A 288,358-nucleotide genomic window follows, 5' to 3' on the forward strand; every position below is an offset into this window, starting at 1 on the left:
TGGTGAATGATTAAGTAAGTGCACTGTTGAAACGAATGTGAGCCACTGAGCTGGAAAATAAGAGCATAATTAGGGATATGAAGACAGAGGGGATACCGAGCTTGCCTAGATCTGCTTTCAAAATGGGCCACTCACAAGAATCAAATGCTTTTCCAACATCCAACAAGGCCACAACTGCAGGTGTGGAGGGTGATACCATATTCAGTACTACGAAAATAGTGCATAAGTTGAGAGAAGTTGACCGATGAGGAATAAAACCGGATTGAATGGAGAAATAATCGGCTACATCACTAGTGGAAATCTGTTTGCAAGGATTTTAGCCAATATTATCTTGTCTGGATTCAAGAGGTAAAGGGGTCTGTAGGAATCACATAAGCAAGGGTCTTTGCTGCCCGGTTTTAACAACCATGTAAGACAGCCTCACGAAGACAAGGCTGTAAAATGCCAGCTGTCAGGGATTCATTATACAGTGCCAAGAGATGAGGGGCCAACTGCTGCTTGAAAGCTTTATAAAAGGCCCCAGTCAGACCATCCAGTCCCAGTGCTTTAGAACCGTGAGGGTGTCAATAGCCTGGGTTACATCATTAGTAATTGGTTCATTAAGGAAGTTTTGTTGACCATCGAAAGCCCCACCAATCCAACTTTCTCAAGATAAAAAGATATCTCTGAAGGGATGTCTGGTCCTCTGGAGGAGTGGAGGCACTGATAATGCTGTTGAAGCTCAACCAGGACTCCCTCGCTGTCTACAATTTGCCTTGCAGAGTCTGTCTGTAACTCAGGGACATAGTTATGTAGTCTGTTTGGATGTAGCAGTCATGCAAGGGTATGACATGGGCATTCCCCTTCCCTGTAGCAATGGGCTCTAGAGTGCTTACCCAGGTATGCAACCTCCCTTTCAGTGAGGCCGGGAACTCTGCCGACAATACTGAATGGTGTTGCAATTGAGGATCTTGACCAGCTGTACCAGTACAATCCAAATCACGGAGTTCTGCCTCAATGAGTTGTAATTAAGCACAACTGTCGCAAAGGATGCCCGTGTGTTTGGAGATGCACACCTCACAAATAAATGCTTTAAAATCATCCCAAAGGGTGGCCTGTGTTGCGACTATTCCTGTGTTCATAGTCAAATATTCAGTTACTGACTGAAGAACTTCACCACGAGGCACTGGGTCTTAAAAGACTCCACTATGAAACCGCCGAGTGTGTTCCAGGCCTGGACCATATGGGACCTGCAACTTAAGGAGGATGGGAGAGTTGTCGGGTCTGAGTTTGTGGGAGGACAGCGACCTCAAGGACCCATAGATATACATTAGCCGAGAGAAACCAATAGTCCAGTCTAGTCCAAACTGAGTGTGCAGCAGAGTAGAAGGTGTGCCAAGCATTCTGTAGCAATTAAGTATCAATTATATGTCTGAATATATCCTAAGCGTGGGGTTCAGCAGTTGCTTGTGAGCTTATGGAGCCAGTATGTACACATTTTGGCATGTTAAAATCCACCTATTAACACATGCTCAGTGTTTATCGATCCCATATGAGCACCGTAAGGGTGAAATCTGGATAGAGCAAGATTCTAGCGCCCTGGTAGTGGAGTGAACCCCTCTCATGGGCAATGCATAGGGCAATATCCCTGTCCTTGAAATTGAGCGGACAGGCTATACAATAGCAGGGCGGAGTACACTCGATGGCAAAGGCGCAAGTGAAAGTGAAAATATCAAAAACATGGATAAGAAGCTGTTCCACAAATACATCAGGTCGCCTCATGAAGTGCCCAGGCTGTTTGGGCGCAGCAGGGCTATGACTATGCTAGCGGGGAGAAACAGAATCCGAAGCGAAAGGGGTCTTCCTCAGAAAGGCAAAAAGTGTCCAGCCAGCGCAGTGGGAGAGGGGAAGTCCCCTAAGCCCAAGGCCGAGATATTAAACTTTGAGGCAAAGAAAATATATGCAAGAGATGCCCCATAATTAATATTAGGAGGACGAAGCCTGCAAGCCAATTGTATGTACCTGAAAGCCAATTAATCTCCAAATCAAGCTTCAGTGTGACATTGTGCCACATACAGGGACAGCCATGAACCAGGGGACCAGGGGGTGACTCCCATGCAGCAGGAGGCCCCAATCAGCTATGTGGAGGGGGGCACATTAATTATATGTCCAGGGAAATTCCGGTATACAGTTGTTCTGCAGGTAAAGATGAAGTAGTAGAAAACAAGGCCTCTCTGGGGATACTTCTTCCGGCTGAATCTGCAGCAGGCCCCAGAGCTACTTCACCCATGCGGCCAGGCCAACGACTGCAGCAATAGCATAGTACCATCATGGCAACTGTTCCCCCCTCCCCTTATCATGCATCCCGCAAATAATTACACACCACACAAGTTTTAGACTTGGGAAAAGCTGCTGCAGGTTTATTACATACAACGTTATGTAATCTGGTGGGTTAGCTTATGGACGATCCAAGGGCAGGCAAGGCCAGGCAGCCTTCTCGCCACCTGCCCGCCTGAGGAGCCAAGCAGCACTGTGGCGAACCACCTTTGTACTGCACCTTCTGGTGATCCCCTCCCTGGATCACCTGACCATTGGTCCCTTATACTCACACCCCTTTCAGGGCAGAGCGTAGCTAGGCAAGCCCCCGGTTGCTCAGGCCCACAACCGCCTGAAGGACTAACGGGGCGCCAACACAGCTTCCCGAAACCTCGCATGAGGCTCCTGGGGTTAGGCTCCGGCACCCCTATGTGCCGCGCAGAGGTACCCTTCTGTACACATTTGCTTCCAGATCCCCCTGTAACTCTGCCACAGCTCTGGAGGCGGCCACTGTCACCACCAGAGCCCCCCACCAAAACAGCTATAGTCATACAGGCACCTCTCCTGTCTAGAGCCTCCTGCAATTCTAGATGACAGTGAACAATCCCTACTGGTTATTGAAGACCCATTCTATATGGCAATAGCCCTTGATGTTTAGCCTGGTTCAGCTAGTGTCTGTTGCAACAAAAGGCCCTTAGGCCTGTAAATTTGTGCCGAGAACTAATCACCCTCTTCGGAAAAGTCACATGCGTCAGATGACTCAGCCCAGCGCCCCGCTGACCTGGATGGTTTCAGACTCCCTGGCTCGCACTGCCTCATCTATTTGCTGCTCTTACCCAGCTGCTGTCCTTCTAGCACTGAGTGTGCCTGAACACCTGTGTCGAACACCCATGGTACTGCAGCCCACCGCTGGGTGACCACTCCCATATCCCGCCTGCCTACCATGGTTATTAGGGCGGGACGGTTGTCCTTAACATTTGAACAGTCCTGGACTTATGAAATCATGACACACAGGATGTTCAAAACTAGCAGTATGTGCAATAAGCAAGGCTGCCCTCCAGCACTTACCCTGCAACCCTTGTTCCTTCTGGAATTTTGCCTGCTCTGCTCCCCCTGCGGTGAAACGCCTTAGGAATCACCGCTTGGAGGATCTGTCTGATTTGAATAGCGCACGCTTTCTGGAATAGTAGCACATACTGCTTGACATCCTATTACCCCATTTGCTGGGACGGCAGCACACTATGTTGGCAACTCCTGCAGTGCACTCGCTTGACAGCCGTTGGATCACAGATGCCAATACACGCTAACCAACTCTGACCCTGGACGATAAAACTCATAAAAGTGCGGAATCCCGGATTCCCAGTCTCCTATCAGCTACTGGACACTTCAGGGGATCAGCTAGGAGATACCACAGACCGTATTGGTCATGAGAACATTAAGAAGCACCCAGTTTTCACCTGGGCATCTTCTAAATCATACTGGCATCACACAGCTGTAAGGCCTGAGACAAATAATAAACCAGTTTAGTGGTTTTGCCACTTGGCACCCTGCTGGTCGCAGCTTTATGATTGAGAAGCGCGTGGGCCCCCGGGGTACGATGTCACTGAACAGTCGGTGATACCCCTTGTAATCTCAGGTTATAGAACTTTTCTGTGCCACAATACACTTGTTAGATGACAACTGCCTCCACCCGCCTGCTGCCCTGGCTAAAGCGCGGGTGACTATGTCTTAACTGAAGCGACCTGATACCTGCCCTTGGCCGCAGCGGAATGCCCACCTATTGAACATGGTACCTCATTTTATACGGTGCCCGCAGGAGTTCCCCATGAAGGCTTTTGTAGCCTATTGCACAATGCAGTCTCAGGATTTAGCAGAGCCTCTCTTTGCGTTGAAATTTCCCAGGTAAGTGTAAAATTTTACTTTCGCCCATTGGGCCCGTAACCGGTGGCAGAGGCAGACTTATTTTGTGGCTTCTGACGTTGCCGCTGGATGTGTACTACAAAACCACGATACACGCCAGTACCATGGCTTTACAATGCAAGATAGTTGCATAAGATGACTGAAGCCACAATTCTGGCTTCGCTGCGTAGCATATTGAAAATGCCTCCATTTTGGACTGCTAGGATTGTCTACAAAACGTGCTGAACCACGCATAAAGTGTCGCCCTTCTCTGAGTGGCAAGCTCAACTGTAATTGGGACCATTACACAAATCAACTTCTGCAAAAGGCAGACAGGTCACATGCACGCAGCCAGGTGCCGAAACCAGAAAGAGAGAGTCCTTTGGAAACAGAATCACTGCGCACAACCCCTGCGTTGGAGACAAAATTGACCTTGTTGTACTGCGAAAGAGGCACATGCGGAGACAAAATAACTATTATTTGCAAAACAGGGCCTGTCTGTGACTTTTGTCTATATTGGGACAAAAGATTAACCATGCTATCATCACTGATCGAGTCTGTGATGTCATATTTGCTACCTCTGGCATATTTTTTCTATTTGCCATATATGACTGACACCACACTCTCATTCTGTGCTTTGTGTGATCTTGGCCCCCTTTAGTGGAGCAGAGCCCCGTGAAGTATACCAGGCTTCGTGGCTGATAATGCACCAGTAAAGGTGAGGAAGTAAAAACCATACTTGCAGAGTCCCGGCCAGAACTGACAACTCTTTTTGCCAATTGCCATCAATAGTGCATTCATCCCTAGACATTCAGAAGGGCCACATGCATAACACCTGGTGACCAAAGGCCTTGTTGGCCAAGCAGTGAAATCTTCGCTCGATGCCATAATATGAAACATACTTCTCACAGTGCACGCCACCCAGGCGCCAAAACAGGACATCAAGGTTTACACTGAACATCCCAACACCAAAGGAAAGGCACCCCAGGCCGAGCACCTATGCCTGGTGTGGGGAAGGTGTTCTTATGCTGTGGATGGTGTAGGTGTGGAATTCTCACTACCGGGTAAGCAATGTAATTGTGACTGATAATAACTTACAGAGGCAACACGCTGAAAACTGTTTGCGCTGTTATGCTAGGGGAGATGGCGCATTAACGGGCCCTTGCTGCGCATATCTTAAGTGACGACCCAAAGTCCCAGGGCTAAATGGCACCACCTGGACCAGGAAAGAGTGGTCAAATTTGGAGCTTCCGTACACCAAAGTACGCAGTCGCTAAATCAAAACAGCCTCGCAACATTCACTTCCATATAAAGGACAATGCCCGTCTTGACTTGCCAAGAAAACCCTGGATAACTTGGTATGATTCTTGCACTCGTATTAAGCAGATGGAAGGATTATAACATTGAACCCACTTGACCTTGTCATAATACCATGTAGTGGCTGGTGCCTACAGCGGTGTAAACATTTCCTTCCCGCCCAAAACAGCAGTCCGCGGTCCAAAACACGCGCACAAAAAACGCTGGCTACAACACCAAATAGGCTTAATAAATTCTTGACTATAAAACTCTGTTAATTAGCTTCCATTTGCGACACCCAATGCAAGTGGTAGTAAACTCAGCCCCTTGCTGGCCTACTTGTTTATTCCAAACAAAACTTATCAGGCCTGCGTATAACAGACATTCTCAAGCATACACTTCAAAATTCGGCTATCCTCACGCTCAGCCCCTTCTAACTGATCTAACCTCCGAAGTCCAAAGTGTTAACTGATTTGTGAGATAAATTCTGTCGTAGACACCTAAAACCCATCATCGTTGAGACACCCTTTGTGGGTAGGCGTCAAGGTAAATGGGTCTGTGTCCAGTGGCGGCTGGTGACATTTGAAAGTAGTGGGGCGTAAAAGTTTGAGGTGAGTGCTTGGTGGCGAGTGAGCCTAGTGAGTGAGTCTGACTGCCATAAGGTGGGTTTGCGGGACATTTTGTGGTTTTGTAGCCAAAACATATGGATGGTTTATGCGGCTTAGGAACAATGTACATACCACTGCACTAAACGTTTCTTACTTAACACACAAGTTCTCCGTCCTGGGACACTACAGCGCCACAGCCCAGCACTGCAGAACACTCTCTACCCTGGGGGCACCACACAGCCCAGCACAACGCTCTCTATCCTGGTAACACCACAGCGCCACAGCCCAGTACAAATCTCTCCATCCTGGGACACAACACCACCACAGCCCGGTGGCGCAATGCTCTCTGTCTGACCTGGTAACACCACAGCATCACAGCCCGGTAAAATTCTCTCCATCCTGGGAAATAACGTCACAGCCCAGCACAATTCTCTCCATCCTGGGGACACCCCAGCTCCACACCCAGCAGAATGTTCTGCATCCTGGGGACACCACATCGTCCCAGCCTAGCATAATGCTCTCCATGCTGGGAACACCACGGAGCCACAGCCCTGCACAATATTCTACATCCCGGAGACCCCGCAACCCAGCACAATGCTCTGCATCCTGGGGACATCATTAAGCAAGCCAGTTCATGAGAAGTGTTTACTTCGGCATTCTTCGGCAAACAGCCTGTTTTTCAATCCCTGAAGGAAAGTGAAGTAGTTCTAAAGAGGCAATCGTGGCTCCATGACCGGACACTGAGAACAGGATTAAGCATGTTCCAAGCTCATTCAGCGCCCACAGAGAATAAAACTCTATAAATAAATATAAAAAACTTACCTTGGCAATGGCTTCCCGAGTTCCCGCTCTGACTCTTGAGTCCCGAGACTGCTCCCGCCATCCTGAAATTCGAATGCCTCCGCTCTCGTCACGGAAGGCTGCAGGCAGCCTCCCTCCCCTCCATGGCAGCCGGCGCTGATTGGTTCGGCCGGCTGCCCTAAAAACGTCATTCCACTTAGTCTGCATCCTGCAGAACAGAAAGTGGGAGGAGGCTTGGGGGAGCGGCTTGCCCTCTGTTGCTAATACTGTCTGTTTGGACTGCCTCTCAGGCTGTCCAAACAGTCCGTATTAACAACATTGGGCAAGCCACTCCCCCAAGCCACTCCCCCCTTCCCTGAGACTCGAGTCGAGTTAGTAACCAGGAAGGAAGTTCTGACTGTTCTGCTGACTGTAGTGTTTTCTCGCCGTGCGAGAAGGGCAGGCAGAAACAAATGGTAGTTATAAATAAATAACTACCATTTGTTTCTGCCTTCTCGCACGGCGAGAAAACAGGGGGGGCGGCGCCCAAACGCCCCAATGGGGAAACCGCCACTGATCCCAGCCCTCTCCAGTCCAGCAAACACCAACAACGTATGTACCACCCTTGCACGTAGAGGCCTCTACGTGGTTTTCATAGAATGGCACTTTCAGCGCCTCTACCACATTGTGTGTTTTAGCCCACACTCTAACCATCTTCATGCCCTTGTGCACAACGTGCAAATCTACAAATGTAAAGTATGCTCGGAAGCCAGCATTGGGTTTTTGAGAGGTGTTGCCAGGGTGTTACGAGCTCAGCGGTGAAGTGTGTGCTTATAAAGGACAGTCATAAAGTGTAATAATAATTTCCACAACATTGTGTCTGGGTGTTAATAAAATCTTATTGTTTAGAAGCTCTTTTTTATCTCAAAGATTTTTCACAACTTTTAGCAACCTATCTTATGCTGTGGGTAATGCAAGTTTAAAATAATGACTTACATGCCCACTGTGCTTTCTCTCAGACTGGGTGCCGCATAGCACTAAACATACAGAAGTCACCATTTTCCAGGGCACCAGCCCGGGTTCAACTCTGTGTCTCTCTAGTTACAAACACAGACCTCTGCAGTGCGGTAAATTATAGACGTTTCATAATGTAAGGTGGTGCATTTCCCACTGATTAACTCAACTTGCCTTTCTTTTTCCAATTGAGCTGTGTTATTTTATATGTAGTTACAGAAAATGTTTTTTTAATCATGCCTAGACCCAACCCCATGCTCACTCACTCCACCTCCATTATGCGCAGAATCACAGTTCTCATACTTCTTTCTGCACTTTGACCGCTGGTTGCATGCCTTGTTGCACTTTAAAATAACAGATCTCCCCAATGGTGTTATAGAGAATGAGTGTGAACTTTCAAGGTCCCATAAATGGTTGCTGGCAGCTAAAATTTCCTACAATGCTGAGTGGGATTATGTTACTGAATACCACATGCCATGTTTTGCGGAGAGTCCCGGTTGTCACATCTGGCCTCCTAACATTACGCCAGGCTTTTAAAATTAATAAGCAAACGAGAGGAGACCTCATATGAAATTTGTTATATACACAATATGCACATAAGGACTTCTGCGCCTATCTGAGTTGCCTTGCGGCAACTCGATTATTAATTCATCTGTGCACTAGAGTTTCAACCATACGTATTTACCATATACAAGTTGCATTTTGTATTTCAGGTGATTTTACAGATCACACCGAGTCTGACGGCCTGCCAGGGCCTCAAATAGGGCGTCAACCGGCGCGTGCCAGCACGCGCTCGTAGCTCACTTGATTATTGTGCAAGATTAACCCCTTGCGTGCTTGTGACGGAACCGTTCCGTCACAAGCCTCGGGTGAGCTGTGCTTGTGACGGAACGGTTCCGTCGCGGCCCGCTCGCCGCGCCTGCGCGGCGCGAATTCCGCGCCTGCGCTGACAAATTTATGGGCGGGCGGGTTTGTGACGGAACCGTTCCGTCACAAGCACAGCTCACCCGCGAGCCGTGACGGAGCGGTTCCGTCACAAGCACGTGACCGCCGCGCGGCCGCCCTACCCCCTTAGCGCTTCGGCGGAATAGCCGCCGCAGCGAAGGGGTTAAGCATCTAGGTTTTGCATGCCCCGCTAAGTGCCTTTGACCTTCCATGTGCGGGGAAACGACGGCCGCTCAGCAGACTGGAGTGTTTGAGATCCATTGCTTCCAGCGTGATCCCGAGATCACATTGGAGTATCGACTGACATCAGCATGGAACCAAAGTGCTGAAAAGAGGCACTTAAAGGGGGTGAGAAAGTACGCAAGAAGGTTTCTGTACACACGATTGACTAATGAGCAGTTTAGCAAACTGCTGCGAGGTGAACATGTAACTGACAAGCAGGGCGACTCAACTAATGCGATTCTGCGCCAACGACTAATGCGATTCTGCGCCAACGGAGATTTCCGTATTATTATGGATTTGCTACGTTTTTAATGAGATGGAACTTTTGTCAAAACAGTGTTAACGTGTAAGAAAGTACAACATAATGTGGTAATACTGTTGCACACTGTACCAAATTATGGTACATCATTTGTCTTTTCTTGCCACATACTTTAATTAACCCTGCTATGTAATTTGATCCTCCCCTGCTACACGTTTCAAGGGGCCTTGCTGATAAGATATTCCTCGACAGGTCCGTCTCCGGACAGGTCCGCTACTCGGTCCTAACCACAACCCTGCAGACGACTCCAGGGTGGGAACGTCCGTGATAGTGTGCCCTGGGGGGGCCCGGTCCGCTCCGAGCCAACCGGGAGAGAACAGCAGTGCTCCCTAGCCATAGAGCGCACTCAGGATGATACGATACCCCCACATGGTAGTGGCGGTAGCTAGAAGGGGTATGTGCGGGGTGGGGGGGCCTGCACCACGGAACCAGGTACCAGGAACGGAGTGGTGAGCTACGCCCAGCTAGCCTGAAAGACAGGAGCATCACCACTCCCCCCCGGGAAACCCCTTCTAAGTAATAAGGGAGACATAAGTTGGGGGAGCTGCATGAAGCCCGCCGGGCCTCTAGCCCCCCGCTCGCCGAAATCACGGGGAAGAGTCTCAACTCGGGTACCGAAGACCAGAAAAGTGCACGGAACTGATGTGTCCCTAGGAGGGTGTGGTGGTGGCCGCTACGCTGCCGCACTTGTCCTGAGCCTATTAAACAGCATTCTGAGGCACCTGGGCCATCAACGGGATGTGAGGCCCCTCAGCCCCCGCGCGCATGGCCACCCAGACCCCCAGGCAAATTACACTGCAGCTCTGCCAAAAACTCCCAAAGGCTGCGGTGTCCCCGACAGCCGTTTCCTAAGCTGCTCCGTTCAGAGCAAACCAAGCCAGCTTCCCCGCTCAACCCGTCTTGATAAGGAGAGGGGGGGTACTGGTGCAAAGGGGTGATGCTATGCCGCTCGGGGCAGTACCCTGCTAACAAGCCTCTGCCTCCATCTTTGCCGGACATCCCCTCCCGCCCTGCCCCCAGCTCAGCCCCTGGTACCAGGCACCCCCAGTCGACTAGTGACTGCGCGAAGTTTGACCCGGGTCTCGCGGAGCCACAGGGACCACTAGAGGGGAGGGGAGTGGGCAGGGCAGCGAGCCAAAGACCAACCTCGATTCCATTAATCAATCAGCACGTCCAATGGCTTCGGGGTATGCGGCTGCCCGAGGCCACCCGGTGGCCACTCAGGAGGGCAGCCCTCTAGTAACAGAAGGCTTCCCCTTTACCCCCCATTCTAGCTCACCCACTCCTCCCTCTGGCAGGAGGAGTCCCGAAGCGAGCTTGGGAGGGGCAGGCTGGCAGGCTGTGATGTCACGTCCAGTGCAGTGGGCAGGGCGAGGGGTATTTAAGTCCCCCTCGCCATTTTCTCTGCCTCCTTGCTGCACCGGATCCGTCGTGGTGGCCTCGGAAGTTGAGAACACACATTTATTTTCTCAGGCCACATCTTGAACCTCGCGGTGAGTGAGGATTCGACGTGCCGCCCCCCCCCCTTCTCCGCCTACTCCCTCCACCTACTGCCTCCACTCGGGAGGTTGAGACGGGCCAGGCGGCCTGCTTAGCTGCGGGCTGCTGAGGAGGCAACAGCTGAGATTCGGCAGGCTCCACCGGAGCAGACGCTGTCGGTGCGGCAGGGAGGTTCATGGGTGCTAATGGTTGTCAGAGGGGCTTTCCTCCCCACCCATATCTCCAGGACTAGGATCGGCCATCCCCCCTGGAGCGGCTATTAACGAAGCACAGCGAGTGCAAACCCCCGCTCCCCTCCCCCAGCAGGCACTACAAAGTTCTTTAGGCCTTGCAGCCGCCATAGACGACCGTCTGCCAGGGGGGGAGGCGTGGGCTAGCAAAGCTGCAGTAGAGGTGCGGCTGTGGGCCTAAACTGTTCGGTGGTCGAACAGGTCGGTGCCCTCGATGGAGTCCAAATGACTTCCATTGGCATCCTAAAGCAAACTGCATTCCTGTGCTCTACTTTCCAGCACATCCAACAGCTGGGGGCGGAACGGATACATAGCTCCGTGAACACTGATTCTGCTACAAGGCCGTCAACCTTGCTGCGGCAAAGAGAAGGGTACCATAGCTTACCGCTGACTACCTCGAGCTCTCCCAGGACAGATTTGCAGTTTTTGCTCCCATGGGTAGGTTTAGCGTAACACTGGAAATTCAGGAACACGTCTGAGGGAGCGGCAAGTGGGGTGAGTCATCCGCCCCCCCCAGGCACCTTCGGGTAGGCCCTGCCCGGACTCTGATGGACTTATAATACATGAGGGGGGGGCAGATTTAGAGGCCTTCCCCGTACCTGGTCTGGCCCCCCAGTTGGGCGATGTGGAGAGGTATGGTTTACGGGAGTTTGCGAGCGGTCGATAAATTCAGCTTCCGTATGGGGTGCGTACATTTATCACTGAGGGGACAGTTTTGAGCCCCTGTCCTGCGGGTGCAGAAAAGCGCCATGGCATTGGGGCGGCAGCGGGGTGTAAGAGCGCTCACCCGCTTAGGCAACGGGAGGCAGATTACCTTGAGGAATGAGCGCGAGCCTCCCGCCCTCCGCTGGCGCTCCGAGAACAAGGCCATAAAGTTGTGGTCCACTGAAGACTTTTCACCAGCATCGACCCATGTGTCAGGTATACTCTGAGCAGGCCCGGTTCTAGAGGGTGGGCCGGGTGGGCCAGGCCCACCCAAACATGGCATGGCATTCGGCTGGTACCTGAGGCCCAGGGCCCGAGGCTTGATGTGAGCTGTTTTTTCCTCCCACCAGTGTTTGGGCTGGCTCTCCTCATCCGATTACAAGAGGCTGCTGAAGCCTCTGCGCAGCCCAGCACAGAATATCGCGGCCCATTGTCACATTCAGAATGACAATGGGCCAAACCCAGCAGTCGCAGTATGCGGTGGGAGCTCCTGCCCTGGCCTCAGGGTGGAGGTCTTCAAACTGTGGGTCTGTGGCGGCAGTCCCAGGAGAGCGCAAATGCCTCTTTAAGTACTTAAGAATGAAGATGGTCTGGAAGAGCAACTTTGTCTTTTTTTCCCGTTTCCAGGCTGTCTTCATTTACATGACAGTTGAAGTGTGGAGAAAAGTAAGGCAGCTGGGATCCTGAACCTTGGGGTCGCTAAGTCAACAGCTTTGCTAAAAACAACACAATATTTGATAACTATTTTGTTGTATTTACACATTTAACAACTGCACTTAAAATAATGCTCACGACTACAAGTGAGTAATGAGGTGTTAAATAAATGCACATTAAACTAATTGATGGGACACACACATCTTCATATTATGAAACTTGGGTTAATATTATCCCCGAAGATGTCTGTTTGAGAACAGAGTCACAAAATGGAATTCAGGATGTTGCAGTGTATAATAGTGACATGTGTATTTATATAGTTTTACAGACCCAGCATGTAACAGAAAGTAATGTGACTATGTAGGGCATTATTCTAAAATTGTAATAAACACTCTATAACATAGGTTGCCACACAATGATTGAGTATGTGATCCGGGCCAATGGAATGATGTGGCAGGGGAGCACCAAAGAAAAATTATGCAGTATAATGCGGCACATTTTTACTAGTATAAGTTAATTCTTTTCACTTTTTTTTACTTGTTAGTACTGTCTGGGCAAAGTGAAATGCAGCTAAACTGTATTTTATGTGGATAGCTCAGTGGGTTGCTGTCTTTGTCACAGTGATTCTTGTTTTACTTGCAGTTCAGATGTTACAATCCTAACATAGGACAGTGGCCTATGAACTGTCATTAAAGAGCTGCATACAAATCTGAATGGTTTAGTTAGAACTTCACATTTTTTTTGTGTTGCGATATAGTTAGAACTTCCTCAGTCTTTCATTATTCTAATGTTGCTAAAAAGATTTAGCTTGAGCAGATATACATTTTTATTAGTAAAGCCAACCCACCAACCATTGGTGTATGCTTTAAATCCTGAGTGTGTGCTTCTCCAGACCCTGCCCTCTTAAAATATACTGCCCACCAGTATGGATGACATGAGTCCTACACCTTCTAATCCTCATTGGCTTATGTGGCATTCCCTATAGACTGATTTACCTACTTGCATGATTCATTATCTCTGTATAATGTGTGTGTGATGTGAAGTACTGTGACACCCTACACTGAGAGTAGTAGCGCTATACAACTAATGAAATGCATATGAGAGAGGGGCTACAGAGGGATGAAGGGCACTGTTGGAGGGTGGAAGAAATGGTATCTACGGAGAAAGAGGTCATTGGTGGGCGCCAAACAAGACTTTCGCACTAGTGCTAAAGCCGGCCCTGTCATGCCCTTTTTTTTTTGTTTATTTAATTAGTAGTCAGGTCATGAGTGCACAAAGACTGTTTGGTAGGCCCTCTGGGACTGGCCAAACTTGTCATGCCCACTCTGTCCTTCTCCATACAGCTGCCTGCATGGAGAACATGGCCTCCACATAGGCCCCTGGCTGGGCGGCGCCCGACCAATCACAACACTGCTTGCAGCCTTGTGATTGGCTTTGGGGAGGGAGCCTGGCTGCCTGCATCCTGTTCCTGCTAGATGCAGGAGCCAAGAAGACGTGGGACCCTGCCGGCGGAAAGGTAAGCTACATTTTTTAATAATAATAATTATTAAATTAAACCCCGCATGACCCCACCCCGCGCGAACCCCTGCCTCCTCTCCCTCCTCCCTGCGAGTCATCCCAGCCGCAACTGCCGCAGTGGCCCACCCGAATGCACCATTGGCCCACCCAAATAAAAATTCCTGGAGCCGGGCCTGACTCTGAGCCCCCCCTATCTCAATAAGGGTTGCATGTGGGGGTGGGGTGAAGGTGCTATCGAAAATAGCGAGGCGATGTAACCACCAGTCGGGACTAGAGGCAACAGAGTCACCGATTGTAGGGGAAATTGGCACAGCCCGCCAGCGAACCATCACAGGAGAAGGGTCCGCTCGGACCAGTTAACACCCGGCGTGGCTCTACTTGCACAGATCGCAGATAATGCTTTTCTATCCCTTCGGTCGCGCCGGCGGTGACATCGCATACCTAGAAATAACTTGCGCTCATCCCGCCAGCACTGCCTGAGGAGGGGCTTGGGCAGTCCGGCGGCACATGCAGGGGGATACTTCATGCATTTTGATGGTCTTGTCTGTACCCGATCGCGAGGTGACTGTGGCAGCCATAAGGGGGGCTTGGGGGGGGGGCAGCTGACCGCAGGGAGGTCCCCACCCCCGGGCTGATTGGGAGGGGTTAGTGGGGGGGGGTGCCCTTAGAGCGCCAGCCTTGGGCTGGTTTTGGGCTTGTTTTGGGCTCCCTTGGTTCCTACTGAGGGAGCCCAGTTATATATTTCTCTGGCTCCTCCTCCCGGCCACCATTTTAGGCTGAATGACCTGGTGGCCGGGAGCTCATTAGCTTAATTTGAAAAATTTTGTGTGGTGCTTTATACTTCGACATGTCTGGGGAAGATTATCGTGTTTTGGAGGCGATCCGCCTCTTGAGCGAAGCGGGACGCCTGGACCTAGTTTTAGGAGATGTGGCTGGGCCATCGCGTTCTCGGCGGCAGGCCTCAGCTCGCGCTGCGGCGGTGGTCGCGGCTTGCGCGTCGCCGAAGAAATCTCGCCGGGAAGGGGTAAGTGACAGGGGCCGCCCGCGCGCTAGAAAAGCGGCCCCTGGAAGTGTGGCGCATTTTGAAGTAGGAGCGGTTTTACAGCAGGAGGCGGGATTAGGGGAGGGAGAGGCTTCTGCTCCTCTGGTTAATGTGGTGCCGCTGCAACGTTCGCTTTCGGTCCCCGCTGCCAGAGGCAAGCGGGCCGTCAAGCGGGGAGGCAGAAAGCGTTCTGCTTCTATCTCCGCCTGTCAGGCTGAGGACTTGGCGGCTGCGGTGCCGGCAGTTGACGCGCATGCGCATTTTGACTTCATTGCGCCGCGCGCTCAGTTGGATCGTAGTTTGCCGGGGTCAGTGCCGGCTGGCATATCTTGTGAAACCTCGGTTTCGGGGGCAATTGGTTTACGTCAGGAGGCGGATTTGTCGGCTGCTCATGAGGGGCTTGCAAGTGACCGAGTGTCTACGCCAGCTCGCGCTTCTGGGCCACATTTGTTTGGGAATGTTGAGCTTCAGCCTACGGTGCAGCCTGGACAGTTAGGGGCGGGGGAGGTTTTTGTACCTTTTAGCCCCCTGTTGTTTTCCCCCCCTGTTTCTAATCGTGGGGAGGTTTTCTCAGTGCGCAGTGGTTCTGTGGGGGAGGGGGAGTGGGCGCATGTGGAGAGGAGGGAGAAGGCAGTGTTACAGGGACAGGAGGCTGGTCGTGGTGTGTTTTGTTCGCCTGCAGTTGTCTCTGAGTCAGTGGGGGGTTTGTTGAGCCTTCTGGGGGAGCTGGGGTTTTTTCTTCTTTGCATGGCAGTGGCGGTAGACAGGTGGGTGCCAGGTCTTGGGAGGGTTTGGATGTTTTTCCTTCCTGGGCAGAGGGGGTTCGTGATGCGGGCAGGGCTATGCCCCTCCAGGGGACTGATATGCTGAGTGGTTTTGGGGGCACTTTGAGTTTTCCGGGTTTGCCTGTTGGGGGCAGATCTCTTGGGAGGATGGAGCAGCCCCGCTCTGATACCCAGCAGAGAGGGCAGGGTGGGCTGGCGTCGGGTCCCGCGTCTAAGATTGTTCAGGAGCTGTTGGACTGGAGTAGTGGTGGTGAGGAAGTGGAGCCTTCCCCTCCTCAGCGGGGGTTGTCGGTTCGGTCTAAGGGGTCTGTTTCTCGGGAGGTTGGTCAGGTGCAGTTTCAGGATTCTAGTTTTTGTATGGCTAGTGGTATTGATAGTTTTGGCCGTTCTGGTAGTAAGGGTCCCGGCACATCAGTTCAGCCTTTTTCTTCACAGGTCAGACAGCGTCGTGGAGAGGCAGACTTGGTAGGGTGGAGTGCGGCCCAGTTGCACCGAGGAGAAGGGAGGGTGGAGCCTGGCGCGGCATACCCCGTACCGGCGAGGGATCCCGGCGCGGTCAACATAAGCAGGTCAGGCGTGACCTCGTTGGCCCCAACATCTTCATTTCAGGATCTCGGCGCGGTCAGAAGAAGCAGGTCAGGCGCGTCCTCGCTGGCCCCACCTCATCTCTCCACAGGTATCGGTGGGGTTGGCAGAAGCAGGCCCGGCGCGTCCTCGCTGGCCCCATTTTCTGGTTCTCAGGATCTTGGCGGGGTTGGCAGAAGCAGGTCCGGCGCGTCCTCGCTGGCCCCAAATTTTTCTTCTCACCAAAAAAGGGATTTATCAGTGGACAAGGTGTACAAAACTGGTCATCGTTCGGGGGAGTACAGACGGGTCCAGTCGGCTCCCCCGCCTCGTGTTTCAGTCAGGGCTGGTAAGGCCCAGGTTGGTTTCCAAAGTCCGTCAGTGTGTGCCCCTCCTAGACTGGAGGAATCCCTGGTTTTGGATTATGATGAGGAAAGCCCTGAGGAGGGCGAGTTACGGGCTGAGGGTGCAAGGGGGGGGCTTTTTCACGCTTCTGATGATGTTTTACAGGCACCGGTGGTGGTGCATCCGAAAGCTACAGTTTCCAGACCTACTCGTGAGAGCGGCCCCGCGGTGAGGGTTCCTCAGACAGGCGACGATGTTGAACATATGGCATGGAGAGCGAGGCCGGCCCAACTTCCTCTATTGAATCCAGGTGAGCTTGCTGGGCTGCGGGACAAGCCATTGATGGTATCTGTTGGGACGGGGGGTGATCCTCCTTCAGAGGGTGTGGATCTTAAGCTCCACAAAGGTCGTTATGTTAAGGATCAAGGAGTGGGTACGAGTGATGGGGGTGTGGGTTCCAAGGTGGATTCTGGGACTGTTACGGAGCCCATGGAGGTAGGTAAGGATCCCCCACACAGCAAGGAGCTTAAAATAAAGAAATTGCCTTACATGGGCGTCACAAAACCGTTGGGCGCTCATTTAATGCTGTCTACTAAGGAAAGGATTTGGAAAGGGGAGTACGTGGAATTATTGAAGCTCTTACATAGGGAAGTTAGGTCGAAGGAGGGGTCTAAGGAGGAAGAGTACTAGTTGGCCAAGCGCCCAAAGGTTCCTTTGACCATCGAAAACTGGACAGCGGCATTTCTTATATATGCTAGCGTGTACTGTGAGAAATTCCCTGAGCGCTGTGTAGCCATTTTTAAGTATATGGATGTGATCAGAAAGGCGCAGATTACTGGCAGTTGTTATGCCTGGTCACAGTACGATGAGGAATTCCGGGCTCAGATGGCTTGGGAACCTGAAGCGAAATGGGGGGAGTTGGATAATGACTTGTGGCAACACACTATGGGGGCATCAGCTGGTGGTAAGACGATTTTTACAGCTAGCGGGTATCCATTACCTTCTCGGCCCTTTCAGGGTAAGCCCACTCGGGGAGGGGTGGGTACAGCTGCGTCAGTCCAATCTGCCAATGGGACCTGTTGGGATTTTAACAGAGGATATTGCCCCAGAGAGTATTGCAAATTCAGGCACGAATGCTCCCAGTGTGGTAGAACGCACCCACTGGCCAGATGTTGGGGGCCTCGTGTTACAGGGGGCAGACAGTGGTCACAGCAGCCGGCCAATGCCCCTGGTCCTGCACAGCAGCCTCAGCCTAACAGGGGGGGGGGAAACACTTCTGGAACTGGGCCCAAAGGCTCATACGCCAGTTAATTCTTTTCACTTGGCTGTGGCTCTGAGGGGTTATGGGAATGTCGAGGCTGGTAAGTTATTGTTGGATGGTTTTCAGGAAGGTTTTCGACTTGGTTACACAGGGCCGCGGTTGCGGCGGTGGTCAAAGAATCTTTTGTCAGCCAATGAACATCCCGAGGTGGTGCAAGACAAATTGGAAAAAGAGGTGCGTGAGGGAAGGATGGCGGGTCCTTTTGATGATTGGCCCTTGGAAAATCTTATTGTTTTCCCAATTGGTGTGGTCCCTAAAAAAGAGCCTGGGCAATTTCGTTTGATTCAACATTTGTCATGGCCGGAGGGCTCGTCGGTTAATGATTTCATTGATGGTGAGGCTGCTTCAGTGTCTTATTCTTCAGTGGATATGGCCATGGCCCTGGTTGTGTCTGCCAGTACTGGTGCGGCAATGGCAAAATGTGATATCAAATCTGCATTCCGTTTGTTGCCAGGACATCCTGGGGATTGGGATCTTTTGGGGATTCAATTTCAAGGGAAGTGGTATGTTGATAAGGCTCTACCAATGGGTTGTTCCATCTCCTGTGCGTTATTTGAGACTTTCAGCACATTTCTCCAATGGTTTTTCACCAACACGTCAGGGCACCAGCTTGTGACTCACTACCTGGATGATTTCTTTTTTGTAGGCGCCCCCAATTCCTCAGCATGCCAGAATGCTTTGCGAACCTTCAAAACTCTGATGGATTTCTTAGGTGTGCCGTTGGCACCGGAAAAGACAATGGGCCCCTGCGCGACCATGTCTTTTTTAGGGATCGAAATTGACTCTAATGTTATGGAGGCACGCTTACCAGTGGATAAAAAAGCAAAAATGTTGGACCTCTTACATGCTATGTTAAACAAGGCAAAAGTGACAGTGAAGGAAGTTCAGGTGCTACTAGGCCATCTTAATTTTGCTTGCAGGGTGGTCAGGGCAGGTAGAACGTTTTGCAGGCGTCTGGGTAGAGCTCTGTCTGGTCAGTTTTTACCTCACCATCACGTCCGCTTGTCAGCAGGTGTTAAGGAGGATCTGCGGATGTGGGTAGTCTTTTTACACTCTTTAAATGGCATTCCTCTGTACAGAGAAGAGAATTGGATTTGGGACGTCCAAATTTTTTCAGATGCTGCGGGCAGTGATGGTTTCGGTCTTTACTGGCAGGGCAGATGGTGTGCCGAACAGTGGCCTGCTGCGTGGAAGAACGGAGGCAGGAGTATTGTATTCCTTGAGCTATTCCCTGTGGTGGTGGCGTTGACTTTGTGGGTCAGGAGCTTGCTCACAAAAAAGTGCTGTTTCGAATTGATAATAAGGCTGTGGTGGACATTATCAATCGGCAGTCGGCCAGGGATGCTCACATTTTGAAGCTCTTGAGGGTCTTTGTGTTGGGGTGCTTGACGTATGACATCAGTTTTAAGGCCTTACACATTCCTGGGGTGGACAATGACATTGCGGATGCTTTGTCTCGTTCACAGTGGGAGAGATTCCATGGGCTAGCCTCGGAGGCGTACAGGACGCCGACCCACATGCCAGAACATCTGTGGACTGTAGGCGAGACAGGGTTTTGCAGTTGGTGGTAGGTTCGCTGGCAGTTTCCACTAGGGCAGCGTATGAATTGGCCTGGAAAGAGTTTTTGGAATCTGGGGCCGGCTGGCGCGCTCCGGGCTGGAGACGTTCTGAAGATGTGGTACAGTTCATTCTTCACTTGATGGACAGGGGTTTGACACGTGTGACAATTGCTGGAAAATTGGCTGGTATTGCGTTAATGGGCAAATTACTGTGGGGCTATTCTCCTTCAGCAGGGGAGGTGGGTAAGCGCATGCTGGAAGGTTGGTCTAGGGAGAGGGGTAGGGAACACATGGTTCGCCAACCTTTGTCTTGGCAGACATTAGCCCGAGTTTTGCAGGTTTTGCCCTCAGTTTGTTTGAATGAGTTTGAGGTTTGTCTGTTTTCTACTCTTATGGTTTGGATGTTTTTTGGTGCTTTCAGAGTTTCTGAGTTATTAGGATCGAAAGTTACTTTTGGGGTGGGGTGGGGGAATGTTCGACTTTTAAAGAAAGGGTTGCACGTCTGGTTGGCTCGCGCAAAAACTGATCAACAAAGCAGAGGGAGGGGCATTTGGCTGGAAGCTTCTTCTCCTTCTGAGACGTGCCTTTTGAGGTGGGCTAGGCTTTTGAGGGAATGTTCGGGGGCCGCCATTGAGGGCCCTGTTTTTCAACACATGGATGGTTCCAGGGTGACTGAGTACCAACTGCGCATGGTGTTGCGTAAAGCGCTGCGTTTCATTGGCCTGGATGAAAGACAGTATGGTACACATTCTTTCAGGATTGGGGCAGCAACGGAAGCTCATAATAGGGGTTGGTCGCAGCAGGACATTATGTCCTTAGGGCGTTGGTCCTCCAACTGTTTTAGGCGCTATGTGCGTAATGATCCTGTTTTGGCGCCTGCGGCTGCTAATTTTTCTTGAGTTTGATGCTGCTTTTCTTTTTCAGGTTCGGTGGCCGGCCCCCGTTCATCTGTCATGACGATCTGGATAGTGGGACATTCCTTCCTTAGGCGCGCGGAAGCTCAAGCTATAAGAAGCTATTTTGGTCCCACGCTTGGTTTTAATTCTGTTTAATGTTGTGTGGAAGGGGAAAGGGGGTATGATATGGAGGGAGCTTATTCCGGCCTTGAATTCCTGGTTGGTGGGGGGTATTTGTCCTGATGTGTTGCTTTTGCACCTCGGCGAAAATGACCTTTGTGGGGTGAAAGGGGTGGTTCTCTTGAGAGCTATGAAGAAGGATCTTTCCCTCATTTGTCAACAGTGGTCGGGCTGCCATGTTTTATGGACGGAGTTGGTCCCTAGAAGAACCTGGAGAGGTGCGATCAAGCCTAGGGCAGTTGATAAGGCGCGCAGGAAGTTGAATTTGGAGGTTTCCCGTTTTTGTAGAGATCTGGGTTTTGGGCGGGTGTCCCATAAGGACATTCGTTATGACACTCTGGAGTTTTTTCGCAGCGATGGTGTTCATTTGTCTCGGATCGGGATGGATTTATATTTACTGGAGTTGCGAGAGGTGCTCTCCAGGTGCTTGAAGATTCAGAATTGGTTCCTACTGAGGGAGCCCAGTTATATATTTCTCTGGCTCCTCCTCCCGGCCACCATTTTAGGCTGAATGACCTGGTGGCCGGGAGCTCATTAGCTTAATTTGAAAAATGTTCCCGCCTTCCCTCCCTAATTTTCTTCTAGCTCTGTCTTCTTTGCCCCCGGGGTTTTTATTTATTTATTTATTTATTTATTTAATTTATTTATTTATTTGGTATCTTTTATATTTTTCGGGTCGTTTGTCGGAACAGGTGGATATGGGGTTTAATTTTTGTTCATTGTCGCTTGGAACAGGTGCCGTGCGGAAATTGGGGGTTCTTGGTCAGCAGGGACATGAAGGTTGTTGGGATTTTGCTAAAGTTGGGCTATGGCTGGAAAAGTTTAAATAGTTGTTTCGTGGGGTGGTTACAAGGTTTTGGGTAATGTAAGTTGTTGGTGGGTAATTTTTGGAATGTGATGTTATGCTGTGGGTTGGGATGATATTTAAATGATTATCAGGTTTTGGGATTGTGTGAATTGTGATTATGTTGTGCTGGGTGGGGGCGGGGTTTGTGACGTATTAGGGGCGGGCCTGACGTTTGGGGTTGTAAGGTAATAGCTTATTTAGTGAGGACTAGTTTTGTGAGGCGTTTGCCAGGTTTGTATTGTTGTAAATATGCACCTGTTTCAATAAAGCGGCCTTTTGCACACTCTCATTTTGGTCTGGTGTCTGCTCACCCCCTCTCACCCCTCCCTCCCAAATGCGAGATGGCGGAGAGCAGCTCGATTATCGGACCGGACACCAAACGGGGCAGCCATTTTGTGTGTCACCCTTCCCGATCCTCTCCCAGTTACCAGAAAGGTTGTGGGAGCGGCTGCGCCAGTCCACCACATACCTCGCTTCGCCCCATCAGGGGAAAGTTGTTAAGGTGACCCTGGCATGACGGAGCAAGCTCTTAAGGTGACCCTGTTATTGGGTTCTCTCCGGCTAGATGCACGAGAATTTCGTAATTCGAAGACCGGGTTTTTATCACAACTGTAATTGTCTCGCAGCACGGGAGGTGCTCATCCCTTCCCCCGTCGGGGATTCTCCATCTCGTGCCTTTTCGGTAGCACAGAACTATACGGCCATCCATTCCGTCGGGTTAGGCCTACTGTACACTTCCCACCAAAGGTACGGATGGGTCAAGGACGGTGCGCAAGTAATTATCGCCCATACAATAGGAAATGACAGATGTGTCTTGCCACAGATATTCGGAGATGGGAGTTCTTTCCTGCTATCCTCCCAGATGGCCCCATTACTTCACCTATGCCATGTGCGTCCGACTGGTCAGGGCAAAACAGTAGGTCATATGCAACTTAGGCCGCTGCTTAGCTGAGCTAAAAAGGCGTTTTTAGTAGGTATGCCACCTTAGTGCCGGAGCACAATTGGATATGGGAGTGCTATTAGCAGTAAAACCCTTTGGGTCTTGACCTGGTCGTGGTATGTGCCATGACGTGCTTAGTGCGACCGTGCGCTTGCGGTCGCGCCTGCGGTTCCCTAGTTCGTGTGTTCCCTACCCCATAGAAATTCCGGGGGAAGGGAGTGCAGGGTCACGGTTTGATGAATCATTGGAGGCACGCTCTGTGGCAGACTGCACCCCTTCCTTGTCGCTTGGAGTAGAGGGTATTATAGTCTCCGGCATCGGGAAAACGTCGATTTTCTGATGTATGGTCCCATGGGAGGGCAGGACCGCTGGCGGGTAGAGCGTTTTTCTGTTTGGCCCGTCGGCGCCAGGCTTGCGCGTGCAGGTCACCCTGGGCCCATTCCTGTGAGGTTGGGGTTGTGGCAATTAGGATCAGTGGAGCGTGTATTTCACCAGAGCCTTCTTCGGCGGGATTTCCTGGCCTGGGATGTTGGTGGATATATATGTATGTGTTTATAGAGGTGCATATATATGAGGTATGTGTGTATATATACACATGTGTGTTGGTGTATGTATATGTATATATATCTGATTCGAGGAATGTAACTTCTGCTCTGCTACAGCTCGTTGGTTGGCTTACCTGCTAGGACGGCAGACTTTACTTTTGGCAAGCTAGAGAACCAGACGGAGTTTGTCTTCAACTTTTTGTATATATCCCAGTACTTATAACTGCTAGCTTCCGACTGTATTGGAACAGGTGGTCATGTAAAGTGCTGTAAGGAAACGTAAAAGCGCTTAAGGTAACTTTCCATGCCCCGGCACAAGCCAGTGTGTCTCTACTTGTGATGTTACTCTGCGGGCGTAAGCAGGGAGTCCGAGGTCTCCTCTGTCTTTCGGTCGTGTCTGTTTAATGCAGGTGTTTGTTGATTTAGGGACAGCTGTGGGGGCCTTGCCTCGTAGGATTGGGTTTAGCTTGACATGAAACCTCGAGGTGGCCCTGGTTGGTGTTTTGCAGGTCGGGCGAAGGTATTTATTAAGGGCTTTAGTTTCAGGGGCTCTGGCCAGCTTGGTCATCCCTAGTGTTTCATGGCGGTGAATTGGGCGCATGTGGATAGTGCCAAAGGATAGCACAGCCATTTGCCACCGGCATGCATTTATCACCAAATGCAGCAGGCGTAGGGAAGTCCTTCCTCCAGACAAGGGCGCCAGCGTCACAGGGGGACACCGTGCCTTCAGCGGCATCTTTAAACCTTGTGGTGGGTGCCCCACTAGAGGATGAGGCACGCCATGTTTCAGGGAACATATAAGTAGAACATCCTACCGTCCTCGTGCGCCAGTGCCAAAGGGGCCGCCTGAAAGCTTTTATATTTCGCTAGCAGAATGCTTGAAGTACAGCTCCTTTGATTTTAACGTTGCAAATGTGTGAGAAGAGATTAGTCGATTTACAGAGATATGTTGTAGGTTTTCGGCAGCACCCTAAAGTACCTAGTAGACCACTTCAGGGCTTCCAAATATGAAGTGGTGGGTGTCACAGGATTTGCAATAATATCAGGAGCTGCTGCCGGGTTCCAAGGCGGAAAACACATGTCACTACTTGCGAGGGTTTTCCACAACCGCACAGCACTGTCTCCTGGAAAGGCTTACAGGAGCTTGCCGTCAAGACAATTTCCTAGGGGCACGGTTGGAACACAGATAGCTTGTGCCCTGCCACAATGAAAGGCAGGTGAAGGATTCTGGTGATGCTAACTGTATCCTCCGCCTACATGCTGTAGACATGATTGCAGTTGCAAAATTCATGTTGGGAGTAAGCCATAGTATCAGGAGTATAGTTCACTCGACATGTTCAGGCGTTTCGGTGTTTTGCCAATAGGGGATTGCCAGGAAATATTCTGGTGCGTGGTTTTCATTTAGGCTAGCAGATGTTTAGGGCGGGGCAGAAACATGTCATGGGACCATTGTTGGTGAGGGGAAGCTTTTCAAGATTAAATGCACGCCTCAGCGCTGCTTACCTATACTTAGTCTCCCTCTGCGCAACTAGTTAGGCATGGGACATCTACAGTTGTAGGCAATTAGTGGGCACATAAAACATGCCGAGTTCAACCCACTGATGTATCCCATGCCACGCTGTCTCCATTTTCAGCCAAGGAACATCACCTCTGGCGCACGGCAGTAAGCCTTATAGTGTTAAGCACTGAACTATCAAGCAGGAGACGTGATTGGAAGGTAAAGCACACGGGGCGTATGGAGACAAGGGGTCTATGGATTTGAGGGAATAGGGGCAATATTCACTGTGGAATAGGTATGTTGGGGCTGGGTTGTTTGCCTCTCCAATCCCAACTGCACTCTGGGACTAACGTGCCCCCCCCACTGAGGAAGGTGCATGCCCTATCAGGTGTAACATACTTTAAACATAGGAAGGTACTATTTCCTGGCTCAGGATGAGGCGTCAGAAGTATGGAATATGGATAGTCTTATTCGACAGCCTCAGTCTTTGCTTAATTACCTGATGCAAATAATGTATTGACGGCTTTAACAGCAGTCCTGGTTGGCCTCAGCCCTGGGGTGACAGGATGGGTAACAACAGAGTGAGCGGGGAGAGCGAGCCCTCAGCGACATCCCGAGATTTCGCACAGCACAACGGCAATTTACAGGCAATAATTACTGTTAATTTGTGCCGGGGCCTGTGCTTCATCTCACAGCCATGTGTCTCATCTCACAGCTAGGTTGCAGAGCTCGACAGGTACAGGCAGCTATTCCCCTCCTGTGGTCGACAAGGAATACCTAGAAGCTGGGCTTCGATACACACATGTAAGCTGGTTTTGGCCGAAAGTGTTCCACAACTGCTTCGGGTGCAAGGGTCCTTACTGGCCGGGCATGTACTAGCAAACGTTCCAATCCAAGGCAATGGAGCCCCATGGGGCGGGCCCAAAGCATGAGGATGAGGGGGTGACTGTATAAAGACTTCAGTGGTGTTTGCATTGGCACATCTTATAATGGAGCAGTACACCTGTGTTTGATGTGGGATAAGGGGAACCGATGACCAAGTCCAGTCTTTCTTTGCGGTCATTCTGCCAGCCAAGGGTAGTGGGGGGAAATCATGCTACCCTTCCCTGGTGTTTTGTCCAGGGCCTATCAGGGGAGGGTTTCCTATTCCTTTTAGATGAATGGTAAATTGTTGGCAGGGTACCCAGGCTGGGATGTATCACACTACTCCTGTATCATTGATGTGAAGGCAACCATCCTTAGGCCTCCTCACAAATTTGTACTCTGTCAAAAAGGGACATAGCTACACCTGAGATGCCAGGCGTAACGCCACTGGGGGCCTTCGTGGTCTTGGGCTAGTAAGCAGAAGTGACATAACCAGTAGTACTAGCTTAACGGTATTCGTATTTGGTGGATTCAGCTGGACAATGGCCACCGGCGTAATTGTGCAGCATCCCCCTCAAGAGAGCAGGCATCCTTTCAAGCTCACATCCATCGAACCATCACAGGCATATGTTTTGTTTATGTCGCTGCTTGTTCTGAGGCAGTAGCACAGATTGGGGGCAGAGTAGTCTGACAGAGGTGGGGCTGAACACCAAGTCACAGGAGGGCTCAATAGACGTGCAGTCTCACAATCCAGAGGGTAGTCATTCATTTGTTGACACTATTCAAATACAGATCTGCCTGGACAAAGGTTTAGGTCAATGCAGCGGAGCAGGTGCACCCTGTTCCTAAGGACAGGCTTCCTGTCGCTCAGGTAAGAAATAAACACCTGCCCAACAGACAGCGAGCTGCGGGGTATGCCCAGGTGATAATTGGGGCTTAGGTTTCTCTTGACTGATACGGTTTGGGGTAGCACACCAAGCTGATTGTTCTAGGTCTTCCTGGGAAATTGGGGAACTAGTAATCGAGCATTGGGCACGTCCAGGGTATTCGGGAAAACTACTAGAGGCGGGAAATCAAGGTCAAGCAGGAAAGACTAGGTAAGAGAGCTGGGGGCTTGTCAAGTGTGCTACAAGAATTTAATTTCAGCAGTTGCATGTGGCACTCCTTCCCCGGGGCTCTTCAGTGTGTAGAGGTGGAGCCCCGCCCCTACTTATTCGGGTATCGGCTAGGAAGGGGTTAAGCGGGACGTAGCCAGTCCTTGGAGATAGGCACCATATGGCCGGCAGTGGGCACAGCATAATTCAGACCCTGTGGGTCGGTAGGCCCAGGGGGAGCAACTACAGACGGAGCCAATCGCGACCCCTTGCTCTTTGTCACACACTTTGTTATGGTCAACCGGTGCGGCATGATTCAGAAAGTAGAATTACTGGGCACTGTGAAGGGTTAGACCTTTTCCACCTAGACCTGCAGGACGCACTGCAGTTAAGGGGTTGTAGGTAAGGCAGGAAGCTAGGTAGTGGGGGGCCCGAGCGGCGACGGTTGCCGCCGCCCGGGCTGTGGCGGAGTTACAGGGCGATCCGGAAGCAGAGAGGTGCAGCACGATACCTCATCGGGCACATAGGGATGCCAGAGCCTAAGACCAGGGGCCTCAGGGGAAGTTCCTGGAACCTGTGTCGGCGCCCCTGGAGTCCTTTGGGCGGTTGTGGGCCTGAGCAACCGGGGGCTTGCCTAGCTACGCTCCGCCCCGCAAGGGGTGCGAGTATAATCAGTACCATAAGGGGCAGCACATAGGTGGTTCGCCACGGTGCTGCCTGGCTCATCAGGCGGACAGGTGGTGAGAATGCGGCCTGCCCTTGGATCGCCCGTAAGCTAACCCACTATGATTACATAACGTGTATGTATGTAAATAAACCTGCAGCAGCTTTTCCCAAACTAATAACACTGGTGTCTAGTGTGTTATTTGCGGGATGCATGCTTGTGTTGTGGGGTGGGGGGCCTGTTGCCATGATGTTACTATGCGGCTGTCCAGGCCACCCGGTGGCCACTCAGGAGGGCAGCCCTCTAGTAACAGAGGGCATCCCCCCCAACCCTCCATTCTAGCTCACCCACTCCTCCCGCGGGCAGGAGGAGTCCCGAAGGGAGCTTGGGAGGGGGCAGGCTGGCAGGCTGTGATGTCACGTCCAGTGCAGCAGGCAGGGCGAGGGGTATTTAAGTCCCCCTCGCCATTTTCTCTGCCTCTTTGCTGCACCGGACGCGTCGTGGTGGACTCGCACGTTGAGGACACAAATGTTCCTTCCTGACCGCTCACCCCATGTGTCTGGTTTGGGTGGGGACAGTTGAATTTTGTAATGTGTTAATTTTCATTGCAGGCGGAGTTACAGGGCGATCCGGAAGAAGAGAGGTGCAGCACAATACCTCAGCGGGCACATAGGGGTGCCAGAGCCTAAGACCAGGGGCCTCAGGGGAGGTTCCTGGAACCTGTGTCAGCGCCCCAGTAGTCCTTCGGGCGGTTGAGGGCCTGTGCAACCGGGGGCTTGCCTAGCTACGCTCCGCCCAGCAAGGGGCACAAGTATAATCATTACCATAAGGGGCAGCACATAGGTGGTTCGCCACGGTGTTGCCTGGCTCATCAGGCGGGCAGGTGGGGAGAATGCGGCCTGCCCTTGGAGCGCCCATAAGCTAACCCACTTTGATTACATAACGTGTATGTATGTAAATAAACCTGCAGCAGCTTTTCCCAAACTAATAACACTGGTGTCTAGTGTGTTATTTGCGGGATGCATGCTTGTGTTGTGGGGTGGGGGGCCTGTTGCCATGATGTTACTATGCGGCTGTCCAGGCCACCCGGTGGCCACTCAGGAGGGCAGCCCTCTAGTAACAGAGGGCATCCCCCCCAACCCTCCATTCTAGCTCACCCACTCCTCCCGCGGGCAGGAGGAGTCCCGAAGGGAGCTTGGGAGGGGGCAGGCTGGCAGGCTGTGATGTCACGTCCAGTGCAGCAGGCAGGGCGAGGGGTATTTAAGTCCCCCTCGCCATTTTCTCTGCCTCTTTGCTGCACCGGACGCGTCGTGGTGGACTCGCACGTTGAGGACACAAATTTTCCTTCCTGACCGCTCACCCCATGTGTCTGGTTTGGGTGGGGACAGTTGAATTTTGTAATGTGTTAATTTTCATTGCAGGCGGAGTTACAGGGCGATCCGGAAGAAGAGAGGTGCAGCACAATACCTCAGCGGGCACATAGGGGTGCCAGAGCCTAAGACCAGGGGCCTCAGGGGAGGTTCCTGGAACCTGTGTCAGCGCCCCAGTAGTCCTTCGGGCGGTTGTGGGCCTGTGCAACCGGGGGCTTGCCTAGCTACGCTCCGCCCAGCAAGGGGCACAAGTATAATCATTACCATAAGGGGCAGCACATAGGTGGTTCGCCACGGTGTTGCCTGGCTCATCAGGCGGGCAGGTGGGGAGAATGCGGCCTGCCCTTGGAGCGCCCATAAGCTAACCCACTTTGATTACATAACGTGTATGTATGTAAATAAACCTGCAGCAGCTTTTCCCAAACTAATAACACTGGTGTCTAGTGTGTTATTTGCAGGATGCATGCGGGGAGGGGGGGGCCGGTTGCCATGATGTTACTATTGAGCAAGACAGCTTGTCCAGCTCCTGAGGCATCCGCGGCTTGTCGGGTGCAGCAAAGAGGCTGAAGACATTGCGAGGGGCACATATGTACCCCTCACCCTGCCTGGCGCCCCGGACATGACGTGGACGCCCACGACCTTGGAGGGGACTCCTCCCCAGATCCTGCCCCCTTTGGAGAGAGGGGGGTGAGGGAGGGGGAGAAGCCCGATGACACTACAGGGCCGCCCTCCCGAGTGGCCCCCTGCGGTAGCCTCGGGCAGCCGCAGATGGCCAAGTTCAGGGTTCCACCCCGACAACCACCACAGCAGGAGATGATACCAGCCCTGGTTGATCACTGCGGTGGGGGCCCTGCAGTTGACACAGCCCCGGCCGCGCAGTTAAATGGCCCCAGCAGTGCTTTAAGTGGGAGGCGGTCCATTAGGGCCAGCGCTGCCCAGAGTTGCAGGGGGCCCCACACACGCAGCAGCCAGCCGAGCACCTGCCTCAGCTGCACCTAGGGCAGGGCACCCCATGCAACACAATCGGGATCGGGTGATCCTGGCCTCAGCCTCACCCACAGCCCTGTCACCAAGGGGCCGAGAGGCTGGGCTGCGCAGGATCCACGCAACAGGAACAGCGGCCGGTGAGCAATGACCTCGCCCAGCATCAGTCCCGGCAATAGTCCAGTTCTTCAGAGACAATATTGGGGGATTTTCTCAGTAGAGGAGGTGATGATGGCAGTGATTTGGTAAGATTGAATGCCACTACCTCCCCCGCCTCACAAAATTGCGGCCATCTTGATGGTTGTCATGGCCACGCCCCACAAATATGTGATTTTAAATCATATTAGATGCATTCAGAAATTGATACTTGAACCCTGAATTACTAAGGATTAGGTCTGGTCCAAAGCAACTAAAAGCACCTCAAAGTCTCACCTGTTATCGAGCGCAAAATGTGCTGCATAGGTGCCCTATTAGCCCAATAAAAGCTTTGCAGCTCTTTGCTTCGCGTGAAAGTGTTTTTTCTGGGAGAATGACTGCAAACATCCATAGGTACTGATGCAAAGCTTAATCTAATAAAATAGTCAGATCCGGCTGTGCATCAAAAAAACTAATGCGTAGTGTTATTGTGTTTTTATCTGGGAACCTAAATCGATATTTCTATTTTATGCCCTTGTACAGTTATAATCAATAATATCCCTATAATGACATAGGAATCATATCCATATTTAGTTGTAGCCCAGGCAGTCACATTAAGCAAGGCTACTTCCCCGGACTCCTAGAAAGCACAACGAGTTCTCTAAACAAACCAAACCTCCAGCAACATGGGAAATCCCCATTTGCTTTTGTTTTGATTTCGTCCTAGAACTCCTGCGAAGCACTGTAAGAACGGCCAGTTCTTAGTGACATCTTTGTTGACGTCTTATGTCCAACCTTACGTCAAACCCAGCACCTTTCAGGTATAAATATACCAACGTTGCCTCAAGCAAACACACAATGGTGGTTTTGGAGCCGAGCAGCTATCTACTTGCCCGAGAGCCCAGCTGATGTGAGAGCCCATGGACGCTGCCCCTCTCTTTTGACGCACTGAGAGAGACGCTGTCTTTTCTCCTGCCAAGAAATCCAGCTCCGGTGTTCTCAGCCGCCTTCGCGGGCTGCTGGGATATCTAGTCCTGAAAGAGAGATACCAGACACCTCCTACATTCTATTACCCAGGTACGGAGCTGACTAAACCCTTAAAGAGAATTCTTGAGTCAGATTCTTGGCAAAACCAACTTAACTTAAACTGCTACTTACTTACTCCTTCCCACGTATTAGGCTTAGGTCAGGTACACCAGGGTAGGGGTATTTTAGAAGCACCAGTTGAGTACGTTAGTCAATGTATATATGTATGTATATATTTTATCCATTTTAAAGTATCTTGGCCTAGATGTAGGTAATAGCAATTTACCGAATGGTAAATACCGAATTTTACAGATTCGGTGTTCACTATTCGGTAATTGCTATGTAGGTAAAATATTCCGTAAAAATACTGAATCTGTAAGATTCGGTAATCACCGATTCTGTAATTACAGAATCGGTATTTGCCATTGATTCCTATGGGCCTTGAAGCCCATAGGAATCAATGGCAAATACCGATTCTGTAATTACAGAATCGGTAAAATTACCGATTTTGCAAGGGTGACAGGGTGTCACTTTGACACCCTGTTGCACCCCTGTTTCTGGCTTGTGTGCCATGTGACACACAGACGTGCCCTTAGGGCATGTCTGTGTGCCACATGGCACAGGTGTACATGCACAGATGTGCATGTACACTAGAATTCGTTATTTACCATGGAATAGTATTCCATGGTAAATAACGATTCGGTAAGGGCCTGTGGCACTGATTACAGTGCCACCTACAGCTTCAGTTACAGAATCGGTAAATTTACTGATTTGGTATTTTACCGATTCTGTATATTTACCGAATCGGTAAATATACCGATTCTGTAAATAGAATGCCCCCTACATCTCAAAAGCCAAATACCGGTCGGAAAAGGCCGAAATCGGCCGTTTCCGACCGGTATTAAGGCTCCTACATCTGGCCCCAAATGGCTAAGAAACCATATCAATGCTTTTACAGTATTATTTCATAATACTCCTTTTACTGTACGCACTTTACATTAAGTATTGCAATTATGGCAATTCGTTTCTCTTGCATGAGAAAGAAGATTGCTCAATAAATTACATCTTTTATTGAAAATGCCCGTCTCTCTTTTCTCTGCACTCTGGTGAAACTAAGTATGTACGATTGACTGAGTGAAATAGCTGTCTATTGTTTTCACCCAACTCTAGAGATACACTCTTATTCTGAGGGAGCAAAGTTGTCATGTTATATGGTTGTCAGAAGCGAATCCCTTCTTGTCTATCCAGGGAGGTTAAACTCCTCCTCGTTTATTCGAGAAAGTTTCTAGTGACCTCTGAGCTAGCTGGCAAACCTTAAGTCTAATATAGTCAGTAGAGACCTAGTCGACCTCAGTCCTACGTCTACACTGCTGAATATATTATTCCAATGCGCAGAGCCTATTGGGAATATAGGAACTACACTACAGTGTAATCAGGCATAACAAAGGAAACTGTTTGTTTCAGCTAAAAACAACATCCTGGTTGTGTGCTGCCCTTCACAGCACGCACCCAATGCAAGTGATGCGCCTGAGGTTCCTCAGGCATAGTAATTTATACAGGAAGGGTATGATTTCAGTTCAAATCTTATCCTAAACAAAGCACACTGGGGCATATTACCAAGCAATAGCGATAATTATCGCTATTGCTTGGTTAGAGACAAAAATGTATCGCCGACATGCGGCGATTTCTATAGCAGATAAACCTTGGTATTACCAAGGTTTATCGCAAATGCAATAAAAATCGGCCGCAATGCATGAATATCGCTGAAAGTCCGCGATATTCAGGCATTACAGAGCTAATGCTCTTAGCCATGTTATCCACCTCCCATTGGATAACATGGATAAGAACTGCTCAGGGCAGGTGTTCGCTTTTGGAGATATTCGCGCTTAGCGAGAATATCTCCAAAAATTGGTAATAGGAGATAGCGATGTTAGCGACTGTTTCCAGTCGCTAACATCTTGGCACGCCCACTTTGCATGTCATTAGTGATACATTTCTCTGACATGCAAAGTGGGGCCCAAGATGGTCGCTATCTGCTACCAGCTGTCGCTAACTGGTGTTAGCGACAGCTAGGTAATAGGGAGATCATTTTATCTCCGCTTTCTCGGCTTTGAAAGCCAAAAAAGCAGAGATAAACCCCCTTGATAATATGCCCCACTAACCCCTGAACCAAAGTGCGACACAGTAGCATCAGGCCAAACTTACTAAATATGGCTGTGCGTTGTGTTTTCCATTTCACAATGCAGCAAATTTAGTTGCTGTAGTGTGTAAAATATTAGTCCATCTGTGCCCAAAAAAATTCAAAGCTGTATTGCTAAACTCTTTGGAACATGGAGACATTTTAGGAGGCGCTTGGGATCTCGCTATTCATATCGCTATTCATATCTTTGCCAAATGATCTTATACACTGACATGTGGGAATGCATTTCTGCAAAGACAAGTCCTAGCAGGATAGATGGCACAAAATCAAATTCGACAATTTCTGTCAATACAGCATTGCTGCTTTGCTGTAAGATGAGTAAATGGCTGAAAACCGCACAAAATGATGTTTTTTTACAGAGAGTTCAAGTTATAAGAAAAGCTTTCGTGGAAATATAACATTGGAGGAGGATATTTAATTTCCCCAGTTGTAAAGGAACTGTAGCTTCAAGGGAAAAACGTCTTGCTCGCCATTCCATGTAGTTGTCTCCATGGGACTTTCTGATCTACAGTAACATTTTGCTAATGCACTGCTGAGCACCAGAAAACAGGTGGATGGTTACTCATTTACAGCAGTATCTGCTGTTCAATTTTCCCGAGGTCCTTTTTTGTTCTTTCGAATTGATATTAGAGTTAGAAGTAAAGCTTAGTATTTAATTAGCAGAGATTGTTACTAGATAATGCTGGCCTAATTGTTATATTTTTTGCGATTCTACATGTGGTTATTATAAATAATACAGTATGAAAAGCACTGCATCAGGATGCATTTTACTTAAACATGATAATTAATCTGTGAAACATGCGTTAGTAAATTTCAGTTAACAGATTTTAAAAAGATTTTTATTTAAGATATTGTAAATAAAATAAACACAGAAGCAAGCTGGGTCAAAAATGTAAACTTGTACTTATGTGTAAGTTTACAATTGTTTGCTGGTCACAAAGGTATTTTACTACTGCGTCGTCCCCGCGCATACTAGAGAAGATTGTTCTATGTTTTAATGTGGGAAGATTGTCCTATGTATTAATGTGAGGAAACCCCAAATTTGTGAACAGTTGCGGCCGCTCCGCTAAGGCGGAGGAGCATCACCCCACTACTCAAAAGGAAAGCTAAAATCATAATAACATATCATTATTATCATTTTAATTTTCAGTGACTCTCAAGGGGTAGAGCTGGATGGAGCAGGAAGAGGAGTGGTTTGCACTCCTTAAGTGCGCAGGACTGCTTGGCCAGCCCTCTTGGGCTGGCCAAGCAGTCCTACACACTTTGCATCTCCCCCCCCAGGCTGCATTGCACAGTCTGGTGAGGAACATGCACAGGCTTCCTGTCCCTGTCTGAGTGCCGATCCATGGCGTTCAGACCATACAATGCTGCAGTGCAAAGATGTGATTGGCGCACAGAAGCCTGGGAGTCCGGGTGCTTCCTTTTGCTTCCTGCTGCCAGATCAGAGACAGGAAGAATAGCACTGAGGAAAGGTGGTGGGCGTCCCTCACAGGTACATGTTTTAAAGAAAACGTTTATTGGCTCCCACCACCACCACCCGGGCCGCTACTGTTTGTGGCTAGGAAATGATTGTAAGCCTACATAAAAAAGTGAACATTTACCTTTGTGAATCAGGCCTCAAATATTTACATTCAGAAGTTTACTATTTTACTGAAAAAATGCAAAATTAAAAATCGATGAATGCTCTGCAACTAGCTTAACATATTTTAGATTTCACCCAGTGGATTTCATAACTGAACCCTTGGGCACATCGGTTCCAGATGGCAGTCTACATTGGGCCTGATTGCAAGTGCCCTGGAGGGATAAGTGGTATTTAATGAATTCAAGAAAATCTAAAACGCCAAGATTTCATCAGGTCAAACAACTAGCACCTCTTCTGCATCTTATAATATATATATGACACTGATTACCACATTAAAATCTGCATGTCTATGTGGAAAGAAGTATCTTCCCTCCAGTAAGTTTCAGCAGGTTTGACCTTCTAAAATTTAACTGCTGGTGTAAAACATGAGCAATAAACTTTACACCATATAATTGCAATCCCTAAAGTGTTTATGCAAGGATCTAATTTTACATAAGTCCTTTAACTTGGGATCATGATATTTACTTAAGTCAAACGTTGTACATCTTCTTGGATCCACATGTAAAATGAAGTTCTGAATTAACATATCTGTAGGATAAGTTGTATTTACTAAGTAGTTGTATTAATCTTAACATCCACTGCTTTCATTGCAGAACTCGCAGATTGTTTAATGGTGATTAGAATTAGGGCATTTGAATCCATCTGGAAAGAGGGATTGAACTCTTTTCTAATATTACTTAACCCCTAAACTTCTGGGCCTTCCCCCCTTGTGCTGAGCTCTTTTTTGGCTATTTGGGGTAGCTCGCGCTTAGGCCACTGTAACTTTTTGACCACATAAGGTATCTGTGCAAAATTTGCATCCTTTTCTTCCAACATAATAGGGATTCTGAGGGTACTCAGGGTTTGTGGATTCCCATGGAGGGGACCCAGAAATTAGCAAAAATACAACGAAATTTTGTTTTTTGTTTTGAAAAATGGGAAAAAGTGCTGCAAATAAAAGCGTCTTTTTTTGCACCAAATAGTTTCAACAAAGGGTTTGTGGGGCTGAAATCACCATTTTCCCAGCTTTTAGGGACTGACAGACTTTTGTCAGAAAACCAACATTTTTTACACAGTTTGGGCATTTTACTGGTATATAGCCTATTTTTGCTATTTTTTTGTGCTTCAACCTTCTTTCAGTTAATGGAATGTGAAACTTTAGCTGATATTCCTAATTGAGTTAATAAATGAGGAGGTAAGTGAATCTTTTGTGATTCTATATTTCCCCTTATTTCTTTTGTTTAGGTAAATTATCACAGTTTCTCTCTCTGTAAATATAGTATGCCAGTTCCCGTTTTACAGTCCACTTTGTCTCTTTTCCCTTTGCCAGGTCCTTCAGTTCGCTTCTAGAATGTTCCGGTTCTCCTCCGATGGTCCCTCAGGAGAAAACAGGACCCAGGTAAGTCTTTGCTTTTAACTTTTAAATAATTTGCCTTATTTATTTTAGGTAGTGCGGTAGGGGAGGTGTGAGGATTCTTTTACTCTATGTATCACCGAACCGTCACCAGTGGAACCTTTTATTAAGGGTCTCTTTCGTGACTTCCTCCCCCCTTAACATCAAGCCTTCTGCCCAACCCACACTCTAAGTCTGTTTGTTCCCGCCAACAGTCCTCAGCCAATCTTGAGCCGGCTACACACCTGAGAGAGCCACGCTCCTCCGGGAACGTGGGGGCATGGTGTCTCCTTCTCTCCAGTGCTGGTCTCTCTCTGTCTCTGGCTTGTGCATCCCGCAGAACAACACCGCCTTCTCTTCTCGTCTCCTGTCTTCTGCTTTCCTCGCATCTTCTTTTTGACTCGTGGGTTGAGTCCCGCTTCCTTCTTCTACCGGGGCCCTTCTTAAACGGGCAGCAACGCTTCTAGGTTCTTCCTGCAGCAGCGGAGTCCCTGTCACATGAGCAGCTGGCTCCATTTCAGCTGCTGCGATCCTGCTGATGTTAGGTTCAGCTGTGAGTGTAGGCTGTGAAAAAGGGGAGAAGAAGGGGGGCAAAGTGTCCGCTTCCTCCTCTCCTTCCCTTTCCGTTTCACTATGCGGGGGCACATTTTGACATGGTAGAAATGGGTATGAAAGTAATAATGGATCCTGGAAAGCTATACATTATAGTAAAGTAGACAGAATTCTGAATACAGCAAGGGGTCATTTGTGTTGATCCTTCAAGGTTTCTTCATTGAAACTAACAGTAGAATATAGGAAAAATTTAAAATTAGTTGTAAAAAACAGCCATTTGTGCCAACGTTTTTACTTGTAACTTCTCCTAATTGTGACAGCTGTTTGAAAGCAATATAACATTACATCCGCTTGACATTTCTGGCTGTGGGGATATATAGGACTTGTAGGCTCACCAAGAACCCAACAAACCCAGAGCCAAAAACTGAGCAGCGTCTTGCAATGGTTTTTCATTATGTACCTGGCATGCAGCAAATAATTTGGGAAAATATATACATGGAAAAATAGCTATGAAACAAAATTTAGAGTTTTGAAACAGTAGATATTTGAACATTTCTGAAATTGTGAGTACCCATACTAGCATTGGAATGATAGGTCATTTTTCAAAATGACTTCTTTTTTACACATTGTCTTTCATTTGAAGACAGAAATGCATCGAAAGTCAATAGGTAATAACAGTTGCTCTGCAATTTTGTATTACTCTAAGTCTCCCAATAAAATTGGTATCAGATATGTGTGGGTAGGCCTAGTGCCCGTGACAGGAAACAGCTCAAAATGCAATGTTAATACCCTTTATTTTTACAGTGAAAACTGAACCTTTTTTTGCACATTGCCTAGCTGTCGATTTTGAACCCTAGCTCTGTCGGCACCAAGGGAAACCTAGCAAACCTATACATTTTTGAAAACTAGACACCAAGGGGAATCCAGGATGGAGTGAATTGACTGGCTCTCATCAGGTTCTGTTACCCAGTACTCCTTGCATACCTACAAATGTGTTAAAAAAAACAAAAAATGTCCTCTTTCTGTGGTGGAAAGTTCTGGAATCTGTGTGGATCCAGACAATTCCACACACCCCGCATCCCCCATGTCTTCTGAGAAAAACGGTACCTCAATTGTGTTAGTAGGTCTAGTGCCTCTGACAGGAAACAACCCAAAATGCAACATGGACACACCATATTTTCTCTGTAAAAACAGACCATTTTTTTTGCAAAGTTCCTTGCTGTAGATTTTGAACCCTAGCTCTGGCGGCCCTTAGGGAAACCTACCAAACCTATACATTTTTTAAACTAGACACCCAGGGTAATTTATGATGGGGTGACTTGCCTGTCTCTCACCAGGTTCTGTTACCCAGTATCCCTTGCAAACCTAGAAAATTAGTAAAATAAAAAGTACTTTTTCCTCACATTTCTGTGGTGGAAAGTTCTGGAATCTGTATGGATCCTCAAAATTCCACCCACCCCGCGTTACCCAAAGTCATCTGAGAAAAATGGTACCTCAATAGTGTGGGTAGGTCTAGTGCCCGTGACAGGAAACGGCTCAAAACGCAAAGTGGACACACCACATTTTCAAAGTGAAAACTGACCCTTTTTTTGCAAAGGTCCTAGCTGTAGATTTTGAACCCTAGCTCTGCCTGCACGTGGGTAACCTAGCAAACCTATACATTTTAAAAAACTATACACCCAGGGGAATCCAGGATAGGGTGACTTGTTGTCTTTCACCAGGTTCTGTTACACAGAATCCCCTGCAAACCTCGAACAGTGTCAAAAAACCCATTTTCCTCACATTTCTGTGGTGGAAAGATCTAGAATCTGCGTGGATTCACAAAATTCCAGCCACTCGCATTCCTCTAAGTTTCAATAGATGGTACCTCACTTGTATGGGTAGGCCTAATGCCCATGACAGGAAATGCCCAGAAACGCAACATGGACACATCACATTTTCACAGTGAAAACTGATCCTTTTTATGCAAAGTACCTAGCTGTAGATTTTGAACCCTAGCTTTGCCGATACGTAGGAAAACCTAGCAAACCTATATAATTTTTAAAAATAGACACCAGGGAATCCAGTATTGGGTGAGTTGTCTGGCTCTCACCAGGTTCTCTTAGTCAGAATCCCTTGCAAAATCTCAAACTTTGTCAAAAAACCCACATTTTCCTCAGATTTCTGTGGTGGAAAGTTCTGGAATCTGCGTGGATCCACACAATTTCAACAATACTGCATTCCCCAAAATCTTCTGAGAAAAATGGTACCTCACTTGTGTGGTCAAGTACCCGCAACAGGCAAGGACCCAAAACGTATTGAGGAGACATCAAAATTACCTATCACAAAACTACATGGTTTTGCTACATGAAGGGGCTCGGCGGCCATCTAAAAGAAACTTACCAAACCCGCACATTTCTAAAAACTAGACACCCGGGGAATTCCAGGGAGGTTTGGCTTGCCTGGATCCCCAATGATTTCTTACCCAGAATCCCATGCACACCTCAAATTTAGTTGAAAAATCAATTTTACCACACATTTTTGTGTGGGAAAGTTGTGGTTTCACCGGCTGACACAAATTTATTACCACCCAGCGTTTCCCCAGGTCTCCCAATAAAAATTATGCCTCACTCATGTGGGAGGCCCAAGTACCCGCGACAGGCAAGGGCCCAAAACGTATTGAGGAGACATCTAAATTGTCTATCACAAAACTTGTTTTTGCAAGTGGGGGGTTTTGGCCTGGTGCTCGGCAGTCAGTTAGGGAAATCTACCAAACCCACACATTTATGAAAACTAGATACCCAGGGGATTCAAGGGAGGTATGGCTTGTGGACCCTCCAACATTTTCTTACCCAGAATCCCCTGCAAACCTCAAATTTAGCTGGAAAAAAACACTTTTTCCCCACATTTTTGTGTGGGAAAGAGATCACCTAGGTGACACAAATTTTCTACCACCCAGCATTCCCGCAGGTCTCCCGATAAAAATGGCACCTCACTCATGTGGCAGGCCCAAATACCCGTGACAGGCAATGAGACAAAACGTATTGAGGAGAAAACAAAATTGCCTATCACAAAACAACCTGTTTTTGCAAGGGGGGTCACCTGGGTTTTTGGCCCGGTTCTCGTCAGCATAGCTAAGGAAACCTACCAAACCCACACATCTCCAAAAACTAGACTCCCGGCGGATTGCAGGGAGGTATGGATTGTGTTTATCCCTCAAAGTTCTCTTACCCAGAATACCCTGCAAACCTCAAATTTAGCTGAGAAAAATCACTTTTTCCACATATTTTTGTGTGGGAAAGTTGTGGGATCACCGGGCTGACACAAATTTCCTACCACCCGGTGTTCCCCAGGTCTCTGGATAAAAAGGGTGCCTCGGTCATGTGGGATGAACACGTACCCACGACAGGCAAGGGCCCAAAACGTAATGAGGAAACTTCAGAATTGCCTATCACAAAACAACCTGGTTTTGCAAGGGGGTCACCTGGGTTATTGGCCCTGTGCTCGGTGGCCAGCTGGGGAAATGTTAGACCTGGCACCTTGGCGTGAGTCTCCCTTCCACTTTTTGCTGATGTGCCTCCGATGTTTTGCTGGTTTTCCGATACTCAGGGCACTGCGCCACGGCTGACCCGTGCCGCAGTGCAAGTGCTCCCTACTGTAAATTGTACATGCGATTGGTATCCATGATTGGTTCATTGGATTTACTGTTAGTCCCTAGTAAAGTGCACTAGAGAGTGCCGGGGCTTGTAGATGCCAATACTGCTGGTGGGCCTGCAGCGCTGGTTGCGCCACCCACCGAAGCAGCCGTAAAGATGTGTCTGGGAACTGCGACCGCAGAACCCGCGCGCGGTCTCGTACCGTCACGCTAGCTGGGCAAGTGCACCCACTTGCCAGCCCCCGAACCTTCCCTTGACTACATATTAGTCACCCCTATGGTAGGCCTGCGGGCAGGGTGCGTTGTAGGTGTAAGGTAGGACAAGCCCTGATGTGTGTGGCATGTCCTAGTAGTGACTTACAACCAAAACCGTATTTCACTATTGAAGGCTACCTGCTCCATTAGGCCAGACTGAGCTGCTGGAATTATTACACCCTATAATCCCAGCAGGCTCATGGAGCATGGTAGCGAGCCGTGTTTAGTATGCCTGAACTCAGGATGATAAAATATTTCTTTTAGTAAAGGTTATTTTAGTATCCTGGGTTTGCAAATGCTACTTTTAGAAAGTTAGCATTTGCTTGCCTAACCATTTCAACCGGCCTCTGCTGGTATGTGTATCTGACTGTCTGGGATGTGTGAGTGACAGGGCTGGGGGATGACAGGTGGTGAATGCGCAGATTACACCTTAGTGGGAGGTAGGAGTGGCTCTTGACTCGAACTGTAGCTGTGCTCTGCCACCACAATGCTGGCTCCACCCTCCTGGGGAGCGACTGATGACTCAGCCGGCCCCTGGCCCAGGAAGGGCGAAGCCCCCATCAACAAGGTATTCTGGCAGCCCCTGTCCGCACAATGCTGGCTCCACCTCCTGTGGGGCGTCTGATGCGCCTGCCCCTCACACTGAAAGCAGAAGCCGGAGTACACCCACCAGAGTACTCAAGGACTGAAAGTGGCTATGCAAAGGCCCCCCTGGCCTGCGAGAACAAAAGAAATTTCCTATAAAAGAAGGAGCCCTGCTCCGTGAAAATTAGATCCTGTTTGGGCTACAGAAGGAACTCTGCCCGACGAGAAGGACCGTGAGGGACAAGGAAGGGTGCTGACTCTTGCCTGTGTCTGGTGCCTTGCTGCCGAAGGAGAGGAAGAAGGAAAGACTGCGAGAAGACTTTTGCTTTACTTTGTGCCAAACTCTGCTAAAAGATCTCCAAGGGCTTGCAACTGAACTTGCCCCCTGACCAGCGCCCCAGGACCAGTGGGCGCTACACCCTGAAGAAAGCGACTACGTGTGCTGCTTATCGCTGCAGTACCGACGGAGGAATCTCCTCCAAGGCAACGACATCCACCTGACCACCGTGACCGGGGCCCAACGCAACAGCGAGAGCAAAGTGAGGACCAGCCGCCGCTGGCCCGAACACCGTGACCGCAACTGCACCGGGAGCCCGAGAGCAAAGCGAAGGAGGACCCGTCCGGTCCGAGCTCTCGAGTTGACTGCGCAACGAGCAGCCAATCCACTTGCAAAGACGGACAGTTGCCCTGTGAGAATCCACTAGGTCGGTATCTTGCCCGACAGCTCAGCTGTGAGCACACACACTTGGCTGGGTACGTCCTGCACTTGGGGACCGTACTGCCACCTGCCGCCATCACACAGCCGCCACCTCCAGGGTCGGAGCGGACGACGAGGAGAGGACCCTGCCGCCACAGAACACCGCTGCCCCGGATGACCCGTGAACTGCTCGGCTGAGAGCCGCAACAAACAGCGACCCCGGGAAGGCAACACGACGTGGGACAGATCCCCTGGAAGCCGCCTGCTCCACAAGAACTTTGTTGACACCGGCCTGAGGGCCCCAAGAGAACGCTTATTGCTAGAAAGAACTGTGGCAACTTGAACTAAGTAACTTGAAACCGATACCTTAAAGTGCGTTGACTGTATTCACAAGCCTGCTTAAAAACCTATATAAAGATATATATTTTTACAGAATACAGTCTGGTCTCGTTGTGTGGTGGGTTGGTTGTGAAGGTGTAATATTGCAAGTGTTTAACCCTATGTGCCCCAAAGATTAGCCTACGACTGCTTAAGCCACACTACCTAGAGGGTAAGCAGAGGTTGTCTGGAAGGTAACCCTCAGCCCTGACGAGGAAGAGAGAGTCCCTGCTTGTCGCTAGTGTTGCACTGCGCCAACTAGAGACTCCCCCTTCCTACAGGAAACCTACCAAACCCAAACATTTCTGAAAACTAGACACCCAGGGAATTCTAGGGAGGTATGGCTTGCATGGATCCCTCAATTTTTCTTTCCCAGAATCCCCTGCAAACGGCAAATTTAGCAGAAAAAATCACTTTTTCCACATATTTTTGTGTGGGAAAGTTGTGGGATCACCGGGCTGAAACAAATGTCCTACCACTCAGTGTTCCCCCAGGTGTTTTGATAAAAATGGTGTCTCACTCGTGGGGGAGTCCCAAAAATCCGCGACAGGCAAGGGCCCAAAACATATTGAGTAGACATCTAAATTGCCTATCAGAAAAAGACCTGATTTTGCAAGATGGGTCACCTGGGTTTTTGGCCCGGTGCCAGGCGGCCAGCTAGTGAAACCTACCAAACCCACACATTTATGAAAACTACACACAAACAGGATTCCAGAGAGGTTTGGCTTGCATGGATCCCCCAATGTTTTCTTACCCAGAATCCACTGCAAACCTCAAATATAGCTGAAACAAATAAACTTTTACACACATTTTTGTGTGGGAAAGTGGTAGGATCACCGGGCTAACATGAATTTCCTACCGCCCAGCGTTCCCCCAGGTCTCCTGATAAATATGGTGCCTTAATCTTGTGGAAGGCCTAGTACCTGCAACAGGCAAGGGCACAAAACGTATTGAGGAGACATAAAAATTGCCTATCCCAAAACAACCAGGATTTGAAAGAGGGTCACCTGGGTTTTTGGTCCAGTGCTCGGCGGCCATCTAGGAAAACCTACTAAACCCACACATTTCTGAAAACAAGACACTTGGGGGATTCCAGTGAGGTATGGCTTGCATGTATCCCCCATCGTTTCTTTCCCAGAATCCCCTGCATACCTCAAATGTAGCTGAAAAAAATCACGTTTTCCACACATTTTTGTAGGAGAAAGTTGTGGGATCACCCGGCTGACAAAAATTTCCTATCACCAAGCCTTCCCCCAGGTCTCCCAATAAAACTGGTGCCTCACTTGTGTGGGGGACCCAAGTACCCACGACAGCCAAGGGCCCAAAACATATTGAGGAGACATCTGAATTGCCTATCACAAAATGACCTGGTTTAGCAAGGGGGGGCCACCTGGGTTTTTTGTCCTGTACTTGGCGGTCAGTTAGAATAACCTACTAAACCCACACATTTCTAAAACCTAGACAACCGGGGGATTCCAGGGAGGTATGGCTTGCGCGGATCCTCTAACGTTTTCTTACCCAGAATCCCCTGAAAACCTCAGATTTCTCTGAAAAATTACTTTTTCCACACATTTTTGTGTGGGAAAGTTGTTGGATCACCGGGCTGACACAAATTTCCTATCAAACAGCATTCCCACAGGGCTACCTATAAAAATGGGGCCCCACTTGTGTGCGAAACCCAAGTACCCGTGACAGGCAAGTGCCCAAAATGTATTGAGGAGACATCTAAATTGCCTATCACAAAACGACCTGGTTTTGCAAGAGGTGTCACCTGCGTTTTTGGCCCCATGCTCTCTTTACATATATATATATTCACTAAAAAAAACATAGGTTTTCACTCATACATCATAGGACATTTCACTCATACAAAACCATTGAAATTCCCCCGTTATAGTTAGTTCAGCTAACTATAACTCACGCGCTCGCAATGCACTGCTGATGACATTACATCTTACATCACTCATGACATGGTCAGTGACATCACTCATGACATCACTGATAGTGAGCATTCTCTGCGTGATCGGGACGGTGCACTTATAACCCGCGCATCCACCGAGGGCATACATATATATGTACTTTTAATTGTAATTTTCTTAGGAACTACTGAACAGATTTCTAGAACTGTTTCTAGAACCAATGGATCTTGGGTCAGGGATTCCCAAACATGAAGGAAAAGTTTTAGTCTGCCGCCGACTTTTGGAGGGGAAGAAGAAAGGGGTGCACTTACTTGAGGTGGTGTTGTTGGGAGCACCACGAGCGGGAAAGCCTCTTCCGCGTGAGCCTCTTCCTCTTTGTGGGAAGTACTGTCTGGAGTTGGAGGGGTAGAAGCCTCTACCTCTACCGGATGAACCTTTTCCTCTTCCATAGGTGAAGGGCCGGAATTTACCACGGCCGGAAGAGCGGCCTCTTCCACCGGCCTGGCCAAAAACACGCTTCATGTTGTTTTGGGCTTTGTCTAAGGCTGTAAAGGTCGCCACGTATTTGCCAAGGGTTTTGATCATATCTTGTCCAAAGAGGAGGCCATTAGGTTTAGTTGTTGGCTCTTTCTCTGCAAGGTCCCTGAGTTTGGGGTTGATTCTGATGAGGACAGATTTTCTCCTTTCAATATTGAGGGAGGAGTTGGTGTTACCCAGTAGTACAATGGCTCTCTGGCTCCAACCTTTAATCAGGTTAATGTCTAGGGGTGTGTTGGAGATATGTGATTCCTCAGCGAGGTCTAGGATTCTGGTAAGGGGACCCAGAAGGTCAAGAAGGTAGTCTTGACATGTTTTAAGGGCTCTTTCTAGACCTTTTCTTGGGTCCTTGCCTAGTTTGAATAGGAACTTGATTAAGTCGGGGTCTAGATTGGGAGTCTGGCAGACTTTCCCTTCAATGAATGGACGGGGGCACTCAGATCTCATGGTGTTGCGAGATTCTCTCTGAAGAGAGTTGCTGTTGGGGTGGGAGATGTTTTCTGGGGAGAACATTTCGGTACCGAGAGGGGGAGGAGTTCGCCTCTGAGGGAGGGTTAAAATCCCATGCATCGGTATTTTGCTCGTCAAGGTCTAGGACGAATTCGTCCTCAGGATCCAGGAAGAATTCGTCTTCCTCTGAACTAGAGTTGGCGCTTGTTAAGTTCATGCCGCTATGGGCAACATTACCTTTTGGGGCGCTTAGGCCTCCCATGCTTTTTGAGGTGCTTGGACCTCCCATGCCTTTTGAGGTGCTTGGACCTCCCATGCCTTTTGAGGTGCTTGGACCTCCCATCTCGGATGAGGTAGCGCGACCTCCATCAGTATTAATACAGTGTTTAATTTTTTTGGTAGATTTGGAGTGATCAGCTTCCGGGTCTGAAGTGTCGTCATCAGGTAAGAGGGACCTTTTATTGGACATAAGTTCACGGAATGTATTTAACATACAGGTCCTCATCTCCTTTTGAAGGAAGGATTTGAAATTATCAGAGTTATGGTTGGGGGAGCTTGCCATGGCGTCATCTGATTCTAGATCGGACATGACAGGTAAGTAGGATTACAGGGTTTGAAATTAGCTCCCTTAATATTTTCTTTTATTTTTTTTTTATGCTTATATATCAAGGGGAGGAAGCTTAAGCTAAATTAAATAGATATATTGTTTTTTTTTTTTTTTTTTTTTAAAGAGCCAGTAGAATGAGCCGTTAACTATTAATGTCGATTAAAAGATAGGGAATTTACCACTCGATGGGTTTAAAAGTTATATTTTTATATTAGGTAAATAGTGCCCATTTGCCAGTCGATGTGATTAAGGGTTAAATTTTTATATTATAGGTCGGTTTAGCGTAGCAGGTCGCAGCTGGTCGAGAGAGCAACAGCTGATCTTGGCGTTGGTGGAAACCGACGCGCTCGAGCTGTGAGAGGCTCGGAGGAAAGAGGAATGGCCCTTAGGAGGCGGGGCGCGTAGCGCTGCCGCTGCCCAGGGTCATTCCTCAGCGTGGGGGAACTCTTGCGCTCGTCGCTTTGGAGTGCATTGGAGTGGGTGCCTGAGCGCGAGCGGGACAAGGAGGTGACCGTTTTAAAGAAAGGGGGGCCATAAATCAGGAAAAAATTCCGTTTTTTATTGTGAACGGGTCACGCATTTGCGAGGAAGCTCCACAGGACAACGGGAGAGTGCCTAGAGACAGGGTCGTTTCCTGAAGGAGAGGTGAGGGGAGACAACCATAAATTGGAAGTCTCAAGGGAGGGGTTACGTCGAGGGTAACCGAGGGGTATGAAGTAAACCAAGATGGGTTAAAAAGCGTTTAGACAATCAATAAGGTAGTTAAACATAAACCAGCTTAACATCTATATATATATATGTCACCTTAACATTAAGTATCAAGATATTAATATACATACTTATATCTATATCTATAAAATAGCATATCAATAAGTCCAAACAACAGTATGTTAGAAAACAAGTCAAATGAGTGATAGTAAGAGAACTTATCTGTTTGAGAGCCGCATTTAAAAGAGGCTGATTTGTCTTGGCACACGCCTTTTATGGACACTGTTATGTCATTTGGTTCTATTCTTAACCTTTGTGATGTAAGCGACTGTGAGCTGCATTAAAAAGATTAATGCATAATGTTAGCCTCCGTGTCTTTAATGAAATCCAGATTCTCTGGTCATGTTAATAGGAGAATCGCAATTTACACCATATAAGCAAAAGGCACGAGTCTGAACCAAGGACTACAACTTTGCCAAATTTGGTGGAACTCCTTTCAGCCGTTCGGGCTGTTGCCGCGATGAACGATACCTATGGACAATTGCATGGGGAAACACATTTTGGGACCACCCTTTTTTCTAGGCCCCTGCTTCAAATGTAGTATTTTAGACCCCAGGATTTCTCCTTCCCAGGCAGCTAATTTTTAAACAAGCATAGGAGCCCGTGCTTCGTTTTTATTTTTTTTACGGCGGATCCATGCACCCACCACACATTTCTCAGTTTAAAAAAAAACAAAAAACTTTTTGGGGTCCTAGGGGTTCTTGTGGGACCCCCTAAGCAGATCTAGTTTGTCAAAAATTTTCTTACCTGCCCCCTTTATACGTTTTAATCAATCAATCAATCAATCAATCAAAGACATTTATAGAGCGCGCTACATACCCGTGGGGTGTCAAGGCGCTGGGGGGGGGGGGGGTGCCGCTACTGCTCGAACAGCCAGGTCTTCAGCTTCTTCCTGAAGGAGAGGTGGTCTTGGGTCAGGCGCAGGTCGGTCGGGAGGGAGTTCCAGGTCTTGGCGGCCAGGTAGGAGAAGGACCTTCCTCCTGTAGTCGCTCTTCGGATGCGGGGGACGTCGGCGAGGGCGTGGTTGGCTGATCGGAGGTGGCGTTTGGGAGCGTAGAAGTTGACTCGGCTGTTGAGGTAGCTCGGGCCTTGGTCGTGTAGGGCTTTGTGTGCGTGGGTGAGGAGGCGGAAGGTGATTCTTTTGTTGACGGGGAGCCAGTGAAGGTCTCTCAGATGTCCGGAGATGTGGCTGGTTCGTGGGATGTCGAGGATGAGTCTGGCTGAGGCGTTCTGGATCCGCTGGAGTCTCTTCTGGAGCTTGGCGGTGGTACCGGCGTAGAGGGCGTTGCCGTAGTCCAGTCGGCTGGTGACGAGGGCCTGGGTGACGGTCTTCCTGGTCTCGGTGGGGATCCACCAGAAGATCTTCCGTAGCATGCGGAGGATGTTGAAGCATGCCGATGAGACGTTGTTGACTTGCCTGGTCATGGAGAGGGAGGAGTCCAGGATGAAGCCCAGGTTGCGTGCATGGTCTGTCGGTTTGGGTGCGGTGCCCAGGGCGGGAGGCCACCAGGAGTCGTCCCAGGCGGAGGGTGAGGAGCCCAGGATGAGGACCTCCGTCTTGTCCGAGTTCAGTTTCAGGCGGCTGGTCGTCATCCACTCGGCTACCTCTTTCATCCCTTCGTGCAGGTTGGCTCTGGCGGCGGCGGGGTCGTTGGTCAGGGAGAGGATCAGCTGGGTGTCGTCGGCGTAGGAGATTATGTTGAGGTTGTGCTGGCGTGCGATGGCCGCGAGGGTGCTCATGTAGACGTTGAAGAGGGTGGGGCTCAGAGAGGATCCTTGCGGGACGCCGCAGATGACTTCGGTGACCTCTGACTTGTACGGTGATAGACGGACTCTCTGTGTTCTTCCGTCGAGGAAGGAGATGATCCATTCCAGCGCCTTGTCCTGGATTCCGACATTGCTGAGGCGCTGTACTAGGGTGCGGTGGCAGACAGTGTCGAAAGCCGGGAAGAGGTCTAGGAGGATGAGGGCCGCTGTTTCTCTGCTGTCCATCAGGGCTCGGATGTCATCGGTGGCGGCGATGAGGGCGGTCTCGGTGCTGTGATTGGCTCGGAAGCCGGACTGTGAGGGGTCGAGGGATCCATTCGTCTCGAGGAAGGCGGCCATCTGCTTGTTGACGGTCTTCTCGATGACTTTGGCTGGAAACGGGAGGAGCGAGATGGGGCGGTAGTTCTTGAGTTCGGTGGGGTCCGCTGTGGGTTTCTTGAGAAGAACGCTGAGTTCGGCGTGCTTCCAGCTCTCAGGGAAGGTGGCGGTGTCGAAGGATGTGTTGATGATGTCTCGTAGGTAAGGTGCGATGACAGCGTCAGCCTTGTTGAAGATGTGGTGAGGGCAGGGGTCAGTCGGTGATCCAGAGTGGATGGAGTTCATCGTGCTGATGGTGTCTTCAGTGCTGATCGGGGTCCAGGCGTGGAGGGTGGTGGTGAGGGGTGGTTGTTCGGTCTTGGTGTTCGTTGGTTGGTTGTTGAAGCTGTTGTGTATGTCCGCGATCTTGTTGTGGAAGTATGAAGCGAGGGAGTTGCAGAGGTCTTGCGATGGGGTGATGTCGTTGTTTCCTGCGCTGGGGTTGGATAGCTCTTTCACGATGTTGAAGAGTTCCTTGCAGTTGTGTGCGTTGTTGTCCAGCCGGTCCTTGAAAGCAGTTTTCTTGGCGGCGCGGATCAGCTGGTGGTGCTTCCGGGTGGCCAGCTTGAAGGTGGTCCTGTTGTCTGGTGTAGGATCCCTTCTCCAGACTTTCTCGAGGGCTCGGCAGTTCTTCTTGGAGCTCTTGAGTTCGTCGGTGAACCACGGGGCTTTCTTGCTGCCGGATCTGCTGGGCGGGGTTCTCAGCGGGGCGAGTTCGTCCGCGCAGTTGCTGATCCACCTCGTGAGGTTGTCGGCGGCCTGGCTGGGGTTCGCTGAGCTGGCGGGAGGGTGCTGGCTCAGGGAAGCGGCGAGCTGGTCTGCTGTGATCTTGTTCCAGCTTCTGCGGGCGGCCTGATGCTGGTGGTGGTGGGTCGTCGTTCTCTTGAAGGTGAAGTGGACGCAGCTGTGGTCCGTCCATTGAAGCTCTGTGGCGTGGCTGAAGTCGATGTCTGTGCTGGAGGAGAAGACTGCGTCGAGTGTGGGTCCGGCGAGGTGGGTGGGGGTGGACACCAGCTGCTTGAGTCCAAGATTGGCGAGGTTGTCGAGCAGGGTGCTGGTGTTGCGGTCGTTGTTGTTCTCCAGGTGGAAGTTGAGGTCCCCCAGGAGGATGTAGTCAGCGGAGGGGAGGGCGTGCGGGCTGACGAAGTCGGCGATGTCCTCGCTGAATTGGGTGCGTGGTCCCGGAGGTCGGTAGATCAGGGTGCCTCTGAGGGTGGTGTTCGGGTCGGTGTGAATCTGGAAATGCAGATGTTCGGCGGTGGTCAGGGTGTTGTCGGTGCTGGTCGTGAGACGGATGGTGTTCCTGTGGATGATGGAGATGCCTCCTCCCATCTGGTTGGCGTTGCGGTCCCTCCGGACAATCTTGTATCCCTCTGGGATAGCGATGGCGATGTCGGGAGCTGAAGAGGCGTTCATCCAGGTCTCCGTGAGGAAGGCAACGTCAGGGGCTGTGGCGTCTAGGAGGTTCCAGAGTTCGATGGCGTGTCTGTGGACGGAGTGGGTGTTGAGCAGGATGCACTTGAGGTGGGTGCTGCTGGTGTTCGACTTGGCGGGTGCTGGTGTGAGGCAGGTCCGGATGCAGGTGAATTTGCAGGCGTGGCAGCTGAAAGGTCCGTGGGTGCGTCGTGGTGTGGCTTGGTGGCATTCTGGGAGTCGGCCGGAGTTGAGAGCGATGAGGGTGGCGGCGGAGTACGTCAGGCGGGTCGGTCGGGGTCTTCGGGGGCCAGGGGTCCTGGCACTGGGCGCGGTCCAGGCGAGGACGGGCTTACCTTTGGCGCGCCTTCGGCGCACAATCGGCGCGCCCGCTGCGCGTGACCACTGCGCGTTCGCACGGTCGCCATTTAAGGCGAAGTGCGCGGGTGGGCGGGGCAGCTGGGAGGCGGGAGCAGAAGGGAAAAGGGGCGTGGTCAGCGGTGGTGGCGGGAAGCGGGGAGCGGGGAGGGAAGGCAGAGGGCGGCGAGGTAGGCGGGCAGACAGGAAGGAGAACAAGAAAACGGGCAAAAGTGACCAAAACAACAGGCACAAATGCTAAAACACGACGCTAACACGGGGAGTAAATACAGTGAAAAACAAGCACAAATGTTATACAAAAACAAAACAAAACAGACGGCAGCGGCGTCAGCCGGCAACGAGGCAGAAAAACAAGCACAATTGTTTTACAAAAACAAAACAAAACAGACGGCAGCGGCGTCAGCCGGCAACGAGGCAGGCAGCGAGGCAGAGGGCAAAGCGGAGTGGCACACGCAGCAGCTGGTGGCCGTGCGGCGCGGGGGTGTTCGACTAATTTCTAGATCCTCGCTTCTACCGAGGCACGAAATGGCTGCCAACACTTCCTGGTTTCGACAGCCAATCAGCATTCTGCGCGTGATCGGGATGGTGCGCTTATAATACGCGCATCCACCGAGGCCATAGATATATATGTACATATCAGTAAACGCTCCGTGACATTTTTAGACGTACAGGTCTTAATTGTAAATTATGTTTTAACAACTACCCTTTTTAGAAAACCGACTGCCGACTATACATTACTACACGTAACAAGTGCGCACCCTCCCCATTTAATAAAGAGCATACCATATGGGGAAATGCTTCGCATTAGATGCATATGTAGTGACCCTGCGGATTCTAAGCAGACGCAGTTGGAGGGCTGTGCACAATTCCTAGATAGAGGGTATAGCCAGAAGATAGTGGATACTGCAATGAAAAAGTCCCGGCTAAAACCTAGGGATGAACTCCTTACCTACAAAACTAAAAAATTAAAGGAAGTTGGCAAGAAAAAGGAGGAGCAAGTCCGACTGATTTTAACATATTCCTAACAACAGAAAGAATTGAGGAGCATAATAAGAAGGAATTGGTATTTTGTCCAGGATGACCCTGTAATAGGAGACCATATGCCCTCAAACCCAGCGATAGATTTTCAAAAATCTATCAGCATGGGAAAAATGTTATCAAAAAACAGTCAGGAAAGCTTCAAAAAAGACATCGGGCTACCATCTAGGAAAGGCTTTTACAAATGCCTGACATGCAGAGCATGCCAGTTTGGTATCAATACAAAAACCTATAAAACAGCCTTCTGAGGTACAAACAAAGAAATCAAACAACACCTTACATGTAAAACAGAGTACTGTGTGTATGTCCTGGAATACAAGTGCAAACTAAAGTATATAGGCAGTACCAAACTGGCAGCGCACAAAAGGGTTTTACAGCACCTGAGGGCCATCACTAACAAAGATCAAAATTATCCTGTGGCAGGACATTTTAAAGCCGTACACAACAGCAACCCTAAATATTTAAAATATTTTGCCATTGAGTCAATACCAACGACTAAAAGAGGGGGGATAGAGAAGCGAAGCTTAGACGAACAGAAACCAGTTACATATTGGAGTTCGATTCTAAGTGGACTGTAGGTTTGAATACCACAGAAGATCTTCACACATTTTTATAATGACAATGTACACTAGAATGTTTTAAATAAATGGCGAACGGTGCTGTGTATTAACTTTAATTGTGTATGTCAACTGGCTACTAGGGCAAAGGATAGCGAATATAATTCAATCCCATTTTAGCTGAAATCGATTTTATGAATACATTTTTTTAATGATTGGTTTTAAGATATTTGGGTAGTTTTATTCAGGTGTCTTTTACCAAATTGTTTTAAATAGTATCATGGAGTACAGCTTAGTCAATATTATAAAGGGATTCTGTTTTATATTAACCCTGGGCGTAGTGGGCGTAGTGGGGCTTCGCGGAGCTACGTGAAGTGGGCGAGAAACTACGCCCACCTCGGCACTCCGCGTAGCCCCACTACGCACCGCAGGCCTCCCTCCCACCCTCCCTAAATACTTTAAATTAAATGTGTAAAAGAATTAAAAGGCACTTACCTTGCCCGCCGCTGCCCGCCGCTTCTCCGGGGCACCCTCTCTTCATCGCCACCGTCTTGGGTACTAATGCACATGCGCGGGCGCCCGCCCATGCGCATTAGTACCCAAGACGGCAGCGATGAAGAGAGCGAGCCCCGGGGACGCGGCGGGCAGCGGCGGGCAAGGTAAGTGCCTTTTAATTCTTTTACAAATTTAAATTAAAGTATTTAGGGAGGGCGGGAGGGAGGCAGGTGGCGGCCAGCTACGCACCGTCTGCGGAGCGTGCGTAGTGCCAAATTCTACGCCTGCTACGCAAAATGCGTAGAAGCCGGCACTACGCACACTCCGTGCACGGAGCGTAGCTGCCCGCCCACCCTTATTTTATATACTTGTCTTGAATACACACTGATGAAGTAGTCGAATGCACATTTGTACATAATATATGCACATTGTTCACTTTATGGTACTGAATCTTCATTATGCCTACATTCTCTACACTCTCAAGCACCTGTCACTTTACAGCTCAGAAATTTAGGCACATGATGACACTTTCATCATAGAGCAGATGCACCACAGCACTTTCTGGTTCAATAAAATAGTATTTGAATCTTGCTGAAAATCTAGTACTGTAGCACGATGGCACTTTATAAATTCAATGAATGAATTGAATGATATGGTTCTAGTACTGTAGCACGAAGGCACTTTAAAACTTCAATGAAATAATTGAATGGAATGGTTCCGTTTCGGATCAGCCATATATAGTAAACTAGAAAACTATAGTTTATAGGTGCTAACACGTGTTGTGTGTATGATATGATAATTGCCTAAAAATATTGCTGTCCAGTGATGTTTTCTGATTTTAATATTTTTGTTTAATAGTGTATGGTTTTGTTAGTACTAGGGTGAGCACATAACTAATTACAAATATATAGTGCATCACAAGAAAAAGGACATTCAAAGGTTAATTTGATAACAAGCATTTAAGCAGAGAATGTTGTTGTCTTAGTCGTATTCCAAGGAAGGAAAAGTGAATAATTTTGGCACTAAAGGGTAAATTGTAATAATTCTGTGTGCATTTAAGCAGATATTATGTAGATATATAAATATACCCCAAAGTGAGACATGCAGATTGTTGACAGCAATTTGATATGGTTTTTAAAAGAATTATTTAACAAGTTAAAGATTTCTTCTATGTCCATGAAATGTTTGATGCACTAGCACTTTAAATTTGGAGAAATGTCTGTGCATGATCAGGTGATCAAGGCCGCTTGGACGGAGGAAACGCGTCTGACACTGTGGGATTAAAATAATAAATAATGCTGGAGCAAAACTGGTCTACGCCTGTGATTTTCGTGATTGAAACGAAGTGTTTTTACGAGTTGTTGCATATATGTACATATATGTACACCATATAAGCAAAAGGTACAAGTCTGAACCAAGGACTACAACTTTGCCAAATTTGGTGTGATTCTGTTCAGCCGTTCGGGCTGTAGCCGCTATGAACGGTACCTATGGAAAATTGCATTGGGAAAACATGTTTTGGGACCCCCCTTTTTCTCAGTCCCCGCTTCACATATCACCCCACAACTTTCAGGTTAGGAGGGGACCTGGGCGCCCCACCAGTTTTAAAATTTTTCAAAGATTCGTCATCCGGCGCAAATGTTATTCCAAATAGAAAGCTGCCGCCAGCTCGATATTAAGTCACAAATGTGAAGCAGGCAGTGGCATTTGAAACTTAATATCGAGCTGGCGGCAGCTCAACTCACTGAAGTAAAAATGTGTGGACTCCAAGTACCAGCAAGCCGCGGGGTGCAAGCCCCGCCCTTTCGTGATTTATTAATTGAGGAGTCCCCGCCTAAATGATTCTGCCTCCAGACTCGAGTCAAAAGCCCCAGAGGAAGCGAATGCGAAACGCGTCGGGCATGACTCTACTTTGAAATGGACAGAGTTGCTGACATGCTGTTGCCTTCCTGAATAAACCAACTTTGGCAATACTAACCGGTGATGTGGGTTCTTCCTTAACAGGCAACCTCTTTTGTTGGATGTATGCGGCCGGCCTGGGTCGCGGAGGAACCCCTGATGCAGTTCCTGCATCCCTGCTGAGCCGTCATCCGGCGGTTTGGCTCAAGGACACTGGTGCCGTTTTTTCATGTGAAGCAGGCAGTGGCAATTGAAAGCAACTGATGCCATAGTCCACTTGGATTTTAATTTGTGACTTAATATCGAGCTGGCGGCAGCTCAACTCACTGAAGTAAAAATGTGTTGACTCCAAGTACCAGCAAGCCGCGGGGTGCAAGCCCCGCCCTTTTGTGATTTATTAATTGAGGAGTCCCCGCCTAAATGATTCTGCCTCCAGACTCGAGTCAAAAGCCCCCGAGGAAGCGAATGCGAAACGCGTCGGGCATGACTCTACTTTGAAATGGACAGAGTTGCTGACATGCTGTTGCCTTCCTGAATAAACCAACTTTGGCAATACTAACCGGTGATGTGGGTTCTTCCTTAACAGGCAACCTCTTTTGTTGGATGTATGCGGCCGGCCTGGGTCGCGGAGGAACCCCTGGTGCAGTTCCTGCACCCCTGCTGAGCCGTCATCCGGCGGTTTGGCTCAAGGACACTGGTGCCGTTTTTTCATGTGAAGCAGGCAGTGGCATTTGAAAGCAACTGATGCCATAGTCCACTTGGATTTTAATTTGTGACTTAATATCGAGCTGGCGGCAGCTCAACTCACTGAAGTAAAAATGTGTGGACTCCAAGTACCAGCAAGCCGCGGGGTGCAAGCCCCGCCCTTTTGTGATTTATTAACTGAGGAGTCCCCGCCTAAATGATTCTGCCTCCAGACTCGAGTCAAAAGCCCCCGAGGAAGCGAATGCGAAACGCGTCGGGCATGACTCTACTTTGAAATGGACAGAGTTGCTGACATGCTGTTGCCTTCCTGAATAAACCAACTTTGGCAATACTAACCGGTGATGTGGGTTCTTCCTTAACAGGCAACCTCTTTTGTTGGATGTATGCGGCCGGCCTGGGTTGCGGAGGAACCCCTGATGCAGTTCCTGCACCCCTGCTGAGCCGTCATCCGGCGGTTTGGCTCAAGGACACTGGTGCCGTTTTTTCATGTGAAGCAGGCAGTGGCATTTGAAAGCAACTGATGCCATAGTCCACTTGGATTTTAATTTGTGACTTAATATCGAGCTGGCGGCAGCTCAACTCACTGAAGTAAAAATGTCTGGACTCCAAGTACCAGCAAGCCGCGGGGTGCAAGCCCCGCCCTTTTGTGCTTTATTAATTGAGGAGTCCCCGCCTAAATGATTCTGCCTCCAGACTCGAGTCAAAAGCCCCCGAGGAAGCGAATGCGAAACGCGTCGGGCATGACTCTACTTTGAAATGGACAGAGTTGCTGACATGCTGTTGCCTTCCTGAATAAACCAACTTTGGCAATACTAACCGGTGATGTGGGTTCTTCCTTAACAGGCAACCTCTTTTGTTGGATGTATGCGGCCGGACTGGGTCGCGGAGGAACCCCTGATGCAGTTCCTGCACCCCTGCTGAGCCGTCATCCGGCGGTTTGGCTCAAGGACACTGGTGCCGTTTTTTCATGTGAAGCAGGCAGTGGCATTTGAAAGCAACTGATGCCATAGTCCACTTGGATTTTAATTTGTGATTTAATATAAAGCTGGCGGCAGCTCAACTCACTGAAGTAAAAATGTGTGGACTCCAAGTACCAGCAAGCCGCGGGGTGCAAGCCCCGCCCTTTTGTGATTTATTAATTGAGGAGTCCCCGCCTAAATGATTCTGCCTCCAGACTCGAGTCAAAAGCCCCAGAGGAAGCGAATGCGAAACGCGTTGGGCATGACTCCACTTTGAAATGGACAGAGTTGCTGACATGCTGTTGCCTTCCTGAATAAACCAACTTTGGCAATACTAACCGGTGATGTGGGTTCTTCCTTAACAGGCAACCTCTTTTGTTGGATGTATGCGGCCGGCCTGGGTCGCGGAGGAACCCCTGATGCAGTTCCTGCACCCCTGCTGAGCCGTCATCCGGCGGTTTGGCTCAAGGACACTGGTGCCGTTTTTTCATGTGAAGCAGGCAGTGGCATTTGAAAACCAACTGATGCCATAGTCCACTTGGATTTTAATTTGTGACTTAATATCGAGCTGGCGGCAGCTCAACTCACTGAAGTAAAAATGTGTGGACTCCAAGTACCAGCAAGCCGCGGGGTGCAAGCCCCGCCCTTTTGTGATTTATTAATTGAGGAGTCCCCGCCTAAATGATTCTGCCTCCAGACTCGAGTCAAAAGCCCCCGAGGAAGCGAATGCGAAACGCGTCGGGCATGACTCTACTTTGAAATGGACAGAGTTGCTGACATGCTGTTGCCTTCCTGAATAAACCAACTTTGGCAATACTAACCGGTGATGTGGGTTCTTCCTTAACAGGCAACCTCTTTTGTTGGATGTATGCGGCCGGCCTGGGTCGCGGAGGAACCCCTGATGCAGTTCCTGCACTCCTGCTGAGCCGTCATCCGGCGGTTTGGCTCAAGGACACTGGTGCCATTTTTTCATGTGAAGCAGGCAGTGGCATTTGAAAGCAACTGATGCCATAGTCCACTTGGATTTTAATTTGTGACTTAATATCGAGCTGGCGGCAGCTCAACTCACTGAAGTAAAAATGTGTGGACTCCAAGTACCAACAAGCCGCGGGGTGCAAGCCCCGCTCTTTTGTGATTTATTAATTGAGGAGTCCCCGCCTAAATGATTCTGCCTCCAGACTCGAGTCAAAAGCCCCCGAGGAAGCGAATGCGAAACGCGTCGGGCATGACTCTACTTTGAAATGGACAGAGTTGCTGACATGCTGTTGCCTTCCTGAATAAACCAACTTTGGCAATACTAACCGGTGATGTGGGTTCTTCCTTAACAGGCAACCTCTTTTGTTGGATATATGCGGCCGGCCTGGGTCGCGGAGTAACCCCTGATGCAGTTCCTGCACCCCTGCTGAGCCGTCATCCGGCGGTTTGGCTCAAGGACACTGGTGCCGTTTTTTCATGTGAAGCAGGCAGTGGCATTTGAAAGCAACTGATGCCATAGTCCACTTGGATTTTAATTTGTGACTTAATATCGAGCTGGCGGCAGCTCAACTCACTGAAGTAAAAATGTGTGGACTCCAAGTACCAGCAAGCCGCGGGGTGCAAGCCCCGCCCTTTTGTGATTTATTAATTGAGGAGTCCCCGCCTAAATGATTTTGCCTCCAGACTCGAGTCAAAAGCACCCGAGGAAGCGAATGCGAAACGCGTCGGGCATGACTCTACTTTGAAATGGACAGAGTTGCTGACATGCTGTTGCCTTCCTGAATAAACCAACTTTGGCAATACTAACCGGTGATGTGGGTTCTTCCTTAACAGGCAACCTCTTTTGTTGGATGTATGCGGCCGGCCTGGGTCGCGGAGGAACCCCTGATGCAGTTCCTGCACCCCTGCTGAGCCGTCATCCGGCGGTTTGGCTCAAGGACACTGGTGCCGTTTTTTCATGTGAAGCAGGCAGTGGCATTTGAAAGCAACTGATGCCATAGTCCACTTGGATTTTAATTTGTGACTTAATATCGAGCTGGCGGCAGCTCAACTCACTGAAGTAGAAATGTGTGGACTCCAAGTACCAGCAAGCCGCGGGGTGCAAGCCCCGCCCTTTTGTGATTTATTAATTGAGGAGTCCCCGCCTAAATGATTCTGCCTCCAGACTCGAGTCAAAAGCCCCCGAGGAAGCGAATGCGAAATGCGTCGGGCATGACTCTACTTTGAAATGGACAGAGTTGCTGACATGCTGTTGCCTTCCTGAATAAACCAACTTTGGCAATACTAACCGGTGATGTGGGTTCTTCCTTAACAGGCAACCTCTTTTGTTGGATATATGCGGCCGGCCTGGGTCGCGGAGTAACCCCTGATGCAGTTCCTGCACCCCTGCTGAGCCGTCATCCGGCGGTTTGGCTCAAGGACACTGGTGCCGTTTTTTCATGTGAAGCAGGCAGTGGCATTTGAAAGCAACTGATGCCATAGTCCACTTGGATTTTAATTTGTGACTTAATATCGAGCTGGCGGCAGCTCAACTCACTGAAGTAAAAATGTGTGGACTCCAAGTACCAGCAAGCCGCGGGGTGCAAGCCCCGCCCTTTTGTGATTTATTAATTGAGGAGTCCCCGCCTAAATGATTTTGCCTCCAGACTCGAGTCAAAAGCACCCGAGGAAGCGAATGCGAAACGCGTCGGGCATGACTCTACTTTGAAATGGACAGAGTTGCTGACATGCTGTTGCCTTCCTGAATAAACCAACTTTGGCAATACTAACCGGTGATGTGGGTTCTTCCTTAACAGGCAACCTCTTTTGTTGGATGTATGCGGCCGGCCTGGGTCGCGGAGGAACCCCTGATGCAGTTCCTGCACCCCTGCTGAGCCGTCATCCGGCGGTTTGGCTCAAGGACACTGGTGCCGTTTTTTCATGTGAAGCAGGCAGTGGCATTTGAAAGCAACTGATGCCATAGTCCACTTGGATTTTAATTTGTGACTTAATATCGAGCTGGCGGCAGCTCAACTCACTGAAGTAGAAATGTGTGGACTCCAAGTACCAGCAAGCCGCGGGGTGCAAGCCCCGCCCTTTTGTGATTTATTAATTGAGGAGTCCCCGCCTAAATGATTCTGCCTCCAGACTCGAGTCAAAAGCCCCCGAGGAAGCGAATGCGAAACGCGTCGGGCATGACTCTACTTTGAAATGGACAGAGTTGCTGACATGCTGTTGCCTTCCTGAATAAACCAACTTTGGCAATACTAACCGGTGATGTGGGTTCTTCCTTAACAGGCAACCTCTTTTGTTGGATGTATACAGCCGGCCTGGGTCGCGGAGGAACCCCTGATGCAGTTCCTGCACCCCTGCTGAGCCGTCATCCGGCGGTTTGGCTCAAGGACACTGGTGCCGTTTTTTCATGTGAAGCAGGCAGTGGCATTTGAAAGCAACTGATGCCATAGTCCACTTGGATTTTAATTTGTGACTTAATATCGAGCTGGCGGCAGCTCAACTCACTGAAGTAAAAATGTGTGGACTCCAAGTACCAGCAAGCCGCGGGGTGCAAGCCCCGCCCTTTTGTGATTTATTAATTGAGGAGTCCCCGCCTAAATGATTCTGCCTCCAGACTCGAGTCAAAAGCCCCCGAGGAAGCGAATGCGAAACGCGTCGGGCATGACTCTACTTTGAAATGGACAGAGTTGCTGACATGCTGTTGCCTTCCTGGATAAACCAACTTTGGCAATACTAACCGGTGATGTGGGTTCTTCCTTAACAGGCAACCTCTTTTGTTGGATATATATATATATATATATATATATACATATATATATTACCTACTGGCGGTCGCCAGTAGGTATATATAGTTAGGATTTTTTCTCTATGGGATTTTTGAAAATTCTATGTCTAATAACTTTGGCGTTTGTGGACGGAATTGTCTGAAATTTACAGGAAAATGGAACATTTTGTTTCTGAGCAGCCCCTGACAATTTGGAGGGGTTTCATCAAGGGGGGGCCGAGAAAAAAGGGGGGTCCCAAAACGCGTTTTTCCCATGTTAATTTCCATAGGGCGGTTGGCCTCACTTTTAGCTCGAACGGCTGAATGGATTTGCACGAAACTTGGCAAAATTGTAGGGACTGTTAGCCCGATGTGCCTTTGCTAGGTCTCAATATATGTGCTCCAGTGGATTTTGAGTAATTTAGGTTCAAAAAAAGATATATATCTGGGCGGAGCCTAACCACACATCTGATCTGATTGGCTGTCAGCACTTCATCCAAGAAGTGTTGGCAGCCATCTTGGGACCAATATACATGATAGCACCTCATTAAAAAGCATTGTATTTAATAGAGGGTTTTAGGACTTTAGTTACATTATAAATCATTTGTTGATGGTACCATACTCGTTTTAGGAATTGTGGTGGGTTCTACGGTGATTTTACCATGTGAAAAAACCTTCTGCTGTGATATCATGAATATTGTTTGAAAGAAAACTAATATCTCATGATTTTCCCACAGTGGTTTGGAAGGGGATCTATAAGCTAAACTGAAAGCATATTTTCTGTAAATTCACATTATCTTTCTCAGTCATGTGAAAATGAAGTCTGACATTCTCAGTAAAACATGTACATCCAACAAGGACAGAGACTGTCAGTTGATTCCTTTGTGTTCTACTGCAGCCTCCTAGAGTGTTCTAAAGAACAACTAGAGCGCTAACAGTCCTACTTATTACAAAGGTATGGCACACCTGAAGCCATCTTGATTGGAATAAAGTGGTAACTCTTAAAACAATTAATTTAAAAAGAAACAACATGAGGGGGTATATTTTGTCATAGAAAGTATGATTAGTGCTGCAGAATGAAAAATTAGGGCACATTTTGAGTGACTTTTCAAATCCTCTTCTATTTCATTAAAAAATTCAGACATGCAGTCTCCCAAAATGGCCACCAGAGACAAAAGAGCCCAAATGTAGCCCAAATATCACCCAGATGTAGCCCAAGTATAGCCCAATGACAGAATGTCCCAGAGTGTTCTAAAGAACAACTAGAGCACTAACAGTCCTACTTATTACAAAGGTATAGCACACCTGGAGCCATCGTGATGGGAATAAAGTGGTAACTCTTAAAACATTTAATTTAAAAAGGAACAAAATGAGGGGGTATATTATGCAATAGAAGGTATTATTAGTGCTGCAGAAAGAAAAATTAGGGCACATTTTGAGTGACTTTTCAAATCCTCTTCTATTTCATTAAAAAATTCTGACATGCAGTCTCCCAAAATGGCCACCAGAGACAAAAGAGTCCAAATGTAGCCCAAATATCACCCAGATGTAGCCCAAGTATAGCCCAATGACAGAATGTACCAGAGTGTTCTAAAGAACAACTAGAGCGCTAACAGTCCTACTTATTACAAAGGTATGGCACACCTGAAGCCATCTTGATTGGAATAAAGTGGTAACTCTTAAAACATTTAATTTAAAAAGAAACAACATGAGGGGGTATATTTTGCCAAAGAAATTATGATTAGTGCTGCAGAATGAAAAATTAGGGCACATTTTGAGTGACTTCTCAAATCCTTTTCTATTTCATTACAACATTCTGACATGCAGTCTCCCAAAATGGCCACCAGAGACAAAAGAGCCCAAATGTAGCCCAAATATCACCCAGATGTAGCCCAAGTATAGCCCAATGACAGAATGTCCCAGAGTGTTCTAAAGAACAACTAGAGCGCTAACAGTCCTACTTATTACAAAGGTATAGCACACCTGGAGCCATCGTGGTGGGAATAAAGTGGTAACTCTTAAAACATTTAATTTAAAAAGGAACAAAATGAGGGGGTATATTATGCAATAGAAGGTATTATTAGTGCTGCAGAAAGAAAAATTAGGGCACATTTTGAGTGACTTTTCAAATCCTCTTCTATTTCATTAAAAAATTCTGACATGCAGTCTCCCAAAATGGCCACCAGAGACAAAAGAGCCCAAATGTAGCCCAAATATCACCCAGATGTAGCCCAAGTATAGCCCAATGACAGAATGTACCAGAGTGTTCCAAAGAACAACTAGAGCGCTAACAGTCCTACTTATTACAAAGGTATGGCACACCTGAAGCCATCTTGATTGGAATAAAGTGGTAACTCTTAAAACATTTAATTTAAAAAGGAACAAAATGAGGGGGTATATTTTGCCATATGAATTATGATTAGTGCTGCAGAAAGAAAAATTAGGGCACATTTTGAGTGACTTCTCAAACCCTCTTCAATTTAATTAAAAAATTCTGACATACAGTCTCCCAAGATGGCCACCAGAGACAAAAGAGCCTAAATGTAGCCCAAATATCACCCAGATGTACCCCAAGTATAGCCCAATGACAGAATGTCCCAGAGTGTTCTAAAGAACAACTAGAGCGCTAACAGTCTTACTTATGACAAAAGTATGGCACACCAGAAGCCATCTTGATTGGAATGAAGTGGTAAGCCTGAAAACACTCAATTTAAAAAGGAACAACATGAGGGGGTTAATTTTGCCATAGAAAGTATGATTAGTGCTTCAGAAAGAAAAATTAGGGATCATTTTGAGTGACTTCTCAAATCCTCTTCTATTTCATGAAAAAAATTCTGACATGCAGACTGAAACATGCACTTTGAATACCAGCAGCAGACGTCCCTGGTGAGCAGTAGCTTTACTACAGTGATCTAATGTGCAACTAGAGTGCTAACATTCAGAATTTATGGCAAATGTGTGACACATCTGAATGCCTTCTTGATGGAACCAAAGTAAACAAGCATTGAAAATGCAATAGATCTCGCCCTCGTTTAAGTTAAAGCCATTCTGTTTGTAATGAGGTGGCTTTTTAGCTTTGCTTTTATTAGTGTTTTTTCAACTTTCATGTAAATAACATGCATCTGTATGCATATAAGTATATGTATGCATGCATTTATGTTTGTATTTATATAGATATACAGATGATATATGTTTATATATGTATGTATATATATATATTCACTGAAAAAACCATAGGCTATAGACCATATATAGTTAGGAATTAGCATTTACAAAACCTTGAAAATTCACTGAAAAAACCATAGGTTATAGACCATATATAGTTAGGAATTAGCATTTACAAAACCTTGAAAATTCACTGAAAAAACCATAGGTTATAGACCATATATAGTTAGGAATTCGCATTTACAAAACCTTATTTTACTCACACAAAACCATTGAAATTCCATATATAGTTAGTTGCACTAACTATATACCGTGCACCCGCAATCCACTGATGATGATGTCACATATTACATCATTCATGACATGGTCAGTGACATCACTGATGACATCACTGATGACATCTCAAATGACATCACTGATGACATCACTGATGACAACATCCAGTGACTGTATGTTTCTGTAAAGTTAAAATATGTTTTAAATATTGAAGAATAAGTGGATGTATAAGTGTCTGGATGAAGGACTTAGTAGGTGCATGACTGACTGTATGAGTGAGTGATTAAATGTGTCTCACTGAGTGCATGGGTTAGTGACTAAACTGTCTTAATTTGTGCATCATTATGTCTATTGTTCTGTAAACTGTTGCATGTGTTGATAAGTAGCTATATGAGTAACTATATGGGTTATTGATTGGTTGCCCAAGTATTTGTATGGGAGACTGAGTGTGTGTGTGGGTGGCTGGGAGGTGTATGACTCTGTGCATAGATGTGTGAGCAGTTGATTCACTAGATGTATGGTTTCAAAAGTGCATGTGGAAACAGCTGTATGGGTGGTTGACTGTGTGCATGAGTGTATTGGTGAGTGAATGGATATCTCAGTGGTACATGTCAAAGTAAGTACATATGTAAAACACAGTACATGTGAGAGTTGACATGTATAAATAACTGTGCATAAGAGCCAGTGAATGTGTGAGTGTCTGTATGGATCATTGTGAACTTGTATCAGGGATTGTATAAGAGAGTAAATATGTGTTAGTATATGTTTGAATAAGTAAAGTTTGTATAACTGTATAGTTGAGGAAATGGAGGTGTGATTGATTCTTTGCATGACTGACTAGGTGTGTGAGTAACTCCATGGATGAGTGACAGTCTGTGAGTGTCTGTTTACACTGATTGTATCTAAGGTTATATTAGAGTCTGAAGAGGTTCATCGTATTATCACATGAATGATATCATCAGTGATGTGATCAGTAATGTCAAATGAGATGTCATCAGTGATGTCATCAGTGATGTCATTTGAGATGTCATCAGTGATGTCATTTGAGATGTCATCAGTGATGTCATCAGTGATGTCACTGACCATGTCATGAATGATGTAATATGTGACATCATCAGCAGTGGATTGCGGGTGCGCGATATATAGTTAGTGCAACTAACTATATATGGAATTTCAATGGTTTTGTGTGAGTAAAATAAGGTTTTGTAAATGCGAATTCCTAACTATATATGGTCTATAACCTATGGTTTTTTCAGTGAATATATATATATATATATATATATGTTCACAGAAAAAACCATAGGTTATAGTGGATATATAGTTAGGAATTTGCATTTACAAAACCTTGAAAATTCAATGAAAAAACCATTGGTTTTAGGCCATATATAGTTAGGGATTTGCATTTACAAAACCTTATTTTACTCGCATAAAACCATTGAAATTCCATATATAGTTATAAGCGCTAACTATATATCGCGCACCCGCAATCCACTGTTGATGATGTCACATATTACATCATTCATGACATGGTTAGTGACATCACTGATGACATCACTGATGACATCTCAAATGACATCACTGATGACATCACTGACATCTCATTTGACATTACTGATTACACCACTGATGATATCATTTATGTGATAATACATCTTCAGACTCTAATATAACCTTAGATACACTCAGTGTAAACAGGCACTCACAGACTGTCACACATCCATGGAGTTACTCACACACCTAGTCAGTCATGCAAAGAATCAATCACAACTCCATTTCCTCAACTATATAGTTATACACACTTTACTTATTCAAACATATAGTAACACATATTTACTCTCTTATACAATCCCTGATACAAGCTCACAGTGATTCATACAGCCACTCACACATTCACTGGCTCTTATCCACAGTTATTTATATATGTCAACTCTCACATGTATTGTGTTTTACATACATACTTACTTGCACATGTAGCACTGAGATATCCATTCACTCACCAACACACCCATGCACAGTCAACCGCCCATATAGCTGTTTCCACATGCACTCTTGAACTCATACACCTAGTGAATCAACTGCTTACACATCTATGCACAGAGTCACACACCTCCCAGCCACCCACACACACACTCAGCCTCCCATTCAAATACTTGGGCAACCAATCAATAACCCATATAGCCACTCTTATAGCTACTGATCAACACATGCAGCAGCTTACACAACAACAGACATACTGATGCACAAATTAAGACAGTTTAGTCACTAACCCATGCACTCAGTGAGACACATTTAATCACTCACTCATACAGTCAGTCATGCACCTACTAAATCCTTCATCCAGACACTTATACATCCACTCATTCTTCAATATGTAAGACATATTTTAACTTTACAGAAACATACAGTCACTGGATGTTGTCATCAGTGATGTCATTTGAGATGTCATCAGTGATGTCATTTGAGATGTCATCAGTGATGTCATCAGTGATGTCACTAACCATGTCATGAATGATGTAATATGTGACATCATCAGCAGTGGATTGCGGGTGCGCGATATATAGTTAGCGCTTATAACTATATATGGAATTTCAATGGTTTTATGCGAGTAAAATAAGGTTTTGTAAATGCAAATCCCTAACTATATATGGCCTAAAACCAATGGTTTTTTCATTGAATTTTCAAGGTTTTGTAAATGCAAATTCCTAACTATATATCCACTATAACCTATGGTTTTTTCTGTGAATTTCATTGGTTTTTTAATAGCAAATATGAAAAGCTTTAAAATGTCAAGTACGTGATAGATAAAAACATTTTCGTATTTATGCACGCTGATGTGCTTTGAACGCTGCACCCCCCCCACTCCCCTCTTTTGTCTTAGTAGTACTCTCTCTTTGCAGATAGTGAACGGTAGTTAACGCAAGCCTTTGCCCCCGTTGTAATCCGTCGTGCCTGCTTGTCTCTCCATTTGATTGATTGTTGTCCAAGCATTTACTGTTTTAGAATTGGTTCTCTTTGGATCATTCTCTATTTACAAACAAGCACAAAGTCGCAATACTCTGTTTAGTCTTTGCAGATAGTGAAAAATCGTGTAAAAAAATAAAAGTAATCGAGCAAAATCAGTAGGCCACTAATTGGATCTCTTTTTGACCTCGCTAAAATAGAAATATTAGGAACAACCCTTCATGAGAAATACGAAAATAGTGAGATGAACTGAGCTCCACACCATGAGGGCTGCAAGACAGCTCGGCTCCATCACCCATCCCGCACAAAATAACGACAAACCCTATGCAAATGTTAAAAATATAGACAACACGCCAGCAAAGAAACAGGCTAAAACATTTTATTAAAAAACTATTTACATAACGTTGGTTTATAAGATGATGTCAGTAGTGGACCGATGTGTGAATAGGTCGAAAGCAGCACAAGGCTCCAAGATCCGGATGGCAAGCTCCTGGATGTTGGGTGCCATAGTTCAGAGTTCTGAGTTTGAGCCTTTTTCAATGCCTGTGCTTTGTTGAATCAAAATGGCGGCTTGACACAAAGCTGACTCAAGCGTTGCTACTGATGCTATGAAGACCAAAACTGGTTTTCAGTTTGTACATTTTTCTAGATTTTTCAATCCAAGTTTGGTTGACTTTGTAGAACGATGGCTTCAAATTTTCAACATACGGTGTGGTGGCCGTGACTGGGAGGGGGCGCTTCGCTCCTGCCCCCTCCCCAAGTAAGATTTTCATACGTGAAAGTACGTTAATGGTTTTGGTCCCTGAGTTGCTTCGATGTCACTGCCATTCTCAAGTGGCATAAGTTCTGGATGTTGGGTGCCATAGTTAGGAGTTCTGAGCAGTGCTTGTAACACTGTCTGAAGCTTATTTCCACCTACTGCAGCTTCACTATTCTCAAAGTAAGTGAGTGTCGTTTGTGGACCTGACTGCATTAGAAAACAATGTGATATGTTACCTTCCTAAACAGCTTGACGGAGGCCCCTGAGGGGCGGTGTGATGGCCATGGACTCGGAGAAGACGCTTGGCTCCGACACCCTCCCCAAGTCTTATAGCACTGGTGTAGCCTGAGATCGCCCCCGACATAGGCGGCCGGCTCCCGGGGTCCGGCGGAACTTTTTGCCTTTTGATGACTCTTCAATTCTGAACCTTGTCCCACAATCCGTTTGACCTGAAGACACGCTGTAGTGGGGCGCCCCTTTACCGTTTCAGTTGCCATTCCGCCCGCTTTTGCTACACTGTGCCTCTTCCGCCATTCAGCTGTTTACCGCCCGCTCTTGCGACTACAGCGTCTTGCTCATCATGTAGTTGAGTTGCTCCCGCTCTTGCGGTGCAGCGATAGGCGGCTGCCACAGGACTCTCAAAATGGCGGCCGGCTCATCGGTTTTGGGCCTGGTCCACTAAAATGGCCCTGGGACACCTTTGAACTCGGACGCTTCCCTGATAGGGCTTGGGTCCCATTCTCGAAAAGCGTCCCCTCAGCCGTGAAGATTCTACAAAAGTCTTGGGGGCCTCCGACTCCCGCAGGCTTCTGGTGGGGAGCGGCTGCCATGATTGCTCGTGGAATGGCCACGACGGAGCTACGAGATGGTAGTGGTCTCATGCTGACGCCAGCTTTAGTCTGAAACATCCAGAAACACTGTAGACTACCAATTCGATCAGTTCCGGTAGCGCCCCAACATGACCCGGAAGAGAAGAACTTGCCCTCCCCTCTTTGACTGATGGTTCTTGTTGCCTGTCCCCTCTATTGTCATTTAACAGAACTTTTTGGACTGCTGAAAGGGGACATTTTGACTATATTCTTGACCTACGTTGTCGCGTAATGCGTTATATGACACGCCGGGTTAGCGCACCCGGAAGTGATCCGAGGCGCGGCGCGCAGCGCGTAACGTAAGCATAACAGGTCATGTGACTTGTTAATAAAACTTTTCATTGGTTCATTTTACTTTTGTTAATTTAATGATGAAAAGCTTGGTCATATGACCTAAAAAATACGCTTTTTATTGTTTTCGAACAATATTTTTTTTTCAAACATATGTTATAATATTCCAGGCTAATGTACTTTCCCGGAAAATTTACAACTGTCTTGCAAGTAAAATATATTCCTTTTTCGAGAAAAAGGGCGTTTCTTCCTTCCATGACGGAGCCGTTGAGTAAAAGAGATTCCGCCTGCTGTCTTAGTCGCCGATACGCCTGATTATCAGATTCTTATCGATCACTTTATGTTGCAGACATGAAAAACACAACTGCCCTTGACCATTTATCTTTACTGCGTTCCTACATATTATACCTTTTATCCGTCATGTAATTGGACTGCTTTATTTCACTTGCCTTTTACTGATTCGAAAACAGTGACTAAAAGTAAAAACTTTACCAATATAAATACTACTACCGTGTTTTGTTTTAAAAACCTTTATTGTGAAAATGTCAGTATACAAATACGGGCCTATAACCACGTGGGCCGGCCACGGAGCAAACTGAAATCGTATGTGATGAGGAGACATTTACACTGTAGAAGAACGTAACGAGCGGGCCATTAGGTTGCAAGAACAAAGGTGTCTAACAGTTGCGGAATCGGTGGACGTACATTTTGTAATTAAAATAAGACAGGGCCACTTACAATAACATTTTCTAGATATACATTTGCGGGCAAAGAGTTACGAGTCCCATTTATACCGGCGCCATTTTGGGCGAGGCCGGGCAGGTCCAATATATAGTCAAAATGTCTCCACCAACCATCAGCCAGACCAGAACCCCTTTCGGCCCTTTATGCTACAAGATGGTGTCTTCCATTCAGAAAATATTGTTGGCAGCATTTTGAAAGGAAACAGAAACAGCCGTTCTCCTAGTGAGTTTCACATTGTTACATTTAGGAAGAATGTTGAAGAGTAGTATGTGGAAAATCTGAAGCCATTTTTCTACAAACTTTCAATCAGACTTGGATGGAAAAAAAAAACCTGAAGAATGTACAAACTGAAAACCAATTTTTGTCTGTATAGCATCAACAGTAACGCTTGAGTCAGCTTTGTGTCAAGCCGCCATTTTCATTCAATCAATAGCGTCCCCCTGCACACATTCAGGGACCTGGTCGTGTCTTCAGATGAAACGGATTGTAGGAAAAGAAGCAGAAAGGAAAAGGAAAAAAGTTCCGCCGGACCTCGGGAGCCGACCGCCTATGTCATGTGCGACCTTTGGCCACACCAGGGCAATAGTGAAGCTGCAGCAGGTGCAAATAAGCTTCAGACAGTCTTACAAGCACTGCTCAGAACTCTCAACTGAGGCACTCAACATCCAGGACTTGCCATTCGGATCTTGGCGCCTTGTGCTGGTTCCGACCTATTCACACATCGGTCCACTACTGACATCACCTCATAAGCCAATGGGGCACCCCACGCCGACTTTCGGCGCAGCATTGTAGGATGGCCACACCAGTGCGGCAACTTGCTGGACACAACATCGGGGCCATCCAGATCTCGGCGCGTTCGACTCACTGTACCGCAAGAGTGACCGCAATTCAGCTGGACATGCCGTCTTTCGGCGCAGCATTGTAGGATGGCCACACCAGTGCGGCAATTTGCTGGACACCACCTCGGTGCCATCCGGATCTCGGCGCGTTCGAGTCACTGTACCGCAACAGTGACCGCAACTCAGCTGGACACGCCGTCTTTCGGCGCAGCATTGTAGGATGGCCACACCAGTGCGGCAATTTGCTGGACACCACCTCGGTGCCATCCGGATCTCGGCGCGTTCGAGTCACTGTACCGCAACAGTGACCGCAACTCAGCTGGACACGCCGTCTTTCGGCGCAGCATTGTAGGATGGCCCCACCAGTGCGGCAATTTGCTGGACACCACCTCGGTGCCATCCGGATCTCGGCGCGTTGTGCTGCCTTCGGCCTATTCGCACATCGGTCCGCTACTGACGCCGCCTCACGTGCCACCGGATTTTCTACGCTTTTTGTAGCCCTATGCCGCATAACAGGTCATGTGACTTGTTTATAAAACTTTTCATTGGTTCATTTTACTTTTGGTTTCCTAAAGATGGAAGGCTTGGTCATATGACCTAAAAATAACACTTTTCATTGGTTTAGAACATTTTTTTTTCCCAAACGATGAAAGCCCCACCTTGTTTCTGGATCATTCAGACTGAAGCTGGCGTCAGCATGAGAGCACCACCATCTCGTGGCTCCGTCGTGGTCATTCCGCGAGCAATCATGGCAGCCTCTCCCCACCGGAAGCCTGCGGGAGTCGGGGGCCCCCAAGACTTTTGTAGAATCTTCACGGCTGAGGGGACGCTTTTCGAGAATGGAGCCCAAGCCCTAGCAGGCAAGCGTCCGAGTTCCAAGGTGTCCCAGGGCCATTTCAGTGGACCAGGCCCAAAACCGAGGAGCCGTCCGCCATTTTAAGAGTCATGTGGCAGCCGCCTATCGCTGCACTGCAAGAGTGGGAGCAACTCAACAACATGGTGAGCGAGACGCTGTAGCCGCAAGAGCGGGCGCAACTCAGCTGGATGGCCGCCACCTGGGGAGGCCCGTTCACACCGCCTCCCCCACGCCCCCCCTCCCCCCGGGCCGCCGCACGCCAATTTTCGGAGCAGCATTGTAGGATACCAAAACCAGTGCGGCAGTTTACTGGACATCACCTGGGTGCCTGTCGTACATGTTGTGTCAGCCATGGGACACTGGACACAGTGCCATCAACATCTCAACGCGTTCTGCTGCCTTGGGACTATTCGCACAACAGACCGCTACTGACGAGGCCTCCCCCCGCACCACCCGGGACGCCCCACGCTGATTTTCTGTGCTGCATTGTAGGATCCCAAAACCAGTGCGGCACCCAGGCGACATCACCTGGGTGCCGTCCAGAACTCTGCACGTTGTGCTGCCTTGAGACTATTCGCACAAAAGACAGCTTCTAACCATTGTTGCTTTTTGGGTTGAAAAATGTTTAAATGTTTTTAGTTTTTGTTCCGTTCATTATAGTTAAAAGTTAATAAAGTTTTATAATCTTACTTTGTTGGAGTGTTATCTATTTTTTTTAAAACGGGTGAATGGGGCCTTGAATCGGGTTATTGTCATGTGTGGGCTTTGGAAGTGTGCTGCTGCAGGATCGGAGATTTCAAACTCAAATGCACGTTCTTTTTCTTACCTTTCCGAAGCATGGAGCGCAATAGCAGGCAGAGAAAGGGTGATGCACGTGTTGAACACTACCTGACCTGGCAAGTTGCTGGCAGTGCCCCCCCGCCCGCTCCTGAAAGAGAGCACACACACACCGCCGCCCCGAGTACTTCACAAATCTTTAAAAGACCATGCGCTTGTTCATGAGGCTTAAATGGTTTATCACCTCTTCTAGAACCCCTGCATCGACCCTCTGACGTTTCCTGGAAAAATTACCATGTAACACAATACCAAGCCCTGTCAGCTGAAACCCCCAAGGAATCGCGGGGCATATTATCAAGGGGGTTTATCTCCGCTTTTTTGGCTTTAAAAGCCATGAAAGCGGAGATAAAATTATCTCCCTATTACCAAGCTGTCGCTAACACCAGTTAGTGACAGCTAAAAGGAGATAGCGACCATCTTGGGCCCCGCTTTGCATGTCAGTGATACTTATCACTAATGACATGCAAAGTGGCGTGCCAAGATGTTAGCGACTGGAAACAGTCCCTAACATCGCTATCTCCTATTACCAACTTTTGGAGATATTCGCGCTAAGCGCGAATATCTCCAAAATCTAACACCTGCCCTGAGCAGTTCTTAGCCATGTTATCCAATGGAAGGTGGATAACATGGCTAAGAGCATTTTCTCGATAATACATGAATATCGCTGACTTTTCTGCGATAATAGCAAGGTTTATCTGCGATAAAAATCGCCGATGTGCGGCGATAATTTTTGTCTCTAAACAAGTTAGAGACAAAAATTATCGCTAGTTGTTCGTAATATGCCCCCGGGTTTTTGCTTGCAGAAATCGGGAGGCGGGAGACTAGCACTGAAATCAGTAGTCTCACGCCTGAATCGGGAGGGTTGGCATGTCTGAATTCTCTACAGCTGGGGCCATAAACTACATCCGCAGGGGTAGGTGATAGCCTGGGACCAGCCTGGCATCTAAAATGGCTGCCGTGCACGACAAAATTGTGACATTGGAAAAAAGGCAAGATGGCGCAGCCGCTGGAAGAGATGTATCAACATATATCAGCCTTCTCAGCCACCCTCAGGAAACATAGGGGATTAGGATACGTCTCCCGCACCCCCTTATACCTAGTAATTTAATTAACGAAGCACAAAATGGCGAATTCCCGTTTCGCTACCAGTTTGCGGCCCAGTTCGCGGCCCGTGAAGCGCTTCTACCGTGAAAAATCATTTTTTTTTTCTTTTCCCCACGGGACCCTTTAATAACACCAACAACATTCCTAGGGGGTCAAGAAGGGGATACCTTGCCCCCTTTCATTAAATTCCCCCTTCGTTTTTCACCTCTTCTTCTCTCTCGATCCTACCGAGAGACAAGATGGCAGCCGCTCCGGACTGTCACGCAGCAAAAAAAAATAAGCTCACGCACAGCCGCTGGAAGAGATGTATCAACATATATCAGCCTCCTCAGCCACCCTCAGGAAACATAGGGGATTAGGATACGTCTCCCGCACCCCCTTATACCTAGTAATTTAATTAACGAAGCACAAAATGGCGAATTCCCGTTTCGCTACCAGTTTGCGGCCCAGTTCGCGGCCCGTGAAGCGCTTCTACCGTGAAGAATCATTTTTTTTTTCTTTTCCCCACGGGACCCTTTAATAACCCCAACAACATTCCTAGGGGGTCAAGAGGGGGATACCTTGCCCCCTTTCATTAAATTCCCCCTTCGTTTTTCACCTCTTCTTCTCTCTCGATCCTACCGAGAGACAAGATGGCGGCCGCTCCGGACTGTTTAGAATGTTGACAGACACCGGAGAGCCAATCAGCTTTCTGCGCGCAAAGTTCCGAAACGCGAAAAGTAAGCGGACCGGATCGCTGCCCGGAGCGCTGTTACAGATATATATCTTGATTTAAACGTTAATTTCTCAAAATCCACTGAAGCACATATATTGAGACCTAGCAAAGGCACATCGGGCTAACAGTCCCTACAATTTTGCCAAGTTTCGTGCAAATCCATTCAGCCGTTCGAGCTAAAAGTGAGTCCAACCGCCCTATGGAAAACTCAATGTTAAAAACGCGTTTTGGGACCCCCCTTTTTTCTCAGCCCCCCTTGACGAAACCCCACCAAATTTTCAGGGGCTGCTCAGAAACTAAATGTGCCATTTTCCTGAAAATTTCAGCCGATTCCGTCCACAAACGCCAAAGTTATTAGACATAGAATTTTCAAAAATCCCATAGGGAAAAAATCCTGACTATATATACCTACTGGCGATAGCCAGTAGGTAATATATATATATATATATGCCACGAAAACTCCTTCAAGAAAGAGAGCAGAGGCCACGTTAGGGGAAACACCATGGAGGCATCTTTATTCAGACCAGTTTGATCGGCGAATGCATTTCAGCTTCGTAAAGCCTTCCTCAGCGCCCACAGTCATTAGCAGCTCATTTGACACCAGCGTGGTTTAAATATCCTGCCCCTTGCTGTTACGCTGTGTTCTGCTCCACCCCTAAGACTGAGTCCTTGCTCACCTGTTGCAGATTGCGTGGTGTGATCAAACTGCAACTCCCAGAGTTCACCATTTCCTCCAGGTAAGTGATGCAGGGGGTGGAAAGAATATACAGAGTTCAGGGTGCCACGTTAAAATCCAGTCCAAATCTGCTGTGTGCTGTCTGAATTCTTGTGCCCCCTTGGGTCCCCAAACCGCACAACCACAGAGTCACAGGAAATAATCTGGCAGGGGTAAACATGAAGTCACGAGCACCCAACGCAGAGTCAATGACCCCTTCACTGCCTTTTCTCCTTCTGCGTTCTGTGGCGGACCCTGGCTCATCCAATACCTTGTAGAAAACACGAAGAAACAGTCCGTTTCTACAACTGCCAGTGATAGCCGGGCCTCTTGAAGTGCGGGGACCTCTGTTGCGTGCCTCTGGCAGACACGCTGTAAATGCCACGAAAACTCCTTCAAGAAAGAGAGCAGAGGCCACGTTAGGGGAAACACCATGGAGGCATCTTTATTCAGACCAGTTTGATCGGCGAATGCATTTCAGCTTCGTAAAGCCTTCCTCAGCGCCCACAGTCATTAGCAGCTCATTTGACACCAGCGTGGTTTAAATATCCTGCCCCTTGCTGTTATGCTGTGTTCTGCTCCACCCCTAAGACTGAGTCCTTGCTCACCTGTTGCAGATTGCGTGGTGTGATCAAACTGCAACTCCCAGAGTTTACCATTTCCTCCAGGTAAGTGATGCAGGGGGTGGAAAGAATATACAGAGTTCAGGGCGCCACGTTAAAATCCAGTCCAAATCTGCTGTGTGCTGTCTGAATTCTTGTGCCCCCTTGGGTCCCCAAACCTCACAACCACAGAGTCACAGGAAATAATCTGGCAGGGGTAAACATGAAGTCACGAGCACCCAACGCAGAGTCAATGACCCCTTCACTGCCTTTTTTCCTTCTGTGTTCTGTGGCGGACCCTGGCTCATCCAATACCTTGTAGAAAACACGAAGAAACAGTCCGTTTCTACAACTGCCAGTGATAGCCGGGCCTCTTGAAGTGCGGGGACCTCTGTTGCGTGCCTCTGGCAGACACGCTGTAAATGCCACGAAAACTCCTTCAAGAAAGAGAGCAGAGGCCACGTTAGGGGAAACACCATGGAGGCATCTTTATTCAGACCAGTTTGATCGGCGAATGCATTTCAGCTTCGTAAAGCCTTCCTCAGCGCCCACAGTCATTAGCAGCTCATTTGACACCAGCGTGGTTTAAATATCCTGCCCCTTGCTGTTACGCTGTGTTCTGCTCCACCCCTAAGACTGAGTCCTTGCTCACCTGTTGCAGATTGCGTAGTGTGATCAAACTGCAACTCCCAGAGTTCACCATTTCCTCCAGGTAAGTGATGCAGGGGGTGGAAAGAATATACAGAGTTCAGGGTGCCACGTTAAAATCCAGTCCAAATCTGCTGTGTGCTGTCTGAATTCTTGTGCCCCCTTGGGTCCCCAAACCGCACAACCACAGAGTCACAGGAAATAATCTGGCAGGGGTAAACATGAAGTCACGAGCACCCAACGCAGAGTCAATGACCCCTTCACTGCCTTTTCTCCTTCTGCGTTCTGTGGCGGACCCTGGCTCATCCAATACCTTGTAGAAAACACGAAGAAACAGTCCGTTTCTACAACTGCCAGTGATAGCCGGGCCTCTTGAAGTGCGGGGACCTCTGTTGCGTGCCTCTGGCAGACACGCTGTAAATGCCACGAAAACTCCTTCAAGAAAGAGAGCAGAGGCCACGTTAGGGGAAACACCATGGAGGCATCTTTATTCAGACCAGTTTGATCGGCGAATGCATTTCAGCTTCGTAAAGCCTTCCTCAGCACCCACAGTCATTAGCAGCTCATTTGACACCAGCGTGGTTTAAATATCCTGCCCCTTGCTGTTACGCTGTGTTCTGCTCCACCCCTAAGACTGAGTCCTTGCTCACCTGTTGCAGATTGCGTGGTGTGATCAAACTGCAACTCCCAGAGTTCACCATTTCCTCCAGGTAAGTGATGCAGGGGGTGGAAAGAATATACAGAGTTCAGGGCGCCACGTTAAAATCCAGTCCAAATCTGCTGTGTGCTGTCTGAATTCTTGTGCCCCCTTGGGTCCCCAAACCGCACAACCACAGAGTCACAGGAAATAATCTGGCAGGGGTAAACATGAAGTCACGAGCACCCAACGCAGAGTCAATGACCCCTTCACTGCCTTTTCTCCTTCTGCGTTCTGTGGCGGACCCTGGCTCATCCAATACCTTGGAGAAAACACGAAGAAACAGTCCGTTTCTACAACTGCCAGTGATAGCCGGGCCTCTTGAAGTGCGGGGACCTCTGTTGCGTGCCTCTGGCAGACACGCTTAAAGCGGCTGCGCGTGAGCGGATTTTTATTTTTTTGCTGCGTGACGTCTGTTAACGTTCAATTCGAAGGAAATCAGGAAGTGTTGACCGCCATTTTGTCACTGCGAGTAAATATATTGTTAAAAATAATTGTTATAAATTAATCCGTATTGATAAACATTGTCTGCGCCATCTTGCCTTTTTTCCAATGCCACACTTTTGTCGTGCACGGCAGCCATTTTAGATGCCTTGACCGGACCCACTCTCTGCACGCCGCCAATCCTCAGCATGGCTCCCCACCCTCGCAAGCATCTCCCCCACGCACTGGTCACCCCCGCTCTGTCTCTCATGCATGGGCCATAAACCTCCTCCCATCTGTGCTGCTCTTCCCTGAGAATCACACCCTGTGCCCACCCGACACCTCCCTTTCACCCTATTCACTACCGTACCCTCTGACACTCCTCTTCCTCTGTGTCTGATTGTCCAGGCCGGTCCCAGGCTATCACTTAGCCCTGTGGATGTAGTTTATGGCCCCAACTGTAAAGAATCACCCCTCTTCAAAGGAGTTACAGTAGATCAAGGCCCCCACCCCATGAGATCCGTCACACCACACACGTTCCTACTATCTGATAACGATCCTGTATTGTGATTGGGGAGGGGATTCTCACTGTGAAGGTGTGTGGGACCGAGCCTGAAGCGGAAGATTCCAGGGATGCCTTTTTGTACATCAAAGTCTTCACAATTATGTGTCACATTAAAAATATATAGCACTCCAACAAAGTAGTAGGATTATAACACTTTAATAACTTATAAATATATACAACGCTCCAACAAAGTAAACACGTTAAAAAAACATTTTAAACAAAGCAACAATGGGCTGCTGTGAGGTGGCGTCAGAAGCGGTCCTTTGTGCGAATAGGCCGAAGGTAGCACAACGCGCTGAGATCCGGACGGCACCCAGGTGATGTCCAGTAAGTTGCCGCACTGGTCTTGGTATCCTACAATGCTGCGCCGAAAAATGGCGTGGGGCTCCCCGGGGGGGGGGGGGGGGGGGGGAGGGGAGGGGGCACGAACGGGCCTCCCCAGGTGGAGGCTCCTCTGCTGCAGTGGGGCGCCCCTTTACCGTTTCAGTCGCCATTCAGCTGTTTACCTCCCCTGCTTTTGCTGCACTGTGCCTCATCCGCCATTCAGCTGAGTTGCGCCCGCTCTTGCGGCTACAGCGTCTCGCCCACCATCCAGTTGAATTGCGCCCATTCTTGCGGCTACAGCGTCTCGCCCACCATCCAGTTGAATTGCGCCCACTCTTGCGGTGTAGCGATAGGCGGCTGCCACAGGACTCTTAAAATGGCGGCTGGCTCTTCGGATTTGGGCCTGGTCCACTAAAATGGCCCTGGGACACATTTGAAATCGGACATTTGTCTGCTAGGGCTTGGGCCCCATTCTCGAAAGCGTCCCCTCAGCCTTGAAGATTCTACAAAAGTCATCGGGGCCCCTACTCCCGCAGGCTTCCGGTGGGGAGCGGCTGCCATGATTGCTTGCGGAATGGCCACGACGGAGCTACGAGATGGTGGTGCTCTCATGCTGATGCCAGCTTCAGTCTGAAACATCCAGAAACACTGTAGACTATCAATTCAATGACTTCCGGTGGAGCCCCAGCGTGACCCGGTACGGAAAAATTTGCCCTCCCCTCTTTTGACTGATGGTTCTTGTTGCCTGTCTCCTCTCTTGTCATCTAACGGAACCTTTTTGGATTGCTGAGTGAGAAAAAAAAAGGTGGGGCTTTCCTCCTTTGGGGAAAAAAAAATGTTTCAATCCAATGAAAAGTGTTATTTTTAGGTCATATGATCAAGCATTTCATCATTAGGAAACCAAAAGTAAAATGAAACAATGAAAAGTTTTATAAACAAGTCACATGACCTGTTATGCGGCTTTGGGCTATGAAAAGCCTATAAAATCCGTTGGCCTGTGAGGCGGCATCAGTAGCGGACCTATGTGCGAATAGGCCGAAGGCAGCACAACGCGCCGAGATCCGGATGGCACCGAGGTGGTCTCCAGCAAGTTGCCGCACTGGTGTGGCCATCCTACAATGCTGCGCCGAAAGACGGCGTGGGGTGCCCGGGGGGGGGAAGGCGGTGCGAACTGGCCTCTCCCGCCTCCCCAGGTGGAGGCACCTCATCTGCAGTGCGGCGCCTCTTACCGTTTCACTCGCCGTCCAGTTGAGTTGCGCCCGCACTTGCTGCTACAGTAGGCCGAAGGTAGCACAACGCGCCGAGATCCGGATGGCACCAAGGTGGTGTCCAGCTAGTTTCACTAGTGTGGCCATCCTACAATGCTGCACCGAAAGACGGCGTGGGGTGCCCGGGGGTGGGGGGGGCGGCACAAACGGGCCTCTCCCACCTCCCCAGGTGGAGGCACCTCATCTGCAGTGGGACGCCTCTTAGCGTTTCACTCGCCGTCCAGCTGAGTTGCGGTCACTCTTGCTGCTACAGTACGCCGAAGGTAGCACATCGCGCCGAGATCCGGATGGCACCGAGGTGGTGTCCAGCAAGTTTCACTGGTGTGGCCATCCTACAATGCTGCGCCGAAAGACGGCGTGGGGTGCCCGGGGGGGGGGGAGGCGGCGCAAACGGGCCTCTCCCTCCTCCCCAGGTGGAGGCACATCATCTGCAGTGGGGCACCTCTTAGCGTTTCACTCGCCTTCCAGCTGAGTTCCGCCCGCTCTTGCGGCACAGTGCCTCACCCCCCATCCAGCTGAGTTCCGCCCGCTCTTGCGGTACAGTGCCTCACCCGCCATCCAGCTGAATTGCACCTGCTCTTGCGGCTACAGCGATAGGCGGCTGCAACAGGACTCTCAAAATGGCGGCCGGCTCTTTGGATTTGGGCCTGGTCCGCTAAAATGGCCCTGGGACACCTTGGAACTCGGCATGGGCCCCATTCACGAAAGCGTCCCCTCTTTTGACTGATGGTTCTTGTTGCCTATCTCTTCTGTTGTCATTTAACGGAACCTTTTTGGACTGCCGAAAGGGGTTCTGGTCCGACCGCTGGTTGGTGGAGACATTTTGACTATATCCTGGACCTGCCCGGCCTTGCCCAAAATGGCGCCGGTATAAATGGGACTTGTAACTCCTTGTTGTGTACTGGTTGAACAACCTTGATATCACGAGATACGTATGCAGTTTTGAAGCACATGGCGGGCGGGGACGAGTACTGATTGAACATTTGGACATCCCTATTGATATTAAGTTCTGATGTGTTATTGATTACTGTACTATTGAAAGTTCGAATTAACGTCACCTATGGTACTTGCCCGCAAATGTATATCTAGATAATTTTATTGTAACTGGCCCTGTCGTACTTTAATTATAAAATGTACATCCACCGATTCCGCAACTGTTAGACACCTTAGTTCTTGCAACCTAATGGCCCGCCCGTTACGTTCTTCTACAGTGTAAATGTCCCCTCATCATATACGATTCCAGTTTGCTCCGTGGCCGGCCCACGTGGTTATAGGCCCGTATTTGTATACTGACATTTTCACAATAAAGGTTTTTAAAACAAAACATGGTAGTAGTACCTAGATTGGTAAAGTTTTGAATAATAGCCACTGTTTTCGAATCAGTAAAAGGCAAGTGAAATAAAGCAGCCCGATTACATGACGGTTAAAAGGTATAATACGCAGGAACGCAGTAAAGATAAATGGTCAAGGGCTGTTGTGTTTTCTACTCCTGCAACATAAAGTGATCGATAAGAATCCGATATTCATGCCTATCAGCGACTAAGACAGCAGGCCGAGCCTCTTTTGTTCAACGGCTCCCTCATGGGACGAAGAAACGCCCTTTTTCTCGAAATAGGAATATTTTACTTGCAGGACAGTTGTAAATTTCCCGGGAAAATACATTAGCCTGGAACATTGTTAGTGGTAAACTGTAAATGCATCTGGGTCCTTTGCTTTACAAGTCAGAGTGAGAAAAAAAAAGGTGGGGCTTTCATCATTTGGGAAAAAAAATTGTTCGAAAGCAATGAAAAGTGTTATTTTTAGGTCATATGACCAAGCCTTCCATCATTAGAATAACAAAAGTAAAATGAACCAATGAAAAGTTTTATTAACAAGTCACATGACCTGTTATGCTTACATTACGCGCTGCGCGCCGCGCTCTGGATCGCTTCCGGGAAGCTGCGCCTCGCGCACCGGAGCACTTCCGGGTGCGCTAACGCGGCGCGTCATATGACGCATTACGCGACAACGCAGGTCCAGAATATAGTCGAAATGTCTCCACCAACCAGCGGTCGGAACACAACCCCTTTCAGCAGTCCAAAAAGTTCTGTTAAATGACAACAGAAGGGACAGGCTATAAGAACCATCAGTCAAAGAGGGGAGGGCAAGTTCTTCTCTACTGGGTCACGTTGGGGCTCCACCGGAACTGATCGAATTGGTCGTCTACAGTGTTTCTGTATGTTTCAGACTGAAGCTGGCGTCAGCATGAGAGCACCACCATCTCGTCGCTCCGTCGTGGCCATTCCGTGAGCAATCATGGCAGCCGCTCCCCACCGGAAGCCTGCGGGAGTCGGGGGTCCCGGTGACTGTTGTAGAATATTCAAGGCTGAGGAGACTCTTTTGGGAATGGGGCCCATGCCCTAGCAGTCAAGCGTCCGAGTTCCACTGTTGCCCAGAACCATCTTTGCAGGCCAGGCCCAAGTCTGTGGAGCCGACCGCCATTTCGTGAGCTCCGTAGCAGCCGCCTGTCGCTGTACCGCAAGATTGGGTGCAATTCCGTTGGATGGCGAGTGAGACGTTGTAATAGCAAGAGCAGGCGCAATTCAGCTGGCCGAGCGAGGGACTGTGTCGCAAGAGCGGGCGCAAGTCAGCTGGTCGAGTGAAGCGCTGGGGTGTAGCTGAGAAACCTCCACCTGGGGAGGTGGGGGAGGCTCGTTCGCGCCGCCTCTCCCTTCTAGTGCACCCCACGCCGTTTCCTGGCGCAGGTATATGTGATGGTCGGACCAGGGCACCGCAGGACGTGTCTTCAGGTCAAACGGATTGAGGGACAAGGTGTGGAGCAGGCGCAATTATCTCGGGGGCCTCCATCAAGCGGTTCAGGGAGGCACCGCATCACATTGTTTTCCGATGCAGTCAGGTCCACAAACAGCCTTCATTTACTTTGAGAATAGTGAAGCTGCAGCAGGTGAAAATAAGCTTCAGACAGTGTTACAAGCGCTGCTCGGAACCCTCAACTATGGCACCCAACATCCAGGACTTATGCCATTTGTGCAAGGCAGTGACATCGAAGCATCTCAGGGACCAAGCAACATACCATATCCAGAGTCCTTCTCACAGCCTCTGCCTTCCTTCTTACCTAGTTATTGTTCTTTCACTCCCACTCCAGGCTTTTAGTCTGTGGATGGAAAATCATGAACCTACACTCACCTATGAAAATCTTACTATTGATGGTTGATTTTGAGCCCCAAATACAAAGGCTTGTTTGGATCGATGTTGCAGCAGGCTGCCATGTAAATAGTTATTTAATTAAACGTTTTACCCTGTTACTTGTTGATTTTGAGCCCCAAATACAAAGGCTTGTTTGGATCGATGTTGCAGCAGGCTGCCATGTAAATAGTTATTTAATAAAACGTTTTACCCTGTTAATTTGCTGGTGTGTTGTATATATTTATAATATTTGCATAGGGTTTGTCGTTATTTTGGGTGGGGTGGGCGGCGGAGCCGAGCTGTCTTGCAGCCATCATGGTGTCGAGCTCAGTTCCTCTCACTAGTTTCGTATTTCTCAAAAGGGGTTGTTCATAATGTTTCTATTTTAGCGAGGTCAAAAAGAGATCCCATTAGTGGCCTACTGATTTTGCTTGATTCCTTTTGTTTTTTTAACGATTTTTCACTATCTGCAAAGACTAAACAGAGTATTGCGACTCTGTGCTTGTTTGTAAATAGAGAATGAACCAAAGAGAACCAATTCCAAAACAATAAATGCTAGGATAACAATCAATCAAATGGAGAGGGAAGCAGGCACAACGGGTTACAACGGGGGCAAAGGCCTGTATTACCTACCCTTCACTATCTGCAAAGAGAGAATACTCCTAAAAGAAAAGAGGAGGGGGGGGCAGCGTTCAAAGCACATCAGAGTGCATAAACACGAAAATGTTTTTACCTACCACGTACTTGACATTTTAAAGCTTTTGATATTTGCTATTAAAAAAACATTGAAATTCACAGAAAAAACCACAGGTTATAGACCATATATAGTTAGGAATTAGCATTTACAAAACCTTGAAAATTCACTGAAAAAACCATAGGTTATAGACCATATATAGTTAGGGATTAGCATTTACAAAACCTTATTTTACTCGCACAAAACCATTGAAATTCGCATATATAGTTAGTTGCACTAACTATATATTGCGCACCCGCAATCCACTGCTGATGATGTCACATATTACATCATTCATGACATAGTCAGTGACATCACTGATGACATCACTGATGACATCTCAAATGACATCACTGATGACATCACTGAAGACATCTCAAATGACATCACTGATGACATCTCATTTGACATTACTTATCACATCACTGATGACATCATTCATGTGATAATATGATGAACCTCTTCAGACTCTAATATAACCTTAGATACAATCAGTGTAAACAGACACTCACAGACTGTCACTCATCCATGGAGTTACTCACACATCTAGTCAGTCATGCAAAGAATCAATCACACCTCCATTTCCTCAACTATACAGTTATACACACCTTACTTATTCAAACATATACTAACACATATTTACTCTCATATACAATCCTTGATACAAGTTCACAATGATCCATACAGCCACTCACACATTCACTGGCTCTTATGCACAGTTATTTATATATGTCAACTCTCACATGGACTGTGTTTTACATATGTACTTACTTTGACATGTAGCACTGAGATATCCTTTCACGCACCAATACACTCATGCACACAGTCAACCGCCCATACAGCTGTTTCCACATGCACTTTTGAACCCATAAATCTAGTGAATCAACTGCTCACACATCTATGCAAAGAGTTACACACCTCCCAGTCACCCACACACACACACTCACTCTCCCATACAAATACTTGGCCAACCAATCAATAACCCATATAGTTACTCATATAGCTACTGATCAACACATGCAGCAGTTTACAGAACAACAGACATAATGATGCACAAATTAAGACAGTTTAGTCACTAACCCATGCACTCAGTGAGACACATTTAATCACTCACTCATACAGTCAGTCACGCACCTACTAAATCCTTCATCCAGACACTTCTACATCTACTCATTCTTCAATATGTAAAACATGTTTAAACTTTACAGAAGCACACAGTCACTGGATGATGTCATCAGTGATGTCATCAGTGATGTAATTTGAGATGTCATCAGTGATGTCACTGACCATGTCATGAATGATGTAATATGTGACATCATCAGCAGTGGATTGCGGGTGCGCGATATATAGTTAGTGCAACTAACTATATATGCGAATTTCAATGGTTTTGTGCGAGTAAAATAAGGTTTTGTAAATGCTAATCCCTAACTATATATGGTCTATAACCTATGGTTTTTTCAGGGAATTTTCAAGGTTTTGTAAATGCTAATTCCTAACTATATATGGTCTATAACCTATGGTTTTTTCACTGAATATATATATATATATATAGATATAAGTTGTTCAAAAAGAACAAACGCAACACTAACCTGATAGTTAACCAGCAACAGGTACTTAAGTCTCTTGCTGAGGACAGAGACATTGTCATTCGCTCTGCAGACAAAGGGGGAAATGTTGTTGTCCTTGACAGGTAACAATACATCACAGAAGCCCTTCAGCAATTGAGTGATACAAACTTTTACATACCTATTACAATGGACACGCACAGCACCAGCATTACAACCATATCAGACAAACTGACCACATGGAAAGATTAGGGGATTCTTGAATGGGAGAAGTTCTTCTATCTCAGGAAAGACCATCCCATTTTGTCATCCAGAGGAAGTGTAGCAGAACATATATCCAAGTATGTTGATCACTTTCTCAGCGATTATGTCATTAAACTCCTGAGTTACATCAGGGACACTAAACACTTCCTAGGTAAAATAGAGAACACCATTTGGGAGAGTGACTTGCATCTTATTACACTTGACGTACACTCCCTGTACACTGTCATAGTCCAACAACAAGGGTTAGAGGCATGCTCATATTTCCTCAGAAACAGACATGTCAAGTACTGGGAGCACAGCCGTATGGTCCTAGAGATGACAGAGTCTTACCAACAACATCTTCATGTTTGATGGTACCCTCTATAAAAAAACACTGGGTCAGCAATCGGATCCGCCTTTGCTCCCAGTTTTGCCAACCTGTTCATGGGCTTCTTTGAGGAAGGGATCTTTGGTAGTTCGGACCCATAACCCAAACTAGGCAGGGTTGAGATGTGGCTCAGGTACATTGATGTCCTGCTTATCATCTGTAGGGTTTCTGAGCAGGAAACCAACTTGTTTATAGAGAAACTGAATCAGAATGATCGCAACATCATACTCACTGGCAGTATTAGCAAGACCAGTGCAGAATACCTGGATGTGCGCTTAGAGATCGGAGACAACAGAATTCATACCACCTTATTCTGCAAGAGCACTGTGGGCAAAAGTATTCTTCATGTCCTCAGCACTCACTGAGCGTCACTGAAGTGGAGTATTCCATATGGTGAACTGTTGAGGGCAAAGAGAAATTGTAGCAGTGAGGAAGCATACAGGCTGGAGGGCAATACCATGATTGAGAGATTCTAGGTCAGGGGCTATCCAATGTGCATACTAAAAAAAGCTGTAAACTGAGTTGAGGGCGTGAGTAGATCTCAGACACTCTCTGCTAAAGAAAATCCTGTAGATGAGTCCAACAGCAGTATTAACAGGGTCATCTTGACTTACAATTCAGACTCAGAATTTATCAGACGTGTCTTAGACAGAAACTGGAATATCCTCAAATGTGACAATATAATTGGCAACACCATCTTAGAGAGACCTAACATCACTTACAGACGGGGCAGGAACATAAGAGATATGCTGGTGCTTAGTGACATCTCCATACAAGAGGATACACGTAAAAATGCCCTTAGGTCATTCTTTTCCTGTGGGCACTGTCCGGCCTGCAAGAACAGCATTTTTCGTAAGAAGTTCATACACAGAACCTGCAAAATGGAAATCACTCAATTCCTCATGTGCAGCACTACCGTTGTGGTGTATGCCATCAAATGCCCCTGTCAGCTGTACTATATAGGGAGAACCACTTTGATGGCATGCAATTTATTTTCGCATTAATGCAGGCTTCAGTACTATTATGTTTAACACTTTGACCCTCTGCAATGTCTATTAATCAACACCTCTGTATGTAGTACATTATGTGATATCCATTACTAGATGGCCACCATTATAGGCATATATTTTTGTCCTTTCTCTGTTTCGTTCACTATCAACTGAACTTTATAAAACACTTATGAGATGTGCACTCTTTTCAAGTGAACAAGGCTGCGGACGCAGTCGAAATGCGTTGTGGATTAAACTGTTTTGCATCTCAACATATGGTTGTGTGTCAGTTATCCTGAGAGCACACCTATTGGAAGCTTGACTCAAGGATATATATATATATATATATATATATATATATATATATATATATATATATATATATATATATATATATATATATATATATATATATATATACTTGTATATAAGTATAAAGATACATATATCTCTTTATCTCTCTAGACAACTTATGTATATATATATGTATCTATATACACATATATGTATATAGATAAATATTTCTACATATATATGTACAGAGAGAAAGAGACTCTCTCTCTCTCAATCTCAGACCGGAGGACATGATTGGCTGGGTCGGCGGACCCGTTAAAGAGGGGAATCAGGTGGTGAGTCAAATTGGCATAAGGCGTAGGTGGGGAGATACAGTGCAGAGACAACCAGACCACAAGTTCAGTGATTGCTGACTCGAAACCTATCCATAGTAAACGTCTCACGATGTCTGCGGAAACAGTCCGAGAAAGAGAGGCAGCCGCAGATGAGGTCTTTGGAAATCTTCCAACTACATCTATAAATCAATTACATCCACAGAGTACTGGGGTTAACAAAGAAACGGACGCAAAATCGCTGTTGGAAGTGTTTGGAGATATTTCGGGCATTATATTCTGTGGGACACTATTTAGCAATAGACCACTAACACTACCCAGATTACAGGTACCACAAGTATTCTTGGGACTGTATCATGTTGGGCTCTTCCGGTGCAGCACAGAGCTGATAGTGTCTTGTATTTGCCTGCCTGGAGTTAAGTCAATTAACGTAATCCAATATTTCTCAGAGTTAGTAACCATGCTGATTCTTTCCGATATGTGGTATCCAGTGACTGCAGAATGTGAAGGGGTTGCCTTTATAGCATAGAGATCTACTGGAAAGGGGCGACCACTCGGTCCCCCCGAACGTATGGTGGAGTACCCCGATCCCCCCGGGAAGCCATTTTGGGCGGGAGGCGAGTCTCGGCTGGTATGCCCGAAGCGGCGTAGCCGGGGCGCGCCTTTTCCCGCCCAAGAGGGGGTTGTCCTAGACACCAACACCGCTAGCCACGCCCTGGAGGCGGATTGGAGGTGGGTCCACGCCCGCCCGAAGAAGGATAAAAGGAGCGACAAGCCAAGGAAGCATCCTCTTGTTCCTGTGCTCTGAAGCTGCACCTCCCCGTTGCACGTGAGCTCGAGACGGAACGAAGAGCCATTTTTGAGAATTAATCATGTGTTTTTTCTCCTTTCAGTGAGTTGGGGGCTTTCTGCTTAGGACCTTTGAGGAATATACGTGGACGATGCCTAGCAAGACGGTCGGAAAGAGGATCGGGACCGATCAGATGCTCCGCATGCTGATGAAGGACATGGCGGATATGAAAAAGCAGATGGCGGTAATGAATGGTGTGGGGGGGCCTAAGAGAGTCATCGGACCGGCATTGCCGGGAGTAGTCCCTAGCGGGAGAGGCAGAAGGGCCAAGAAGGGAGCGTCGGGGGGGGGGAAGCGCCGGTGCCCGAAGTACCCCCTGCGCTCCTGGTCACCCCGATCGAGGCCCCGACTCCGGTCCCAGACGTGGGCCAGCCGATCCACGTGGTTGTCACTCCTGTGAACGGGGAGGATATGCCTCCTGAGCTGGCTGCCCAGTTGGCGGCATGGTTAGGCAAAGAAAACGAGGGGGCCACGGCTGAGGAAGCCAGGGCAATAATGAAGCAGTTGCGGCAATCGTAAGATGCCGCGAAGGCACCGTCTCCTTTTGTTTCCCCGCAGGCTCCAGTGGAACAACCATTGACGGGCGTTGGTTCGGCAGGAACTACGGTCACAGTGGCCGGTTCAGGTAAGCAGCCATTGCCGATTGCGGGGGAGGGATCGGTACCTTCAAGGAGGGAAAAAGTGGTTCAGCATATCCCGATTGATGTAAAAGAAAGGATATGGGCTGACAAATATGTGAACATGTTTTCCTTGTTGACCGATCACTATGAAATTGAGCATGTAAAAAATCAAAAAGAGTTTCTGCACCCTAGTGTATGGCGCGCCAAGATGGCCGCTTTCAGAGTGGATGAGTCGATTGACAATTGGGGCAGAGCGTTTGGAATGTTCATTGCAATTATGGGCGAACGTAGGCCCGAATTATTGGTGGGATTAGCCGTGTATCAGACACGTATCATGGAATTTTTTGGTACATATGGTGGCAATCAATGGTTGTATTACGATAGCATATTTCGTAAGTCCAAGGAGCACGACTCATCCCTGACGTGGGATTGTTTTGACTCCATTTCCTGGCTGAAAATGGAGAAGTCAGGCACGGCGAAGTCGCCATCTTTAGGGGGGGGTACGGTCGAGTTTTCCCGCCATTCGTCCGGGTCGCCCTTTCGGGCAGGATCGAACAATGATCAGCACACAAGGAATAATGGCAACTCAGGTAAAAAAGGGGTCTGCTGGAGCTTTAACAGAGGTAAATGTACTAGGCCGCAGGGATCTTGCAGGTTTAGGCATGAATGTACTGGGTGCGGTCAGTCCTCTCACCCCGAGACCATGTGCAGAGCCAAGAATGGTGATCCGGGAAGTAGGGGGGGCGCCAAACAGGTCTGAAATAGTCCGAGGGGCGCCTCTCCCTACCCCGATGGATATCATGGCAATGATTCCTTGGTTGTACGAATATCCGGATCATATCTCCGCTGGGGTGTTGCGAGATGGTTTTTCATATGGTTTCCGCATCCCGGCGGGGGATTTTCAGGGTAAAACGCAATGCAGGAACCAACTGTCGGTTCTGCAGAATACGGCGGTGGTACAAGCTAAGATTGGGAAGGAGGTGACCCGAGGTCGGGTTGCCGGCCCATTTGACATGCCGCCTGTTGCTAATTTTGTTTGTTCGCCTCTGGGAGTGGTCCCCAAAAAGGACCCAGGGGAATTCAGGTTGATACATAATTTGTCAGCCCCAAGGGGTCTTTCGGTGAACGACGCGATTGACCCAGGAGTATGTTCGGTGCGGTACGCATCTTTTGATGAGGCTGTCGCCATGTTGAATCGCCTGGGGCCCGGAGCGCTGATGGCCAAGTCGGACATTGAGTCGGCGTTCCGGTTGCTCCCGGTACACCCTGATGATCAGCGTCTCCTTGGTTTCATGTTTCAGGGACGCTATTACGTGGATAAATGTATGCCAATGGGTTGCTCCATTTCTTGTGCGTATTTTGAAAAATTCAGTAGTTTTTTACAATGGGCGTTCACAAGAACAACAGGGTTTACACATGTTATGCATTATCTTGATGATTTTCTATTTCTGGGGGCAGCCGGGGACATGGAATGTGCACAGGCTTTGAATGAATTTTGTAATCTCATGACCCGCTTTGGCGTGCCATTGGCACCAGGTAAGACAGTGGGCCCGGCTACTTCGCTCGAGTTTCTGGGAATAGAGCTCGACTCCGAAGAGGGGTGCTTCTGTTTGCCTAAGGAAAAGGTAACGAAGTTTAAGACATCGCTTGAAACATGTATTGGTGAGACAAAGGTTAATTTGCATCAGTTGCAGCAAGCTGGGGGTCAGCTGAACTTTGCCCTTAGAGTAATTCCGATGGCTCGCCCCTTTTCCCGCTCTATTGCTCAAGCCATGGTCGGCCTTAAAGAAGGACACCACCGCACAAGGCTCTCGGCAGAGGTTCGGCAGGACATGCGCATATGGTTGGCATTCCTGGCGGATTTCAACGGTCGTGTCGTGTGGACCAATCCAGCGGTCTCCTCCGTGGAGCTGGGGTTGTGGACGGACTCGGCAGGGAGCGTGGGTTTTGGCGCCATCCTGGGTAATCATTGGTCGGCACGAACCTGGCCGACATGGTGGCACGAGAATGGGGTGACGGGTAACATTGGGTTTCTCGAACTGTTCCCTATCCTGGTGGCCTTGACAACATGGCCTGAGGATTTTCGTGATCGCTCTGTGGTTTTCTGGTCTGATAATATGACCGTGGTTGAGTGTATCAATAGTCAGGCAGCACGCTGCAAATGGATCTTGAGACTGTTGAAGGAAATTGTTCTGCTGTGTATGAGACTAAACGTCCACTTTAGGGCGAAACATGTGCCAGGGGTGTTAAATCAGGCAGCTGATGCACTTTCTCGTTCCCGGATGCAGGCCTTCTGGGGTTTTCTGCCCTCAGCGGACCCGGTGGCGGCACCATTTCCCGAAGCTCTCTGGTCTCTCGGTGCCCCGGACTACAAGACCTCGTGGGAGAGAGTTTAGCACCCAGGACAAGGAAGGCTTATGAAGGGGCGTTCCGTTCTTATTTGTCCTTTTTGGGTTCAGCTAGGGGAGAGCTGTGGGGCCAAGAAGAGTATGTCCTGAACTTTTTGTTATCATTACATCGGGCAGGCAAATCAGTGGCTACGGCCAATAGGCACCGGGCCGCCATTTCTTTCATGGCACGGGCCCATGGCATACAGGATCCCACGGCGTCTTTCTTGGTTCAAAAGGCGCTGCGTGGGTGGCAACGCCGTGAGGGTTGCAGAGTGGATAAAAGACATCCGATAGGTCTTGAAAGGTTGGCCCTGTTACTGGCCGTACTCCCTGCGACATGTTCGTCTCAATCAGAGACAGTGCTATTCTGGGCCGCTTTTGCATTAGCATTCCATGGGGCTATGCGGGTAAGCGAGCTGGTAGCGAGGAACAAGCAGGATACGGGGGGAGGTCTGTGCCGTGAGCACATCCAAATTAAGGGGGAGACAATGGTAGTCTCATTTGTCAGGTCCAAGACCGATCAGAAAGCGATCGGGGACAGTGTAGTGCTTCAGCGGATTCCGGGATCTCCCATGTGCCCGGTAGCATGCGTTGAGGAGTATTTGGCGCAGAGGGCGGCATCATGGGAGGGAAGCTTGCTGAGGCACGCCGACGCCACCCCGCTGACTAGGTTTCAGTTTCAGCGGGTGCTAACGATGGCGATCGCAGCGGCGGGCTTGAACCCGTGCGAGTTTGGGACCCATTCCTTCAGGATAGGGGCTGCTACAGAGGCTACAGCCAGGGGTCTGAGTGTGGAAAAAGTGAAACAGTTGGGGCGTTGGTCCTCGAATTGTTATAAAAGGTATGTGCGGTTGCACATGGTGTGAAGCCTATGTCTTGTACTCACGCTTCTTGTTTCTGTTTGGTTTACAGTGTCGCGAGCTTACGAAGCGGGGCGGACTGTGCAGTCGACCCGACACCTGGGAACCAGCGGTCAAAGATCACCGGCTGAGGAAAGAGTGGTGTGGGTCGTGGGCCACTCATACGTGAGGCGTGCCGCAGACGTATTCAAAGCAGGTGACATGATTCACATGGCTGGGGAATACGGGTACAGGGTGACCTTCTAAGGAAGGGGCGGGCTCTGTATTGACCAGTTTCAAAGTTTTATCGAGGGTTTGTTAGGGCGGACAAGGTCACCGCCATCTGTAATCATAGTGCATCTTGGGGGCAATGATTTGGTGACCACTGGTAGACGACTACTTCTCGAGTTGATACTATCCACAGTGAGTTGGTTGGCGAGAAGGGTTCCAGGGTGCACGATTGCATGGTCCCATATGATTCCACGAAAAGTGTGGCGGGGGGCTATTTCTGTGGCTGCTGTAAATCATTCAGTGAAGAAGGTGAATAACAAGCTTGGTAGATTGTTCCGTACTAGTACATTGCATTTTATTCCGCATGGGTGTATCAGGGGGGACCATATGTATCTAGAGGATGGGGTTCATTTGTCCCCGGTGGGGAATTCTTTACTCATAGGAGACTTCGTAGCTTGGTTAAAGAGTTTGCAGCCATGACCTTTAAGTAGGAGTTTTTGTGGGGGGTCCGGATAGCCGGTCAACTATCCGGCCTGTGGCGGTAAGGTCATGATCGGTGAGCAGGAATTAGAAGATACCTAGAGGTCGGGCGTCACCCATTATGGAAGGGATCGCCCGGGGGGAGGCGGCCATTGGCCCCTCAAATGGGGAGGCGGTCCCCTCTAAGGATGGGGACACCGAAAGGGAAGGCGGCCATAGGCCCCTCCCTGGGGAGGAGGGGCTATGGCCCCTCCTGGGAATTTCACGGGGCCAGGACATCTGCGACGGCAGATGTGGTAAGTTGTGTGGGGTGGGAGGGGGGTCTACGCTACCTTCTAGACACCTCACACGAGTCCTCGGACGACCACTAAAAATGGCGTCGAGTTATCAAGGGGCCCCCGCTAAGACAAGGGAAATTGGAAGTTGGCACAGAAGTACAGTCCTCTGTGCGACCGCCCCTCACAAGTGAGGGGGGAGTTCTGGTAGTGGGGATCTGACACCGGTTACGACCTTGCCGTTGGCCCGTAAATGTTAGGATGTACAATTTCAAAGTTTGAGTTTGAGTAATGCATTTGCAGGATGTTTAGTATCGGCTAGGAGAACCTTTGTATTAGAGATGTGTTAAGGTCAGCCAAGAACATCGTAATGTGTAAATGAAATTGTACATGATATGAAACTGTTATTTTGACGTTTTAATTTTGTTTCATATTTTAATAAATACAGCCGGGAGGGTAACTCCCTCCCGCCTTCCACAAGTTCAGAACCGTTTCCGTCTTCCCATCCTTTGGGATTGTGTTGAGAGGGGGTGCCGGGTATCTCAGCCATATGCCTTGGGATGGGAAAGGACCCCTCGCAGTGACTGGGGTCCTATGAAGGATCAGTAGACTCTAAAGGGTTTGAAGCCCCCCCTGTGCAGCAGGAGGTGCAGGGGCCTACTTTACAGATATGGTCAGTCTGGTGCTAACTTCCCCTCTCTAAGATGACCAGTGCTCTTTCTGAGTGGGGTCCCTCTCACACTCGAAATGGGCCTTTTTCAGACTCTGCCCGAAAGAGAAGCAAGTTAACTATTTTGCTTCCCTTTAGTGCTTGGGCTGCACAGTGTCAGCTTACAGCATGCTGCACACTGCTGCTGCAATAGCGAGACACATATTTACGGGACAGACAAGAGGAGGGAGCCCACTTCATGCACTAAAGACTGTCGTAACGCTGCACTGCAGGGCCTGCAGTGCCTTCAGGAGTGTTTTTTATGACCCTGGTGTTATCCAGTAAGGTCCATTAAAGATTTCAGTCATTTAAACCTGATCTCAACCCCTGGTAACTGTGGCACACAACAAATATCACACTTCTATGCCTTGGGATTCTTTGGTGTCACAGGAACTGGGCGATGGAGTTGAATAGGCCAATGGAGAACATAGTAGGCCCACCTGTGATGCACCCTTGGTGGATTGGCTGGCCAGTTGGAACAAAAAAGTATAGGGAAGAAGAGATGGGTTTCTGGGGGGCAAGGATGTTGGGCGGATCGCCACCGCCTGCATGGCGGTGGCAATCCGCCTGACATCCTATTGGGCCCCAAGGTGTCTATAGCTGTGCATCACGTAGGCAGTGGTTCTCCACAGTCTCCAATTTATTGTTATTTCCCAGAGTTTTTGGGCTACATCTCTTACACGTGAGAGCACGCACAATTCTGTTTAAAAATTCATTAAAAAACGATTAGGGTTGGATTCATTAGAGTACATATGGTATGCAGGACCACTCGTTGAATTGTTGGTATACACCCACACCACACCCATCCAGCACATGCGTCACTACACATGTGACCTGGCCCTTTGTTGTTTTAATAAATGTTATTTTTAAAAAAGTATATACGTCTTCTTTTTCTGACAACATTTCACTAGAAATATAATACTGAGGCTAACTCTTTACCAGCTCGTTAGAGGAGTCTAGAGCTACGACTAACTGTTCCTATGGAAAACCTTTACAACTCCAGCACAGTAACTGTTTTGATTAGCAACATTCTGTGGTGAACTTCTAACCTCTGTGCTCACATGAACTGTTACTATGGTAACAGGCAGTACACAGTTTGGGGGTAGGTTTGAAAGGTACTGGCTGTACAGAAACCGTTATACTTACCCAGGATCCTCGACATGACGGAAAGGAAATCAAAGTAAGACAGAACACTGTGTAGCAGATTTACAAGCCCCTTGAGCCACTTCTGCGTCACTTTTCCCATCTTAAAAGTGATGCAATGTAACGCAATGAACTTGTAAATATGACCCTATGCACATTACAAGCAAAAGAAGTACACAACTCTTTGAATTCTTTATCGATCACAATTAGACAGTGTTGCTTCACGATTCACACAGCACTTCAATAAATATTTTGTGCCTATTTAAATGGGAGACGGGATTGTTGACATTACAAAACTTAGGGGCATATTTACAAAGACAGCGTTAAAATTGTCTCTGCTTTATCGGCAGCAAACTACAACAAAAATGGTGAAAATTGACTTCAAAATCCTTTGTTATCTCACCGGAAGATTTTTTCAACATTGCTGTTTGCTTTGCAAGAGTGAGAGCCGGGGCTATAAAATGAATCGTTGGGGGGGGGGCTCCAAGGCTCCCCTGCAAAAATAGAGGTGGGGAGTGCCTATTCGGGATGTAGATGTGGTCGCTGATTCGCTTTAGCTTTCAAGCACTGTCTAACTGCACAGTCCTAATAAAGTTGTATTTGGTTTAACCAGAAGCTAAGGTCCGACAGACGTAGGGGAGTCTGTCCCTTTAAATAAACAACGTAGCACAGGCAGCACTCTGCGCACTCTCACATGAACGTGAACAACGTCTTTGGAAACACAGGGAGTCGAACGCAGTTCGAGTTGCTGGTGAGTGCTCAGATTTCGGTAAATATTTTTGGTTGCTCAAGCAGTTCGGTAAGCTCAGCGAGGCATTAATCAGGGACTTCCTTGATGTTTTTACAAAGTTTCCTTTTGAACGCATGTGGATAATTTTTGAAAACAGTGTCTTCTTTAAAGCTACACGCTCCGAATCGTTAAGATGTTACAAGCAGTTCAGTTTCACACAAAACGCCATTGTTTCTCTCACAGTATAGCAGACTAACGTTTTTTTGCCCATGCTCTATTTCAGTGTTTTCACATTTCGAGGGTTTGTTCACATTCGTGATTCATTCGGAAAGCCTGAGTGCATGGCTTATACCACGATTTTGTCGGGGACGGTTGCTCACGCTAACTAACTGTGTTGTCATACGAGATACCATCACATAGAATTTAGACTTCTTTACTTTGGTTGCTTGTATGTAATTGACATGGGAGTACCCACAACTGGAGTGGATCCCTTCAGTAGTTCACGTGTGATATTTTGTATGCATCTCTTTATTGTTTTTCAATTTACTTGGAGTTTTTAACAGCATAGAGTGGTTATCTTTGAGCCTCCCGTCTTCCACAGGACTGGTAATTTGTTCACGACATTTTTTACGCTGTCACTTTTTTGGAGTGCAAATCCTAAATAGTTTTTGACATATGTATTCATGCAATCTTTGTTACCTGCTGTAATTTTTAATGACAAGCTCTTCTTATATTGTGTTGTAGGTCCGTGAAGAGGACTTCAAGATTTGGATACATGTTCTTCATTTACATATTTCCCCTGAAGAAAGGTTCAGAAGAACTCGAAATGCATTGGGATGGATGTTTTAAACACAGTTAAATCATTGAGTTTTGTTGTTGCACGTTACATGAGAGTTGGAGTCATTATTGAGATGGCTTGCAAAGATGAGAATGCAATTAATTCTGTACGTTGTCAAGCATAGTGATTTGTTGTTTTTTGAAAAATGTAAAAAGATTCAAATGGATTAATTATTGATGAAAAATACATAAATATATAATATATAATTTGCAATTAGTAAAGAGTGTTGTAATTTTCTAGAGACACTAGAGGGCATATTATCAAGGGGGTTTATCTCCGCTTTCTTGGCTTTAAAAGCCAAGAAAGCAGAGATAAAATTATCTCCCTATTACCTAGCTGTCGCTAACACCAGTTAGCGACAGCTAGTAGGAGATAGCGACCATCTTTGGCCCCACTTTGCATGTCAGTGATATTTATCACTAATGACATGCAAAGTGGGCGTGCCAAGATGTTAGCGACTGAAAACAGTCGCTAACATCGCTATTTCCTATTACCAACTTTTGGAGATATTCGCGCTAAGCGCGAATATCTCCAAAAGCTAACACCTGCCCTGAGCAGTTCTTAGCCATGTTATCCAATGGGAGGTGGATAACATGGCTAAGAGCATTAGCTCGGCAATGCATGAATATCGCTGACTTTTCAGCGATATTCATGCTTTGCGGCGATTTTTATCGCATTTGCGTTAAACCTTGGTAATACCAAGGTTTATTTGCGGTAAAAATCGCCGCAGCTCAGCGGTAAATTTTTGTCTCTAACCAAGCAATAGTGATAATTATCGCTATTGTTTGGTAATATGCCCCTAGGTGTCTACAGCTGTTCATCACCTAGGCAGTGGTTCTCCACAGTCTCCAATTTATAGTGGGTGTACACTAGGCATGAGGGAGTGTGTGTGTGTGCCATTCCGACCACTAGATCTGGAACAAAGAAATTACTACAATGGAAATATGGGCAATGTGGCGTTTTTGTTTTTTCCTGTAAGCCTAATGTGGAGTGGGCAGGCCTGACGTATGCCAGTGCTGCGCGAGGCTCTGAACCTTGATTCTGGAGCTATGGGCGTGGTTCCGTTGTGAGTTATATGAGAAATTGAGTGATTCAAGTGTCCGTCTTGTAGTGCTGATGTCACCCGGGTCTTAAACGCAAATGTGTCATTATATCTGTAAAGTCATACAACATGGACAACATGGAAGGTACGGGGTATCACTGACTCTATTTTCATTCATAGTTGCATACATAAAAGATGGTGGGCACAACCATTTCTCCATATATGAATGTTTGTTGTACATTCAGTGGAGTGTTGTAGCTGTAGTAATACAGGGCTATAAAAGCTTTAGGTTGCGGTTTTTGGCACATGAAAGGCAGCTGATATATATACGTATGTGGTCATTTTGGGTATACTGTCGAACTTGGTGCTGGAAATCAGTGTTCGAGGCTCAGAGTCGTGTCCACATCCTGTTATTGAAGAGAAATGACGTAATCTACGCGTGCCTGAAAATGTTCTGTAAATACGGTGGTCATGTAGAGAGTTGATATAGTTTTGGTTGACTTTGTGCTATATAAATATACAGAAAAAAAAAGAAAGAAATAGAACACATTTATAAAGTGACTATACAGTTCCTTTGCAGTATTGTAATGATCCATTTTGTATGTTTGTATTTGTAGAATGATCGAGAGAAAATTATATAATCAAAGTTAAGATGGTTGCATATGCTATTTACAGCAGAATATGATGTGGTAGGGCACAGGAGCGGCATTTTACAAACATAATAGGTACACTGACACAGATAGATAGTTGAAGTGGGTACAGGCATGTGTGCTCGGCTCCATTTTAATACGTTTCTGTTGGTAAGAAGTAGAATAGTAATCATGATATCATACACAGATATTCAATCATAAACGGTTTATAAATTCTGCTGTACAAAGGTAGGATCATTATATGTGAAATAATATACAGAAGATTCTATCGTAAAGGGTTTATGAGCTGTGGTACTCTGAGGTAGGAGTAGTTTTTTTTAGAGCCTGCGATGATGCGTGGTTCAAGAAGAACGCACTGGTAAAAATGTCTTTTGGCAACTGAATTTTGTTTTAATAAGGCCATGTGGCGATTATTTATGGGGCACAGAGTTAGTGGTATGTGTAGTGCTCAGCGTGTGTTCATCCTGCGATGATGCGTGGTTCTAGTGGTCTGTACTCAAAATATTGAGTGTTGCATACTGGTCTGCATGAACTTTAGGGTTAAAAAAAACTACCATCAATGGGTATCAATTGCTCTGCAAACTAGATCTACTGATTGCTCCCCATAACAAATTAAACTATTGCATTTCACACAGTGCATTTGAACTTTCTCAAAATGTGGACATATATCTGGTGGCATTGTTGAAGGTGATACCCCAGAGGTACTTGGTATTGCCGGTGGTGTAGGTACATTTTGGCACTGTGTTCTACATTTTTTGTAAACATAGTTCACAGGCTGTAGGGATTAAAGGGGCTTGCACATACTAGCAGTGCCACAGGAGTATTTTTTGTCTGTGCCTTAAATAAATCAAGGCTAAATTCTCTACTGTCTGTAGTATAGATCCAAAGCTGAATTCAAGTTGTAAACCCTGCTGTCTACAGAGTAGATCTTAGGGCAGACTGCATTATCTGCAATCATGATTGAAATTAAAGATAGAACATGTATGTAGCATAAATTTTATTATTTAACTAAATCTATAAGTGATATATACTATGTTTTTGAAGTAAGCATAATAAAGGGATTTTGAGTAGGTTTGATAAGTGTTATACTTAGTTTGGTTTGCACTGAGTTAGTGGTATCTGAAACAACAAGGTTCTGTGGAGCCTGCGATGATGCGTGGTTTGGGCAGGCCGTACTGATATTAATGATTTTGTATTGTGAATGCTGCCTTAGTAGGGCCACGTGATAATGATTTTTGGTGCAATGAGTTACTTTTAATTTTGGTGCTTAGCATGTACGTATTCTGCAATGATGCGTGGTCTGGGGGGAGGGGGACACAGTAATTGGAGTAATGTCTTATATCGATTGGATTCTGCATGAATTCCACCTAAAAGTGATAGTATGCCTCATTGTTGACATAGAACTGTTCACTCTTCTTTCCGAATATTTACAATGCACTGAGTTAGTAGTATCTTTGGCGCTGAGCTTGTACGTACCCTGTGATAATGCGTGATGCAGGCAGCTGTACTGGGAATGAATTCTTCTTCAATCCAGAGGTACCCTGGGGCCAACTAGTCCAACAGGTACCTCCAGTAAGCACCACGGAGCTGCGTTGCAGAGTGTTGTAAAAAGGGAAAACGCGTCACAGGGCGTGTTTGCACACATGTCACCTCAGGCCCCGCCCCCTTCCTTCACTATTGAGTTAAATATTCCTCTAAAATCAGCGGAACTACGCATTCCGATTTATTCACCTGTTATCACGAGAGATCTAACCATACTTACAGTAACTTGAATTTCCTTCCATAGGTTAACATTGACTGGTTTCCCTTGGAAATTTTTCTAAGTGTGGAGTTTTGGAACTTTAAAAAATTCCTCAGAAATCAGCCGAAATAAGAAATCCGATTTACTCACCTGTTATCAGGAGAGACCTCAGTGCTGCATCTTTCAGCCCTCTACTGATCCTGAAAAGTAATTCTAACCCTACTTACAGTAACTTGAATTTCCTTCCATAGGCTAATATTTACTGGTTTCCCTTGGAAATTTTTTCAAGTGTGGAGTTTTGGAACTTTAAAAAATTCCTCAGATATCAGCCGAAATAAGAAATCCGATTTACTCACCTGTTATCAGGAGAGACGTCAGGGCTGCATCTTTCAGCTCACTACCGTTCCTGAAAAGCAAATTTAACTGTACCTACCAGTAACTTGAATTTCCTTCCATAGGATATCATTGCCTGCTATATAAAAGATATATAAATTAAAAAAATATTAAAAAAAAAAATATTACAATTTCAATATTTTTAAAAACATGTTTTTTTCAATTTATAATAAAAATTCGTAATGTAATTAAAAAAAAAAATATCTAAAAAAAAATCCTTTAAAACAATGTAGTAAATTAGTATAAAAAAATAACAATTAATACATTTAAAAACGATCATTTACAAAACCTTTGAAATTCACTGGAAAAACCATGGGTTTCAGCCACGTTATAGTTAGGAATTAGCTTTTAAAAAACCTTAGAAAATCACTGAAAAATACATAGGTTTCAGCCACTTTAAATTAGGAATTAGCATTTAAAAAACCTTAGAAATTCTCTGAAAAAACCATAGGTTTCACACATGTTATAGTTAGCTGGACATTTCACTCATACAAAACCATTGAAATTCCCCTTTTATAGTTAGTTCAGCTAACTATAACTCGTGTGCCTACAATGCACTGCTGATGACGTCACATATTACATCACTCATGACATGGTCAGTGACAACACTCATGACATCTCTGATGACATCTCAAATGACATCACTGATGACATAACTGATGACATCATCCTTGTGAAAGAGTGGCAGACCTCCTCCCAGCGTTATATAACCCTTTATAAACACATTCAAAATAGAAACTAAAATTTTCAAAAAATAGAAAATACCAATACCAGTTACAACAACCTATTCATTAATTCCACCATCTACATACACATCCACTCATTCACCAACAGTTCTATATAGTCACTCATACATGTACTCACTCATCATATGTACTCATACACCTATACATCCTGTTACACACCGACACTCATTCATAGAGTTACTCACACACATACTCACACATGCAAATAAGCTATCAAACATCCATTTATTTGCAAATACAGCTATACACACACCGCTACACTTACTTTTACAGAAACGTACACATACTTACTCTCTAAAACAATCACTTATAGAAACAGATACTTATTTATGCAGGAAATCCTCCAATCTCTCACTCTCACATATAATCACTTATATACAACAATACTCACATATACTAGATTAAAACATATGTAGTTACTCATAAAGATACTATTGAGACAGTCATTCACTCACTAACACACCCATACACACATTCATCCATCCATACAGTCCTGAACACATGCTGTCTTTAAAACACATACAAACAGTCACTCATTCATGCATCTATACGCTAAGTAATATCCCCCACCAAACCATGCAGACACTCATACTGATACTCAAAAACAAACTAATAACCCATACAGACACTCACGTAGCTACTCACCAACCCATGCAGCCACTTATAGACAAAGCGAGACACTGATACAGATATTTACATATTTAAACATTACTCGCAAATACATGTATTCACTAAGATACACTTAAGTCAGTTATGCAATCATTTTTACAAAAAAAACATCCATTCAGACACTTCTTTACCCATTTATTCTTCCATCGACCTTTAGATATACATATATAAAAAATATTTATTTTTCAGAAAGACACACATTCCCTGGATGATGTCATCAGTGATGTCATCAGTGACGTCATTTGAGATGCCATCAGTGATGTCATGAGTGATGTCACTGACCATGTCATGAGTTGTGTAATATGTGACGTCATCAGCAGTGCATTGCGGGTGCGCAAGTTATAGTTAGCTGAACTAACTGTAACCGGGGAATTTCAATGGTTTTGTATGAGGTCAATGTCCAGCTAACTATAACATGTGTGAAACCTATGTTTTTTTCAGTGAATTTCTAAGGTTTTTTAAATGCTAATTCCTAACTATAACGTGGCTGAAACCTATGGTTTTTTCAGTGAATATATATATATATATATATATATATATATATATATATATATATATATATATATATATATATATATATATGTATACATGTATATATCCAACAAAAGGTTCCCCACTGTAGAAGAACACCACACAGGGAAGTTATCCTTTCCGTTTATTACGTGCAAGTGTCAGCAAAGATAAATAAAAGCTGTCCATCAATTCCTGAGCCTGACGCGTTTCACGCTCCATCGAGCATTTCATCAGAGGCTTTAAAGTTCAAACATCGTAAAGAGCATACGCACTACTTATCATCACAACCACCTGCCTCTGTGGGCGTTGGCTCTCCCTGAGCCTGATGGTCCTTGTAGTGCCAGTAATTTTCTCTGGTGAGCTGCTCTTTCACAATGCACGAATACACATAGTGCAACCACAGTGGGCTTGGAAAGTCTTTCATTCTGTCTCTGCTGCAAATGTTTCTTGCACAAACTGGCTTCCATGTCCTGTATGCTACTTACAATATCAGCAGCTCGGTCCACAATTCTTATGGCAGGGTTCTTCCCCGGCCGGAGCGGCCGTAAACATCCAACAAAAGGTTCCCCACTGTAGAAGAACACCACACAGGGAAGTTATCCTTTCCGTTTATTACGTGCAAGTGTCAGCAAAGATAAATAAAAGCTGTCCATCAATTCCTGAGCCTGACGCGTTTCACGCTCCTTCGAGCATTTCATCAGAGGCTTTAAAGTTCAAACATCGTAAAGAGCATACGCACTACTTATCATCACAACCACCTGCCTCTGTGGGCGGTCGCCAGTAGGTAGTTATAGTTAAGACCTAGCTACCATAAGAAATCCGCAACATTCTATTGGTAATAACTTTGGCGGCGGTGGAGGAATTTTCGTGTAATTTTCCAAAATTTAGGCCAGCTCCGCTTCGCTCCTCTCCTGAAAGTTTCGGGGGGATTCGTGAAGTGGGGGCCGAAAAAAAAGGGGAGTCCCAAAACGTGTTTTCCCCATGTTAATTTCCATAGGACGATTTGACAAGGCTACAGACCGAACCCCTGAACAGAATTACGCCAAACTTTGCAAAATTGTAGGGACTGGTATGCAGATGTGCCTTTGCTGTATTTGGTGAAAATTGCTCCATTGGTTTCATTAACTTCAAAAACACATATATATCTATAGGCGCATTTTCATTGATGATATTCTACTTATCCTGTCCTCCTTTAAATCCTCCTTTGCCCATTGTATTCTATTATAAGCTTTTAAAGAATGTGGCAGGGTTCAGGATGATTCTAGCGAAGTCTAAGATCCACAATTAAAAGCAATTACAGGCATTCTTGAAAGATTTACTACGGGTCATCCCCCAACAGCAGCAACCTTAACAAAGCAAGCCAAAATCTCCTCCCAGAGCTTCACAATCACCTCAGATATAGTCTCATTGTTTTATTTTGTGGATGAGTAGGCTCCATGCCTATACTACCTTGAATTCTATTTGTATTGAAAGCTGTTCTCTTGTTAGTAAGGAGGTGACTTTTAAATTAACTAAATTAAACTATATTCGCTTCTACCTGTGGGGGTGTTGTCCTCAGGCAACACACTCAATTTTTTGTTGAACAACTGTCTGGGGAGGACTACGTCTCCTACCTTCACTTTTCACATTGTAGAGCATTCCATCAGTCAATCTAAGTAGACATTTACCTTAGAGCAACAGACAGATCATGGCATTAAATGGAACAATTCCTAGATGGAGGCTCACTCTTGGATATGGTAGATAAGCCAAGGAGTTAGAGGTCCATCAATGTTTGCCTGGGCACTCTAATGAACACAACACTCACAATCTAGGAAAATGTCTGCAGATAAAAAGAGATAAATGTGTGTTTTATACCAGCACCCCCATCCACTAGAATCCTTTCTTTACACCAGTTTTAACTTCTGCGTGCATGGATAAATGGGTTGAGAGGTACCAGACAACTCCTGATTGGTTTGTTGGGGGCACCATTAAACCTTTTAAAAGACATAAAAAGGGCTTCAATCTATATGAGGCATACGGTTTTTGCTATGTCCAGATCAGACATTTGGCAAAACACCTAAACTTGAAAGTGGACAGGAAGGTGAGATCAACTAGTAGTAGTTGCCTTTTACAAAAAATGTTTTACAACTGCAGCTGGTTTGAGAATACATCTCTAATACCAATGAAATTCCAAGGAGGCATCCCTGAGCCCGTGCTGGTCATATTTTGGAAGATGGAACAGAATATACATTTCTATACACTGCACATTTCTTTAATGGGGTATGAAAAAGGAGTCTTCTAGAATATAGCTAATGGAGTGCCACTATATAGTAATGTCTGGTATCTGCACAGAAAAATTACACAGGTTCTTTCAGATTTCCACCTGGCTCTTTTGACAGGGCGCATTGGGTAGATCTCAAAATGTTTGATAGGATTGTTCAATTATTAAATATCTTCAGGTGGAAATCTTAGCAACTTTAAGAAACTATTAATGACATCCCAAAAGATATATCCTACATTATCTTAGGTTTACAGAACACTCTCTTACGCATTGATCTAACGCTGACGAGATAATGATGGGGAACTCTATGGGGGTGGAAAAACTAAATATGGCATTTCAGCAGAAAAAGAAAACTTTTAAACAATAACACATACCCACTCACATGTTTAGTACTTATTAGCCATCAAACAATTATACCTAGCCCTACAATCAATGTAGTGAACTTTAAATTCGATGAGGCCTGTTACACTCTTTCCTATCTACTGACATCCCCATTGTCTCATGCCCACCATGGCGGAAAGCCTTAAATGTGTTTGCCTGTTACTATCTGTGAGATGCAGGAATACTAATGCTTTATTTTGAATAGACTGTATGTACTCAAGCAATTAGTAGCATAATTGATTATGACCTCATTGTGCACTCTGCTCACAGAACCCCCAGAAAGTTTTTTATTATTCCGTTTTCAGATTGAATTAGTTGTCTACTTAAAAATGTTAGAGATGTCTCATTGGTATTGAAACCCAGGAAATACTGCACAGGTTGTTTCCAAAGTCCAACTGGCAACTTTTAGATTTCAAAAGCTTTATTTGTTTTTCAGACGCAAAATAAATAAAAGAAATTGAACAGAGGGGTAGTAGTACAGGATTCCATCAATGCTCCTTGGATAAAGATATATGAGTAGTTATACAAGTATTACAGTGCTGTTGGTTAAATAAATTGGCTAACCGATCTGACGGAGATACAAATATTGCATGGTGAGCTAAGCATATAGTTAATGTCACTTTGGGACCACCAGTTACAGAGTACATTGCCTTGAATGGGAACTCTTAATGGCTTAACAGTTGCATACTAGTGTACAGTAGGTCACATATGTTTACGTAATAAGCGATGATTCGTGGACCAATTGTATCCAAGCAGACCGTGTTAAAGAAGAAAGAAAGACACGTATTCAACTATGCGGATGATACGCAAATCATTGTACAAATAAATAACACCGCCCAAGCTCACTCTCGGGTAAAAGACATTCTGCGATTTGTGGTTAGCTGGATGACAGCCAACTCACTCAAGATTAACCCGAACAAAACGGAGGTGCTGGCTGTCACTAATGACAGCAACCCCTTGAACCCCCATATCTGGCCAGGTGAGCTGGGTGATACCCCAGCACCAGCTTTGGTAGTGAAAAGTTTGGGAATCAAGATAGATTCAGACGCTCTATTTCCTGTGTCTGGGGTATTTTATATAGAACTTACCCGCACGATAATAGTTTGGCACCCACATTTGCAGGGACAGAGGGATAGCTTGGGGGCTCATTAGGAACCTGCCACTTTTGGCCGCCATATTGGGTTGGGCTTTCAGGAGGTCTACACTATCTGTAGGCGCCATCTTGTGTGAGGGGCCAGTGGCTTGCCCTCACAGGACTCCCGCGAATCTCCGGTATTTAAGATGGCCACCTCCCAAGCGCGCAGCGTCGGCGCGCAGAGGGCGCAGCGTAGGCACGACTGAGGCGTGCCAGAGGTAAGCCCGTTTGCGCCTGTTCGTGCAACGGGCGAGCCTAGGGCCGGCGACTCTGCCCTTTCAACCACTTCACGCATAGTCTATTCTAGGACAGAACTTTTGAAGTTTAGACCGACCCAGACACCTTGTACTCAGCAGGATATTCCTACTGATAAGCCAGAGCCGCTTTTATGTGGCTTACTTAACTTCCGGTCACTTTGTAAGCACCATACGGAGATTGTTCTTCTTATTGAGTCCAGTGGACTGGATGTGCTTTTCCTTACGGAAACTTGGACACGGGCGGACAGTGAGGTAGAACTGGGCTTGGCCTGCCCCTCGGGTTATAAAATTAGGCATACTCCTCGCTTAAAGAACAGAGGTGGCGGAATAGGATTCATCTTTAGGGAAACCTTAGCCCTCTCGTAGCTAGAGATCAAGGAGGTACTGGGCTTTGAGCTCATGGGCTTCTCCTTTAAAGGGCATGAGAGAACGCTACAATCAGGGATTCTCTGTTATAGACCGCCGGGTAATGTACCATCAACTCTGCCGGAATTTATTGATCTCATCTACGACCTATCTAACTCCCATACTAGATTGTTAGTTTTGGGAGATATCAATCTGTGGCCGAACGGGCCTTTGGATACTGCCTACAATGATCTCTGCCAGGCTTGTGGCAATATTCAGCTGCAACAGCTGGTCCTTTCCGCCACCCATCTGAAGGGTCACATCCTGGATATGGTTTTTGCTGACGCTCAGCAGGTAGCGGTGAAGGACATCATGCCCCAGTGCTGGAAGGATCATGCACTCGTTTCTTTCTATCTCCACCTAACGGCTATTTCGTTGAATGATACAGGGCTGAGACATGCCAAAATGGGCCGACCTTGGTCTAGACTCTTAAAATCTCCTGCTCTGCCTACTCTACTTCCCGAGGGATTTATACTGGAAGGTAGCGTTGTCAAAAGTTACGCCAGCCTGTGTCGGCAAATATCCAACTCTTTGGATAAAGTGGCCCCATTGCGCAGTTCAAGGGACAAACAAAACTTAGCTATGCCTTGGTATACTAACGATCTTTTGCAATTGAAGCTGAGATGCAAGCTGGCAGAGACAGCCTGGAGGAAGCACTATTTAGATGCAGCAAAAGTTAACTTTAGGTTGGCACTACAGGAATATAAAGCACAGATCAAGTGTGAAAAAGCGGTCTACTTGGAAGATACGCTGAATCAGGCGACCAACAAATCACAGACCTTGTTTAAGATTGTGAATGATCTTTCCCACCCGACTGGTGCCATGAATAACATCCCAGTCTCACAGGCTTTATGCAACTCTCTGCCCGCTGCCTTTGAGGATAAGATCGCCACTATTCTGAGCGGACTTGCTGGATCGACTCCACCCATGTCAGCATCACTGGATAATCCAGTTAGTCGGGGTGCTTCAGAGGATTTTCTATGTTGTTCCCAGATGGGAGCTCCGGATGAATCCTCCAGTTGACCCCAGCGGAGCAGTCTTCCTCTCAGTCTGGGTGCTCCGGAAGCATCTTCCAGTCGACCCCAGCTGAGTTGTCCCACTCCCAGTCTGGGAGCTCCAGAAGTACCTTCCAGCCGACCCCAGCGGAGTTGCTCCCCTCTCAGTCTGGGTGCTCCGGATGAATCTCCCAGTCAACCCCAGCTGAGTTATCTCCCTCTCAGTCTGGGAACTCTGGAAGAACCCTCCAGTTGACCCGGGCTGAGCTGTCCCCCTCTCAGTTTGGGTGCTCCGTATGAATCTCCCAGTCGACCCCAGCTGAGTTGTTCCCCTCTCAGTCTGGGAGCTCCGGTTGAATCTTCCAGTCAACCCCAGCTGAGTTGTTCCCCTCTCCCTCCTTTTGATGAGTTCTGCAAACTGGCGCAGACTATGTCATCAGGCTCCCCGCTGGATCCACTCCCGCACAAATTCTGGAAATTGCTCCAGAAAGAACTTTTTCATCCACTGTATTCCATCTGTCATCAGTCGTTTTCCACCGCAACTGTCCCGGAGAGCCGGAAGTTGGCAGTGGTTTCACCCCTCCTGAAGAAACCCACACTCGACCCCACCTGCTTGTCAAATTACAGACCCATTTCCTTGCTCCCTTTCCCGGTTAAGATCATGGAGAAGCTGGTTACCCGATCTCTATCTAGATTCCTAGAGGATAACACCTGGTTGGATGTGGCCCAGTTTGGTTTCCGGCCAGCTCACGGGACGGAGTCCGCGCTGGTGGCCGTGCTGGACAATCTTCGTTCGCGGGTCGACACGGGTCGGGCAGCCTTTTTAGTGCTGCTCGACATGTCAGCCGCGTTCAACACGGTCAGCCACTCCACCCTTATCGGGAGGCTGGAGGAGATCGGAGTCACGGGGTTGGCAAGGGACTGGTTAGTCTCGAATCTTAACAACAGGCAGCAGGTGGTGGCATTGCCACCTTTTAGGTCAGATGTGCGGAGAGTTGGGCAGGGGGTGCCCCAGGGCTCGGCCATTAGTCCTATATTATTCAATCTGTACCTCCGCCCCCTGATCCAATTGATAAGTTCCTTTGGTATTTCGGTGTTTAACTATGCCTACGATACCCAATTGGTCTTTTCTCTGGAGGGTAAAGACGCCGTCTCCCTAGAGACTTTTCACCGCTGTATGTCAGCTACAGCGGATTGGCTACGTTCCAACTCCCTCCAGTTTAATGGGTCAAAAACAGAGGTGCTGCATTGTTCTAATGATCGGGTTCCGCGTCCATTGCCAGATGATTTCTGGCATCCCTCCTTTCCTGGGGCAGTGACTGCAGCGGAATCTGCTCGCAATCTGGGGGTCATGTTTGGCCCCAACTTACAATTGGACATCTTCGTTAATAAAACTGTAGCCACTTGCATGATGCTGCTTCGGATGTTATGCACAATTCTACCATTGCTCCCAGCGCAGGCTAGGCCGGAGGTAGTGCGGGGTATCATTCTAAGCAGGTTGGATTACTGCAACGCACTGCTTCTGGAGGCGCCTAGCACGCTGTTGGGCAAGCTACATCGGGTACAAAACATGGCAGCCAAGTTGGCACTGTCTCGCTCGCGCACTGCCTCTTCTTCAATGGCACTTATGGATTTACATTGGCTGCCAGTCCAACAACGGATCCTTTTTAAAGTTTCCTGGCTGGTTTTTAGAGCTCTGCATGGACAGGGTCCAGTTCTGCTGCAGAATTTATTCTCATGGTACTCCACCCCTCGGAGAATATATTCTTCCTCTGCGTATCTGGTGACGGTTCCCAGAGTTCAGAGGGTAAGGATGGGTGGTCGGTCGTTTAGTTTTGCGGCTGCTAGACTATGGACGTCTCTCCCGATATTGTTGAGGAGTCAGGGTGAATTTCTATCTTTTAAGAGAGGTCTGAAGACCCACCTGTTTCCAAGAGCAGTATGATTTTGCATTGGTGGTTTCGGCTTGCTAAATCAAAGCGCCAGGATACCCTCTGGGTGACAGTACAGCGCTATACAAATATGCCAATACATACATACATACATGCCAAACTTTCTCTTGCCAATCAAATCACCACTGTGTTTGGAATTTGTGTGAGCTCACTTAGGCAGCTGAGGTGACTCTACCCGATCCTCTCCTTCTTAACCATGAGGTGAGTGGTGACTGCCCTGATCCTGGCCCGGCTTGACTACGGGAATTCGCTTTATATCGGACTACCGGATTCATTGCTGAGCAAACTCCAGGTGGTGATGAATGATGCGGCCAAGTTGATATTTAAGCTAACCAGGCGCACTCGGGCATCACCCTTACTGCAACAACTACACTGGCTACCCATCAAACAGAGGGCCAAATTCAAAGGCCTCTGCATTATACATAAAGCCCTGTTTGGAAAGGCACCCAGCTACATCAAGGAACGTTTGGAAAAATATGTCCCATGTTGCTCACTAAGGGATAGATGTATCAACACCCTGATTTTCGAATCTAAAATAGCAATTTTTTTAGAAATCGCTATTTGAGATTTGCAAATAGGGATGTATGTAGAAAATCAATTTTTTTTGCGATTTCTTAAAATTCCTTAATTGCGATTAGCAAATTGCGAATCGCAATTAAGGAATAATTTCCCATTCATTTCTATGGGCCAGGAGGCCCTCAGGAATGAATGGGAAGTTATTCTCAATTTGCGATTCGCAATTTGAGAATAGCAAATTTAGAATAATTTCAAGGGTTCAAGGGGGTCATAAGGACACCCTGCTGCACCTCTGAATTTCACATGTGTGCGCATGTGGCGCACGGGCATGTATGTGCACCACATTGCACCTTCACAAATGCAAAAAAGTGAATTTTTGAAAGAAATTGCAAATTACCACCAACTTAAAGTTGGTGGTAATTTGCTATTTCTTAATGAGAAATCGCACAACTTGGGTGCTTCATACATAGCATTTAAGTAATCGCAATGTGCGATTCCTTAAATACTTACGCAATATTTAATAAATTTGCAATTCCTTAATATTGCGATGCGAATTCACACATACATCCGTTTTGTGAATTTTGAGTCGCAAACGTTGCTTTTTTGGAATTCGCAGCATTTGCGAATCAAAATTCGTTTGGTACATATGCCCCTAAGGTCCTCTAGGGAGGGCCTTCTAAAATGCCCACGATTCAACCACACCTCTAAAGGCGGGCGAGCCTTCTCAGCTTTCATGAGGCAACTTAGGAAAAAGCTGCTAGGTCAGCTCCGCTCTGAAAGCTGCCTCCTGCCGTTTAGGAAAAGACTCAAAAACGTATTATCCACAGAAGCCTGGGCATAACACTCCCCTTACAATACAACTCTTCCTGGCACTTCCGTAGATGTGCTCAAAGTGCTTAGAGACCTGCAGGTATGAAGCACTGTACAAATCTAAATTAATATAACATAACATGTGTTCCCTAACGTAGATAGTTCTGGTAAATATCCCTATCCTCTTATCAGCATGGGGAAAGACAAGAGAGAGAAGAAACAACAATACTAATACTATAACTACTACCTGAAAATATAAGGATTGTAAAGGGGAAAGTAGGAGAGAGAAAGAATTGGAGAAAAGTAAGACTACACTCGGAGTCAAAGGGCCTGCTTATGAGTTAGCATACTTAAGGACTGGTGATGGGAGGTTTATCAAATTTACCTTATTCTGGTAAGGAGCCATCACACAATCCTTGTTGTTCGAGTGTATGTGGTGAGGGGACCACAGATAAGTGAGACTATATCTATTTCTGAGGTTGGTAAATAATGGGGGTTTAAAGACCTTCGTTGCAGAGTCAAGTGCTTCCCATATCTTCCTGTGCCTAGGTTTCTAAGGAGAAGTATTTAAGCGATATTATCCGCACCTCTTAAAAAAGTTAGCCATTCTTCCCATTTCTTGAATAAGATTTTCTCAAACCTCTTTCAGTTACACATCACTATCTTACATGCCAGTGTTATCATTAAGTTCAGCATAAAGCGGTTATCCCCCCCGACAGGTCTGGGTCAAGAAAACCAGCTAGTGTGTATGATAATTCTTTAACCGGTGAAATATTGAGTGTCTGAGTAATGTAACTGAAAACTTTATTTCAGAAATGTTCTAACACAGTAGGAGCATATGTGGTAAGTTCCCTGTTTGAGAGTTGCAGTTCCAGCATTTTAGGGACTGGATTAGTTTAAGTGCAAACAGTTTTGTAGGAGTCCAATAGTTACTATTTATGATCATGAATTTTATTTGAGAAAGAGTGGGAGAGATTTTGTGTTTGAAAGGCATCATAGGTATTCGTGGCCAATCAAGAGTAAGTGTTTTGCCATTTGGTTCTGCTTCCATTTTGTTATGTTACTCAAGTAAAGCTTACTTGGAGGGGGTAGTAGCAATTTATAGATACTTGAGACCATGTGACCAGCATTAGACAAATGTTGTAGTTTGGAGGGAAGCAAGGGAGAAAGAAATGTAAGAATACGTATGGAAATCTGAAATTTCAGTTTCAGGAAGTCGTAAAAGTGTAACTCTGTTAAACCTTTCTCATTTTTAATTGTGGATAAGAGTATAGGAAAGGTGTTATTGTAGAGGTCATTATTGAAATTGGTACCTTTACAGGACCCCTCTTCCCAGAATATTGTTTTTTTGTTTATTTTTTATCACTGGGTTATACCAGATCCCCTGTGCAATTGAAGCACCCATTTTAATTTTGTATAACGTATCCAAACTTGACAAGGCTTTTTTAGTATTTAAATATATGCATTTAGAGTGCTCCAATGAACTGCATGGTCATAAATGCTGGAAGTGAAATTCCTTTAATGAGATGAAATTCTACATCTGACCATTCGGATCTGTAGTCAAGATTCTCCATAAACCATGCTGCCCCTGGTTTGCACAGGTATGCTATTTGGTAGATCCTGAAATTTTGCAAAGCTGAACCGCCACTATTATTCGAGAGTCTAAGTTTACTTAGAGAAATCCTCACTTTTCTCCCCTGTCAAAGGAACTTGCTAATAGCAGTATCGACCTTCTTTAAAAAATTGTCAGAGAGCATCATAGAGAGCATACTAATGAGAAAGTTTATAAGACGTGATATCATCATTTTAATGTCTCGTTTCTCGCCCACCACGATAAAAATATGGTTGACCATCCTTCTAAAAGGTCAGATATTTAAAAAAATATATATTAGTTCGTTTTCCTCTAGTGTGGAGATAAGGTCGCTAGAGAATTCTAGACCTAGGTACTTAATTGTACTTGACTGCCATGTAAAACCAGACTCACCCAGTTTTAGGTGTATCAAGGCACTCTTACCTGTATGTTTTCGAACCTTACCTGTAAGACGCTATGAGCCAAACTCCCAGAATCCTATCCTACAACCTGTGATTTTTATAATTACACTAGGGTGCGTAATAGCAATTAGGGAGGAAGGCCGGAATCTGACGCTATTGAGTTTTCTTGTAGTCGACCTGAGAAGCAACAAGACACTCCTTAGAATTGTTGTTCTTTTATGTTACCTATGGTTTTAAATGAACATCTAACTAGGTCTGAGTGGTTATTTCAAAAGTTCCTACCTGCGATCTACTAAGTCAGTCTACGCGTCCTGGATTTGTTGCAAGGGAAGTCAGGTTATCAGGGATGAGATTACTGAAGGTGTCGTCTTGAGAAGCTGGACTCAGTTTAATGTCGCCCCTTGGAACTTGCACCTTATAATATTGTTCATATCTTTACAATTTTCTGCTTGATGTTCATTGCAACTTCTCTGTTAAAAGGAACTCTGTCTAAGAAACGAAAAATAAACTACAAACGTTCACACTACAAATTCTATCTTTGATACTACTTCTTTGATTTGTCCAAGATATGCAAACTTTCCCCTTTAAGTAAAAGAGTGTCCAAAAATTGTTTCTTTAACTTCCAGAAGCAAAGGTCCTGCTAGCGGTGGGCGCCTTTTAAGAAAAGAATTGTACTTAGCTTTCTTTCTTTCTTTTTTGCAGAAAACTCAGTGGCTTCCTGATTGAACATCGAAGACCTCTAACAAGATGTTACTCAGAAGATTCTGTTCAGCCAGGAGCTCTGGAAGGCCTTTCTAGATCTCAGGAGAGTGTTTCCAGGTAAGCGCGATGTTCTCTTGAAGGAAGCTGGAAGGCTAAGCACTTTCTGGAAGTTCAGGTGCGGTTTTTATATCGGAGCCACACCCGAAAGTCCGTTGACTGTGTGTGTCATCTCCCTCTCACGCTGTGTTCCTGGAATGAAACAGTGTGAGAGCAATGTAGGAATAACGGGGCGCAATGGTTCTTTTTTCAGATCAGATTTCCTATCATCAGAGGCATACTTTAAAAGCATTTTTGCACAGCATTCCCCGCATACTAAACTACACCAAATATCGAGGCTAAAGAGACTCTGGTTGAATGTCACAAGCAGTTGTAAAGCAATGATTAAGACAAATATCAGTCAGTTTAAAACATGCAAATCATACAGTACAAATAATAGTATGTTGATAACATATGCAGTACCTCAGATTCGAGGAGTGCTGGATGCACAGGACAGGGGTGGGTTTCCTAAAGGGTATAAGAGGTCATTAGATCTCCCTTTTCTGTACTCAAGGTGGAGATCATCACAGGAGCAAGTTCAGGAACTGCGGAATCGTGACACCCAGGTTCGTTTGGAGCCGCATAAGTTGAGTAGTTTAACCACTGTTTTATCCTTCTTGAGAGAATGTCCAGTGATTTATGCATACTCCTGGATTGATTTCATAAGGGCCGGAATAGCTATGTTCACATCTTTGGAAACCGCCAGAATGTCATCTTCATAGGCCGCCCTTTTGAATTGAATTTTACCAAAGTCTATGCCAATAATGTCTTGATTTGCTCGTAGGTACTGGAGGAAAGGTTCAATGACCCCAAGGAATAGTGAAGAGGATAGTGGGCAACCTTGCCTGGTACCCTGTTTCAACAGGAAGAAGTCCGAAAGTGCTCCCCCCACTCTCACGCTTGCCCTCGGACTATGCTATAGTGCCATGATCATCCGGATCAGGTTTTCTCCTGAGTGATGCGCTTAGGAATGACCAATCAACTTCATCAAATGCTTTCTTTGTGTCAAGCTTTATAGCAACTGTAGGTGAGTTGAGTAATTTTGCTTTTTCAATTGCGTGACAGAAAATCCTGGTATTATCACAGGATATCCTATTTTTAAGGAACCCTGTTTGCGCTGTGTGTATTAGTTTAGCTATGTGTTTTTGAATTTGGTTGGACAAAATCATGACATATACTTTGCAATCCAGGTATATGAGCGAGATTGGTCTATAGTTCTTTGTCAGTAATGCATCTTTTCCCTCTTTTGGGATAACAGTAAAAATAGCTTCCGCAGGACAGTAATACTAGCTGCCACAGGGGTGCCCGTTATTTCTCCTGAGGAAGCGAACTGGTGAGAGAGGCTGAAGTGTAGTTCCTATATCCCTGATAAGCTCTGTTCATTGGAATAATATACTCTATAGTTTTGACATAGGACTGATGTCAGTATGTCTCAATCGAGTACATTAAACTTAATTACTTGTGTGTGCCAGCTAACTCAGAGGTCACTAGAAACGTTCTTGAAAGAACAAGAAAGGATTAGTTTCTGACAACCGCATAAACATGACAACTTTGTTTCCCTTAGAGTCGGAAGACTATTTTTAGAGTGGTGGAAACAATAGATAACCAGTTCACTCAGTCAATCGTGCATGATTTGTTTCTACAGAGTTGTTGCATAGAAATAGGGAGACAGGCATTTCAATAAAAAGGGTTTATTGAACAGTCTTCTTTTTCATGCAAGAGATATGAACTGCTACAATCGTAAGACACAATATGAAGTATAATGCGTACAGCGGTAACAGTAATATAAAATAATACTGTAATAGGATAGTCTGTAGCTATGACCTATATAAAAATACATACATAAATAACACAGGCTAAAATACTCAACTGGTGCTCCTAAAATAAGCCTACCCCTGTGTACCTAACCTAAGTCTAGTATGAGGGAAGAAGTAGGTGCTGTTTTAGCTATAGTTTAGTTGTGCCAAGAATTGCCAAAGGTTTCTATAGGTTCTTATAAGCTCCATACTTTAGAATGGGAGAGGTTGGTATCTTTTTCCCGGGATTAGATCTCTAACACCCCGCAAGGGGAGTCAGAAACACTGGAGCTGGATTCTTGGCTAGGTAGCTGACAGTGTCTGGTCAGTGCGTCAGTTGGGGACTTGACTTCCTTCAGGACTTGCTGTGGCGAGCCGTGTCGTGCAAGTAGGTAGCTGAACCGCACGTGCCTTGCCACCGAGGGTGAAGGTATATTTATACCTTGAAGATGTTTAGGAATGCCAATATTGACGCAAAAGTCGGGCATAAGAACGTCATGAATAAACCCCTAAGGAACAGATGTCCATGCATAATAAATGAGCTCTTGGAGAAATCAATACTCAAGCAAGGGAAAGTCCTAAAAGCTTAAGAGTCAGGTTTTCAAGGAACTCGTTGTGATGTAGATGAACGAATGTAAGTAGCCATGCCTGTATTTGGGTACCATGGACTATGCCTAAATAAGGGCTGGATTTCTATGCCTAAATAAGGGCAATGTGAATTGCACCTATATAAGGGCATGAATCGGGAAATTCATATGGAATCTAAATCGATACACAACCAGGCTTAGTAGAGGGTTGCATAGAAGTTCTTCAAATGATTTAAAAAAAGATGCAATCAGCCCGTCATGTCCTGGGGCTTTACCTGTTTTAAGTTTTTTAATGGCCGTTTTGAGTTCTTCCAACACTATGATACCATTGATAGAGTCTCTTTCTTGATCACTTAACGAGTTAAGTGTAGCCTCCTCAAGATATTTTTGTATCTTGTGGGTTTTCACTTTGGTGTTGGGGGTGTATAGTCTTTGGTAGCATTCTCTAAAAGTGTCTGTGATTTTGTTAGGGTTGGTATAGATGGTTCCTTTTTCATAGTTGATCACATTGATCTGATATTTGAATTTCAAGTAGGAAGCCATTGATTTGCCAGCTTTATTAACTTCACGCAGGCGAATACTTTTTTGTTTATTTATCCAGATACCCGCTCTTGTGCTAATTATTTTATTGTATTTGCATTTTTTATTCAGGATTTCCATCAGAGTCCCAGGGTCTTTATTGGAAACATGTATTCTTTCCAATCTTGATATGGCCTTGTTGGACCCGTCTGCTTCTGAGAGTCCCCTCACCACTATGATTTATTTTGTTCCCCTGTACCTCCAAAAATTTGTCGCTTTTTATTTTTGTCTACCAGGACTTTTTGTGTGATTGTCTCATGGGGCTAGATGTTCCTTGACACTCAGTTACTCACGAGGTTTCTGGCACCTATGTACAAGGCACCTGGCGAAACCTGTGAGCCTGGAAACTGAGGTTGACAACCTGTGTGTGTTCAAACTTAAAATGGTGGACACATATTTCTCTCATGTGAGTGACTCCCATTGGAGCCTACATGAACTTTGGCCTTTTGAGGTTTTGGCGCCCTTTTGCTTGGCGCGCATTCCTGACAGGAATTCCTTTAGTTTCTTCAGGAACACAAAATGGCTGCTCCAGAACCCCAGGATGGTGGCTCTGAAGGACCAGAAAGTACCTCAAAAGTGCCATGTCATGGGCCTACCCAGAGAAGGTTCTAGAACCTTCTGGCTCGTGCTAGCACCCCAGGGCACTGGCTATATAAGGTCCAGACCCTGGCGGCCATTAGAGAGATGAAGATCATTCCTGATTCCTGATTTGACCTTGACAAGGAAGGAGTTCTAGACTGACACCAGATTGACACCTGCCCTGTTGACCCCTAAGGCAGCTGGTGACAAAGGCAATAGTGCAGCTAAGGTTGCTGGCGTTGGATGTGACTGGCGTTCCAGTCAACAGCGTGGGCGGTGACCTAGCGCCTGTAGCGCCTGCCCAGCGACCGCCTTGAATTCCCCAAAAGACTGTGGCCAAGTTCGAGTGCCTCTCCGCACCCCCCGGTGGCTGAAGCGGCTGTGGAAGCGAGTCGCTAGGCGAGAGTGACGTCGCCGCGATCGTGAACCCCCCTGAAGTGCCCCCTTCGTGAATAGCGCCTACCGCGAGGAGCTCGGACGTCTCCGGGCCCCATCTGCGAAGAGCGCCTCCTGCGTGGACCGAAGGTGAGGTGGTGCGCCGGGGCGGGGAAGGCCAGCCTGCATTGGGCGGGACTAGCGAGTCAGCCCCTCCTTGTTGACCCGGGAGCTGAAGCTGTGGGCGGGAACCACCCCGAAGAAGGAAGTCGGAGGGAGGTCTGTGGAGCCCCTGCGAGCCCCGTTGCTGGCTAGAGAAGTACTGTGCTTGACTGCATCGTCCGCTACAGCTGATGTGAGGTGGGCCGTGTGTTCCGCTAAAAGACTGCGGTGTGTGAGAGCTAAACAGCGGCATTACTTTGACTGAACTGTGGAGTTTTTGCGACCTCCCCGGCAGCCCGTTCGTCGTCTTAAGACTCTGAACTGGTGCCGCCAGGGTTCTGAGGGTGAACCAGCCCTGTAGGCGAATATTGACCCCCAGCGCCAAGTATAGGTCCTCTCCCGGTGGCAGCCGAGTGTGAATGAGCTGCTAAATGTATTTCCTTGCTTTCTAGATACACGCGTGTGCATCGAGCGGTTACAAAAGAGTCCCAAAAGTAGTTCTGTATCCCGAGAAGCCTGAAAGCCTGTCGGGCTGTCCAACTAACTGTAAGAGTAAACTCTCCTTTCTCCACACTGGAAAAGTGACTGTATTTAAAAGTGATTAATTGGTGGCAGCGATACCAGTCATTGGTGATAACTAAAGTGATATTTAGTCCAGTCATTATTGTGCTAGACATTGCTGATATTTATTGTGATATTTATTCTGGTCATTGATATTATTTATTCTATTTATTCCAGTCAATGCTAAATTAATATTTATTCTACTGTATTCATATCTGCTATTTATCCAGTGTATTTATTCCTTAGAGTCCAACTATTTATTTATTTATGAGAAACCAGTATTCCATTGAACAAATGCTTACCAGAAATGTAACTGTGAAACCCTAAGTGAATTTGCTACAAACCCAGAGAACTTTTATATAAATGAATCGTATTTTTCCATAACAGTGGTGTGGTGTCCTTCTTTTTGTGTGGTGTACAGGGGGTTATTATCGGGTCCAAGCTGGCTTAACACTATAGCCTTCACCTGCCTAGCCACTCGAGTCAAGCTACCTTCCCCCTTTATGCTGGGCTTGCCCGCGCAGGTCCAACATAAAATTGGTGGCACAGCGGTGGGATTGCGAGCTGTGCTTGTTGTGAACCCCATAATAATTCAGTGTGCCCCACAGGTACACACCCGGAGTTTTCTCCCAGCGGCCCTCTAATTTATCGTTTTGTTTTTTCTAAATTCTTGTCTGGTGGTGGGTGGAAGTGACCCTCAGTTGTCCTTACCTTACAACCTACTTCGTGGTAGTGGTCCACACTTTTAGCTGACGAGATGGAATTCAATATGTCAGAGTTGGAGACCTATACTGTGGCGCAACTCAAGGATTTCTGTCAGGAAAGGGGTGTGTTCGTCAGGCGAGGGGCCAAAAGAGAGGAGCTCCGTACTAGTCTGCGAGCCTGGGTGGAGGCACACATGGAGGGAACGGTGGAGGAGGAGGAATTTGACAGAGATACTGTTGTTGAGGTAGTGACTGCAGGTCCCCCGGGGGTGGGTGAAATGTCAATTAGCCCCAAGGAAACTCCACGGGAGGGCAGCAGTGTATCCTCTAGAGGGTTGTCTGAAACTGAATTGGCCGACAGGAGGGAAGAAAGACATCTGAGGTTAGAGTTGGCTAGGTTGGAGCTGGAAGGGAGGAGGATGGAACACGAGTTCAGGCTAAAGGAACTTGACCTCAAGTCCCGTAACAACACTCCGGAGGGTGTCGAGTCTCAGGAATTTGCCAGGGAGCCCAGACCTCATTTACCTAAGGACGTGGTCGCCAGCTACACTGCTGGAGACGACATTGCTAAATGGCTGACAGCCTATGAGGTCTCCTTAAGAGCCCATGGGATCCATGAGAAGCATTGGGGTGGTGGATTGTACCGGTACATGCCTCCGACAGGTAGGGATGCCTTGTTGGCCCTCGACCGGGAGGAACAGGTAAATTACCCCGCCATGAAGGTGGCGCTCATCAGGAAGTTTGGGTTGACCCCCGAGAAATACCGGCAAAGGTTCAGGGGCAGCCACAAGCTGAGCTCACAAAATTGGGTTGACTTCCTGGATTATGCCAAGAAAGCCCTGGAAGGGTGGGTCCAAGGTAGTGAGGTGGAGGACTATCACGGGTTGTATGACTTGATACTCAAGGAACATCTACTCGAGAAATGTCTTCCCGAGCTGAGGCAACACCTGGTAGACAGCAAACTTACTTGCCCCCGTAAGCTTGCTGAGGAGGCGGACGTCTGGGTAAGTACCAGAGTGTCCACAAGGGGGACGGGAGGAGAAACTCAGAAGTCCGGACAGGGCGCTCCCCAGAGGAAAGAGGGGGGAGATAACAAGAAGCAGGAGTTCTCCAAAGGCCCCCAAAATAGCTTTAAGGGGAAAAACACCTTCTCCAACTCTAAGGCTAACCCGCAGAAGAACCCTAATCCTGGCCAGAGTCAGCAGCCAAGGGTTGTCCATTGCTTTGAGTGCGGTGGTATTGGACATTATAAGGGAGACGTGAAATGCCCAAAGAGACCACCCCCTCCCACTGGAGGAAAGGCCCCGGGAGTCGCTAGTGCAGCGCTTGGGGAGGAGATGTCCTTGAGTAAGGGAAGGGAGTGGGCGGGAGTCACCTTAGTGTCCCTGGGTAATCGGGAGATGGTTCCAAAGATCCAGGTGCCCGCGAATACTGCCAAGTATGGGCAATGGGTCACCATCAATGGCCATAGAGGGGAGGCTCTGAGAGATACAGGAGCCAGTGTGACTATAGTTAGGAGTCATCTGGTATCCTCAGAGCAGGTGATTCCAGGCGTACTTCATCCGGCCGCGATGGCTGACGGCCGAACGAGCCACTATCCTGTGGCCGAGGTTCCCTTTGAGTGGGGAGGGGTTGCAGGTTCACTTCGAGTTGCCGTAAGCCCCGCCGTGCCAGTCGATTGTTTGCTGGGCAATGATATGGAGCACAATGCTTGGAAGGAGGTGGAATACCGGACTCATTCTGAGATGCTGGGTACACCTGAATGGGCCTGTGTGAGTACCAGGTCGGCGGCTGCTCAGAAGGAGAAGTCGCGTGGGTTGGAGCCTGGAACAATGGCCCACCCAGCTGCCGAAGAGGGAGCATCTCGAGGACAGGAGGAGCCTGCCTCGGAGTCCATGCCCCGTGAGACGGATAGGCCACCGGAGGAGGTGGACCCGGAGTCCGCGGAGGAGGACATGGTTCCGTTGGAGGACCTGCCTATCCCTGCCGAGTGGCGAGTGGAAGGAGGACCGTCCAGGGAGGAACTGAGCAAGGGACAGAGGGATTGTCCCACCCTCGAGGGTCTGAGGCAACAGGCTGAAGCCCAGGCAGCAGGTAACCAGTCTGGGAACTATCGTGTTTACTGGGAGGATGGTCTCCTCTACAGTGAGCCCAGGGCGCCAGTGCACGGATTGTCACGGGCCCTGGTAGTCCCACAGTGTTACCGAGCCTTCTTGCTAGAGTTGGCTCATGAGATTCCATTGGCAGGACACTTGGGTCAGGACAAGACCTTTGCCCGGCTTGTCCCCCACTTTTATTGGCCTCGGATGAGGGTGGCGTCCGACACATATTGTCGGACGTGTGTGTCATGCCAAGCCAGTGGGAAAACAGGGATGAAGCTAAAGGCTCCCCTGGAACCACTTCCCGTCGTTGGCACCCCCTTTGAAAGGGTGGGCATCGACATTGCTGGGCCCCTTGATCCACCGACATCATCCGGTCACAGGTTTATCCTGGTACTGGTGGATCATGCCACAAGGTATCCAGAGGCTATACCTCTGAGAACCATCACTGCACCGGTGGTGGCGAAGGCCCTGATGGGGATCTTTACCCGAGTGGGTTTCCCCAAAGAAGTTGTGTCTGACAGGGGGACCAACTTCATGTCAGCATACATGCGGGCAATGTGGAAGGAGTGTGGAGTGACCTACCGGTTCACCACTCCTTATCACCCACAGGCCAATGGCCTCGTGGAGAGATTCAACAAGACGTTGAAGGGTATGATCAGAAGTCTACCCGAAAGCCTGCGGAGGAAATGGGACGTCCTCCTACCCTGTTTGCTCTTTTCCTACAGGGAAGTGCCACAGAAGGGAGTGGGTTTCAGCCCCTTCGAGCTTCTGTACGGGCACCCTGTACGTGGACCTCTCAGCCTGGTGCGAGACTCCTGGGAAAAGTCTCCCCGGAAAGTCCCCCAGGATGTGGTGAGCTACATGCTGGCCTTCTGAAGCCAAATGGCTAAGTTGTGGAAGCAGGCTTCTAACAACTTGGAAGCCAGCCAGTCTGTGATGAAAGCGTGGTATGACCACAATGCTCACCCGGTGGAGTTGGAGCCTGGCCAGAAGGTGTGGGTGATGGAGCCTGGAGAGCTGAGTGCCCTCCAGGATCGGTGGACAGGCCCCTTTGAGGTGTTGGAAAAGATGGGCAAGGCCACCTATTTGGTGGACGTGAAAACCCCTCGGCATCCGCATCGGGTGTTACATGCCAACCGCCTCAAACCCCACTACGAGAGGCCCGAAGTCACGTTAATCATGGTGACTGATGGATCGGAGGAAGAGGACACTGAGCCTCTCCCCGACCTGTTTGCGTCTCAAGAGAAGGATGGGTCAGTGGAGGGAGTGAAACTCTCACCATCTTTGACTTCTGAGCAGCAGGAGGAATGTCGCCAGGTCTTGGGGTCATTCGCTCCTCTGTTCTCCCTTGTTCCGGGTAAGACCCACCTGTGTACCCATGATGTGGACACAGGAGACAGCCCACCTGTGAAGTCCAAGTCTTACCGGCTGTCTGACAAGGTGAAGGCCAGCATCCGAAGCGAGGTAGCCAAGATGCTGGAGCTAGGAGTCATCGAACCCTCAAGTAGCCCTTGGTCTAGCCCGGTGGTTTTGGTTCCCAAACCTACGCCACCTGGCACCACGCCCGAATTGCGATTCTGCGTGGACTACCGAGGACTCAATTCGGTCACGAAGACCGATGCTCATCCGATCCCTAGGGCGGATGAATTGATTGACCGGTTGGGAGCTGCCCAATATCTCAGTACCCTTGACCTCACCGCAGGGTATTGGCAGATTCCCATGACTGATGGAGCCAAGGAAAGGTCAGCCTTCTCCACACCTGATGGACACTACCAGTTCTGTATGATGCCCTTTGGGCTCAAGAACGCTCCTGCAACATTCCAGCGACTGGTGAACATGATCCTCACCGGAATGGAGTCCTTCTCAGCTGCTTACTTAGATGACATCGCTGTCTTCAGTAACAGTTGGGAGGATCACTTGCAGCATTTGCAGGCTGTTCTCCAGGCCCTGGAACGGGCTGGCTTAACGATCAAGGCCAGCAAATGTCAGATTGGGCAGGGGTCGGTGGTGTACTTAGGTCACTTGGTGGGCAGGGGAGCGGTGCAACCCCTTCAGGCAAAGATTGAGGCAATCATGGCCTGGAAACCCCCCAAGACCCAGACTGAGGTCCGAGCCTTCCTGGGCCTCACAGGTTACTACAGACGGTTCGTGAAAGGGTATGGCACTATCGTGGCACCCCTTACAGAACTCACGTCCAAGAAGCAACCCAGGAGAGTCATTTGGACGGAGGCTTGCCAGCGAGCCTTCGACACTCTAAAACAAGCATTGTGTAAAGCTCCAGTCCTGAAGGCTCCAGATTTCACGAGAGAGTTCATTGTCCAGACAGATGCATCCGACATTGGCATTGGGGCGGTGTTATCGCAACTCAATGAAGAGGGTCTGGATCAACCCGTGGTCTTTCTGTCACGAAGACTGCTTCCCCGGGAACAGAAATGGAGTACCATTGAGCGGGAAGCCTTTGCGGTGGTCTGGGCACTGAAGAAGTTGCGACCATACTTGTTTGGCTCGCACTTCCTGGTTCAGACAGACCACCGACCCCTTCGTTGGCTCATGCAAATGAAGGGGGAAAACCCCAAACTGTTGAGGTGGTCTATCTCCCTACAGGGAATGGACTTTCGGGTGGAACACCGACCCGGAGTTGACCACGCCAATGCAGACGGTCTCTCCAGGTATTTCCGCCTTAGTGTTGAGAACTCCCAAGGGGTTGGGTAGCTCTCCCCACTTTCAGCTGGGGGGGACGCGTGTTGGACCCGTCTGCTTCTGAGAGTCCCCTCACCACTATGATTTATTTTGTTCCCCTGTACCTCCAAAAATTTGTCGCTTTTTATTTTTGTCTACCAGGACTTTTTGTGTGATTGTCTCATGGGGCTAGATGTTCCTTGACACTCAGTTACTCACGAGGTTTCTGGCACCTATGTACAAGGCACCTGGCGAAACCTGTGAGCCTGGAAACTGAGGTTGACAACCTGTGTGTGTTCAAACTTAAAATGGTGGACACATATTTCTCTCATGTGAGTGACTCCCATTGGAGCCTACATGAACTTTGGCCTTTTGAGGTTTTGGCGCCCTTTTGCTTGGCGCGCATTCCTGACAGGAATTCCTTTAGTTTCTTCAGGAACACAAAATGGCTGCTCCAGAACCCCAGGATGGTGGCTCTGAAGGACCAGAAAGTACCTCAAAAGTGCCATGTCATGGGCCTACCCAGAGAAGGTTCTAGAACCTTCTGGCTCGTGCTAGCACCCCAGGGCACTGGCTATATAAGGTCCAGACCCTGGCGGCCATTAGAGAGATGAAGATCATTCCTGATTCCTGATTTGACCTTGACAAGGAAGGAGTTCTAGACTGACACCAGATTGACACCTGCCCTGTTGACCCCTAAGGCAGCTGGTGACAAAGGCAATAGTGCAGCTAAGGTTGCTGGCGTTGGATGTGACTGGCGTTCCAGTCAACAGCGTGGGCGGTGACCTAGCGCCTGTAGCGCCTGCCCAGCGACCGCCTTGAATTCCCCAAAAGACTGTGGCCAAGTTCGAGTGCCTCTCCGCCCCCCCCGGTGGCTGAAGCGGCTGTGGAAGCGAGTCGCTAGGCGAGAGTGACGTCGCCGCGATCGTGAACCCCCCTGAAGTGCCCCCTTCGTGAATAGCGCCTACCGCGAGGAGCTCGGACGTCTCCGGGCCCCATCTGCGAAGAGCGCCTCCTGCGTGGACCGAAGGTGAGGTGGTGCGCCGGGGCGGGGAAGGCCAGCCTGCATTGGGCGGGACTAGCGAGTCAGCCCCTCCTTGTTGACCCGGGAGCTGAAGCTGTGGGCGGGAACCACCCCGAAGAAGGAAGTCGGAGGGAGGTCTGTGGAGCCCCTGCGAGCCCCGTTGCTGGCTAGAGAAGTACTGTGCTTGACTGCATCGTCCGCTACAGCTGATGTGAGGTGGGCCGTGTGTTCCACTAAAAGACTGCGGTGTGTGAGAGCTAAACAGCGGCATTACTTTGACTGAACTGTGGAGTTTTTGCGACCTCCCCGGCAGCCCGTTCGTCGTCTTAAGACTCTGAACTGGTGCCGCCAGGGTTCTGAGGGTGAACCAGCCCTGTAGGCGAATATTGACCCCCAGCGCCAAGTATAGGTCCTCTCCCGGTGGCAGCCGAGTGTGAATGAGCTGCTAAATGTATTTCCTTGCTTTCTAGATACACGCGTGTGCATCGAGCGGTTACAAAAGAGTCCCAAAAGTAGTTCTGTATCCCGAGAAGCCTGAAAGCCTGTCGGGCTGTCCAACTAACTGTAAGAGTAAACTCTCCTTTCTCCACACTGGAAAAGTGACTGTATTTAAAAGTGATTAATTGGTGGCAGCGATACCAGTCATTGGTGATAACTAAAGTGATATTTAGTCCAGTCATTATTGTGCTAGACATTGCTGATATTTATTGTGATATTTATTCTGGTCATTGATATTATTTATTCTATTTATTCCAGTCAATGCTAAATTAATATTTATTCTACTGTATTCATATCTGCTATTTATCCAGTGTATTTATTCCTTAGAGTCCAACTATTTATTTATTTATGAGAAACCAGTATTCCATTGAACAAATGCTTACCAGAAATGTAACTGTGAAACCCTAAGTGAATTTGCTACAAACCCAGAGAACTTTTATATAAATGAATCGTATTTTTCCATAACAGTGGTGTGGTGTCCTTCTTTTTGTGTGGTGTACAGGGGGTTATTATCGGGTCCAAGCTGGCTTAACACTATAGCCTTCACCTGCCTAGCCACTCGAGTCAAGCTACCTTCCCCCTTTATGCTGGGCTTGCCCGCGCAGGTCCAACAGGCCTTCTCTAGTTTCTGTAATTGTGAATTTGCCTCTTTATTCAATCTGGCCTTGACTTTTATTATTACTCCTCTCAGTTTGGCCTTTATAAGGCCTCCCATCTAGTAAGGTGAGAGGTGTCATGTTCTTTGTCACCTTAACTTCCCTGTTTTAAAGGCACTCACTCGCTCCTTAGGACCCCTGGACCTGTCCTCTGAGCATAGCGCACAGCCGAGTGAAGGCTGATTGCCGACCCAAACTTCCAAACATTTGCCGCCGCCATCGCCGGCGAGCCGCGTGACCACGCCCACTCTGAGGCCACGCCACCGCCACCCGCATATAAACGCTGAGCAAAAGCGCCGCAGGTCAGAAGCACGTAATCCTCCTGAGGCGGAAGCCGGGAGTTCTTGTTGTGTATTTTTAAAATTTATTGTCACCTTAACTTCCCTGTTTTAAAGGCACTCACTCGCTCCTTAGGACCCCTGGACCTGTCCTCTGAGCATAGCACACAGCCGAGTGAAGGCTGATTGCCGACCCAAACTTCCAAACATTTGCCGCCGCCATCGCCGGCGAGCCGCATGACCACGCCCACTCTGAGGCCACGCCCACCGCCACCCGCATATAAGCGCTGAGCAAAAGCGCCGCAGGTCAGAAGCACGTAATCCTCCTGAGGCGGAAGCCGGGAGTTCTTGTTGTGTATTTTTAAAATTTATTGTCACCTTAACTTCCCTGTTTTAAAGGCACTCACTCGCTCCTTAGGACCCCTGGACCTGTCCTCTGAGCATAGCGCACAGCCGAGTGAAGGCTGATTGCCGACCCAAACTTCCAAACATTTGCCGCTGCCATCGCCGGCGAGCCGCGTGACCACGCCCACTCTGAGGCCACGCCCACCGCCACCCGCATATAAGCACTAAGCAAAAGCGCCGCAGGTCAGAAGCACGTAATCCTCCTGAGGCGGAAGCCGGGAGTTCTTGTTGTGTATTTTTAAAATTTATTGTCACCTTAACTTCCCTGTTTTAAAGGCACTCACTCGCTCCTCAGGACCCCTGGACCTGTCCTCTGAGCATAGCGCACAGCCGAGTGAAGGCTGATTGCCGACCCAAACTTCCAAACATTTGCCGCCGCCATCGCCGGCGAGCCGCGTGACCACGCCCACTCTAAGGCCAACGCCCACCGCCACTCCAGCATCTTGATAAACATGTGCTTTCACCGTACGCGCAGCGGACGCGCCGTCTGCGCGCCGAAATCGCGCCTAAGGCAAGCCCGTCTGCGCCCGTCATCACCAAGACATCGCCTCTCGCCTGTCCCCCTGGTCAAATAACCCAGGAAGTATACCGGTATGACAGAAACGGCCTCCTCGCTCTAAACCCGGGAAAAAACTGCGAGAAGATATTGGGAAATGTTGGACAGACATACCTACACTGTAAGTCATGCCACTTCTCCACACCCAACCCCCGCTCCTCAAAGCATCTCTCAGGTGCATGCAATCTCACCCCTCTCACCATTCTACAACTCAATGTGAGATCATTACGCAAGCATCATCAAGAGATCAACACCCTTCTACTTGATGAGAACCCCAATATCCTTTTTATCTGTGAAACCTGGCTACATGATGATATGGCCAGTGTCATCAATCTTGCGCTGCCAGAGAGCTATCATATGAAGTCGATTAATAGAGACTCCAGAGGAGGTGGCATCGCTGTCATTTATAGAAATCAATTCCTATGCTCCTTCATTAAAGAATCTATTTCAAACTGTGAAAGCGCTCGCTTTAAGATCACAGTGGGCCCTCATTTCTCGTTATCTGGCCTCTATATTTATCGGCCCCCCGGTCCCTCATCTAAATTCATAGAAGATCTCCTTGAAGCTGCAAGCTCCTTGGTGGTGAGCATGGCTAACTTTACGATACTGGGAGACTTGAATCTCCATTTTGATAGGAATCAAGATGCCACTATTAAAAACCTCCTAGCCGACCTATCAGCCTTACAACTCTGCCCCCTGATCCAGGACGCCACCCATTTGGTTGGTCACATCCTAGACCCGGTTTTCTCCAACCTCCCGGAAACTATATTAGAGACACCCAAACCTATCGATTGGACGGATCACTACTTAGTCAAATTCACGACACTGATTAAGGAAATGTTCAACAAAGCCGAACCTACCCGCCAACTCAAAAGAGCTTGGCACAAACTCTCAGCTAACGACTTACATACCACCTTAGGAAAATTCCACCAAGAAGCACAAACTAATATAAACACTGCATATGCTGCTTTCTGTGACTGGATTAATCAGGGACTAGACACCCTTATACCTCTTAAATGGGCTAAAGGACGCTGCTCTCCCTCTAACCCTTGGTATAATAACACCTTAAAAGACAAGCGCAAGGAATGTAAGGCAGCTGAAACAGCATGGAGACGAGAATACAATGTCAAAGACAAATACGCCTACCGACTCAAACAAAAGCTCTATCACAAAGCTATCAGTTCCGCTAGAGCCACCTTCTATGCGGAAGAAATTAATTCCAGTGTTAACCCCTCCAAAGTTGTTTTTAAACTTGTGGATGAGTTGCAGAAAAATAAATCCTCTACCTCCAATGCTATGTCAGCACAGCAATGTGAGGATCTTGCTCTCTTCTTTGTGAACAAAGTACAAAAAATCTACAAATCATTTCCTAACCACTCTGTTATAGCTCCCAGCTCCTCTCCTCCCATTAATAAATCCACCAAGATGGAGCTTATACCTGAGATTTCTCATGAAGACTTAGCTGGACTATGCAGGAAGGTTAAATCTGGCTCCCCAGCAGACCCCATGAGACCGTTCCACTTTTTAGAATCCCTGGATTTCTTTCTACCTTCCTTAGCATCCATATTAAATCTGTCTTTTTCTTCGGCCAATGTCCCGACTGCTTGGAAGCATGCACGGGTCTCTCCCATCATCAAAAAACCGACCCTCGATCCCACCAAACCAGAAAATTATAGACCCATTTCGCTGCTTCCCTGGATTTCCAAACTTGCAGAGGCTCACGTCAACACCATCCTGTCCAAGCATATGGATCTAAACAACATCCTAGATCCATCCCAGAACGGGTTCAGACCAGGCCATAGCACCGAATCTGCTCTCCTAGCCACGTCAGAACATCTTCGGACGATACTTGATGCCGGTCAAAGTGCTGCGCTGATCCTATTAGATCTCAGCGCAGCACTTTGACACGGTATCGCATAACATTCTACTTCATCGTCTGAACATGGCAGGCATTTCGGACCGTGCATTGGACTGGTTCCGATCCTTTTTGGAGGACAGGTCTTTTCAGGTCTCAGCCCCTCCTTTCCTCTCCCAGTCCCATTACATCGGACAGGGAGTACCCCAGGGCTCCCCACTCAGCCCATCCCTTTTTAACCTATATGTTCAGCCGCTTGCAGCAGTAGCCAGAGAATGGGGCCTCTCGCTGGTGTCATACGCTGATGACACTCAGCTAGCTATCACTCTTACCGAAGGCCCCTCCATCTCTGCAGCGAGGTTCAGGGATGGGCTGGCTGCCGTAGCCCAATGGATGACGGATAATTGCCTGCAGCTCAATGCAGGCAAGACGGAGGTACTGCTCCTTGGAAAGAACACCAGCTACTGGAATCAACACTGGTGGCCTTTGTCGTTAGGCACCATTCCTCCTCCCAAATCCCTGGTTAAAAACCTATGCGTTTGGATGGATTCATCACTCAATTTCCAAACCCACACAAAAAGAGTAGCAGCCACCTGTGTGGGCCTGATGAGGAGCCTTAATCCAATACTTGGCTTCTTTGATTCCAAGTTCCGTCAAACAATTATACAAGCCACAATTCTGTCCCGCCTAGACTACGCTAACGTGTTACTCCTGGGCGCCAACAAAGCTGACATTGCGCGCCTGCAGCGCATACAGAATACCGCTGCCAGAACTTTGGTTGGACTTCCCCGTAGGTGTTCGGCTAGAGCCACAATACGAAAGCTGCATTGGCTGCCGATTGAGTCTCGCATCCAGTTTAAAGCTCTTGTCATGATCTTCAAATTCTCAAAACTGGACGCCCAGAACTTCTCTGGCCTCTCCTTTCCCCTTATGTGCCACAGCGCAATCTGCGCTCTCTTGGCCAACATTTATTGACAGTGCCCCGCACAAAGTTAGCTCGCACAGGCGGACGCTCCTTTAGAGTTCTAGGAGCCAAACTTTGGAACAATCTGCCAGCAAACATTCGCTCTATGGAAAACCTGCTTGCCTTCCGGCGAGCTGTCAAAACCTTTCTTTTTCCCCCCCTTTAGGTCTCTGACTCCTGGTTCCCTCCCTCCTTGCGATGATTCTGTGGTTCTTTAGCGCCGGGACGCCCCTTTGCTGGGGCAGCTGTTGCGCTCTACCAAATTTTAACTTAAATTAACTTAACTTGGTTATCAATTAGGACGTTTTACTTTTGTTTTCCGGGGATGTTAACACCTCGTCATTTGTTCTATAGTGGGGATCCTTGCAGTGTGTGGCTGTGTCAGTGATAGTTAGCGTGATGCATGAGTGGTCTGAAACTAGTCTTGGCTCTATGGTTGTTTGATTGACCCTACTTATGTCCTTCCCTGAAATCAAACCAACCTGGCAACTTTTAAGATGGCTTAGGCATGTTGGAAACATTTCGAAATATGGTAGGATTGTCCAAAGCTGGAGAGAACCATATTAAGGAAATGTTCAACAAAGCCGAACCTACCCGCCAACTCAAAAGAGCTTGGCACAAACTCTCAGCTAACGACTTACATACCACCTTAGGAAAATTCCACCAAGAAGCACAAACTAATATAAACACTGCATATGCTGCTTTCTGTGACTGGATTAATCAGGGACTAGACACCCTTATACCTCTTAAATGGGCTAAAGGACGCTGCTCTCCCTCTAACCCTTGGTATAATAACACCTTAAAAGACAAGCGCAAGGAATGTAAGGCAGCTGAAAGAGCATGGAGACGAGAATACAATGTCAAAGACAAATACGCCTACCGACTCAAACAAAAGCTCTATCACAAAGCTACCAGTTCCGCTAGAGCCACCTTCTATGCGGAAGAAATTAATTCCAGTGTTAACCCCTCCAAAGTTGTTTTTAAACTTGTGGATGAGTTGCAGAAAAATAAATCCTCTACCTCCAACGCTATGTCAGCACAGCAATGTGAGGATCTTGCTCTCTTCTTTGTGAACAAAGTACAAAAAATCTACAAATCATTTCCTAACCACTCTGTTATAGCTCCCAGCTCCTCTCCTCCCATTAATAAATCCACCAAGATGGAGCTTATACCTGAGATTTCTCATGAAGACTTAGCTGGACTATGCAGGAAGGTTAAATCTGGCTCCCCAGCAGACCCCATGAGACCGTTCCACTTTTTAGAATCCCTGGATTTCTTTCTACCTTCCTTAGCATCCATATTAAATCTGTCTTTTTCTTCGGCCAATGTCCCGACTGCTTGGAAGCATGCACGGGTCTCTCCCATCATCAAAAAACCGACCCTCGATCCCACCAAACCAGAAAATTATAGACCCATTTCGCTGCTTCCCTGGATTTCCAAACTTGCAGAGGCTCACGTCAACACCATCCTGTCCAAGCATATGGTTCTAAACAACATCCTAGATCCATCCCAGAACGGGTTCAGACCAGGCCATAGCACCGAATCTGCTCTCCTAGCCACGTCAGAACATCTTCGGACGATACTTGATGCCGGTCAAAGTGCTGCGCTGATCCTATTAGATCTCAGCGCAGCACTTTGACACGGTATCGCATAACATTCTACTTCATCGTCTGAACATGGCAGGCATTTCGGACCGTGCATTGGACTGGTTCCGATCCTTTTTGGAGGACAGGTCTTTTCAGGTCTCAGCCCCTCCTTTCCTCTCCCAGTCCCATTACATTGGACAGGGAGTACCCCAGGGCTCCCCACTCAGCCCATCCCTTTTTAACCTATATGTTCAGCCGCTTGCAGCAGTAGCCAGAGAATGGGGCCTCTCGCTGGTGTCATACGCTGATGACACTCAGCTAGCTATCACTCTTACCGAAGGCCCCTCCATCTCTGCAGCGAGGTTCAGGGATGGGCTGGCTGCCGTAGCCCAATGGATGACGGATAATTGCCTGCAGCTCAATGCAGGCAAGACGGAGGTACTGCTCCTTGGAAAGAACACCAGCTACTGGAATCAACACTGGTGGCCTCTGTCGTTAGGCACCATTCCTCCTCCCAAATCCCTGGTTAAAAACCTATGCGTTTGGATGGATTCATCACTCAATTTCCAAACCCACACAAAAAGAGTAGCAGCCACCTGTGTGGGCCTGATGAGGAGCCTTAATCCAATACTTGGCTTCTTTGATTCCAAGTTCCGTCAAACAATTATACAAGCCACAATTCTGTCCCGCCTAGACTACGCTAACGTGTTACTCCTGGGCGCCAACAAAGCTGAGATTGCGCGCCTGCAGCGCATACAGAATACCGCTGCCAGAACTTTGGTTGGACTTCCCCGTAGGTGTTCGGCTAGAGCCACAATACGAAAGCTGCATTGGCTGCCGATTGAGTCCCGCATCCAGTTTAAAGCTCTTGTCATGATCTTCAAATTCTCAAAACTGGACGCCCAGAACTTCTCTGGCCTCTCCTTTCCCCTTATGTGCCACAGCGCAATCTGCGCTCTCTTGGCCAACATTTATTGACAGTGCCCCGCACAAAGTTAGCTCGCACAGGCGGACGCTCCTTTAGAGTTCTAGGAGCCAAACTTTGGAACAATCTGCCAGCAAACATTCGCTCTATGGAAAACCTGCTTGCCTTCCGGCAAGCTGTCAAAACCTTTCTTTTTCCCCCCCTTTAGGTCTCTGACTCCTGGTTCCCTCCCTCCTTGCGATGATTCTGTGGTTCTTTAGCGCCGGGACGCCCCTTTGCTGGGGCAGCTGTTGCGCTCTACCAAATTTTAACTTAAATTAACTTAACTTGGTTATCAATTAGGACGTTTTACTTTTGTTTTCCGGGGATGTTAACACCTCGTCATTTGTTCTATAGTGGGGATCCTTGCAGTGTGTGGCTGTGTCAGTGATAGTTAGCGTGATGCATGATTGGTCTGAAACTAGTCTTGGCTCTATGGTTGTTTGATTGACCCTACTTATGTCCTTCCCTGAAATCAAACCAACCTGGCAACTTTTAAGATGGCTTAGGCATGTTGGAAACATTTCGAAATATGGTAGGATTGTCCAAAGCTGGAGAGAACCATATTTCGAAATGTTTCCAACATGCCTAAGCCATCTTAAAAGTTGCCTGGTTGGTTTGATTTCAGGGAAGGACATAAGTAGGGTTAATCAAACAACCATAGAGCCAAGACTAGTTTCAGACCACTCATGCATCACGCTAACTATCACTGACACAGCCACACACTGCAAGGATCCCCACTATAGAACAAATGACGAGGTGTTAACATCCCCGGAAAACAAAAGTAAAACGTCCTAATTGATAACCAAGTTAAGTTAAGTTAAGTTAAAATTTGGTAGAGCGCAACAGCTGCCCCAGCAAAGGGGCGTCCCGGCGCTAAAGAACCACAGAATCATCGCAAGGAGGGAGGGAACCAGGAGTCAGAGACCTAAAGGGGGGGAAAAAGAAAGGTTTTGACAGCTCGCCGGAAGGCAAGCAGGTTTTCCATAGAGCGAATGTTTGCTGGCAGATTGTTCCAGAGTTTGGCTCCTAGAACTCTAAAGGAGCGTCCGCCTGTGCGAGCTAACTTTGTGCGGGGCACTGTCAATAAATGTTGGCCAAGAGAGCGCAGATTGCGCTGTGGCACATAAGGGGAAAGGAGAGGCCAGAGAAGTTCTGGGCGTCCAGTTTTGAGAATTATTAGACCTCTTTAAGGGGAAATATTAGCAGCTATTAGTACAATTATAAAAAAGCAGCCCAAATTATATATCCTACATTATCTTGGGTTTATCCTTACTTCTCCTAGCTCATCAGTCTAATGCTTACAAAATAGTGAGTTGGAATTGAGTGGTGACAGGGTAACTGACTTTGGCCTTGCAGTCGAAGTTGAATCACCCTCCAATTATAATATAGAGTAATCTATACCTTTGGAATATAATGGACATGAAAAGATTAATTCAATCCCTTTGAACAATGTAGCAACATTTAGGAAGTGAGTAACTTATTAGTTTTTACTCTTTTTACTATCTACTGACATTCCTTCTGGCAAAATCAGTTTTCCCTGAAACACTAGACCACCTTCTTATGGGAGGTAGCAACGATATCCTGTACGTTATTGGCAGCAAAACTATTACCACCATATTTATCAATTGTAACATCTAGAGTTTGACTCAGAACTATGAGGGCGTATTGTGTATAGTCTCCATATGCTACATCCTCCCCTTTGTTAAATAAAAAGTGGCAAACAACATCGAAAATCACATCTCTGCAGATGAAGTACACTACATGGGAGCAATAGATAAACACTTATTTATTCCTTAGCATACACTCGCTCACTGCACATCACATCATATTCCTTATTGACCACACTCTGAAGTAAAATGTGTCAAACAGCATTTAAAATAACATCTCTGTAGATGAAGTACACCACATTGGATGAAGACAAACACTTCTTTATTCCTTAGCATACGCTCACTCACTGCACATTACATCATACTCTTTATTGACCACACCCTGACTCCACCTTGCCTATTACACGGTTCCTGTCTAGAGACCACCCGATGGTCCTGTACATATAGTCTCAATATGCAATAGCAGGCCACATAGTATTTCGTTAAAGTAAACATGAAGGGGTAGCCTCACAAGGAATTATTCTGATCACAAACAGGAACAGGCTTGGTGTTAGGCAAAAAAGAATTGACTACATCGACTATATGTGGTGCGAGACATAATTGTTGGTGTAGATTTATAAGCTTTGCTCTGTGTTCTATATAGTAGATAATCCTAAGGAGTTTTCTGATGTTGTTCCTTGCTTCATTCTAGAAGCCTTAATCGTCTCATTGATGCCCCATGGAGAATGCAAAGGATCATAGTACACCAGTTAACCAAGTCTTTTCTCTCCAGCTTCTTTTTTCACACTGGGCCTCAGTCTGGTTATAAGTGTGACAAATGCGCTCACTGTGCCATTCTAGTTTGGACCCAGCCATATGCAAATCAATATTGAGCCTGCGCCCAATGGGAACAGTCCAGTCCGAAGTGCTAAGCCAGGTCCTCCCTGGAATGGAATCAAGCATCCTAGGACTGGCTTCGTGCTTTCAGCCCTCATCAGCCAGGATAGCTTGACTTCAGTGGCATGGAGAGCGCAGGAGACACCTCTGGGCATACCCGTCTCACTCGGGGGTGAAAAATGCAAAAAGAACAATTGATGGACAGAATGCAGAACAATGTCATAGATTTACCCCAGTACCGAGATCTGGGCCTATATCCATCGTTTTTTGCTCACCATGCCATTCCAGTTTGGACCCAGCCATATGCAAATCAGTCTTAACCCTGTGCCCAATAGTAACAGTCCAGCCCGAACTGCCAAGCGAGGTCCTCCCTGGACTGGAATTAAGCATTCTAGGACCGGTTTCAGGCTTACAGCCCTCATCAGCCAGGATAGTTTGACTTCAGTGGCATGGAGAGCATGGGTTATCAGTGTGAAGCAGTAAGCTGTGGCAGTGATCTTAGGTGTGCCCAAGTAGCTTCCACAACCTAAATATTCTAAATTTAGTTCAGCTCCGTTTCCTTTCCAGCTGAACTCACTTTAAAGGCATTCTAACACCTTCTGCTGGCAACTTGCAGTATGCCACAAATTAAAGAGGCTACAGACAGACTGGACTGCACGGCTTTTTATAAAGGAGCTGTGTGAGGTGAGGATTGTTCACCAATAACCACCAGGGCAAGTAACAAACAAAGGGATATGACCAAGTCAAACAGTGCAGCTTAGCAAGTCACCTTGCCGTGCGGTCCTGCATGACATGGAAAGGACAAGAATGCACTGTTTTTAAGTCAATATGACACATTCCTGTCCTTTCCCCTGAACTGGAGCCCTTTTGGCTGCTAGTGCCAACACAGGCCCCCTTGCACCATGGTGTAAGCGATCCAGAGTTGCAAGGAGAATTGTCTTTGTGCAGGAAGGGGTACTTTTCTGCACAAAAACAATACTTTGAGACTTCTTCCTCTTTCCAAATGTGCTGCAGAATTCAGAACACATAGAAAAAGGAAGAAAGAAGGAGAAAGAAACATATTTCTTGGCGTTACGCCTCACCTGGGAGGTATCGGCTGTTGGTGCATTCTAAGATTTACCACTTTTGATAGATATGGGAATGCATCTACATCCATTGATAATGTGTGGAAACAACCATGCAGAGCCCATGGAAAGGCCTCTCTGGCGCAGAATAATACAAAGCAGCGAGTTGCGATTTATTTCATTATTCGAGTTTTATTAAGCCTATCATGGCAACGCAAAGTGGCCTTGCTGTCTTCATAAATCTCATCTAGGACTGCTCGTGTATAGGCCGTCCTTTCTAGGGACGGCTGCCCTGTCCTGTGCGTTGTATTTGTGATATTTAAATTTCTAAGCAAGATAAAGTTATAAACTTGAATATCTAGCGGGTTGCAGTTCTCAGACAGAAAGAGAATACCTCACTTTATATTTGAACCTTTCAAGCCAAATTGTATATATAGAAAACCATCGCTACCACCATTCACAAAATCTAGTTTTACAATTAAATTATATTTATCAATACTAAAATGAAACCTACAATAAGCATATCAATCAGGGACAATTGCAGCTTTCGACACTGCATTAAATTCGCCTGAAATGTACAGAAAAAAGACCTACTCCAAAAGCTTTTAACTGAATTAAATGGAATATCGCGGGTGGTATACGATTTACCGTAGTACTACAATTGACTTGTCATTAAAATTATATGAATCTGTGGAATCACCTCGAGGCCCTAGCAAGCCGTCAGGCCCCCACCATAGCAGAGAAAGCTACACTAGAAATACACGGACACGGACACGCCATTTCAGTAGCGTGCATGCTGAGGCCTGTTTATTCCCTCAGTCCATGGCAGAGGTCAATGTTCCTAGGTTGCAAAACTAAAAGTGAAACAGTGCTCTATACAGATGCAATTACCAAACAGGACTTTTAGTCAACTATATTTCGCTTATTTCTGGAATTGTGGTTGTGTCTCATAGCTCTACTAAATCTATGAAAGAAACTGCACATGTAAACGGTGTCAAGTGTTTTTTAAAAGCAAAATATCTTTTTAGTTTGGCCCGGACATGTGTATTAATCGGGAGAAAACCCCCCAAAATAATATACATTGCTTCAGGATACTAGGCGATCTTCAATAATCATAACGGGTGACTTGATAAAATCTGCTCTGTATGTATTGCACCTCAATTATATAAGCAGGTGATTAGCAAACAAACGTTGTATTGTTTATGCACGGTTTGATGAGGGAACAAACCAGACATTGAAAGAAAATGTTCATATTCTATTCAATATTGACAAGAATGTCCGTAAAGTACTCCAATTGTAACGGAAACCGCGCATATATGTTTGATAATTTCTGTTAAAATTACCAACATGAACCCTCTTGAGTATAATAATGCACAAGTGTGGGAAATGATCTAAGTGGTGCTGATAGAGGGGGCGAGGTAGATCCGGCACCCCCCACTCCTTTTCTCCTGGACCTCCCTTAGGCCCCACTGCCAAGCTGTTGAATGTGAAAAGAGGTGACACAGCACAAAATAACTGACACTGCTCGTTGCCACACACATGTGTCCAGCTACCGTTCACTGCATAGCAGCTTTTGTATAATGGGCTTTATTTGCCAACATGTTTGCTTAAAATGTTTGAATCTGAGTTTCTATGTATGTGTGTATCTACATATTTATGTTCATATATAGATCTACAAACGTATACACACATGCATGCAAACACACAAAGCAGGCTGGGACGATATTCAAATGATGCAGGCATAATTTCTGTAATTTCGGAAATTTCACTTTAAATATATTACGCAAAATCCCCAAAATGACTCCATTATGCCACTTCATATGATTTTTTATTTTTACATTTTTTATTGATCATATCAGAAAAAAAGCACAGCAAAAAGACACAATCAGATACAAATCTTACATATATTATTGTGCATACACCAATCCCATTTTAACTCAGCAGTCTAGTGTATCTTCAACAGCATTAAATAAGTCACACAATCTGGATTCGCTATGGTGTGGTTCCGTCGTTGGAGACAAACAAATGTCTCCCCTGTGTGTGTTCCATGCAGCCCACTTACGGTCACATTTTTGGGGGCATCCTCTGTGTTTAAAAACATCCTTCTCTGCAATCATGGTCCTGTCCATGTCAGCGGCCCAATTTCTAACACACAGCATTTCCCCCACACTCCATCTTTGTACGATGTTTTGATTTGCAATGGCCCATCCCAGCAAGACCCATGATTTCTCAGTCTGGGTGAGGTCGGTGGCATCCCAAAAATTCAGCAGCCATCTTGACCAACACCCCCGCGGCAGGATAGACTTGGTGCAGGATTTTGAGTTGGACCAATCGCAATCTCATGGGAATGGCCACCCCTCTAGGTCAAGCCAGGGTGTCTCGCCAATCATCCTCATTCAGCTCCCCCAGATCTGCTTCCCAGTGATGCCTCAGGCCCGTTAATGGGTCAGGCGGTTAATAAACAATTTTTTGTATGTGAGGGAGGTGACCTACTTGACCATGGGAGAGAGTGTTAACATATCTTCCAGTGGGGAGGTCTCAGGAAGGGGGGTCGCCCCCTGGTATTGCTGCTTTAAGCGTATGACTTATCTGTAGATATCTAAATGTTTCGGATTGCGTAAGGTTGCATTCTGTCTGCAGAATGGCAAAAGTGGTCAAACCCTTAGAGTTCCACATGTTTTCCACCCGTGAGATATCTATAAGATCCCACTTGTCGAACCTGAGGCAAGCACTTAGATGCCCCAATTGTTCGGGTACCCATAGTAGAGTTGCATCAGTGATTTTATTGTGCAAGCCCAATTGTTTATTAACCCTGTGTCAGGTTTCAATTGTGCGTGCTGTTTGCCTGGTAAGGCACAATATATTGGGAATAGTGTACAGTGCTCCATTAAATCCGCCCTGAGACATGAGCCACCAGTCGGTAGGGAAACTCGGGTCCCCCTGGTCCCCATGAGCCCAGGAGTTAATCGCCACCAGTTGAGATGCCTGATAATATGACCGGAGGTCAGGTAGCGCAATTTCCCCATCATACCATCCCGCCGACAGCTTGTGCATCACTATTTGTGGAGCCAGACCATCCCACAACAAGGTGCGCACTGCACTGTCAATACTACAGAAGTAGGAGTCGGGATCCTATCCGGGGTGTTTTGTAGCACATAGAGGAAACAGGGCAACGCCAAAATCTTAAAAAGGGCAGCGCATCCCAGAAGAGTAAGCGAGAGGGAGAGCCAGTGTTGACATTGGCACGAAAGCGTGTCATGGGGCTTTGCAGATTTATTTAATAAAAACGGGATGAATCAGTTGTGATGTAAATGCCCAAGTAGCGAAAGCCCTCCAGTTCTACAGGGATCTGATAGTCCCTCTGTATGCGTGGCAACGGGCCATATAGTGGGTATAATTGTGAATTGGTCCAGGTTATTGTGTAGCCCGAGTGATTGCCATATATGCGGAAGATGTGGAGCATACGATGCATGGTGGATGTCGGAGAAGCTGTGTATTACCGTATACCGTCCCCATTTAATGAAATTCTATCCTTGTTACTCTCAGTCTATTTGAGTCCACAAATCAGAGGGTCACCCTTCACCCAACCCACCATGGGTTCCAGCACTAAAGCAAATATTAAAGGTGATAAGGGGCATCCCTGCCGGGTTCCTCTGCCCAGTTGAAACTTTCTGGAGGTGTATTGCTTCATCACCACTTGAGAGGTAGGACTGGCATACAACAGGTTGAGCTAATTTATGAAATTGAGCACAAATCCCATTCTTTCGAGAACCGCAAATATATAATTCCATTCAATAGTATCAAAGGTCATTTGGGCATCCAGGGACAGCAGGGCCACATCTTCTATGATCGTATGTTGCCTGCCCAACACTCCACGCAGGCGACGTAAATTCAAGGCTGTGTTTCGGCCAGGCATAAAGCCTGTTTGATCAGCCCGGTGAGCAGGGGGATGAGCCTATAAGCAAGTAATTTTTCAAGTATCTTAGCTTCCTCAGTAAGTAGAGAAATAGGCATATATATGCCTAGCAATCAGTAGGCGGTTTACCTTGTTTGTGAATAACCACTATTGTGGCTAATAGGATCCCCTCTGGCAGTGCCCCTTTCTCGTAACTCTCCAGATACATTTGCAGAGGTGGAGAAATAATTTGAAGCCATTGATTTAAAAAACTCGATTAGGAGTTCATTTGGTCCCATAGTCTTGCCCGAACATTTGTCCTGAATCGCCTATTGGATTTCTTCTGCAGTAGGATCTCCTTCAAAGAGAATCCCTGTCTTCCGACAACAAAGAAGGGACATTGATGGTTGAGAGAAGCTCCCAAGCTTCAGGAGCCAAAACTTTCATGGTTGACATAAAAACCTAGTCAAAGTAAGTGGCAAATGTTTCTGCTATCTGTTGGGGATCAGTGATTTCTTCCCTCTTAGGCTCTTGCAGTTGGTGTACCCATCTTGATAATTGCTCTCTTTCTCTAACCAAGACAGAAGCTTGCCCGTCCTCTCCCCATGCTCATAGATCTTATGACAAATTAACTTTTGTTTTGCCTTTGCCGCTTCGGTGAGAAGCTGTTTGTAGTCTAGTATTTTGACAGCCAATAACGGCTGTACAGGCATGTCAGGGGACTGTGCCAGTGCTGTTTCACCTCGTAGGATGTCTATCTCCAGTTGGTCTATGTGTTTCGTCAATTCCCTCTTATGACCTACCATCAAGGTGAGGACTCTCCCTTTTAAGACAGCCCCAAAAGCGCCCCACAAGATCTGGGCCAAGGCGAAAGTACCGACATTTTCTTTAAAGTAGCATTCAGCATCTTTAATCAATGCCGCCTTGACATGTGGTATCTTGAGCACCCATGGATTTATAGACAAGGTCGAACAACTAGTCTGTGGACCTACAGTCATCTTGGTGAGAATAGGCTAAATTCGGGAAGTTCCTGCTCATGCATATGCATGCAGTCTATACGCAACTGACTATTGTGGGCCCCAGAATGAAAGGTTAATTGTGAAGTTGAGGAGTTGAAATGTCACCAGACGTCTACTAGCCCAAGAGGCGATAACAAAATTGGCTAGTTTGGATCCAGAAACAGGGTCTCTATGTGGGGGCAAATAGTCCAGCAAACCATCTACTATGAGTTTGAAGTCTCCCCCAATCACTAGCGGGCCAATTGGGAGGCAAAGAATACGTTTGCTAAGGTTCCGCAGAGTGGATTTCTGCAATGCGGGAGGGGATATAGACCAAGAGTACATTGAGTGTCTTCCCCTCCCAAGAGCTGGACACCGCCTCAAAACTGCCCTGCTCATCAAGCCAGGTTTTCTTCACCATGTAAGGACAGTTTCTAAGCAGAACCACCCCTGCCCCACGAGAGCCCGAAGTGAACCCTGCATGCACGATCAATTGATACTACCATCTGCTGAGGGCACTACTTGTATACCAATCCTGCAAGAGCGTTACATCAGGCTTCTGTCTCTTTAGGTAATGGAGGACCATTCCACGTTTCAGTTTGTCCCACAACCCGTTTAAGTTTTACACCAGGAACTTAAGTTCCACTTTTGGTCCCATTAATAGAGGCACAAGAGCATACCATATTCATCGGTAACAGAGTACCCACCTTCCCGTAGCTATAATAGTGATGTAGATTGTGAGTGTTCGTGTTGTGCATTCGCCAATGGGTCAATCGGCAGGTGCTACATGAAAGCAGACAGGAGAAACCATTGAAAGACCTCAATGTGCGTGTATCAAACATCAATGTACCTTATTCAAGCATCAATCGTAACCTTATCTAAATATTGCGTTGTTGTGCTGAACTAAAACAAATAAATAATCTACAACCCCTCCCACCCAGAAGTCCCCCCATGCCCCTCCCTCCCTCCCTACCTTCCTGCCTCCCTACCTCCCTGCATAACAGGATCTGGTGACCCGCTTCCCCAACAGTGTAGAGTGCCCATCGACCTCCCACCCCTGCAATAAAGGAACCATGGACTCAACCCGTCCCTTCCATTCCTACTCTGCATATGCAAAGTTATAAGCCACAGGATTTTTTTACTGTAAAACATACTCATCGCAGTCCCAGAAAACAACTCCTCAGGTCCATGGTTCGGTTCTGTTCTACCTCTACAGGCGGCGGGCCATATTGGGCAGCGATATATATCAAATGGTCCATTTCGAACTCACACCCCACCCAACCCCATCATTAGTGATACGGCGCTGCATGAGTCACCTGTCAAAGAGGCAAAACTGGGTGCAGGCTTCCTGAGTGTATTCCGGGGTCTCCTCAGCCTGTGGGTCATCAAGTCCGTGACCTGGCTATTATTAACAATGCACCATCAACGCTCCAAAGTTCCTTTCTCTCCTACCTTCCAACAGCCCTCAAGCCACTCCATCACCTTTGCGGGGTCTGTGAAGAACCAGCTTTTGTCCTCTGCTTCGACCCGTAACTTCGGGGGGAACATCATGGAATATTTGCTTCATATGATTTTTACTGCAAATGCGCCATTCATTGTAATAATTTAATTTGAAGACATTGGAACACCATGAGTGACTGTTGTTCACAATGACTTTTTATACTTTTTTGGCGCCAAATATTTTCCAGCACAAAAAAAAATAATGCAAGCATGCACTTGAAACTGAAAATATAGAGCTGAATTACGGATTTGCATTTTACAGAACTATGAAATATGTTGGGGCCCAAAGATTTGCTCGGAAGCCAGTGGCTGGCACTATTGAATGTGTAAGGTGCAAAATACCAATGCTGGATAGCACTGATTCCATTTTATGCCTCTTTAATCCACCACCAAACACTCCCTGCTCTTCATCTCCCTTTTCTGTTTTTCTGTCACTTGCTCTGGATCAAAGTCTGCTTCGGTAAAATAGGTGGCGATCCCCAGCCACTCCTGCAACCACCCACTATAATTAAACACAGTGGGGCCTAATACCAAGCAATAGCGATAATTATCGCTATTGCTTGGTTAGAGACAAACATTTACCGCTGAGCTGAGGTGATTTTTACCGCAAATAAACCTTGGTATTACCAAGGTTTATCGCAAATGCGATAAAAATCGCCGCAATGCATGAATATCGCTGAAAATTCAGCGATATTCATGCATTACCGAGCTAATGCTCTTAGCCATGTTATCCACCTCCCATTGGATAACATGGCTAAGAACTGCTCAGGGCAGGTGTTAGCTTTTGGAGATATTCGCGCTTAGCGCGAATATCTCCAAAAGTTGGTAATAGGAAATAGCGATGTTAGCGACTGTTTTCAGTCGCTAACATCTTGGCACGCCCACTTTGCATATCATTAGTGATAAATATCACTGACATGCAAAGTGGGGCCCAGGATGGTCGCTATCTCCTACTAGCTGCCGCTAACTGGTGTTAGCGACAGCTAGGTAATAGGGAGATAATTTTATCTCCGCTTTCTTGGCTTTTAAAGCCAAAAAAGCGGAGATAAACCCCCATGATAATATGCCCCAGTAAATGTAAATAAAAGGAAAACGTTAATTAACTTCAGGATCATCTTCTCTATAACGACTCAAACATGAGTATTTGTTAAAAAGCCTGTACCTTGACGCCTTTGGCGTGTCATTATCTAAGGCGCTTGGGAGAATTCTATTTACACTACAACACCAGTTTTCTGTATTCGGTACATTAAACCCAAATTCACGTGATTCATTTTACGTTTTAAGCCAACATATTTGTATTGCTGGTTCATCAACTTCAGATTATCTAAAAACGACATGTTTTGTAAGACTGCATAAGATTCCAATTTAAAGCATTCGTCTTTCACTCGAATTATAAATGCCCTGCTTAAAAGGGAAGTGGGTGAAAATCTAAATGCGAAATATATTCGTGAGCCTTATGTACAATTTCACAAAGAATATATTAGCTAGCTGTTCTAGTGCTAAGAACATTCTGTGTTCTCTTATTTGCATAATTTATGGCAATCTATCTCCAGGGATAGATGGGAGACGTTCAGCCTACCCAGTGAAAGCAGTAAAGTAGCACGGGTGCCATGGACCCTGGTGTGAGCACTGACATTGTCCACTTTGACTGCTATTGGGCTAGTAAATATAGCCATTTTCAGGGTTCAATGGGTCCTTCAGGACTCTGGGCCATGGCACCACTGCCCCAGCTGGAGCAAAGCATCTCTCCGCCCATGAGAGCAAGCACTTAATGTAATATAAGAGTGAATTGATAAAATATTGTGCATATCAGAGAGAAGCACAACCTGTGCTTAATATGGGATTTCAGGCGGCGGCTAGAGGCACCCATGTTTAGGAACCGGAAGTTATTTTTTATCAAGGGATTGTGGGTCAGAGTAAGAGGGTAAAAGGCAGAAAAGTCCGAAAAGAAGAAAATAAGAAAACAGTAATAGATGGTTACCGTAGGGATGGTAAAAAGAAGGTACAGAGGTGAGATAAAAGGAAAGTAACTGTATGGTGCTGGAAAAACAAGGAGTGAGGTGGGGCTCAATCTAGGCTGCCTTGGTTTTCAGCAATCCCAACATTCAGCAGCACCAGCGGTGTGCGTCTAATAATATCTTTGGGTCCCTGCACTTTTTAAATTTACAAAATGAGGGGCATATCATCAAGGAACGGCGATGAATAACACAAAGCGTGCTTAGCGCTTTGTTATTGATCACCGTCTATCTCTGGAATTTATTGCGATAAAAATTCCAGAGATAGTGGGGAAGATCGCCGTTTTGCAGGGAATATTGCTGGTTTTCCAGCAATGTTCCCTGCAAAAGGGTGATAACCTTGCTGATACGACCCTCTGGTCGTAGCAGCATAATCCACCCCTATGATAGGGATGGGCAAGTCAGGATTTTGGCAGACATTATTCTTTGGAGAAAACAGCAGTTTTATCCAAAAACTAACGTCTGCTAAAATGCTGGGGCAGCCTTGTAAATATCGCCATGTGCACATCAGCGATATTTGCGAGCCTGTAATGCCCAGTGACGCCCACTTTGCATCTCATTAGAGATGCAAAGGGAGGCATCGGGAAATAGGGTGCTAACATGCGATTATGCATGTTAGCACCCTCTTGTAAATAGAGCGAAAGTTTTATCTCCGCTTTTTTGGCTTTTAAAGCCAAAAAAGAGGAGATAAAGCCCTTGTTAATATGCTCCTAAGTTGTTGCAGCAGTCTCGGAACAACTGTTCTTTCATCGACTTGAGAGCATGTCATTAGGTGGCCCTCTGCCTAGTTTATAGTTTCAAAACCTACTTCTCTGAACTGTGTACAGCATATGACTTTGCAATGTTAGGTGTGTGTGGGTGTGCCTGCGTGCAAGTGTGTGTGTCACGTAGGTATTTGTGTGTACTTGCACACATTGGGCCTCATTCTTAAAAAGTCACGCATATTCACCCAAAGGCTTACTCCCTCACAAGGTAGTAGATGTATTACTCTCAGGCATTCACAAAGATTTCCAAAAGAAGACTTGGAAAACTCCAGAAGTAGGCATGAAGATTCAAAGGGTTTCCATTCACACTTCTGGAAAACCCTTGCCACTCTTATTTTTCAACACGTGATGCTATTCCCAGGTTCTTAATTGTACATATTGTATAATTAGATGTTTAAATGCCATGTCCTTTATGCAAGAGCATTTTTTTGTTCTTTTCAATTTTCCATGAGAAATATTTATTTTGATGCTCTTTCGCCTACACACGAAATTTGGGGATTCATTCCCTGGTAGGAAGGCGGTTAGGGGGAGTTTTAGGAGACACAAAACTTCATTATATAGGCTTTTCAAAATTACCAGGTAACACACCATGGACCATCCACTTATGACCATTGAACTGGGTACAGTGACACACAGATTTACTCTTTCGGGTCCTAGTATTGATTGAAAGCTGAAGGATTTATGCATTCAAGGTTACTTTTTATAACTCATTTTAAATCGTAAAACGAGATATTTGTTTGTGTGAGTTACACTTTTGCGTTCAAATTGCTCTGTGATTTGAGATTTTTATAGTGCTGTTGCCTTATATTAATTGAATCGTGCTCAGTCTTGTCTAATAAATACAAAATGTTGTCATTTTTGTTTTGTAGATAAATTGTACACCTAATTAACCATTTTATTGCAATATAAAAATGAACAAGCAAGTTCATTACTATGTGGTTTAGGTATGATGAGAGTGCTCACGTTTCCTATGGGCCCATGATGGAGATGGGGATCTCTAGTTGGCTGAGGTAGGTATCTTTGTCCAAATAGGGACCCTTCCTTCTAGTCAGGGTGTAGGTCATACACACACTTCAGATAGCCCCTTCTCAACCCCTGGGTAGTTTGGCATGAGCAGACAAACTTAATCCAAAGGCAATGTGTAGTGTATTTGTACTCAAAACACACAGTAATACAGTGATAACACAACAAATGGACACCACACCAGTTTAGTAAAATAAAGTATCTTTATCTAAACTCAAAATGACAAAAACAACAAAAGTCTAACGTACATGTAATAAGAACATGACTCTAAAAAGTTTCAAACAACTTTGTCCATCAAAAACTATGGACCTGTGATTTCTCACAAAGTACCTGTAGATGCGTCAAAATTCACGAGGCCAAATAGCCGTAGATATGGGAAGCATCGAGAAACAACGAGATGCTTCAGTTCCTGAGTCATTGTGGAGGCAATGCAACAGTTCTGCTGCATGCAGGAGAAGTGATGCCTTGAATCTGGTCTCTATGGGGAAGTGATATGTCGACTCCAAAACGATTCTGATCCACAGGTGATGCCTCAGGATAACTTGCCACGCAGGTATGATGCATGGAAATCCGGGATGCGGCGGAAATTGATGCAGCAGCGTTGAGGGTGGCTGAGTTGGTTTCTTTAGCTGCGACCCCCATGATGCATTGGTTCTTGCAGCCGCTATAGGTGCTGCATCAGTTTGGCAGTGGCGCAGCGATGCTTGGAGTTTCTTCTTGTACGGCGGTGCTGCATAAGAAAAACAGCTGCAAGAAGGATGATGCGTCGATGTCTTCAGTTCTTCTTGTATTCCAGCTCTCAGCAGCAGGGACAGCCTCCCTAGTCCAACACCTGGAATAGGCTCCTCCTGGCAGGTCATAACTCTCAGCAACAGAGTTCAGGGGAGCTGGGGGTGAAGTCTTTGGGTCCCTGAGACTACAGAACAGGAGGCCAGCACGCACAGGCCCATGGAGATCTTTTTCAAGCAAGTTCACAGCAAAGTTCCAGTCTTTGTCCTTTCTTTGACTGAAACAGCAACTGTATACCTACCCCCACATAGCACACAGCAAAGGGGCAGTAGTCCTCCTCATAGCTCTTCAGCTCTTCTCCTTGGCAAAGGTTCCTCTTGAGTCCAGAAGTAATCTAAAATGCTGGGTTTTAAGGTCTACTACATATACCCCATTTTGTCTTTGTTCTCTTTATGCAAGGGTGTCTGAACCCAGTCCAAACCATTTGTGGCCTCACTGTTAGGGAGAAAAGCCCTTTTCAGGTGCAAGGAAAACTCCTCCTACTGCTTTAAATTCGGCCACGGTCTATTCAGCTGACCTCAGAGTCATCCAGGAAGGGCCAGCCACACCTCAATCCCCCAGGTGCTGTCTACAGTTAATGCACGTTCCCAGCCCCTGTCAGTCCAAAGCCAGACAGTCAATCCACAAACAGGCAGAGGCACACAGAATGGTTAAACAAAAAAGTGCATACTTTATAAAAGTGAAAAACACAAAGGCGCGTCACTGACGCGCCAAACTCATGCACTGCGCGAGCGGGACCTTTTCCCATTTTGATCCATCTTTTTAGTCCATATTTCTTCAAGCTTAAACAATATGATCACTGGTTTAATCCATCTTTTTGATTATATATCACAGAGACAAAGAAATTCCTTGTAAAAGTTTATTTGACATTTTCAAATGCTGCTGCTTTCCGATCCAGGTTTTAAACAACAACACGTGCAATTAAATAAACTTCAACGTCCGACCCAGTTCATGTAACCCAATGCATTTCGTGCCAATAAGGCACTTCGTCAGGGGTTTCTGTAAAATGCAACAGAGTCAGCTATACCAATTGCTCAAAACAAAACAGCGAAAGCTATAAATAAACACAATATTCTCCACCATCTGATCCTCCCATTCCTATATAATGTGCATTATTCACTGAAAATCATAATGATACCCCCGCTAAAAAACTACCATTGTAACCGCCCACAGTTGTCCCAAATTACACCACAACCGAAGAAAAACTCCCTGATGTGTACCTATTGGTTTCCTAAAGCCAAAATCAATACTTGTTCGAACGATTTCCTCCACTCCCACTCTCCCGCAATTTACTTTCGCATTCAACCGCCAAAACCAAACCGTTATAAACAATGCTCCTCCCGATCACGTGCCATCAATCATACTGGACCATCCAACCACATGAAAACACTTTCATCTCAATCACAAAACTCAAACACCCGTAATGCACTGCCTAATCCTCAGCCAAAACCATACTACCGCATCAAATCACCCAATTCCCGCAACTCATTCATAACCCAATCATTACTAGAACAACGATGCATCCTTATCTGCACAGTCCTACCCCTCGCTTCTACCTTCACAATATACACCTCACCCAAACCCATTTAAATTCCACACGAATCATAATACCCACTTGTCATATGTGCCACCACTAATATAGACATGAATATGTAACAAAAGAGCCTACCTGCATTAAGAGCTAATTACCCTCAACAGAACAATAGCATGACCAAAGTAAAAAAAACATTAGATGACCAATGCAACTAAACAAAAATGCAATTCAAATACAACAGTCTCATGTTGAAGTTTTGTGATCGAGATGAGAGTGTTTTCATGTGGTTGGATGGTCCAGTATGATTGATGGCACGTGATCGGGAGGAGCATTGTTTATAACGGTTTGGTTTTGGCGGTTGAATGCGAGAGTAAATTGCGGGAGCTCCTAAATCTTCATCTATATCTGGGCTGCTGGCTGAGTTCCACTGGCTTCCAGTAGAGTAAAGGGTCAAGTTCAAAGCCCAAACCTACATGTTTCGCATAAAGCATGCACAGTCCCCTAGCTACCTGCAACTTTTAGCTCGTCTGTATGTTCCTTCCCGTACCCTTAGATCCTCCACCCAAGAAACATTTTGAGTCCCTAAAGTCAAGCTTTCTCGCAAGGGGGGGCACTCTTTCTCTTACTTGGGCCCTACCTTATGGAATACCTTGCCACTGCCCCTCCACATGCAACCCAACCTGCTTTCATTTCGTAGATCTCTGAAAACATGGCTTTTCAGCCAATAGGCTACTCTATCCTCTGCTGTTCCTGTACGGCGCAGGGAAACCCTTCTGGGTAGCTGCGCGCTGATATATACATTTAAAAATAAAATAAAATTAAAAAATACCCCATTTGGACACACCCACAAAGCTGAGTATAAAACCAGCCCCTTCCCTGACCAGAATCCTTTGCAATACTCCACAACTGATGGGCCCAACACCAGAGCACAAAGGAGAGGTGTTGAACTTGGCCCTTTTCGTAGGTTCACCCCTAAACTTTTTGCTTTTAAATATGACCTGGTGTTAGTTGTTTTGGGCCTCTGCGCACTTTAACACTGTGCCCCAGTGTAAAGTGCATGCGCACTCTGAGTGCATGTGGTGAGATTGGCCTGCTCTCCCATAGGAATGCATGGGGGATATGTATGTCCATGGTAGTTCCTGATGTGAGAGGAGCGCAGGGGTGAGGTTTAGGTATGGGCGAATTTTGCGAATCTCGCGTTCGCGAATTTTGCAGATTTGCGAACTCGCAATCCGCAAAATCCGCGAATTCTCGCGAATTTGCGGATTTTTTTTTATGTTCGCACGGGTTTCTGCAAGTTCGCGAGGGTTTTGTACAATGTCGCAAATTGCGAAATTGTACAAAACGCGTGCGAACTTGCAGCAACCCGTGCGAACACAATTATATGAAGAGAAAGAAGCTCCTGGTCACAGGAACAGCACGGGGATTGCGCTCATGAAAGTCAAGGATGCAAAGGCCTCTACCCAGCATCACAGCTGATTTTCCACAGTAGATTTGGGAAGAGGCACACCTGTCCCGCCTCGAAGACGCTCATGATTGTTTTTGGGCTAATGAATGAGTCACTGATTTTGAGCATCAACTAGTTCGAGCGACCATGCAAAGGCCGCCCTCTACTCAGCATCACAGCTGATTTTCCACGGTAGATTTGGGAAGAGGCACACCTGTCCAGCCTCGAAGACGCTCATGATTGTTTTTGGGCTAATGAATGAGTCACTGAATTTGAGCATCAACTAGTTCGAGTGACCATGTGTGTGTTACTATGCAATCGCCCTGAAGGGCGCAGGGGTCCCTTGAGTGACCTGTGTAAGGCTGTGCCTGTAACTATTTTACAATGGCGCCAGCAAGCTGCCAGCGCCGTTGTAAAATAGTTACAAAGTTAGCTTGCACAGGAAGCACTTAGATAAAATAAAGCAGCACCTGCTTCGTTTTATCTAGTGGTTCCTGTGCAAGCTAACTTTGTAACTATTTTACAACGGCGCTGGCAGCTTGCTGGCGCCATTGTAAAATAGTTGCATGAGTGTGGGTTCAACTTTTGAACCTGTTACGCTCGCGGATTTTTTTTTGCGGATTTTGCGGGAAATCCGCAAAATTCGCGGATTGCGGATTTCCCAAAAATCCGCAAAATCCGCGAGCGTAACGGATTTCCCGCTCATACTTAGTGAGGTTGGTATTTGCAAACTTGTGAGATTAAATGCTGCGCGACGGTGTGCGCAGATTTAATATTACTAGTGTAGAAGTGCCACTTCTTGAAGATGACATGTCTGTGTTCATGGAATGTGAATTGCCTGTCTGGCTTGTGAGTGACAGGGGCTGGCTGGTGTGCCTGGCTCCAGGAGTCAGGATGGGTCTGCCCAGTGGTGAATGGAGAGATCTACATGTTGATGGGAGGGAGGAGTTGCACCTGGGACCTGAATAGGGCTGTGTCTTCCCTCCACAATGCTGGCTCCACCCCCTGTGATGTGTCTGATGTCCCTAGCCTGTCCTGTGTGTAGAGAGAGGGGCTGAGCAAAACAAAGTGCTCAAGAACCAGTTGTAACTGGTTCTCCCCCTGCCCTACAGCCTTAGGCAAAGGTAATGTATGTATAAAACGGGGCTGTGACCCCATGTAAAATGGTCACTCTGTTCCTGACTGGAGGGGGGTCTGCTGCTGGGTGCCAGGAGGACCGCCACTGGGGACTGCCTCCCTGCTGGAGGGCCCCGTGAGCTGGCCCCTGGGCTCAGCCTTTGCCCCCCCCTTGCCTTCTGAAAGACTTTCCCTGGAACTATGTACTACAGCGCATGGGGAGTGCTTTATCTGTAGTGCATGGAGAGCACTTTATTTTTTCACCTTGAGGAAGCACTAAATCTTTTATTTCAGAGGAGCGCTTGATTGTGTTGCCGAGAGGAAGAGTGCTCCTGTTGTGCATTTGCAGCACTGCTGCTGCCTGAGAATCCACACAGTGGGTGCACACCCTGCTGCATGCTCACTGTTGCGAGCGGGTGCTCACCCTGCTTTATGTATGTATAAAGCCGCTTGCGGTGCGGGTGCCTACCCCGCTTAATTGCCAATTGTTTTATTGATTTTGTGGGAGCCTGCCCCGTAGTGGCCTCCACAGCGGATGCCCACCCCACTAGGGACGTGGTGCTGTGTTGTTGAAGCAGACGGGAGCCTACCATGTGCTTCCGTAAAGTGAAAGCTCACCGGCGCGACCCGGAAGTTGTGCCTTACAGCCTGGGTTGCGGGCGGGGCTTAGGAGTGACCCGGAAGAGGAGCGCTTGTCGGAGCACAGGCAGAGCAGTGCCTGCGTTCCCGGAGGCGCCACGCTCCAAGACCCAGGCGGGAGTCCACCCCGCACTGGGACGTTGCTGGCCCGGTCAGAAAGCAGCCTGTCCAGCAGCGGGGCTCCCAAGCCCTGAGGAGACCCCCGCAAGTGCTGCAGTGACCTCAGAAGTAAGGCGGAGGGGGCCCGAGGTACATTGTCGGTGCCTACCCCCGTCGCAGCAGCCGGCACAGTCTGCAAACAAGGAGTGGAGACCGCGGGTTACGGAGTACTGTTACCGGAGAAGGAGGCGTCAGAGGTCTAAAATACTCCCGGTGAGTGGGAGGGGAAACTGCCCCTGAGCCTGATCAGCGCCGTGATTGGCACCAGGAGATCCCGTGTTGTTCACCCTCTTGGAAAAAACACTTTATAGTTGCCCTACTTGATAGTGGGCAACTGCAACACTTGTGGGCTAGTTTTTTTCCAGTGCCTCAGAGAGCCGCAGGGGCGCCACAATCCTTTGGGGTAGATTTGATTTAATAGCCCCAGTGAGGCCCCAGCGGGCACAGTAGTGCCAGGGTCCATTGTAGAGCCACTGCTGCGCCGTACCAGCACGGGCAGCTGCACCATTTTTGCAGACATTACTCCACAGTCCCAGTGAGGGGCTCAGGGGGCACGCTGGTACCCATGCTCCCTGCCACACTTGTCCAGCACTTAGTGGGCAGCTGCAATGTTTAGGCTGTGCCCCTGTCCCCTTGGCCCTATCTGCCTAGGCAGCGCGCCCTGTCTGTTGGTGGACAGTAGGTGCCAGTGGCCATTGGGGTGATTCTACAGCTGCCCAGAAAGTAGTGGGGCGCTGCCACGTTAGGCCTAAACCCTTGCACACTCTTCTTTTGCTGCACGCGCAGCCAGCCCTGAGTTTTGGGACAAAGGGCGTTTGAGCCACATGGAAGCCCAGTTGGCCTGGGGTCAGTACCTAATGAGATTCTGCGCAAGGCGATTGGTTATTTGTGGTTATGTTGGTAATTACCTAATGCCTAATGTGATTTATGCGTAATGTGCAATGCCTTTATGCCTGTCCTATACCTCTAAATGTGTTTTATGCTTAGGAGTTTGTTTTGCCGAGTATAGTTTATGCTAGTGAGTTTATGTTTTCCGGTGTGATCTATGCCTAAGGTGATTAGTATTGCCTATTGCGTAGTGTGTACCTACCTTTTACCAGTAGTTACTGGTTGTGTTCTACACTTGTTATTTTGTGCTACAATTATTCTATGTTCTAGAAGTGATATTTCTACTAAGTGCTTTTTGTACTAAGTGCTATTTCTACTAAGTGCTGATTCTGACAGTGGTCCACGTGGCCCTGTCTGGTGTTAATAATCCCCTGTAAATACTGCCCAGTGCCAGTTGACACAGTGTAATTGTGTGATTATGATCTAATGTGTTTATGGTAATACAAAGGCTATTTTTATATATAACCTTGTGTGGAGTTCTTGTTTGTGGTGTGCCTAGGGTGTCGCTGCTGTGTGTGTGTGTTGCACAAATGCTTTACACATTGCCTCCGGGATAAGCCTGACTGCTCGAGCCAAGTTGCCAAGGGGGTGAGCAGGGGTTATGTTTGGTATGTAACTCCCTTGCCCTGACTAGAGTGGTGGTTTCTGCCTCACTTTGGCGCAAGCCTTAGCCCACCAGAAATCCCAGTTCTAACAAGCGGCAAATCTGCACAGTTTCAGGATGATTGCCTGAATTTTCTTTGTGGGATTGGAGGGTAGTCTTGGGTAATGTTCATGGTTGCCTAGTTGGCGCACAATTTATATTGACGACATTTTTCTTATCTGAAAACTTAACACATTCTTAAGACTTAAGACTTTCCCCCACCCCCGACAACCACTGTAGAGGTAACAGTTAACTACTCTCCTCTCTCCAGTTTCAAACCAGTATCCTTGCAACAGACAAGCAAGGCTATTCTGGCCTGTAAATCAGGAGCACCCACTGATTCCTGTCCCCCAATCATTCTTCACCATCTGATGGACACAGTCAATCCCTACATTAATGGAATCATTAATGAATCTCTTGAATCCGGAATTGTACCCGCAGAATGGAAGAAGGCCACTGTCAAACCCCTGTTGAAAAAACAGAACAAATCATCTACAGATTTGACCAACATGCGCCCCATCTCCTTACTTCCTATTCTGGGCAAAGTCACGGAGCATTTAGTGCATGAGGAACTCAAAACTTTCACAGAAGCCCACAAGATCTTGCACCCCCAGCAATCGGGCTTCCGCTCCGGTCATTCCACCGAGACGGCTTTAATCGAACTTGCTGATTCCATCAAATTCCTACAGGACGAGGGCAAGCAAGCTGTCCTCATCCTGTTGCACCTCACAGCAGCATTCGATACTATCTCGCATGTCATCCTAATCAATCGAATGCGAGAGATTGGCGTAACAGACTCAGCCCTAGCCTGGATTTCATCATTTCTATCAAACAGGTCTCAGACTGTGGCATTAGGACCACACCTATCCTGCGAAAAGCCAATTACATCTGGAGTGCCCCAGGGCTCTATATTGAGCCCGTTATTCTTTAATATCTACATGGCACCCCTTTTAGCGGTGATAGAATCACATGGGATCCTGGTTACGTCCTACGCTGACGACACTCAATTGGTCGTCACCATTGATAAACAGCGTACGGACGCAGATCTCCGGTTTAAAAACTACCTCTCTGATGTCTTTGAGTGGTTAAATACCAACCATCTTAGATGCAATAGCGCAAAGACAGAGATCATCCCAATAGGTAAGAATCTTTCTTTTTGCCCGAAAGATTGGTGGCCCACAGGATCCGAGGCCCCTCCTAGTGCAGTTACATCTGCCAGAAACCTAGGCGTACAATTCGATTCTTCCCTTACATTTGACGATCATGTTAAGATCACTGCCGGTCGATGTTTTGGATTAATAAAATCCCTGAGGAAATTTTTTGATTTCCTCCCAATTGCAGCAAGAAAGTCAGTCGCGGTAGCTCTTTTACTTTCCCGACTTGACTACTGCAACGGCCTTATGGCTGGAGTGAAAAAATCCACTCTCAGAAAATTGCAGAGCTTACAACATGCTGCAGCCCGACTGGTTTTACAACTCCCCAGAAGGTCATCTGCGTCTGCAGCCCTGAATGCACTTCATTGGATGCCTCTTCATAAGAGAATTCTTTTCAAACTGCTTCTCACAGTCCATAAAACAATGCAAAACACAGGACCCCGTTACTTTGTAAACCGTTTTAAACTTTACAATCCTCCGCGCTGCTTAAGATCCTCTGGGACCAATCTGGTTCAAATTCCAAGATTTGAATATAAGACCAGAGGCGGAAAATCCTTCAATGTTCTGGCAGCTAAAGCCTGGAACACCCTACCCGCCTCCCTCAGAGCCATAGACAATGAGAACAATTTCAGAAAACTTCTCAAGACATGGGTCTATCAACTACCAGACTCCTCTGTCTTGGCAGCCATCTAGTTCTCTTTTCCATTCATTCATTCCATTTTTCAGCTTTTCCTCTGCAGCTCGCCCAGCGCCATGATGCTCCCTTGGGAGCGAACGCTTGCGCTCTACAAATGCTCATAAATATCAAAAAAATAAAAATAACACATATATATTGCAACAATTTCTCCACTGGCTCAACAATAATTGCTCAGGTCTCTCGTTCACTATCACTTTTGACAAATCTGAGATACCCTTCCTTGACTTGACAATTTTTCATTCCGCCGGCGAGGTACTTACATGCCTATATAGAAAACCAACGGAACGTAACACACTGCTAAGCTACTCTAGTAATCACCCCAGGGCACTCGGAGACTCTCTTCCCTATTCCCAATTCCTAAGAATCAGACAAAATTGTTCCTCAAAGGAGAACTACTTTAGAGAAGCATCCACTCTTTCCTCTAAACTCAAAGATCTAAAAACCGGCAATAATTCCAACCCGGTCGACGGGTGTGCATGGGGCCGTTTGTACGGTCACGTAAGTAACGCTCACGTCTCGCTGACGAGACGAGCAGTGCCGGACCCTAGACCATTAGGTCTGGCCAACACAGACGTACTCGCCTGTGTCTACTCCTTCACCCTTACGTGACCGTACCAAAGGCCCCATGCACACCCGTCAACCGGGTTGGAATTATCACCGGTTTTTAGATCTGTACATCACGCCCATTCAAGCCCTGATGAGTCACAGGTATTCCTCCTGTTGACGAAACACATGTCGGCTGGCGTTGTATTTTTCTGAAAAAAAAGAAAACCTGCATAAACAAAGTGCCTTTTATACCACCGGTGTCGACCGAATATTTGTGTTTCAATCTCTCAGTTTTTATACTGTTTATCTTACACGTGTGCCCAGTATTTTGTTGTATGTTTGTCTAGGGTCAAGGATCCTCATTCTGGGCTCTCTGTGAGGTTTAGGGTATTCCTCAACACTGGCGGCACCGTAAGAATTTGTAGAATCCTATCACTTACCGATCAACCGTTTATGCATCTGTTTGAGCTCCAACGTCCTGTTCCATTTAAACCCTGCGCTGGCCTTCCAGGGCACAAACATGCACAGCACTGAATGCTATATGTAACTTCCTTGGGGCTGAGCTTGAAGGACCATATGAAAACTAAACAAGCATGGTCTGTCAAACAAATAAATAAAAGTACAGGACATGGCAAAGGTATGCATGAGATGACATTGGCTAGTTCATCCACAGATGTAATGCTTGCTAGGCAGAGTAATCATCAAAGATGCTCCACATCAAGTTGTATTGCCCCCAGTTGTCAGATGACAACCTTTCATCATAATCACAAAATCTTCACGTGGGGCATGGTATCCATTGACATGTCACACCATGAAAAAATAATGTATGTACCCTCACATCATGTCATAATGCACATTACAGTGCAGACATACAATGTGTGAAATAGTCAACTGTGAGTTGCATAACCTGTAAATGAGATACATCAAACACCAATCTGGAGGGGTGCACGTTGATGACCATTTTCCCTCTCTCCCACAGGTGACCAAGAACTGGCGGCAGACGATGACAACATCAACGTGCAGAGCCAGTCTCCACCGCCGGAACATGGACTCTCTGACGAGGACTCCCTGAATTTCGAGGATGCGGAGATTGAAGCCGGCCCATCTGGTATGCCAGGGCTCAACAAGTCCCTGGACCCCACTGCCCCTGCCCACCACCACATCAGCAACAACAACAAAAACTACAGAAGAACAAAAAAAGTGGCAAAGCTTTCTTGCGCACAAGACACAATTTATACTCCCCAAATCAGCTTCGATTAACAATCACAGTGTGCTTCCAAGGACGGGGACAGCCACTTGTACCCCCAATTACGAACCAGGAAACCAGTCCAAATTCAATGTTAGAACAAGAATGTCCTGAGCACAACTTCACCACGAGTATAAAGAAGTCCAGTCAATCTTCGCTTTTGATGATTTTATTCTTCAAATCAGATAAAATCTTCTTGATAATCACATGTGGAGATCTTCAAATCATCCAAAATCAAACCATTAAAGGCCAAAGCCAACACGTGTTTCGTCAGTAACAATGCCTCTGCATCTCTGACTTCTTCAGGGCTACAATTAAAAGATCATGCTATGTCATACATGTATGTATATCTCAAAACCACCACCACATCACCCATGTGAAAACCAAATGATCACACAGTGGCTTATGGGTGAAATAATCAGTTCTAGTGACACATCATATTACATCCAGTTACTGAAATTTAATTGTGTAGTGAAGGGTCTAAATTGCTTTTGCTAATTACAACTGAAATTTGCAAATACATAATGCAACACCTTTGTGTAAAAAATACAGGAAAGTCAAGATTTAAAAATGTCAAAATTTCAAAATTTCTCGAGTGAAAGTCCCCATGCCGATGTTCCAAAGTTAACTCACCTATCCGGATAATTATCCAAAACCAATAATCTCAGCTACTCCACAGTACAAGTGGAATCTCGCTATATCCAACTTGTATTCAACTCTGTCAAAATAGTCACTGATGTCACCAACTATATAGGATGCACATCCGTTTCACATGAAAATAACGTAATTTGTACGAATCTTACCGGTCAGTATTCAGTATAACGTCCAAGTTAGAGTTTTGACATTTACACGATCTGATGTCAAATGTCCTGTAAATCATAAATATATTGCGTAAGGCTCTTATTCTCTCATGCACTTTAGCATCATCAATATTCATGAGGTTAGCTACGTTGTTTTACTAACTCCACTACGAGAATCAACCAACCACGTTATCCAGTGGGTCTCAAATTCACATATTTATCTTTCCCTCAGTTCCGACATTACAGAGTGCATCTGCCCAAATATTAACTCATCGTGGGAACGCACGATAACTCGCACCCCCTGTACACCAACCCTCTACATCCATTCTAACACGGAGCTTCAACGACTACGCTGACCCCTGCTGGAACAACCTGTGTGGCCTCCACCTCCACCACCAGTGCTGCCTGCAACACTCTCCCTCCCCAGAGAATGGCCATCCCACCCCACCAACTGAGGAGGCAGGGAGAGATTATGCAGGTGCCTACAGTGGTGTGGCAACAGTTCTGTGACAGCAGGGCAGGTGGGAGGGCAAGGGGAGTCGAAGCCAACACGACACTGGGACCGAAGAAACGGACAAAACCACCAGAGTCCTTGGGGCCTATGAATGGGTCCAGGGACAAACGGGCCAGGCTCAGGAAGATGCCCGTGAGCTCTCCCTGCTGTTGAGGTCCATAGACACCCGCATAGGCCAAATCATGGACCTCTTGGGCCAGCTAGTGGCGGTTCTGAGGCACAGGCCTGTGGCTCAAACAACACTTCCACCTCCCTCTGGTGGCCCGCAGGATGACAGTTCCACATCCTCCCCTGTGACCACGGAGAGGGGGACTCCTCAGACCCCACTGGCCCTGCAGCAGAGGACCCCCCTGCCAAATGACCAAGGGGAAGTCTGAAGAAATTCAAGGGAGGAACCTGTGGCAAAGCATGTAGGAGAGTAGGATCTTCTTACTATGGTTACCCCCACATTTTGCTGGTGTTTCACTGTTTTTTGACTTTAGTCTGGCTTGGGCCCTGCTATACAGGACCCCAGCCTAGCTGCTTCCTCTCTAAATTGATTGCATGTACTTTAGGTCCACTCCAGTTTGGTTACTGGGGTACCCTTCTGAGTCCCTAGTATATGGTACACCAGGTACTAAGGGCATAGGTACCCCAGAGGCCTACCAGGGGCTGCAGCATGTATTATGCCACCCCTGGGAAGCCTTCCAAAATGACACCACATGACTACTACTGTAGCCTGGGTAAGGTGGTGCATGCATCACTTACTAAGGTATAGGTTACCTATATCTGCCTTTGATCACTACACATAGAAACCTATCAGTAACCCCTATGGCAGGCCTTATCAATCCTGAAGGCAGGGTGATTGGTTTCATGTGAGAGGGTGCCCACGCATAAGCAGGGCCAATCTGCAGCCTTCGGAATCTATTCTCTGAGGCGTTCTGTGATGCTGCCAAACCATACACTCTTAAGTGGATTATAACCTTGTGGTAGATGCTAACTTTGGAATAGCTGCATAGAAACATGTCGTGTTTGGTGTCAAACACTTTGAAATCCTACCCCCCTGCCAGTCCTGGTGGTGGGGGTAGAATTCCACCCTTCTGGAGGGAGGATTAGGTACACACTGGTCTACCCAGTAACAAATTTAAAGAGCTGTGGCATAACAAAATGGATGCTGCAGCCACAGACACGAGTATGGCATCCTGCTGCTGACAGAAACTCCGGCAGGGGAGCCCTGGACAATAGGTTTCCTGTCACAGGGAGGTGTAACCACCTCCCAGACAGGCTTTAGTGTTTTGGGGCAGGGTGGGTGCCCTCTGAGAGTACTTTGAAGTCTGCACTGGTGGCACATTTGGTGTCCCTGTACATAGCCCAGTTCCAACTGGTTTCAGCCCCTGCTCTGGCGCGAAACTGGACAAAGGAAATGGGTGTAGCCACCCCTCTTTCCAGACCCTCCCATAGGTGGGTCCCCAGAGTATGTCCAACCCCTTTCTTAGGTATAAGTAAGGAGCCCCTGGCAACATGACTTTAGATTACACCTGGAAGAAACTCTGAAACTGAAACCTGGAGCTTCAACGCTCTACTAAAGACGAGAGGATGGAAGAATCTCCTTTGGAGTGACTTCCCTGCTTGCCAGGCACCAACAAAGCATCTTGCCAGTCTGAATCTCCAAAGCCCCTGCCTGACTCTGAAGTAGTTGCAACACAGGAAGAGGATTTCCAGACTACTCAGAGGCCGACCCGAGTCCTCAGCAAAGTTGAGACCCACAGCCCTCGTGAGTGATGTGGAACCAGAACCCCTCATGCACATTGACTTCTTGACATCTCTTGAAGTTGTGCTTTGGGTTACTTGTAGCCCAAGCACCTTTTGCACCAAAGATTGTGGGACTACACTCCACGAGTGTTCCATGAGCCCACTTCTTGCATTTCGGCTCCTTTGTGATCCCTGGTCCGTCGACTGGTGGGTCCCTACAAAGGCAACTCTGATTTTCCTTGGGTTTCCCCGGTTGCTCCACACGTGCCCTGACTGCCCACTGCGTGGTTAGTCCCTCAGACCTTGCTGGTTCACACCAAAGTATTTCTTTGATTTCTGCGTGGGTTGATGTTGTCAAGACTTTTTGGGTCCAATCCGGGCACTGATACCACAGCACTCGACATCCTGTATAGGACAGCTTGATTCCAGATCCTGGTTGTCGTCGACGCCTCCTGGTCTTTGTGGCTGAAGAGTCAAGCTTCACCTCTTTCACCTGAAATCATCCGAAATTGGTGGGCATTCGACTGTCGTGCCCCTGGTCACTGGCAAGTGACCCAGACTCTGTACCCTCTGCTTTCTGGTTCTTCTCATCTTTGATCCGGGCTTGGATCACACCGGACACTTTCTACTTGGATGGCAGCAGCAATTTGCAGCAGATCGCCATTGAAAACTATGACGATTCTGACACCAAAAGATACCTGTGTACCCGGCTTCCCTGGGTTAGATAACTCGAGTACTCCAGTGCTCTCCTTGGTGTTGGCCCTAGAACCCCTTAAGTCTAAAGGGGTTTTCTCAAAGTCCTCTCCTAAGTGTCCTTAATCTTTTAATTTCCAACCGCGACTTTCCCCATTGAAGCTAACGGTGATTCGCGGCTGTGTTCTCACACTGCACGCATCCCCCGTGGGTCTCCTGTGTCACTACTTTGGGTGGTTCCTTGTGGTCCAAGTGATTCTACAGCCTCTAGGCCTTGTGTCTAGTCAAGCCGTGGTTGTTATACCACTTTCTTAATATACGGTTTGGTACACCCCCAGGGCTCAACGTATATTGTGCTAATTTACTGTTTGATATTAAGTGTAACTTATGTGTTTTGACCTCAAGCCTCATAAAGAGACTAGTAGGGTGTGTTTAGAATAAATACATATATTTTATATATATACCTGGTGTGGTTCTCCTTTCATTTGGTCATTCAAGAGATTATAGACTGGTAAAACGTAGGATAGCTTTCAATAAAGTTTATCTTTAACCTATCACCTCTAAGGGGTTGTTTATACTGGTAAAGGGTGCCCACTATAACTAGTGGATAGCATATGCCAGGCCAACTTATCACATTGGTGGCAGCGGTGGGATTCAAGCTTGCTTTGTTTTGCCAGATAATCCCAAGTGATTGACTAACTTAAAACCACTAAAGGTACCTGAGGTACATATAATACAAGCTTAAAATCAGTAAGTTCTACTGAACTTATCGCTGTGTGTTAAGGGCTTAGCACAACCTTTCTACAACTCAAGAGAGTTTAGTAGGTCACACTAGAGTAGATAGGTACACACACCACACCTCACTAGTAATGTATTCAAGGCCAGGAACCAATGGGTAGCTGCCAGATGTCAGTCAAGTACAGGCATCCAAGTATGACACATTTACATTCTTAGAATTAAGGGCATTGTGTACTATGAGGAAATTGAAGACAGGCAAAAGTGCCAACACCCAACGCCTCAAGGCGTTGGGTGTTGGCACTGTTAGATGATCTTAGAAAGGCATCAGAGCCTGAAGGGTCAGGCAGTGGGGATGGGGCAGCAGAGGAGGAAAGGCCCAGGGTCGAAAATGACCAGGACCAGGACTCTGATGCTGGCCAGGATGGTGACAATGACCTTGAACTGGGAAATACATCTCCTACTGGAGATGAGGAGGAAGGCTAAGGTGGCCTCTCTTTGTTGTCCCAGGAAGAGTTGGAGGTATACCTAGATGGCCCAGATCTGCTAATGTGGAGTCTGACCATTCTGGTGTATCTATAGGGACCTCGGTCTCTTCTCACAGGGACACCTCCCAGGAGAAAAGAGAAGGCTGCTGAGGTATGAGGAAGCTCAGGTTATAATCAAAAGACATCATGTAGCCTTAGATAGAGAGGCCCTAGAACTCCAAAGAGTTACACAAAAGATGGGACTAGAGTCCCATGGTGGCAGCAACTTCCCTAATGATAGAGAGAGATCTCATGACCATAGGAATTTAAACAAGATTGTCCCTCCCTACCAGAGTGTGGATGAAATCCACAAATGGATAACTGTACTGGAAAGGGCCTGTAAAGTACAGAAGGTCCCCCAGGAGCAGTGGGCTGCTATCTTGTGGCTCTCCTTTGCAGACAAAGGTAGAGACAAGCTCCTCACTGTCAGAGAAGAGGATGCTGATGATTATACAGTCCTGAAGAGTGCTCTGATTGAAGGATTTGGCCTAAACACTAAACAAAACAGGATAAAGTTTAGAGATACCCAAAGGGCCCAGACTCAGGACTGGGTTGAATTTGTGGATTGTGCTACTAAGGATCTGGAAGGCTGATTACTTGGCAGTAAGGTGTGTGATTATACAGGATTGTACAACTTAATTATGAGGGAGCAGATCCTTAAAAATCAGCTGTTGCATCAGCCCCTGGTAGACTCTGATCTGACCTCTCCCCAAGAATTGGGAAAGAAGGCAGACAAATGGGTCAGAACCAGGGTGAAGCAGAAGGTGAAGAACCAAGGTGGTGACCAGAAGAAGCAAGATTCTAATAACTCTGATAAGGGTGGGGAAAAGGATGAAGACCAGAAGTCTTATCAAGGTTCCCAAAAATATGCAACTGGTGGGGAATCCCAAACATCCAAGAAGAAAGTCCAAAAGAAACCATGGTGTAAAATCTGTAAACAGAACACCCATTGGACTAGTGATTGTACTAGACCCAAAAACTCAACTCCAGCCACCATTGCCCCGAAGGCAACTGTTCACCCTAGTTCAGCTCCAAGTGGTGGAAGTCAGAATAAGGGTGTAGTAGGGTTAAGCCTGAGCTCTGAGATGGACTCTGGCCTAGTCAGAGTTCCAACTCAGGCTGTACTGATCTTTGATAGAGGCATGGATATGTCCTTCTTTATGAATCCCAGTAATTTGGGCAAATACAGGCAGCCGCCTTGAATAAATGGTAAAGAGGATTTTGCATTCAGGGATGCTGGGGGAAGTGTCAATATGGTGACACAAGACCTTGTGGCTCCTGAGCAGATCATACTTGGTGAACTTTACCAAGTGACCAATGCTAGCAATGTCAGGACTGACCATGCCCTGGCAATTGTTAATTTGTCCAGGGGAGGGGTAACTGACCTCAAGAAGATTGTGGTAAGTGCAGACCTCCCTGTTGAATGCTTGCTTGGCAATGATTAGAGACTTCAGCTTGGTCTGAAGTGGAGCTCAGGACCCATGCAGAAATGTTAGGTATCCCTGCACATGTGTTTGCTGTGACTAGGTCACAGGCCAAAATGACAAAAACTGAACAGGCCCTAGATTCTGGAAGAATGGACCAGTTGTCTTCCAAGAAAAGGAGCAGTAGGGTTACGGCAGTGCCTTTCCCCCTGACTCAGAGTACAGACCAGTCTCTTGAGGGAGATGGTTTTAGTCCTGAAGAAGGAACTGTCTCAGATTAGCTTGAGCCTGATCAGGTTGAGTTATTGGGGACAAGGGACCCATTCAGGGCAGATCTGAGCTGCCCTTCTCTTGAACCCCTCAGACAGCAGGCTGCTGCTGAGGCTGCTGGCAATGCTAATGGAACCCATAAGATATATTGGGATGATGGACTCCTGTACTCAGAGAGTAGAGGCCCCCAGCCTGGCGCAGCTAGGAGGTTGGGCATACCTTTGAAGTTCAGGGGCTTCCTATTGACACTAGCCCATGATATTCCCTTAGCAGGTTACCTGGGCCAAAACAAGACTTGGGACAGGATTGTACCTCACTTTTATTGGCCCCACATGTCTGAAGACACCAAGCAGTTTTGTCGCTCCTGTGTCACCTATCAAGCCAGTGGTAAGGCAGGTGGTACAACAAAGACCGCCCCTGATACCCCTACCTGTGGTGGGGGTTCCCTTTGAAAGAGTAGGGATTGATATAGTTGGTCTCATGGATCCTCAGATAGACTCTGGTCTCAGATATATCCTGGTGGTGGTGGACCATGCCACTAGGTACCCAGAAGCTATACCACTTAGGACCACCACAGCTCCTGTGGTGGCAAGGGCCCTCTTGGGAGTATTCTCAAGGGTGGGCTTCCCTAAGGAGGCAGTTTCAGACAGAGGTGCAAACTTCATGTCTAGTTTCTTGACTGCTATGTGGAAGGAGTATGGAGTGAATTTCAAATTCACCACAACCTATCACCCACAATGCAATGGTTTAGTTGAAATGTTCAACAAAATCTTAAAGGGCATGATCAAGGGTCTCCTAGAAAAGCTTAGGCACAGAGGGGACATCCTTTTGCTCTGCCTTTTTTTTGCATAGAGGGAGGTTTCTCAGAAGGGGGTTGGTTACAGCCCTTTTAAACTTCTGTTTGGACATCCTGTAAGAGGCCCATTGTGTCTGGTGAAGGAGGGATGGGAGTTACCTCGCAAACCCCCTAAACAGGACATAGTGGGCTATGTACTTGGTCTCCGCTCCAGGTTGGCTGAGTATATGACTATTTACAAAACAGCAGAATGTATGGGTGTTGGAGCCTGTGGCCTCAGCAGCCCTCCAAGACAAGTGGAGGGGCCCTCATATAATTGTTGACTAGAAGGGTGAGGTTACCTATTGGGTAGACCTTGGAATTCCCAGGAGCCCCCATAGGGTGCTTCATGTCAACAGACTGAAACCATATGTTTACAGGCAGACATGGGTTTGCTCATGGGTACTGATGAGGGACGGGAGGAAGAGAGTGATCCACTCCCTGGCCTGCTCTCACAGAAACCTGATGATGGGTCAGTGGATGGTGTAGCCTTGGCAGGCAGCCTCACTCCCCAGCAGCAAACTGATTGCAGACAGGTGCTCAATCTGTTCAGACATTTGTTCTCTCTGACTCCAAGTCAGACTATCTGGTGCACTCATGAAGTCGACACTGGGGACAGTCTGCCTATTAAAAATAAGATTTACAGGCACCCTGACCATGTCAGGGACTGAATCAGGACTGAATTCCAGAGCATGTTGGAATTGGGAGTTATTGAACGCTCAGATAGCACTTGGGCTAGTCCAGTGGTCTTGGTACCTAAACCGCACACCCAATGGTATAAGAGAGAGATGATGTTTTGTGTAGACTACAGGGGTCTCAATGCAGCCACTAGGACTGATTCCCATCCAATACCCAGAGCAGATGAGCTGATAGATACTTTGGCCTCAGCCAAGTTTCTAAGCACATTTGATCTGACAGCTGGCTACTGGAGTATCAGACTAGCTAATGATGCAAAGCCAAAGACAGCATTTTCTACCCCTAGTGGGCACTATCAATTTTTGGTAATGCCCTTTGGTTTGAAAAATGCACCTGCCACTTTTCAAAGGTTGGTGAACAAAGTCCTAACAGGCCTGGAAGACTATAGCGCAGTATATCTAGATGTTATTGCTGTCTTCAGCTCCACCTGGGAGGATCGCCTGGTCCACCTGAGAAATGTTTTGGAGACCCTACAAAAAGCAGGCCTAACTATCAAGGCTACTAAATGCAAGATAGGGCACAGTCAGGTTGTGCACCTGGGTCACCTTGTAGGTGGAGGCCAGGTTCAACCATTACAGAGCAAAATCCAGACCATCATGGACTGGGTCCCTACAAAGGTAACTCTGATTTTCCTTGGGCTTCCCTGGTTTCTCCAGAAGTGCCCTTACTCCCCACTGCGTGGTGAATCCCTTGGACCTTGCTAGTCCACAGCAAACCATATCTTTGATTCCTGCTTGGGTTGCTGTTGCCAAGGCTTGTTGTGCACAATCCGTGCACCAACACCGCAGAACTCAAAATCCTTTGTGGTACAGCTCGGTTCTAGATCCTGGTTGTCGTCGACACCTCCTGGTCCTCGTGGCTGAAGAGTCAAGCTTCACCTCTTTCACCTGAAATCACCCAACATCGGGGGCATTCGAGTATCATGCCTCTGGACACTGGCAAGTGGCTCAGACTCTGTCCCCTCTGCTTTCAAGTTCTTATCATCTTCGATCCAGGCTTGGATCACTCCGGACACTTTCCACTTGGACGCAGCAGCCCTTTACAGCAGATCGCCATTGAAAACAACGACGATTCCTGACACTGAAACCCTGGGTGAGGTAACTTCAGTACTCCAATGCTCTCGTGGATGTTCGCCCTAGAACCCCTTAAGTCTAAAGGAGTTTGCTCAAAATCCTCTTCTAAGTGTCCTTAATCTTTAAATTTCCAACCGCGACTTTCCCCATAGAAGCTAATGGTGATTTGCGGCTGTATTCTCACACTGCAGGTGTCCCCTGTGGGTCCCCTGTGTCAATACCTTGGGTGGTTCCTTGTGGCCCCAGCGATTCTACAGGCTCTAGGCCTTGTGTCTAGTCAAGTCATGTTTCTTGTACCACTTTTTTAATATATGGTTTGTTATGCCCCTTGAGCTCAACGTACATTGTGCTAATTTACTGTGTGATATTAAGTGTAACTTATGTGTTTTGACCTCTAGCCTCATAAAGAGGCTACTAGGGTGTGTTCAGAATAAATGCATATATTTTATATATATACATGGTTTGGTTCTCCTTTCATTTGGTCATTCACGAGATTATAGACTATAAAACAACTGCTTTACATTCCTTCAAGACTTAGCCTTAAGGCTTCTCTCCATAGCTACCACAAGGATAGCTTCCAATAAAGGTTGTCTTTAATCTATTACCTCTAGGGTTGTTTGGACTGGTGCAGGGTGTCCACTATCACTGGTGGACAGCATATGCCAGGCCAACTTCTCACAAAGCACCTGCCAAACACCAGCTTAGGAGCCATCCATGATGGCAACCCTCTTCACCTTGTCATTGTCTTTGTTGACTGTCCTTCCCCACTCTGCCTTGTTAAGAGCATCCGTCCGTTGGACTGGGTCACCACATCAACGTGGTGACTACTTGATTGTCTCATCTACCATCACTTACAATTCATTGCTTCACTATTCACCTTTTTGGAAATATTCACTCCCCTGTCACTTGTACCTATTGTAAATAAACACACCCTACACACCTATGTCGTTGTGTCTACTCTGTGTTTATCACAGGATATGCAATATTCACCATGATTGCAGTGTACCAAGAGCATAGATTGTTTGTAGGCAAGGAGAGGCTGAAGGGACCTAGGAAAACACAACAGAAAAATCTTTACTAGTCAGGCGGTGGCATCACAGCCATCACGCAACACTTGTCATCAAGCTACTCCAATCTGCACACATTACAATGAGCAACAGTACTGACATAGACATCCTGTATCTGTGCCAAACTACCCTGTCCCAGAAACATTGGCAGCCAACACTGAGTCAACAAAAGGCTGCAGTCACAAAGCTCACATACACCTTTTCACCAGTAACGACATCAGTAGAGAATCCCCATTGTATATTGTCACTCACCTTCAAGTGAAGTAGCGGTTGATGACCTGTTGACACAGGTCAACACCTTCCTCCTCTCCACTGTCCTCGTCACTGGACATGGGTTGGTTTGCAGGCGGGGGCCTCGGCTACTCATCAGCATCCAGGAGCATGGGGATCAACTTGCACAAGGCCAGGTTGTGGAACATGCAGCATGCATGCAACTACAATCTGACACACTTTTTTAAGTGAGTACATCAGAACACCTCCAGTCTTGTCCAGGCAGCTGAAACGTGACTTCAGGAGACCAAAAGTATGCTCCACCACACAACGTGTCCTCCCATGGTCATCATTGTAGTGGACTTCAATTGGGGTCCTGCAATTCCACAGGGGGCTCGGTAACCAAGGATGGTTGGGATATGCATAGTCACCTAGGTGTGAGATACAAAGACCAACTTTGTAATATAACTGTGGCAGAAGACAGCATGTCACACACACAGCAGGCTACTTGACTCTGCGTATTCACCCACAATCCATGCATGCTCCGGAAGCAGATTAGCCATCAGCTGTGGCACAATGCTGTTACATATGATGTACCAGTCATGGGCCAAGCCAGGGAATTTGGAAAAGACGTGTGAGATGATCACATCCGCCTGGAACACCACTTACACATTGATGGAATCTAAATGTTTCTTGTTCCTGTAGATATGCTCACATGCCTGTGGTGGAACAAGTCCAACATGTGTGCAGTCAATGGCACCAACAACATTGGGGATGTGCCCAGGGGCATAAAATTCACTATTCGCATCCGCCAATTCATGCATCCTAGGGAAATGGATATATCTGTCCTTGTAGATCATCATAGAGGACAGGACATCAGGTTGAACCATGGTGAACATAGGTTGCAACATCCAACCTGCGCTGGACACTGTGTACTAGAAAGATCCAGTGGCAAAACAATGCAGGGCCGCCATCACCTTAGACTTTGGTGTGAAAGCCGCCGGATATGTTCTGCGAGACCGTAGGTGGGGCTCAAACATAGCACATAGGTCTTTTAGGGTGGGTCGATCCAATTTGACCTCCTCATCCTCCATGTCTGCCAGCACTGTGAAGGGACAATGCACATTTGGTCTCCTCCTAGGTGAGATGAAAGGGGACACATTTCATTACAATAAACCATGCGATGTGTCTGACATCTTACGTTTTGACTGACACAACGCCAACAATGACTGGCATCACTTTTAAGCTTACAGCCAACTTACATGTAGGAACACCTTCATCTACACCAGTCATACACCTGATCACTTTTCACACAGCTATCCCCTCCAAAACAATATCTGACCATGTGAATACCCAAAGGGATATAGTCACATCTTGCATGAGCAGTCCTGAGAGTAGTTCATACAGCATTTGTGTGAAACTGCCACACTACTGTCTCCTACCTAGCTGCTGTACCTGCCACATCTTCTTGCGTGAGTCAAACAGGGCACACATCAACAACACAATGAGTACAGTCTGTGTGTAAACAACAAGTATGTGCATGAGCAAATAAAAGTAAACAGTGACATATGCACGATGTGTAGCCAGACATTCATCACAGTGAGTTGCTCAGCCCTATCACACATTGATATGTGTATCCATTGGAGATTCCATCACAGCACTATTCTGTGTACACGCCCAGCAATATCACAAATGACATGTGAGGGAGTACATGCCAATGTTTTCAATCATATACACCAACATGGCATGTGCAGTCAGCAGTGGGGTAAATGTTACATTGGCATTGTGTGCACAATCTTGTGCCATGAATCATGTGTCTACTGTGCACTGTTGAGAACTCGCCATTGGACATTCACACAGCATGATGTGTCCATAGGAGCTGTCAAAGTGCTCTGCAACCCAAATCAAGTTCCCTGGCTCCTACGTATAGCAGCATTCTGCTGTAGAGACCACCTGGCCCCAGCAGTGTGTCACTGCCAATGCCAAAGCCACACTCCCGGTAGTGATATACATGTAGTAAAATGGCGGTTGGCGTGCTCCGCCAGCCAAATCACGGTCCTAGGCACCAATGTATAGCAGCCATAAAACGGTAGTGACTGCCTGGCCCCTGCGGTGTGTCACTGCCAATGCCAAAGCCACACTCGCTGGAGTGATAGATATATGTGTATTGCCAAATGGCAGTTGGCATGCTCCGCAACCTAAATCACGGTCACTGGCACCAATGTATGGCAGCCATACCGCTGTAGCGGCCGCCTGGCCACTGCGGTTTGTCACTGCCAATGCCCAAGCCCTTACAGCCAATGGGAACCGCAATTGCGGTAGCCTTATGCTATTTTGAAAGTCCTGGTAGGCGTGCTCCGCCACTGCGTGGTCGGTCATTGGATGCAATTGAAAGATGCACAACCGCGGTAGTGACTGCCTAGCCCCTGCGGTGTGTCACTGCCAATGCCCAAACCCTGACAGCCAATGAGAACCGCAAAAGTGGTAGCCTAATGCACTTTTGAAAATGGCGGTAAGCGTGCTCCACCACGGAGCCGGTCGTTGGCTACATTTGAAAAAAGTTGACCTGGAACACCAGTTGCAGCAGCTCAGAACCACTGAAACTACCCAGGGGGCTATGTATGCGTGGGAGAGAGCCTCACATTTCCACTGCTTTTAGAGCCTGCTGCCTGGCACCCCTCACCACCAACTGCTGCTGCTCCTCTCTGCAGAGCCTGCTGCCTGACACCCCTCACCACTGACTGCTGCTGCTCCTGTCTCCAGAGCCTGCTGCCCGATACCCCTCACCACCGACTGCTGCTGCTCCTGTTTCCGGAGCCTGCTGCCTGACACTACTCACCACTGACTGCTGCTGCTCCTGTCTCCAGAGCCTGCTGCCTGACACCCCTCAACCCTGACTGCTGCTGCTCCAGTCTCCAGAGTTTGCTGCCTGACACCCTTCACCACCAACTGCTGCTGCTCCTGTCTCCAGAGCCTGCTGCCTGACAACCCTCACAATGAGTGCTGCTGCTCCTGTCTCCAGAGCCTGCTGCCTGACACCCCTCACCACCAACTGCTGCTGCTCCTGTCTCCTGGACCCAGTGATGGTGAAGGCTGAGAAGATCTGGCACTGTCCCTTCAACACCGAGGAGCTGGAGGTCCTGGTGGACTAGGTGCTCACACAGTATGGGAGGCTATATGGTGCTCCAGATGTCATGGTAAGTGTTTCACATTGTAAGTTAGAGTGCAGGAAGTGTACACATGAATTTCATCTGCTGGAGTATGTGCCTGAGAGTGTGGGTTTGTGTCATACACTGCCTAGCATGCTGTCTCCAAGGGTAAGGGGTGTGTAACCCATTCCATGCACATCAACATTGAAGGGACATGTAAGCCATACAGTGACGCATCAAGTTGGTTATGCAGGAGTCAGTACAGAAATTGCCTGTGTGAATGGATGTGTGGGTCCCTAATGTTCTACACAGGCTCATCTGTGACCTTACCAAGGGTTTACATCCCAAGGGTTCTGATGGAAGCGTGTCTGACTCAAAATTGACATCATGTATAGGTCAGCACTATGTTCAGGACTTAAATTCCAGAGGGTGACACTCTTCGTGGTAATTCACCCTATGACACAGCAGATTGTTATACTTTTGTACAGAGCCCTTTCCATTTCCACCAGCATGTGTACTGACTCGCATGAGTAGGCCCTGTTTATGCTCTCTATTTGTCCCTTCATGTGACATTTCTGATGCCCCACGTTGGACCTCAGTGTGAGTCCACCTGGCCTACACAGTCACTGCCCAATCTGATAAGGACACATCACTGAATGTACAGAGTGAAACATATGGGTTGTCTTCTAGACTATCCATCAACAAGCCATCTCAGCCCTGTGGTTTGCACACAACAGGCCTTGTGAGAAGGGTGTGAGATTGTAAGATCATGACTCTAAATGTGACCTCCATTACACAGTGAGCCATTCACAGGGCAAGGACATTGAGGGCTGTGCAGTGTTGGACACAGTAAGTCTGCCCCGAAACATAATTTCCAATGTAATGTATGTCTTGCTCACCCACAAACTGGATAGTAAATGTGGGCATCCAACACATAGCTTTCTGTGCTGGCATCCTGCATGTGTACGAGATGGGCAGGTACTGTGTCCACCCTCATACCTGCATGCATTTTTGTATGATTCTCCCATGCTAATGTACTATGTGAGATGCTGTATTGTCTCTGCTAGATATATCTGTGAGGTAATGCTGAGTTAGTATCATGCTCCTGTACTGAGAGATAGTGGTGCATAACCCTGTGTCACTGAGTTTTCCCCCTCTTGTCTCCCATGCCTGCAGCTCAAAGTCCAACAATGTAAGGCCGTGTGGAGGGCCATTGCACACAAGGTGCGGGCTTTGGGTGTCTCCAACCGATGGCGCACACAATGTCACAAGAGGTGGGATGACATCTGTCGGCTGAGCAAAATCGTGGCAGAGATGACGCTGGGGCTGCTCCCTTGGACTGGAAGGTTGGTACGCAGGAGCATAACGCCACTAATAGCCCGCATCTTAGCTGTGACACAGCCTGAGCTGGATGCACATTTGAAGGAGCATCAGCAGCACCCTTGGGGTGAATATTCTGGGAAGGGTGACTTTGGTTGTGAGTGGTTGCATGTGTTCCAAGCCTGGGCCAGTCCTGGGGTCTGTGATGCTGCAAGTGTGATGCAATGGCTTGTAAGTGGCATCTGTGTTGGGTGCAGTTGTCTTGCAGTTGTCTTGCATTTTCCCTACCTGTACCTTCTCATGTCATTGGAGTAACAGCCCTTGACATTGCATTCGGAGTTGTGGCATTCTGGCATCATCGAAATTGGGGTAGTAAGGGACATCCCATGGAAGGGAACAGCAGTGTGCATCATCTGAGTGTGCTTTCTTCAATGTGTGCATTGCCTGACGTCAGAATTGTGAGGACTGCACATCTGACTCCAATGTGCAATTTTAGTTGTGTCCCAAAGTACAGCATGGTGGATGGCATGAGCTCATGGGCATTGTGGACTGATATGTTGGAGTCTGTGTCTTTGTTGTAGCCTTCTGCTGCCTCCAGATGTCACTGTGGCAACATTCTGGGAGTTACATCTTTTCCCCCCCTCAGGGCCCTATGTGTGCTCAGAGGGATCTGTGTGTCTGGTTCAGAGAGCCACCCGCAGGCTATTTGGCTATGTGGGCATCACATGGGTCACGCATGCCAAGTTTGCATGATGACACGCAAAAATCGAGTTTTGAATTGAGGTTGCACAGTGTCACTGCACAGGGTGGTGTGCAACAAGGGGATATCATCATCTTGTTTTGTGCTTTGTTCGCATATGATGGTTCTGTTAATGCCACAGAACTGACCCTACATCTCTGTCTCTTGCAGCATCTACAGTGGCCACAGAAGGACAGGGGACTGACACCAGTGGTGAGGCATCAAGCATGACTGCTAAACACAAGCACACTGACACTGATGTGACCAGCGCCTCAGAGTGGGACAGGAGTCTGCTTGAGGAATCACAGCCAGAGACACCAACCTCAACATCATCTGACGCCAGCTGTGACACATCTATGTTGGTGGGCACAGGGAGCGGGAATTCTGCCTCCTCTTCTACCACACAGCATTAAGGGCCCACCCTCCCAGCTACTTCCACTAGTGCTGCCCGTGTTCGCACCAGTAAGAAGGGAATAGTGCCTTTCACCCCAGGCTCCGCTGCCATCGGTGTTGAGTCTGTGGACCTTTTGCGCCAGCTATGTATGGGCCAGACAACTCTCATCAACGCCTTCCTACACCACGACAAAAAGTTGACACAGGTAGTTGCTTTCATGGAGGGCATTCATTCCGATGTGGGTGGGCTACACCGGACTGTCCAGGCTTTTTCCTCCACAGTTACGGCAGCCATTTAGCTGGCACAGTCTCACAGCCCAGCTCCAGTCCCTTTGGCAACCTCCCTGCCAGTGGCTACATCTGACGATAGTGACCACACTCAATAACAACGAAAGAGTGACTAATTAAGCGTTAAAAAAGGAACACACAGATGTTAGTAGAAGGACCCTAACTCACCAAGCTGGTAGTGACCTCACACCACAGACCTCAGGCTCAAGATACAGTGTTGCTGACCATGGTGGGGTACAGTCTCACCCATTCCCTGTGCAGGATCTAATGCACACATGTGCCTTCTCTGCACTTTTGATTGGCCACTGGCCCTGAGGTTCATTGCTGTGTTTGCCCATTCCCTGTGCGACCTCTCATGTACCCACTCTGCCCTTTGGACTGGCCACTGGCTTTGCTGTGTTTGGCCATTCCCTGTACAGATTCTCATGTACCTTCTCTGAACTTTGGACTGGCCACTGGCCTTGCTGTGTTTGCCCATTCCCTGTGCAGCTTCTCATGTACCTACTCTAAACTTTGTACTGGCCACTGGTCTTGTTCTTGTCTGCCTTTGATACCTATCTGTGTAATATGTGAATAAAGACAGTTACACCTGTTGTCTGTTTTGTCAGTGTCCTTGCTAAATAAAGGGTTTTATGTTTGGGTACGCTTTTATGTAACACATGCTCTGTATGCCACTTTAACATTGCCAATGGCTGTTTTAACTTTTCCAGGGTTTTGAGAGGTGGCAGGCATTTCAGTTCTTCTTGGCTTTGAGGCTTGGGGGTGCAATGATGGTTTTTTTGTGATGAGCTACTGTTATCCTAAATCAATATATGGTGAAGTTAGCTAAATTGTACACATGGCATGTTTCGATGCAGTGCCAGCACAGAGTGATATTCTATCCACAGTATTGCGGGCAGGCTGGCCAGGGTCCATCTTGTCTGTGTGATCTTTCTTGATGTGTGACCAGCAGTATTGGCGTATGGTCATCTTGTGATGGCCAGTCATCACAGTCACACAGGTAGATTTCAATGTCTGCACTTGTGTGGTCATGAGGTGTGCAGTGAGAAGGGGGTGACTTTGTCAGTAGTATTGATGTATGTGTGCCCCTGCGATGGAAACTGCACACATGTGTCAACCTGGTTTTGAGTTCCTGTTAGTTGGATTGGTCAGCCCTGTTCTTGTGATTGTGTGCACATGTGGGTGTTGTAGGTTGTGCACTGTGCTGTGGGTTGGTGTGTCCTTGTACATCTGGGGGACACCTACTTGTTGTTGGTACCAATTGTGAGTATGCAGACTGTGTGATTAGCAAGTCAGTGCCGTGTTTTGTTGATCAGCCATGTGTCTTGTTACTGTTTGTGTTCACTGTGTAGACCTGTTCAGCCACACTGATATTGTGGGTGTGTTTTCTCATGCGTTGCTATCCCATGAGGCATTTCTGGCTCCAGTATGGCATGTGGGATGTGGAGTTATACCATCCCCTATCTGTGCGTCTGATGCCTACCCTTTGTGAGTGAGCACTCCATCTATTTGTGTATGGTGCACTTCAGGCATGTCCACTACTGTCGTACACAACACTTCACTCTCATGTCAGCTGTCCCCTTGGAATGCCAGTATGTGTTCCTCCCCACCACTTTATTTGGTACACTATGCTTTGTGGTGCTAATCTGTGCACCGGACTATTGTGCCACTCAGGACAGTTTCCAAATTGGTTATATGTGATTTTCTTGTACTGTTTTGCAGTCATGGTTGCGCATATGCAGTTCGACTGTTTGTGCTGCACAGTCCTCTGGTCATGTTGTTTTCACCTGGGTGTCCCAGACTTGTGTATCTGTGGGTGATGGGTGAGCTGTATGTGTGTTTGCTGAGGTACTTCTTTCCTTCCTGAGTGTGATTTTGTCTGTGTGCTGTGGTGATGTGTATTGTGGGGGTTCATGGTGTGGCACTCATATCTGTGTGGAACTTGTATGTTTGGTGTGCATACACTGCTTTTCGTGCATGCAGTGATGTGTTATGTTATGTTATGTTAGTTCCACTTTAACAGCGCGCGACTCACCCGGGGGCATCTTGGCACTGTTAAAGAAACCCGACTAGAGACCAACCATAAGAAGTTAAAACAGATAAGCTTTTAGTGGTTTACTAAATGTGCTATAGGTGGAGATCTCATGAAGAGCAATTGGTAGTTTATTCCATTATCTTGAAGCAAGGTAAGAGAAAACTTTGCCCCTGTACGATTAAGACGTATTCGGGGCACCTGTAGAAGGGCTAGTGTCCTAGATCTGAGATTTCGGCAAGGTACATGTTTTTAAAGTTTTCTTCGCAAATAGCGGGAACCTTTGCCTTTCAGGGCATTATATATGAGACAGCAGATTTTAAAATAGGACCGCTTCCTCATGGTAACCAGTGTAATTCTCTCCACAAAGGGCCTGAAGGAGAGCCTGCTGGGTTATTCAGAATTATTCTTGCCGTGGTGTTCTGAATCACCTGTAGCTTAGCAAGCAAGGTCTCTCCTACTTCGACCAACAGAGCATTTCTGTAATCTAATCTGCTAATCACCATAGCTTGGACCAGGGTTCTGCATTAGTTAATGGGCAGATAAGAAAAGACCCTGTGCAAAAGGTGCAGGCTGTAGTAACAGGAGTTAGTTGTGGCAGCAATGTGATCTTTCATAGTTAATGTCAGATCAAGTTATATCCCTAAATTTTTTACACTTTGATTGGGCACAGAAACTGCTCCCAATTGTTGTGGCCACCACTAGTCCAACCAGATGGTTGAGGCTTTTCCTATTAGCATGATCTCCGTTTTTCCAGGGTTCAGCTGGAGGCAGTTCTCAGTCATCCAGCTCGATATTGCAAGCATTCTGGTAGTAAAAAACAATTCTCTGCTTCTAAATTAGGGCCAACAGTGAACATAAGATGAGTATCATCAGCATATGAAATTATTTCAATACCGAACTGCTCTATGATCTTTGCCAGAGGGATCATATATATATTAAATAAAGTTGGACTTAAACAAAGTTTATGTTGCCTTGTATTTGCCTGGTGTGCATCCTCTGATATCCAGGTGTGTTTGCAGTGTGGAGAAGTGTGGCTCACTGGTTAGAGGAGGCAGACCTGGAAGCAGAGGTCAGCCCGGGACCATGGTTCAATTCCCGGCTTGGCGGGGTCTTGAGTTCTAAAATGTCCATGGACTCGACAATTCTTGCTCCGGTGCCTACTCGATTCACGGGTTCACACTCTGTGACTCTGGGCAATAGCTTGCTTAATCTCCACAACGGCCCCTCGTGGCGGGATGCCTGGCTTTCACCTTGCGGATACCCTGCCGGGGTTATCTCACAGGGGAATACCAGGACGGGTTCCCTAAGCAAGCGCTTAGAAACCGCTCAGTGATTTGCGCTATATAAATTCCTGTACATTTACATATGAATTGGCATGTGCATCTTTTGTGTGTTTGATGGGGATGTGTGCAGTGTTTGGCCTGCGTTGTCTCTTGCAGCTGACAGATGCTCTGTGTGTGATGTTCTATTTGCATCTCATTGTGTGTGATTTGTTTGTGTAATGTGATACATTCAGATATGTGTTGCAAGTGTAGTGTGCATTACTTTTGTGTCTGTCACGTGCACTTAGGGCTATTCTTGTTCATGGGCTTGTTTTGAGTGCATCCTTGAGGTTTACTCCTTTTTTATTTGACCTGTCACTTGTCAGGATTCTGCATGTGCAAGCAAGTGGTACACTATGACACCATGTTGACTTGATGGGTGGCGTGGTATGTCTGTGTTTTCTTATTGGCCCATTGCTCCCAGTTTGTAGCCATGATTTTCAGAGATGATGCACTTCTTGTCTGTGTTAGGGTATGTTGTCTGTGCATTGTTCCTGAGTGATGATGTTGTGTACTCCTGTTCTGTCTCGGCTCCCATAGCTTTTCAACTGTTTTACTGCACAGGCCTGGGCTTGTTGTACTTCTGTGTACGTTGTTAGTGAGTTTGGTGTTTGGCTGTTGTTTTTGTGCCAACATTAGTTCAGGCATCGCTGAGTGTGGGTGTGTGTGTGTGTGTGATGTTTGTGGATGCCCCCAGGGAGTGTGATTGTTTGTCAGTGTATTCACAGGACATTATTTGCACCATTCTGTGTGTTTGACAATGGTGTTGAGTATTGCAGGTGTGCAGTGGGTGGGAGAGGGGTATGTGTGAAAGATTCAACTTGTGTTTGACAGTCATGAAGTGTGACAATGGGTTGTGTGTTGTGCTGATGACATACACCTGTCAAGTTGTTGGATACAGATGTGTAGCCAATCACTGTTTGACTTTAGAGACTTCCTTTTATCCCTGTGCCTATGCATGGGTTGCCTTGCTGTCTGCCTGAGTTGTTGCACAGAGGTGACTGTGGTATAATTTCACTCACTGTACCAACCATGTGTGATTTGATCAGCTAAGGGTATTGGTATATGGTCCTTCTCTTGCATGCGATGTACACATGCTTTTTGGCTAGCTACTTGGCTTTCCATTTTTGTCCACCTCACTTTAGCTTAGCCCATTTCTTGTCCTCCATTGCTGCTGACATCTGGTCTGTGTATGTGACTGTGTGTCAGTGTGGGATGTGTCTAGTTGAGTGATTGTTCATATTAATTGTGAGTATTCATTTTGAAATTGGACTCAGTTTGCTTGACATGAGTGTAGTGTGGGTGTGGTGTGAGGGTTGCCTTGGCCCTGAGCTTATGTGTTGTGTATTCCTCTGCAGCCTCACCTGCTGAAACTGTCTCCCTGGTTGTTTGGTGTGTGGTGCTGGTTGTGAGTTCACCTGGCTGATTACTGTGAATGGGGGAGCACAGGAGGGGCACATAGCAATGTCCCTTAATTGGTATGGAGGCCAAGTGTGTGGAGGGTGGAGGTGTGGCCATATGATCTTTATGGACTGCCCATTCCTGGTGCAGGCCCTGCCTTCCACATTGTGCGCATGTGTTTCAGGGTCTTTACGGCTGCGGTGACATGACCGGAACATTGCATTGATATCGCTGTAGATGGGTGACCTTGATGCGGAGGGGTGATTTAGTGACAAATAGGACATGGGAGGGTACACTTGGGGATGTGTTCCTGTCCCCACCAGGGTTTCTGGTGTAGACAGGAGCAGTGTATCAGCCCTGGAGTTGTGTGTTGTGGTTGTATGCAGAGTTTTGTGGTTGCGTACCTGCGGCCTTGTCTGCGACAGTGCATAACTTGCTGATAGTGTATCAGGTACAGCACTGGGAAGACGTGTAAAGCTGGATCCACTGCGGTCGGGAACAGGTGGAGGGGACAGTGAATCTGGTTTCGAGCTCCGCAGTTGTGCTTCCGCCATCTATGGTTGAGCGGTTTCTCTGCTGCAGTGTGATTGGCTGTTTGGGGCATCCTGATTTGTACGGTGGTCAGGACATCATTCCGCACGGCAGTGGGTCTCTATTGGCTTCCACCGCCGTGGTGGAGGGTGCATTTTCATGGTGGTGCACGTCGCATCACGGCGGATGGGAAATGGGCTATGTTTGACCATACTAATATGGCGAGCGTGAGTACTGCTGCTGGCATGTGGAAAATGGCATTTTCCACCACCGCAAGCATTACAGTGGTGCTTCCGCACGCCATCCTAAAGGGCCACATAGTTGGAATGTAAACTTTCTACTGGGAAAAACCTGGCCGCTCTATCCAACACATGCTAAATTGCAATCTGCTTTAATTTTTTACTTTGACCCTGTCTAATGTGACCAGATACTCACCTTTGGCGCTTTCTGCCTATTTGCGTCAGAAACACCTATAACTTTGAAAAATCACGTCTACAGTTCCGTACCTCAAATTTTTGTCATTTTTTACTATTTGCTCATCAAATATTACTCAATTTTTATAGATTAGAGTCACATTTTTATTGTATTGTGTTGTCTTCTTTTTAACTGTTTTGGTAGTGATAAGTGCCTTGAACATTTCTTTTAAGTTTAGCCTGGCTTCTCTGTGCTACAGCTACCAAGGGTGTGTCTCCAGTTTAAATTAATGAAACATAGCTAGACCTAGTAAGCAACTGTACCATTATTACATGAAGACAACTACTATCCACTTCAACTAGTAATATGCTTTTCACAATTAATATTATTATAGTTTTTATCATAATTATCATACTCATAAGTGTGCAAGCTGCCTCAATAAAGGGCACTCTGCAACATGTCCAATAATACCACAATTGTGCAACAGTGCATGTCCACATTAGAATGTTTATTGTCCATTCACACAAAGATACTCAAGAGAGGGAATATACATATAACAATCTGTGTACACACACTCTTGTAACTTCAGAAAACATACAACAGAGCCTATTCTGCAGAAGTTCTAGGCAGAGTCGACGTTTGCGGTTGGTGTACAAATTACATTAAGTGAACAATGAAAACATTCATTAATTTTAAAATGGAAAATAAAAAAACTCTGAGCAGATTTATTGTGCAGCACAGTGCAGTAAACACACTTGCTGTGCTGTGTTATGCTATGGCTAGTTACTTATGTCCCAGGGAATAATGTGTATACAAGGTACCAAAAGTATGAAGGGCCTGATTATCAGTTTGGCGGTGAGAGACCGCTATGCTACCGCCCCGCTCCCACACTGCACCGCCAACCCCGAGAGTGCACTGCCTGCCAGATTATGACTTTTTATTAGTCACTGGCAGGCAGTTCTTTGATGTTCCTATGGCGGTGCCAATGAAATAGGCACCACAATGGGAACGTCAATGGCAGTACCTGCACAGCATGGACTGGTGCAGTTCATGCCGTGTAGGTAAAGGGTACATGCACACAGGGCGGCACAGTATGTGTCCCCCTGCATACACCCCTACAGGGGGGCCTATTGGGCCCCTTTTGTCCCCTCTGCCATGCCTTTCATGGCAGTAGCACTTTTGCTTATATCATATATTTAAAGCCATTATTTTTTAATTAACAATGATTATAGAATTCGCTTATAGATGTTGAAAATAATTTCTGAAAGAAAGCAATTATGCCAGATGAGCTCCACTTATTCACTAGCTAAATAGCACCTAAATCTGGAGAAGATATTGTAGTAATCTCAGGAGACTGGATAATTTATCAATTTGAGCTTAATTGAATAAACACTACACAACTCATCATCTGCAGGTCACATCTTTCCCAAAGTCAGTTGGCTCCCAGCATTGAAACATGCCATTGCACAATAGACTAGATGCAGTGACATCATAAATACAGTGGCAGCTGCAAGCAAGTGTCTTAAAGATACATAACATGAAAACTAGAATACAACATACCTCCCTTTCTTAAAAAAACAATAAAACCTACAACATAAAAACATAGCATGAAATGATTTACAAAACTTTAATAGAACTAGATACAAAATGAAAACATAGTATGGAGATTATGATGAAGTGAAGTAACATTTCCTTTCCTTCAATTAAAACAAAAAAAAAATATTCCATGGGTAAAACAATGTTTAATCACAAAATCTTCGAGGAGTAATTGAAATTCTCATACTTTTCCTCCTTTGTGAAACAGATGGATTGATGTTAGCACCCTGTCCACTTGGACTTTGATTACCAGAGGAAGAACAACATCTTGTTCAACCACCTTGGAAAGATTCCACCAACAACCGCCTTCTACTTGTACAGCGTTATTACCAATTCTTGTAACCTTAATAAGTTCACTAAATGTACCCTTTCCTTTCTTTGTATGTACGGAACTGCTAATTGTAACAAAATCATCAACACACAAAGAAACCATTTTGGCACCTTTTTTTTGTCAAATCATTTTTCTCTTTCTCTTGTGTGACTTCTGAATTCATTTTAACTGTCTCTAAAAGTGATTCAACATTAACCAGAGAGTCAACCCACTTGCACATCCATCCTGGTCGAAAACTGGTATTTGCTTTTCTCCCCCTCAAAACTTTGAATGGAGACACCTTAGTGGATGAATGTGGGATAGTTCTATAGAAGCACAACATGCTCTCAAGAGATGCAAAAACATCATGCCTGCCTTTGACTGCCGATTTAACACAATCACCAATGACTCTGTTCATTCTCTCCACGAGATCATTGGTCTGTGGATAATAAAGTTAGCTTCTAAGATGTTTGACACCACTGGATTTAAAAAGGTTTGAAATTCCTCGCTCAAAAACTGAGTCCCGTTGTCTGAGACAATAAACTGTGGAAACCCTTCCCTCAAGAACACTTCCTTAAGAAATTTGATAACACTAGAAGTACTGGCTTCTCTGACAACCTTAACTTCCGGCCACTTGGATGTGTAGTCCATCAAAACCAAAACAAACTTCATTCCCCGCTGTAAAACCTCATATGGACCCATGATATCAACACCTACTTTGAACCATGGTCTAGATGGACACTCTATAGGAAACAAGGGCGGAACAACAACCTTAAGTGTTTTTCCGAAGAACTACACACCGGCCAATTTTCTATAATTCTCTTGATTTCATTGTCCATACTGGGCTTGACGAACTCGCCGTGTGGTAAGGGAAATCCCTAAATGCCCCTTATGAGCTTCCTTGACAATAATAGGTCTAAGAGAATGAGGTGGAATTAACTTCTCACATCTCATAATCAAACCATCCTCAATCGAAATCTCTGATTCCACCTTCCAGTACGGTTGTATTTCAGAAGACAAAGACTTTTCTTTGGGCCACCCATTTTTGACAAACATGTAAACTTCCTGTAAAACTCTGTCTTTCACCAGATATGCTCTCCAATCTCCCTCAGTCCCAACCTCTAAAATAGGAATATCTACAGATCCCAGAAAACAAGCTTTATTATCCTCTTCATTTAAGTCTTGAAAGCTTGTTCCATCACTAAGGTCACCACTTTGAGGAAAACGTGATAAACAATCGGCCCTTGTGTTCTTACCACCAGCAATGTGTGAGATTTCAAATTGATATTGAAGTAGCTTACTGACCTTCCTAGTTATTCTAGGTATACAACATTTGCTCGGACCAGAAGACAAAATTGAAACAAGTGGCTTTTGATCCGTCACTAAATTGAAGTGTCTTCCCCAAACATAAGGGCGATACTTATCAATAGCCCAGAGACAGGCTAACAATTCTTTTTCAATTACAGAGTATTGAGTTTCAGCACTTCTAAGAACACTAGATGCGAACGCAACTGTGTACTCCTGATTACCAGACCTTTGTGTGAGAATTGCTCCTAAACCAACCTTGCTGGCATCTACAGTTATGACACATGGCAACTCTGGATCAAATGGTGCAAGTGCATCACTTTTTTTAGAGCATCCTTCACTTCCACAAAAGCACGATCACAGTCTGGTGGCCATGAAAATGTATTAGAGTTCTTAAGAAGATTACTGATTGATCTAACCATGGATGCATAGCTAGTACAAAAGTGGGCGGTGATGGATGGAGCATCTAAACCAATCAAACACTCACGCCTAATCAAGAGATCTGGGTTCAATCCATAACCGTTCTTTAGGCCACTCTGCCACCCCAGTTCAGACATAGCCATATGCAAATCAGTCTGACCCTGTGCCTCATGGGAACTGTCCAGCCCGAACTGCCAAGCCATGCCTTCCCTGGAACAGAAACAAGCTTCCTAGGACCGGTTTCTGGCATTCCAGCCGTCTTCAGCCAGGCTTGCTTAAATCCAGTGGCAAAGTGAGGAAGGGACTCATATCTGAACCTACCCTGCCAACTTATGGCGAACAAAGCGGTACAAAAGGGGGTGGTGATGGACGGAGCATCTGAACCAATCAAACACTCACACCCAGTCAAGAGATCTGGGTTCAATCCATCACTGTTCTTTAGCCCACTCTGCCACACCAGTTCAGACATGGTCACATGCAAATCAGTCTGACCCTGTGCCTCATGGGAACAGTCCAGGCCGAACTGCCAAGCCATGGCTTCCCTGGACCGTAAACAAGCTTCCTAGGACCGGTTTCTGGCATTCCAGCCGTCTACAGCCAGGCTTGCTTAAATCCAATGGCAAAGTGAGCAAGGGACTCGCGTCTGAGCATACCCTGCCAACTTCTGGTGAACAAAGCGGTACAAAAGGGGGTGGTGATGGAAGGAGCATCTGAACCAATCAAACACTCACACCCAGTCAAGAGATCTGGGCATAGCTAGGCACAAATCTTGAATAGTATTCCAACAACCCTAATAGTGATTTAACTCCAGTCTTGTCCTTAGGTACAGGTGCATTCAAGATTGCATCAATCAGGCCCTGCCTTGGCTTGATACCTTCTTGAGATAACAAATGACCAAGATACTCTATCTCATTACATGCAAACTTGCACTTCTTGGACTTTAGTACAACTCCATTTTCTTTAAATAACTCCAAAATCTTTCTGATAAGTTATCATGTGTCTCCTCATCTTTAGCATAGATCAGCACATCATCCTGGAAAATAAGATCACCTTCTACATTCCTCAACATGTTTTGCATAACCCTTTGGAAGACAGACATCGCAGAGGCTAAACCGAACGGCATCCTCTTGTAGCGGAAAGTTTAAAGTGGAGATACAAAAGCCGTCAAAAAACGTGAGTCAGGATGAAGTTCTATTTGATGATAGGTGCTAGCCAGGTCTAACTTCATAAACATTTTCGTGCCCTTAATACTGGTAAATGAATCCGTAATATAAGGTAAGGGATGTGAATCAACCTGGATCTCTTTGTTCAATGATCTGAGATTCACACACACCCTTAGCTTCCCGTCACGTTTACCTGTGGCGACAAGAGAAGACAACCATGGGGACGAATCAGTAGGTTCAATAATTCCCTTCTCACATAAAGAAGAAAGTTCTTTGTTTATATCTTCTCTGATGCTGAAGGGAACACTCCTGAGATTATGTTTGATAGGAATTGCACCTTCCTTAACAATGATTTTATGTTTGAACCCAGTGATCTTTCCCAAATCATTGTTGAAAACAGATGGAGATTCATCAATCCACTTGGTACTTTACTCTTCACAAGTGACAAGCATAACCTGTTCTTCAGTACCAGGTTTTAGTAGCATGCCAAAAAGACCCTGGTGAAACCACCCTAGTATGTTAAGCCCTTTGATTGCCACATAGATTTTATCCCTGATTTTCCTTCCTTTGAATACTAGGTAATCTTCAATGAACCCCAGTAATTCAATTCTCCGTCCCTCATAAGAGACCGGTGATCTGTCAGGAGGAAACATCTCTCTCGCTCCCCATGTTTCATGTAAGAGTTTTTGCGTGATCATGGTAATCCTGGCACCTGAATCTACTAACAAGTTAAGTTTCTTTTCACCTACAAGTATTTCAACTATAGGGTCGCCACACGATGAGGGATCACCAGTGAGAGGTATTGAAGATACGTGAGAGTCAGTGTGGTCTTGGACGACAGAAATAATTTCTGCATATGAATCATCAACCGATTCTGAAACACAGGCCACAGTTTTCTTTTGGAATTTTTTCGTTATACAAACAGTGGCAAAGTGTCCAACTCTTTTACAGTAGTTACACGTAGAATTAAAAGCTTGACATTTTGACCCCTTACCATGAGTAGAACTACCACAACGTAAACAAACATTATTGGGCACGGAATTATCATTTTTGAACTTGGGGGAATAGGTGTAACCACTCTTCATAGATTTGTTCCTTGACTGCTTAGAGGGACCAACAAAATTAACACTCTCAACCGGTTTGTCTTCGAGTTCTTTAGGAGAGATGTGAGATGTCTCAATGCTCTTTGCTACCTTGATGGTTTCATCAAGTAAAGGGTTGTCCATAGAAAGTAGCTTCTGCCTAATCTGTTTGTCTTTGCATTGACCACCACATTGATCACAAATCAACTGTTCAGTAAAATTCTCAAAAAGACAGACAGAAGCTAATTTCCTGAGAACTGAGATATAAGCATCGACATCCTTGTTTTCCGATTGTTTTCTCTTGAAAAATGTATGCCTGAGGACAATCAGATTAGGTTGTTTATCGAAACGGAGCTTAAGTTTCATAACAGTACTTTGATATTCATCAATTTGTTCATCATCCACAGCAAGCTCAGGTAAATGTTTAAAAATTGATCTCCCTTCAAATCCTAAAGAATGTAACAAAAGACACTTTTTCCTTTCTGGATGGTATCTCAGAGCTCCAATGGCACCACAATATGTCTCAAGGCCATCAAACCACACATCCCACTTCACTGGAGGATCTCCTGGGGTATCCAGGAAAGAAGGAGGAGCATTGATAGATTGTAAAGAAGTCATAATGGGGAATGGTGGTGAAGGTGATCAGGATAGAACACACAAAAAAACACTTGAAATTCACAGTAGTAATGAAGTGTGCGATTAACAGAAGCACTCTAGAGTAAATAAAATATAGTGATCCACAACAGTGAAAATTTAGGTGTGTGAATCACCGTAGAATAAGTAACTTCCTTGTATCTTGTAGAAAAATACTGCCTTGAGTAAAAGCACTGTTAAAGTTGAAAACAAAAAATTTATCCAGCAAAATGGCTTCCAGATGTAAATAAAGTTGTGAGAAAAATGAATTGATAAAGAAAAAAAATGCTTTGTAGTGATGTCCATGTGAAAACAATAGAAAGAATAGTAGATGATTCCAGATGAGTATTATGACATCGTTAGTCTAGCAAAGAGAGCAATCCTTTGTTTGTTGTGACAGCATTGTGACACTCGTAGAATAGAATGTTGACAAAGCGCAGGGCTAATGGTTACTGTGACGTCGTAAATGTCAAGAAAACACAATGCAGTGCAACGTTTTGAATTCCAGGCAGTACGTGGTTGGCAACGTGGAGGAACAGCAAAGTGGTTGGCAACAGTGCAGGACAACGTTCTAAATTTGCAGCAATACGTGATTGGCAACGCAGATGACGATGTCGTGGTTGGCAAAATAAGGATTATGCGCAAAGAGGAAGTGTTCAAAGCTCGCGATAATGCGCAAGATCCATATTGAAGTCTCGAGCCAACAAGATAGAATAATGCGCAAACCAACGCGCGAGGAGCAACAGCAACAGTCACAGTCAAGTAAGTTTATATATTTTTTTTTTATTAAATTGATGCGCGTCGTAACAACAGGGATAAAAGTTTGAATTGAAAGGACAGATTGTCAGCAGTTCACAAAGCGTGATGTGGAAGTCTCAACAGCCGCAGTGTCAGGAAAAAAAAAACTCTGTAACACACACGCTGATTCAGAGGACCATAATCACAAATAAACACATGCCGTTAGGGATAATTGCTCTTGACTCGTGTCGGTTTTGAAGAGGAGATGGCTTCATAAACTGCGACAGTTAGAGTGGGTAATATTACAAGGAGTAAAGTCTTAATTCAAAAACAATGGTAATAGGAAAAATAGACTTATCTCAATGTTGAAGGGCTGTCACAAAATATTCTTTGAATCTGTTGCAATCCGATGCTAAAATCCACAAGTAAAGGTTGTGTTCATTGATAAAATAGCTGGTAGAAGTGGATGTGACAGATGATGCCGATGATAAATCTTCTTGGATTGAAGAATTAGGAGTCTTCTTGAAATGAGGAAATTTGATCTGTGGGTTCAGCTGTGTAGGTCCTCATCGCCAAATTGTGTAGTAATGTCAGGAGACTGGATCATTTATCAATTTGAGTTTAATTGAATAAACACTACACAGCTCATCATCTGCAGATCACATCTGTCCCCAAGTAAGTTAGCTCCCAGCATTGAAAGAAGAAATTCCACAATAGACTAGATGCAGTGACATCATAAATACAGTGGCAGCTGCAAGCAAGTGTCTTAAAGATACATAACATGAAAACTAGAATACAACAGATATGTATGAGCCTGTGTTGTCATCTATTGATGACCATGGTATGTATCAGGCTTTCAATAACAAAGGCAACAAATGTTTATAACAATATGTTTTATGACATTAACCATGCAGGTGTATGCTGTAATACAAATATTCACAGTGGGCCTGATTAGGATGTTGGGTGGTCGGATCACTGACAGGTGGTCAGAGATGGTAGGACCGCTGACATCCCTTCAGACTGACCGCCAGATTACACTGCTGGCGGTCGAACCCTATTCTTTCAGACAAAAAAACACTGGCTCTGCAAGGATCATAGATGGTGGTGGTGGTCTAAACAGCGTCCTACAAAGGCTGCAGTGCCAAGGAAGGCACCACCATTGGGATTATAATATCCCTTTCCTTTTGCCTTTTCATGGTGGAACAATGAAGAAACTGTAAGACAGTGATATGGGGCCCCGAATAGGGCCCCCAACTGTCACAGGCCACTGAAAATTGGACTGGGGGTCACATGTAATGCCCCCCTCACCTCTGTGCACAGACGTGCAGGAGGTGATGTAGGGAGTGAGAATTTGCTGGGGCCCTTTACCACAGCCACAGCAAGCCCCGGATGAGTTTGCGACCGCCTGTCCAGCAGTCATTTCATGTTGACCAGCTCTGCCATGGATTCCTTCACTAGCACCTTTTAACTGCACCACTCAAGTCTCCATAACCACTGTCTCTCAAATTCATTTACTTTTTTGGCACCACTCATACCAGTGTAAGGTGTCAGAGCACCTTATACCACACACACATTGCACAGACAATCATATGTGTGTAAATCAATGTATAAGAAATGTTACATCAGACAGTACTACAAGGTGTAGTGTAGGAGTGGCATGTCATCGATACTGGAAGACAATATAGTTAAAGGTTTTATTTCGGAAAGGGTCATATTGAGAATTTAAAACGCAACATCATTGTTAAGGGTTCTATTTCATAATAAGAATTTTTTTCTACCCAAATGAACACTTTTCACAAGATTAGGACAATGAAAGACTGGGTAACGAAACATATAGCTCTAACATTTGACAATTTCTATGACAATTTCAATCTTTATTTCGATTGGTTAGATCATCACAGATATACAAATAATCTCGATCATTATACTTTGTACAAAAAAAACATTAATGAAAAGGTCGGCTACCAGTATTTAAAACAATTCATCAACAAGAAACTGAGAATCTTTAGTGAGGTAAAATTGTCATGAGGCCGCTTCCGCCTTCAAGATGCGGGTGCGAATAAACCACATTGCTGTAAGATATTTTGCCAATGCAAAAACAATTGGAGGTGACAAATCAGTCTTTAAGATTCTATAGACAGGGAGGAACTGTCTGAACCCCACGTTTTTGAGAAGGGGGACAAGCCAATATTTTCTGATGCTTTGATAGGCTTTGCAGAATAGTACCACATGTAAGTCATTTTCTTGGGAATGTGCACATGCCGGGCATTGCTCCGTAGTTGGTGGCGAAGACCAAGAGCTGGTAAAAGACCTAAAAGGTAATGTGCCATATCTCCACTGAAGAAATAACTTCCTAGTGAGCACCGGGGTCATATCATCCAGTACACGTTCCAGGAAATAGAAGTCTTTACTTTGAGTGAATAGGTTCGTCAAGGAACCATCACGCTTGCTGTCCAGTGCAGTAGTAAGCTTTAGATCGTAATAAGCTTTTGACAGAGTTTTGCGTGGTATCCTGGTAGATGCATTTGCTGGGTCAGTCCACAGTTCTGAGACGTTCAGACTCTCACATGACCTTTTTATGTACTTTAGCCATGGGATGTGTGTGGCTTTTGGTAGGGTTAGAAACTCCTCAAGCTCAGTCCTATAGACAATAAGATCTTGGCTGCTCCATAATCTTCGCCAGAAAGTTAAAGGTTTAAGACCCAATTCTTCTACGATTGGTCTAACTCCCAAAGCTAGTCTCTGAGGGAGTAACGGTGTACTTGATGGAAGGGCAACCAACTGTCTGATAAATTTGTTTTCCGTTGTCATCATATTTTGAGCAGAGGTGTGACCCCACAATTCAGCCCCATAGATGATAGCCCCGCGTGCCTGGGATTTATAAATTTGGATGACAGGGCCAATTGGGCGATATGTTGATTTGTTCATCATCCTTGATATGCCACCCACTATCTGCACCAATTTCATGTTTGCCTTAATCAGATGTGTCCCCCATGTCATGTTCTCATTTAGGGTTACTCCTAAGTATTCAAATGTGGAGACCCTCTCTAGTCGTGTTGAACCGAGCAAGGGATTGGGACGTGTCGAGGGGGTGGGGTTTAGGATCATGTATTTTGTTTTAAGGGCGTTGATCTCTAAGCCCCTCTCCGTGCAGAATGTTAAAAAACCGTCGAGTATCCGCTGAATTCCCATGGGGGTTTTAGACAGCAGCAGGGTGTCGTCCGCAAACATAATAGCGGGCACCCTGCTGCCATTCAATTTAGATGCATCGGTATCATCAATCCTGTTCAGGTGGGCGATTACCCCTTTGACAAAGAGGGAGAACAGGGTCGGTGCAAGCACACAGCCCTGTCTCACCCCTCTGTCAACGGTGAATCTTTCCGTTAATTTACCATTTCTGCCACACCTGACATGTGCAAAGTTATTCTGGTGCAATCTCACCAGAATAACAAGAATTTCAGCTGAAACCCCCAACTCATCGAGCACACTCCATAGTCTGGATCTTGGCACCAAATCGAAGGCGGCTAGCAAGTCCACGAAAACCGTTTGCAAGCTACCCCCCTCGATTAGTGCAGTCTTCCAATAGATGAGATTTAGGCGGAAAATCTGATCGGTTGTAGAGGCCCCCCTTCTAAATCCCGCTTGGTATGGGCTCAGAGTAGCAGTTTCCTCCAACCAGATCTGGAGGCGGTCTAGTATAAGCCTACCAAAAAGCTTCTGAGACACGTCTATTAGGCTGATGGGCCTGTAGTTGGCTGGGAGCAGAGGCGAGCCCTTCTTAAATATAGGAACTACCTCTGCCCCCAGCCAAGTGTTGGGGACCTCCATGCCCATCAAGACGGCATTAAATATTGTCAGCAGATAGGGAGCCCATACATCAGGCTCTTGTTTGAACAGGTCACCTGGGAGGCTATCCAACCCGTCGCCTTGCCTGATGACAGTCCCGCGATATCGGCTCGCACCTCCTTTTCTGTAAACAGGCCGCCCTTAGAAGGGCTAGCTATGGTTAGAGATGGATTGCATAAGGCCCCAGCTTCCAGTGTGCTCCTGCCATACCCCTGGTGCAATATTCGGTTCAGTTGCCGATAGTAAATACTCGGATCCCGCATTAACGATTCGCCAAAACTTGCGATAATCCCTGGTGGCTAGAGAGCTAGAAAGTTCCTCCCACTTATCCTGCTCCCATTCAACCTTTGCCTGGGTGATCAGTTTCTTGTATTCACGTCTTCTGGCCTGTATCTCCAATCTGCCTTTACCCTCCTTAATGCATGAGGAGAACTCCCTTCGCCTTGCGACATGCAGCGTTATACCATGTTTTGCGGCGTACCACACCGCCACTGCTTTGACCCTCAGTAAACAGATCTGCCGCCATGGTCCTAATAAGATCCTCATGAGCCAGATAGAGTGATTCATGGGTTTCCTGGTTAGAGATTTTCTCACTTATAGTACCCACTTTTTCCAAAATTGGGATGATTCCAGCATAAAGCTTGGAGAGCTTCTCTCTACTTGTGGCTAGTTTTTCCCACCTGATCCTTCTTCTGTTGTTTTCTAGGAGGAGCCTGCGATTTGCCCCCACCGTGTCGTGATCCCTGTCCTCCTTGCCAGGGAAAACATAGTCCAGTTCTAGGGCATTGTGGTCGCTATCTACTCTTTCTATCACTCTAAAGTCGATGATTTGCGACCACGAGGAAAGTTGTACAAGGACATAGTCCAGTCGCGACTCCCTGCCCACTCTATTATAAGTGTATTTGCTGGGTATGTCTGATTTAATACGACCATTACATGCTCTCACACCATGTTTGAGAGTTAGAGCGGTAATCTGTAAGGCAAGAGGTGTCCAAGCTCTAGGTGGAGGGGCCACTGTAGAGGGAACTGACCACCTTGCATCCTCTTCTAGGGAGGAACCATCCAAGAGGCCTGCTAGGGGCTCAAAGTGTGAGTTCAGGTCCCCACCTACCAGAAATGGGGTACCCTTGGGAATTTCACTGAGAAAAGCTGATAATTTCTCGATGGTAGGTGATTGTCGTGTAGTATTTACCGGCCTTGAATATACTTTTATCAGAGCGAGTCTGCAGGAATTTGGCCATTCAAGCAATACCGCTAATATGTCCTCCGAAGCCCAGGGGAGACGTATGCTTAGCAACCCAAATGTGTTGCCACCCATGTTGAGAGGCCTCCAGAGGGACGGCCTCTGCCCCCCCATTTTGCGGGAACAGAAAATGCCTGGAAACCCCGGCGAGAGTATTCGTCCCTTGCCCAGGTTTCTTGAAACAGCCATACATCCCTGGTGTCAACAACGGCAGTCCATTCCTGTAAATCCAGCTTGTTACCCAAGCCAGCCACGTTCCATGAAAGGATCTTCAGGGATGGTGGGTTTGGATTTGAGGCCGCTATTGGGGAGGGAACGATGCCAATTACATTATTCAGAGACTTTAACTCGGGGGTCAAATCTCCTGATAATGCGCCTAGCTCCATGTTTATAAGGGGCAAATCCACAGTAGTTTGAGTTTTCTCTTTACTGTGTAATGGGGCGTCGAACTGACCAGACAGTACCATTGAATTCATTGTAAGTTCAGGGGATGTGGTATCTACCTCCACACCCTCCCTAGGGAAGGAATAATGGCCCTTGGCATTATGCTTGGACTGTCAATCTACCATGTCCAAATGAATATACCTATTGGACAAGGGAAAATATATAGGGGGTTGAGGTCTGGGGCGGCGGTAATCACCTATTTCTCTGCCCCTCTAGCCCCCGCCCCTCCTGTGACAGATTTCCCAGCCTTCCTCGTCATTGTTAGATGTAAAATACACTGGTTGATATCGGCTTGGGTAGTGAAAATCACCTTTCCCTCCCGCCCTCTCAGGAAGGCTGCCCCATCTATCCTCCTCATATGAATATGTCAGCCGGGGATAAAAAAAAAGAGAGGGGTAGGGACTGGAAACTAGTCCCCTGGTCATCATACAACCATCCACAAATATGGGAAACGGTCATGGGGTCTCTAAAACTAATCAGGACACAGTCACCCTTGATGGTTTTTCTTGAACTGCCCACCCACGGGGCCCTTCTTACCATGAGAACTTCGCTTTTTATGCCATGCGGTAGAGGTCTATACATTAATAACCAATTCATCACCTTGTTCTTAAGAGAGGCGGTAGATTCAATGAGAGTGGTTTTTAGCTCCGGGACCCCCGCTAGGATTACTGTATACGGACTTGCCTCAGGCGGCAAGTTCACTACTCTTGGTTTTTTAGTATTCCTAGAGTCTCATATATGGGTGCTACTACTTTTGGAGGTTGGTTAGGAACAGGAGTGTTAACCTTAGACTGTTTGGGCATAGTTTGGGGAGGGATTGCTTGCGGCTTATTGGGGATAGGCGTATAAGTCCTAGGCTGCGTGGTCATAACGTGAGCAATGGTTGGTTTGTCCTGGTGTACTAAGGAAACTGCACTAGTACCCGCCTTGGTGTTAATTGGGATGCCCCTCTTGTGCTTTATCTCTGCCCCCCCTCTACCACCCTTATTATCTATTTTACTCTCTAATTTAAGGTTATCAACTAATTGAACCGTGGATTTCTCTATGTTCACTAACCTGGCTTCCATCTTAATTAGCCGCGCTTCTAAGGGGCTTGGTAGGGTTCTCAGAAGTGATCCTATATCGGCTAGGGTAATGTCTTCATCAGAAGTCTCAAGGGGGTTATTACTGGTGTGTTCCGATGTCAATACAGGCTGAATCTCAGTTGGTATAGACTCAACTACGACATTAGACAAATTCCCCTGTGAACTCAATTCAGAACTGTTGACCTTCGAAATCGGATTGGACTTTGGGGTTTTTGCCTTCCTCCCGCCTTTTTTATGTGCCCCATTTTTTACTTTAGGGACTGCACCTTCCCTTGTCCCCTGTGATGTATCTCTCTCATTAGTAGTGGCCATTACTGGAGTGTGATCAGGATTGGGGTGTAGCGGAGTGTGGGGTTGGGCCAATAGAAGATTTAGCAGGCTCAGATCAACAAAATCACTTTGATCATTCGCGTTAGTGTGCGAGCTGAGATTGGTCAGATCTAAATTCACTAAGTGCTCGCTTACACTAGTTGTCCCATTACTAGACTCAGTTTGCTCATCACAAATGGGTCTATTGGTTGGGCTCTTGGCCTGTGCCAAGGGGCCCATAGAGGATCTTCTCACCCAGTCAATTTCCTGGGAAATACGCCTCTCCAGGATTGTAATTTCATCGATTAATAATGACCCAGCTTTTACAAAATAATTATCCAGAGTGCCTTTAGCAGCTCCGGTTGTTACCAGCGTGCTTTTACTTCTTGTCGCCATCGTAGACATCGTCAATTAAAGTTGGAATCAGTATGTACCGGGGAGACGCCTGTAGGGGGATGGCCCGGTCCTAGTCCTGACCGTCCTCGAACGGCCTCAAACGGCCCGCCCTTTGCCCGGGCTTAGCCCCGGGCTTAGTCCCGCGCGTGTCCTGCGTGCGCGGGGCTAGGAGAGCCTATAAGCGGGAGTTGGGGGCGGGAAGAGACACCTGGTGTGCTATGGTGGTGGAGCGCTGTGCACCCTGGGTCTCGCAGTCCCGGTCCCGTCAGCAGCGGTGAAATCCCAGTGTGGCAGAGGTCCTCGCTCGTCAGGCTCCGTTAATCGCAGCAGTCCGGGGGAAAAGAGCAGCAACAGCTTTTGCAGTTCAAGGCTGCAAGCTCTAACATATACCTTGCAGTTGGCATGCAGCTCTATGGTGACAGTTAATGGCTCAATGTTCTATATTAGGATTTTGACTTATAAACGACCAGAAACAAAAAGGAGCTCTCTGACAGAAGCAGCAACCCACTGACCTATTTACATTATATGCACTTCGTTATCTGCATGGTACACTTTCTTAGCAGCAGGCATTTTAACCCACTGTGCTACCTTAGGATCTGTTAAAATTTCCACTAGACAAACTGCCGGTCTTTTTTCAGGAAGACTATTAATCATGGGTCGTCTCTTGACATTTTAATTGAATTCTGAAACTTGCTGGAGGCCAGGAACGAGGCAGCAGGTGCTTTTAAAATGATGAAACACATTTTCGAAAATGAAGCCCACACTCCAAGGCAACGCCCGGTGCAGTCGCGCCGATCGCACCGCCCTAGAGCTGGGCCTGCTTAACCATTACTGAGTGTGATTTACACCTTTAGGCCCACTTACCTGCCATAATGCGTTTCTTGTGGTGAATCTTAAATTGAATTTGAACATGGTGGGCTTCTACACAAAGAAAAAGGCCAGTACACTTGATTGATACATTGAAAAGGCAGTGGGTGCCCTGAACAAGGAAATTCCTAATGTTGAAAGAAAGCTTTGTCTTGCCCCACTGATGGCAGTTTTATGCACGATCCACACCCTGTTCTCCCAAGCCAGACAATGGAGGAAGTCAGCGTGGATGAGGATACCCAGGTTCTACAGCTGCAGTCCTTGGTGGTTTGAGCCTTGTCTCCCCCAATTAAAATGGCCCATCACTAAAGTTGGCTTCCATTAAACTGGTGAAGGCTATAAGCACTAAAGAGAAACAAGTACTAGCCTTTAGATTCACAAAAATGTGTGCTACCAGGACAAGCTATATAATGAAGTTTTCATGGCAAGGAGGGTGGGTAGGATGAGGAAGATGCACAAAGAAGTCTTGGGAGACTGTATCATTATTACCTTTAGAAACTAAAGAATAGCTGAAAGTCTAATTAGGGTTTTTATTCCCAGGGCAAAAATAAGCCTGATAACATTAAGTTATTGCTCATTGGCTAATCAGCGACAATAATGTGGGCGGGCGCGCATGATTTCCATCAACTCGGACCACAAACATATAACATTAACATTCAGAATTTTTTTGCACCCTTGGGGGATTTGGTTAATGTTGATTAACTAAGTGATGCCTGCCCAACAGGAAATTAGTCAAGGCCTTAGACAGCAGGTAGATGGGTCTAGCAATGGGGTGGGTCCTGTAAGATGAACCCTCGTTACCCTCTTCCCTGTCGAAGATTGTGATATTGATTAGGGGTGTGCGGTAAACTCCGCTCTGTGGGCGGAGTTGCCAAAGTTTTGCCACTCCGTGCTCCACTTAGAGCACAGAGTTTGGCAAAAACTCCACCAGCCCCACGTGGTGGAGTTTACTGATGTCCATATTTCTTTAATAACTATTTTTATTTATTTACCACTTCTGCATCTAAAGTTCCAAGGAGACTGGATCTAGTCCTACTTCCTTATCTATAAGTTCAGGTGTCATTAGGCTGGAAGTGTCTCTCGATCCTGCGCACTGGGGCTTGAAGGTACCATAAACTTGGAGGAAATGTTTGCTCTCACGCAGAACCTTTTATGGCCTCAATTGTTACGACGACCATGAAAAAGATGGTGCACCAGTTGCGGCTGAAAGCCAGCCTCAATTGTGTGAGGGTGAGAGGCACCCAGAAGGCGGATGAGGTCTAAGCAGCTCAATAATTTGTCCACACCTCCAGGTACTGTGTGTGGGGGTGTCACTGAACACGCCTCTGGGAACTGCAGTTCTGGTATCTGCCTGTACTTGCCGAGTGTGCTGTAGAAACTGTCTCAGTATAGGAGGATACAGTAGACGATAAGACTGGCAGTTGGTGCACACAAAAAGTTGGAAACTTCACAAAATGTATTTGTGAACCTGGTGTGCTTCTAGGCGCTACCACACACTTCTGGATATTTCGCTTCTACCCCAAAGCCGGGTTTTGGGAAGGCAGGTGGGCTGGCACCAGCCTGGAAAACTGTGCTTGCCCTTTTATTTCAGATTTCAGACACGCCCGGCAGAGAAGCTCCTGTGACATGTGCCCACCCAGAGACTTTTTGGCATCCCATAGGAGAGTGATCATTAATCCCTCTTTATAGGGGACTTTCCCAGCCACCACCACTCTCTATTTATGCCTCCTATTAAGCAAAGTAGCACAATGAAATACAGCAATGCTTCCACTGATGTTTCATGCCGCTAATGGGGCAGTTATCAGTTATGCACTATGCAGTTGGTTTATGGAGTTAAAGGCATGGTATTATTGATTGTACTTCCTGTATCCTAAGCACTAGTAATGCTCTGAAGAAGCTCAGAATTCAATTTGAAAGGAAGCACATAGCACATGCAGCTACCACATTTCAGAGTGTACTAGTTTAAGTAAAGGGCCGGAGCAGGGCACTCTTCTAGCTGACATGCATGCCTCCTGCCTATGTCAACACTAGACCCTTGTGGAGTTTCACTCTGTGAAATTCTGCGGAGTTTCACTCCGTGGAATTCCACGGAGTTACCAGAAAACTGCTTGAGATTCAGTGGAGTTCCACAATCAGATAGAGTATTATTACACGGATGGTCAACATTCAGCCAGAGGCAATGACGCAGCCGCGGCCTGTGGAGGGAGTTGCGGTGGGGCAGGGAGTTGGGGCGGGGGAGGGGCAGGGTGGGGGGTGATAAAAACCGACATATGGATATTTGGAGGTAAGTAAACAATTTAATTAATAAAACGAATTTTGTAGAGTGCCCTGCATCGCAAAATGCAGGGCACAAAGGCTGGCAATGAGCACACCGGCAGCCACACAAGACTCAGGAGGACACTGACAAACTAGTGTGATGTAAGGCAAAATTGGAAACATGCAAAAGCAGCAAAGGTAGCAAATGGCTTAGTTACACTCACTGTGCACTTCGATTGCCTGACGGGATACACACAATCACGGGGCTCTTCCCTTAGATTCCCAGCTAGAAATGTAGAGAAGGTGTCTGCAAGTGATAGTAGAGAGTGACTTACGGTTCCATGAGACGTGGAATGTGCATCGGGTGCTTCAGAATGGGCAGGGGCAATCACCATTGTTGATCATTCATTCTGTCGCAGCAGCTGTTTGACTGGACCTCATCCTTAGGATGGTACCTGGGGTCAGAAATACTGCTCTTGGCACATGCTCAGCCAGAAACTGCTAGAAAAACCAACCCACTGAGAAGTGAATGTGACACAAGCTACTCCTTCCAGGTACATGTCTGGGGGAAACAAGTGTCAACAGTGGCAAGAGGACAGGCCATGCAAGAAAGCACTAACGTCCAATGGAAGAGGAGACTTCTGCAGCTTTGTGGACATGAGCCGACATAAAATACATACCCCAAGTGCATGCGCCCCATGGTTCACCTAAGCACCAAGGGGCATATTATCAAGAACAGGAGATAAAATCATTGCCGCTTTATTGGCAGATAACTACAGATAATGCGGCGATAATGGGCTTGATAATATGCTCTATGGAATTCCAATCGAAGCCCATGTTAGATGTCTTCACATCTAACATGGGCTTTGATTGGAATTCCACAGAGCATATTATCAAGCCCATTATCGCCACTTTATCGGCAAGCAGCGATAATTTTATCTCCTGTTCTTGATAATATGCCCTTTGCAGGTTTTTTAATGATCATTTGGTACCATCAGCACTCCTGCATCTTCCATTCCACATAGGTATGTAGCAAACATAATGATTGCACAAGATTCCTGCCCAATCTCGAATCCCATGCACAGTGCAGATGTTTACACACGAATGTGCACAGGGACGGGAGGTGGGTAAGCATGGGCGGAAAATCCGTTTCGCTCGCGGATTTTGCGGATTTTCAGTAAATTCGCAATCCGCGAGATTCGCGAATCTCCCGCAAAATCCGCAAATCCGCGAGCAGCGGATTTTATGGCGTACTCGCACTGTTCGCGTGAGTTCGCGGCTTCCCAGTACAACTTCGCGCCCGCGAATAAGCGCTAAATTGCAGAAATACGATCTTAGCAAAACTGAAACTACTTACCAGGTTCAAAAGTTCAGGCTCATCATTAGTAGCCATTTCCTGTAGTGCTTCCTGAGGGGCCCCTCCAGAGTTCAGTTGCCTACTTGCAACTATTATGTGACCCTGCTCTGAACCTCAGAATAGTTACACATATGCCACAAAGGTCCTGAATTACAGCTAAGGGAGACAAGCAGGAGCCAGGCTGGAAGTTCAAATCCATTAATCAGCCCCTAATTCATTATTGTCAGTTGGGGCAGGGCAGGTGTTGTAACTAATTTTGCAACAATGAAAGCACTTAGCAAGTGCAAAATATCACTAATCAGGAAGCACTAAGGAAGCAGGTGCCAGCTAAAAAAATATTCTGTGACACATTAATCAGCCCCAAATTAATTCAGGTCACTTGAGGCAGGGAAGGTGTGCTTTGCTTTGCCACAATAATGTACACTGACTGGACAACCAGAGGGTGATGTGATGAAACAGAGGGTGGCATGCGTGGGCCAGAGGGTGGCATGAGTAGTCAGAGAGTGGCAGTGGTGACAGAGAGTGGCAGTGATGAAGAAGAGTGTCCCAAACAGGCTGGACACGTAGAAACAACAAGTTCGCAAAACTTGCGACCTGACAGGTAAGTTCGCGTTTGCGAAATTGTACAAAACCCTCGCGAACTGGCAGAAACCCGCGCGAACACAAAAAAAAAAAATGCGAGAATTCGCGGATTTTGCGAATTGCGAGTTCGCAAATCCGCAAAATTTGCGAACGCGAGATTCGCAAAATTCGACCATGCTTAGAGGTGGGTAGGTTGAAGGACACATTGTCCTAGAACAGGTTCAGCTGTCTCTGACGTCCCTGGCAATGAAGCCCAGGTCTGCAGGAGGCTGTCACTCGCCGGCTGGTATAATAGGGTTTATGAATACTTTTCTAATCAAACCTGCACTGGGCCAGGCAGGCACTGTTGTCCTTCAGCAGGCGAGACTTTCTGCAGCCCGCCCCACCCCGGGAGGCCAAGAAGTGAAGGCATGAACCCTTAAAGTGTATTTTCAGAAGAAAAAAAATAAGTATTTCATGAATCGTGCCTGGCATAGTCACCTTTGCTCCGAATGGCGGTCAGAGAGTGGAACAATCTAGCTGACATAAACATTCCATCTGCTATCAGTAGCCAGGGAGATTTGTTGACTAGCCCATATAGAACAAGTGAATTTATGTACCATATATGTGCATGGTTAACAAAGCAAAAACACGGCAGAAAACGGTTAGCACAGAAATGAGCAAAAAACAGTATGATCAAAACTGAAATTTTGCAGTATGCAAAAAATAGAACGTTTTGCAGTATGCAAAAAATGGACACAAATAATTTTGCACTATATTTGAGCATTTTCATAATACATAGGGGGTGACATTTTTTCTCGACTTTCCGCAAGTGAAAGATCTTATGACACACCCCACGGCACATAAAGGGTGTGCACAAAAGAGGTGGAGGAACTCATATGTTTGTATCCTGTATGATGCACAGTGACAACACACCATGAGCTGTGAGCAGCGATAATACACACAGCACATAGACGGCTCCACTATATGAAGCCAGAGGCCATCATCATGCACATACAGAGTGCAGTGCACGGAGTCCCAACAAACCCTTGGATAGGTCATGTATCGGTCACAGAGAGCACGCAGTCCAGCCTCCAGTTGAGGCAGGTGCAGTGTGCAGAGATCACACGGTCCGAACTCAGTGGAATGTGCACAGACCACTCAGTGTAGCACAGGAAGAGGGAAGTGCAATGTGCACAGATCACACGGCACACCTCAGTGTGGAGTGTGGTACATGCTGCTGCATGAAGTGACAGAAACCACTGGGAAGGCAGCTGGGGGGAAGTAAGCAATGCAATTTACCGGAATATTCTGGAACAGTAATTACATTCCGCAAAATCACAGAATTCCACAGGTAGGTATACAAATAAACGTTGTAGTAAAAAGTGTACCTTCTAAGGAATAACTATTCATACAAGATGCAACACACGACAGTCCAATGCAATGTATAATGTGCTAGATGTATTTTTGCACATGTAACTACTAGGGGCAGGTGTCTGTAAACTCTGCTCTGCCATATGACAGAGGTTTTTGCTGAAATTCGTGATCCAAGTGTTGTGCAGTGGGCAAAACTCTGCGAACTCGACTGGCAGAGACGAGTTCACATCCCACCCCTAGTTAACACATCATAAAGACAGCTGCACATTTGGCGGGGGCGCAGAGGAGAGCTGCAAGTTTATGTAAACTATACATTACAGATGAACGCAGCATTGAATATAGTGTGTCAATAATTATTCAACATCTTTCTTGAGGTTATCCTTCGAATAATTGATTTCCTTTTGCATAGCTACTGCCGTTGCCATGGTGAATGGCTGCCTGCAGAGCGCTTCAATCTATGAAAAACTGAGGAAAATGTATATTATTTTAGGTAATGATTTGGAGGTGCCATCCCATCACAGACCCCTCTGGTTCATGGCAGGTGTCAATCCTCCAGGACCCTTTTTACTAGCTAGTGCCGTGAAAGAGCACAGTGCATTCAGGAGCCTGTGGGCGCTAGGACTCGGAGGACAGCAGGTTGGCAGGTGGAGCTATGACCCAGGGGCTCCTTGGGAAAATAACACGCAGAGTCGCCATATCTTTGGGAGTAGGCAGAGCTTGAGCCCTGGTATGAGTGCTGAGTCCTGCCCTCGCTGCACCCCTGGCTGCCTCCTGGTAAGCTTGGAGGTCCCTCCTGCCCCCTTGATGACGGTACTCCACATGCACTGGTCTCTGTAGGGTGCTGCGCTACAGCGCTTAGAGGAGCAAGGTCAGGGAGGAAGCCCTGGTGCTGAGTTCTACTTCCTACTGCAGCCATGGCTCTCTACTTGGAAGGCAGTGGTCCCTCCTACTCCATGGCGAGGGCCCCCTCAATACGCTGGTCTCAGGGGGGTTTCTGTGGCACCAAAGCAGCTCTAAACCCACTGCCTTCAATCAGGTTGCTTTCTTTAATCCACTCGTTTGAACTCAGCAGGCCGCAGAGGTAGCCACAGGACACAAGTGTTTAGGTTTCTGTTTGTATTTAGCTGTGGGAGATAAATGCAAAGGATGTTTACCTTTGCAAACTGGTTACTCCTAATCACGTGTCAGTTGCATTCCTGGTGATTTTCCAGGTTTTTTTTATTACTGGAGATAATTGGGTAAAAAATTTAATGACAGCACTAGCAGAGGTCATACTAGGCCCGCTCACTAAACTCTGTGAAATCTCACAGAGTTTTTCGGTAATTCCACAGAGTGAAACTCCGCGGGCTCTAACCAGGCCTAGTTTTGATATGTAAAGGGGAATCCTGTCAGCAGTATCTTCTCCAATCATCAGGTGAAGATACTATACTGGAAAATTACTGGCTTAGCCAGTTAAGTTGATAATGGAAGCTGGGTCACCTTAATCCAAAACTATGACAACATAGTTTTCCAAAAAACTTGGGCCTTGGAGGTTAGGGGTTTGGATGGTTTTGCTGCCCTTATGGTCCCTGCTATCCCTTCACCTTCTGGTAGGGCAAGGGGTGGTCTATCAGCATATTTCCGTTTAACCTTGGAAGGCAACATCAATGTAGTATGTACTGATAGTGTAGTTTAGTTGCTATATTCCCAATAGGCTCTGCACATTAGAATAATATACACAATAGTGTGACATAGGACGGAGGGCAGTATGTCCCTATCGATAATACTAAACTTAATTGTGAGTGCCAGCTGGCTCAGAGGTCACTAGAAACTTTCTTGAATAAACAAGAAGGGATTAGTTCCTGACAACTGCATAAACATGACAACTTTGTTTCCCCAAGAATCAAAACATATCTTCAGAGTAGTGGAAACAATAGATAAAAATTTTATTAAGTCAATTGTGCATGCTTCGTTTCTACAGAGTTGCACAGAAATAGAGAGACAGGCGTTTCAATAAAAGGGGTTATTGAACAGTGTTCTTTCTCATGCAAGAGAGGTAAACTGCTACATTCGTTAGACAGAATGCAAAGTATAATGCGTACAGCAAAAACAGTAATATAAAATAATACTGTAATAGCATTGTCTGTTGCTATGACATGTAAAAATACATACATAAATAACACAGGCTAAAATACTCAACTGGTGATTCTAAAATACGCCTACCCCCAACGTACCAGGGAAGAAGTAGGTGTTTGTCTTTAGCATAGGTTTAGTTCTGCCAAGAATTGTCAAAAGTTTCTCTAGGTTCTAATCAGCTCCATACCTTTAGAATGAGAGAGGTTGGTATCTCTTTCACGGAATCGTTTTCCCAACACCCCGCAAGGGGAGTCAGAAACACTGGAGCTGGATTCTCAGCAGGAGGATTACAGCTTCTGGTCAGTGTGTCAGCTGGAGAGTTGGCTTCATTCGGCACTTGCTGTAGCGAGCTGCGTTGGGCAAGTAGGTAGTCGAACTGCACTGAACCACACCGTGCTTTGCTATAGCAAGTGGAGGTATATTTATACCTTGAAGGTGTTTAGGAATGCCAGCATTGACGTAAAGTCAGGCATATGAACGTCATGGATGAACCCCTAAGGAATAGTTGTTCATGCATAATAATAAGTTTCAAGGAGAAATCAATATCCAGGCTAGAGGAAGTCCCTTCTGCTTAAGAGTGTGGTTTTCCAAGAAATCGCTGTGACGTAGATGAATGGATGGAAGTAGTCATGCCTGTATTTGGGCAGCATGGGCTATGCCTAAATAAGGACTGGATTTCTATGCCTGTATAAGCGCAATATGAATTATACCTATATAAGGGCATGAATCATGAAATTCATTCGGAATCTATAATCTAACACAACACCCACTCCACTTTCTTATGAACGACGTTACTAAATTATAAACATGTTACACATATCTAAAAGAGGGCCACACATGAAGTGTGAAAAACCCACCTCAAATACATAAAAATGCATTTGAGCTGGTTGTACACATAAAAGATGAATTGGTGCTGTACGCATTAAAGCAATGTTTCATTCTGAGCACATCTTCACATTTTGAAATGCTAAATGAATGAATCATGAATATATCCATTTATGAAATGGCTCGTAAATACAGAAGAAAAAAGGCCGAACAATTTCATGTCAGATTACATAAAACTGTTTGTATGTGGACAAGGTTAAATATTGTCTCTTGGAAGTAATTAAACATTCTTGTTCTCTATGCATAGTACTACTTTAAGCAGATTACTTTGTGCCAAAAAATGAAAAATACAAATTTGGAAAAAAAATTAATCATAGGAAAATGTTCTTTGTTTTGTAAAAATGAAGGTCAAATTGAAAGTCTCCCAGAACACTGTGTGCCAAATTCAAAAGTCAGTGTTAGCGCTTGGAGAAAACATGAAATCTTCTAAGTCTGTAAAAAAGTCATCTGTCATTGTAGGTGACAGTTGGATTACCTCGTTTAGAAGATTAACCGCACATAGATGTGAAGCATCACTTTCAGCATTGGTTGCCTTAGCTATGTTCAAATTGGATGGTACCTGTGTGCCTGAAGTTTCCTCTCATACCTCAGCATCAGCATTTTGCATCTGCAAGATCTCAATGAATGCCATCTTCAGAATTGGTAGCCACTGGGGTCAACAGTGCGCATGGGCCGTTACCGGGTCCAGCAAAGTATCAACATCCATTGGCATGACTAAAGGGAGTTTTAGACAGATGTCTAGCACGCATTCTTCTCTGCATAGCAGGCAGCGTAGAACAGGTAAGATGCAATCTTGCCAGATTAGTCTAAATGACAGAAACCATGTGGTGTTTAATTCTTGTAGACAATTTAATCCCAAAATTTGGACGATGCGCTCACAACACTTCATCTCCAATAGAGCTCTCTCTATGGTGCTTGGAGTGGCGCTGGTGATTTGGCTTGCCATATCATAGCAGTAGGAGCAAAAATAATATCCCAGCAACGAGTCCCAAAAGGACAGGCAGTCCACCAAACACAGAGTGCACAAAGTTTGAAAATATTCCTAGGACTGATTAAAAACGTGCTAACAGTCCAAAACATACATTCTGGAATAGATGTACAATACCGCTCGTATCAGACATGTTGAAGATACGACTTAACATTTCTGAGAAATGTATAGGGCACTTTGTAGTTAAAAGGGCATGTATCTCAGCAGAAGTCCTTGCGACTTGCAGATCATAGGTCTCTGTGGCTGAGGTCAGTGGCACAGATTTTGCAAAAGAATGTCTTTCATTCTGCTTAAAGTATCAATTTGTATAGAAGAGATGTTCAGTGAAGGCCATAAAGGAGACTCCCTGTCTGTCTCAGTTTTAGGAAACAATATTTGCATACAGCAAGTGACCCTGTCTGACACAGTCACTAGATATGTTATAGCTGGCAACATGCCACAGCAGCTGTGATCATTCAACATGAGGTAACTCCCATTTGAGAGCAATCCAAAAATTGGATCAATCACTGCAGCCGGTGAACCTTGCAGGTGGCTTGATGAATTGTTCGAAGAACCATCGCAGGCCCCGTGTAAGTTTATACCCTGACAAAGGAGAGAACCGCTTTATGCGTTTTCACAGTTTTTCCCGCTAAGAAACACTTCACGTCCCCCATTCCACCATCTATGTGTGTAAGATAATTCCCAGGATGTCTTGATGTATTCTTTACCCAACCTCTCATATGTGCCTGCTGGTATATGTTTTAGGCAATATTGAAAATGGAAAATTGTAACAGGCAGAGTGATTGTTCCATGTATAATCCATTCAGTAGCTGGCTTTTCTGCTACCGTACATCTTTTCAGTTTTTCAATGCTCAGCACCGTATAGTCCGCTCCCCTTTGTGCCAGTTTGATCTGTTTATCAGTGAGATTGAATTCTGAAAACAGTGACGTAGTATTGAATAAATGCCAAGGCACATAGCCTGAACAAAGGTTTTGCAACGTCCAGCCTAATAGCATGATAGAACGTAATTGCAACTGACCATGTTGCAACATGACCAAGTCCTGTTCCATGATGGCTATGGCAGAAGACACTATGCTGTCCAATGAATATATCCTGGAAACAGCGTCATTAACCCATTGTCAACCACAGTAAATTAATACGATCAATTTCTCGTATTCTTTCTGCTTGCGTAATCTTCCATGCTTCATTATAAGTAGCATAGATACCGGCATATATAAAAGGTTTATGACTCGGTTTTCTTGGTCCTAGCAAGAAATCCCTAAGATCAGCGCCATCTTTTAGTAAAGATAAGTCTTGCTTTACATCCTTAAGTGTAGATCTGTGTAGCCAATCAAGGCACAGCTTCCCTACACTGTATGTTGTTACTATTCCAGGATGCTGTCTTTGAACATATCTTGGGTCTGGCCTAGTGAATGTGAAACTGTGTATTTTGTTCAGAAATCTATCTTTACTGTTGTTTGTGTCTGTGGGCCAGATCAACCATTATTTCCAATCTGGATCTGTTCTGTTGTGATGCAAAATAATAGTATGTACGTCGACCTCCCCCTCTGAAGTGTTATTGCTATCAGGTGTAGGTGTAGGTATGGATGGATTGTTCAGGTCTTTTATCTTGGCTAACCCAAGACAAGACGTCTGTTGGACAATGTCACTTAAAAACATGATTTGCTCAGGGATGATATGGGCTCAAAACATAGGTTCTATTCGGTGCACCTGCCAATCTTTTGTGGCCCAGACATTTTTTGTCTCAATGTTGTCTTTCCAAAAGTTGAAACCTAGTTTTGACAGTTGGGCATAAAACGCTGCAGAATAAATCTGCTTGGTATTGGTTAACATACTTTTCATTCCGGTTTTGTTTACATTTTTTAAGTAAAATGATTCAGCATTTAAAATATTGAACGCTGAAAAGTACAGAAACTTATTTGCAAAAGTTTTTGAGCTGCCCTTTGGTGGAGTAGGACAATGTTCCCTTTGGTTATACATTAATAAATTTCTAGGATTTGCAGATTTGTGCAAGAAATGATATCCATAATGATTATAACAATACATTTGTTCATAGTCTGATGAACCTTCAAAATATTAATGATTCATGAACACTGCACACATTTCTAAGTCTGACATCATATTATTAACAGTCTCGAAGTCCCAATCATCAGAAAAGGTACTAGATGAAACAAAGTCACTTAATGAAATCTTGAATAAGTGTGGAATCTTCAACAGCTCCGAGGGTCCAAAAATGTCATTATCAGTTCTGTCCCAAACTTTACATCCAGGTATAGGAACGGCTGTGATGTTCACTGATGACAAGTCTCTTTGTTCACGATGGGATGATTTGTGTGTCTTGAGTAGTAAGTTGACGTTCTTACTTGCTGTGTCTATTTTGACATATCTCCTATTTATCAGCATCCCCAGAGTTATTACCAGAGTCAACCAAAGTAAAATAAAAAGTAAACCCAACACAATCCGAAGTTCAATCCATGGTGAAACCAGATAACTATTTTCCCGGTGAAGAAAAAGGTTTATTGCTTGTTCTTTGAAATTTCTTTTTGCTGCCGTCGTTTCAGGTTCGCTGGGATCCTCAGAAAACATATCAAAGTTTATGAAATAGACAGAGGCAGTTCTGTCAATTGTTGGGATTGCATCAGGATTAGTTGAGATCGCTGGAACCACTTGATCACTTGTTACTTCGTTGTAGACAGGTATTTCTTGACAAACTGTTATTTAGGTTTCAAGAGGTACAAGTTCCATAGCTTTGTTGCTTAGTCCTTCATTTTGCACTGCAGATTCTGCAAGGGTGATGAGTCTCTCAGTTTGCACCTCTTGGATAGTAGCTAGATTAGGGTGTCTTCTACTTTGGCAGAGTCCACTTGGCCTACTGCTTAGTATCAGCCACATGATGTGGTTTGACTAGGTCGATGGACACAAACCTGTTTTCCTTTTTACCAGCAAGGGGCGGCAGTAATACTGATTTTGATCCGTGAATTGCTAGGACAGGTACTGGTTGTCTGTAAGAAGGCCCAAATTCCTTCTTGTCCGTGATCTTTTCTCCGACTAGATCACCAAGCTTTGGGATCCAGAGAGGCCTTGCTGGGATGGCTGTTTTTTCCTCAGTCGTGGTGGGTTTCAGGAGCACGTTGCTATATAAAACACAACAATAGCTCCTCCGCTCAAGCCATTCTAACTACTTAGCCTAATGGTAGGTATGAACATTGTTTTTATCAAAGTATGTGATTGATGCTTTTGACCCAATTTTAGTCCTAACATTAATAGGTTATTAGATTTTATTTTAAGCCCTGACATTGAATGTGCCTACCTGCACTCAGGGTTCCAAATAATGGTTGGTGGGATGTTAACATTAAATTGAAACCTTTCGAGGATGAAGGTGTTTCATCCATCTTTGATAGAATTAGCCCCGGAGGTGCACCCCATTGTATGGATCAGAGACCTAAAGCTCTTGTTAATCTCATGAATAATCTTGACATTATTAATGCCTGTGAATTAGTAGACTCTTATGTTCCTCAAATGCCACCTATGTTAGTGGGGTTTATGGATCAATTATTGATTATATCTTTGTTACCGGAACACTTATGGAATGGCTAACAAGAGGTGGAATGGAGATTACCCGTTTAGTGACCATAACCCGTTGTGGTTGAGATTCAGTACCCATAAGGGGGGAATGAGCCTAAAGGTGTTCGTAAATCTTCCTTAGCAGTCAAGTCAAAAGGACTGTGGTTGGCATGGAGCAGTGCAAATCTGGAGGCACTTATACAAAGTTTATGTGCCAACCACTTGGGTATATTGAACAATTGTCTCTCTTTCCTGGATGATTAGCGGGCTGTGGCTAATCAAGTTGTGCAATGGTGTGTTGGAAAGTGATTTATTAGTAGTGATCAGTAGGTACCTACCACTAGTAATAAGGTCAAAAACACAATAAAAGGTTGAATCAAGGTCTCTATAATTTATTCCCTTGCACAACCCTTAGAAGCTGACATCGAGTAAGCAGGCTTTAAGTTAGGACATAGGTGTGTAAGGCATTTAAAAATCCCAATGCGTTGAACAAACACAATACCCAATAAAAATCTAACACCCATTTATAAAAATAGGTTATATTTTTATGAAGAAATAGACACCAAACCAACAAACATCCAGTGTAGGGAACCGGAGCAATGAATTAAAAAAAATAAACAATTTTAAAATGCTTAAAAACCAATAGTGCGAACTTCTTACCTCTAGTCATGCTCAACTGGTTCAACGTCAAAGTTTGAGGCTGACCGCAATGGGGCTCTTGTCAAATACTTTAAGTGGGAGTCCTTGGTCAAAATTTTACTTTCGCACTCAGAAACTCTCTTGAAAGATTTTCACTAGTCGCCGAGCGAGGCTCTTCACCAAGCCCAATCTGTGTTAATTATGTCAGCTTGATTCTGCGCAAATCCCCAATCTTCTCCTGGAAGTCGTGTCACCGGCTGGAGCTCCGTAGCTTTCAGCACGATGAACCTGAAATCCAGGCTGGGTCACGGTTCAACAGCAGCGTGGCTCTCGTTGATGAGTTGGTCACCTGTAGAGCGGTTTTCAAAAGTTTCTCCAATTTTCTCCAAACATTTGGAACTTCTCCCTGAAGTTCCTCTTGTGGAGTCACAGTGTTCCAAACACCACTCCTAGGGTATAGAAGCTCTGAGAGGGTCCCTGGGATGTTGGGACTACAATTCCCAAAATGTACCCCGCCCAATCCTTAAAAGTCCACTGGACGCTCTCTAGGATAGGAACTTCTTTGTGGGGATGATGCAGGTGGACAGCTAGAAGGTTGGATTTTGTCTTACAGAAAAGTAAGTTCAATAACGTATTTTCTGTAATAGTTATTATAAATCAAACTGTGACAAGTTGTTGTATTTAGCATAACTATCATTTTGAGTTTTTGAATGACATTTCCAGCTCATTTCTGTCAGTATTTGTACTAATATAAAATATTTCAATGTTAGCCTATGGAGCTAGTTTTCTACAATGGGATAAAACTGAAATTGGCAGTGTTTCCCTTACCAGGTCATATAATATATATTTTATAATATCCCTGCTTAAGGTTACACGGCACCCTACCCCTGGACTTTGAAAGTACCTTTAATTGCAAAGTGGAATTTGCATATAAATGTAATGTAAAGTGTAAAGGCCGCCTGAAAATCACTGCTGCCTTTAAAATGACAGCAAGCAACACAGTACCGCACACTTAGGTGCATTAAGTCTACTGAGCCTCTAAAACGACATGCCCTATTATATATTGGGGACCTACAGCTGGGCTGTCAGTACTAATTGTAATTAAACCTAATTGGCATATACCTTATAATTAGAGCACTGATCCTGGGTCTGGTAAGCAGAGCCCAGAGGACAATCAGAGTCAGATGCCACCAATATGAAGCTAAAATGGGGGTGATCAGGGAAAAAAGGATGACTTTCTCACAGGGAGTCACTGTCAGCAAGTTACTTATGAAGCCCATTGAATCTGATACCTGTGACGAAAAATGGTCAACCCATCCTGTAAAACTGCCTCAGCAGAACTTCATAAGGCTCAGTAAGAGACACAGAGGGATAGATCCAAGGTACAACAGCACAGAGCGGAGTATAAAACTACCTTGAGTAATAGGAGCAAGTAGATCTAATTGCCCTCTTGGGAAGGCTGGTTTTGGCCTGTAGATAGAAAGACCCTAGGGCCTTGGAAGATGCTTAACATTATTGGCACTAAGGGAGCTAATGATGACTTTATACCACCTTTAGCCCAGAGGTCTGGGCAAATCACTTTAGCACTTTATAAGACTCTGGGATGTCCCTGTGGAGTACTGAGACAGGGACAGCCTTTCCTTTAACAATGGAGATTGCCTTAAAAGAGATCTGGGAGACCATTGTGAATCCCCAGCTAACAAGGCCCCACGACCGGATGGGGTCCTTCGGATTTGTACAAATCCTTACTGGAATTGTCGGCACCACTGTTATATAAAAATACTTTTATGCCTTTACTAAAACTGGTCTCCCAGATTCATGACACACTGCTAATATTGATGCTACTTTCAAAAAAAGAGACCCCCATTCACCAAGTTGCTATCGACCACTCCCCCTGTTGGACTTCGCCGTCATGATTGCAGGAAGAGTCATGCTGGAATGCCTTCTGATATGGGTCAGGGAGTCAAACACACTGTCGGAGGTGCATTATAGATTTTGGGAGGTGCTTAGCATGGTGGAGCAATACCTTCACCTGTACTTGCTTGTTACCAAATGTACTATTGTTTAACAGGGCTCCATTTGCGTGGGCTTCATGGACCTGTCCTGTACCTTCGACAGCATAGTAAGATCCAAAATGTGGTCTATTCTGACTGATCTGTGGATGGACGCAGGGCTTGTTGACTTTTTATGGACCTTGTACTATATCCTCTCAGTGTCTGTTAGGATTTTTCCCAGCTGGTGAGCGCACTGCTGCTATCAAATTGGGGTGGGGGGTGCTCCAGGGCTGTATCTTGGCCCCAATTCCTTATAATTATATATTAAAGGCGTTGGCACAGCTGTTCTGCTAGCTCAGTGGATGTCCCTCAGATTGGTATGAAAAAGATCCTGGCATTACTCTATGCAGATGATGCAGTGCTACTCGGGAGAACTTTTAATGAACAAAATATTGTGTTCAAGTAATTTGTTAGCTTTATCAGCTCCATGTGTCTTGTTACTTATAGTTCCAAAACTTTTACTATGGGTTGTGGTCACAAGTTTCATACGATGGAAAGTGTTTATCTCTAGGGTCATCCAATTACTTCGATCTAGGATTTCCCATATTTAGATGTAGTTTTTATTGCCAGGAGGAAATAGGGACAAGCTCAAAGCTTGCCAGATATTTGTTAGTGTGGCTGGTGACACGCATTGCAAGAAAGCTAGTGGCACCTTTGCTGAAGGTTATAAGTGTAAATCTTTCCCCATTCTTACATATGGGACTTGTCTCTTGGGCAATCTGAATATTACTTCCCATCTGAGTGAAGAGAACAGGGTTTTGTGCAGTCTTTTTGGAGTTCCTCTGGCGTGCTCAACCTTTATAGTGCACCAAGAGCTTGTGTTTGAGTTTGTGGAGAACAGCATCAAATTGCCCCCCTCTCCCTCATTTCAAGGTAATTGCTGTGTATCCCACTTGTGACAGTCAAGAGAGAAATGTCTAACTTGGGGGGTTAGAACTTTTCTCTATACCACTGCCATGTTTTAATCCGACCTAGTTTGGTCAAGAATTAATTCAAAACTATGGAACGTCCACATAGAGAGGAAGACAAGATCCTAAGGACCACTATTTGGGATTAGTTGAAGCTTCAGACTCCCTTTGTAATGAAGCCATTCCTGGCATGGATTGAAAATACTTGGGACAGAGTTCTTTTAACGAGTTTGGTGGTCTTCATCTGGGCCCACCCATAAAGTGGTCCCAGGAAAACCACCAAGCCCGTTGGATTACGGGTTAAATACAGGGCCATTGGGTGGTGTAGGACAGCCTATACAACATACCACTGCTGTGAGAGAGCCTGCAGCATGCACCTGCACTGTGTGGAATTCGCCACGCCATGCATTCTACACAGTGCATGTCCAAAAGGGAAATTGTAAGGGGACACAACTTGTGCCCCCCGGCATGCATCCTGATTGCCGGATTTGTCCAGGGGCCTTGTTAGGGCCCCCTTACCTGCATTTCTGCCACCCTTTTAATGGTGTGGTACCCACAAAGAAATGGGCGTGGAAATACACGTTGGACTATTCTCATCAGCAAGGCCAGCATATTCAGGTCCTTTCCACACTACCACCTCCATGTGATTTTGGATCCCGACGGAGGCGGTGGTCTCATGGTGGTCCTACGGCCACCATAGCAACACAGTGGGTGGACCACCATACTTGTAATAACCCCCTTAGACTCAGTTTTGTGAGGCGGCACCTGGTCTTCCCCGTGGGACAATTTGATACAAGCAAAGCACTAATCTTCCCATGTTAAGAGTCCTCGCCCCAGAAACCTGCTCCAGTTCACCTTATTTTGTCACTTTTACAATGTTAAAACTAAGATGTTTTTAATTCTCATTTTAAGAAAAGTGGTCTGAGAAGATGTAGTAATGCTTTTATTTATTTGCAAAGCTAAATTCCCCCACCTTTTGCCTTAGGATTTGCTCTTTTTTTTACTGTTCTCTTGTGAAAAGGAAATTGATGCTACTTTAGATACTAGCCCTTTTTGTTCATGCAGTGTCACGTTGTTAAATGCAATCTTTGGGTCAGACCGCCAGGCGGGATTGCCTTAATTTTAGAAAACTCTGCTTAGAAGATATCCATTCTGGTTATCCTATATAAATGACTTTTAACCAACGCATTCATAATTTTAAGATGTGTTTTTCATATTTCAGTTTTATGCATTTTTGCAAATTTGTAATGAACTGCTTTTCATTGTCGAAATAAAGTCTTTCATTGATTGAGTTTATACTTGTGACAACTACTGCTAATGTTTTTTTCAACAAGAATGGTGTTCAAGAGGGTCTTAAAAATTGCCCAACGGCACAAACAAACACTGTGGTATTTAAACTCTATATAATATAATACATTTAATTAATCTAGTGACAGAAGACAACATGCATGGCAAGGTAGTAGTAATAAGGAATGTCACATCACAAAGTAAATCTCAGAATATATGGAGAATTTTCAATATGGGGAAAAATCATGTGCAATGACTCCATTTGTTGATATCAATCTTATACCAGATAATTAGTCTAATATCTAATAGTAATTCGAGATAGGAAATAGACGTGAACAGCACAGTTCATGTGCCACAGAATGTCCGCCCATCACTTACTCAGGATAGGTAACTTTTATTTACTTCCAGGCAGAGTATTTTATAATTTTGGGTTCAGCATAAAAAAGTCCATAGGCACAAGCTCCTCTTCTGAGAAAATGGTAAGGTGGATACCCTACCCTGCTCAAGCAAACCCTAACAATCCCTGTCAGGGTGAACAACTAAAAAGCCCCTAATTAGCCTGTGCCTAACCCTCTGGTAGCTTGGCCCAAAAGCAGTCAGTCTTAACTTAGAATCAATGTGTAAAGTATTTATGCAGTATACAAGTGAAAACACAACACAATGACAATTCCACACCAATTTAGACTTATAGAGTACATCTGAATAAATTGTTAGACACCAAATCAACAAAAATCCAATCAGTAGAACAGGAGTTATGAATTCTAAAAATATAAGGTAAAATTAGTGCCAAAAAGATCAAAGACCTAGCCACAGACATCTGGTCATGAGAGAGCAGCTCAAAATATGTCTTACAGTGATGGAGAGTGAGTCATATACAAGAATTTAATTGGGTCCAGTTTGCGATTACCTTTCAATTTCGAAGAAATTCTGTGACAAAATGTCTGAAAATGTAAAGCTCAGCAAGACTGCAGGCGGTGTCCAAGGAGGAGGCATCATCGTCAGGGAGTCACTGAACAAAGTTGAGGTGAAGATTTCTATTATCAGACTTAAGGCCTGATTTAGAGATTGGCGGATGGGTTTCTCCATCGCAACAGTGAGGGATATCTCCTCTGCCAAAATATAAATCCCATGATATCCTATGGGATTCATATTTTGGCAAATGGATATCCGTCAGGGTTGTGAGGGAGAAATCCAATCCCCAAGATCTATATCAATCCCTTAGTCTAATTTTTGGAAGTCGAAAATCTCCTACGGTAAAAAGCTGAAGGACTGCTAACTGGATGTGATGCTGCGGAGAAGAAAATATAGGGAGCTACCGTAAAATCAGGCTGACCAGCGATGCACCTTGGGTGGACTGATGAGCAGGGAGGTTCTCAAAGAACTTTGAAGCCAAAAAATTTCCAAATCCCAAGTTTTGGAATTTGGCAATTTGGGTAACTTTAGCACCACTTCCAATAATACAATACGGGAGAGGGACCGCTTGAAGGGTTAGGCTCTCTCAGGCTGGGTCCAGATGCAGGTTCAAGATGGTTGGAGCATTTTGCATCCCCAAGACTCTGATCAGGAGGCGAGCCAACTAGTCTTTGGAGTAACTCTGGTAGTCCTGAGTTCAAGCAGTGTAACAGGGCACAAGCAGCAGGGCAGGCGTCTGAGGATTCAAGGCAGGCATCAGGCAGAAGAGCAGTCCTTCAGGGTGCAGCAAAGCAGTCTTCTGAAGTACACAGTATACCACAGCAGCAGGCAGTCCTCTGAGAGTACTTCCACAAGTCCAAAAATTTAACTGAAGTGGGGGTCTGAGGGTCCTGTTTTTATATCATGTGCCTTGTTTGAAGTTGGGGGAAGTTTCTAAACATTCCTTTTGAAGTGCTTGCAATTTCCTGCCTATCATTTCCTGCCTCCAGCATAGCTGCAGGCTCAATAGGCTAGTGTGAAGATCTTTGTGTGAAGGCATTGTACAGCCCCTTGATTTGTATGCGGAGCTGTGCTCAGCTGTGCTCCCCATCCTGCTAGTGATGGCCCATCCAGACACACCTAGTCCTTCCAGTATGTGGCTGTCTGGATGGAACATACAAATTGTATATACAAAGTCCAACTGCCAACTACACCCAGTCATGTGACCCAGGAACAGGCTGCAGGTACCAAATAGCTAGGACAGGAAAATGCCAACTTTTTAAAAGTGGGATTTTCACAATTGTAACTTAAAATCTAACTTTACCATTTCATAGGATTTTAAAAAAGAATTTCTCAAACACCAAGCATGAATTTTCTAACTGTGACCAACAAAATAATTTACACTTAATAAATGTAATAAGACAACCCAATTTTTATCCTACGGCAGAAGAAGGCCTCACAGTTGTGAAAAATTAGTTTTTCACTACCAGAACTTGTAAAATGGAAGTTAAATATCCAACCTTTTAATTACAATGCAGCCTACCCTAGGAGCTGGCTATGACCTACCTTAACCTGTTTACTGCGTCGGACATTCCGCCGCGGGGCAGCCATTTGACGAAATGGGCAGGGCTGCATTGGCGGCTGGTCGTGCGCAGCACCCCTTGGCCGATGCAAGCACGCAACGGATTAAGGGTGACTTATATGTAATTAGGTTGAGGGTTGACAGCTGTTTTTTTCCCAATTTGAATTGGCAGTTTAAAATGACATTCATGCTGCAATGGCAGACTTGGGGCATGTGGTAAGTGGCTACTTGAGTGGGTGGCTCAATGAGTGCTGAAGGCCGACTAGTAGCATTTAGTTTACGGGTCCTTTGCACATGTTGTACCGCTTTATAGGGACTTATAAGTAAAATAAATGTGGCACTCGAAGAGAGCACTTTACTACTGGGTAGCAAGTACAAAGATTCTGATGGGCAGCAAAAATTAATTCAGAATTGGAGGGTGCAGATAGTATGCTTGTGGAAAGACCACCTTAAGGCTGACAGGTCTAACACCTCTCTTTTCTCAATCTTCCCATTTACCCTGTTCCCCTAGGCTTCTATTTTCCTCTGCATATCTCTGTCAGTCTCTGTTTCTCGATCCCTTTTATTATGCCTTCACCTTTTTCCTGCTTCACTTTACCCCATTCTAATTTAGCCATTTCCTCTCTTTTTTCTTTTACACTGTATTCTGCCATTGTTACATACCTTGCTTCACCAACTTTTCTAAACAGCTTTATTTACCCCTACTATAAATCTATCACCCTAGCTCTTCTAGTGTTTTCCTTCTCTGTTTCACACTGTTTCACATTCTGTTTCAGAAAACTTTTATTTTCCATGCTCTTCTCCATATATCATTTCATCTTTCTTTTGATGCCTTGTTCTCATTTTATTTTTCATACACATCAAGTCCTCACTTCCACTTTCACCCATTTTTCTCTATTTTGATTGCTCATCCACTACCCAGTCTTCTTCGCCCTATCTTTCAATTTCCTTTCTCAATGTAGTCTGTAATGTAGGCTTTATTCATATCAATATTTGTTTTAAAAAATGGCTGTAATTGCATAATTTCCAGTAATTTAGCATCAAAAGAAAAGCAAAAAATGACCAATGTTACTTTAATTATTCCATTGAGGCTTAGTGAAGAGGATTTAGGTATTTTTCGCCTCTCTTTGTGTAAGGTACTATACCTTCAAGGTTCTCTTTTTTTCACCAATCAAATTTATGGATGGAAAATGTCATATAATCCTTGGGGCTAACAGGGGAAAGTTTATGCATGGTTTGGCAAGCAAGGTTATTGAAGCCAAGAGACTTGCCCCCAGATTCATCAAAGTCCTGTTTTGCAAGTCCTTAATAGCGAATTTTAAGGATTCGCTATTAAAGACTCGCAAAACGGGATGCATGTAGAAATCGCAATAATTTTAGCGATATCTACAGCTTCCTTATTTGCGATACGCTAATTGCTAATCGCAAATAGGAATGAATGGGGAGCCATTCCTTATTTGCGATTCGCAATTAGCGAATCGCAAATAAGGAAGCAATTCCAAAGGTGCCAGGGTGTCCAAAGGACACCCTGTTGCACCCCTGAAATGGTAATGTCCACTGGTGTTGCGCACACACATGTCCCAAGGACATGTGTGTGTGTAACATACAACTTAGAAAACGCTCTAAAGTTTTTGCTATTTACCACGTAGTAAGACTTCGCGGTAAATAGCAGCCCCAGATTGCGATTTCGCAATTTTAAAATGGTTCATGAATTGCATTTAAGGAATCTCAAACTGAGATTCCTTAAATGGATTTAATCGCAATTTAGCGATTTCTACATTTGCGATTTTTGCATTTGGGATGATGCATCCCAAATGCAAAATAGCCATTGCAAAGGGCCAGATTCTCAGAATCTGGCCCTTTGCGAGCCGATTCTGGTTTGATGAATCTGGCTGTTGATTTCTCTAAATGGAAAACGTTCCTTTTTTGGATTGTCCAAAGTGATGGTGTAAGAGAAGACAAATGAAAACAGATTTAAGTAGTGGGCAGACCAGTCAACAGTTATGGAAAAATTTACAGCAATCTAATTTTCTTTAGAAATTATAAGATGTAGTGTAGAGCTTTTAACGCAATGTTGTTAGCATAACACAATGATGGACAAGGTTGTTACCTGAAAGGAAAGAAGACAGCAGTATGACTGCTGTATTATTGGGTTCTCCACAGTTGAGCTTGAAATTGCTTAAGAAGATATTGTTTCAGAAAAAAAAACTAGTTGGTTAGTGATAATTTCCAGGCTCTGCTCAGTAAGATCAATCGTGGGTGATAGATGTCCTTTAGTCTAAAACAAGATGAATGCACTGATTGTATCGCCCTAATCCGGCATAAAATGCGGAGGTACGAGTCCAGCATATTCTGTTTGTATTGAATAAAATTCTAGTCAAGTCAAGTCAAGTCAAAGAATTTATATAGCGCACTACATACCCAGAGGGTCTCAAGGCGCTTAGGTAGGGGAGGAGGATTACTTGTCAAATATCCACGTTTTAAGTTGCTTTCTGAATGCTAGGTGGTTCTGGGTAAGGCAAAGGTAAGTGGGGAGTGAGTTCCAGGTTTTAGCTGCCAGGTATGAGAAGGATCTACCTCCCATGGTGGTCTTGTTGATGCGAGGTACAGTGGCGAGGGCTTGGCTGGAAGAACGTAGTTGGCGGGAGGGGGTGTAGAAGGACAGTCGTGAGTTGAGGCATTCTGGTCCGATATCGTATAGTGATTTGTGTGCGTGGGTTAGAAGTCGGAAAGTGATCCTCTTATTGACGGGTAGCCAGTGGAGGTTTTTCAGGTGACCAGAGATGTGTTCGTTACGCGGGATGTCTAATATGATCCTGGCTGAGGCGTTTTGGATTCGTTGGAGTTTTTTCTGGAGTTTAGCGGTAGTACCTGCGTAGAGGGTGTTTCCGTAGTCCAATCGGCTCGTGACCAGAGCATGGGTGACTGTTTTTCTGGTTTCAGTGGGGATCCAGCGAAATGTTTTTTTGAGCATGCGAAGAATGTTGAAGCAGGATGAGGAGACGGCGTTGACTTGTCTGTTCATTGAAAGTGAGGAATCCAGGATAACGCCTAGGTTCCGTGCGTGGTCTGTCGGGATGGGTGCTTTTCCAAGGGCTTCCGGCCACCAAGAGTCGTCCCATGCAGAGGGGGATGTACCTAAGATGAGGACTTCTGTTTTATCTGAGTTCAGTTTCAGACGGCTGTGTTTCATCCATTCGGCCACTTCTTTCATTCCTTCATGTAGGTTAGTTTTGGCGGTGCTGGGGTCATTGGTGAGAGAAAGGATCAGTTGAGTGTCATCCGCGTAAGAGATGATGTTGAGGTTGTGTTGGCGGGCGATGGCCGCGAGGGGGCTCATGTATACGTTGAAGAGGGTGGGACTGAGTGAGGATCCTTGTGGTACGCCACAGATGACTTCAGTGGCCTCGGACTTGAATGGTGGAAGGCGGACTCTCTGGGTTCTTCCGGTGAGGAACGAGGTGATCCATTCAAGTGCTTTTCCTTGTATTCCGATGTTTCTGAGGCGTTGTAAAAGGGTGTTGTGGCAGACTGTGTCGAAGGCTGCAGAGAGATCGAGGAGGATGAGGGCGACTGTGTCTCCATTGTCCAGTAGAGTTCGAATGTCGTCTGTTGCTGCGATGAGGGCGGTCTCAGTGCTGTGTTTTGCTCGGAAGCCAGACTGTGAGGAGTCGAGGGATTTGTTGGCTTCGAGGAAGGCGGCGAGCTGGTTGTTGACAGCTTTCTCGATGACTTTGGCCGGGAAAGGAAGGAGCGAGATGGGGCGGTAATTTTTGAGTTCGGTGGGGTCCGCTGTGGGTTTTTTCAGAAGGGCGGTGAGTTCAGCGTGTTTCCAGCTTTCCGGGAAGGTGGCGGAGTTGAAGGAGCAGTTGATGACGTCTCGGAGGTGCGGTGCTATGACGGAGTCTACTTTGTTAAAGATGTGGTGAGGGCATGGGTCTGTGGGGGATCCTGAGTGGATGGAGTTCAACAGGCGGATGGTGTCCTCAGTGGAGATTGGGTTCCAGTCGTTAAGGGTGTTCAAGGGGGGAGAATGTTCATCATATGGTTGGGTGGGTTGGTCTCCGGGTTTGTTGTCGAAGCTGTTGTGGATGTCTGCAATTTTGTTGTGGAAGAATAAAGCCAGGGAGTCGCAGAGGGCTTGAGAGGGGGTGATGTCGTTGGAGTTGGCCGAGGGATTGGTAAATTCCTTGACGATGTTGAAAAGTTCCTTGCTGTTGTGGGCGTTGTTGTCTAGTCGATCCTTGAAAGCTGTTTTCTTGGCCTTTCGGATTAGTTGCTGGTGTGTGATGAAACACTTCTACCACACCTGCCTGCCCAATCACAGATATACTGAAGAAGAAAGAAGGAGATTTGTACTCTATTAAGATGTATGGCCAAACCAGGTTTCTCTAAATTCTAATATGTCCAGATTGTATTTATTGGTCCTATTACCGATTTCAAGTCTATTCTTAAAACTGTTGAGTGACAGCTGTGCAGAATTCAGCCCAATATCTAATTTTTTACTTGATGCAAGATGTCTCGATGGTTCTAGTTGGATCTGGACAGGGTTACTGTGCGCTGCTTTTCTGTTGGATCATGATTTCGTTAAAGGTCTATGTTTAGGAACAATCAGGATTGGTATGTTATGTCTGAGTACTGAAAAGTAGGAGCTGCAATATGTTCTGGGTTCCATGTGGATGATTTAGAGGAGAATCTCATAGCTTCCAGGTAGAATCTGAAAATCATCCTTATGTATGCGCTTGATTGTCGTACCCAAGCAGAGAAATCAATGCGCGGAGGATTGTTTCTAATTACTGGCAACATGCTGGCTTCGGTAAATGGCTTTGAAGTTGTAGCAATGATGCATCATCGAATCAAGTGATTCACCAATGTGCATGCTGACTGACGGATAAAATCATTCCAAAATGATTGGACAAAAGGTTGCATTTTTTTACATTTTGTATTTCTCACACCTTTGACTTACTCAGGATAATGGTGATACTCAAGCACACTTTAAAGCAGAAAAGAAAACAAAAAGCCCAAATTAGAGTTTAGTTTAGAAGTTGACCTGTTGCACACATGGCGGAGCACCCTGCCCACCAAACCTCCAGTTCACCTGCCTTGTCAGAAATGTCCGGTCTTTAACTTGTCCATGGAAGGATCCCCTTTTGGCTCCTCAAATAAAAAACTTGCTCTAGCTGAGAAGGGGCTTTTGGAGGAAAGATATTACACTATCTGCTATATTTATGATGGAAGGTGCAATTGCTTTTTTCCCCAGTCAGTCACTGCCAGGGGAAAAACCAGTGGTGAAAACCTAGAAGAAAAAAAAGAATTCCCAAACCCGGGAAGTCAAGTCCCAGGGCATTGGTGGGGCTCATTAGTTCTTCGTTTTTCAAAAACAAACTCCTAATTTGGGAGTTTATTTCTGAAAAACAAATGAATTGAAACAATTTGGTGGGCACCCATCACAACTGGCAGTGGTCGTTCAACAAACATTTTATACATTGAAAGGAACTGCTGATGGTGGGTTTTTCAAAGTGCTGCGATGGCTGACCGGTCGGTGGTCAACTTGAACTTTAGTACTGTCAAGATGGTGGAGGTAATGTTCTCTGCCACCCTGACTGACTGTGCTCCATCTGGCAAACTTAAAATAAGGCCTAAACCATCTACTCCAATAGACTTCATGCACAGAATGGACTGCGATGATCCCTTTTCATTAGAAGCACACATAGGTCTGCTTCATCAAAAAATACATACCTCAGGGAACAGCGTAGGTATTGCTAATCCTTGTTGTGACCTAATCTTTTTGAATAACACCATTGATGGAGAAATGCCCATAGAATCAGTCAACTGTTTTTTGAAGGCTATAAAAATGATTTGTACATATTCAACACATTGTAGTATTTCCTGTGCCTTTCAAAAATGAGACCATAACTTACACACAAGCATATGCATAAATAAATGAGCTCTACCTTAATTCTGCACGAATATCCATGAATATGAATGTTATTTTCTTGAAAAACAGGCTCTTTGCCAGGTTATGTGGACGTAGGACAAAGAGTTCTTTGAATCCGTGGTAAAGCAGAAATTTTGTTTCAGGTTTGTTCATTTTCTTGCTTGCTCGCAGAGATATTTTGTAAGTTTGGCAATTGTTTCTTTAATCATATTAAGGTTGCTAGGAATCACTGACATCAGCTTCAAAAACACAGACAAGCTGTTTGTCATTGGTGTGAATGCCTCTGTGCTTTGCTCGGAGACAATTTAGCACATATAAAAGCGGCTGCATTTATCAAACATTCGGTGATCATGGAGAACACTAGCCCTCTCAGTTGGTTTATGTCCATTATTGTGGTTCTGCAGATCATGTGGCACGCAGCTGGTCACCAGGTGTAGGAAGTGACAACAGCATTATTACAGATGTATTTGTTTCATCTCGATGAAATCTCTTCTGGAGAGCAACATTGGTGATATTTAATTAGATACTAAACATTCCCTGCCACACATAATCATGGCACCCATTGTTAAACTACAATGTGGCACAATCTGCTACGTAGGTCATGCCCAGCATGCAAGCCAGGGGCACACAACCTCGCTTCACTTGACCTTTGGCTGCATGCAGTGGTGGTTGTCCATTGACCCTGGCCTCTGAAGAGGCTCTGAAATCAACCTGCATTGGCAGTCAATGCATCATACATGGACTGGCCTCTAGCAAGCTCCTGCACCCAAAAATATCATGGGTAGCCGTGGGCACCCACCCCTGCAGTGGATAGCCAACCCCAGCCACGCATGGCCTTTTGCCAAGCACAAAGTTGATATATTGCAGGACCCTGCCTCCAACCCATCACAGACAGCCAACCTGTGCTGTGGATGGCCAACTTTGCCACAAACAACTTATGGTTGTGCACAGTGCGGATTGTCCAGAGTGCCTGCCCCTTCACCATACCATGAACACAGCCTGCCACATGTGGCCAACCCTACCTGTGTATAGGGATTGGCATTTACCAGTTAGTTGTTATTTAAAAAAAATGTGTTTAGATTCCACAGATCCTCATTCGGCACCATGAATCGAGGGCACGCTTTTCTTTTTTTTTAGTTTCTGTGCTCGGCAGGGATCCACAAATTCCAAATGTGAGTCAGGCCCTTTGAGTTAATTTTGAACCTATTCAATTGCTGATAGGTTTATGGACAGTACCCTACATGCAGATGCTCTTGGGTAGCATTCCAGTGGATTCAAATGTACAGACTCCGGACTCTGTCTTCTCCAGCACTTGGAATATGGAAGAATGATTCCAGGATCAACAATCATTTTGTACTTCCATTCATATCATTGCTCTCTTTTCCTCATTAGTGAGGGATTGAACTCAAATTTCGAGTTACTTAATGGATTCAATCTTAGGGGCATATTAACAAGCGGCAGCGATAAATATCGCTGACCACTGTTAGCGTGAGGAAATCTATCGCCGGCTATCGCTGGCGATAATCTTTATGATAGCATTGTATTAACAACGCTTAACGCCATGGAGATAAAAATCCCAGCGATAGCGGGGATTATCGCCGTTTTCAATGGAATATTGCTGGTTTTTCAGTGATATTTCATTAAAAATGGTGATAACCTTGTTGATAGGGCCTGTGGTTTTAGCCACATAATCCACCCCCATTACAGGTATGCCTAAGTCAGGAATTTAGCAGTCCTTGTTAGCAATATAAATCACAACGCTAACGCTGACTGAGGCTCATTGTTAATATCGCGAAACCTCATTAGCGATAGATTTCCACGCCTACCACACGCCTACCTTGCATCTCATTAGAGATGCGAGGCTAGGTGATAAAAAATCTGGTCGCTAAGCGTTGAAAACCAACGCTAAGTGGCCTTGTTGATACGGCGATATGATTATCGTCGCTTAGCATCCAAAAACGGACGCTAAAGCAGCGATAATGTATTTATCGTTGCCTTGTTATTATGCCCCTTAGTTGGATAAAGCATGGTTATATGTTCACTCTGTTAGCCTTTCTAGACAACGTAACTCCTATAGCCTTCCTTTAGCACTCCGATTATGTGTGTCTCTGGCTCCCTTGAAGGGCTTCCCTGGTCACTGACTTGCACTAGGAGCAGAGTGATGTGCATGATAACTTCATTCAACTTTACCAATTTTGTGTCCCATTATGAGTAAGACTGAAATATTACATAGGCTTCCTGCATGCGAAAGTACTGATATTGTGAGCCTAAGATCTCCCATGAGAAATGTGAAGATGCATCCAGATTTCAGTTTTTCCACACTACTCACTTTTTTATCCAGATACCAGACCTTCTTTGAGAAACTTTGAAAAACTCACGAGCCGCCACACTCCAGTGGTACTTGTCATTTCCAGTGTGTTTAGTCACTTCTCTTATTGCCCACATTTGGAATTTCAGACCAATCGTAAGAAGTGCATTGCTGTAGAGAAATTAATTCACCTCTTAGTACCATACATTTTTTCATTGCCTATTTTAGGAAAACTGCTTCAGTTTGCAGCATAGCTTCACAACACGCTTAATCTCCTCTGGATTTCAACCTCTTAGCTTATTGGGACCAAGGGACAGCGCACATAATTCATACTTCCATTAAAAAGAATTCTGCTCTACATCAATAAAATGTTAGATCATGTTTGGGACATAGAAATTAATGAGTAACATATGGACACAAATTCTAACACCGCTCTACAACCATGCATCCAGACAGGTCAGATCCCAGACTCATGGCAAGGGTATATCATACACCCAATATTTAAAGGAGGAGACCCTTCAAATCTGGGAAATGACTAGCAAATCTCTTCATTGTAGAACAATGCAAGATATTAAGGGGACCTTATCCAAAAGGATCGTGAGATCTGGCTATACAAGAGTAACATTGTGCAAATATATCAGACGGGATTTAGAAAAGGAGTGTACACCATCATTAATCTAAAATCATTTCTCTAATGATTGACAAAACTAAACAGCACCCTACTCTATCTCTGCTTCATAGACTTCAAGGCGGCTTTTGACTCGGTTGCAATATCACCCCTATCGCCACAATTGGTAGCACTTCGAATCCCACAACATCTACACAGAGGAATCATGGAGCTGCATACAAACATGTGGGTGCGCATGAAATTGGGGGATGGGAGTAGGGTCTCTAGAAAAATTTCAACCACCAACGGTTTGAATCAGGGATGCATCCTAGTCGGACCTCTTTTTAAACTCTTTTTGGCCAGCTGGCAACCTTGTTTAATGATCTCATGGCTACCCCCCAAAAATAGATGGAAAGTATCTATGCTGTTTGTTTTACGCAGGCAATGCACTCCATATCAGCTGGGCCAAGTAGGCCGTCAACAGCTGTTAAACAGCCTCCAAACATACTAAGATAAGCAGCACCTCACGGTAAATTTACCAAAGACCAAAACAATAACTAGAGGGAACAAAATCAAAAAGGAGGGTGAATGCATTTTAAATGGAAGCAAGATTTCCAAAGATAGAACCTACATATATTTAGGCGTTTTAATTGACAGCTGCAGTTCTTTCCTGCTCCAAAAGAAAAACTTCCAGAATAGGGCAGGAGCTCTTTCCAACTCCTTTGGAAAACTGGAATACGCATGTAAGGCCCTCATTATGGGCACTTTTAGACGCGATCATGGCAAAATTGATCCAACCATCTCATATGTGTCTGAAGCCCTGCGTGACAGGGATGCGCAGCTTCCTGACAGTCTGGTCCCAAGCATATATAGGAAGGCCTTTAGGTTACCACATGGAGCATCTCTATCTCGAATGCAGATGGAGTTTGGGCTCACCAGCCACAATGCAATGCATCAGGGGTTGTATGTAAATCTCTACCACAAACCTGATACTTTCAACCAGTTCCTGTGGTCAGAAATGCAGATTCGAGTACCATCATCCGGGCCCACCTTATTTTTGATCAGTCAAGTTCATCTGGCACTTTTCTGCTTCCCCTTAACCCTCAAAACACCAGTTAAGCAAGCCATGCGGTAGCTCTCCTCCACCATTGACAAGAACACGTTGGCAAGGTGATCCCATCCCCACCTTGTTATTAACCTCTCAAGGCCCAGTTCTCGCAATTATATTTGGCAGCTAGCCTGTCTTCCACAGCTAAATGGCAGAGCATCATGTATCGACTTGGCGAGCTACCGACTTCAGACCTAACTCCGAGCTGGCACAACCCGGATGGCAGAAATCAATGCAGGTTATATAATCCTCGATGGAAGACACCTGAACAGATAACATGCAACTTTCGACGGAATGTAGATACTTGCTAAAATAGATTTTTAGAACTAGAGGGATCTGCACGTACTACAGACGATCTGTGAATGTGTCCCGGTACCACACACTAACTGCTCGTTTCCTCAAATCTTTGACTTGTGCAGCAAATAAACGTAATGCTCTCCCAACCAATTGAGTCTGCCATTGGAGAATCATTCTGCCAAAAGTGTATGGTATGTAGCTTGATCTCTTAGTTATGTTTTTATGTAATAACTTGTTACATGATACATTGTCAATACCCGAAGTTTTTATGTCTAGTATTCTTTGTGACCGAGTTATTTTAGCGAGTTTGGATGCAGTGGTTTTTAATAACATAGCACCTATAAATGAATAAGTAAAATGAATTAGATATCTTCCTACTCTTGTGGAGAAGAAAAGGCTTACACACCCACCAGCTGCATTCAGGTATCTACCTTTGACTATATTCATTATATTCTTGGGATCAAACATCCTCTGCAATCAAAAAGAAATGTTCTTGTCCATTTTCAGAATTTAATTTAACTCTTAGTAAAACTATGCTCATGCATATGGCTCATTTCTACTTCTGAAAATTGAGAGTTCAGAGTGCAGGCCAAAACTTGAAGTTCCCGCAGGGTCCTGCAATATTCTTTCTAATGTGACTAACCTACAATTGCAATTACTGTCCACAATCATCAGTCTGCTTTTTACATGCATAACATAGGCCCAGTGTTCGCTTTTAGGTCAAACAATCACTATACCGAGAGAAGTGTGGAAGAAAATGTATTCAACCTGCAGAGAATCAATACACCACACCGTTCAATGTGTTGGAAATTAACGCAGCATAGCAAGACTTTAGCCCCCCAACACAATGGAGGTGGTCTGATCCCGCATGAGGTCCATACCATTCGCAACTCTGCCTGCCTTCGATGGTACAAATGTTAGCCAAACTATAGCTGCAAAAATAAATCAGCTTTAGTAAGACTCTAATATTCACTCCACTCTATGCAGTTTATAGGTAATGTTATTTTTGTGTAATAAGCTTTCACAGACTTACGAAACTGCAGACATATCAATTTCATTTCCATTAAAAACATGTGGGTCACCCTGTACTTTTCTAAATACTTTTTCTATGACTCCATTTTTCAATAGCTGCTGGTTTCCATAGTGACCGTTCTGATAAACATTTATTTTTCAAGAGAAATTGTAACCAGGGAAACTAGTAACTTTGGTTACTCATAGCAACCTTTATACAAATGCTGAACCGTTTTAATTTTGACAAAAAATACTGAAGGACGCATTTCTCTCCCTCCATAGGCAACTTCATCAGCTGATAATAGAAACGTCCATCAAATCTTTTCTGAACGAATACACTATTATGAAGAGAATAACAATTAAGAGTTTTATATTGAATTGTACATAATTAACTAAAAACGTTGCTGAATTTCATCTAATTTAAACGGTCAGCCATCTCATGTTTTTAATTATATATTCAATCATAAAGTTTAGATCCTGAAAACATTAAGAAATACTTTAACTGTAATATAGGTCATTTTTTTGAAATGTAAATGCTTGCGATGTCTAGTCTCTGCAACAGAATACTCTGATCGTCCAGGGCAGGTTCGTTTTTCCCTTGAATTGAAATATATGCAGTGCTAAATTTGTGCTGGTGGTTTCCTGTGCTTGTCACTGGTGCTCAATTGTCAACACTGACACTTATTGACAATCTGTCACAAGGTGGCACTGTTTGTCTAAGGTACATGATGAGCACAAAAAAAGCTGCTTATTCAAAATACATAAAAAATTACTAATACCTGCCGCCCAAGCCAATCTTATACTTTGAGGGCATGGAATAGTCCAATTTGTCACCCTAGCAGGAGTGGGATAGTAGTTTTGTAGGTACTTTCAATGTTAGCTCTAGCAGGGGCAATGAGTAGTGCAAGTTGAGTGGCCTCCTGACAAGGGCCCTGCCACTTATTTTTTTTTTTTACAAATTAGACATTCGGGGATATGCATGTTAAATTAAGCCTACACGTTTCATTATGCATAGAAAAGCCTGAACCATCTCAACTGCTTATGAAACGTGGTACATGGTTATACTTCTGCCTTCAAGGAATCAAGGCTGAACTCTTGGTGTTGGTCAGAACAGAAATGAAGACTTTCCCTTTCATCTGGCCTCCCAGACTAGGCTCAACAACTCCCAGTGGATTGAACGTAAACAAACTGGGAGTCAGAATTGATTCAGAGATCCCATTTGTCCTCAAAGTAATCAGGTCGTTAAGAGAACAAACCTGCAACTTTCATTTATTCATTGAATGCACGATTTCCTCCAATCATGGTGGAGTTGACAAGATCTCTGGTGATGGCAAAAGTAGTCTATTTCAACATTACTTACATTGGTCTCCAAGGAAAGCTGATTGTCAGGATGCAGTCTCCAACAACCAGGCAACTAAACATTGTGTGAACCTAAAGAGGCATGTCCATATAAAGCCACCCTGGTTATCAGTATATGTCATAATCAAATTTAAAGAACACTGTCTACAAGGCAGAGAGGGGGACAGTGCAAAGATATATGCAAAGACTGTTACTCCCCTACACCTCATGTGTCTGCACATCTAATAAATCGAAGGGCATTACCCTGGGAATTCCGGGTCCTAAGTGTAGGATGCACTGAGGTCAGGCTTGATGACAGATCATAAATACATGTGCTTCCAGGAGCTGGAACCTGCTTGATTTCAATTCACGCTTGGCTCACTGAACCTCCTTTAGTTGAGACCTGCTGTGCTTGTACTTTAGCTGGCTCAGAAACAGCCTGTTATTTCTAGTGGTTGGTTGAAGTAACAAAAATATGACAGCCATGCGGTATAAAACCCATTACTCCATTACTAAATAAATAAATATTGTTCTTGCTTAGTATTGTCTTGGTACCTTTCTGCTGCATGGTTTACAATGCAGTTAAACACCTGCCTACATAAAGGCATCTCTGACCACTGGTCTGTCCCCGAGAGGGTGTTCCTTATTATGTAGGATGAATATTTACTTCACAGCTAGTTACCAAATAAGGAAGCTACTGCCCTGTAATGGACATCAGGAGTGCGGATATCTACCTCCATTTTGTCTATAGTTTTCAGTAACGAGACTCAACAGATATAATGATGCTTTGTTTTTCCTCCTACATGAAAAAAGAGGCATAGTCTCCAGCGTCTGCTCTGAAAAATAAGCAAATGCTTCTGCTGTACCTTGAACTACATTTAAATAGCTGGTCTTAATTTCCAGGGATTCTAACTTTTCCTGCATAATTAATTCACTACCTATTTTACAAAAATTTGGAGCCCGGTTTCATTGCTCAGACCTTGTCTTTTCCATGGAAGAAAAATGAACTTAAATAGTTCTGATGCAGTTCTCTCACACTCAACATTCCTTCATTGCTTTCCTCAAGTCAATGACTTTAATCACTTTCTACAAACTGATTATTTATAAATGTAGTCATACAGGTAATGCTAGTGGATAGCAGTCAATTCACATAAAGTATTAATTTGTAGGTAGCCCAATGCCGGTCGGTAACGGGAGAAATTACCGAATTCCGGCCCTTACAGACCGTTATTTAGGGTTTGAGATGTAAGAGGCAGGTTTAAGGAATCGGTAAAATACCGATTCCTTATTTTAAGGAATCGGTAATTACTGAATCCAAAAAGCTATGTAGGAGGCACTCAAGTGAGTGTCTTCTTGCATTCAGGATTCGTTATTTACCACCAAAGTATCGAAAACCTTTAAAAAAGCAATTTCGTGCTTTTTTAAAAGTGCCATGTGGCAGACATACATGGCCTTAGGGCATATATGTGTGCCACATGTGCACACAAGCACGATGCAGGGGCGCAAAAGGATGTCAATATGACACCCTTCCACTCTTGAATATGTGCCCCCTATTACCGATTTGCTATTTACCGAATCGGTAATAGTGAATGGCTTCCCATTCATTCCTATTGGCCTCCAGGCCCACAGGAATGAATGGGAATTACCGAATCAGTAAATACAGATTCTTAAATACCGAATCGTACCGATTCGGTAATATTTACCGAATTGTTTCCTACATACCATTTACCGATTCTGAAATACCGAATCGGTAAAATTTGGTATTTTAGAATCGGTAAATGTAGATTACCTACATATGGCCCTAAGTGTTTGCTTTGAGTATTCAACCTTCTCATGGGGCAAATTACCCCTGAGTTTTAGTGGCAATCCTGCCTCACAACTTTCAGGTTAGACCCAGTGAAACGACAGATAAAAACTGTATGGATTCATAATATGTGGGGTGGGCTAATTTTGAAGAAATTCTCCTTATTTCTGGATTGAAAAGCTAAACATTGTGGGCCTTGTACTCTTTATGGATGCCTAATTACAGGGGATATTTTTTGCCACACATGGCCTTGGTATTAGCAAAAGGATCAGGTCAGAGCCTTTCATCACCTAAATCCAATGGGGCTTATTTACAAGGTGCTGTCACTGCCAATGTATCATAATATTTGACACATTGGCAGCACTGTCAGTACTCCACATTTACAAGGCGACACATCTAGGCTGATGTGTCAATTTTTGGAGACCTGCGTTAAAATATACCTGTGACTGAACCTGCTGCATCACATGAGTATTAATGTATGCAAGGTAGGCATTCCATTGTAATTTGCACTGTAAAACTGATGCATTGATATTTACGAGTAAATTGAAATGTGATGCTTTGACAGCAAGTGCCGCACAGAGGCCCAAAAGGATCAAACTTCCTGTGCCTCTGTAACCCATGCAAAGGAAATTACACAATGGCTTTGGCATATGAAGAGAAGCCAAACAAAACAGAGTAGCAAGCCAAACTATGCCATGGAGGAGTTGATTTTGCATCTGGGAGTTACAAGGGGATGATCATCATTCCACCAACCAACCATCCCTCCCCCCTAACCACCACAAAGGCAGCGCAGGAAAGGGGAGAGCTTTTATTTGCAGTGGACTTCCCTCACTGATCTCAGTGAGGATGAGTTCATCACCTACTACTGGCTCAGAATCATCCAACTGCTACACCAGATAGTGCCAAGGCTCCAGCCACCAAATCCCAGGGCCACCAAAATCCCTCGGCAGGTCAAACTCATGGCTGTCCTCCACATGCTGGCATCTGGGTAATTCCAGATTATAACAGCTAGAGTCCCAGGAATCTTCCATCCATCTTTCTTGGCTTTTCTACCCTCTTTCCTAGATGCCATCATCCGCCTAACATCAGAGTACCTCCTCTTCCCCAACACACAACAACTGCAGCTGGAGACCAAGCAAGGCTTCTATGCCATCGCCGGTTTCTCACATGTGCTGGGTGCCATGGACTGCACACATGGACAACTGGTCCTCCCTGTAGCTACATTACATCTCTGCAGGAACCGGAAGCACATGTACTCGATGAATCTCCTGGCTATCGTGAACCATCAGGACACGTTCACCAAGGTGTTGGCCAAATACCACGGAGTGTGAATGACACATACATCTTCAGGCACTACACCATCCATGAGCCCTTCTAGAATGGCACATATGGGAATGGCCTCCTGGTTGGTAAGTACATCTGAAGTGCATGTCAGATCTAATAACAGTAAATACTGGGGTGGATCTCAAACGTGTACCATTCATCAGGGCACATATGTCATGCAACCATGAAAGTCACACTTGTAAAGACGTGCTAAGTCACTGTGTGAGTCTATCAATAGTGGGAAGAAACTGAGCAATGCAATGCTTGGAAAGATGCTGCATTGCAACATTTTGTGCAGGCAAGGGCTGCTGTGGCTGTTTTCTTTGTGTCTGAATGTAGCATGCATCACATGTACTCACCACATTACACTTCTGAAAGGAAGTTAACAATTTGAAGGCTCCCTCATCGGTTGGTAGTGCAGCAATGACATCAGTGTTTCCACAGAGACACATGTATGTGTGTGTGTGTGTGTGAAACAGGTTCATACTGGTACAGCCTACTCATGGATTACAACAAACCCCACTATGTGATCAACATACTCTCGCTAACTGTGGCAACTGATCTACAAAATACCAATGACACAAAGCCACAGCAGTGGAGCAGTGTGGCTCAATGGTTAGAGCGGCAGACCCTGATGCAGAGGTCTAGCCCGGGACCAGGGTTCAATTCCCCGCCTCGGCAGGTCTTGGGCTCAAAAACATTCCACGGACCTGATAATTCTTGCCTCAGTGCCTATTCCAATCATGGAATCCCACTCTGCAACTCTGGGCAATAGCTTGCTTAATCTCCACAACAGCCCCCACAATGCTAAGGATGCCTGGCCTCCACCTTGGGGGTGCCCAGGAGTGTACACCTCACAGGGAAAGCCAGGATGGGTTCCACAGCGGTATTCATACAAGCGCCTTGAGACCCTTGCGGGTGAGTAGTGTGCTATATAAGTATTAATTTATATTTACATTTTACAAATGTGTTTGGTCCATTGTGTCACTGTCAAAAGTAACAGGCCATGCACATGTTTGATTTTGACACAGAGAACAGGAATAGACATGTGGAATTGTGCTAATCCTCATGTAATCAATTGCATACAATAGTGGTTGAAATGTTTAAGAGTCAATCAGTACACATAACAGACAAGTACTTGAATGTGGCTTGATCAATCACCATGAGCATTGAGTGAATTTCCTCCCTTTATCTTTTCGGCTAACCAAGGATATGGTCTGTAGTCATGGGGCATGACCCCATTCGCACATTCCCAGACAGAGGTAGAGCGCACCTACAACAATGCACTGGGCAAGCCAGATGTATTGTGCAGAATTTCGATGCACTGAATTCTCGCTTCCGATGTTTGGACATGTCCGTGGGCCGATTGCTATACTTCGCCACATCGGTTTTCAAAATTATCCTCTGTATTATCTGTGTTTGGACAACAGACACATAGGACCAGTGCCATGAGGAGCTGGAAGCAGTGGATGACGATGAAGTTGAGGACAGAGGCGAAAATGTGGGCTCAATTGCTGAGACTCAGCAAAGGAGCATCATTGGGAGTAACTTTTTTTTACTGAAGCCTGAATCAGTTTGATAGCCATGCATTCAATTATTGTTTTGAAAAAGGATTACAAAAACGTAAATAAATGGATTAACACCTACTTTGTGTAGACACTTTCATTTAACATTCACTGTTAACATCAATACAGTCACATCTCACCTAATTAGATTTGGAACATCTAGAAGGTCTGAAGTTAGGTGTCATTCTCACCCCAGGACACCATCATGTGGTCCAAACCATGAGTGCAGATAAACAAGTTGTGCCAAACACATGTGTGTGTAAAAGAGAAGTAGGAAAAAGTTGCATGTACAATTGACAGGGCAAAATTGCTATGTGAAACCATTTCCATATATGCAGGCCCACATGATGGATGACTCTGAATCTGCAGTCCGACTGTTGTGCCATCACCTGCCCCAAATCCAACTGATGGTCATTAGTTCAAATGTTTCTCACCCATACTATCGACAGAAAGTGCAAACATGTTACCCAAAATATGTGACAGAAATGTTGCATGGGATAGGCTGTAATATTCCTGACACAGTATGTTTGGCCAAGTCCAAATTTGAGCAAGACACAGGTGTGGTGTGAATATAACACATATACCAGACAATACTACCAATTGTTAACAGCACATCTAATGCTGACATGTGCATAGTGAACAGCTTTTCTAACTTATTTGTGCTCCTAATGTGTGTTCACATCATACCAAGCCCATGCCTGCAGAATGCATTCCTACCTATTCGAAATGACTGAAGGCATGTCAGACATTCATGCAACTCAAACAGCAAATTGTTCTGGGATCCATACATGTTCCAATAGTTCAGCGTCTAGCCAAAGTTTGGACTCCAATGGACTTGCATACCATGTGAGCAGGCCCAGCATACTGAAAAATGATTCCTTACTAGTAAGATGCTGCAAATGTATTTGTTTGATGGCATAGCTAACATGTATCATTCATGATAGAAAAACGAGTGGGCAAGTTACATATCCCCATCTGTTGCAAAGAGTGTGTAAGTCTATTGTCCACACTAATGACTTATTTGGGTTCATCCCTTAGCCCACATTTATCATGGTATGGGATCATGAGTACCTGTGCATCCCTCACAGTACTGCATATCAGTGACATACTAGATGGGGTGACAAGGGAGCAATTGCCAAAATGGGATGGTGGTGGTAAAGCATGTTGTCACAAAACATGATGTGCACATGGAATTGGAGGGAGGAACTTCAATCTGCCTGTCTGATGCACATTACTAGTGTATGCATCCACAAGGCAATGTATGTATGTATGTGTTAAGTTCCACTGTCATGTATGCATGGGTGTTGTCAGCATACAGGCCATTTTACAATATACCTACTACTACTGTTACCTTACTGTCTCCCCAGGAAATGCCACCATTGAATCTTTTCGGCCAATTACCTGCAAGATACAACACAATATATTCAAATATATAGGATCTACAACATGCATGCAAACATTCATCCCATGGATTAAGAACAAGTTGATGTGCATCAATGTAACAATCCCCACAGAAATATATGGACAGACGCTTGGATATGTAAAGGAACACATGTTATTGGTTGGATTTCATTACATGATCTATGTTAAGGTCTTCTGGGTATGTCCATGTGTCATTCTTGGAGCCGTGTTCAACAGGTCTGTTGATTTGGTGGTAGCTAGCCACACTCTGTCTTTGTTTCAACTACCTAGCACAGAGTCAATCTATGCTGCAAAGTGTTTGGCCCTTTGTGTTTTCCACAACCATGAAGCATGGCTACGGCACAATATGTGTACTTGATATGCATTACTCATTTCAAATAGATGATTGGCCATAGATTTTACCCTCTTGCATGCTGCACTACAGTCCCCAGGGAGTACTTAGATGGACCATTTGCAACATTCCATGTGTACATAACATAATTGTGTTGAATCTATATTTATATGCACATGGGTATACGTTTACGAGGCCAGACACTGTCATTTTCTGTACCCACAAGTCAAAGACCAGAGGACTTTTGCATTGTAATTTTAGGAAAAGTACATGCTTCTTATGATGGTTGGTCATGATTCGTTCCATCAATGTCTTTTTTTGCCCGGCCATGCCACTTGTGCTGCTAAGAGTAATTCAAGCATGCAATGGATGACAACATGGACAAGTTCAGCTTGGTCTGATACCAATGTCCTTCATCTCAACAGACGACATGACCCCTGAACAGGAGAAAGCATATTGTCTACACTTGGAGAGGTACCGCCACATCAGGCACAAAGCCATGGCCTAAATGTGCATTGGTAGCTAGTAGGAGCAATCAAAGTCATAAGGGACATGGAAGATGCCACCTCGGGGACAGAAATCCCAGGATAGGCCAAGCACCAGTCCGGAAGAGGAGGTGTCCCATGGTGGTGAGCCGGGGACAGTTTCTGGACCCTCCACAGTGCCGGTAGCAGTGTCACTACAGGCAGTCACCACAATACCTGCACAGAAAACTGTATTTGAAAGGCAGTGCCTGCATGACAATTGGTGGAATGACCGATCACGTGATCGGCTGACCTGGAATTATACAACTGAACCTTAGGAGGCGGCTTGTTTTCGAACAACCAAGCGAGAAGTGAGCTCCATTGAATGCCATGCCCCTTATGCTGAATTCGGTGAGTAATCATAAGTAACCTTAAATATTTTAATTCATGACTGGAGTTTTGGGAATGCGGGACTCATTTTAGCCCGTGTGTCTTTCCAGCTTTCCAATCCGACCGTCTTTCAAACACGATAAACCGGTTGCAGTTTGTAAGCGTGCACCAATTACTGAGTGAGTAACTGTTGTGCTTATCCATAACACAATTTGCACGTTTAGCAACTGACCAGACGAGTAAAACCGTTTCAATTGTTTCAGAAACAAAGAATTGAGAGGACCATAACCCATTTGCATTTGGAGTTATTGGAATGCCGTTTGCGTAAGGTAAGTTACTTTCCCTTGCGTAAATGTTTCTTAATGACTGTAAGTCTGGCGGTTTATGGATTTAATAAGGGTTCGATACTTTGTTGCAGACTGGTAACCACTGCGTAGAAGAATAATCCAAAGCCGGAACTCTATTCTGGCAACACACAGGTATGTGGCTACATATCGAATTAATGACGAAGTCAGTTGCTAGGGGCACCTGAGAAGCTATTTTAAAACGTCCTGAATTGTTTTTCTTTTGTCAAAAACAGTTGTCAAAGACAAGACTAAACCTGCCCTGATGAGAGTTTGGTAATTTGCAAAACCAGAACTCGAAACGCGTCGGCTATGTGAGATTCAAGTCTTTACTAGATGTTGGACACCTAAAGTATCAGGATTAGTTGCTCTTTGGGTGTTTGGAATTTTTCTTGAGTTGTTTGATTTAATTCGCAATGCAATGAGATTGAATATATATGCATACAAACAGATTGCATATAAACAGCTTTTTTTGACATGCTTAAAAATTTGGAATGTATTGATGAATTGAATTTCTTCATGTGTCTAAATGTATTGTTAAATCTATGTGGAGATGTATGTATAATATGAAATAATTGAGTTTTGTGTCATTTTGGTTTGTATTAATGTGATATTTTGTTCGGTTGACGATGTGTTCCTAGTGTGGCCTAACAAATATCGATCCTTGTTTTCTACGAAAATAAATCAAAATAAAGAGGCAAAAATCATTGCCAAGATAGACATAATTAATTTTGTCCAACTTTTGTCTTGATCGGAAATCCGATCTTAAATGAATGGAGGCGTGGGTAAACTTTTTTATTCACTGATTTTGTGGTCCAACTCCCCTCCTTCCCCTTTTTGGACGAAACCCCTTCCTTTTTTGCATAACTGCATGACAATGCGGACATGAAGTTGAGGACGGCAGGCATAGAACTGCAGGTGGCAACACTGATAATGATGGTGCACACCTTACAACAATTTGTGGACAGAATTGAGCAGCAACTGTAGGACCTCCTTCTGACTTTCTGCCCCTCCCTAGTTCATATTGGTTATTTTTAGTGTATAGAGTTTTATCAAAGGTTAGGATAGGTTTTAGCATATTGATAGGTTAGGTTAGATTTTGTGTTTTTATAGATTTTAATATTTATCTGTTGTTAGGTGGGGATATGGATGGGTAGGTTATTAAGTGAGTTATTAAGGGGATGGGGTTAATGTTTAGTATTTGTATAAAAAAAATCAAAAGTTACAAAGATATATATATTTGTTTAGGTTTTAATGCTTAGGTAGTTTGTGTTTAGGTGTAGTTTACGTTTGTCTCATGTGCAAATGAGAATTAAGGAGATTACTTGTTTCACCCCTGAGGCGGAAGCCGGGGGCATCTCCTCTCTCTTTGTATATTTGAAAGCGGAAAACTATTACAGTGTGAGTGTGATGTGACAATAACTTTCTGTATGCCTGGTGATTAAATACTAGAGTACAGACGCTACTACGATCGGCCTCTATTAAAAACTGTTGATATTTTAATTGGAGCTTTTTTATTGAGAAACAGACCTCTCTGCCTGTCCGGACGAGATTTCTTCGTCCCAGGGTCCCGACCTTGCTCTCTTTCCCCCGGCGCAATCAAGCACAGCGCTCTCGCCGGCCGGGAGAACGCGGAACCGCCATCTTGGGGGGAGGCAGGGTAGAGCTCCAGCTCCTGGACGCCTCCCGCCCTCCCTCACTACTTAAGACCTTCCTCCCCTCTTCACAACAGATTACTTGTTTCACCCCTGAGGCGGAAGCCGGGGGCATGTCAAGTCAAGTCAAGTCAGGAATTTATATAGCGCACTACATACCCAGAGGGTTTCAAGGCGCTTAGGAAGGGGAGGAGGATTACTTGTCAAATATCCATGTTTTAAGTAGTTTTCTGAATGCTAGGTGGTTCTGGGTAAGGCGAAGGTGAGTGGGGAGTGAGTTCCATGTTTTAGCAGCCAGGTATGAGAAGGATCTGCCTCCCATGGTGGTCTTGTTGATGCGAGGTACAGTGGCCAGGGCTTGGCTGGAAGAACGTAGTTGGCGGGCGGGGGTGTAGAAGGACAGTCGTGAGTTGAGGCATTCTGGTCCGATGTCGTAGAGTGATTTGTGTGCGTGGGTTAGCAGTCGGAAAGTGATTCTCTTATTGACGGGTAGCCAGTGGAGGTCTTTCAGGTGACCAGAGATGTGTTCGTTGCGTGGGATGTCTAATATGATCCTGGCTGAGGCGTTTTGGATTCGTTGGAGTTTTTTCTGGAGTTTAGTGGTGGTACCTGCGTAGAGGGTGTTTCCGTAGTCCAGTCGGCTCGTGACCAGAGCATGGGTGACAGTTTTCCTGGTTTCGGTGGGGATCCAGCGAAATGTTTTTTTGAGCATGCGAAGAATGTTGAAGCAGGATGAGGATACGGCGCTGACTTGTCTGTTCATTGAGAGTGAAGAATCCAGGATGACGCCTAGGTTCCGTGCGTGGTCTGTCGGGATGGGTGCTTTTCCAAGGGCTTCCGGCCACCAAGAGTCATCCCATGCAGAGGGGGATGTACCTAAGATGAGGACTTCTGTTTTATCTGAGTTCAGTTTCAGACGGCTGTGTTTCATCCATTCGGCAACTTCTTTCATTCCTTCGTGTAGGTTAGTTTTGGCGGTGCTGGGGTCATTGGTGAGAGAAAGGATTAGTTGAGTGTCATCCGCGTAAGAGATGATGTTGAGGTTGTGTTGGCGGGCGATGGCCGCGAGGGGGCTCATGTATACGTTGAAGAGGGTGGGGCTGAGTGAGGACCCTTGGGGTACGCCACAGATGACTTCAGTGGCCTCGGACTTGAATGGTGGAAGGCGGACTCTCTGTGTTCTTCCGGTGAGGAAAGAGGTGATCCATTCAAGTGCTTTTCCTTGTATTCCGATGTTACTGAGGCGTTGTAAAAGGGTGCTGTGGCAGACTGTGTCGAATGCTGCAGAGAGGTCGAGGAGGATGAGGGCGACTGTGTTTCTATTGTCCAGTAGAGTTCGAATGTCGTCCGTTGCTGCGATGAGGGCGGTCTCGGTGCTGTGTTTTGCTCGGAAGCCAGATTGTGAGGAGTCGAGGGATTTGTTGGCTTCGAGGAAAGCGGCGAGTTGGTTGTTGACAGCTTTCTCGATTACTTTGGCCGGGAATGGAAGGAGCGAAATGGGGCGGTAATTTTTGAGTTCGGTGGGGTCCGCTGTGGGTTTTTTCAGAAGGGCGGTGAGTTCGGCGTGTTTCCAGATTTCCGGGAAGGTGGCGGAGTTGAAGGAGCAGTTGATGACGTCTCGGAGGTGCGGTGCTATGACGGAGTCTGCTTTGTTGAAGATGTGGTGAGGACATGGGTCTGTGGGGGATCCTGAGTGGATGGAGTTCATCAGGCGGATGGTGTCCTCAGTGGAGATTGGGTTCCAGTCATTAAGGGTGTTCACGGGGGGAGAGTGTTCAGCAAATGGTTGGGTGGGTTGGTCTCCGGGTTGGTTGTCGAAGCTGTTGTGGATGTCTGCAATCTTGTTGTGGAAGAATGAGGCTAGGGAGTCGCAGAGGGCTTGAGAGGGGGTGATGTCGTTGGAGTTGGCCGAGGGATTGGAAAATTCCTTGACGATGTTGAAAAGTTCCTTGCTATTGTGGGCGTTGTTGTCAAGTCGATCCTTGAATGCTGTTTTCTTGGCCTTTCGGAAAAGTTGGTGGTGAGTGCGGGTGGCGTTTTTGAAGGCGTCCTTGGTGCTAGTGGTTGGGTCTTTTTTCCAGGCCTTTTCAAGGGAGCGGCAGAGTTTCTTGGACTTCTTAAGATCATCGTTGAACCATGAGGCCTTCTTGCTGCCAGGTTTGCTTTGACGTTTTTTCAGTGGTGCTAAGGTGTCGGCGGTGTTGGATAACCATAGGGTGAAGTTGGCGGCGGCTTGGTCTGGGTTAGAAGAGTGGGCTGGGGTGTTTAGAAGGAGCGATGAGGAGATCTGGTCGGTGGTGATTTTGTTCCAGTTTCTTTGCAGAGTTGGTTGGAGGTGGTTGATGGGTTTTGGCTTGTTGTAGGTGAAGTGAACGCAGCTGTGGTCAGTCCAGAGGAGATCCGTAGTGTGGCTGAAGGAGACATGATTGCTGGAGGTGAAGATGGGGTCGAGTGTGTGACCTGCGATGTGGGTGGGGGAAGTGACCAGTTGTTTAAGTCCGAGGTTGGCGAGGTTGTCCAAGAGGGTGGTGGTGTTGCGGTCGTTGATCTTTTCAAGGTGAAAGTTGAGGTCTCCCAGGAGGATGTAGTCTTTGGAGGGGAGCGCGTGAGGAGTGATGAAGTCCGTGATGTCTTCACTAAATTTTGCGCGGGGTCCTGGTGGTCTGTAGAGGAGGGTGCCTCTGAGTGTGGTCTTGGGGTCGATGTGGATCTGGAAGTGAAGGTGTTCGGAGTTGGCGAGGTTGGCGTCAGAGCTGGTTGAGATGCGGATTGATTTCTTATGGACGATAGCGATTCCTCCTCCTGTGTGGCCGGTACGGTCCTTGCGTGTGATCTTATAGTCTTCAGGGATGGCAATGGTGATGTCTGGGGCGGAGGAAGCGTTCATCCATGTTTCTGTTAGGAAGGCGACGTCCGGAGAGATGGTGTCTAGTAGGTTCCATAGGTCAATGGCGTGTCTGTGGACCGAGCGGGTGTTGAGAAGGATGCATTGTAGGTGGTTGGGGTCGGGAATCTGTGGTGTGGTTGTAGCAAGGATGTTGTCGGTGCCGATGAATTTGCAGGAGTAGCAGGAGAAAGGTCCATGGGTGTGTCCAGGAGCGGCTTGGACGCAGTTGGGGGCGCGACCGGGGTTAAGGGCTAGGAGGGTGGCGGCATCGTAGGTAATGCGGGAGGGCTGGGCGGCGCGAGGGCCAGGGGGTCTGGCGCTGGGCGCGGTCCAGGCGCGGACGGGCGTAGACGGGCTTACCTTTGGCGAACCTTCGGCGCAACTGGGGCGCGTCCGCTGCGCGTTAACGCTGCGCGCAAATGCTACGGTCATAAATGGTTGGGGGAGGGGGAGGGGCGAGGGCGGGTCAGCAGGGAGGCAGGGCGGGCTGTGGGGGTCAGGCTCTGAGGCACCAACAACAAACAACAACACGCGTAAGATGGCGGCAGCGTGGGGAGAAACGCAACTGGAGGTAGGCTGGGGCTCAGGTGACTGTCTGTGCTAGCAGTAGGGTCGCGCTATGTTAATTAGCGTTAGAAAGTCGAGCGCCGTGCAAACAATGCCCACAAAGTTTTCCTGTCTGTGTGACAGTGAGCGCCGTGTCAGCAGTCCCCCCGAGGCTCTACAAATGTCCCAGAACAAGTAAATATCCTCGCGCTGCAGCGTTAGCCAGAGTAGTGAATTAAATAATATTTAAATGGCAAAATCCAATCCCACAGCAATGTGGCACTGAGCAACGATACCAGGCAGGAGCAGGCAGCAGGGTAAAGGGAGCGACCGTTTCTGAGCTCTTCAGGACGGTCACGGCGCGAGCGGGGTCAGGGCAGGCAGTATAGTATGTGGGAGGGCGGGTCAGCAGGGAGGCGGGGCGGGCTGTGGGGGTCAGGCTCTGAGGCACCAACAACAAACAACAACACGCGTAAGATGGCGGCAGCGTGGGGAGAAACGCAACTGGAGGTAGGCTGGGGCTCAGGTGACTGTCTGTGCTAGCAGTAGGGTCGCGCTATGTTAATTAGCGTTAGAAAGTCGAGCGCCGTGCAAACAATGCCCACAAAGTTTTCCTGTCTGTGTGACAGTGAGCGCCGTGTCAGCAGTCCCCCCGAGGCTCTACAAATGTCCCAGAACAAGTAAATATCCTCGCGCTGCAGCGTTAGCCAGAGTAGTGAATTAAATAATATTTAAATGGCAAAATCCAATCCCACAGCAATGTGGCACTGAGCAACGATACCAGGCAGGAGCAGGCAGCAGGGTAAAGGGAGCGACCGTTTCTGAGCTCTTCAGGACGGTCACGGCGCGAGCGGGGTCAGGGCAGGCAGTATAGTATGTGGGAGGGCGGGTCAGCAGGGAGGCGGGGCGGGCTGTGGGGGTCAGGCTCTGAGGCACCAACAACAAACAACAACACGCGTAAGATGGCGGCAGCGTGGGGAGAAACGCAACTGGAGGTAGGCTGGGGCTCAGGTGACTGTCTGTGCTAGCAGTAGGGTCGCGCTATGTTAATTAGCGTTAGAAAGTCGAGCGCCGTGCAAACAATGCCCACAAAGTTTTCCTGTCTGTGTGACAGTGAGCGCCGTGTCAGCAGTCCCCCCGAGGCTCTACAAATGTCCCAGAACAAGTAAATATCCTCGCGCTGCAGCGTTAGCCAGAGTAGTGAATTAAATAATATTTAAATGGCAAAATCCAATCCCACAGCAATGTGGCACTGAGCAACGATACCAGGCAGGAGCAGGCAGCAGGGTAAAGGGAGCGACCGTTTCTGAGCTCTTCAGGACGGTCATCTCCTCTCTCTTTGTATATTTGAAAGCGGAAAACTATTACAGTGTGAGTGTGATGTGACAATAACTTTCTGTATGCCTGGTGACTAAATACTAGAGTACAGACGCTACTACGATCGGCCTCTTTTAAAAACTGTTGATATTTTAATTGGAGCTTTTTTATTGAGAAACAGACCTCTCTGCCTGTCCGGACGAGATTTCTTCTTCCCAGGGTCCCGACCTTGCTCTCTCTCCCCCGGCGCAGCCGAGCACAGCGCTCTCGCCGGCCGGGAGAACGCGGAACCGCCATCTTGGGGGGAGGCGGGGTAGCGCTCCAGCTCCTGGACGCCTCCCGCCCTCCCTCACTACTCAAGACCTTCCGCCCCTCTTCACAACAGATTACTTGTTTCACCCCTGAGGCGGAAGCCGGGGGCATCTCCTCTCTCTTTGTATATTTGAAAGCGGAAAACTATTACAGTGTGAGTGTGATGTGACAATAACTTTCTGTATGCCTGGTGATTAAATACTAGAGTACAGACGCTACTATGATCGGCCTCTTTTAAAAACTGTTGATATTTTAATTGGAGCTTTTTTATTGAGAAACAGACCTCTCTGCCTGTCCGGACGAGATTTCTTCGTCCCAGGGTCCCGACCTTGCTCTCTCTCCCCCGGCGCAGCCGAGCACAGCGCTCTCGCCGGCCGGGAGAACGCGGAACCGCCATTCATTGCAGGGTAGCGCTCCAGCTCCTGGACGCCTCCCACCCTCCTCCCACCGCCAGATGGACCTGGATAAAAGGAAGGGCTCTTCCCGGCCGCGCAGCGGGCGCGCCGATGGCGCGCTGAAGGCACGCCTATTGCAAGCCCGTCTGCGCCCATCCGTGCCGGGCCCGCGCCCAGCGCCAGAACCCCTGCATCTCGCACCCCAAAATCTCCTGGACCTTTGATCAACTGCTACACCTTCGTCAAGGCACATGTAACACCATAACTTGCTGTAAACCATTTAGCCTGGAAACTATTGCATACTCCTGCTCACAATATAACTTCACTATCCCTGTTGTTTTCAAATCGTCTCATCAGCCCCTGATTGTTCATTGCCAGCCCCCGGTTACTTTAAAAGCTGCTTTAATTAATTGCAGATCTCTTCCTGCTCACGCCACTGACATCTGGCTATCGCTTGACACTCACAAATGGGACCTATTATTTTTCACAGAAACTTGGATTAAAGACTCGTCCAAACCGGACATTAACTTGGCCACTCCCCCTGGTTACTGTTTTTAAGGCATTAACCGAGAAAACTCCAAGCCCGGTGGGGGTCTCGCGGTAATCGCGGAATCCCACCTTAAACTGAACCTTACAAAAATTCCCAATCCCGGCCTTATTGAAGCCATGTATTTTACGATCTCGGACTCTGCAAGTATAATTTTTGCCGGTATCCTGGTCTACAACCCCCCTGCAGCCACCGTTTCTTCTCTCAATGCCCTGACGTATTCTATTGCGGACTTCTCACTTAAACACTCCCACTTTACAGTGTTAGGAGATTTTAATCTCCATATTGATAATCCGTCTTGCGCACAAGCCTCTTCCATTCTGGAAACTTTACAAGGACTTACCCTGCCCCAATTAGTCAAAGGCCCCACTCACATAGCAGGCCACACACTAGATCTCATCTTCTCCAATCATCCTGGTATCTCCGCCCTTTCCCCCCTCCCCCTGACTTGGACAGATCACTTCCTTCTTCCCTTTACTATCACTATTCCATCCCCCCCCCCTCTTCCCTTAACAGAGACAGTGGTCCCAAATGGACCAAAGTCCCCTGTGAGTCCTTGGATTCCCGTCTTCAGTTTCAACTCAATCATTTGGAAGACCTTGACAAAGAAACTGTAAGATTTAACTCGACCCTTTCCTCCGCTCTTGACTCCGTCGCCCCTCTTGTCCCGCTGACTTCCTCCAGATCACGCCCCTCTGCCCCTTGGTTCTCCCCCCTGCTTCGTGAGGAAAAGAGTAAGTGTAAACAGATGGAACGCAAATGGAGACAGGATTATGACCCTCTAGCCAAACTGGCCTATAAATCTGCCCTGAATAAATTCCAAAAACTGAAACGTTCTACGATGAGAGCTTATTTTTCTAATCTCATTCAACAGGCGCAGAACTCTTCCAAAACTCTCTTCACCATTTTGAAAGATTTTGTGAATCCCCCTGCCACGAAAACCCAATGCATTCCTACTCAAGACCTGTGCAACGGACTCTCTGACTTCTTTCAGAATAAAATCATTAAACTTTCTTCCTCCTTTGATAGCGGCCCACCTAATCACCATTCCGATGATCCATGTTTCACCCACTGCTCATTTAACTCCTTTAGTGAGCTAACCCCTGACCTAGCGTTGTCACTGCTATTTAAAGTCAAGTCTGGTTCGCCTTTGGACCCAGTCCCTGCTAAAGTAATGGGCAATCTTGCCCCTGTTTTAGTCAAACCTCTCCTCTCCATCTGGAACTCCTCCTTGACCCGCGGTCAATTTCCCTCAGTGTGGAAACAGGCTAGGCTACTTCCCATTTTGAAAAAACCCGAAGCGGACCCCTCACAATTTTGCAACTACCGGCCCATATCGCTTCTGCCAAAACCTGCCAAGGTACTGGAGAAAGTGGTACAGAAACAGTTGGCACAGTATCTTGAATCAAATCAGTTGCTACACGATTCTCAGTCCGGCTTTAGAACCGGCTACAGCACCGAGACGGCGCTGCTGGAAGTCTCCGAGATTATCAGGGAATCAGTGGATAGGGGCGTGGAGGCCATGTTGGTCCTCCTCGACCTATCCGCTGCATTTGACACTGTATCCCATAACATACTTACAACCCGTCTACAACAGCTAGGGGTCGGTGGTACAGTCCTGGCATGGACCAAATCTTTTCTGTCCAGTCGGTCTCAGAGGGTACTGATGCACCCATTTGAATCAAAGGATAAACCCCTCTTGTGCGGAGTGCCCCAGGGTTCCGCCTTAAGCCCTTTATTGTTTAACGCCTACTTGGCCCCACTTGCCAAGGTAGTAGAGTCTTGGGGGGTCAGGGTGGTCTCTTATGCTGATGATACTCAGCTTGTTTTTTCATTTAGAGACCATTCTGACTCCCTCTTTTCCAACTTCAGAAACTGCCTTGGCAATATCTGCACATGGATAACTGCCAATCACCTTGCCCTAAATACCGACAAAACTGAGGTTCTCTTTTTTAGCCAGAAATCACCCCCCCTGCAACCCTATGGTGGTCTACCATCCTGAACCCTCCACCCACACCAGTGCAGGCTGCCCGCAACCTAGGCTTCACATTTGACAATACCTTGTCTGGTAAAACCCAGGTCAATAAAGTCGCGGGGGCCTGTTTTAATAAACTGCGCATGATTAGGAAGATTTTTCCCTACCTCCCCCAAACATCCCGCAAAACGGTTGTCCAGGCACTTATCACGGCACATCTAGACTATGCCAATAGTCTATATGCAGGTGCCCGCCAATATCTTATAGACCGTTTGCAAATCATTCAGAACGCCGCAGCAAGGCTAATTGGAAATATCCCTGCCCGTAACTCGGTCAGAGCATACCGGGATGAGCTACATTGGCTTCCCATAGCCCGGCGTATCAATTTCAAAATCCTGATTCTTGCATTCCGTGCAATTCATGGAACTGGCCCGACCTATCTGAGCAAACGACTCAAGATATCATCTTCAGTAAGACATCTGAGATCTAACAGCCTTCGTCTACTGAATGTTCCAAGATTCAGGCTTACTCGAAGTGGCGGCAGAACTTTCACCGTCACAGCTGCCAAGCTCTGGAGCAGCCTACCTCTTGACCTCAGGTTCATCGAATCTGAGCCAGTCTTTCGACGCAAACTAAAAACCTGGTTGTTTACTAAACACTAATTAAATGCTTCTGCATCTCTTGATCCCTCTCAGATGGACTTGAACTAGGCAACTCTCTCTGGTGATACTCAGGTAATCTTAGCGCCGGGACACCCCCGCCGGAGGTAGCCGCGCGCTCTATAAGTTTCTAAAATAAATAAATAAATAAATAAATAAAGGGGGGTGATGGGTTAACCTGTCTGTTGTGGTATATGTGTAGAGTAGGATAAGTTAAAGTTAGGTAGATTTGTTAGGTTAGGTTAGAGTTAAATTAGGATAGTGTAGGTAATTTAGAATATGAAAGCTTAGGCATAGTTTAGAGCAGAATAGTTTGTGTAGCATATTGTTTTTTAGATTTTAAGAATTTTATGGTGTGTTAAATATTTTTTCTTTTGCAGTTTCACAACTGCTTACTTATTAACGGAATGGCAGTTGTCATATCTGCTTAGGTCGGGTTAAGCACATGCTGTAGGATTCCCTGGAAGTGTTTGTAGTAATTGTTTACTTCAGAATGACAATCCATAAAAGAAAACATACATTTAAGAGGAGGAAAGAAGCACAAATCCCATGAAGGTAATGCTGAATAATTATATACATTCCCATAAGCTCAGGTTAAAATATTCAGATAAAATCAATTAGGCCAGCTGTTTGCACTGTTTCATAGATTAGTTTCCAGCAGAAAATCATTCCATGTTTCATATAGTATTGGATAAAAAACGTAAAATATAAAAACAGCAGCATCCATGCTAACTTATTGTTGCACTATGTAAATGCTAAAAACAGGAATATGATAATCGCATATGGTAACTTGGGGCCATATGTAGCAAGCAAATTCGCATTCGCAAATGCCGATATTCGCAGTTTGCGAATGCGAATTTCCTAAATGGAATGTATTAAGGAAAAGCTGGTGCAAAACAAGGAATCGCAAAATTTGCGATTCCTTTTTTTGCAATTCCATTTAAGGAATCGCAAATTTTGCGATTCCTTAAATGCAATGTATGAAGCAAAAAAAAATGCAAATTGTCTTTAAGGAATCGCAAAATACCACCAACTTCAAGTTGGTGGTAATTTGCGAATTCCTTGAAAAGTGCACATTTTTGCATTTTTCAAAGTGCCATGTGACGCACATACCTGCCCTTAGGGCATGTATGTGCGCCACATGTGCACTCATGCTTCTTTCAGGGGTGCAACAGGGTGTCCTTTGGACACCCCTGCACCCTTGGAATTATTCTCAATTTGCGATTCTCAAAATGTGAATCACAAATTGAGAATAACTTCCAATTTATTCCTATGGGCCTCCTGGCCCATAGGAATGAATGGGAAAGTGTTCCTTAATTGCGATTCTCAATTTGCTAATCGCAATTAAGGAATACTAAGAATTTTCAAAAAAAATGCAAATTTGTACATACATCCCAATTTACGATTCTTAAAAAGCGATTTCTAAAAAATCGCTATTTCAGAATTGCAAATCTGGTTGATGATACATATGGCCCTAAGTCACAATTTTAAAAACGCAATTTCTGCAAAATTCTTCCAGGATGCCAATTAAATATGGATAGACTGCAGCTTTATTCCTAAATGGCTCTCTTTACGCTGACTGCGAATTATCCATGTGGCATGCAATAAGTTTGCTAGACTAACAACAATCTCCTCCCGTGTGTTTGTTTTTAATATCCGGAGTGCTAGGCCAAGGGACCTTATGCCTAATAATCGGCATAGGGGAATAATCCATTTTCTCCTTGGAAGAATATAAGCCACGCAAAATAATAACAATTTGGCAACTGATTCAGAGGCATTGTCACAAGAAGAGCAACCAGTATTAGGATTCTTAGTTTTTGCCCAATTAGCTGTGAACTCTAGTGTAGGCAAAATCCCATACCTAAACTTTAGGAATAACTGTTTGGGAGAAATCCCTACATGACATCTAGTGTGGGTTCATAGGATGGAATGAATTTGTGTCTGAGGAATCGATCTGTCAAACTCCCTGATTTACAATGCTTGACTGTCTGTCCTCAGAAATATTCTCTAAACCGATCTTTTGTCATTTGCCTTGATATCAAATTAGAATCATCTGGAGAATCCCAGAGACACTCAAGGGTAAGAAATTGGGACATTTCTTTTTTACATAAGACAACGATGGAATCCTCAAGTGTCCAGCTGATTTTAAAATATCTCTGAGGACTGCTATTTAGGGTTCTAGCTCTAGAGTTGTCCATAACCTATGCAAGAATAATAATAGTTTCACCTAGATGCTAAATGAAATGGGGTATAGCCCCGTGTCTTGCATTAATGGGAGGGTGGGGGAGGTATATGGAAGATTTGTTAAGTGCTTGAGAAACTAGTTCTCAACTATTGATAGTTTGTTACAGGTGCATGGTCCCACAGCTTGGCACCATAGACAGCAGCACTCTTTGCACTAGCCTTATATATCTCTGGTGCAGGTGCTACGCTTGTTGATTGTAACTTTCTAGCCATCCTTAGAAAAGCCCGACCCTCCTGCGGTAATTTCAGTGCGGATATGCTTACTTCAGCCTTCCAGCTAAGATTATGCAACAGGGTCACCCCCAAATAAAAGTCAAAGATCTGCTTTAGAGGATTGTTATTTGCTGCTATTCTTGGTTTGGTTAATTTACAGGGATTAAGCACCATATATTTGGCCTTAATAATATTTTACTCTAAACCATGCTTTGCAGAAAACATCAGGAAATGGTTTGAAATTGCTTGGAGGCCTCTTGGAGTCTTTGAAATAAGGAGGGTATCCTCTGCGAATATTAGCATGGGGTATTTCGTGGTACCAATCCTAGGAGTATCGTTGTTTTTGAAATTTAAGGTTCCTGCCAGATTGTTAACATATAAATAGAAGAGTGTCAGGGCTAAAACACAGCCTTCTCTATTTTAAATGCTTCTGTTTGTTCCCCGTCCCTCCCATAACTCACCTGTGCTAAGTTATTGTTATGAATTTTTATTAAGATTTCTAGGATGTTAGTTGTCACCCCCATTCTGCGTAGTACTTCCTACAGTTTACATCTGGAAAAATTGTCAAAAGCTGACATAATGTCAACAAAAATTACACATGTATGATTTTTCCCTAGTAGAACAGTTTTCCATTACATCAAAAGAAACCTAAAAATGTGACATGGTGTGCTTACTATGGGGCAAATCTGATTATTTACTCTGCACCTGTTGATAAAAGATCTTCTGTAGCCCATCAAGTAAGCTAATTGGTCTATACATCCTGTGTTTATCCCACCGGGCTTTCTTACAGATCGACACAATCTTTGCACTGTGTAAAGACTCCGGCATTGGGCCCCTCTTAAAATTGCCCTCGTTAGGAGGTTTAGATGTGTGGCCCAAATGTCTGGTTCTGAAGTGCAAAGGTCAGAAGGAATGCAATCTGGGCCCGAAGCTTTATTCGCTGCAATTGATTTCAGCACCCCGAAGGAATCAATGTAAGAGACCTCAAGGGTATCTACTTGGCCGTGGGAGGTAGTGAAGAGGTTTCCCTAGTCCTATCAACTTGGCCACTGCCATCTTTTGTAGAATATAGCTCTGGAAAATGATGAACCCACTTAAAAGGTTAAATGTGAAAGTCTACTGGACTAGTTGCGGAGCAGTTACCATCTGCCAAGAAGACCCAAAAAGCTTTAGAATCTACTAACTTTGCTGGGTATATATTAAATCTACCCAAAGCACTTCAGGGTTGATTGAGATTGACCCTATAGATTTTCTGGGCCTATGGAGCACTACATTGTTCTTCTGCTTCTATACAACCTAGGCAGTGTTCGTATACATGTGTTACTAGGCGGAGCACCTAAGGAGTAGATCATGTCAAGTTTCCAATGGAGTCACTTAATGGATCTTCAAACTTGATTGTGCACTGTAAATTGTACTATTGCTGTGAATGGCATACATCCCAAAACAGATAATAACATACTGTTGCAAAGTGTCTGTAAGTGATGTCACATGTTTTGTATTGATAATTGTGTCAAACCATTGTAATTATTCAAGAATGTGTTGGGTACCACGCTGATGCAAGCCGCTTACACACTCTCCTTTGTACTGTTTTGTTGTCACATCACTGTTGTTTGCTGGCTAGGATGGCTAGAAGTATCCTCCACGTGGGCAGAAACTTAATTCAGTCTTACCATTGACTGACTGCTAATTCTAGCACTTCATGTATGTGACCTTGTATAACTACTTGCTAGTTTAGATCCTAATAGGGATCACATAAACAATTTTTGTTGGCCAGTGCAGAATTAGCCATGGGTCTATGAATCATTATTCCCTTTAGATAGTAGGCAGTATCTTTAGGGTCAGCAATTCTACTAAGTACAGTTATGAACAGATATACAACACACTGCTTCCAGTAAGTGATTTGTTTATTTATTATTATTTGTTTTTTATTTAGTTCTCATTCACGAAAAAAGGAGAGGTAGGAACTCAAGTAAAGTGCTAGGAGAAGTATTCACTCAAATTCTGATAATTTTCCCCTATTCCCTGGTCCAACATCTTGAGCAACCAAATATGAGGAAGTTCTTAATGGCCCTGGTTCTTCTCCACTTTTTGGTTGTGTAGGAAAGTAGGATCTGTTGTTAAAGACAAAGGCAGCTCTATTGGGGAGGTATATAACCTGTTAAATGCTGTAATGCCAAACGATTTAGACAAGTGTTCACAAAAGTAGCAGCTGAAAGTGGGGGTCTCAGATTAGTTTTTTTTTGTATGCAAATGAGTTGTCGCAATCTATTTTAATGTCCACTAGATTACAAGAACAGTTTCATTAGGCATGCTTCTTCCTGTATTATGCCCCAGATGGAATAGCAAAATGGGGGACTGGGAAGCAAATATTCTGTCCACGTAGTGCACTTTAAAATGCTGACATCATTCACATTTTTGCGTCATGTAATGTTTTGCAGAAATTAATTAAGGATATAGAAGATTTTTATCAGAAGTATTAAGAAGTGAAATAAGAATGACAAACAATGTAATGTTAGGAGTCTCTGAAACAAATCTTTTAGGGGTAGGACATACATTTTGTTTTTATATCTATGGCAGTTTTAAGGATATGTATTGCTTCCGCCTGAATGGACCCCAGAGCACCAGTCTTTTAGCAATGGTTAGCCATGTTATTAGCAACATACAGTCTGGAAATAGCTATATATAAACAAAAAGAGAGGTGTTTATGCTGAAAGGGTATGAAAATCTGGAATTACCGGAGCACATGGATTCAAGATCAAAGTAGGATATGATGATGATGGTCCATGTGCATTTAGTACCATTTTTGGTCTTCTCTGGTGAAGAATGATTTTTTTATATTTTATAAGAAGTAGGCTGCACATGTCACTTTAGGATTTTTATGGTTGATCTATTGGCTGCACTTTATTACTGATGTATGGTATTGTCATGTTGTCTGGTGGGTTTCTATTTTGTATTTTTGAAATTATGTAATGTGCTACACTTGATGGATTTTGTTAGATGGAAGCTTCTACCTGTCTCAGGCGGGGGTGGGGCTTGGGGGCGGGGGGGGGGGCTGTTTGGTTTGTTAATACAAAATGAATAAAGATTATTAATAAAAGGAAAGTAGGATCTCCTTTTATGGTCACCACCCCTTTTTGCTGGTGCCATTCTGTTTTACTGACTAGTCTGACTGGGAACCAGCTAATAAGGACCCCAGTCTCTGTGATTCTTCCCTAAATTAAACATGGTGAGTACTTACGTACACTCCAGATTGGCTACTGGTGCACTCTTGTAAGTCCCTAGTCTATTGTACTAAGGTACAGAGGGCACAGGTACACCAAGGGCCTCCCATGGGCTGAAGCATGTATTATGCCCCCATGAGAGACCATCTGAATTGTGACTACAGGCCTGCCATTGCAGCCTGTGTAAGCTGGTGCTACCACTACTTACGACAGATATAAGTTTCCTTATATCTGTGGTCACTGCACTTCAAACCTATTAGTTACCCCTAAGGCAGGACTTTCAATCCTGAAGGCAGGGCTTATTTCTAAGTGTGAGAGTGCCCCTACTTGATCAGGAGACCCCAAACAACCGCCAGCGCCCATTCTCCCGGGTTGTAAGTGCTCCAGCCATTAAGATACATAGAGTGGCTATGCATCATTATGCAATGGCTATACCTAAAATGGCTGTAATGAACTCTGTCCAGTTTGGTATCAAACATGTCGGAATCATACTCCCACACCATACATGGTGGGAGGGCTATGATTCCATGCCCTATGCAGTTCCTCTGAGAAGCCATCACTGCTCCTGGTATCAATCTTCTAGACCCAGACAGCAAACTATGGCTGCTGCCAACCAGAGACATGATTCTGCCTCCTGCTTCTGAGCCAAGCTCTCGTGTGGCGGAAAGCAGGACAACAGGTTTCCTGTCACAGGGAGGTGTGACCACCTCCCAGGCAGGACTTAGTGTATTGGGACAGGGTGCGCTGTGCTTGCTTGCCAGCACCCCTGAGACTGCTTGAAGGGCACATTTGGTGCCCTCCTTGCATACTTCAGTTCAAACCAGTTCAGGGAGCCATTGGCTCCAGCTCTGGTGCATAAATGGACAATGGACATGGGACTATCCTCCGCACTGTCCATCCCCTCCTGTGGGAGGGACCCCACAATCATCCCAACCCTTTACCTAGGATACTTAAGGGCTTACCTGTGGGAGGGTCTCTATATTCAGTACCACTTCTACTTCAACTGTCTGGGCACTTCGCTTGGGGAACGGAGACTGCAACTGGTAAGACTCCTGCTGCTTCTGGTCTCATTGTCGTGTAATATCTATAGCAACGTCTGAGCCTGTGCTCCATACAGGTTCCTCACAGGACCTGTGGACATCCAAGACACACAAAGGAATCTCCATTGGAGTGAAGAAGTCACTTTCCGGCATCTGCAGCCACAGCAACACAGCTGATCCAGGGCTCCCACAGACTCCAAAAGGCTCATCAACACGGTGGTGGTTCTGTAACTACCTTGAAGCTTGCACTGTCTTCTCAGCGAGTTTGAGGCCAGAATCCCTCATTGGAACAGCTAGAAAAGAACCCCGGTGCAGCAAGTTTACTTGCGGTTGCCAAGACTTGTTGACTCTCTCCTCCAGATATCTTTGGGTTCCAAAAAGCTCCAGCCTCAAGTATCTCCCCTAGCCATGCTCATCACCAGCACCTCACCCTTTGCACCATGGGTCTTCAACCTTTGGTGAGCTGCTCGCAGTCCTATTACGACTTCTGTGTCTCCGACCCATAGGTCTTCTCGAGAGTCTTACTTGGCTCCAGTGGGCTCCGCTGCTTGTTCAGACCTGATCTGACTTATCTGCTGGTGATGAGTCACTTGGACCTTGCTGGTCCTGACACTGCACCTTTTTCTACAACTATGTGGTTGCCGTTGCCAAGGCTTTTTGGTGCCCCTGCCGTACATTGACCCCTTGGCTCTTGACATCTGATGTGAGACAGCTTGTGAATGGCTCCTGCTCTTCCACACATTGGCTGGTCAGCATGGCTTCAACTTTAAGGGCACTGTCAACTCTCCTGCATCTCAGACATCAGTGGCCATTCATCTTCTGTTCCTCCTGGTCACTCCTGAGTGGCATAGGCTTTGTCCCCCTGCTTTCAGGTACCTCTCACCTTCAATCTACCTCTGGGTTCCAGTGGACTCCTCACATATTCTTCATCAGCTGCATCTTCCTGAAGTCCTCTATTGTGGTCTACGGCAGTTTCCGATGCCACTTTGCACCCATGCACCCGACTTCCCTGGTATAGGTCTCTAGGGGTATGCACAGGTGGGGTGGCTCTCCAACCGTCTTCCACAGGGGTTTCTTCAGGGTCTGCTGGGAAAGGCCTTTCTTCTTTCAAATTGCGACCACGACTTACCCATTGACTTGAATTGAGTACGCGGTCGTGTTCCCACACTGTACACAGCCTCCATGGGGTTCCTAGATACTCACCTTGGGCGGTAACTTGGGTCCCCAACTCTTCTATGTCTTCTGGGTCCACTCTTGTCTTGAGTCGAGGTTCTCATTCCAGTATTTTAGTATATGGTCTCCCCCTGGAGACCACTATGTATTTGTGCTTCTCGCCTGTTCTATTGACAAGTATTGTGAGTATTGTGCATATATCTCCAGATAGGAGATACTGTATTGTGTTAGTGAGTGGTAATAATAAATACATATTTTTTATAACTACACTGTGCATTTTGTTCCACTTAACCCATTCCATAAGATTATGTGCTGGTAAGACAAGCTGCTTTACACTCCTTCTGGACTAAGCCTGAAGGATGCTCTCCACAGCTATCACTTAGAGAGCTTTCTAAGGTTATCTAAGACCACTAAAATCACTATAAGGGATGTCTGGATTTATGCAGGGTGCTACACTTACATAAGGGAGCACCATATACTAAGCCAGCTTCCTTTTCAATTTCGTAATCATTGGACCTCCGTTAAGTATCAATTATTATGTTCAGTCTTCTTTATGAGCCCTATTATGCTATCACTCCCATGGCTCCCACATCTCAGCTCTCGTCCTAGGACAACCATGATCTTTGCTATTTACACCTTGAACTATTATCCAATCCATAAAATCAGGGGGTGCGGAGGACACAACTTTCAAACACATTTTTCTTCGTGCCAGTAAGATTAAATTGAATAGTGCTGCTTGTTATTTTCCATAATTTCACAGATAGAACCCCAAAAATTACCACTGCAATGCTTACATCTATTTTCTTTCCTAAAATATCAGATATGGCCTTACCCAATAGACCTGGGTCATGGGACACTGCCTAAACATGTTAAAGTCATCCACTTTTTCCTTTCCACGCTTGAGGTAAGCCTTCGTATCACGGCCTCCTAGTCTTGAGAACTTCTTTGGTGTCCAATACGCTCTATGCACTGTAAATAATTGATTCGTTTTTGAGAGTTGCAGATTCTATTGACATCCATAAAATAGAAATTGACACTTGCCATAGGTATGTTAGCCCCAGAGTTGACAGGTCCCTCCTTCAGATCTCTTCTGGGCTTGCACCAGCATCCAATACCACTTTTTTTCTGGAGAAAGAGTCTCTTGCAGTTTACCTTCCCATTTTCTACTTCCCTCCCCATTTTTACCAAGTCCATGCACCTAGCTAGTCATTTGATAAAACTTAATATTGGATAGTCTATTGCTTGTAATCTGAGACAGGGTTCCCAAGAGACTAGGCCATTCTCCTCAATGATTTGTCCCCACCTATTCACTCCTGGTTCAATTAGAGGGCATGCTAACTTGTCCTGTAGCCAGTCCAGAGTACCAGGTGAGTTCCATATTGATTTGTAGGAGCTGTAGTATGGTATCCCTAGGATCTGCCTAACCTGGTAACGAGCTTACAGGCAGTGCCCAAGATCTTTAACCTAAATATCTTAAAGAACTTTGGTTGCCCATATTTTAAAAGAAAAAGATCGCCTACCTGAGCAAGATTATTCACAAGGTTTGGCAAAAAGTGGGAGAAATGTAAACATTAGACAGCAGAATTCTTACATTCTTAAACTGAAAAGCCCAGTAATGCAGTCAAAAATCTGGGCCTGCAATACCCCCATCTATTTTTGTCCTACAGAGTTTCTTCCAGTTGACTCTCAAACCCTTACACGACCAGATTAAACTTATTTTTCTCTTTCTAGCTTTTTATTCCATTCTAGTTTAACCAATAAGGGAATGAGTTTGAAGAAAAAAGTTAATCTTTAGCAATTTGGTCCTTCCTAAGATTGAGGGCAGAAAACAACCTGAAGATCCCAGTAGATTCCTAGGCTCTGCCATTTTTTTCACAGTTGACCAGGGCCATACTGTCCAAATCTTACCCCACCTGGACCCTCAAATATTTTATTTCTCTTTTTACAAGCAGACTTTTACAATGAGTATTCCAAGTGATAATTTCCATCTTTTGCTGATTGACGAAGTATCCAGAGACCCTCCCAAAATTGCTTATAGTGCTCATTATCACTGGTAGGGAACCAACCAATTACCATTTATAGACCATCAGGACTCCTATATATAGCGCAACCTTTCCATCTAACCATGACATTCAAAAAGGTAATATCCTGGTGTTCCCTGCTTTTATTTGAGGGAGGTTCAATGTATAAATCAAAGAGCAGAGGCAATAGAGGACACCCTTGCCTTGTCCCTCTCTCTAATCTGTTTGGTCAGGTTGCCATTCACGCATATTTTTGCTGTTGGTTTTTTATATATTGACCTAATCACTGTAGCAAATTCCTCTCCCAGATCATAATGTTGGATGACTTGTTGTAAAACTCTATTGAAGGCCTTATCGGCATCAAAGGTCATGATTGTTAGTGAGGATTTACTCTTTGTAGCCAGATATATTGCACCAAACAGATCTTGTGCTAACTCAGGAAGTTGGATTCATTTGATAAAACCATTTTCATCTTCATGAAGTAGATAGCCAATCACCTGCTCCAATATCTTTGCTGGCACCTGCATGTAGATTTTTGAATCTCTGTCAAGTAACAAGATTGGCCTATATGGCTCACAAACCTTTGGGGCTATTGTTTGGTTTCAAAACTATACTAATTGCAGCCTCACCCCAGGACTGAGAAAATGCATGGCCCTCAAAGAAAACTCTGCTTAGTAGGTCAGCAGTTAGAGCCCTGTGTAGTTCATTCAGTAGACCACCCAAGCTGGCTGACTTTTCTCTCTTTAACTTCTTTATCACCCATCTCACCTCCTCCATTCTGCTTTGCTTATTTAGGCTCTGCTTCAGTTTGGCTGTCAGTATCGATGGTGAGTCATCTCTTAGATAATCCACTATCAGAGCTCTGAAGGCAGTCACATCCTCTGTGTGTAACAATGAAAACACGCTGGTGAAACCCTACTCTATATCTGAGTCCTCCAAATATATATATATCCCCTTCTTTAACTTGTAATTCTCTAATGATATTTTTAGACTGCTTCTTTGACTTCCAGGCCAATAACTTCCCATAACCCTCTTCATATTCATATTGAGATAATTTACTAGTCTCCCATTTACTTAATAGGATTCCATCAAGATACTATGCTAGGCCTGCATCATGTATTTTTATTATTTTCTGTGGCAGGGTTGTACATTGTGTTGGTTGCCTTGTTTTGGTGATTTTCTTTCTTATTCACTATGCCTATACTGGTTGTGTTTTTTCCTGTTGACGCCACTATTGTGCTCATTGCTCCTAGTCCCCGGGTGCATGCATTCCCTGTAACCAGTACATAGCCCACAGCTCCTGTGCAGGTGATGCTTGTTTTGTCATACATTTGTTATGGTCCTGCAGTCTGTCTTTCACACAGTACACCCCAGCACTCTGCCCAGTTGCGTTGTCTTGCATGCACAATGTGCTTTATTTTGGACAAGAGTTAACTTTTTCACACAAATCCTACACACCTCTACACAGCTTCCAACATTGCTAAACTGCAGGAATGTGCGTGGAATGTGTGAGGAAATGCACTTAAAATCGGTTTCCCATTTGTGTATACTCATGTGATTTAATTACACACACAGTTGGCTCCATATTTGTGAAAAGTGGGCAGTGTACCAACTTGATGGGGAGGACCAGTCTAACTAGGTAGATTGCTAGCACATAGAGAAGCAGAGGTTACATCTCAAGATATGTGTGTGATTCGGCTTCAAGGCCTAGCAGAAAATAGTAGAGGTTTTGCGGCAGGTGTTTACCTCATTTTTCCTGCCTCTTTTGCTAAGTCTGACTTCTCGTTTTAACCCAGGAATCATGTCTAACAGGTACCTATATTCAGTACTGGATTGCTGTCCTATTGGTGCCATTAAGGAGTCGCCAGAAGATAATGCAAGGTATGCAAAAGAAACAGTATTGCTGCTCAGTTTCTGTGTGAGTGAGTCTGTGTGACAATGTTTACATAATAATATTTGGACACTGTAAGAAATTGGGTTATTAAATGAGAGGGGTGGGAACACTTGTTAAGGTGAACAACAAAATGTACTAAATAAACCTGCGCTTACCCCCCTGATAGCTTGGCACCAAAGCAATCAGGTTTAATTGAGAGGCAAAGTGTAAAGTGTTTATGCAAAACTCAAACAGCACTAAAGTGAAAACACAACACTAGAAATAATTCCAAACTAATTTTAAAACGTAGAGTAAAATCTAATTCATAAAATGACATACAATGTCAAGCATTCAATTAGTAGAACCAGAGATATGATTTTTCAAAACTTTAGGTGGAAATAGGTCCAAAAAGCACAAAGCCTATTATCTAGTTGTGCTGCTCTGAGTGTAAAGTCCCAAGTTCAGACTAACTGCAATGGAACATGGGTCAAATACAGGCACCAGGTTTATCCCATTGAAGTTAACTTCTCAATTCCACAGGAGAAGCTGCATTTCACAGTGACCAGGACCGCAAGGAGGCTATTGGTGTGAGGAGCAGGATGGGTGTCATGGACAGATGCTGTTGTAATGTGAAGAGACGGTCATCACTTGAGATTCCCAGGGCAGTTGATGTGGGCTGTTGGCACGAAGTACAGGTCTCACAGGAGCTTCTTGTCGGTGGAGGTTGTGGGTGATCATTTCTCAGTGCAAAGAGGTCACTTTGCAGTCTTTAGGAGGAGTACACTCCGATGATAGCCAAGGGTCCAGGACCTGGGAGGCACCTTTTGCAGATCAGGATTCACTACAGCAGAGGCGGTCAGCAGAGATCAGGCAGATTCAGGCACGCCTAGTTGGTGCTGGTCAGCTAGGCAGTTGCAGGGAGCGCTCTGGAGACTTGTTGGATCCCTGTAGCTCAAACACGGGGTCAGCCAACTGACCATTTGAGTCACTTCTAGGAACCCTGGATTCTAGGCAAGCAGGGACAGTCTTCCTTCTTCAGACAGGAGGGCAGTCCATCTTTTCAAATCTCCACATATCCAAAGTGTTCTAATAAGAGGTTCTGACGGTGCCACTTGTAATATGATATCCCAGTGTTACTCTCTGAGAGATATAGCCTAACAACAGTAAAAACGACTTTAGCAGCATTTCACTGTCAGAACATGTACGAATTAAGTACACTTGCCTTTTCATATACCATGCCCCCTGCCCTATGAACCTTTAGGACATACCTTAGAGGTGACTTATAAATATTAAAAAGAAAGGTTTAGGCCTGGCAAAAAATGTGTTTTTCTGTTTGAAATGTCAGTTTAAAACTGAGCTACAGGATGCAGTGACAGTCCTGAGACATGTTTTACAGGGCTACTTTAGTGGGTGGCACAATGGTACTTCAGTCCACTGTTATCTTGTCATTTACAGGCCATGAGTGCATGTAGTTCTATTTACCAAGGACTCATAAGTGCATTAACCCCTTGAACGTGTCTGCAATTCCCCCACGGTGCAGGCGAATTCCAGGCGGTTCGAACGGTTCCTAGCCGTCCGACGCACACTCCCACCATGACGTCAGACGGACTGGCGCTGTCAGATGCATGGAAAGGGTTACATGTGCCAATTGTGTGTATGCCAATTTTACCAAGTTTAAAGTAAAGAGCACAAGAACTTTGCACTGATTTGCAAGGGGAAAGTCCTCAGAGTCCTAATGCTATTCCCTAAATGGGAAAGCGGAACATAGAGTATTGAGAGTACAGAGACATGACACACTGAAGGAAAAATCATCGGGCATAAACAAACAGGAAGTAGTCAGCAGACTTGTTACAGACTACAATGGCCTCACCAAAACACTCATGAGAAGTGTAACAAAACATTGTTGTATACTGAGGGCAGACAGAACACTGGAGACTTGTACGAGAATCAACCTGTGTTTACATTCAGCAGAGGGAGGACCCTAAATTCAATCTTAAATCCCAGTGTCCCCAAAGATAAACACAAAACCAGCTGGCTATAGCAACATGGACTGGGATTCCACAAATATGGCTCAGAGGGGTGTGCAGATGGGCCGTAGATAAAAATACAGAATTCAGGAGACATGATGATAAGGTATATACAATCAGACATAACATAAACTGTAAATGAAATATGTTGTCTATATCATCAAATATAAATGCAGCCTTGTGTATGTGGGTAGCACCATCAGACCCTTAAAAGAGAGAATTGGGAAACAGATAGGAGCACTTAAACAACAGGACACTAAAGATCAAAGTTCGAGGGGTGGTAAAAGGAACTAAAACTGAGACAAACATAGGCAATGTGAATCATGAGTTTGCAATCGGTTGAACATGGTCTAAACACAGACCATGAACTACAGTACTTCCTTAAGACTAGGGGTGGGAGACACATTGTACTGATGAATACGCAATAAACATTATGTGATGTGGATTGAAATGCAAATGAATCTGACTATTAATGTTTTTCTGAAAGGAATCATACAGTGAATCTGACCACTAATGTTTTTCCGAAAAGAGTCATACAGTGTTTCGAATAACAGTTCCAATAGGACTGAAATGTATTCTCCGCGCCTTGAAACCCTCACAGGTAAGTAGCGTGCTCTACAAGTACCCTGATTGATTGAATGATTGTACTGCTTACAGACAAACCGAATATATTGCTGTGTCACACGTGATCTGGATTAGCTGGGTGTGGCTAAGGTACCTCGGCCGGAATTTGCATGATGCGCTACATAATGATATCGGGAGAACAGAAATACAAAAAAACTAAATAGTTGCATGTGGGTGAGCACACAGTATCTAAAATTGATAAAATAATTATGACAGGTTCACTGTGGAACTCACTTCCTGAGTGTATGGAGCTGAATACAGAGGTTAGGTGCAGCATGGGATATAGAGTTCTGATTTACAGATGAAGTGCAATTGTACGATTGTACACTCCAGGGTTAGTGCCAGCATTACAAGTAATTAGAGTGAGCAATTGAATTAGAAGTGCACTGCACTATTTTGGGACACACAGCTGGCAATATTATGTCATTAGAGGTGAGATTTTTTACAAGATTGATCCCAGTGAGGCATGGTGCCAAAATTTGAAGAGATACAGACTGTGGGATAATAAATCATTAAAAGCGCACCTACGCTGGTCATAGTGACACCTGGCCGGTCAACAGGATGCATTGTGATCTCGTGATCTTGTTAATATCTGCTCTATAAGGATCAGAATAATGTAAGATTCTGTGCACCGTGCTCCCGTGGAGAAACAAACTCCTAGAGGGTGAGCGTTCTAGTGTCTGAATGTAAGATTCTACACAATGCGCTGGCGTGGAGACAAAAAATCCTGATGGTGAGCGCTCTAGTTTCTGAAGAGCCATAGCATAAAACTATTACTTTTCCACAGTACAAGCTGCACAAGGTACTCATATGGGGGCATGTTGGAGTATCTGACCACCAATGATGGCCCTGCACTGTCAGGTAGGGCTGCGCTACACTTATAGGGGTGCGTACTCTGTTTGATAACCACCTTCGAGAGACGGCGGCCCCTACACTAGAGAGACAGACAGTACTGAGCATGAATCATGGCTCATGGCTCTCCACACATAACACTACAATGACATGGTGTTTGAACACATGTCTGCGCAAGTTTATAGGGACAATTGTTGGAGGGCTGGTCAAAGTTTAAATAAGGCTGTGGCTGTACATTTAGAGGAATATAGCCTTATTGGAAACAATGGGCTGATACACAGATGGAATAACTAATAATTGGACAAGCCAGGTCGGAAGAAGATCCAGCGGAGAGATAAGAGGAGCATACTAATAATAGGGGTCTTCTCATAATAAATGCTGTCCAACAATAATTAGTACTTGGAAAGCACAGTTTGGTCCATTTGGTGATGTCTGCTGCTGTGCTTTTACGTGTATTCTAGGAGATCCCGATCTCGACAAGCCAGACAGGTATGTTAGAAGACTGAGGAGCTATCAGAGGGTGTGTGACTGACTATAGTCTAGCACGACATTTGAGTAAAATATGAATCAAATGGTGACGCAGTTCATGGGCACCACAAGCACATGGACATTGAAATTTCTGTCGAGAAATGGGGGGGTCTCCTCCCTACCACTGGGTCTTGACTAGACACAGTGGAACACAGCATGAGATCATGATGGGTTACATAAACATATAGTTTCCGGGCACTACACGAACTGACATACTGGAAATCCTGTGTCTCATGAGCACTAGAAGATCAGTTGATCGCAACACATAACAAAATAAGTGCCGCCATAATTACTATATGCACGGGTTTCCTCAGAGTGACTTTTGGGCCCCACAAATAGATTTTTTCTTATAAGTTGGGGTTACACCTTGGTGAACTGTCTTTTCACCATGTTTTGTTTCATACATGTTTAGACTGCTGCAGATTTGGACATTATCATATTATTGTAGCCCAAAAGAAGTGGAGGTGTTAACCCCGAATGACAAAACACATGCAGGCTGGGCCTAAAGAATTAAAAGACAAAGAAAAGAAACAAACCCAAATCTACTCGTCGTCTTGTTTTGTGCAATTACTGTCATATGATTGATATGTAATTTGATGTGTGTGCATAGGATTATGATTTGCTATCAAAACAAGTTCAAAAATAACAGTTGATGGATAGAATGCAGAACAATGTCATACATTCACCTCAGTACGGAGATTTGGGACTAAATCCCTTGTTTTTTTGCTCACCATGCCATTCCAGTTTGAACCCAACCATATGCAAATCAGTCTTGACCCTGTGCCTCATGGGAACAGTCCAGCCCAAACTGCCAAGCCAGGTCCTCCCTGGACTGGAAACAAGCATCCTCGGATGGGTTTCGGGGTTTCACCACACTTCAGCCAGGATAGCTTGCTTCCAATGGCATGGAGAGCATGGGACTCATGTCTGAGCATACCCGTCCTACTCGGGATGACAAATGCAAAAACAACAGTTGATGGACAGAATGCAAAACAATGTCATACATTCACCTCATTACAGAGATCCGGGCCTAAATCTATCGTTTTTTTGCTCACCATGCCATTCCAGTTTGAATCCAGCCATATGCAAATCAGTCTTGACACTGTGCCTCATGGGAACAGTCCAGCCCGAACTGCCAAGCCAGGTCCTCCCTGGACTCGAAACAAGCATCCTAGGACCGGTTTCGGGGTTTCACCCCTCTTCAGCCAGGATAGCTTGATTCCAGTGGCATGGAAAGCAAGGGACTCACGTCTGAGCATACCCATCCCACTCGGGGTGACAAATGTGAAAAACAACAGTTGATGGACAGAATGCAGAACAATGTCAAACATTCACCTCAATCCAAAGATCTGGGCCTAAATCCATCTTTTTTTGCTCACCATGCCATTCCAGTTTGAACCCAGGCATATGCAAATCAGTCTTGACCCTGTGCCTCATGGGAACAGTCCAGTCAACAAAAGGCATAGAAGGCAAATAGTCTGGGGGTATACCACACCAAGGACCTCCGGTCTAACAGACATATTGAGCAACTACAGGCTCTATTCACTGAAGCACCCATTTATGTACAGTATATGTGTTATTTCATATACGGCCATACCACCCTGAAAGCACATAATCTCAGAACTTAAGCAGGGCCGGGCTGGTTAGGTCCTGGATGAGAGCCCACCTGGGAATAACAGGTGATGTAGGCTTTGAATGACCCCAAATAGTGCGCGTACACAATTTTGTCATCAAGAATTGTGGTTAGAGTTCTTTTTGGCGAACTCTCAGAGGGACGGCTGTTGTTCTGCTTTGGGGTGTCTCTGCTACAAACAAGGTGCTGTTTGGGACCACTTGCGGGCTTCTTCGCCACATCTTGTGGCCCCCGCTTAGCGGGCGCTGCTCGTGCCCGGAGTCTTAAGGGAGTGTGGACTTTTCCTTTGTGAGACCTGAGGAGCTGATCACCTGCTATCCCACCCTCTGACTGCAGCGGGACTGCGAGGACCAGCCTGCTGTGCGGCAATAATCGGCCACAGCTGGTCCTCTTCCCGCCCCTCCCTGTACTAAGAGCCTGTGGATCAGTACCTGTTTGGTTGTTTCTTTTTGGCGAACTCTCAGAGGGACGGCTGTTGTTCTGCTTTGGCGTGCCGCTCTGCTACAAACAAGGTGCTGTTTGGGACCACTTGCGGGCTTCTTCGCCACATCTCGCGGCCCCAGCTTTGCGGGTGCCGCTCGTGCCCGGAGTCTTAAGGGAGTGTGGACTTTTCCTTTTTGAGACCTGAGGAGCTGATCATCTGCAATCCCACCCTCTGACTGCAGCGGGACTGCAAGGACCAGCCTGCTGTGCGGCGATAATCGGCCGCAGCTGGTCCTCTTCCCGCCCCTCCCTCATCTACTTAATCAGTGAGTAGTCATTACGCACAGCGGAACGCGTGCAGGACGATACCCGGACGAAGCCCGGACAAAGGGCGGGCCCTCTGAGGCCCTCAGAGGCTGAAGAAGGCTGTGCTGTGCCCATCCCTTTTCAAAGAACAATTCAATCGTTATAACCTCAGTCTGTAGGTCTGTTACTGCATTTGTGTGTATTGTTGTTTCTGTGATACTTTATATTTATTTGAAATGACGGCCAAAAAACTAAGGTCTGGGAGACTATTAGTTGGAAGGTCGTGCTCCAAAACTAAATCGAATCCCCTTTGAAATAAGGATAGCCATGTTTTGCAACTTAAGGGCACTTGCCAGTTATTCAACTTTTGGGAAAGGGGAAAGAATAGAGCTACAATTGTAGAGCCCACTCACGATGACATGGTAAAAGTCCCTACTTCTCTGATGGGATTGAGTACTGTGGGTCCGGTGCATCAGAACAACAAGGAAAAGGGAGCTACTACATCAGTTGCAGTAACGGAAGGCTCGGCCTCTTTGGACAATTGTGTGTCTCCTCCCTTGTATGCCTCAAAGGATAAAAATATACAATCCCTTCTGACCCCTACAAACTTCTCCTGAAACTATCTTAGAAGTAGTGGGGGTGATAGAACATGTTTCTCTTTCCTAAATCTAGTGAGTCTCCATCTAAACATCATGAATTTAGCCCTTCTTCTTCTTTTAGAAGAGTGCATATAATGGCCTATCTTCTTCTGATTTGGATATAGAGCTCTGTAGGAGATATATTGAGGTCGATACTGGTAAGGCTCGGGATTTCACAAAAACTCCTGTAACATCAGTTCCCCCTGGCCTCCATCTTTATAGCAGTACACCCTACAATATCTCCCAGTTAAATACCTCGAAGAGCCCTAACCTTAACATAACTGGTATTGATGCCATCCACCCGCCTAGGTTAGATAAACCTGTCTCCGACTCCCTATCTTCTCTTGAACATTTGCTTTCCTCTATTTTGTTATTATTAGAAAAATGTGTTGGGGGCTCTGACTGTGTACTGGAAACAGTCACTCAAATACTGAAGATCTTATTGTACAACTGACATGAGAAGGAAATCAGTCCAATTTTAGAGGCTAATGGACAATATATTGTAGTGCAGAAAGTCCCTAAGACAGAGAATGGGACTTCTAATATTTCCCTACTATCCTACGATAGGGAAAAAACAGTTCCTCCATCGAGAGCTCCAGTCTCAAACTGCATAGTTGATTTTGTTCCAGTAATAGAGGTCCTACATGAAACGGTTTCAAAGGAAGGTAAAGAACTCTTTCCACCAATAGAGGTTCCATATGAAACGGTTTCAAAGGAAGGCAAAGAACTCTTTCCGATTTTTAATAAACAGCGGGGTGAGGGAGACAAGGAGGTTCCAGAACCAGAAGATAATAGAAAAAAGGGTAAATCAGGGAAAGTTAAAAAGAATGGGGAAAAAAAGAGGAAACTAATTAAAAGAATTGAAAAAAACAGGCGGAGAAAAATTCTTTTTGGAGAAAATATAGATACGCCCTCTAATAAAGAACTACATCAGGTCTCCCTGTTGGTATTAAAAGATGAAAGTGGGAACGTAAAAGGAGTTGTGGACACCTCAATCTCCGTAGTACAAAGACCTGCCCTCTTGTCATCAATTCCTTGCTCTTTTGGCGAGCTTAATACGGTCAAAGGGGAGCTTTTAAACTTAGTTCCACAGGGAAATGAGATTAATTTCACTGGCCCTGCTTCTTTAGCTCTTAATCCTCTGGCCAGACGCTACTCTGACAAGAGGGAAGGAGTAGTGGTCTGTAATAAACCTCCAGAAATGCCCAAGGAGGAAAGTATTGATACCCTTACTCTTGACTTCTTCCCCCTATTTGGTGCTGACTGCATCTTAAATAGATCATTACTCCTTAAATATTTTCAGGAATCCGCAAATCTGAAATTATTACAATCTGCAGATATAGACATAGTACAGATTCTGAAGACAGAGGTTGGAAATCTAATGAGGGTACAGTTCTATTCCAACTTAGTAGCAAATCTAATCCTACAACATTCGGAACATTTCCAGAGTAGAGGGATCAATGTTATGCCCTTTTGGGGGAATATCCTTTCTGGTAGACCTTTTAAGTCTTCAAAACCCTTAGGGTCTCCTTTGTCTTTTTTGCAGGCAGCCTCTGGAAATATAGAACAGTCTGGTGATTTTGATGATTTGAAAATCTGCATATCAAAATATCTCTGTTTTTTATCATACACTAACCCTCCCATGCCCCCTCCCCAGGATAAGGTTGTGGATGAAAATCTCCGTTGGAACTGGTTACCTGGAATTCTCTCGAGGAAACTGACTACTAAGTACTCGTCCCACCCTCATCTTTAGCGGCAATATAACGATACTATCTTGGAATGCCGCTGGGTTGAAGAATAGCCCCGAAAAAATTAAATTCCTCCTGTCTTTAAAAGCCAGTGTGATCTGTCTCCAGGAGACATGGTGTTCGGAGAAAATTCAGATAGGAAGGGATTACTTTGTACTTGAGGGCTGTGCTTCCCCCTCCAGGAGAGGCCATGCTAGTGGGGGTATTGCCTGTTTATTATCCAACCAGATAAAATGGAATTTTCTTTCACTATTTGGATCCTAGTAACCTTTTTCAGGCTGTAACGTTGTTTAGTTGTGACAATGTTGATGGGCCTAAACCTTTAGTTTTGATTAACGCTTATATTCCCCCCAAAGTTAGTTTTAACTTAACTTTAAAAAGGGGTTTTGTCTATATACAGAGTATTAGGGAGAAAACTCCTTCTCCTAATATAATTCTAGTAGGGGACTTGAATTGTAAAATCTCTAATTTGAGTATGAGCCTGTTTTGTGATAAATACAAAGAAGAATCATTACAGATCCCCCAAGCTCTCTTCCCTGAGAATATTAAAACAAATAAGCGAGGGAAGATACTTCTCAAAGAACTGTCCGATAAGGATGGGATCATTGCGAATGGAAGGCTCCCCTCTGATTCCCCTGCAAATTTTACCCACAAATCTCATCAGGGAGAATCCATTCTAGATTTCATGATAGTAGAGAATTCTACCTTTGCCCTATTTTGTGGTCGCTAAAGTCTCTTTAGCGACCACAAAATACTCTCTACCTCTGTGAATATAAACCCTCCCAAACCTGACCAGTGGTTACTTAATAGTGATCTGGTAAGTTTTGGAGCGAAATCGGGAAGGTGCTATTGGAATTCAAAAGCTGAACGAGAGTTGGAGAGTGTTCTTGATGTAGCAATTAATGACCTTGCTAATTGGCATGGTTTTGAAATTGTGTGCTTCCTAGATTTTATGAAGGTAGGGACCTCTGTCTCTAAAAAACCAAATAAGAAAAGGCATACTACAATAACCCTCAGTCCCTTGCGTCTACTTAATATAGAAATAAATAAGTTAGTAAGGGAACAATATTTGTGGAAATCGGCTGAAGGAACGCGTAGAGTAGCCCTACTAAAAAGAAGGAGGAGAAGGTTACATGCAAAATTACGAAAAGAGGGGGAGGACATTATTTGGATAAAACTGAGAGAGGCTGTTTTTAATGGAGAAATTAGACAGTTTTGGTCCCTCATAGGTGAGGGCTGTGGGGCCAGAACAAGACTGCTTCCTATCCCCATTGAAGAACAAATATGGGTGGATTATGTCACAGCCCTATAGGCAAGTAATGGAGCTGCGGTTCCCCCGTATAAGTTTTATTGAGAACAGTCAGCCTTTGGCCCCTCTATCTGAAAAGGATATCGAATTAGCAATTAAGGAAATGCACTCTTCTGGGGCAATGGGGCTGGATGAACTTCCAATTTCTGTCCTAAAGAAAAGTTGTGCAAAATGGAGCAAATTGCTATGTTTAACACTTGCTTTTCGAGCGGAAAGATTCTTCCTTCTTGGAAAGGGAGTATTCTGGTTCCCCTCTTTAAAAAGGGTGACCGGTTGTCTCCCCAAAACTCTCGCCCAATTGCCCTTTTGGATGCAATTGGCAAAGTTTTTGCTACATGCCTTTTGAAACGAAATAATGATTGGGTGGACCAATCCAATATACTTCCCCTTGAGCAGGTGGGATTTCGAAAGAACCGTGGCACCATGGATAATTTACCAGCTCTGAAAGTAATATCCAATAAACATATCAGGGTCAGAGGAGGGAGAGTCTATGCAGCCTTCATAGACTTCTCCACAGCTTTTGATAAAGTTGATCGTCCTCTGCTGTGGAAGAAACTACTTGCTTTTGGTATGCCAGCCCGGTTGTTAAATCTAGTTCAGGACCTCGACTCTGATACCTGGTGCAGAGTATTGTTGGGAGGAGAGAGAGGCCTATCCCAAGCAATCCCCTCAGCCAATGGTCTTAAACATGGCTGTTTTTTAGCTCCACTATTGTTTTCCCTTTACGTTTGTGACCTCCCCCAGACACTATCCTTAAGCGAAGGAATTGCCCCTCTTTTAGGGGACAAACCAATTACATGTTTGATGTATGCAGATGATATAGTACTTTTAGACCTTACCCCGAAAGGACTTTACATGTATTTGCCGAGTCCCATCATCTGAAGATCAATCAGATAGATTCATGAAGCAAATTTGCGATCGCAATTGCTGCGAATTCGCAAAATCGACCGCAAATTGAGTGAAAGCCATTCATGAAAGAGAAAATCGCAAAAGTGCTCAATCGCTAAATAAAAATTGCGAAATCGCAAATAAAATCGCAAAATCCTGAAACCTGCATCCTGAAACCTGCCAATTTGCGATTCGGAAATAGCGCGAAACCAATGATTCTGTGAAAACAGTTGCGAAGTCACTAAATATTCGCTATTGGCATTCAAGAAAAATCGCAGTTTGCGAAAAACACAAAAATCGCTAATAGCGACGCGCAATTTAATGAGAACTCAAACCAGGTGGTAACCAGCAAAGAAACAAAAATCTGAGTTAATTACATACAGGTGCTGGCCTGACCAAACACACTTAAGGACATGCAGCTGGAGACTGTGGACTCTCACAATGCCAGGACTCTACATGGTGGTCAGGTGGCGTAGGCTGCAGCGAGCAGCACAGAACAGGCGTAGGATCCAGGAGCGGATATTCCGGCAACGGGTCACCCTTCTGGGCCAAACCAGGGAGCAAATCTATGCCAAGTACCAGCTAAGTGGCCCAATAATCATAAAGCTGATACAGGACCTAGACCCCCTGCTGCAGCATCCAACAAGGAGAACCAATGCTGTCCCCACCCATGTACAGGTATTGTGCTGCCTGCACCTACTGGCTTCCGGAAGCTTCCAGGGGATAGTTGCTGTCGCTGGGGGCATATCCCAGCCCACCATGTCCCGCTGCCTCAGTAGTTTTCTGGATGCAATGCTGACCAGGCTACACCACTACATTTCATTCCCAACCACACAGCAGGACTTAAATGACACCAAGCTGAAATTCTACAACATTGCACATTTTCCGCATGTAATTGGATGCATTGACTGTACCCATATCCACATCTGCCCACTAGCACAAACGGAGTACATGTACCGCAACCACAAATCCTACCACTCCCTCAATATCCAGATGGTGTGCAACACCAAGAATATCATCACGGACATAGTGGCACAATATCCGGGCAGCACACATGACTCCTTCATCTTCCGGCACAGCGGCATTCACACACGACTGGCAAGGGGAGACTTTGGCGAAGGACACCTACTGGGTAAGTACACATGTCCCCATATACTATACTTTTATCATGTATCTGTGCAGAATAGGCACTCACCTTGTGCTCATTACCCGCAGGTGACAGCGCCTACGGTCTACGTGAGTACCTCCTCACCCCATACCTCAACCCAGCCACACCGCAGCAACGGCGTTACAATGCTGCACACATACGGACAAGAAATTGCATAGAGAGGACATTTGGCCTATTGAAGAGCCGTTTCCGCATACTGCACAAGACTGGTGGGGCCATCGAATACACACCTGAGGTCTGCTGCCGCATCGTGGCCGTGTGTGCAATACACAACATTGCTACCAAGCGCAGGATACCAGTGGAGATATCAGGCAGTGAGTCTGAAGGTGACAACCGGCCACCACCACATGTACGTCATGCACGCCGGACAAGATCCTGCTGAAGGACACAGGCGCCGCAGCCACATCACTACGAACTGTTTCTAGTGCACACATTCCACTATCACAACACTGCACCCATGCATGTCGAATGTAATAATGACATGAGTCTGAATCAAGTTTGACCATTCTTCTTTAATGTTACATCACAATAAATTGGCCTTCAAGTATTACATTGTCTGATGGGGACAGTATTGCTCCATACCTCCCCATGCTGGGGTAGGGGGTTTGCAGGGGTCGACTGCAAGGCCTCCCTCATAGTGTTACAGTCCTCACCAAAGGTGACGACGAGACGCCCCAAGTCGTCTATCCGCATCCTGAGGGACGGTGTTGGCCCTACTTCCTGATGTTGGCCTGCAGCTGCGGCGAGGTGCAGACAACAGTGGTAAGGAGGCGCTGCTGTTGGTCGACGCAGCCTCAGTTGCGTTGTCAGCCCCCTCTGCTTCTTCCTGGCCAGTGGCCTGTCTGCCAAGCACAGCTGCAGTGAGTAGGTCGAGTGACCTAGCCACATCCTGGCAACACTGCACCATCTGGGCCTGCATGGCAAGTGACCGTTGTGCCAGCTGAGATGTTGCGTTGCCAACAACATGATTTGACCTAGTGTAGGCCGATAGGCGGGCCAGTAGTTGGCGGTGGCGTCGACGGGTCATGTCCTGCTGGGATACAAGCAGCTGGTTGTTTTCTCTCACAGCTGCTGTCATCTGGGCAATATGTTGGCCGTTTGCCTGCATCTGTGCAAGCATTGCTGCCATGTGGCGTGCCTGCGTGCGATGCACCGCCAGCATGCGGCGTTCGATGGCCAGGCCTGGGTCGGGTGTTTCTAGTGCCCTGGCGGTGCCTGCTGGGCCCTGGCGCTGCTGGCGCCTCAGTGCGCTGGTCTGTGACCTGGCACCAGGTGTGCGCCTCGTCTGCCTCCGAGGCGCTGGTGGTGGAGCCTGTACCACTGCTGTGGCTGCAGGGGTGGCCCTGTCGGCACGGGGTGGTGGTGGTGTTGGTGGTGGTGGCTGCAGGGGTGGCCCTGTCGGCACGGGGTGGTGGTGGTGGCTGCACGGCAGTGGCTGCAGGGGTGGCCCTGTCGGCATGGGGTGGTGGTGGTGGCTGCACTGCTGGTGGCAGTGATGTGCTGGGTTGTTGGGAGGACTGGCCCTCACCCTCAGTGTCCTCCTGGCTCTCAGCGATGTGTAGCGCCTCGCTGTCCGTGCTGGCTTGATCACCTGCACCTGTAATGTGAAAGGGTGCATGATTAAATTGATGTGTCTTGTGCAGGCAATGTTGATAAATGCATGCAGCCTTGCTTTCCCTGACTGGCTTTTGGTTTGACTTTGCATTGAGTGCTCTGGCAGTGTTGGGCTGACTGCGGGCAAATTATTACACTACAACTACCACAATGCAATTGCGCTTTTTTGATGAGCATGGTCTGCATTGTTGGGGATGTCATGTTGCTAGTTCAGGACTTAAGGGCATTGTTAGGGGACTGGGTCGCAGTCGCATGGCACTTACCTTCAGTTTGTTGTTGGCTGGGTCGAGAAGAGTCCAGCTGAAGAACCCCCACGCAGGCTGCTGGCGCTATGGTGTCCTCGATCAGGTCCTCCAATGGGGTGTTAGGTGTGGCTAAAGGTTCCCCTCAACCGGTGCCCGGTTGATCCCCAAGCCTCACAGCAATCCGCTCCTTGGAACGTCCTCTCAGGCCGTACCAGCGCTTTTTGATATCGTCAATGGAGCGCTGGGTGACACCGACAGAATTGACCTTAGCGCGGATGCGCTGCCAGATCCTGCGCTTCTCGGGCTCTGGCACCCTCCAGGAGTCTTTCCCAAAGAGCATGCTATAGTCCTTGCACACCCGCTCAATTACGTGCTCCAATTCAGCTTCAGAAAATTTAAGTTTCCTCTTCCTCTCCTGCCCACTGCTCCCTGCTGCTTCCTGGGACATCTTTGAAAACTTTCCTTCAGGCTGGGGTGCTGCAGAGTGTTGCTTTTGGTGCTCCTCACTTTCCTGCTGCCACTCCCTGGCTCTGTGTTCTGTTTGTGGGAGTGGTGAGCCTACTTCCTGGTTGTGATGTCATCAGTGGGCTCGAAATGCGACTTCCCGTTTTTGCGATCTCGCAGTTAGCGGGATCGCAATTTGCGATATCGCTACTAGCGATATCGCAATTTCGGCATGGGAAATTGCCGATTCTGCGATTATTTAGCGATTGTGGTAAGATCGCAATCGCCAATTGCGATCGATTGCGATTCGCTTTTTTTCCTCGCATTTGTTCATGAATGCCATTCTGCGATTCTCAAAAAGCGAATCGCAATTTTTGGCTATTTGCTAATCGCAGAATGGTAGCTTCATGAATCTGGCTGAATATCTCTAAAAGCAAGGTAATGTGTATGATGGGAAAGAAAAAATCGAAATCTGGGAATTTTAGTTGGTCTCTAGGCGGCCATAAGCTGGAAATTGTAAAATCCTATGTTTTTCTAGGGAAAATAGTATGCGATAACTTGAGCGATAAGGCTCACATTGACAATAACACTCGAAAGGCCAAGACACAGGGTAATGGACTAAGTGCTCTCTACAAAGCCACCGGCAAAAGACATTTTGGTCATTTGCTAGAGGCTTTCCGGGCAAAAATTCCAGCCTCTCTGCTCTATGGCATTGAGCTTATTGATCTGGGGCAATGGGGTTTTTTAGATACCATCGAGGGCAGACTTTTGCGATATCTAACTACGGTGAATAATGCTTGTACAGTGGCTTCTCTTAGACTCGAATTTGGCAGTAGTTGGGTTCAGGCCCTGGCGGGAGTAATACGTTGGGTCTCCTGCCTAGCCAAAGGAAAACCGGCCACTCTAAGATTCCTTCTCAAAAAAGAATTATTGGGTCCCTTAAAAGAATACTCCTTACTTATAAAGAATTTTAGAAGGGCCGTTACAGTACTTGAATTGGAGGAATCAACTCTTTTTTTGCTATCTTCACATCAGCTAAAGTCCACCCTAAAACTGGCAACATGGGAGCTAAGTTTTAGGAGGGACAGAGATGCCCTTATTGCTAAGAAAGGTGTTACTCAGGTTGTTAATTCTTACTTATTTAAACACATACAACCTTACGCCTCTTGGAACCTTCCTCATGGCTTACGCCGCTTTTGGTTCCTCTTGAGGCAAGATTTCCTCCCTTTGAATAAATTACCAGCTAGATGGTATGGTTCCTCCGACAAATGTAACCTATGCAATAATAATAATTCGACTCAGGATACCGCCCCTGTTCTCTTCGTATGCCCTGCCCTAATGGCTCATCGTCGAAAGTGGGTGAGACCAATTTGTCTACAATTAAGCATTTTGTCTGCCAAATCTCTAATCGATGCTACTTATAACCCCCCAATGAAATGTTTTGTTACAGAATGTTTAACTTCTTTAAATGTTTTTTAGAATTATATTAATGGATATGATCTCTATATTCCAGTTTCTGTGTTGATAGAATGTATTTTATGGATTTTATGCTTTTGTAATTTTTGTTGTCTTTCATGCCTTGCTTATATGTGGATCTCAATCGAGCTCCAAATCATATATCAATAAAATTGAATTGAAATTGGTTAGAGTTCATAGAGGTGGCCGAGGTAGCGCCACTCTGCTCTTATGGACAAATAGTGGGCTGGCTGACTAATCAAAGATTGTATTAATCTGTACAGCGGCTTAACTATCCCATGGCTCCGATTTGTAAGAGACAAATTCCAAGGGATAGGACTGGGGCACATTGATGACAACCCTGAAAGCATTCCCACCATCGTTAAAGTCATCATCAAAGAGGCACATCACTCTAGGAGGGCCATTATGCGCTACTCACAAAACGAGGAGATGGGCCTCTTATGTTTGCTTTCTGGCCCACAGCAATACTATCTAACCTTTATCACCAATGTACAGATCAGATTTCTTTTAACCAGATTTTGCTTATGCACTGTTCACTTTCTAGTGGCATTCCCGCATCAAATAGGGTGGGCCGATAACCTCATGCCTTGCCCGTGTAAAAAATTCGGCAAACCAGAGCACTGTGCACTTTATCTTATTCTGCCCCCTGTACAAAGAGGCGAGAAATACATTTTTAGCCCCACTTTTAAGGGAAATCCACCCCAGTACATATATTGATGGTTTTCATGTCTGCACACTTTGGCCACTCCTGTTATTTGCACTGCGGTATCCAATTATATTAAAGTTACAATGGCTGTCAGAAAGTGTTATGAGCTACAGAGGCTGAACAAGAAAGTTGTAATTTCTCATTGTCCAAATTTACACTGCTGGAATTTTTTATGATCTGTGTAATACTATGCTGTCCTAAACTTTTTACTCTATGTTCTGAAATTTTAAACCACAGAATTGTATAACCTCTACCCTATTTATTTTATTTCCTGTGATGTTTTACAAAGGTGTTATGAATGTCATCAACTGTAATGTTTTCAATTGTCAAACCTTTATTGTTCTTGGAACCGAAAGAAAGCTATTCTGGACTTGACTGTATGGGGTTATAAGGAGTTCTTGAAAAATCACAAATATTGATCCATTTCTGTGGACAGACCATTTTTAATTGCTTGTAATTGCATTTAAATACTAAACCTGTCTAGCCCAGGGTTTTAATGTAGTGTTGTCACATGCTTGATACGGTGCTGCTTCAACTGTATTTATCTGACCATAAGAAACCTTCAAATATAACATGATTTACAATCGTTAAACAAATGAATTTGGTCTCCTCATCTTCCTTGTTTTGTAATGCTTTGTACATGCATATTTAATTGCCTTAGATGATTACCTGTTGGGACATTGTTTATTTTTCTACATTCCTAACCCAGTCCCGACGATGTCTATGGGTCACACTCCTGTATCTTTTTACTAGATTGTGAGCAGCTGCTGAGCTGCGAGAGTCCGTACCTTCGGGTACTTTCTTCACTGACCATATTTGTTTGGTCTACTCGCTGTGTCACTTATTAGGGCACCCACGATGTCTAAGGAGTCCTTAAGCTATTCTGAAGAATATATCCAATCTCTGATGGTTGGTCCTTCCCTGCTTTCTGGACCCCCATCTGTACCCACCTCCTCTTCTACCCCCAACTCTTCCCGAGAACTATTGGATCGACTAGAAAAACTTAAGAAAAAGCAAATCAGAACAGAACTCCACGCCCGTATGCTAACAGACTACCTGAGATCAGGTGTTATCCCTGTTGGTCTACAAATCCGAAACGCACCAGCCATCTTCACTCAGGATCCCAAATTCCGAACCAGCTTCAGCCATCTGGCAACCACTTGTTCCCGTCATTGGATGGTTCTTGGGATAGATACAGCCATAGAACACAGCCGCCTAGAACTGGAGGAGATTGCAGAGCTTGACAAACTCATACTGCCAGATACTTCATTCACGGATGCCAAAAGTCTCCTTGAGAAAATTAACACCACTACCATTTTCATTACATTTGAACTCAACAAAAATATCACAAAGATACAAAAAGATATTGAGTACTATAAAGTGGAACAGACCTACCCTTACCTGATTGACGAGTTCTTCAACACCCCATACATCCCACCGAGGGCACAAAATTTGGGCCGCTACAGAAATAACCAACAAATCACTTTTTCAGACTCATCCAATACTTCTATTGAAGACCAGGATTCCGCCCCAAGCCCCTCAGGACAGAACAACAGATCACCACCACTACTTCCACAAGGTTTTTTAGGCCAAGGCCGCAGACGTGGCCAAACACAACCTCCAAATCGCCCTATCAGAAACCACCAATACCAACCACAATTTGCAGGTGAACGCCAAACACACAACCGTTATTACAAATGGGGACCCCAACAATAAATGACACCACCATGGGAACATCAGCTGACCAAACGATACCCATTTTCAATCTGTCAGATCACACCTTGAGCCATAACGAGACTGCCCTACTTTCAAGAGGCCTTACCTTTGTACCAACCAAACTCACTAACTATCTGGATCTCCAATTCAGCCTTTTGAAATTCTTCAGGAGAATAAGACTGAAGCACTTCTTCGTGGACAAACCAGATACCACATCCCTGTCACTATCCCCGTTTCGTCCGCCCTCCACCTTTAACCCAACGTCACAGCCATGCCACCAGAAATCCTTGCATTTGAACGTTTAGCGATACAAGATGTTATGAATCTCAAATCCCAACCGCAGTTCATCCCCTACCATCTTCCGATGGCTGATAAACAGGCTCTGCTCTCATTGAAAACGAACGCTGAAATCATTATCAAGCCTGCGGATAAAGGGGGTGCGATTGTGGTCATGGCAGTAACCAAATATGATCAAGAAATACAACGACAGCTTGCCAATTGAGCACACTACCGTCCGCTTCCCAAAGACCTCATTGATGACATGAGATGCAAAATACAGGACATTACCATTCAAGCTAAAGACCTTAATATCATCACCAAAAAGAATTTGATTTCTGAACAACCCAAGCCCACACACTCCGGTATTGTATATTCTACCCTAAATTCACAAGGATAAAATCAACCTCCCCCGGGCGACCAATTATCTCTGGATGCGGTTCCATTAATCAACACAATTGAAGACCAGCCTTTTGACACAAGCACACAAGTCATGGTGGGCATTGATATTGAATCCCTCTACACCAATATCCCCCATGATGAAGGATTACAAGTCATCAAGACATTACTTCTGTCCAGACCTCAATCTACAAGAATACCTACAGAGTTCATCATGAACCTTTTGCGCATAGCCCTCCAGAACAATTACTTTTTATACGGTGTTGCCTACTATCTACAAGTAAAAGGTTTATCAATGGGCGCATGCTTCGCTCCCAATTTTGCCATTATGTTTTTCCATAACCTGGAGAAAACTCTCATCCTGACACCTCTCAATCCCTTCTTCTCCAACATCCACCTTTGGCGTCGCTACATCGACGATGTCCTGCTTATTTGGAATGACACACCGATAACTCTGGATAACTTCATCAACTGGCTGAACCATTCAGAGGAACATTTGAAATTCACCAGTGACTGAAAAAACAATGACCTCCCATTCCTTGATGTAACCATCCACGCAGAAGACAGCAAGCTAGGTACCTCACTCTACCGTAAGCCCACAGAGAAAAACACCCTACTGTTATACTCCAGTTATCACCCAAGAGGACAATGTGATGGACTACCATATGGTCAATTCCTGCGAATTCGCCGGAACTGCAAATGGCGCAAAGACTATTTCCGAGAAGCAGATGTACTGACGAAGAAATTGCTCCACAGAGGCTACCCACGATGTTTGGTTAACCAGGCGAAAAAAAGAGCATGGTATTGCCATAGCGAACATCTCCTCAGCCCACAACCATGACCAGGATCCCCTTTGTCTCCAAATGTAATCCCAACAGCAACAAAATCAGCAAAATCATCACGAAAAACTGGCCACGTCAACGCTCCCACAAACAATTCCAAGAAGAATCATTATTTTCCTATCAACGCAGCAATAACCTCGCCAAACATCTGGTGCATGCAATAACCTGGCCACAAACATCAACAGATAAGGACACCATAACTGCTGCTTGGCGACTAGATCCCATCATTGGACTACAGATGCCAGAACTGCAGCGTATGTCCACTAACTACCAATACAAAGGACTTCACATTCAATGGGCAAATTCGCAAACTGTAAAGTCACACTAACTGCAGATCACAGAACGTCATCTATGCGATCAAATGCCCCTGCAATCTGATTTTCATTGGTCAAACCACACAGATGGTAAAACAAAGAATCATTCAGCACAAAAGCGAAATCAATTGTAAGACTCTGACAGCACCATTGGTCACACACTTCATTGAACTCAACCATGTTGATACAGACATGAAGTGTCAAATCATTGAAAAGCCCACCCTCCCTATCCGTGGTGGTGACATCAAAATCCTCTTGAACAAAGCCGAGTGCAAATGGATGACCCTATGTCCCTCTATCAACCAAGGTCTAAACACCATTGACGAATGAAACAGTACCGTCATGACATAGACCTCCACACCTTGGCTCTATACCGACCCTTCTATATGAACCTGTTACGGCTGTAACTAACCTCCCCCCCTTCCTACATCTGATGTGGTTAACTTCTTCACAAGTACTACTTTCTCCTATTGCTGTGCTCTTTTCTCTTTCAATTCTGTGCCAAGTTATATATCCCTACTTGCACAGTTAATATGCTGCCTCTGTCTATGTGCATGTCAATGCACCTGGTTAATATGCTGCCTCTGTTTATGTACATGTCAATTCACCAGTTTGACATAGGGACTATGCCCTCAACATGCATGCTAGCATATAATTAGGTGTAAATATGTTCTGGCCACCGTTCTTGTCCTTATTCAATTAATTACCACCACGCTAGTCGAGCATATTGTGACATTATCAGCTATATGTTTACGTTTGTCCATGACAGTCATTGTAATGTAATCATATGTTGGTAACCTCCTTTCAGTACTCCTCCCCACCTCCCCAGCTCCACCCCCTCCCGCACGCACCACTGGACACGCCCCCAGGCTCCCTTCAGCCTATCACATCACCGCTCGCATCTGCACATACACGGAAGCGAGTGTTTCTGCCTGCCTCGCCGAAACACCCAAACACTGAGATTGACTCGAGAGCAGGCTCCATGATTGATACAGGTATGTCGTGCGGGCCCCCCCCCTCCTGTTCCGTTTCACCTCCGTTATTTCGCCTAACCGGATACTTAACCACCACCCTGTTTTGTTTCAGCACCTGTTCCCCTATTAAAGACGAGCCATGATTATTTGACTCGCTTTTTCCCGTTAAGTAATTTCTGACTTATAATTTTCACTATCGCCGCCCACACTGGTCTGTGACCTAATTGCCCCTTACAATTCTCTCATCCTCAGGACCCACAAGACACAGATCGCCTCCCACCTCCAGCCATTTCACAATTAACTATTTTTGGAGACAATCCTCCCTTTCAGGTATGCCGCTTCCATTATTGACCCCGGTGCGATCACCACGCAACTCCTTTCATCACCTCCTTATTTATCACTGTTAAGCCATGTACCCTCCAGTCAGCCTCTATCCCTTCACTCCCTATCACCACGGGTTGCACACAACTGCCCCACGGCAATCTGGGCACTCCCATCACCGTTTTCAACCATTAGCACTCCGATTCCTTCGCGTTTTTTAATCCTTTCATCCTCACGTTAGTCACCCGTTTTTCGTAGTTCTGGACCTCTGTGCCTTGCCCTGTGACTTCTCATTCACCGCCTTTTACTCATCGATGCAAACTTTTTTGTTAAAACTTTCCTGCTTTCACCCCTACCATGCTGCCCACGCTGACGAGACTCTGTGCGCTTTACCGTCCATTGCCCACACCTGCCCCTGAACTGTTCCTTCCTTTCTCGCAGCACTGTTACAAACAAGATAACCAGTCCTGATGATGATCCCAAATGAAGTCCATCAATGTCACCTAGCTGCTGTCATTCTATACATCCACTGGAGATTCCCCGCCTCTGCCCGCACTGTTAGTCGGAGCTGATTAGTACAACCACCAAGTCAGAGGTAAAGGTTTACTCCATGTTTCTGCTCAATTGTAGGTCTCTCCCTAAGCACAGTGTAGAAATCTCTTTGCTGTTAGAGGAATATACACCGGATGCGGTCTTCTTGACCAAAACTTGGTTGAGTCAAGACTCTCAGCCTGACCTGGCGCAGGCCCTTACACCTGGTTACCAGATAGCCCGGCTAGATCGACCTCAGGGTAAAGGTGGTGGGCTTGCTATCATTTATAAAGATAGCTATGATTGCCGTTGTTTGACGGAGGCGATTGCGGATTGCAAAAGTTTGCCCTTCGTGATCGAGTTTTCCCCTAACACCAGTTTTACTGGTATCCTCATTTACCGTCCCCCCAGACCCATTGGACAATTCCAAACATCCCTTCCTTCAGTGGCTGCCGATTTGGCCACCTCTCCCTCAAACTTCTCTTTACTCAGAGATTTTAATGTTCATTTTGATAATTTATCAGACACCATGGCTACAGAGATGATGTCGAGTTTAGCTGCCATTCAATTAGAGCAAAGGGTCCCCTCTCCAACGCGTGAAAAAGGCCATCTCTTAGATCCGATTTTCAGCAACTGTGAACGTCTTAGAGTTGGCACCATTAGCTGCCTACCGTGGACGGATCACTTTCTGATAGCCTTTACTTGGACCATACACAAAGCTCCACCGTCTATTTTTACGCCCCGTAAAATCCGAAACTGGTCCAAACTTCCTGAAGATAATTGGACGAAGGTCCTTAGTACCACCAGACCACTACTCTCTCATGACCCATCTGTGAATAACAACAAATATAACAATTGGATCACCACCTCCTTAGATCTGATTCTCCCTCTTCACCTATCTGGGTCAAAGAGACAGAACAAATCTGCACCGTGGTATACAGAAGAACTTAGGGATAAAAAACGTATCTGCAAAAGATTGGAGAGGAAACGACCTATGACTCCATTGATAACGCTACCTATAGGGAAGCCATTAGGACCTATAAATTCGTCATAATAACTACACAAGCAACCTATTATAATGAGAAAATAACATCGGCTAGATCCAAGCCCAAAGAAATATATTGAATAGTTAAATCTTTGACAAAGCCCCCTCCGCCCGTGGCAGACAATAGTAACTCTTTCTCCAGATGCAACGAGCTGGTAGACTTTTTCTTTTATAAAGTCACCAAAATCTACCTTCCCTTTCCGGACTCAGTCACTTAACCATCTACCAAAGCACCGATCCGGTCTTGGATATAGTAATTCCTTCTCAAAATAAGCTAGACCATTTCCCTCTGTTGAATTTGGAAACATTAGAGGCTCTAGCACACCAAATAAAATCTGGCTCTCCGTGCGACCCTGCCCCTCCAGGTTCGCTGGTTTTGGCCAGTAAGGCCATTCTCCCTACACTCATGGAGTTGCTGAACTACTCCATCTTGAGTGGGATGGTACCCTTGGCATGGAAGCATGCCATGGTACGGGCCTTGCTGAAAAAACCAGCCCTGGATCCAGCTAACCCCAGCAACTATCGCCCGATCTCCTTGCTCCCATGGGCAACCAAGATCCTCGAGAAACACATCAACACCATCCTGACGCAGTTTCTCGAGGAAAACCATCTTCTTGATGTTTCCCAGACGGGCTTCCATCCTAAACATGGGATGGAGACCGCCCTGCTAGCTGTGACGGAGGAGGCGAAGCGGATCTTAGATCGGGGAGGGTCAGTGGCAGTGATCCTCCTCGATCTGAGTGCCGCTTTTGACACGGTTCATCATAAAATTCTTGTGAACCGTCTCGCCGACGTGGGTGTGTCCGGAGAAGCCCTGGTTTGGTTCAAGTCTTTTTTAACAGATAGAACCTTCCAGGTCTTTGACGGCATATCCGTCTTGTCAAGCAGGCCTCTAGGGTGTGGAGTACCTCAGGGTTCTTCACTGAGCCCAACGCTCTTCAATGCATATATGAGACCGCTGGCTGGGATTGTTCGTCCGCATGGTATCAACATCATTTCCTATGCGGATGACACCCAGCTAGTGGTTTCCCTTGTGCAGAAGAGTGGTCTCCAATCAATGCCTAATTTAGCAGTGTGTTTGGAAGAGGTTAAGAGCTGGATGATGAGCTCCTGTCTGAAGCTCAATGACGATAAGACCGAGCTGCTGCTCTTGGGACCGGCAGCCCCTTCCACTTTGGAGCTGTTGTGGCCCGTGAGCATGGGTGCGGTCCCTGCCCCCAGAGATAACATCAAAAGTCTGGGGGTATGGTTAGATAAGTCGTTGACCTTCAACACACAGGCTACCAAGGTGGCGGCCACCTGCTTTGGCCTCCTCAGGGTGATAAAAAAAATCCTTCCCCTTCTTCCGTTTGAGGCCAAGCAGATAATCATACAGGGCCTTGTTCAATCCCGCCTGGACTTCAGCAACACCCTGTACCTTGGGGCACCAGACTATAGCCTACAAAACCTTCAACGCACCCAAAATTGTGCAGCCCGCGCATTACTTAGAGTCCCACGAAGAACATCAATAAAAGCTGGGTTAAGAGCGTTGCACTGGTTGCCCATCAGGGAAAGAGTGAAGTTCAAATCTCTGTGTATTGCTCACCAAGCTTTCTGGAAATCGGGCCCAGAAATCAATCACTCTTTGATCTCCCCTTATCTGCCCAATAAAGCGCTTCGTTCTTCATCCGCATCTCTAGCCAAGACTCCTAGAATTTACAGAGCCAGAGCAGGAGGCCGTTCCTTCTCCTATAATTTATCAAAGCTGTGGAACACTCTTTCTCTGTATATGAGAATCAATTCTAATCTATCTAGCTTCCGTAAACAGCTCAAAACTTTTCTATTTTAGTAATTTAGAACCCCTTGTTTCCTTTAATGGCACTCTTTTAGTCTTAGTGCCTGGACGCTTGAGGGCAGCTGGAGCGCTCATTAAATCCCATTTTCATTTAATTTCATTTCAAGTGGATCGAAACGCCGTCGAGTCTGCAGAGCAATACTAGGCGCATTTACTACTGTGGCTCTTAAAAAACTTTAAAAAATTGACAAATTCCTTGTTGCAGTGTTTTTTTCCTTCACTGTACTCGAGCAACTCACTGTATATTATCAACACCATTGTCACTGTGCGCTGTCTACGCTGTCACTCCTTTCACTTGGGCCGTCACGTCCTTTCACTCGCATGTGCTTCGGCACCAAGTGTTTTAAGGTTGTCACTCGAATCACTTGATACAGTGCTGCTTCAATTGTATTTATCTGTCCATAAGAAACCTTCAAATATAAGATGATTTACAATCTTTAAACAAATGAATTTTGGTCTCCTTATCTTTGATTGTTTTGTAATGCTTTGTGCATGCATATTTAATTGCCTTAGATGATTACCTATTGGGACATTGTTTATTTTTCTCCCTGCTCATGCATGGGCACCGGCTCACCAAAACCCAGCACCCTGCCTTCAGGATTGATAAGGCCAGCCATAGGGGTGACCTATAGGTTTATGTGTGTAGTGATTTAAGGTAGATATAGGTAACTTATATCTAAGTAAGGGTTGCATGCACCTCCTTACCCAGGCTGCAGTAGCAGTCCTGTGGTGTCATTTTGGAAGGCTTCCCAGGGGTGGCATAATACATGCTGCAGCCCCTGGTAGGCCTCTGGGGTACCTATGCCCTAGGTACCTAAGGTACCATATACTAGGGACTCATAAGGGTACCCCAGTAACCAAGCTGGAGTGTACCAAAAGTACTTGGAATCAATTTAGAGAGGAAGCACCAAAGGCTGGGATCATGGATATCAGTGCCACAGCCAGACTAAAGCATAAAAACAGTGAAGCATCAGCAAAAAGTGAGGGTAACCATAAGAAGTAGATCCTACTCTCCTACAGTTGGGTAATAATTATTGATTATTGATTATTTGCTTTCTAACATGAAGAGTTAGTGTTGTGTTCTATGTTTGCTAGAAATGCAGGTACAGAGTTACCTGAGATCCCGGGATAATGATATTCAGCCTGAAGTAGGCAGGAGAAGAGTGTGGAAAAGTTATCACACTGGAGAACTACTTTGTCTGTTGTCATTATACTGAATGGCGAAAGGCTGTAGGTGTTATATTAGGGACTATTCATATGAGAGTATATCTTTGTGTGCAATAGTGAAGGGTTCACTTCCGAAACTCTGGCCTTACATCCCCAAACGAGTACCAAGACCTCTTTCCACATGAAAGTCCTCATCTAAAACGTTCGCTAGTATCCCTAGAGCATGGATACTCACAAACTTTCTCTCGGGGGCCAAATTTACAGTGTGGTTTATGTCCGAGGGCCGCACCGGTGGGGGCGCAGTCAGTGGGGGAAGGGGCGGGGGTAGAGCAACAACAAAAAAACTGTGACCATGAGGTTGATCACAGAGCCCTGCAGCGAACGCCTTCGTACACTGAGCCACCAGACCCGGCATACACACATCTCTCTCTCTGAATCTCTCTCTCTCTCTCTCTCTCTGTCTTTCTCGCTCTCCCTCAATCTCTCTCCCTCCCTCTCTCTCCCTCCCTCTCTCTCCCTCTGTCTCTCTGTCTCCATCTGTCTCCCTCACTCTGACTGTCTGACTCCCTCTCTCCCTCTGTCTCACTCCCTCTCTCCCTCTGTCTCACTCCCTCTCTCCCTCTGTCTCGCTCACTCCCTCTCTCCCTCTCTCACTCACACTGTCTCACTCCCTCTCTCCCTCTGTCTCACTCACTCTGAATGTCTCACTCTCTATGTCTCCCTCTCCATCTCTGTCTCCCTCTCCATCTCTGTCTCCCTCTCCCTCACCCTGTTTCCCTCTCCCTCAGTTGCCCTCTCCCTCACTCTCTTTCCCTCTCTCTCAGTTTCCCTCTCCCTCACTCTGTTTCCCTCTCCCTCAGTTTCCCTCTTTCTCACTCTTTTTCCCTCTCCCTCAGTTTCCCTCTCCCTCACTCTGTTTCCCTCTCCCTCAGTTTCCCTCTTGCTCACTCTGTTTCCCTCTCCCTCCTTCCCTCTGTCTCCTTCCTTCCCTATGTCTCCCTCTCTCCTTCCCTCTCTCTTCTTCCCTCTCCTTCCCTTTCCCTCCTTCCCTTTCCCTCCTTCCCTCGGTCTCCCTCTCTCTCCCTCACGCTGTCTCCCTCCCTCACTCTGTCTCCCTCACTCTGTCTCCCTCCCTCACACCGTCTCCCTCCCTCACTCTATCTCCCTCCCTCACTCTAAGCGGGCTCCCTCACTCTTAGCGGGCTCCCTTACTCTTAGCGGGTTCCCTCACACTTGGCCGGCTCCCTCACTCTCCTTCCCTCACTCTCCTTCCCTCACCCTCCTTCCCTCACCATCCTTCCCTCTCCCTCCCTCACTCTCCTTCACTCTCTCCTTCCCTCACCCTCTCCTTCCCTCACTCTCTCCCTCCCTCTCCCTCCCTCCCTTGCTCTCTCCTTCCCTTGCTCTCTCCTTCCCTCGCTCTCTCCTTCCCTCGCCCTCCCTCTCCCTCGCCCTCCCTCTCCCTCTCCCCTCGCCCTCACTCTTCCCTCGCCCTCACTCTCTTCTTCCCTCACTCTCTCCTTCCCTCACTCTCTCCTTCCTTCACTCTCTTCTCCCTCACTCTCTCCTCCCTCATTCTCCCTCCCTCACTCTCCCTCCCTCTCCCTCTCCCTCCCTCACTCTCCCTCGCTCTCCCTCGCTCTCCCTCCCTCGCTCTCTCTCGCTCTCCCTCGCTCCCCCTCGCTCCCCCTCCCTCGCTCTCCTTCCCTCGCTCTCCTTCCCTCGCTCTCCTTCCCTCGCTCTCCTTCCCTCGCTCTCTCCTTCCCTCGCTCTCTCCTTCCCTCGCTCTCTCCTTCCCACTCCCTCCTTCCCTCTCCCTCCTTCCCTCTCCTTCCCTCACTCTCCCTCACTCTCTCCTTCCCTCACTCTCACCTTCCCTCACTCTCCCTCCCTCACTCTCCCTCCTTCACTCTCCCTCCTTTACTCTCCCTCCCTCACTCTAACTCCCTCACTCTCCTTCCCTCGCTCTCTCCTTCCCTCACTCTCCTTCCCTCCTTCCCTCTCCCTCCCTCACTCTCCCTCCCTCACTGTCTCCTTCCCTTACTCTCTCCTACCCTCACTCTCTCACTCTCTCCTTACCTCACTCTCTCACTTCTTCCCTCACTCTCTCCTTCCTCTCTGTCTCCTTCCCTCACTCTCCCTCCTTCACTCTCCCTCCTTCACTCTCCTTCCCTCGCTCTCTCCTTCCATCGCTCTCCTTCCCTGTCCTTCCCTCACTCTCCCTCCCTCTCTCTCCTTCCCTCCCTCTCTCCTTCCCTCACTCACTCTCTCCTTCCCTCGCTCTCTCCTTCCCTCGCTCTCCCTCGCCCTCCCTCTCCCTCGCCCTCTCCTCACCCTCACTCTCTCCTTCCCTCACTCTCTCCTCCCTCACTCTCCCTCCCTCACTCTCCCTCCCTCACTCTCCCTTCCTCGCTCTCCCTCCCTCGCTCTCCCTCCCTCGCTCTCTCCTTCCCTCTCCCTCCTTCCCTCTCCCTCCTTCCCTCTCCTTCCCTCACTCTCTCCTTCCCTCACTCTCTCCCTCTCCCTCACTCTCTCCCTCTCCCTCCATCACTCTCCTTACCTCGCTCTCTCCTTCCCACTCTCCCTCGCCCTCCCTCTCCCTCACTCTCTTCTCACCCTCACTCTGTCCTCAACCTCACTCTCTCCTTCCCTCACTCTCTCCTTCCCTCAATCTCTCCTTCCCTCACTCACTCTCACTCTCCCTCGCCCTCACTCTCCTCGCCCTACCTCGCTCTCACTCTCCCTCGCCCTCACTCTCCCTCGCCCTCACTCTCCTTCCCTCCCTCTCCCTCCCTGTCTCTTGCCCTCCCTGTCTCCCTCCTCCTACCTTGCCCGTGTGTGCCCGGGCTGAGACAGCTTCTGGGTAGGCACACACACAAACACAGCCTCACCGGAGCACTTCACAGGTCTTCAAAAGACCATTCGTATGTTAATGAGGCTTTGTCACCTCTTAGCCCCCCTGCAGCCCCACTCTGACTACGAATGGAATCGCCCGGCCCCCACAGAGAAGCAGTCTGAGTCGCGCTGCCGCAGGGGGGTTTGGTGACACTGTAAAAAAAAAAATTTTTAAGCACGGCTACATGTCTGCAAGGTCCGCGGGCCGCCAGGGAAAGCTTGCCGGGCCGTTGATGGCCCGCGGGCCGTACTATGAGTACTCGTGCCCTAGAGAGTACCAAGTCCTCCTGTAGCTTGTTTGGGTGTAGAATAGAGCTGGTCGTTGTTTTACTCGAAGTGAAAGAATTTATTTTTGAAGTGAAGACTAGGGGTGGGCGGCCAGCTACGCTCCGTGCGCGGAGTGTGCGTAGTGCCGCCTACTCCGCATTTTGCGGAGCGGGCATAGCCAGGCGGCACTACGCACGTTCCGCAGACGGAGCGTAGCTGGCCGCCACCCGCCTCCCTCCCGCCCTCCCTAAATACTTTAAATTAAAGGAATGAAATAATTTAAAACGCACTTACCTTGCCCGCCGCTGCCCGCCGCGTCCCCGGGGCTCGCTATCTTCCGTCTTCCGTCTTCTTTACTAATGCGCATGCACGGGCGGCCGCGCATGCGCATTTTCTCATAGAAATGCGCATGCGCGGCCGCCCGCGCATGCGAATTAGTAAAGAAGACGGAAGACGGAAGATAGCGAGCCCCGGGGACGCGGCGGGCAGCGGCAGGCAAGGTAAGTCCGTTTTAAATTATTTAATTCCTTTAATTTAAAGTATTTAGGGAGGGCGGGAGGGAGGCGGGTGGCGGGGCTGGCGGCCAGTGGTGTTTGCGGAGTGGGGCTACGCGGAGTGCGGAGGTGGGCGTAGTTTCTCGCCCACTTCGCGTAGCTCCGCGAAGCCCCACTCCGCCAACTTCGCCCAGGGTTAGTGAAGACTATCTCTTTAATTAGTGGAATAGACTAGGTAGCATTGTTTTATGTTGTTATTAACAAGATTTGGTTAGCCACTTTGCCGTGGTGGTGCTGAAAAAAATGACGCATTTGCGATTCGAACGGCCCCCGGCCGTCCTCCGCACACGCCCACTTCAACTTTGGACGGCCGGGGGTCGTTCGAAGCATCAAAGGCTAAGAAAAACCTAGAAAATACATTGCTGTATTATTTTGTAAAGGGAGGAGGTTCAGTAGAAGGAGTAATACTGACAGAGCAAAAAGCAGCGCTGGCATTGGTCACATAGCGGCCGCTTAGAGAGCCGTGATTGGTTGATAGTTGTGCGCTCTGTTGGTATTGGTCAAAGTACTGTTTACATAGGAGAGGTCTGATTGGTTATTTGGTGTGGGTCGCACTGGTATTGGACGACTGCTAGAAATAGAATAAACAGAAGTACGAATAATTTGTTGGTTACTGAAATAGAATTAGCGTGAGGAGTTGGAAAAATGAAGATAATTAATAGAATAAAGAGTTTCTTCAGAAAAGACAAGCCACTAATACCTGGAGAGGGAATTTCTTATTCCACCTCCATGAACACCTGCTTCTTTTATGATGTTGGAACGCGGTTACCATACGTGTCCATGGTAAGAGAATTGGGTCGGATACACGGAAGTTGATGGTGTTTTCCCATTACCGGAGCATGGTATATTTAATGAAAGGATTTGGGAGGGTGAATGAATTCCCTAGAACCAAATCTTAGATCTACACAGCATGAAGCATTAGAGGAATGGGAACATGAGACGGTACAGGAATGGAAATAGATACAGGAATAAGATATCTAGGTATGCTGCAGCAAGATGAGATGATCAAATGAAAAGATGGAGGAGAGCTGGAAAAGCAAATGGCTTATACCCAGTTTTAGTTGCTGAGGAATCAACTAGAGGCAAATGTAAAGAGAAAAAGAAAAATATGGAGACATCAGGATTACATTTTGACCCAGGTGAATCTAATGATGAATTGTTAGATGACATCTTTACTAAATGACCTCCACCATATCAGGACAACTCAAGTGAGACAGTTCCAACTGCACCATTTATCGAGATGAAGAGTTGTTATTCTTGTGCAAAAATATTACTTGGAGAGCAAGAAAACTTCATCAGAAATTGGCAGAGGCTGCTGGTGAGTATGAAATAGACATAGAGAAGTCAGGGGTGTCACAGAAAATGTATAGACTGGATTTTACTGATAAGGATTTGGAGAGCTTGGATGCTTCTGGTAAAATGTTGCAAATAAAAGAGTTGATGAACATCCTGAAGAAATGGGGAGCTATAGAACGATGGAAAGGTAGATGGGTGAAAAAGAAAGAAGAAATGATTACTGACAAAGATGCGTCTTTATTTCCATTGAAGGAGACAGGACAAGCTGAAAGGGTGCGAATGTGAGAAGTTCCAGGTGGTGGATATGTTTACATTCCTTGGACTAGACAGGATATATTGTCCTTTACAAAAGACTTTCCTAGACTGAGGGAAAACCAGTTGAGTGGTACAAACAAGTAGAAAGGTGTATGAAAGTTTCAAATGTTTTGTTGAAGGATCTAAATGGTTGGTTTGAGATTGTCGTTCAAACTAATTTGTGGTCTGAGTATAAGATTACTGTTGATTGGCCTAAAGAAGAATATCCAAAAACAGGTGCACCATCAGATGAGGTGATGAAAAAGTATATTCGGGTAATAACGTACCTGAAGCGTAACATTTCTCCAAAGGAAACAGAGTGGGTTACAATAGACAGGATAACACAAGAACCAAAAGAGTCAGTACATGCATACTATGAAAGGTTGTTACAAGTTTTTAAACAGAACAGTGGGTTTGAGAATATCGGAGATAAAGATATGGGACATTTTGTGTATTGTTTTGCGCTTTGATTGAAACCAGAAATTAGTAACATGATTCAGCAACATTTGATTTGTTGACAGAGCAAAACAGTTGACAAGATTTTGAAGTAAGCAAAATATTGTAGCGATGATATTGACTCGAGACATAAAAAGATAAAAGAGAAAATGGTGTGGGCACAAGTGAAGGTAGCAGAACAGCAAGAAGTGAACAGTGGTTCTCAAACAGATTATCAGATAAGAGGTCACAATCAGAATGGTCAAGTATCCACTGGTGGTAGAGGCAGAAGTAAAAAGGAATAAGGATGAGTTAAAAAAAGAAATATCCTTGTCATGCGTGTAGAAAGTTTGAACATTGGAAGAACAAGTG

This window comes from Lissotriton vulgaris, chromosome 2_1, assembly GCF_964263255.1.
Source record: "Lissotriton vulgaris chromosome 2_1, aLisVul1.2, whole genome shotgun sequence".
Lineage (NCBI taxonomy): Eukaryota > Metazoa > Chordata > Amphibia > Caudata > Salamandridae > Lissotriton > Lissotriton vulgaris.